At 39.3% G+C, this 288358-nt stretch overlaps 1 protein-coding gene and 1 long non-coding RNA gene across 6 annotated transcripts; one reads left to right on the top strand and one right to left on the bottom strand.

The window, feature by feature from the left end:
• Window positions 1-18313: 18313 nt before the first annotated feature.
• Window positions 18314-21325, bottom strand: LOC122984510. Its single transcript, XR_006403910.1, has 2 exons — window positions 21204-21325; window positions 18314-20165 (listed from the first exon to the last, which is right to left on the bottom strand). It is a non-coding gene; the product is annotated as an uncharacterized LOC122984510 (long non-coding RNA).
• A 73893-nt stretch (window positions 21326-95218) lies between these two features.
• On the top strand, window positions 95219-269759 carry kirrel3b (kirre like nephrin family adhesion molecule 3b). 5 transcript variants are annotated; one of them, XM_044355332.1, is made up of 17 exons: window positions 95219-95483; window positions 95615-95682; window positions 201866-202015; window positions 207237-207386; window positions 218689-218846; window positions 226022-226172; window positions 236034-236139; window positions 243998-244146; window positions 244317-244444; window positions 244973-245099; window positions 254046-254146; window positions 257430-257628; window positions 259147-259254; window positions 259782-259865; window positions 260158-260273; window positions 261009-261095; window positions 264767-269759. In XM_044355332.1, the coding sequence occupies exons 2-17, from the start codon at window positions 95640-95642 to the stop codon at window positions 265226-265228; spliced, it is 2319 nt and encodes a 772-aa protein (XP_044211267.1). In that variant the 5' UTR covers window positions 95219-95483; window positions 95615-95639; the 3' UTR covers window positions 265229-269759. The 5 variants fall into 5 exon arrangements, with proteins under 5 accessions (XP_044211267.1, XP_044211266.1, XP_044211265.1 ...); XM_044355331.1 differs by having other exon boundaries at window positions 95219-95682; window positions 260158-260267; XM_044355330.1 differs by having other exon boundaries at window positions 95219-95682.
• The last annotated feature ends 18599 nt before the right edge of the window (window positions 269760-288358 follow it).

Raw genomic sequence — 288358 nt, 5'->3', positions numbered from 1 at the left:
TAGTAATAATTTACAAATGGCCACAGCCCCAGAGTGACAGTATCAATCTGAATTCAATTCTAGCATTGAGAGATCATAAAATTCCTTCATTCCATCCGAGGCTCCTTTTATCCATAGCTTTTTTTTATAAAGCTGCAAGTGTTTACTCTTTAAACCCTCAAGTGTGTAACTGCATTGCCACATAATCCTCCACTAACAATGAGCAAAACACATATTCACACTAACTAGCTCATTAAACAAGAAATATGTTTGGCGGACAAAAAACGCCCATTGATATTCACACAGTGTTATTTTTACATTAAAATGTGCAGAGTTGCCTTTTTATAAATCCCACAATAAGAGAGGCAGCTCTGGTCTCCACAATCCCTGGATAGAGAATACAGCTTTCCTCTGATATCTATAGATTTCTTTATTCCACATCAAAGCAGCCGTTAGCCTTGGGTTATGCTTGTAAATCACCCAAATGACACTTGTGCAGGGATGTCTGACACTCATCAGAGGTTCGGGCTCTGCAAAGTCTATTTTCTTTTGTCAAGGAGTTCATTCTCTGTGTTTTGAAGCTGTCTCAAAAGGGTTGAAGTGCTTCTGCAACACAGCCACAGGATGTGTTGACAAATCACACAAAGAGCATACCTGTATGCGGGAGATTAGACTCCTCAAACCAGAGCAAACACTAGAAGGGTGACAGTAAGCAAACAAGAGGTAAAACCATTATTCTAATAGCTACATAACGATAACACTGGAAAGTTTCCATGCATATACAGGGACATGCCCTGCAATAAATCAATCTAAAATGCCATGATGCCATTTATCACATTTCATTTATCATTTGCAGGTAGTGAAAGGTACAAAGGACAATGCAGCTGCCATCAGCAATGGATTTTCGTGATAACTGCCATTTCTGGTACTTTGACTAATGCATAATTGGAAGCTGGCTCCTCACAGTAGAAAATAATACTTCAAAAGCTAAGCCAAACTGTGGTGCAGCAGCTAATGCCCTATACAATCAGACATTAGTCATACTTTGTAAAAGTTGTGATGGATGCGTGTTTGCTAAATGCTACCACTGTACCAATATTAATCCATCAGTTTCCCTGAAGCCTTGCCTAAATAGAAATTCTAGTCAGGATATAGTGTGTTATGCAGTGCAAAGCTTTGAGGGCCCTCAGAGGAATCACAACAGGCAAGCTGCGGGTTCTACACAGAATTAATCAGCTGGTACAATCTGTGAATGAACAGTCATTTTGGTTAAGAGGGGCCCCAAGCACAAAAAGCCCATTAAGAAACATTACATTTCTTTTTTGTCACTACATTTTAATGCCTTGGCTATATCTCAACAAAACATATCCTCCAAAAACCCTCCATAGAACAGTTTCCCAAAGAGATCAAACTCTGCCTGTATGAGTGATATTTACCAGTCACCCAATTATTTTTAGCATGCTGTCAATGTGCGCTACACACACCCACGTACAGGGAGACAGGGTTGTGGAGGGTGTTTGATTGCGGCCTTTATACAGGAACCTTTGCATCAGATGCAACAGCTGTCAAAGGAGCAGCTCCCTTCATTAGCAGTCCTACCAGAGTGTTCCAGCAGCTCTGCGCCAAAAGCCAAGAGTTGTGCTGGAAAATGCTCTAATCTTACAGCAAGGAATGATGGGGAGGGAGAAAGAAATAGAAGATTTGGAAAGGATTTAGGCAGGGAAAAGATTAGAAACCCATATCGGCCTTATCGTGCAGCCTCCACACTGGGGAATTGAATGAAGCAGCTGTCAAATTTGAAACATACAAAAGCAGTAATCCTACAGTAAACAGAATGCTGGGTTTTGAATACAGCAAAATCCAGGGAGAGAGAGCAAGGCAGGGAGCGGGAGAGAGAGAGAGCAAAGAATCTATCAGCGTCTTAACAGCCTGCCTACAGAGAGAGCACTCTATGAGGGTCTTTCAGTGCATGGGCCTGACTGTTAGCGCTGGCAGAGGAGCGCCGGCCACATGGGGAGTGGGTGACAGTGGGAGCGTGTGAAGATGCTGACAAAGTCTCCCACAGAACAGGGCATTTGGAGAGTATTGGTGTGTCATCTTGAAAGGCAGAAGGGTCTATGGTTAAGTGAAGGAGAGAGTTTTACATGATTTGACAATGGAGATTAGGACTGCACTCACCTCCTGCTGTGACCTCAGTAGTGCCTGTATCTTTCTTTTTCTCCTAAAACCAACCAAAATAGGTATTATCTGTGTGACAACAGGGAGTGTGGAACAGGGGCTTAGACTGAGCTAGCTGTCAGGCAAGATGTTGTGTTGTCCCTCCAGGACTGCTGTTTGAAGTGGCCATCGACAGCTGCCAATGAAGATGTGTGTGTATCTGTTTGTGCCTAAAAAAACAGAAACATAGTGGACTTTTTTTCATCACAGACATATCAATTATCAACACCTAGAATGAGACTGCCCTGTATGCCCTTGGCAGGAGACAGTGACTAAGAAAAGTGTGTTAAGTTGGCTTAATGGATATTTTCATACCTGCTATAATGTTTCACTCTATATGAGTCATCACCCACAGATAAAATCATTGATGATTTTTAGGCACAGATATTAAAAGCATGGATATGAAAAGAAGCACAACTATTCACCATGTCCTGCAATTATTTTTAACTAGTTTTCACAAGTCTTTGGCCTTGAGCGCCTTTGTATCTTTTATTTAATATAAGTAGTACCTGGAGGGCTCTTATCTGAAGATGTCAGCAGAAGAGATATTGAGTTGATGGTGAAACCCCACAGTTGCAAAAAAAAATTAATGATGGAAAAAAATGAAAGATTACAATGTTAACAGGAAAAAGCAAGGGGCTTTTAAACTTAATTTTCCACGTTTTATATATGTATTACTTATGCCAAGATCTGCTCAATCACCATCCAGAAGGCTATGTAATGCTCTCTGGTCCAGAAAGAAGGCTTTTGTTTGTTTTTTTCCCCCATACATATACAATTACAAAAGAAACAGGTGTGATGTAAAACTACAAAGAAAATGTGTGTAAAAAAATGTACTTTCAAATATCACAGTTTGAACACAGATTTTGGTGTGTGTGTGTCATTGATGTGTGCAGGCAGTTGGCCAAGTGGAGAAAGACTCTTAATTCATCTGTTGTGTGGGCCAAGCATGCAGGAGCCTGAAAAATGTAATGGCAGCTTTCATTGACATCCCACAATCCCCATAATGCACTTACATCATAGCATTGTTGCATTAATTATGCAACACAGAGAAACAAATACAGTTTTGGGTGCAAGCATCTATTGTAACATACTTGTATATACAGTATGCATATACAGTATACCATGATGCAATATACTCTGAAGAAATCTGTTTTCGTTATGCATAGTTGAAAAAGGACAACACAATTATCATAGAGAAACACATTTTTTACATTCTCACTGCCTGGCCAAACACCAGACAAACTATCAAACCTAGTATGCTACATGCTATAGGCACCATTGCTGAACTATAGCACAGGCAGAATATTAAGTTATAATCAGAGTTGGTGACCCTTTGAAGAAACAAACTTGCCTATGCGGGAATTAAAGCCTTTTGCTCATGGAACACAATCTGAGTTTACTCTGCATGTATACAGAAATGCCTCCAAACCACTGATTTGAAAGACATATTTGTGGGACTAATGGGGCTGTAGCCCAGCTGTGTCAAAACAGCCCCCAGAAAAGCTGCTGTGTGGTTGTTCATGATTACTGAACAGGTCATTTATATATGCATATTCAGCAGCGCGTTTGATACCCCTCTCGACTTCTTTGGCCGCTTGCTTTTAAAGCAGCCTTACACTGCTTGGTATGCAACCCACACAGGCTCTCCTTCAGGGCATCATCAGTGGAGGCTGAAGTCTGATGAGGAAAAAGAGAGGGTGAGGAGAGAGAGTAATAAAATGAAAGAGAAAATTCTTTACACAGTGTACCAGAAAAGGCACAGCATTTCCAAAAGCTGTCCATGTTTTGACCACAGTGTTTTGATTTGATGAACCATAGCTCAAAGGCTGGAACTCCTTGGTCCCCCATCATACCCAGTCTGCCATCGATTGCGAAGTAACTTCTGCCACCAAACTTTCTAACAACTCTTTGACTGGTAAACATGTTTCTGTGTTTTATAAAACCTTACTTCTGTAAGCTTGCAGACAGCACCTAAAATGAGTACCTTGGTTGCCTTTATCCTTCCTAATTTCTCCCCATAACTCCTTTGGGTAATGAAGCAAGTTGATTTGCCATTCCTGAGCCAGGGCCTTAATTACGTACTAAGTCATGCCTGGCACAGAATTCTCATCTCCTTCTGCTGTATTTGGCTGACACTGTGTGTGCTCTGTGTGTAGATTGAGGATTGGATGCAGTGTGGGTGCAGTTTGGACTTGGCCCTTGATGGTTTGTCTCTCCCATCAGCCCTGATGAGAGAAATCTGAGGTCATTGTGATGCCCGTTTGCAGTCCCTGCACAGCGCATATATCCATATACAGTAGAAAAACACGGCACGGCTTCAAAGCCTATGCATGTATAATGACATACTGAACTAATAAAGGGAGTCAATCTGTTTTGTAAATCCCACTTGTGCTATTCCAGAATTAAAGGAGAATTAGAGTGGAGGAATGAAGGGAGAAAAAAAACAAGAAGGAGAAGAAAGAAATGAGATTGCCTCCCATTGCCGGAAGCTTTCCAAAAATCCTTTCTTTCTCTCTCTTCCCTCTTTCTCTCTCTCTGAGCTTATTGGTATCTTATTAGATATGTCTCTGCCATACAAAGTTATTGTGCTGGGAGTCTTTTCAAGGCCCAAATCCCAGTAAAGCCTGTAATAATCTGTGAGCTGAGGGAGATGCCCCCACAGACAAGGGCCTCCTAATCCACATAGATCAATAGCAGACTGGCTGGCTGGCTCCTCAGCCCCTTGTACCACTGTCCACCCAGTGACAGCCGCTTCCTTTGTAGCTTGTGTCTCCCCTCTGCCACCAATCACTTTCTCAAAGTCCCAGCGGGCCGTCGTGAGGTTAATGAGTGGGATAATGGAGGCATATTAGAGTCAATAGCTGACCTTTGGATATGGGTCAGCAAGAGCAATGGGAGAGGCAGTGCACAACACAGCCAATCAGCATCACTAGAACTAATAGGTCCTTCATGGAATACAGACTTTCCAATTACCCTGCATGCTTCAACACACATCTACATACAACTGACCCTGCTTGTCAAAACACAGAGAATGTTCTACAAGATCCAGCAATTTGAGTTTTAATTTTAATATATGGAGAGAGGCCTTTATCACAGGTCCCATATCTTACCATGGATGAGTCTCTGGACTGACAGATTTGCATCAGAGTGAGCTATAAATGAAGAGGGAGGAAGATTGTCTCTCTGTCTCACCCTCCTCCCTGAAAGTGTAGAGGAATAATACTTCCGCTCTTTCTTTCCTCTGTCTCACCATCCTCTCAAAAACAATATCTCTCTGCCTGCCCTTCTCCCTTCATTCCCTTCAGCTCGAGGGCAGACCAGACAGCGTATGCCATGAGGGATGGATGTAGAGAGGGGTGAATGACGGTGACTTGATTCATTAGATTGGTCGAGATCACTGCTAGATTATAAACTCCGACAACTGGCTGTCATCTCTGAGACAGGGGACCATTGGTATTTTGGTCCCTAATATGGCTATCTCCAGGGATGTCCGAGCCAATCATGACTCTAATGAGGGAGATAGAAGTAGGGAGCAATACAGGATATTGTTCCTTCAGGCTGGTTAGCCTGCTTTATAAATCAGTTCCTTGGTGAGTGACGACACATGTCAAGTGCTCGCCATGCTGTGGTTTAAAAAATGCTTTGTAACACATCTCATATTTTACTCTGTGGAGAGCGATGGCAATACACAGATGAGACTGAGGTTCTAGCCAAGTATAGCACCAGTTACTCTAATATTTGTTGTGTCACTGATTGTCTATTGATAATCATAAGCATTTCTTCAACCTACAAAATTTAACACAACAGAGGACTGTACATTATCAGAGTCATTGCCAAAAATTTTCACCTTTGAGATATTTAAAAAAATAATAATTTGCAGTTATTCCAAGTCCTGCGGATCTGTCAGCTGTTTGACTCAGAAAATCCAATTGATAGATTTTTCCCTTTTTTTCTCCTTTTTGAAAATGTCTACAGTGTAGAATGGTGACATACTGTAGATGCATGCTGTTTACCCATTTTCAAGATGAATGCATTAAAACATAAAAGATAACAAGTACGCTCTATTGCTCAGTCCTCTTGAATACCAACCGTTAGATATCTATAACTGCATTTGGAAGACAAAGAAGAAATCTTTGTATTCTGTACAAGCTTTTTCCTACTTCATACTAATCGCTAAATGTGCCAATGATGTACTTGACAAAAGCATTCCTGTATAACTGTAGGTTTCAGAAGACAGCTTGATTGGGTTTTCAAATGTTACCATCATAACTTAACACCTTTGAGGTGATTTTATAGCTTAATCCTTAAATTTCCTCTAGCTCACTACAGTCAACACACTTTACAGCTGATGTATCTCTAAAGAACAATCAATAATGCTAGTACAGTTAAAGCATAACATCTTGTGTGTAAGGTGCAATATAGAGGTGGTATGAATTTCCTGACTGATGAGAGGCACGGCTACATAATACACAGTGTCTGCACTCTAGGGATGGAGTTAACAATGCAAAATGGGAGTGAAGTGGAACTGCATCTTACCTTAGGTGCATCCACACTGAATCACCCTGCCCTCAGGACACATTCTGTTGTCCTCTTGGCCGCTCAGGGACAAAATGTCTCTTCCTCTGTCAGCGTGTGAACGTATGTTTTGTATGAAGCTGTAACGCAAGGGTTGGCGAATCAATGGATGATTTTAAAACCCACCCTTCAATTACTCCTTTTGGCATGCCCGTGTTTCATTCCTGACTTGGTGTATAGTACATTTGTAAAAATGTTGAGATGTGAATTTTTGATTTGTGGCCTGAGGCAATGGATTTCATATGCAAGCCTTGCTGCTGATTATTTTGGAATAATCACTCCATTACATGAACATGTCTCCAAGGCATAGTATGTGTAATGTGTTTCCTCAAAATAAATATATTTTTCTCAAAGCAATAGTTGTTTCATCTGGGGTAAAGTATGAACTTCCTCTCGGCACAGAAAAAAAGTTACCTAAATGACTTGGCAAAAAGAGGAAATGCCTGCAACGATTTAAAACCCACAATACCATGGGATTTTGCTGTATCACAGCTTGAAGACAGTTTTTCATCATTTGTCAACTTCTGTGAACAATCGATTAATGACTAAACTCAAAATGATTTTACAAGAATTAAACACATTCTACAATAACAATGGCACTCATAATGATAATATTATCATAACTCAAGGGTATGTTGGTCCTTAGCATCTGTGATATTTCAACCTAAATAACATCTATTTACCTATTCACTTTATAGGCCCAGTATGAGCAATGTCCCAGCATATTTTATGATTCCCAGGAGAAATACAGAGAAGAAATATGATTAAATAATATGAATTTCCATGTGCTCAAGAGGGATGCTCTTTGTGTTTTCTACATACAACAAATTTATGTAGAGAAAAAAAAAAAAATCAAACACTGCATGTGCAAGCAGTCATCTTCAAGGAATAGCAACACACACATAACCTTTAACTATCCTACATGTATACTGTGGTAAAAAGACTCATTGCATTTGCTCTGTTTCATCAAGCATTTCAGATTGCATGTCTGTTGCAGAACTCAGAATCTGTTAGAGGTATGATTTAATCTGTTCCATGGTTCCTGCTTTAACAATTTAATCTTTTCTGACACTTTTGAAGAGCCTTGTTTTTTCAGCAATGATTACAGTAATATTAAGCAAGGTACATAATACTATTAATTGCATGATGTCGCTCAAATTTATGTCTAATCCATGAAAAATGATAGACGTTAGCAGAGACATCATTGTGCAGAAGAAGCCTCAAAAACAAACCCAACAAAGAGCACATGATGCTGTGCCTTTAGTTTGTATGTAAAACAGGGTCTTTCTAAAGAAGAGGATGAATGCTTATGTGACACCTACAAATGTATGGACACAATGGTTAGGTTTGGATCACTATTTCATGTATATTTTTCTGTGAAAAAGGCCAATTTTAAATAGGTTTTATTTGGTTTAAACTTTGTTTTGTGAAGTGTGCTTTTCTGTTCTGCCACAAGAGGAAGTAGTCACCAGAGCGAGCGTTAGTTGTACACTGCGTAAGGCTTCCGTTCCTCAAACAGAGAACAGCCTCCTGAACGAACACAACTAACGTCTCCTGTCTCTGCTTCCCTGTATTAAACAGGTTAGTAATGTGTGTAAACCTGTCACAACTTATCCCTAAGGACTTTTTAAGCCTCTCTGATGTAGTTTGGACCAAGTTTAAGATAAAAAATTGTGTGTTAGAAACTGTTTGGAAGTGAAATAGAGTTTCGCTGGCTCCTGTGAGTAAATGGTGACAAAATGGCGGCCTTACTATTGGTGTTTTTATTTATTTGTTTCTTCTGCAGCTCCTGTACATCTCCCTTAAACAGCTGCTTAGCTAAGGGTTTAGTGTAAAATTTAATGAAGTGAATGCTATAGGTTTGCATGCAGTGAGCATCGTGGTTAATGTATAGTTATTTAAATGTTATTGGTTGCTCATTCTGGTCGATACATGCTGTTATTGTTGTAAAATGGTTAAATGATATTATGATATATATGTTAGAATTTTTGAATGACCAAGGTTGTTTATATAGTGTATATATTATTGTTTGTATTATGTAGAAGTGTTCATGTATGCAGTGGAGTGAAGAAGGCTAAACAAAACAAGCTTAAAACAGTGAAGTTAATGCTAAAGTATATGTTATTTATTATTTATTTATTTATACAAGTTTTAGTACACAGCTTTTACAGCAATATTTGGTAACTTAATTATTACTAGTAAATGTAACAACAGGTTGGTGTGTAGAAGTTGACAGTTCATCATTGTTGTGTTGTTAATGGATGAATTGTTAAATTTGTTATGTGAAGATTATTGTGAACCAGAGACTTATGAGTCAAGTCTAAGGGAGAGAAAAAGTGATGAAATTTGTTAAATAAAAACAGAACAGCCTGCTGAACAAACACAACTAACGTCTCCTGTCTCTGCTCTGTCTATTAAACAGGACACGTCATCTGACTACAAGTAACTTATGCCTGAGGCCTGTTACACTTACCCACTCCACTCTATATAAGATTTAGGGCCCTATTTTAACGATCTAAAGTGCATGGTCTGAAGTGCATGGTGCAATTGCATTGAGGGTGTGTACAAATCCACTTTTGCTATTTTAACGGCGGAAAAATGGTCGATGCGCAAGGCGCATGGTTCAAAGGGGTTGTCCATAGTCTCCTAATTAATCATGGGTGTGTTTTCGGCGTAACATGCAATAAACCAATCACAGTGTCATCTCCCATTCCCTTTAAGAGCCAGGTGCACTTGCACCTTGGCGGATTGCTATAATGACGGCGCATTTGCCAAGTAGTAAGAAGGAGCGCTTCTCTGCAGAGGAAACAGATCTGCTTGTGCGCAAAGTGAAAGCGCACGATCCATAACAAGCACACTGCTGCTCCTGGACCCTTCCGTGGTCAGCCCCAGACCACCAGTTTAAGATCCTGTTCATTCATTTGTTGCAAATTTATCTTCATTTGGTTTTTGAAAAGGTTTATTAGTTTTAATTACAGCTTTCGTTTCTTTAAAATCATTTTGTTCAGTCATGGAGTGACAGGTCAAATCAGTGGGGTTTTAATTGCTGAAAGTATGGAAACCTGATCACTGTACTCTCAAAAATGTTAAAGAATATTTTTTTAAATTTTGTTCAAAAATTAAATAATTCATTTTAACCATGTAAAGAATTATCAACACAGTTATCAGGACTTGATCAGCTCTCAAAGGTGCTGATCTTGCTGCTGGCAGCAGCTAGAAGCTGTGCATATTTATTTCCTTTGTTAGTTTAATCATTGTTTTCACCTCATTTATTTCCTCATGTGTTCCTCATGTCATCATGTATTGATGCAGCAGGAAAGTCGATCTGTGTCTGATCTGTTGTTGGCCGCCTGTTACGATTTGGTCAAATAATTAAACAATTTAATCCATCATTACTGCGATTAGTTAATTCTGATGAATATTATGACTAAGCATTAATATACACAATAATAATCTTTCACATTGTAATCCTTTTATTTGTTACCTTTTACATGTTTGTGCACTGCTGTGCGTCCTGTGTGTGTAACAAGCAGAGTGTATGTTGTGCACCCGCCTCTGTAGGCGCATATTATTATAATGATAATGCGCCCTCAAAATAACAGTGAAACATTGCGCCATTGACTTCAGACCAGGTTTTTGTTGGTCAATAGCGCAATCGCTCTCTGCTGCCTCAAAATAGCAATGCGCCAACAATGCGCCTGACCACACCTTACTTTTAGACCAACACGCCCATGGGCGCAAGTGCCATTCCTATTTCAACAATGTGGGCGCTGGGCGGGAAAATGACAACTGCATCAGTCTTAAAATAGCAAAGAGACTTGCGCTGCGCTTAGCGCCGCTCTGCGCCGGGCGTAAGATAGGTCATGCACTATAGTTGCTGCAAATAGAAAATGACTCAGTTCAAATTGAGTGCTGCTGTCAATCCCTGTGGGGGCAAACACAAACAAAACATTTCTCTATTCATGAATTAAAACTTATTTCTCACCCATTCTCTCCCCCTACGTCGAAGGCTAGATGATGAATTGGCCAAGTGTGAGTTGCGACGGGAACAGCATTGTTCATGGACGATCAACCCTCGCAGAAAAGTCTGGGGCAATGATGTGTTAGCACATCCTCCTGAGATGAGTCACCCTGATGCCTTCTGACAGGCCTCATTCCACTAGTGAGAGAGGCTAACCAGGAGTGCAGGTTCGCCCCAAACACATGCTTCAGGGCAGACTCCATCTGGCCCAAATGAGACCAAGGGAAGGGAGGTTAAAAATAACCAACAGGGAAGGTATGGCAGAAAGACAAGGCAGGGATGAGATGAAAGCGTGCAAGCAGTTGGCTGCCATTGAGGCAGAACTGTACAACCTCGGATGGGCAAACAAGCTTTATTGATTTGTTTTCTTTTTTCTGACAGAATAAGGTCCAAATAAAAACATAATCCTGACAGTTAAGTCTATTAGTAAAATATAGAAGAAATGTGTAGCAAATGTTAATCCACTTGTTAATCCATTGAACTAATAGTGCTATATATTTGACTGTTTTACAGCTCATTTTTCTTATTTTCAGTCAGCTCAGACAATATCATCATGTTGGATGGACATATGAATGACATTTTCATAAAGCAACCAGGATTAATATCTAATCTGTCATTTGAGAGGGATCAAAGACAGTCTCGTTATTATGGATGTCTTTGTTGGTGGTTAAAATATTGCCTTCCAGAGCATTTAGTCAATTTTGGTGTCAGCTGAAATTGTTGCAGAAATAAAATACTGAATTCTTATTTGGAAAGGATGAAAAAAAAAAGAAGTAAATAACTGGTATCAGATGTTACTGAGAAACCCCATATATGTGTTGTGATTCATGACAGGAAAGTAGATGAAAAGAGATGTTTGTTGTTGAGATCAGTTGAGACATTGACAGAATCTGATAAAGTGGAAAATTCTCTAAATCATAAAATAGATTATGTGTTTTGAAAGATGCTTTTTTTCCCTACTTTCTGTTACACCTACCTTTAAATGTGTTAATCCTGATTGCAGTCATGGTTTCATGTCAAAGTTGCCTTTTTGGAGAACCCAAACACTGCTCCGCCCTTGCCTTTTCTCTCTCCCATGAGTTCTTATCATCTGACCAGACTGTAGGCAGAAAACGAACATCAGACAGAATACTCGTTTGAAGACCTGCTCTGTGCCGTCATGGTTCATTGTGGAAAGATATCTGTCCATTTCCTGTTAAAAAAAAAGGTTCACGGTTCAGTTAGGATGCGTGGCCTGGTGCCTCAAGCTTGGCATTAGCCCCACACGGCTCTCTCTTTCAGCCTCCTGCCTTTCTTTCACATTCTGGTATCTTCGTGGATGGTTAGCAGGACTTGTGTGTGGGGGGGTGGGGGTGGGTTGGCTGAGGATGAACTGACAGGTTATTACTGGCTTTGTGGGGGATTAGTCCATAAAAGCCCCCTCAGCCCCATGGCCAGCACGGCCAGAACCCCAGCAAATAAGATAAAATAATCTCTGTAAACGACAGACAGAGAGAGACAGACAGAGAGAGAGAGAGAGATAGAGAGAGAGAGAGAGAGATACCCAAATACCCTGGTGCTCGTGAACGAGAAAAAAATCTTTCTCAATCTGTCCTAATTTTTTTGTTTCCGATTTTTTTCTTTCTTTCTTTATTTTCTTTTTCTTTTTTTTTTCTCAAAAAAACGTGCCTGGGGATATGTCAGTTGGAATGAGATTAAACTCCCACAGTATAGAGATGGGAAACCAGAGTGGAACACATCTAAAATGCTTAGAGCTCCTGTTTAGAAAAGCAGTGTTCTCTCCTCTGGTTCAATAGATGAGCATCTGACTCATGTGGGCTGTTGCATAAGCAGGTACAATCATTATCAAGGACCTAGTTTGGTTGGAGAACTCTGCTCTCCCAATGCTGAATTCAAAATCAGTTTCTCTAAGACATAATCATGTGCTCTCTTTACCTGATAGAAGGTTGGTGCTGGTTTCGTAGGTTCTTGGAAGTATTCATCAGATTATCAAAAGTGAAACATGGAAATGTGATTATTAAATCTGGTGTAGCCCTGCGTAAGACATTATTTCCAGAGGCTATCCCCCTCTGGTTGACTGATGGATGTTTTTTATTCCCACTGAACAGGAAGTCATATTTAGTTTTGATCAAACCTGCAGGTGATAAGACATACAGTATATACAGAGAATGGATAAAAACAGGAACACCTTTAAGTAAAACACAATACAACACAAATCTATGAACCATTGTCTTAAAAAGTAATATTGAATTGACACCTCACACTACAGAAATACTACATTATAAGTTTCACAAACATAATTTTTTTCCATTGCGTTATGTTGTAAAGTGCGCTCCAACAATTTAGTATTACACTTCCATAAAGTTAAAGGATGCATAAGAGACAGATTGAAACAGATGGTCAAAATTGAAGCAGCAAAGGCCAATATATCCTGATTTTTTTTTTCAGAAAACAGTGCAGCATACATTTCCCAAAATGCAACTTGACATCATTTTTACTGGACTATTACTGCTTCTTAAAAGTCTCTAGCACAAGCCATAATAACCCTGATGACATCATTAGGGTTATTTTATTAAACTTTGGAAAGTTCCATTCAGAGCCACAGTAGACATTATACAACAGTTTTTTGTACCTTTAATACTCATCTTATACACTGTCACTGAACAATGAAAGCACAAAAGCCATTTCTAATGGACAATTAGAGGTCAGGATGGTCCAGTGTATGGCCTAAAACTCTTGCATCAAATATATATCATGCATGCATTTAGAAATCTAAACAAAAAAGAAATGGCAGTGGGGAGAGATTTATTTTAAAGACGTTTATAAACAGTATGGAAGCAGTGCCTGCTGTAAAGCACAACAGATTTTCACAGGCTATTCCAAACTGTTTTAAAAGACTCCCTCCTGACTCAGTCATCCTACTAAACTAATTACTTTGGAATGGATCCAAATTCATTTCCAGACAATACAAAACAGTCAGTGCTGAGTATTATAAGTAGCTTGAAGAGGTTAATTTGTGCACATTTGTTTTGTAAAATGCCTTACTCTCTTTGAAAATAGTTGTTACCACCAATCATCTAGCAGGTTGCTTGAACCACTTCTACAGTATATCTGCTGAACAGTTATGTTGCTGGAAAGTCGTGCACTAACTGTGTATCAGCATGCAACACACTTTTACTATTAAGTGGAAATATTGTTTTTTTGACCCTTTACCTAATCATTGCTTGTTATGAATAGTGTTCAATTATCTATCTTGAGTCAGCAGATTTTTCAGAATATATTTTTCACTGTCAAAGTTTTTTTTTTTTTTTTTTAACCAACTGTGCCAACAGCAATAGAGTAATCCCCAAACTTCACTCCGTGCTGATGGATAGAAATGATGGCTAAGCACATTTGCTTCACTACCACTTTTACAGTAAACAGTGGAAAACTGTTTTTATCAAGTATAAAGCTTCTCACTAATTTGACAATGTATGGAGAATGGAAATCTGAAACTAATTGGGCAGAAAATACATGTATACAATACAAACAAAAAGGCATCCAATGTGTGAGCTGTACAATTTGAATTAAGTAAAGGTTTTTCAAAGTGTGAGTGATGAGTTTGGGACATAATATGCTACAGAATGCTTTGTTTACTCTTTGTAAAGTTTACTAACAATATTTCCCCAAAGTAAAATGAAAAAAAATTATATTGAATACATCACCATCGTCCACTTTTACCCTAAATTTTGTTCATCAAAATTGTAAATGAGTCATCTAACTCCAACATAACATCAGTAAATTTCCAAAGACTAAAACCAACCAGGCTCTCTCATATTGTACAGATCTCTCTTACTCACTTGTGTGCCAGGTGAAAAATAAACTGATGAATGTGGGTAAACCGGCCTCTCTTTAACATTTCACACAAGCTCATCTCCATTGGTACAACTGCTACAAGATCTGAGATCCATTGGTGCACATTTATGTAAAACATGTAGGTATTATGATCAGCCAGTTATCTTTGAATGCCACTTCCCATATCCATTATTGATGTTGCAATTAGCACCCTCATCATCAGTTAATTCCTGCTACCTATGGTAAACAAAAGAGGATGATGATGATGATGATGAGCATTTCTTAATTCCAAATGAAAATGAGCAGCAATTCTTTTATCTGTTCTTTGCTACGCCTTACAACCATTCAATTTACAGGTTTTTCCAACCCTGCTGTAGAAATACAGCTACACTTTTTTTCTGTTTAACAAATTAACAATCACTGACACCCTCTTAGTGTTAAAAGCAACCTGTGCAGTGAAGTAATCTGATGATGAATGCCTATGCCTTTCTTATACCTTGCTGTAGCACACATTTCAGTTTCATTGTAATTAGACTGACAGTTAGTCTGCATGTAGCCACATATATTGCATCACTGGAAATCATACTGCTGCCTGTTAATTATCTTTCTGTTGTGCTCTACTGATGTTATGTTATGGCACAGCATTAAGGGGAAGTTCCAACACTTTATTTTACTTTAAAAGAGTCAAATATGTATTTCTATTAAATTTGGGGAAGTGATTTATGATAAGGAGTAAGGACATAATGATATTTCAGTCCAATATTGCATTCATTCAGCACAATACACAATGGCCTATAAATTAAATGGGTGATGATTTTGTCTGATATAAAACCCTTATCATTTAGTAAGTAATTTAATTAGAGATTAATGCAAATCACATTAATATTTACTGCTGGCATACCGTTATTAGCTTATATGATTCCTTTTATAAGACACATGATGTATTTTATGTGGAACAATCCCTGACAATCCGCACCCCAATTATGAACCTCGCCCGAGAACAGAGAAGGATGAAGCATGATTAAATATCCTTGAGGTAAATGTCATTTTACAGGTATGCATCATTATTACAACTCATTAATCTTGATCTGCAAGCTTGCGATAAGACTGTTCATTAATGAGTGCAAAATTCATTCTAGTGGCTAATTTCAGAGAGAGTGACCATCAGGGTCCTTAGATCACCAGCACAAAGGCTTACATCATAATTTGGCTTTTAAAATGGCGTCATTCTCTATAAACGTGGAAAAGGTTGGCAGATGAAAGCTTCCACAGCTTACAACAACCTCTCAGCCTCTGTAAACTTTCATATTTTATTCGATTTTTTTTCTTTTCAAATCAGTAAAATGACATGCTGTATAACAAAGCAGGCTGAGAGCTTGAAATGAAAGTCTTAACTCATGAAGTTTCACAATAACAGTGGCACAGAAGACTCAAAGTGGAATCTCACACATGTATAATTAGGATGAAAACCATCTATCATCGAGGTTAGAATTTTCTCCATTTGGCTGTAGAACTGAAATTCAAAAGTAGTGTACGTCACTGGCAGGGTAATAATCAGTTCATAAATCATTCTTCAGGTTTCAGTGTATCAAAAAGACCAGCATAAACAGCAGCAGAACATTGTTATTAAATCACAAAAAGATAAACACATAAAATGGTATATTTTTTCCAGTTAATGGGTCCACATGTGAAATTGAATGTCTTTATCAGCCTTTTACAGAGCAATGCAGTACTTAATGTTTCTCTCCTGAAATACTATCTGACATGTGTGCTCTCAAAAATATGATGTAGGCAAAAACACAACCACTTAAAATCTCTCCCACTAAGGTCTTGAAAAGGAAATAGTTTGGGTCATTTGTATATTATATCAGATTTTTATAATGGTAGATGGTATTACAAGACCCTGTGTTATGCTATATTATGTTACATTGCATTACTTTATATAATCATGTGTGACATGTATTACAAATTGATTGATAAAATCATGATGTCTTTTAAGGTAAGGCATGCCTGCGTTCTGCTAGTACAATGATTATAATCTGCAGCATTTCCTTTTTACAAACCAATATGATATTTTGACCGACCCTTCCATTTGACCTGAAGGGGAAAAGCATGTGGAAAATCACCTCACCTTGTGCTGGCTGAATGACTGACAGAGTTATCAACGAAACAGCAAAGAGAAAAACAGCTGCCTGGAGAAACAGTGTGATCGCTTATTGAAAGGCTGCTGGAGGTGAGGCCTGATGTCTTGTGACATACCTGAAATAGCATATGGCCGTTTTTAAACTTTTCTGTCCGAGACATAGTGCCACGGAATAGGTGACATTTCCAAGCAATTTCCTGTTGGCAAAGTTCATGCAACACAATACAAATCTGAGTGCGAGGCAGCCTTAGGCTAATGGTCACCTCTCTTGGTCATCATCAAAATGAAGTCAACCACAATTCAAGACTGGCGTGTGTCAGCTGCTGAAAAAAAGTGGATGAAGGAGGCGATAGAAACCCCTTTCTCTTCTTTTGCAGGCAGCCTGTTCATCCTGCATAGTTCATTGAATCGTATTGATTCAAATATGTGGGAGGCAGGTGGCTGTGTCACTTAATTCACCGTTTAGAGAACAAAGTCAGCACAAACTTCTTTACATCAGACTAACAGTTATTATAGAAAAGGGGTTGCTGTACGACCTTTGGTACACATCTTTATTATCTTACAGTTAGAGCACATATCAATCAAATTTACATCAATCAAACAGAAAACAAAAAAAGTTCATGTGTTTGTCCTTGATATGAAGCCCCAGTGTTCATCAGAGCAGGTTCTTCTTTTTTTTTTTTAGCACATTAATGGACAGCAAGCAGAGAATGAACCAAAGGCAGCCCTGTCAGTGTCTCCATCTGCATCAGAGTAGTTATCTTGTGATTAAGGTGTGCACATGAACTCCATTGGCATCTGTGAATGCTGACCATTATCTTTTAATTAGACCAGCGAATTAGAACTGTCCCTTGATGGTTGCCTAGGATTGGGATGATCCAGTGATGGATGTGAGACAGAAATTGCCACACAAACTACAGATGCCTAATTGACTTGACAATGAATAGGTGGAAATGTTATGGCTGCACATTGAATCATGTCTTATTAGCTTTCAATTTAATCTTGTTCAGCCCTGCTGCAATTCAGGGAAAATATTACAAATATGCACTGATCCATTACATTACATGCTTGTAAATGTAAGGGCAAAGTGTATTGGGATTCATCTGTGAAAATAAGTCTAAAAACTAAAACTTTTTTTTATTTTTTCATCCTGATTTTTTTTTTTTTTTTTTTTTTTGCCTGAAGAACTTCTATTATTTTTCTTTTCAGTGCTCTGAAAGTGCAGCAGTAAGAGAGTCTTGTAGTGGATGACACTTTAGTTGAATGGTGGGCTTTTTTGAGTAATTGCTTTGATTTTACTGTAGTGTGCTCTCTAAGAAATTGCTCCAGCCGACAGTACTGTGCGATTACAAGGGGATTGGGTTGACTGGCTTTGGCACGCACAGACCAGGGCCAGATCCATGGAGACACAGGACCCACTGGGGCACCTATTGATCATCCATACCCCAAACACCAAAGAAGAGAATACAAAGAAACAATGAGGAAAACTTTTTTGAATAGCAAATCACAACTGGTATTTGTAAGAAAACAAAACACCTTTATGTCATGCCACATATCCAGCAGTTTAATGATGATATATAATAGATGAAATTACATATCTCAAACAAAGTCCAGGGGAATTTGGTCATTCCACTATTTGTTTATTGACACTTCACTTCATTATGCAGTGAATAAGGAGAGAGGGGACAATGGCCATGACTCCATTGATGATGATGTTACTGTCAACAGCAAAATGCAGCTGTTTTTCTATCGTCGTCATCGACACTTTGCCATTAAGCATTGTAATCATAAAGTTTACTTCTCAATGTATCATCTTTTGTCTTTCTGGGCAGTTACCTGTATGCAGATGGATGGCAGTCATATTTTTAAGGACGGTAAACAGGAAAAACAAAGGTAGTAAGCGGGCACAATGAAAATGGCAGAGAATGCACATTGCACACCTTGTATTCTTTGTACAAGAGACAAGGTGTATAAGCAGTATGATATGTGATGATCTGAGCGCTTGTGTTGCTACATCTACTAGATTCTGTTCTAGCAATGTCCCCAGATTGCAGCAATTAAGCTGGTGAGTAAAATGCTGAAGCAAACTGGTTGAAAATCAATGCCCTGGAGAAAAGATAAGATACCTTTCAGCACAATCTTTGATTTGGAGTCCAGGAGCACTCAGGGACTAGACAGTATTCTGATAGGGCTACTCTCTGCTCCCGGTCCTCAAGTTCCAGTTATCCTCAAAACATAAAGCACCCTGATTGCTTATCTGACTTTCCACACCTTCCGAATTCTCCCCCTCAAAAAGCAGGAGGACATTTGTTACGCTATCTCTAAAATTTTGTAACTGTCTGCTGCAGAATGGCTCTATAATGGTATTCTTATATTATCTCTCAGTTAACATGGAAACACATTGAACCAGTGATTTTGTTTTAGAGTGACAACTTATAAATATAGTACTTTGGACTTTTGAGTGGCCTGCTGAGTTCAAAGGTCAAAATGAATAAAAACTATGCCTGGGTTACACAACTCTCAGTTCATTGTCTCTCAATCTCTCTATGGCAGGTGTCCTGTGGCACATGTGATTGTGGGTGACAGCGCCTGCTCTGTGTTGGATACAACAGTTGGCAGTTTGGGAGCCCGATTTGCTCTAAGCTCCTGGGGTACAAGTATGCTTTGTGAAGTGTATCTGTACTGAGGGCAATATGAGAGTAACTCATGCTTTACAAAAGGAAGCTGACCAAGACAAGTAAGACAAAAACATAAAGATTAGTTAAATGGGCTTATGACCAGAACTAGAACATTGCTAATTGGAATCCCCAAAAGAAACAGGAAACTCTTGGCAGTGAAATGAATCAGCATTCTGTGGTGCGGCTAAGTAAAGCACTTAACTCTCAGCTGTTGAAGTGGAGTCGCTCAGCAGTCAACACTAGAAGACTGTGGATGCACTGAACAGTAGCAGGTTTCACAACAGTGCAAATGTGGAGCAGAGCATTACTGTATGCTTATGCACGCTCAGTAAACCTTCCTGAATTAATATAGGTTCTATTTCACACAGGCTTCGCCCCCAAACAGAGCTTTATAGGCTTGACCACACGTCTTTATAAATCCACAAACTGTAAATTTGCTTACTCTATCTAACCCAATGGGCACTATCACTATAAAAAGGGCAGCGTTCAATCCATTTCTCAACCATGACAGCAAATGGCAAGTTAGCTAATGATGGCTTTATCATGAGACCACAAATCTATATCTCCTTTGCCCAGATTAGTTGCCCTTATCGAGTGCACTGCTTTACATTCCTTGTACTGATCATGCCGCTTTCAGAGCCCAGGACAAGTCACAGTGTACTTGCTCGAAGTGGCCAGCCTTCTTTCAAAAGATCTCTTCAAATTTAGCTTCTTTCTAGGGATAGTAAGGGAGAGAGAGAAATGGGGGCCTTGGATTAAAATTCTCTCTCACAAAACAACTTCTTATGCTCTCCCCTTGCATGTAGTAGACAGAGTTGAAAGACTGCCTGACCAGTGTATTTACAGTAGCTTTTTTTGAATTCCATCCTAGTGACAGGAGAGGACCAGGGTTTCCGCCAGTGTATTGAAAGCCCGGCGGGCTGCCGGGCTTAAGTTGACCCACAGCCAGGCCTAAGCATTGGGAAAATTTTTTAAGATGTTTTTTAAACATCTATCAGTATGGGGTGGCTTGGATGGAAAACATAATGATTGGAAAACTACTTAATGTAGCTTGCAAGTTAAAGTTAAAGTTCTGTTAGCTGTTGTGTTGAAGAGCAGTCTTGACAATTTGAGGATCTGCTCGTGTTTCAGCTGCAGTGTGCAGGCTAATGGCTAACGGTAAACTAGTGGAGTGAATGAGTGGGGGAGCAAGAGTGAGGGAGAGATGGTGTGGCTGCTATCATCAGAGATGGGTGAGCAGTATAATATGTGAATGTAGGTGCATGTTTATCATGTGTAGATATATACATGCTGATTGTAGTGACGTGAATGAGCTGCAAATTATTCCATGGAGCAGTAAAGGTGTCTCAGAGCTTTTCAACCAGCTATGGTATAAACTTATTTTAATTTAAAATAAAAATAAATTAATTTAACTAATTTATTTTGTTGTTATTGAAATGTGCCCAGCATTCCAAGGCTGTAAGAATCAGTAGCCAATCAGGACTTTTTTTTTGTAGAGTGCAAAAATATTAATTTAATTTAATTTAATTTAATTTAATTTAATTTAATTTAATTTAATTTAATTTAATTTAATTTAATTTAATTTTTTGTTGTTGAAAACACAGCATTCCAAGACTGTATATTGTTAGATTCTTTGTAAGACTCTGACATAGTTGATTTTTTTTAAATGCCATTTGAATAAATGACTTATGACTTATTACACATTACATGGTAATATTTTCAAATCTCCATCACAGAAACTATAGAGCCCTACCTCAATGCTACCATCAGTCTGTTGCTGGCCCATGCCAGGCCTCGTCAAAAAAAAACACTTGGTCGTTGGCCCACACCAGGCCCCCGTCAAAAGATATTTGCCACCAGGCGTCTTTTCTGGGGAAAACCCTGAGGACACAAGACAAAGTTGTGGTATGATGTCAGTATGATCAGGAACAGTTTGCAGTCTAGTGGACTATTAGCTTGGAGACAAGTAATGCCTGTATTCCAAATGGTGTCCATTGCTTAGTCTAGGGACAGGTATTGTAGGAATGTGCTGGGAGGCTATACCACCTCTCTTCTTCCATAATGTGGAGTAAAAACAGCCCTGTTGTACTTAACTTTCTCTCATAGCCATCAATCTTGCTATTTAGTAATGTGCAGATGTACAAGAAGACAGAGTGGACGTACAGTAGGGCCAATGCATACCTAGCTGGCATTAGGTTACTAATGGGACATTTATGTTTTTAGCCAACACTGATCCACAGCTTCCCAGGTATCTGTTTGTTAAATCCCTGCACCTGAAGAAAGATTATTAGAAGAAGAGGAAGGAATGGCAGTGTGAGAGGAAATGGAAAAAAAAATACAAGCCCAACTTATTTTTACCCTTCACCTTCACCTCACAAACTTACATAAGAAAGAATTAGTCAAATTTTTTTCTACATACGTTCACATTCGAAATATATCCTTCCAAGCTTCTGAGAGATCTGATGTCAGACTGCAAATTACTTGTCATTAATTTCAGTCATCAGTCAGCAATTTGACTGACCTTGAGCTGCAAACTTGCAAGCGTAGCTCGCTCAATTCATCTTATAGATTTTCCACATATGCTGACTAAAAATGTGCCATTTTTAATGTAACATTAAGGTTAGAAATTGGGGAAATCCTGACAGCATCTGAATAAAAAATGAGTGTTGTGCATTGATAAGATATTTCCTGTTGAATGAGAATAAATCATGCCTGAATCAAATGGTTAATTTAGACTGATCTGTGAATTCTGACGGCATGGATTAGATGCATGAAAAGCTAAGATGAAGAAGAAGGAAAGCCTGGCCAAGCATGTGTGCATCATTGTTAATCCGTTATTCCTGCTTTTAGGGGTTCTAATTAATTAAAGGATGTATGGCAGAAACTGAGCGCTAATCTCCAAAGCTGTGCCTTTTAATTCCAACTTCATGTTTTATGACCAGTGCCTAAATGACTGGTAATTCTGTCTTGGCCAGCACCTATCTCCCCCTTCTCTTCTTCCTAAATATTTTCATCCTCCTCCTTTACACACAGAAATACACACAATTTCCCCTAATTTCCCCTGTCTCACCTCCCTGTCACAGTCACTCCGATCTCCCTTGCTCAACGTCACTCTTACTCCCACTCCTACATATTGGCAGCCTAGCCTTCTTTCTAGCCACCTCTTTAAGGTGTGATTTATTTCTATTGATGATAGTTTAATGAGCATTTTTCTATTTCACTTGAGTCGTATCATGTCATTAGAAAAGAAAAAAGAAAAAACAACAGATGAACAATAGATCTGATGGTGACACATCTCTGGAAACATCTCTTATAAGGCTGCTGGTGAGGCAGGCAAGAGGGAAGAGACAAGGTGCATTTGTTTAACAGGACACTATTTCCAACTAATTACTGACTCAGATGATCTTGAATCAGTCTGAAGGACAGCTGACAGATATGAAGTAGAGGGAGTGAAGCAGACTTGTACAGGACTCACAACTGCACCTCAACTGTTGTATTTTTCTTTCCTCAGTGCTAAAGGGGTCCTCTTTTAGAGCTGTGTGATGTCACTTCACACCCCAGCAGGGCTTGTGAGTGGGCTAAAGTGAGCGCAAGCCCCCTATTGGTTCTGTGTAGCTCCCGAGGCTAGCACGCCCTGCCAGTTTCTCTCCATACACAGCACTCTCAGCTCTGTCAGCTTAATTGGCTCGCCTCCCATCAGCAAGATACCCCTACCCCCTCGTAATTGGCTCCCTTTTAGCCACCCAGCCAATGCTATTGTTCAGGTACACACTGTGTCGCTATGGATGCGGTGATCACTCACACATGAATTCTGGGACAGAAGGCCCATGGGCTGTCTCTCAACCAGTTTCCTGAACCTCAGCTATATTTCTGCCAACAACAACCACAATGCACTTAAAAAAAGAAGTCTCTTCCCTCCAAGCCAATACCCTGGTGCCTTCTTTGGTAAAAGGTAATTTATTCACACTCTGCAGTTCCTCCACATGATGTAGGACCCCATGCCAGCAGCTGTGCCAGCACTGCCTCATGTGTTTAAGTTCATCCTGTGTGATGTTTACATAGGAAGATCATAGTGCTCCACTGAATGCCAGTCAACCCACAGAGACAGGGTGAGGAATAATGATTGAGCAAAAGAATGGGAGAGCGACAGTGTGTGAGTGAGAGAGAGAGAAAGATGAGACTTCCCACAGACTGTATGGACTGAAGCCAAGTCTGGTTCTGTCTGAGTAAAGGTAGTCAATGTTACCCTGATGAGTGCCACTTTGGCCCCGGCTGGGTCAGTTTCCTGCCACTGTGTAATGAGCCCCAATGAGGGTGAACTCCCTGTTCCCCTGTGCCCCGGCCTGTCTCCGCTAATGAGCTCCTGAATAAATCAGTGTTGGTGCCCCCCCTACCTTCTGGTCCATATTCTATCCCCTCTCAGTTGACTTATCCCCCCTTGCCTCTCTCAACTGGTACCTGTCACCTGGCCTTGTCACCCTACCCCCTAATGAGCTCTCAAGAACACCTTACATCCCCTTCAACATTGTCTATCTTCTAAATGTGAGTATTTGTTTGTGGGACAGTCTGCCTCCCCATGTTTGAAGACTGTGGTATACAGATCTCTTCATATGTGATTATCACTGCTACTGCTGCCGGGAGCTGAGATTGAGTCTCTATGATTGGAAACTGATTCATATTACCATCTCTCACCATGTCTCTGCAGCTTCTTTCTTTCTCATCATTGCTACTAGTTTTAAGGTGATAAATACAGAAATAAAAGTACCTCTTGCTCCTGCATGCCCCATTAGTCTGGTCCTAATTTGGTTCCTCTTGAAGCATGGGGGAGTGTATGTCTGCATTTGGCATCTGATAGACAGACATAGGCTGCTTTATAAATGGTGATGATGAATATTGCTAGGGATGGATTATTGGACCACAAACCTGCCCACTCTGTCCCATAAATAGTCTCAAACAGTTGGACTCTGACTGGTCAGGCCTGTGTGCGAAACAACCAGGGGATATTTCACATGTAGAGCCAGATAGAGTAGGCCACAGCTTCTAGTTGTGATGATGAAGTTATATGTGGCAGGCTGACTCACAGAAAACATTGGGAATTCAAATTAGAATATGGAAATAATAGCAAGTGGAGATCCTGTAAAAGCATTTGTTTTGAGACATCTTGAGACTGGGGAATCTAATACATTTCTTGTTTGGGAAATTAAACAAGTAATAAATTGCCAGTAAAAATCAGGCTCCATGCCATGATGGTGATATTCCAAAGAAGGCATTACACAAGCAAACAAAGAGAACTATTTGGGATCCCCTATAGGAAAAAAGTAAACCCAGAGGTAAGAGCAGTTACTTTACAGTATAGTCAGCACTGTTGTTGCCTACAGATTGCCTTTCCAAGGTGACTGACCCCTGAGCAAATGTTACTAGTCAAAGTATTGGCTGCCATGCATCAGGTTCAAACACTGTTTTTCTTTCACCTCAACTGATTCTTTCTTCACAGATTGCCTACCCCAGAAAACTTATCAGTTGGTCTGGGGGAATCAATCATGGGTGTGACACTATTCCAGACCAGAGTGTTGTTTGCGAATCTGTTGTCTGTGATGCCTGCAAAATCCCAGGCTGTGATTGCCAAGCCTCCCGATGTGTTGGATTTGGAGTTATTTTTCATTGTTGGCCTTTTTTTCTGTCTCCTTGGCTTTGATTCTCTCTCTCCTTCAGTGCTTTTCTTTCTTTCTCTCTCTTTTCACTTTTACGTTTATGTCTCTCAATATGAACCTTGGAGAGTATTGATGTAAGAAGTGCCAGTGCTGTTTTTGGAGATGCTAAAAAATAAGCTTGCCCCACAAAGGTGACTGCCAAGCAGGGATTAATGTAAAACAGAAAATATTAGCACTCAGAGCCAGATCTAGGCAGAGAAACAGTGCCTAGTCAAATAGTCCCCCCCCCACCCCCCCACCTCCCCACCCCCCAAGTGATTAATCTTCTCTATTCCCTTCCTATAGAGTTCCTTCTCTGCAGTTGGCAGGATTATTCAACCCATTCATGTCACATCGTGTACCTTCTTTGGATACATATGGGACATACATTATTACTGTATTACTTGAGCACAAACAACTGATAAATATATATAAGATTCATTGCTGGGCTTTGGGTACAGGTGTACCTGAGAAAATTGGCGACTTGGTGTACTGTTTTAGGTTTTCATAAAGGCCAAACAAAGAAATTCTCAAAGCAAAAATACCAAAACAAGAACTTGTGGAGCAGTAGGAAGTTAACACAGGTGGGGCAGGACTTCAGCTCTTTTTTTTGCCATTCCTTTAATACCCTGTCTGTTTTTTGAAGCATCTCTCATCCCAATATGCAGACTATACATGTCTGTGCGCCGTGAACTGTCAATGTCTTGTATTACTGCTCTTTAATAATGCCGTGTAAACTGCAGACTGTAAAAACAAATTTCCTCTTGGAAGACAATAAAGGATTTATCTTATCTATCTTAACTTTTTGAAAGACTGTGTTGAAGCCAAACAATAACAATCTAATCCATCATGGACTAGACAAGGGAAGTAGTGATCCAGGAATAGTTTAAGACAAAATATCAGCCTTCATGATGTACATGAATTAAGAGCAAAAGAGGATGCTTGTTTTTTAGTTTTTTTTTAATTTATTTTCAAGCCTTAGTTGGTACATCATCAGCCTGCTGACAGCAATATCAGACAAGGAACAATGACTGTTTTGGTCAGACATGACTGGGATTAGGGTCTTTCCAACTAAGTGCTTTGTGTCTGTGTCATAAGGGTGGATATGACTAGAATCAGCAACTTTGCATCATTCCATCTTCAGGATATGATAGACTGTTAAACAATTGTAAACTATTGAGTCATAAACTGTTTCCATATTACATTGCTCTTGTTAATTAATGAGAATGAGACCAGTTCCAGTTATCCTCATTGAATTACACCACAGGTAAATTAATTAACTGAAGTTAGAGATAGCTCTGCGTAATTGGTTAATAAATGCCTTTTTATTCAATTAATTTCCTTTTAATCACTATAACAGATGTTGTTTATGTAAAGACAACAGAAGTGTGTGGGTGAGTTGTTGATGATACTTGTATTTATCCAGATTGACATAATGGAAAAATAACTTCCAGATTATCCACTGTGTACACTTTGGTCCAACTCTCAGATGTAGAAAATCACAAAATTATTGTCTCCATACCCTCTAGCTCTTTATTAGTATGCCCACACCAGACACACAGATATGGTTTTGGTTCAGTAGCTCCATACCAGTATTTCCATACATTAATATTCGTATGCATAGTAAGCTGTTCCACCAGAAAGACCTGGGACTGCAGCGGTTTGCATGCACTGAGGATGTGTGTGTGGGCTGTCACAAACCAAGTTTCACTCCAGTGACTTGGCCTCAGGCTACATATGTAGTGTATCTAGACATGAAATGGTATATATATTTGGGTATGTTTTGAGTCGACCACACTTTAACCTAGTCAGCAAGATAAGAAAAAAGATTTTCTCTCAATTATGTTGAATGTTTGATTTAAAAAATCAAAACAAAAACAAGTTTAGCCTTCAGCAATTATTATCAGTTTGCTTAGAATTAAGCAAAACCTGTACACAATAGTGATTACATTCAGTTGAAATGTTAAGTGTCAATGCAGGAATTAGTGTTGTTCATATAATGCAGCAAAAGGTAAAGCTATAAGCTATACCTTAAGGACAGTATACATTGTTTGTCATCGCCAAAAACGATCCACATGAGCATTTTCTTTTGTGGCACCCCTGTCTTTTGTCAATGACCTACATGACATCTCTAAACTGCAACCTCAGTGGTTTTGCTTTGGTTTAAGCTTTGGTGACTAAATAACTAAATAGGCTTGTGGTCACAGTTAAAAGAAAATCATGCAGACTGTTGGTAGGAGAAAGGATGCAAACAACAATCTCCCATGTCAAATTTAGACACAGTGTATGTACATGTGCATGTAAATGTTTACCATGGTGTCCTCAGCTCTTGCCCTGTAACATGCAAGTGGTCAGCAAGGAAAATTTTATCATTTAACTATGACCATGATATTTCCCAAATCTTAACCAAGTAGTTTTAATTGCATAAACTTACTTTAGTTGCCACACATGCAGATATATCGAATTAAAAACAGTCACCATTTTGCATCAGCATTACAATATTTTCCCCAAAACATCAAGTAACCGGTTATCCAGAATATAGTATATGAATGTAATTCATAGAATACACATTAGAAGCATTTGACTAATCACCATATTCAAAAAAAGATAAAATTAGAGGACATAAATTCTCCTAAAGTAAAGTCCTGAATAAAAATGCAGTGAAATTAATAATGTTTAATATTTTGTTTCAGTTTTACCTTACCTTTAACTAGATTTATTGATGATTCAGATTCTATATACTGATATATTGCATCAGTATACTCTCAATATACTGTATTTTGTGCTGTTACATATGCATGGTGTAGTAAATAGAAACATAGCGATGTACAACATGATCTCTCTTAACTGTGTTGATGCAACCATTGTAGATTGTACTGAACCAATACACTAGCTATTTATATCATAGTGTAAAATTTAAAATTGGTTATACACACAGTATGTACCACAGCAAGAGAGGAACGCGCTCCTCTCATGCACCTTCTCATTACAACATCCAGCTAGAGAACAAATATGACATCCTGGACCTTCATGACTTCCTTCCTTTGGCTGCACAGTCCCGGCCTCCGCCTCCTCCATCTCCTCTGCCATCTCGTGGGTCCCACAGCTCTCTGTTGCCTCTGATCCCTCCACCTGGACACTCCTCTCGCACTGGGGCTCATCGCTCCATACTGCTCTTTACACCAGCGCTGCAGTGAGCTCCTGTCCTCCACCCTGTTCAGCCTTCTCTACCAACTTCGTCACCACAGGTACAACTTTCTCCAGTGGTCTGATGGATTTGATTAGGAGGATGAAGGTATCTTCCAGCCCTTTGGATGTGAAACCTCCTTCTCTATTTTTAAAAGTTTTGCCAATAATCAGTCCCACTGTATCAGCTATTGTTAACTCTTCCTTGTCTTCAGGATGTGTCCCTTCCTATTTTAAGCATGCTACTATCCAGCCCATGTTAAAGAGAACTAACTTAGATCCTGCTTTGCCCAAGAACTATAGGCTTATATCTAATCTCCCATTTTTGTCGAAATTTTTAGAGAAGGTTGTGGCCAATCAACTCACTGCTGCATTGGAGAGGCACAATACGATAATAACGATATTTTAATGTCCTCTGTTGTGGGTGATTGTCCTGTGCTGGTACTATTTGACCTCAGTTCTGCATGAGACAATGGTGTCCTGATTAAGAGGTTATGTGATTGGGTGGGCATATCAGGCATAGCATTAGACTGATTTACATCTTATCTCACTGACAGAAGTTTCACCATCTCTATTGGTGACTTTGTGTCTGATCCCTCTCTGCTGTCTTGTGGTGTCCTGCAGGGCTTGGTTCTGGGGCCCCTCTTATTCTCTTTATATTCGCTGTCCTTTGGACAGTTTATAAACAGATTTAACATTGCTTATCATTTATTTGTGGATGATATCCAACTCCACTTGTCATTTAAACCTAGTGCAGCTTTTAGGTTATCTAGGCTCCTCGACTATCTTAACACTAATAGGGACTGGATGGCAGAAATTTTTTTGCAGCTCAGTGCTGATGAGACAGAGGTTCTGGTTGTTGCTCAAGAAAAGGTTGCCCCTATAATTATGCAAAGGATTGGGCCTCTTTCCTCTGCTGCCCACTCTAACCTTTGCAATTTAGGGGTAATATCTGATCAATCCTTGTTGTTACAAACCTATGTTAAGCAGCTGACCAGATCTTGGTTTTTCCACTTAAGAAATATTAGTAAACTCAGATCTGTAGTTTCAACTGCTGAACTAGAGATGCTTATACATGCCTTTATCTCATCTCACATTGACTACTGTAACGCACTATTTTCCTCACTTAGTATGTCTGCTATGTCAGACTCCTGCATATGTGACTGATCTACTACACCCTTACTCATCAGCTCGCTCTCTTAGGTCAAATATGCTAAATTTGCTGTCTGTCCCACACACCCGCCTTAAGACCCGTGGTGATCGAGCTTTTGAGGTCATGAAACCTCAAGTATGGAATGCTCTGCCAGCACCGTTACAGTCTGCTGATTCTGTGGATTCTTTCAAAAAGTAGCTAAAGACATACCTATTTAGACAGGCATTTGGGTAACCAGTAGACACCGGGTCAGCATTTTATGTTTTTTATTGTGTATTATTATTGTGTATTGTGTTTTTTCATTGTGCATTGTGTGTTTTAGTTTTGCACTTTTTAATCATGTGTCTTGGGTGGTCACTTCATCCACTATGGTTTCTTTCTTTTATGGATGTTGTTTTATGCCTTGTAAAGCACTTTGTGACAAATGTCTAGGATAAGCACTATACAAATAACATTTACTTACTTACTATCTGTCAAAATATTAGAGCAGTATTAATACTGCAGGTTGTTTCATACATGCTAGTATCAGTGTGTTTCTAAATGTATTTCTTCAATGCTTTTAATTTCCTTCACTTCACTTGTGTCTTTATATTAAGCAACATAATTTGATGCTTGTCAAATTAGTTACTACACTTACAGTAACTACAGCATGGGCTGTGGTTCCTCTGTGTCAAAAGAATGGTTCAGAGATGCCATGAAATTAATGATCCCAGATGTGACAGCACCAGATCAAATGATTTTGTTGCTATGTTTTTTTGGTCCAAGTTAACCTTTTCCCCAGGAAAAGTGGGGGATCTCAGCAGCTCTGTGGGATATATTAGTGCCTTCAGCAAGTTCTATCCAAGGCTCTCCTCCAGCTTCCTGCCCAGTGTACCTCCAAAGGGACGCACACATGGAGTTCATGGCGTAGGTTCTGGCAGGAAAATTTACTCACCCATACTGCTCCTGCTGCTAAACACTATTGTCACTAACTGCTGGTGCTATTCACTGGCCAGGAGTGGTGGGAGAAATATTCTGATCATTTAGAAGGGATTTTGAAAATATAAAATTGGTATAGATTTATTTATTAATTAATTAATTTTATTTTTTTATTTTCTTATTTTTTTGTGGGGTGATTTGAACCACTGAACATGTCAAACACTCCAAAGGCACTATTCTTATAATCCATGTCAATGACAAAACCCCAACAACATTTACAGTCCTCAGCATTTCATAACTAATATGGACTTTGCCGCAGCAGTTTTATATTATTTTGCCACTTAAATTACATTATATTTATATAATAAATTACATTTTTCCTGTCTGTGTAAGATGAAAGATATAGAAGAAGAGGCCCAGAGATTTCTTATGACTAAATTTGTTTTCTGATTCTGATTGGTGCAAAAGAAGGGTCGAGATGTAGAGTAAGATGGACTGACATTCTGCTTCTCCTCTTAAATGCTGTCAAGGTAACGAATGGTGTGGTCTTGGCAGAGGGGAACCCTCTGAGCTTTCAAGGTATTCAGTGAAGGCCTGAGAAAAAAATATTGAAATTTTTGTACTCCTAATATTTTTTTAGTATCATTTTTATTCACTGAAATAATAGTAATAAGTTCCAGATCATTGTTATAAAGTTGGACTAATACGTCTTGGCAAATGTCAACAATAAAACGTCTATTGTGCCCAACAGACCACAGAGGTGAGTACAATAATACAAAACTTTATTACAAGTGATAGGAAAAAAAAAGACAATAAAATACTCCAGGCTCACAAACAATTAAATCACTCTAAGGGAAGGTGATTATCATCTAACAGGGCTCCCCAACTAGTAAAAGGTGGGGGTGGAGATATAGAATAAATAATTACCATAGATAGACCACTACCAGGAGCATAGTATATGACTGCAACCAGTGGCGGCTGGTGACTCAAAGAATTGGGGAGGACAGGAGGAAAACCAACATGGAATCTTACAACAAACTGCATCATATTATATCATTGCCCCCCACCTGATGAAATCAGAGGGGTGGGGGGCAAAAGGCTGCTTCTTTATTGAGTATGTACATATCGTTTCTAAACAAAGAAGAGCTCATTTTAGCTATGCAGTGGTTCAGAATGTGTCATTTTACCATCAAAGTAAAATTCAAATTTATTGTATTGTTCTATTGTGACAACAGATTTATTTTCTCATCAAAAACAGACAAGATATCAAGATACTGAGATTTACACATAAACAAGAGATTTACACATATCTCCTATGTATTTTCTTAGTATACAGAAATATATAAAGTACCACAAAGCTTATAATGTGATGCAGGTACAGATCAGTGCTGAATACTACAAAGACTGAACACTAAAAACATTCACAGGTCTAAAAAAGTATTAGTGCATGTATCAAATACATGACTTACACACTCTTACCTATATAAAAAAATATAGTCTTCAAAGCTGACATGTTAAAACTTGTTATTCTTGTTATTTTAAGGTTATTACTCAATACACAGCTCAGCTTAAAAACGAACTGAAGAAATTGTCTCAACAACCAGCCAGACCTCCTGCACATTCATTCGCTGATCACACAACATCAACAGGTGACTGAACAACCACTCAGTTAAAAACTGGATCAATGTCAAATGAATGAGTGAGTCCAGACAGCTCACTGTAACTTCAACAAGCAAACTACCTACAGCACATTATATGATCTCTGCTACATTTTTGTTAAGGAGATAAATTCACACAACAGCCACAGAGACATTTAACCATCAGAGATGAAATTAGCGACCAAAGAGAGAGAGAGAGAGAGAGAGAGAGAAGCTGTGTCTGACTCACATTATCTGACATCTTCTTCTTTCTTTCATGGAGATGAAGTATTCATGTCATAACGTCTCACTGCATTTGTGGCTGTTGGTCATCTTGTTTGTTAGTTAGCAGAACTTTGTGGCTGCTGGTTAATCAGTCTGATATCATTAGCAACAATTACAAACAAGCTAACTCTCCTGGTTGTTTCTCTGGTTGCTTCTCTCCCCAGTCTCCCCGGTGGCGTCCTGCTGCTGCTGTGCCGCACAGTCCAGATCTATTCTCCGGTTAGCTTAACAACAGTCCTCAGTCCTTCCATGGATGCATAAAGAGTCCTTCAGGGCTGCTACAAGAAGCTAACTGTTTGTGAGTGGCTGTCACAGCTAGTAAAGCAAGTAAAATGGCATTTAAATAACCAAAACAAGAAAGAAGATAAGAACAATCGTCTCACTACAGTCTTTGTACGTCGCGCTCAATGCCTGTCTGAGCGCCAGCGTCCGATGCCTGCATAGAGCAAGGCAAAGCGTGGTACTTAGGCCCAATCTTTTAAATAATTGTGGTTCTAATATACTGTTTACATTGTATAAATATTGACTGCATTGTTTTTTATGACCGTGGGATATTTGATTTGTGCGTACGCAACAAATTCAGATAAGAACATATTGATGAATCCCGGATTTGTGCTTAAAACGTTCGTACACATAGTGTAAGCACAGATTTGTGCGTATACACTGTTTGTGAATTAGGCCTATTGTGAGCACTGTCAATCTAAGAGTATTTGTATATTCAACACTGTAACTCTGATCTTAGGTTGACTTTTGTTCAATTTTGTGTCTTAATTTTTGCTATGTTTGAATTTAAGTTGGGTATGCAGTATCCAGGCACATGAGTCAGTATGAAATGGATAAATCTGTCATTGATTTTCCTATAACTAGCCTGCAGTCAAGACACATTTCAGTGATAAATAAACAAATTTGTTTTATCATTTTTATCATTTGATAACCACAGTTTTCTATGCAAATTGTAAGAAATATACGGTAAACATACAATTTGAATCCCTAGTTTTATGGCCATGGACATAAAATGGCAATAAATGGCTTAATTAAGGCCAGTGAAAAAATGGTTGAGTATAGCTTAGAAAGAGCTTGTGCCTTTTCCCATTTCACCACAGGAGGTGTTGGCTGGTCAGCATGACACATCTGATATCTACATTTAACTTGTTTGTATGGCATTGCTGCCTTTACTTTTGGCTCAGAGATATTAAATCTATATTGAAATTCAAGTATGTCTAAACTCAAACAAACAAAAACATTGGATTAGCATTGGATCTATTTTAGTTCCTGAACAGTAGCTAATGATTATTGATTGCATGATTATTCTTTTTTTTAAGAATAATCATGCAATCATTCAGGCACAATCACAGTGAAATGCGATCTCGTCAGTTCCTTCAAATTGTGCAATAAAAATAGATTAAATAAGTAATGATTAATAATAATTTAAAAAATAGTAATAATATATATGTGTGTGATTGGGGGGAAGCAGTCTTAGACAATGACCTTATTAAGGATCCTAGTGGCCTGAGGATAGAAACTCATTCTGCACCTCTCAGTGCTGCCCTGGTATCTTCTTCCCAACTACAGTAGGGAGAAAAGGCCATTATCTAGGTGGTTGGGATTTTTAAAGGTGACCTATTATGCTTTACCTTATTTTCAGTCATATATATACATACATACATACATACATCCATAATGTTACAGTGTTGGATGTTCATATTAAACATGGCCAAAGTGTCAAATAATGAGGTAAATGTATGTAGAAGTTATCCCTGTATCTAAAAAACAGCAGCTTCAGATTGCTCTGAATGCTCGGTTTCCAACATTTTTCCTACTTTGAGTCCGAGCTGATGTCAGTTCGTGGCGGATTTCTTTATGTGGTCATCTGCTCCACGCACAGCATGCAAGTTCACTGCTCTGTGCCACTAACATTTTGGCATTTTGGGGTAGTTATGCCGAGCGATGACTAAAGTCAAGCTAGCATGCTGTGAGTGTTTTTCCATTACACAGCAGTGCAAAGTAAAATAAGTTGTTTACCTGGTGGAGGTATGCTGGCCGTCTGTAGCTCTTCATCATCACTGTGGCTGTTTCTGCTTGTACTATTCCTCCTTGCGTTATTCCTTACTGATCCGCTGAACAAAGATCTCCAAATATATCCATATATTGCTGTGTTGACTGGTTTTAGCACCGCTAACGAAGCTCTGCTAATTCGGTGAGGAACACGTTTCATTTCCTGTAAATTCGTCACAATAAAAGTTTCCCATTATTTAGCAGTTCAAAAACTTTTATTATGAAGCAGTAAAGCAGGAAATGTTGGGTTTTCTTTGGCAGTAACTTAACATGACTCTAATACAGCTGCCCCTCAGTAGTCTTCCGGAAAGCTGACCAATCAGAACAGAGTGGGCTCATCGAGATGAGGGCCTTAAAGAGACAGGAGCTAAGACTGCCTGTTCAGACTGAACTGAGGGGCTGTATCAAGGGCCAGTATAAGACAAATAAAGAGAACAGTGAATCATGCAAAGCTACTCTTAAAATATAGAGCTGGAAATGAGCATTATAGGTCCCCTTTAATGATTCTCCTAGCCTTATTCTTGCAGCACCTGGTGTAAATATCCTTTAGGCAGGGTAAAGCACCACCTATTATATGTTCAACTGAATAAACCACTCTTTGCAGGGTCTTGCAGTCCTTTTCGGGGCTGTTTCTGTACCAGGCAGTGACGTTCCCTGTCAGGATGCTCTCGAAGGTGAAGGAGTAGAAATTCCTCAGTATTTGAGAGGATACCTGGAATTTCCTCAAGCGTCTGAGGTGAAATAGTCTCTGCCATGACTTTCTCACAACTGAGACAGTATGCAGCTGCCAGGTCAGGCCCTCGGTGATGTGGACACCAAGGTACTTGAAGCTGTCTACCCTCTCCACCGAGGACCCGTTGATATTAAGCAGGGTGTAGTTTCTCCCTTTAAATAAATGAATGATTGAGCGCCTCCTTGTGGACAAATAAAATAGCCTGTTTCAGTAGGTGCTTTTCTGCACCACCGTGTAATGTTAAGTACCAATTAAAGCCTTAGCCAATCAGGGAAGGACACCAATACTGGCTGTATCCAAAATCCAGCTCTGTGCGCTGTAGCAGTCATTGTGTGATAGTTCACCACATCACAGTGAGTTGCCTCATTCGTAGGATTTATCTGCTTTTCAATAATTCCATCCTGGATTCATTTTGTTTGGAGACTTTTGTGAAATGAGAGCTCCTGTGTGTCTATGAGACTGTAAGTCTTCACAAATAATTCTGTGGAGAGGTTTAAGGATATCTTCGTTGTTGTTACTTTCTGCCTGTTAAAATCCATGACTTTGGTAAGTTAATGCATTCTGTGTATAATTCTCATTTAATTTAATGTATGTGTGGATCAATTCAGCTACAGCTAAAAGACCTTAGTGCAGTAACTTTGCTTTCATAACTGAGTAAGCTCTCTGTTCGCTTAATATGTTACGGCTGCCGATTCATCAGTTGAATTTATATTTTCTGTTCAGTGTACTTATATAGTAATTTCATGTAGGTGGAATAGTGGTAAATTGCATAGTGAGTATGATAATGAATGCATGCTATTCCTACTTTATTATGTTGCAGAGACCATGTCAGTTCACAGTCTTATACAGAGTGGTTTGCATTATATGTGTGTAGTAATTAATAAAACACGCGTTGAGGATATCTTCCTCTTCTCCAGTTCTTATCGGACTATCTGTGGTGATTGTAAATTCATTTAAACAACTACACTTAGGTATTCTTATAAACAAAAAGGTCTTAAGCTTGGGCTCACATAAACAACACCATTTTTGTCACACAGGGGGTACAGCAGGGGGCTCAAAATGCAGCCCTGGGGTGCTCTAGTGTTAAGGATGAGAGTAGAGGAGGTGTGTCTGCCTAACCTCACCACCTGGGGACTGCCTGTCAGGAAGTCAAGGTTCCACATGCACAGTGAGGTGTTTAATCCCAGATCCTTGAGCTTTATGACGAGCCTGGAGGGAACTATGGTGTTGAACACTGAACTGTACTCAATGAACAGCAATCTCAAATAGGTCACTCTAGGGGCATAACAGTACATGTATTCATCCCAAACTGTCATGGTACGGACATTACGGTTCAGTGCATGCAGTTGTACAAAGAATACGCTCCATGACCCAAACAAGTAGTGTCAAAATAGTTTAATAATCCACTTACTCTGACGTACGGAACAATAATTCTAGAGTGCAAGTTCCACCCGGAATGTTTTGGCAGCGCATCACTTAGCTGTAGCATGATCATGGGTGTATGCTAGCCGGCTTAACCAAGCTACCCTTGTTACTCATGTTCATATAGCATGGCTGCCGTTAGCAACACTACAAAAATAGTGACTGACTCCTTGCAAGAAACAGAAAAGTTGTTTTTGCATCATGTAGTGCAGACTGTAGAGCGGCCTCTGATTGGCCTGACCATTTCCTGAGCTCTAGCTTCACTGGGTCTTTTGTGAATGAGAAGTAACCCACAACTGTGTAGGTGGCAACCACAGTGACTTAAGTGCTTTCTGAGCTACTGTAACCTCTAGTTCAGTTCAGATCTTTATTGCCCCACAAGGGGAAATTCTGTTTGCAGCAGGGTAGAATAAAAACACAAAACACAATGAAATCACTTTAAGACAATAGAAGACATTAAATTTGCCAGTGCTGTACATGCAATTCAGACAATTAGGAGGTATGTTAAAAGCAAGGTAAACTAACAAGAAAAATAAAGATAAGAAAATAAATAAATAAAGTGCTAAGCTGTGTGAGGAAGTTTATAATATATTAGACGTAAGAGCACTTATTGCACATGGGATACATAAAAACTTGAACCTGTTGCACCTGAGTTTTTGGCAACCTGTATTTCTGAGCAGAGGATGTCAGGATGTCAAATTCCTTAAAGAGAGAGATGGTCTGGATTTGATAGGATGGATTTAGCTTTCTGTGTGATTTGTCTGCTATAAATGTCTAAAAGAGAAGGCTGCTTTTCGCCAATGATTTTACTCGTAAGCTTGACAATGTTTTGTAATTGATTCCTTCTTCGCACACTTTATAAATCGCTCAGTAAGAAAGTAAGGACTGATTCTATGACGGATCTGTAAAATAACACCAACGTGTGTGTCGACATAAAAACATTTAACCTCCACAGTAAATACAGCAATGTTGTTCCCTCTTACATATTGCCTCAGTGTTCACATCAAAGCTCAGTTTTTTATGAATGTACTGTAAGTGCCAAGGTACCTGTAGCTCTCTTCAATTTATATCTTAGAAAGGAATGAGTTGTTTCCATACTGGGGTTGTTTGTTCCATCTTACTGTGTATATTTGAGTCAAATTCTCTTAGCATGACAGCTGATGTTTTTGTTTGTTGTTTTTTTTGTTTTGTTTTGTTTTGTTTGTTTTCTAATAGGTCTTTCTATGCCCTAATGAAATTTGCCAGTACAAGTCACAAAAAAGTGGTTCACAACTGATTTACTTATTTTTGATTATTCATTATTTTTGTTTACTTTGCAGGTAGCAGTATTACCACATTTTTTCACTGAACAATTGTGAACTTGTGGCTACAACACTCTGCACAAAAATTCCCATTCAGTCTATTGTCTTCTGAGTAAATGCAGCCATGGCCGTAGACAGGGCAAATTTTTAACCAAGGTCCACAGGAGGCTGCAGGGGAAATGATTCCAATTTCCTGCAATCCAGGAGATTCCATCTATTCCTTAATGCACATTTAGTCAGTCTGATTATTTGCTCTTTATGTCATCATCTCCTGTCCATGCACCTACCCTCTCTTCTCTCTGTCCAAGCTGACTCTGTGACACTAAAGGGCTTTGGACAGGGGGGATCATACTGGGATGTCATCACTGTGATGCTTGAGACTTCAGATCAGATTCTTGTTGTTTTATTATTATTTGAACAACTAACAAGCAACTAACTGCCATATGCTACAATCATAGGAGTTTGATCGTTGGAAAATAGACTAAAACGGTATCATTAACAGACAGCTCAGTTTGAAGACTCTGGCATGCTGGTTGCTATGGAGGTTTTGACTCATTAACTAAATGAAAAGTTTTCAGATCAGCTCTAAGAACTGTGAATGCTGTTTTTATTTGTGAAATAATATCAAGTAACACTATAAACGGCAGCAGGTGCAAGTCAGATTTGTTCCCACACACATTTCTGTAAATTGATACACTTCATTGCAGCTGGTCACAGTTACTGCTAACATCATTACAAACCAAAATGCTGTTATCTTACGTATTTATGTACTCATCCAGGCCAACACTGGCAGCGTATTTCACGTTTATGAAATGACATTAATGCCTTATGTTACTCACTCTTATTGATGATACCTCTTCTGACCTTCCATTGACAGTATCACAGAGAGTTGTGCATCTTTACAAGTAGATGCAGATAGATTTTGACATGGTAGTGTGTGATTTACTTTTATTGGCCCCCTTTACACAGCTGTCCCATAACTTTATATGCACAGGGAAATTAAACTAATATCAAAGAGGTAAAATTGCTTTCATTCACAAAAGTAACCCCAACAGAAAGAGTACCAAAGTCCAGACCTTGGGGGCCTCAATGGTAACTATGGCAGAGAATGTAGCCCCAATTCAACCAACATGACACTGAGGGCATTTTGACACCTATACTTTGTTCATTGGTCAGATGTGTCTTAGGTGGGAGCAAGAATGTAAACACAGGTAGAAGGTCCTTAAGGAGGTCCACTGGCCAAATACAATGTACTACATTGCACTAGTCCAGGTCCAACCTTGATTCATTCTCTGGCTAGTTGTTAGCGACTGTTAAATTTGCTCATCTGAATTCCACTATGCAAAGCTTACCTGGCTACGGGAACTATTTCACTCAAACTTGTGGAGTACTCCTAGTAGTTGGGTTGGACTGAGGTTGGATCATGTTCCCACCACAAACGAACCGCTCCAGAGTTTGTTTGGGACCGGACCGAGACCACCTCCTCTAAAGGGACTTGGTGCAGTTGTTTTGGTCCACACCCAAGTGCAATTACTGTGTTCACACGTGCCCAAACGAATCAAACCAAGGGGGAAAATGAATCAGAGTTGAAAACACCCTGAGAAAGCAGCTTCACACCTTAGGATCAGTTGCATGAATACTTGAAGCCTATTTTGTCTAACATAGAAAAAGAAGGGCACTATTCTAGTGACACAAGGTTTTCTGTCTCAGCAGGGTCACACAGACCATTACAGTGTAAGCATCCCTTACATACTGTATATTCCCTATTATCTTTCTTTGAGATTAATAGAAATGTTTGCTGAACTGCACAGCGCATGATAGCATGGATATTTACACCAGGACAAGATGAAATGTAATGGGCTGCAACTCAGCTGACTGACCAGATGGAGAGCCCTTGCTGAGGGTGACTCACTCCTCCTCTGCCATACTCCTACTGCCACTGCTTGCGTCTCTCGTTCTTTCCTTTCCTCTCCACTCCACCCACCCTAACTGCTGCTGCTACCACTACTGCTGCTTCCACCTTACGGATTGCTATATTTGTGACTGTGCCCATTGATGCGGAAAAAGCCATCATCTGGGCCAGTAGATCTGGAAATAGAGTACTCATCGAGGTCGGCCAGAGACAAGCCTTGTTCCATGAGAGCTCACCCAGCCAAGGGTGTAGGGGGCAATGAGTTCCAGCTTGGGAGAGTCGGAGGTCTCTGCTGGCTATTTTCTCGACATTCACTCTGGGGCCTGTAGTGTTTTGAAGCTAAGACAACACTTCCCACTGACGGAAGGCTGTTCAGGCCTTTGGGTCCCTGTATCACCACAGTGCTTTGAGACATGCTCAGCAATACGGCATGTTACTATAGAAGTTGCCTTCTGCCTGAAAATTTGAATTTCTAAATGATTAGGTGCAGTAGAAGCTGGAGGCATGAATCAATAAAGCTGGCTAGATCCAGGGCAGCCCAGCCAATTAGGCGAACTGGGGGCTTTTGACAAATAACATGAAGGCTTAAAAGGAAACTGAATGAAAAAGGTAGGAGTGGTAGCGTGGTTTATTGGTTACTGTGCTGCATTTAATGGCATCTAATGAAAAATTCTATCACACACTATTATTAAAGCTCTTATACCTTCTCTACATTCCTTGTATTAATAATAGTGAGTTCATGTCCTTGATATACACTGAATGCATATCAAACAATAGTACTAAACAACAATCAAGTACCAATTTGAAAAGCTGCAGATGTGGTGAAAACTTGCTTTGCCTTAGATCAAATGAATAGCGAAATGAGTGATATCAATACATTTCCCTAAAAAAGTCTAAAAACAGATGAAACAAAAACAAAATATATTGTTTCTGCCATATATGATATAATATATATTTTATTGCAAAAACATCTCCTTTTTTCCCATTCTCATAATTACAGGTATGTTTTAACCCAAGAGATTCATGGGATCACAGCACTTAGCTCATCAGGGAGTGAGCTAACCTCTCTGCTTCATCCCATTCTAAAATGGCCCTTAGGCCTATACTGTGGCATAGTTAATGGAGTGTGCCTACATAAATTATTAACAGTGCTTACATTCCCTTTATACTTGCCATCCTATCGATATTCAACCCTTTGCATACCCATGGGTATGTGGGCGAATTTTTACACATCAGGATGAATTGCCCTTTTCACATATATGCAAGACCCTCTCAGATAAATATCTCTTATAATGTGGCATGAGCAGACAATATTGAATAAAATGTAACTTGCTGAAAATAAAATAAAATAAAATAGTGAGAATATATCTTTCCAACAGTTGCAGTCAACAGATCTGACTTTAAGTGTCGGTGACAACAGTGCATTGTGACAATGTACTGCTCTCAGTCCTCTAGTTCTTTGGGTTTACACTGCAGGGACACCTTGAGGTGTACATTATTAAAGCATACTTGGATTTATAACATCATCTTCCATGGGGAGTAATCCAAGAGGTGAAATCAATGTCCAAAAAAATAAATAAATAAAATAAAGTGCATCCACAAACTATAAAACGGCTCCTCTCTTGCAAAGTGCTTGTAAACCTTTTTGGGCTATCATTGCTGGACTCGACAGGGTAGCTCTGTGGAGATTCACATTAAGCTAAGAAAAAGAAGGAAAAACAACCTCCTTGGATTCTTACAAGGGGCATGAGGGAGTCATAGGGGAGCTACTGTATGTCATTGACTTTCTCTTCTGGTATGGTGGGACCTATGACTAGATTGTTCCAAGTGCAATATAATTCACTGGGGTCTAAAACCAAATTCTATGTGCATCCTCCCAAGGGTTAATCAACATGGTAGCTCTGCTATTGATTATATGAGAGTGTGTGTGTGTGTGTGTGTGTGTGTGTGTGTGTGTGTGTGTGTTTGTATGGTGCTGTTTGTGTGTTTGAAAGATATAGAAGGAGAAAGGGACTCCAAAGCAGATGGCAACTCATTTACTACAGGCAAACGAGAGAGAAAGCCTTTAAGCCATTTCATGTAAACAGCCAGCCTGTAAACAGGCATGAATTAAGACATTTCTAGAGGTGCCAAAGACACCACAGCATTGATTATGTAACTGGTGGAAGAGCAGTGTAGGGGTTTTGTCATGTCCAGTCAAAAATGTGATTTCACCAGTTTTGCAGCGACAATACTTTGACAGAAACAGGATGTAGGATAAAAAAACATTGCCAAATAAAACAGAATCTCTACAAAGCTAAGAAAATGTATTCACTGCAAACTTCAAGGAACCAAGAATTAAATGAGCACAAATGTATTTCCATATGTGAAAATTTGGTGATGATTGCAAGCAGATATTTCACTCATGTAACATTGTGATTCTGGTTGATTGTGTATTGGGTAGATAGCAAAGTTATATGCTAACTATCCTGGCTTTAAAAGCATGCAGCTCTGAAATGATGAATGTATGAAAATGTATGGTATTAAAATTAGTTAAAGCAATTTTTCCTTCTCCTGCAGCTCTCTCGTTCTATACTTTTTCATTTTTCCCCTCTGTTTTGTTTGATTTATCTCTGCATTTCTCCCTTTCCTCCACCCCGCTCCTTCCAAACAGCCTCCTCTTTGTACTGCCAGCCAATGTTTCCTCTCTTTCTGACTCAGTCAGCTCATCTCCCCCCGAGGGCTCTGGGCATGCAGGTCCTCTGCCTCCTTAGCCTCCATGGCTCCCCGTCTGACTGTATGAAAATGAATTTCTACGGGTTGTTAATCGACTGCCTACTCCTATACATCCCATCACTCTCTGCCATCATGAGTTTGATTGCCCACAGTGAAAGCATAGGTCTTTGCAGTAACCCCTTTGGCGAGAGATCCCCTTCTTTGCCTCATCAATTTTAACACCCCTGAATAAAGGCACAAGGGTTATTGGGAAGCCTATTGTTTCTCCAGGCACTCCTATAAACATTCATTAATGATGTGTAGGATTCCATCTACAGTTTGGATTACAAGATTACAGATAAAAGGATTTACACTTCTAGGAAACTATTTATAAGATGCATTATTGTACATAAAGTTTGCTATTAGTTGCTCCCTCAATTAAAGTCAAATGGTACAGTTTTCAGTATTTAAGAAAACAACTGTGTTTATGCACCAGTATAACATAGTAGCTCTTGTACTGTATAATATGTATTGTAATAAAGCATGCATTCATTGGATATTTGACCTCTAGTGTGTTTGGAGGACAGTGTTAATAACCTGATTATGGGTTGGGAGACTCTGGACATATGGCACTCAGTGCTTAATCACAGTGATCCTACATTACATCCTCAGGGTTTTCTTTTTGCACTGCACACTTCATGGGGCCCTCTTTAATTACAGTCTCATACACAAAACTAACTTGCATAGAAGACTTCTGTAGTCTTTTACCATTTAAATAACTGGACCAAATGCTAATGAGATGCATGGTAAAAAAAAAAAAAAAAAAAAAAAGTGGTGCTATGCCCTGCTATCAACATGCCTCTTCTTGATGAGCCATTAGAATATAAAATTCTATTTTGGTAGCTGGGGAGTGGAGGAGGGGGCAGTTTGAACTCTAAAATGTATTGTAGCATTGCAATTATTTTCTTTTTCATTAGAAGGAAATGTGTGGCTTTTTCCCTCTCTCAAGAGTAGAGAGTGAGTTTTGGGCCCAAACTATTCTTAACTCTGCACACAGCAGGGCACATTTGAGCTATTTTTGTTCTCATGCTAATTTGCCAGTAATTGTTGAAGCCACACACTGACATAGTAATTCAAGTGTCCATATCAATGTGCCCTTACAGTAACAATTTCTATTTCCAGAGTGTCAGCACCTCTTGGCAGAGATGATATCTTTAAAAAGACCCTCGCACACTCATTACAGCACACAGCAACACTGAAATAGAGCAATATCTTTTTGTACAGCCAAAAACGATGGGCATACTGACAAAGTTATTTTACTATGATGACATATTGACACTTAGTTGTAGAAAACTGTACTGCATTGTAAACCACTTTTGTCCCATATAACACTGACTGAATCTTGACATTCAGCAGATTTTAATTTGAGATTACATAGGCTGAATTATTACAAAAGAATTCATTATGGATTTTTAAACTCCGACTTGTAAATTCAAGGTGAACGAAAACATAGTTTGCTTATTGTAAAAAAAAAACTTGATGACATTAGAAATATCTTATGTTCCATAGTGGTGCAGTACTATGAGCTGTAAAAAAAATGAGCCCTTCATGAACTTTGGCACAAGCACACACTCAAGAGTGTAGGCACTAATGAAGAAAAACATTATCCTTTAAAGTAACTACTGTAGTAACATTATTTCCTCTTATATCCTCTCTCTTTTAAAGCCCACATTAAACTCTAGCAAGGTGACTTAAATGTCTAACCATGACTGTCCTGAGGCATGGTAGTCAGTCAGCAGCTGATGCCTTAGATAGGCTCTCAACAGCCATGTCCATGTGGTCATTTTCAAAGTGATAGCATACACTCAAAATGATGTATGAGTCATTACTTGGGTGAATGATGGGGGCAAGTCTGGCCCCCTTAGAGGAATCATAATACAAGCACTGGTACACTCAGAAATTGTACTGTATATCAAATCTAAGAGTGGTCCGCACTTGCGCTGGCTTGATATTTTCAAAGTCTTAAGTATTTGGAGTTAGTTAGTCCTCTAGGAACTCTCTACAAGATCACTATGATATACAATATACTCCTGATAGGGTGTATATGAACAAACCACACCAGTCTCTATTTACATTTACATTTTATGAATCCTGAATGACGTACAGTACCTACAGTACTCAAGTGATAGTTGTGATTGAGTCTTTTTTTTTGTTGATGTTTGTTTGTTTTTTAGGGTTCTTTTCAGGGTTACCTTTTGGTTTTTTTCACTGTTATTTTAAAATGTTACATGACTGTAAAGCAAGGCATGAAAAATAATTGAAAAGGAGTAATACACACAAAAGACATCAAAGGAGGCTTCAAACTACATACCTTGACAGGTGTGCTTCAAAATCTGTTTGATTTTAGATCCTGTCTTGAGAATCAGCAAAGCACAGGCATTCTGATTCCACAGTGACTGCTATTGGTTTTGGAGGACAAGTGCAGTAACAGGTAATGAAAGTAAAATATATTCTAGTTTGAATTATTTTTACTTGATATAATTATCAGTCATCTGCTTGAGTACTCCTCAGAGACTACAAAGTGATAATGAAAATATAGAAGCTGTAACATGTTGGAGAAAGTAGGGGAGAGCAGGTATGAAAGTGACACTTTTCAGATAAACGTCATTTTAAAAGATAATGTTAGAGACAGAAACTAATTTCTGTTGTTATCGCGACTCACATGTGTGGTCTGTCAGTATCAGGTGCTATTTTGTACAAATGTGGAACGACTTCTGTATAATTTGATTTTAAATGGAGGTTGCACATTGTTACTTTTGACCCCATCATTTGTTTATATTATTCTTGTTTTATTGAAAATGTCTGACAATGCCCTTGTAATTACAAACATATTATGTCCTTTATCTTTATCAAAAAAAATATTAAATTTCATTTTCAATTTCAATTTTCAGTTTCAAACATTTTACAATGAAGGCATGAACAGTATAACTTTTAAATGTTTTAATTAGCTTGTGCCCAGTATGTGCGTTGGCATGTTATGTTGTGCACTGAACAGCTGTTTGTGTGCTATGGAGAGGGAGTGGCTGGTAAAGCCCTATCCAAGAAGCACCTGGCTAGTTGGCTTTGTGAGTGCATCTCCCAAGCTTACAGGCAGGCAGGTGAGGACCCCCCCACTGTGGTCCGAGTGCATTACACATGTGGTGTAGCAGCGTCTACAGCCTTATTCAGTGGGGTGAATGTTGAGGATATATGCACGGCGGCGTCCTGGTCTATGCCTTCTCTGTTCATAAGGTTCTATCTCTTTGACATGACGGGCTCCTTTTCAGGGTCCGTGCTCGCAGGTGCGACTCAAGACTTGTGAAAAGGGTTATGTGAATATCAGCTGTGGTACGTATGACCCCCTTGGACATTTATACGCCTGCATTCTCCTGTGATCCAAGATGACTCAGGGATTGGGGTGTGCAGGGTGTCTGCTGTATGACCTGTGACCCCTGCAAGGTTAGGCCATGGTTTCACCCAGTTTATGTCCATGTTGACTGGTCTGGGTTGGGCCCCCTACTGCTCTGCTAAGTGGCTGGGATTATAAAGTAGTAGGAGGGCTGTGGCGACTAATGTATAGCCAGCCAGGCTCATTGAGGCAGTCTGATGACATGTCGCGGCAGGACAAACATTCATCATGTCATGGTTCTGTCATTGACTCTAGAGACTCTTGTGAATCTGTCTTTGAATTCCTTGGTTGCCAATGTCCACCGGATGCCTTCAGACTTTTTCTTTTTTGTGAGGATTGGACTATGTGGGATAGAGCTTGTTTTGAGTTGGACCTTTTGAAGGACTTACGGGCATGGTGTTATTTGGGTTGCCTTTATTGGTTGGGCTGTGCTCATTGTGTTTCTGTGTTTTTGATTTTCTGGGTTTTTTCCTCCTGTGTTCATGTACTCCTCCTCACACCTGCCCTGCATTCATCCTCGTTAGCCCTGCCCTTGTCTCAGTGTTCTTCCCCAGTCTGCTTTCCCTTCACACCTGCCCTGCATTATCCTCATTAGCCCTGCCTTGCTCCCAATAGTCTTTCCCAGCCAATCACTCCCAGCCTGCCCTTATGTCTAGTCACCTGTTTCCCATTCCCTTATTAGTTCAGTTAGTATTTAAGTCTTGGTTTGGGAGTCAGTCTTTGTTGGATCCTTTTTTTTTTTTTTTCTTCTTCCCCCCCCTGTTTCATTCTGTCTGCTCAGTTGTCTCTTCAGTTAAGTTCTGTTTTGCCAGCTATATTGTCTGGAATAAAGAGTATTCTCGAGTACCTGCTGCCTCCAGTGTTCTGTGTTTGGTTTCACCTCCTGCTACTTTCATGACACATCGGGCTCCATCTACTGTACCCATAGAGTCTAGTAGAGGGCAGAGCCTGTGTGAAATAGAACGAAGGTTACAATATTGTAACCCTAGGTCTATAAGCACAGGTGGATCCCTCTACCTAAGGACCCTGCTGCTCCCATGACATCCACTGAAGTGGTTTCGGGATAAGAAGTGCAACAAGGTGACACACAAAATCAGTAGACGCGTCCTGATTGGCCGGCTATGTACATGCAAATTTCAGTGGGCAGTTGCATGTGTGTGATTGGAGGAGAGTATTACCCATAGAGTGCAGTGGAACGCTCTGCCTGTGTTCATAGGAATAGGGTTACAATATTGTGACCTTCGATTTTTGACTTTGTTGGCTTCGTGGATGTAATACTTGTTACAGTATTTCAAAGAGCATTTGCAGGCCACAGTAAGATAAAGCACAGTAGGATATTCATCTCTATCATTTGTGCTGATTGAGGAGGCCCTGTTCTCCAGGGACGGTCACCATATGTGATGCTTTTATCCTTCTCACACTGTTCCTGAACATGTCCCTCTAAGCCCTCTATGTTTCAAATTAAAATATCCTATATTAGAGGGGTTTAAACCCAAAGAAGCCTTCTCTTATAGGTAATTTCAGACTCCATTTTTTTTTTTTTTTTAATTTTAAAATTTGTATTTCCTTATCAGAAATGTAAGATGTCAATGAGTATGCAGTGTGTGTGTGTGTGTGTGTGAAGATATTGCAGACTGTAAAGGACACTTGATTTTGCTACTAATTACATAGAATGGTCTGTTTTGTGGTGGGAGAATCAGGGGAGGAATCATTGCCAAGAGTTCTGTTTTACAGCAAGAAACATGTTGGAGGCCTGTTTTAACAAGCTACATCTTCGCACACAGCACACCAAAGGTCTCCCACATCCCACATTTATTACATTTTGTAAAAGAAAAAAGAATTAGGAAACAAGCTCATTCCTCAGTTTTCTAGACTCAAGTATTAAATAGCAGAAATGCAAAGTGTAATGAAACAGGTACATCAAGGTAAGCTGGTCACCACAGAAACCCCACAATGAGGTAGAGGGCACACATTTGGCTACACTGATTCTCTAAACATTTTCCAAACATTTACAGCTTTAATAAACAAGATATGATGTGTTAATTAGTGAGCTTTAGGGCTGTTGGTGGGTGGATTTTGTTACCTTTGGACAGAGTGAGGCTAGCTGTTCCCCCCTTTTACGAGTCCTTGGACAAAGCTAAGCTATCTGGCTGCTGGTGATAACTTAACATTTACTGTGCAAACATACGAGTGATGTCAATCTTCTCATCTAACTCTCAGCAAGAAAGAAAATAAGAAAATTTCCCAAACTGCGTAAGTATTCTTTTAATTATTTGTATCCAAATGATAGAAATTAGTTTATACAGTATGTAGCTATTTCAGCCATTCAGTAGCTTAAATTCTTACTTTCACATTTATTTGTGACAATGCAGTAATTCTTGTACAACTGGGGATCATTATGATTTCTAGGTGAAACTGCACTGAACTGATGAAAGTGAAGTAGCTAGTCTAGTCTGACATGCAATTTAGAAATGATTAAATGTTCTGAACAAATGCAAGCATACAGTTAATAATATAGAACAAAACCCTGGGTTTTACGTTACTAGGTACAGTAGTTAATTTCTCATTGTGCGTTGATGTCGCAAATTTGGCTGTTTTTTCAGTCACTGTAACTATATATCTTTTTTTTTTTTCCTTGCACCAGTAAAGGAAGAGGAGATGTGTCTTCTGCTCACTGCTGACCACTGTAAGCTCTTGAAAACAGATAAAGACAGATAATGACATGGGTGCCAGGATTAAAAAAACCTATGTAGCATAGATATTGCTGTTCAGACTGGTTAGCTTACTTTCTGAGGTGATCAGTGTTAGCAATGCCCCTTCAGAAACTATCTTGATCTGAATCACCAAATTACAATAATAATTCATAAAGAATACACTCATAAAAATAAATGAGTTATTAATCAGTATCCCCCCACTGGACTAGTACCTGCAGAAATTTTATTAACTTTATTTTGAGCACATTAGTCTCCTATCACCTCTTTGGAGTACACTATATTCAGAGGTGCAGCTTAATTGCCTCCATATTTCTAGTTTGCCACTGAAAGACATTGATGAGGGGGTTTAGTGTGTCTCTTAATAGAACTTTCCTCTGTGCACTGTCATTTTCAGAGATTAACAGATGTGTTTGATACATTCATTACCTTACTGGCTCAGGGAAACTCTGTGCTTGGTGGTGTTTTGCACGACAACCACACCAGACAAGTCTTTGGATACCGCTGAAAACATTTAACCGGGGGAAATTGATGCTGTAAGCAGAGCCACTGCTGCCAGATGGCAATAGGGGAATGAAAGCAGGTAGTAAATGCCGCAGGTCATGATTAAGCGGACTGCTGGATAAAGCACACTGCTGCAAATGCATGTTGCATAGTGATCAACAAATTCCGGGCAGCACAGGAAGCATCCGTTCCTTTCGAACAGCTTTCAGGATAGTGCGGATAAATACTGAGGATTTGTAAGACTGAATAGATGTGTATTTGATGACTGCTATAACCTAACAGAAAACAGACTTTAAAGACATCCTGGTAAATTCTGTAAGTAAACATGCCAGTAATCTTTACCTTTGACCAATGTGTTGGTAGCTGGTAGACGCGCTGGAGCTTTATCTCGCTCGGTAAAACAACACAAACAGTGCTTGGCCTAGAGCAAACTAGAGTCATCCACTGTGAAGACACAGTTCTATCATCTTCTGAAATGGAAATCCTATTTCAGGCAGATGAATGACTGAGCACGAATGAAAGGAGACAGATTTCGAAACTAAGGCTGAGTTTTTTTTCTGCAAATTTATCATACAGGTCAGCATGACTCCAACTCATATTCCAATTGTTGCCAAGGAGAAGAAGAATGAGAAAAGAAAGAGGTATTCTAACGCTACCGGCAACACTGCTCCTAGGGTTGTGGTGAGGTATGTTAATTAATACATAAATCGCAAATTATCGCTATTCCATAGACTGGAGAACAAGAGCTTCAGACTGTGTGTGTATGTGTGTGTGTGTGTGTGTGTACCAATATGTGTGTGTGTGCATGTGTGTGATTTTTGGATGACTCTGACTTTGGAATTGAAGGAGGGGGAAAAAAAAAAAAAACAACCTGCTGGTCTCCTCCCGTTCCTTGCCCTCCCTGCCCACACCAGCCCCCCGAGGAGGTGATCGGACGCGTCTGTTTCCCGGAGATAAAGGGCTGCTCACCACATCCCCAGAGCTGGGAGAAGTTGGCACTGAGCACGCTGGCAGTCTGCTCATGTAACAGACCCTGTCACTGACACTGAGAGAGACAGAGAGAGAGTGAGGGTGAGACAGAGGGGTGGGTGAAAGGGGGTGAATTAGAGTGGAAAGGGTAGGTGAGATGTTAAAAGGGCGCAGCCTGGCGCTGCACCAAAAAAATTAATTCATGAGTGTTAAACAAAACAGAATCCTCACACTGGTATTCCATTGGAAAGTAAAATGTTTTTATTTTATTTCCAAAAACATTGTTTCATATCACAGACATACTGTATATGCAAGCTCTGTCATAGATACATACACACAGGCTGTTTATGTGGACCATAGCCTGCTGGTACAAAATCAATGTGCCTTCAGGGATAAAGTGTTTCCACTGGAGAAGGTTGAAGTTGTTCTCCTGAATCGATTGCAACTTTTTTTTTTTTTTTTACAATGTCCATTACATGTAATTTTGGATAATTCACTAAATTTGACAACACAGGGCAGTTCAATAGCCTGACAAGCCCACAACCCAAACAACAAAATATGTGTCAGTGTCTTTCAAAACAATCCATATGCCCATTTCAAGAATGACTCAGCTTTTTCTGAACTACCAGTTTTATGATCAAGTCATGGTTAAAGGAATTGTTCAACATTTTTGAAAATGCACTTTTGTTTACATGAGTAAGATGAGAAGATTGACGGTTTCAATCTTCTCATCTAACTCTGAAGATGCACGAAAGTGAATAATCATACTTCCCAAAATGTTTAAATATTCCTTTAAGCAAAGCAACTAGTCTAAATCTATGGGGTTAAGGTTAAGGATCGGGGTCTTCCTCATGGCTAGAAAATCATCATTAACTGCTTGTATTGAGACAACACGCTAACTATGGTGTTTAAAGCATTTGAACAAACAACGGAAACTTTTTTTTCTAGTGAGGGAAGTCTCGGATAGCCATATGCAAAACAGAAGGAAACAAGACTAGGTCAAAACCTAGTATATGGCTGGACCATGTATGAAACACTAGAGGGCTTTTAATTTGAAACAAATATATATATATATATATATATATATATATATATATATATATATATATATATATATATATATATATATATATATATATATACAGAAAGTGGCGAAACATGGCAACCAAGCCCCCAAGAAGTGCGCCGGGCTTTGACTGAAGTCAATTTGACAGGGCCTTTCTCAATACCAAGTACACCAACTTCAGACACACGTTCTGGCTAGATCGGGCATGGCATGTTCAGCTCTGGAGTACAAACTTCTGAGGACAGGGGGACACAGTACGATCATTCTGCAATTTGAACAGCAGCATACTTGCTGACAGCAGCAGCTCAGCTTCAGCACAACTACCTGACTGTACTGTGACAAAATAATCTCAACTCAAAGCTCCACTAACACTCTTTTTCTCACAAAACCTCATTGACAGATGCAGTAAATTATATTATAGAGTCTGTAATGTAGCTATAATAAAAATCCAAACTGTTATGTAGATTAATAAAATTAAATTTAATATAGACTGATCTGTTCATTTTAATATATTTATATTTATTTAAATGTGATATCTGTACATATAGAGCCCCAGAGGCTGCGTTGTTCTGTTCAGTAAAAACATGAAGCTTCACTTTACATTCAGACACACTAATGTGGCAGCTACAATTGTTAGATTTCATCTGAGACCAACATTTATCCTCCAAAAGGAATTATATCATATATCAAAATGCTACAGAGTAATTAGAGCCAGTGGTAAATTACGATTAAGAGCAGTTCATCAGATCATTTTCTCCCTGGGATGGCAACGGATGTTGACCGGCCAATCATCTCAGGAGTCAAGCTGCTGGCAGCTGAGATGACCGGCTGCTCTCACCCAGCCAGCAGCTACTTACAGCTCTGAAAACGTTGGAGCAAATTTACAAATAGGTGTTATTTGAATAAACTGACCATATACTGGGAATCTAAATGGCTTTCTCACCTGAAAAAATTAAAACTTAGTGACATTAACAGTCCTACAGCAAAAATTATAACAGCTTAATCTCCACCATTGTGCTGGTTGGTGCAAAATGCATTCTGGGACACTTAGATTGGGGTAACTTCATCACTCACTCACTAACTCACTCATTCACTCACTCACTTGGGGACAGACATTCACATTAATAGGGCTGGTACTGCTGTTTTGGTCCAACCTAAAAAAAATCTATGATGATTACTAAAATAAAGTGTAAGTAGCATACAGTGCAGATTTTTTAGCTCAAATTCAAGACATTAAAGTGTAATGGTATTACCATTTTTCTTTTCTTTGTAAAGGTTTCTAAAAACACATTTTTTCAAAAACATTTTTGCATCTATCCTTAATATCTGCTCTCTAATTAATTTGTTAGGGGAGTTTTAGTCCATTTCTTCACACATGAATGAATGATGGAGGCACATGAATCAAAATACAGATGTACACAGACATGCCCTTGTGGTTCTTCACACACACACACACACACACACACACACACACACACACACACACACACACACATACACAAACCCACTGAGACCAGGCTCAATATCAGGCTGTGTACAATGCTTATGCTTTCCACTACAGCCTCTCTACTTTCATTTTCCCAAATGTAGACTGTCCTATATGCTCCACCACAGGGAATATCAATAGACCAACTATAGTATTCAAAGAGATCAATAATGAAGAATATTGTTTCTCTCATTCTCTCTCTCTATCTCTCTCTCTCTTTCTCCTTAGATCATTGGAGCCTTTTTATATAGAGTCACTGTGACACAAATCCTCCATGCTGCTATTCCTCAAAACACTAAATTAGAAGTTTGGTGAGCAATGGCCTGTGTGACCCAAATAAGAAAGATGCCCTTGTGTTTGGGTTGATGTGATTGGAGCTTTCATATGTATGAAAATTGAATCCTCCTCATAGTCGTATACTAAATGTTGATGACTTTCAACCCTTAATAATAAACGGTTTGACTGCATTCTTAACTTTTGTTTTTATGTGTGTGTGTGTGTGTGTGTGTGTGTGTGATTCTCAGGAATTGGCTCCGTTAATGAGCTCTTGAGAAAACAGTGGAAAGAGGCACAGCTACATGCTAATCAAGGCTAAAAACAGTAGAATTTTCAATTTGGTGAATAAACTATTCATTACATTAGTTTTCAGATACATCAAAGATGCATTACCAGTTGCACATACATATATGTTTAGAGTATATGTGAGGAGGAGTGGATGTATTTAAAAATGTAACATTGTGTATATTGTGTGTAGAACTATTGTGAGGTCAGGCAGATCAACACAAAAATACATGCAAATATAATGCAAGGAAAACCAACATGCAAAGCAAATCAAACGATAACCAGGCAAAAGAGGTAGCTCAAAATGCATGCAAATAATGCAAATTGCCAAAATCAAGTTAATGTCTGCCGTGTGACATGTACCTACAAAAATATGTAAAGATGGTTGACTTAAATACACGATATTGTAATACAAACTAAATAACAGAACAGTTTCCATTTTGTGGAATGAGGTCTTTAACAGAGAGAGTTCATTGGGAGTCAAATTTACTGTAGTTCTGCCACTATGTGACCATATGATGCTAAAAATGAGTAAATATAACTTACAGTGCATTACCTATCACTTGCTGAATATACAATGCTAAATGGTCACTGTCACTTTTCAGATATAATCTAGGTTCTGTTCCGTTGCATTTTCTTGGGTTTTGGAGTGTTTTGCTCAGGTGCTACAAGCTGGTGTAACGATAAGGGTATCTGACAAGAATTTTTTAAACTAAGTTTTAGTAATGTTGATTTTTTTCTAATCCTCACCTAATAATTTCATGTGACAAACAAATGTTATGTGTAATGTATTGTAAACATATAATCTAATTATCACATAATCCAGTTTTTGTTCCAGTTCATTAATTCACATATTTTGTGTCCACTATATGCAATTTTCATTTCAAACCATGTGTATGTTTTATGAAATTTTGTGAGATTTTGTTAATGAAGGAACAAATCCCCAGTTCACGGTTCATTAGGTTAGGAATCATTACATGAGATGCCACTAAGCATGTTCAGTCCACATGGCAATATCACTAACATGCTGGACATACAAAGTTATTATCGTTAATGGAAACTGATACAATAAACAAATAATATATAAAATCAGATTTGTAAATTAAAACAAAAATTAAGCTGAAAGCTTTGTCATTTCCATAATGTAACAAATTCCATGTAAATTGATTGTCTCTAGTGTTCTATATCCATTTGACTCTGTATCAATTTGACTGTTATCTATGTGCAATTAATTTTGAGCATAATCATTCAATACACAGCAGATCAAAGGATCTCCGTGGAGCCACTGATACAAGGGATACCAGCTAATTATTGATTGGTTACAACACACTGTAAGTGGGTGTTGTTTGAGCAGAACAGCGATTATGGCCAAGGAATTGTTATCACTATGTAGACATTCTCAGTGAGTATTTAATGACTTTGTTATGATAATTTATCAGTTTGTTTCTCTGTTGTTGTGTCTCTTGTTAAAATGTTCTGTCTAATGATTTAGATAGTGCACCAATTGGCATTTCATAATTTAACTTTCTGCTTTGGTTTGAATCAATACCCCATTATTTGAAGTTCATTAGGAACCTATTATAGTTTGACAGTAGACTCATTAAAATGGTGACTGGGTTGGATAATTGATTTGCATAGGTCTTACAGGAGATGTATAGAATTGTAATTGTATTTATTTATTCAGTTGTTCATGGTGTTGTTCTGTAGCTGTGCATAATACATATTATATATATTATAATTATAAATTTAAACTTCAGAAATTAAATTGCAGTTACTAATCATTATTGACATTTTGGGAAACTGGTTGTTCACTGTTTTAATAGGAGTTTGATGGCAGGTTGATTTTAAGGTGGTCTCTCTGTGTCAGTGGATAGACTGGTCTGGGATGTGTTAGCTTGCCACAGGGGCTATAAGTGTATGGAGGTGGTTAGTTATGAACCTGGTTTTGCTTAGAGTTAAAGGGCAGGTATTGTGGAAAACAAAGGTTACAATATTGTAACCCTAGTTCTAAAAGCACAGGCGGAGCCCTCTACTGGACTCTATGGGTAATATTCTCCTCCAATCACACACGCAATCATCCACTGAAATTTGCATGTACATAGCCAGCCAATCATAACATGCCTACCAATTATGTGTCTCACACAGTACATAAGGCAGTGTCTCCCTGCTTTTCACATCCGGAAACCACTTCAGTGGAAGGCGTAGGCAGGATCCACAGGTAGAGGGCTCCTCATGTGCTTATAGAACTAAGGTGACAATATCATAACCTTCATTCTATCTCACATATACTGCACCCTCTACTGGACACTATGGGTAATACTCTCCTCCAATCACACGCATGCAATCGCCCACTGAAATTTGCATGTACATAGCCAGTCAATCAAAACGTGCCTACCAATTATGTGTGTCTCACACAGTACATGAGGCAGCATCTCCAGAAACCACTTCAGCGGACGGTGTGGAAGTGGCAGGGTCCATAGAAAGAGGGCTCCACATGTGCTTATAGAACTAGAGTTACAATATTGTAACCTTCATTCTATCTCACTCAGGCTCCATGTCATCAGACTGCCTCACTGAGACTGACTGGCTATAGTTTAGTCGCCGGGCCAGGGCCCTCCAACTAGTTTATAAATCAAACCGCTTCAGCGGAGCAGTAGGGGGCCCAATCCAGACCAGTAAACATGGACATGAACTGAGTGAAACCATGACCTACCTTGCAGGGGTCACAGGTCATACAACAGACACCCTGCACACCCCAATCCCTAAGTCATCTTGGATCACGGGAGAATGCAGGTGTATAATTTGCCGGGGGGGTCAAGTGTACCACAGCTGACATTCACACCACCCTTTTCACAAGTCCTGAGTCGCACCTGCGAGTACGGACCTTGAAAAGGAGCCCATCATGTCCAAGAGATAGAACCTTATGAATAGACAAGGCATAGACCAAGACGCTGCTGTGCATATGTCCTCATATGACACTGAACAAGGCTGTTGACACTGCTACACCACATGTGGAATGTGCTCGGACCATGGTGAGGGGGTCTTTACCTGCCTGCCTGAAGGCTTGGGAGATGCACTCACAAAGCCACCTAACAACGTGCTTTTTGAATAAGGCTTTACCGGCCACTCCCTCTTCATAGCACACCAACAGTTGTTCAGTGCGTGGCCGTGTATTCAACATAACGTGCCAATGCACATACTGGGCACAATAGATGTAGTTTTGCCTCCCTAACGTGCCCATGAGATGGAGGACAAAATGCCTCTAGCTGAACAGCTCTCGACCTAAATGAACTCCTTATGATCTTGGGATAGGCAGGGGCAGTGAGAGCCCAGCCAATCAGGGTAGGTCGTCATTAATAATATAGATTTTATGTAAATTGCTTCCGAACAGCCTGCCGGGAGACAGAGGGGAATCTGGGATGTAAGGAAGGACGGATTTAGAGAAATCAGCTTTTGCTGAATAAAATGTCACAGATATGTTTAAAATACACCTTGTATTAATAAAAAGAAATGTCAAAAAAGGCCATAATACCAGATCTTTAAAGGGTGTGATCCCTGTACTATTGCAGTGAAGACAGGACTTCTGTAGTGCTGTGTGGGGTCACCACGGCTAACGTTAAGTTATCTGTTGATAAAGACCTCCAAAATATAGGGGGCTGCTTTTTAAATATGTTACATGTAGGTATGGAAGATTTGCAAAAATAATGTAATAAGTCATGAAACTAACTACTTTTGCTGTTGAGTAATTAGTTATGTACTTTTTCTACAACAATATGTAATGAGTAATTGATTACATTTTTCAAATAACTTGTTTGACACTGATCATTTACTCAATTAAATGCTTTTGAATCTTTCATAATAACTTATAATAATAATAATGTAATTTCTGTTTTAAACACATCTTTACATTACAAGAAGAAGAAGAAGAAATATGGCAAGTTACATACAATGGACTAGCTTTTTAATTACGTCTGAGAGTGCTTTGTAGCTTTCATGCCAGGTGGCTATATATTGCTTGTTTCACTCTGCCTCTTCGGTCCTTGTCTAACACAGACACTGAGCCTGTGATGCTCTGTGCTTTAGTAAAGTGTGACAGTATTGTAAGAGATATTTGTCTCGTTCCTCTTTTTCAGAGTGGAATTGCAAAATTGCCACGACAAACAGTTCCTTACCTTTGAATCTTCACCAATTGAATCTACAATCTTTTTCAGACAGACAGTATCAAAATCTCAGGTCAGGGTCAGAATTAGGATGAACTTTACTTTGACTCAGTTTTGGTCCACTGTCTAATTGTGTGTAATAACATAATTGAAAATGAGCTACTCTTTCATGCATCTGTACCCACACCTACACTTTGATTAGGATTAAATTAAATCTGATTTCTGTGCAAAAAAAAGAAAAGGATTGTATATCGTTATTATCCTAAGAAAGTGTAACCTGGAACACTTGGAACTGACATCCAATGTTTACAACAATTAAGTTTGCAGTTTTATTTCTATTTTGATATGTGATATTGCACTTACAGAATGACTTAAGAGTTTAAAGAGAATCTCCAAACTTAAATAATAGCTGCATAGCCGGCATGTTGTTAGCTAGCTGGCCATTGTTGTTCCCAGTCTAGCTATCTAAAGGGCAACACACACAGGCAACATTAGACCTGCTTATTTGTTTTCTATGTGAGGCCACACTCTGGTGGCATCAAGATATGCAGTTTTCAACGGCATTTTTAACAATGTTTTGGCACATCCAGGCTGTTTCTTGCCACTCAGGACTTGCTGCCGGAGATGTTGAGGAATACAAGGCTACATCCTACATCTCAGACATGCAGTCAAAGATGCTCTATCCTAATTATTATTATTGTTGTACATAAACCTTTTTTCACATCCTCTAGAGTTTGCCTGCATTTCCCTGCAGAAATTAGAGATATCTGGGTATGTGACAAATAAATTGAACCTTGAAATCTTCAATCTTGCTATTGGCATCAAATAACTGATTCATCAGATGTGTGATGGATTACTTCATTTTTTCAGATCGAACGCACAAGAGCAAACAGTTTGAACGAGATAGTGTGCAGAAGGAAGAGCAGCAAAGCAGCTAACTAGGATGCTAATGACTACAGCATAACATAAATAATGAATATATATATATATTTTTTTTAATATAGTTTCCCCCGTCTGATATTTTCTGCCATGCTTGATACTTTTTACTCTCAGTAGGATCATAGAGTACAGTTAAATACAGATACAAAATTAACTTCCCCACCATTCTTCTCTGCAGTGAAATCTAGCCACCATATACTCCACCTCCATCAATGCCAGAAATTTAACTGACAGTGTAAATGTCCTCCGTACATGTTTGTGAGTAGTGGAACATAGATTGACAACCAGCCAAACTCCTTCAAGAACAACATGTGAGTCAGGAAGTTAGCTTAGTCTTAGCTCTTGAGTTTTATGATGTTCATGTTGCTATCACATTCTTTGATTCATTTTTCATTCATTGAAAAAGAGTGAAACTGTAAAGAATTACTGACTTTTACAGAACCACCATGGACAGAGCTAACCTACTAGCCTTACAACAGGTGCTATAAACAAATGTAGATAGAAATAAACAAATTTGATAAAGTAAAACATATAGGGCAAAATATACAAACAATACACTTGGACCCAGCTAGTGCTACTGCAAATCCAATTCACTATATGCTATCTCTTCTGCAACACAACTACATGCTGGCAAACTGAACATTCACAATAACCACAGTGTCAAACGTCACCCACCATAAAAACTCTTCAATATAGATTTCTATGAATAATACAGCCATTGCTTTCTCAAGCATAACAAGCCAGAGGGGTATTCCAACAACGCAGCTAAAGAAAGCTGCGCTTACTCGAAAAAGCCTGGCTAGAATAAACATCAACTTTCACTTGAGGCTCAAGCTGTTCCACAAACACAGCTTAGACATGTCTAACTCTAGCCAGGCTTGAATTAGCTTGTAGTGTGTACATGCACGGAGTACATGCACGGAGTACATAAGCAGCCCAGTAGATTGTCGAAAATAAGATACTATGTCACAAAAAGAAGGGAAAATCAGAGCGGTGTTCTTCTCAGCAGTGGAACAAACCCGTGGATATAGCTTTGACAGGCATATCTTGGAGCAAGAACAAGCTGAAAGACCTGGGCCACATACCTCAGTATAATAGGAAGTGATGGTGGCTGGAAGCTTGAGATTTTCTTTTTCCTGTGCTGTAGGATCTGGCTCTTGGGTGGGAGGCTTGGAGGTCCAGGGGGCAGGGCCTGAATGCATTGCTGTGCTGTGGTAGTCACTTTTGCAATTCTCTGCATTTGAGAACTTTTTACAGTCTTTGGCGAAGTGGGATGATGAGGCACAACACCTAAAGCGTATGCTGTTCTCCTTAAAGTGGGTTTTACGCTCCTCTATGGGCTTGGCTCTAAAACCTCTTCTTTTGGCAAGGGAATGAGGTTTTCTGTGTATGGGGCAATTCTTCATCAGATCATTCCTGTATGTTGCTTTGTACTGGTATCAGCTATTGTAGTGAGGTTGGTCTTGTGCACGTATATGGGAATTCTTGAATTACTCCATCTGTGTGAAGGCTTCTCAAACTTGGCAAGACTACTGACACTGAAAAGGCAAAACTTGGGTCATTTCTAGTTATTGCCTCGCTACAGATGAACCGTGTGCAGAAGGAGAATGGTGGGAAGCATGCTCCATGTTCCTATTTGAATTTTGAACTCAACAAAATCCATTTTTCCTGGAGGCCATGGGGGAGTTTCTCCACAATTGTGTTGATGTCGAGCCATGACAAGGTAAGCTAAACCAGGAAAGTATCCATCTTCTTTAGTAGACTGCAACTTAATGTGCAAATCTCTGACTTTTCTAAGTTTGGTGTGATCCTTACTGGTTATGCGGAGGAAACTATCAAACATTCTGAATAGAGCGCTCTCTGTTACCTCTGGAGCAGTGTAACATTCTAGGAGCCTGTCCCATACCAGGTCAGTGACATGCACAAAACAAATTCTTCTGACATGCTCTGACAATTCTTTGCCTAACCACTTTACTAAGAGATCTAGCTCTTCACTAGTGGTGAGATCTAAGCCATGGATGGCATTAGTAAAAGATGATTGCCATGCTCTGAAGCTCTCAGGTCTATCATCAAACTTAGTGAGTCCAGTGGTCACAAGTTCTCTTCATGCTAAGTACATGGCAAAGTCAATCATACTGGTAGCTTTCATCTTAGGCTCATAGTGTTGGTTACAATTGGAAGGGTGTTCATCATATGTCCTATGACTTAATAAAGGTTTCTCTTCAGCAAGAGAGGTTTTGTGAGAAGGGCTTTGCTCAGGCTGGTATGTATGAGACGGGGAAGCATGATGCCTTGACGCTTTAGTAGTTTCAACTCTGTAAACCTGCCTACCTGTTTTACTGGTGATGGTAATTGGCTAATTTTTGGCAAACTGATAATTTGGCTTGCTGGTAACAATACTTGCTCTGATAGGCTGTACTGTTTCTCCAACAAGGGAAATAGTGATTCACAAAAGCACAACCAGGCATATTTTGAAACACATGACCAGTTTTGAGATGTGGTGTGGTGGAGATTCGGATAAACAGTGGCTTGTCTCACACTGAAAAGAAAGAAACATGACAGATGCTGTACATGGAAAAATGTCTGTTTAATTCAGCTGGGTAAATATGTGTGCTGCACCTCTTATTGTACACACAAAGTACTTTTGAAGCCAACTGATGCTTCCTCAGAAATCTTCGTAGAACTAATCAGTTCAAATCACAGTGATTGCTCTCAGCAGAAAATTAATCTAATTTTCTGTCAAAGTGGCTGCCAGTTACTTAAGATCTGATCTCTTTCATTCTTTCACTCTCATTCCTCCCCTCCCTCACTTTGCCATCACTCTCTCTTTAGGCCTTGGATAATTAAAATGGAAGGGAAAGGATTTGAAGTTAGTAATTCAGGACAACTTATAGTGGAAGTTAATTATAGAGCCCAATGAATCATATAAAGAACATTTTCAACTAGTGGTGATTTTTTTTTTCTTTTTCAAAAAACAACCTGTTAGACAGCCACTAGACAGCTGTTCAAACAACACTAATAGCAGATGCCGAAAGTGCAAATATGTCAACATATTTCCACTGAACTGACCCGTTGCTCTTACAGACCAAATGTCATCAGATCAGCTGTCTGTAGATCATATAGAGAATGTTGACGCTAAAAGACTTCTTCAAACATTTATCCACAGATAGAGAGTTGGATACAAATAGAAGCTGAGATTCAGACCTTCTTGCATTTGGGTTGTTACTTTCCTTGCCCCTCTTTCACAACTGTGTGTTCTCGCTGCCACTTTAACCCCCTAAACACACCTACACAGTCACTCACACACACACACCACTACTACATTCAGCAGCAATATTGTCTTTTAGGAGGTAGATACAGTATTTGATTATTTCAATCAATGGAAAAAATAAAGCATTAACAATCAATATAAATTCCTGTTCAATAGTTTAGAAATAGATTATAATGAAATCAAGGTCGATATTATTAGAAATGTCACAGTGAGAAATGTTCTATTTAATCAAGCCTTATGTGGGGTTTTCTTAGTAATTTTACTTCTGTAGCCATCATCACTACACTATATACTAAGGCATTGTTTTCATCTATGACTTTTATGTTTTGTCTTGTGTTCTGTATGTCATCTTTGAAAATGTGTCTGTGCATATTTATTTTTAAATGTATAAAGGATTTTGTTTAATGCCAAAGATAGCAATGAAAATATGTTTTGTGGTTATTATGTATTTGCGACAATAATGTCCATGGGACTATCAAACTGACATTTAAAAGGAAGAATAAAATGCAGGTAAAACACACATTTACATTTTTCAAGGGAACAGTAGTCAATTCCAATTTAAATCAACATTTTAGACTATTTGGATTTGCATTTTACAGTGTAGAAGCGATTTGCTGTTTTAATAGTGAACAAGATAAAAACAAAAAGAATGATAACCAAACAATAATGGAAAAATAATAAAGCAAATGTAATAGACACTGATGTAAATGTGCTCAATAGTACGTCATTTCTCTATGGAATTATCAGAGAAAATAGAGGCATAGAGTCATAGAGCATAAAGTTAATTTATAGCCACCTACCATGATCAACAATTTTGCTTACCTGAACTTATGTGCTTGAGATATTTCTATGCAGTACCTTGATTTTAGATCATCCAGTTCAGTTGCTGACACCAGAGCATGTTAGAAAGAAATTCCATGGTTCATAACTTGGTATACATTTTGAAAATGTAGAGAGCAACTTTTCAGGTATTACACTCTGGGAGAGGGCTATCAAAGATTTACTGAACTGTTAGAAGACCACACAAAGACAGATGGATCTGTCATATGGAAGTGGCCAAACAAATACAAAATTGCAAAGCTCTTCATCTGACCAAAGTCAGCTTTGTCAGAAACCAAGATCCAGTTCACTCAGAGTTTCTTGAGATGTTCAAGTAAATAAATATTTACAATAGGTAAATATTGACTTTTGCAAACCAGAACTCTTGTCATAATGCCCAGTGCCCTATCTGGAATCACTCACCTTAAGTGGTGTCTGGCTCTGGGGAGAGTCAGAAGCAGAAAATGGGACAATAATAATCATAGTCGCCGTAGTGAATGGAGCCAAATTCAGGTAAATTTGTGACAATGAGGTAATGAGTGTCCCCTCGCATAGTATAGGAAGGTATCTGTATTAGTTATGATTCCCACTCATTCATTCAAGTTTTTCCCTTATTTAATTCTTTACAGTATCTGCATCACTCAGTTTGATGGAGTGTCTATGAAATTTTTAGGGAGTGATGAGACAACAATATCGGTTTAGTTAGTTTTTGTTGTTGCTGTTGTTGTTTTCAGACCCCAACTTTCCACAACAAGGAACGGTCTTTCATGTGTCTTCCATTTTTTTCCCACTTTTGTTTTTTCTTCTAAAACTATTCATTCCACCATTTTTATTTAAGTGATTCATTTTTATGTAAAGTCAGACAGATGGAATGTGGAGACAGATGGTTATCATGCCTTGCAATGGACATTAACTATTGTTAGTATATCTCTGAAAATATATGAAAATATATACATGCCTCTCTTAGTAGACGTAGCCCTTAATCCCATTGTTCGCAGCACAAAATCCAATTTGCACCAATTTCATACATGCTGCACTGAATTTACACCAATTTACAGTATCTACTTTCAGCATTTGAATCAATTCTGCACTGTAGGTCCTAGACCTTAGATGAAGTACCGCTGGCAGCTATATATATTTTTTTCTTCCTCTTTCCTTTCGGACTGCACATACAATCATCACTGTTATCACACTTGTATTTCTGATTACAGAAGTATGAACCAAACCTGATACTGAGTGTTAATATTCCATTTGTCAACTCAGCATCCACATAATTTGGTCGCCTCACCAAACTGTCATAAAACGACATTGCATTGCTTTTTCCAATTATCAGAACAACATAAGAAATTTAGATTGAATGTGAGAGCATAGAAAGAGAGAAGGAAAATATTAACACAGAAATATAATTAAATGCCAGTCACACAGATGGAAAAAAAAATATTACAACATAATTGTTAGTGCAGAGAATACAGTGGAAGAGTTGGTTTCAAATAGATTTATAGGGCACTAGCAGTGACAAAAGATGTGTATCATCCAAGCCATTCAAAGAGGCCTAATGAGTTTCCTTATTATTGCAGCATGCCACTGTTTCATCTTCTGTGCACTTACATTATTGATGTTGCTGAAGTTATTCAGAAGATCATGTCTATGTGACATTTCATTATTTGATAAGCATTTGAATATTCATTCAGATAATCATTCAGATAATCAGTGCAACCAACAAGCTTTATTGCCTCCTCTATGCACTGCTGATACTAACCACAAATAGCTGCAATGTGGAAGTCAAGCATTAAAGAAAAGCAGATGTGTGCTTTTCAAATAGGCGGGAATGTAAAAACATGTTTAACATTCATTCAGTCATTTATGCAAGGGAAATCAGTGCATGTTTCAATGTGATGACGCACTCTTCCAGCTTTCATTGATTCATTGAAGAAACTGCTTGTGGATGCAGTTGGGGTCCATTAACTGCAGTACTTTTCCAGGATGCTCATTGTGTGGACCATTATTATACTCCAGTTAACAGCTGTAGAAGGCCATATTAACCTAACAGAGAATTTTTTGTTCATGACACACCCCCATATCCCAACGCAGCAAGAGCACTAAGAGAATTTCTGCTATTGTCAGACATCTGCTTTCAAACATTGACAATGCTTCAAAGCCTATAATGGAGTCCTCAGGGTAAATATGTCCATTTCTGAGAAGTGTAACATGCTAACTTCTCTACATTTTATTCTTTCTTTATTTTATTTCTTTTTAGATCATTTTAATACTTTGATTTTTGATATGTGCATGGTGGTGAGGCATTCTTATAAACATGTCAGAAAAATCCATACATCAAGTAAGCATGTACTTATTGGCTATGAGTAGCACTCTCACTTCTAAGCTTCCAAATGAGGACACACGCAATAATGAGGATGAAATACTGATGGCAAAATGCTCATTATCTATCCAGCGTATGTTACATTGTAATTCTTACCCAAACTGTGAAGTGACAAGTTTCTCTTGAATGTGATTTTTGTTCTCTTTTGTCAGATGCTTCTTTTCAGCAATCAGCCAATATGTGCAATCACCTATATATCCACCAGTCCTGCCAGCACAAAGACAAAGGAAGCGAAAAATCAATATTATCATGGCAGTACTGTGTTACATGAGCGCATGTACGTATTCACTCTCCACCATATGTCTCCCTTTATTGCAGGACCAGCACATGCTGAATCTCCTTGCAGTAACTAATATGGGATTTTTCTCATTACAGGCTTTGTGATCACAAGACTGAAGCAGGAGCTATAAGTAGGAAAAGGAAGAGAAGCAGGTGCAACACTGAGAGCCAGATGAGTTGGCCTTGATCAATATGTTCAAATTCTAATAAGATTGACCCCCTTGGCAAATTATATTGATCTAAGGAAGAAGATGCAAGAAATACATCAATGGACACTAGATTATGGTTACCCTTTACATTAATGTCCCTCTCTTAGTGAGAGTCAGCAATCACTTTGTGTTGCCATACAGTCAGACTGTTTTTACTATACAAGTTTCCTCCTGTGCATGTAGTACTTAGTGTGTGGCAGTACCATAGCAGTGTTTCATGAGGTCTGACATGGAACTGTAATATGGGGAGTGTAATGTGCATAATGCAATGTTTCCATTGTTTTATAATGTGTTTTTTTTCTCTACAGCACTTCTGAAAAACCATAATGAGTCATTTAATACATAACATTAAATAATGTGCAGCAGTCACCGACTCTTTACCGAATCAAATTCTACATGCTACACATAATTCAACCCTGATTCATATTTCCCCAACACATTTATAGGCATGAGTGTAAATGTAGCATATGTGCAGTCATAGTTTTGCACTAGAGCAAGGTTTTATGACATCTTAAAGTTTTTTTTTTTTTTTTTTTTCAATACAACAGGAAAAACTGCAAGCACTTTCTAGATTAGGGAATTCTACATCAATCAAATTTGGTGGATACGTTTTGAGACTAACCTTTAAAGTCACCCTGTTCTGCGCAGTTAATTACAGAGCTGGCAAACTCCAGTAGGGCCAATAATTATCAAGGTCAGGCCACAGGTCATTGGCTTCAAATAGTTGAGTCAGTATACTTGTTCATCACTTTATGGCTGGTCTCTTCCGCTATAGATGAATATGTTACTTGGATGAGACAATGTAAAGGCATGGCAGGAAACTGAAGACAGTTTCTCAATAATCACATGAGCATAAACACTCACAGTCTTTGAATGCCTATATTGTACAGATCCCGTTTACTTATATATACAGATTGTTAGATGAAATGCCAGACCTATTCGTTAACCAAGGAAAGACATGAGACAGTCCAATTTGGTACTTTCAATTCAGTTCTGGCCATCATTTATACATTTTATTCCTTACTGAGTGTTGAAAGTCATTTCGTGCAGCACAATGAACTGTGCAGTATGACATATTGACAAATTAAAGTCAAAGAGTCAGAGTGAAAATGAGTTTCAAACCAACTCTTTATTCTTTTGCCAATGTTACATATAAGCCTGCAGTGTATTGTAATGCCCTTATTTAAAACAGCAATGTTTTTCTTTATAACATCTGCTTTATGCCTTTATTTTTTTTCAATATTAATGTATCAGTGTGTTATTTTAGCATATCCCTATATTTTGATTGTATGCAGTAATCTTTTCTAAATAGTTCTACTAAAACATAAGTATTCAAGCATGTAAAGTCCCCCAGTCCTTGACAAGACAAGATACAACATTTAGACAACACATAAAACTCTATGGAACACTTGCTCACTTTATAGTCTTCTCCTGAAAGCACCTTTGAGTGCAGTGGTGCCATAAACAATGACCATTATTTGAGCGATAAGAAAGGATGGCATGGAAAAAGCAATGTCTCTCAGTGGCTGTGCGCACTTGGCTCATTTATTAATTTATTTCAGTATAGAAGAAAGCCCCAGGGAGCAGAATGTTTTAAAAATCCATGATTAATGAAACATTAATCATGAATTTTGTAGAGGAACAGGAAGAGTTGTCACTCTCTATTTGGGCCCATTAGGAGTTGGATGGAAGGAGGAGACAGGCAAAGGGAATAAGGCTGGCAGATTGTGTGGTGGAAGAAGATGATTTGGGGGTGGATGTCAAGGAAGGAGAGGAGGGAGGGGGGACAGCAAATGAAAATGATGAGGGAAAGCTCTTTGGAATTCATAAGAAGTTGACATAGCAAGAATCCTTTGATGACGCTAGGCCTTTATTTTAAGCCCCCATATAATCAGCTGTAACACTGTGTGGGCAGTGCTATTAAAGGTGCAGCATGTAGAATTTAGTTGCATCTAGCAGAATGGACTCACCAAAAATGGAATGTAATATTCATAAGTCTGTTTTATTTGTTTTATAATCACCTGAAAATAAGAACTGTTGTTTTTTATTACCTTAGAATGAGCCCTTTACATCTACATAGGGAGCGAGTCCTCTTCCATGGAGCCCGCCATGTTGCACCACCATGTTTCTACAGTAGCCCAGAATGGACAAACCAAACAGTGGCTCTAGAGAGGGCCTTTCACGTTTTTTGCGAGTTTCGTGGCCACTGTAGTTTGTCCTACATGCTTGGAAGGGGAGGGTGAGGGGGGTGGGGGGTATCATATCATAAATCACTTTTGTAATCTAACAATTATTGTCTGTGGGAAAAAAAAGGGCTGATAATGTCACAATAGTTACCATATAGCTTTGAAAATAATAGTACAAGGATACAGCATATGTGGTAAAATCAACTTGCCTTTAACCTATTGGAAATGTGCATGAAAAAAACAACAACAAACACTTGTGTCACTCTGTCCCTGAAATGAATTCATTTTGGCGTCCTTGCCTTTGTGTTCTGTCTGTAATATATCCTCTTGTGTATTCAAATCATGGCTTATAGAACTACAATAGCACTTGTCAATATTTGTGCCAGGTACAACAATTCCCTCTTGCCTAACCTTCTACTGAATGCTAAGTGCCCAAATCGAAGTGAGAGACAGCAGAAACAGGAGACTTTTCAACAGTGATGCCTTTGAGGCAAACATTTCTGTATAGAATAGATGGGTAGGGATGGGTGGAGTGAAGGGATACAATGAAATAAACATGGCAGCTGCTTCTGTTATGAACTTCCAGTGATTTCACAGCTCTTGGAATTTGAGAGTTGTGGCACCATTGAGTGACTGCTGATAACAGCGGTGGGGGCTTTGAGTGAACAACAAAACTCAGCTGTGTTAACCCTGCATATTAATTCAGCCTGCAGACAGTCTGTAGATCCTTCTTACTGAGGGCTGGATGTAGATGATTCACCGTTCAATACACCATTAGACTGAACTACAGTACACTCACAAAGATAAGCTAATTACATAGAGGGAGGTAGACAAAGTAATTTAAACACCATATAGAAAATACTTTACTCTACAGTGGGTTATACTAGATTTCACCACGATTGAAGCACTTTGGTGAGTTTCAAAAGCAGTGCAAGACGACTAACAGAAATGAGGAACAGCAGTTGCAAGTTGAAACTAACCAGGGATAATATATACATACCAAATCTAGCTCTCAGAAATTATATTTATAGACTACCAATTAGTTATATCAAATATGTTTTGAGAAAAACATAATGTATCCAATATTATTTTTTGTTGTTTTGTTTTGTATTTTTTTCATTAGGAAACATACAGTATTTGTAAAGGAACAGGATACAGAGCGAATCTGCAAAACCTGCACTGACAACGTATTTGATTTGTTTTCCTCAGTATATCTGTTCATGCAATGGATTATCTGCTTGTAGAAACATGATTCAGGTTTTTATGGTTATTCAGGCACTCAAAGCACTGCAGTTTATGGAAAGTATAATATGGTTAAACACTGAAAAGAGAAAAGTGACCTGAAGCCCAAGACAGGATTTTAACAAAACTCAGATCCTTCCCTAACCTTCTCATTTTTAAAGATCTTTGTTGAATTTTAATACAAATTCAGTGTATCAAGCAATAAAGTGCAACAAAGTGCATAGAATTCAGGGATCTTGTACAGTGCTGTAAGTTCACTATGTCCTAGGGAAGGCGTTGAGATTTGTCCAGATTTCTCTCTCAAGTACCTGTTTGGTTACGATGTCGCTGTTGATTACAGTCTTTTGTATGACCATAGCACATCTTGTTTTCCACTATTTAAACATACATAAATACATACATTTGTAATTTACGTAATTTACATAATATGTTTAGATGACAGTTTATCTTCCATAATGTAATGCATGACAGATTTATAACATAAATCAAAATGTGCACCAAGTGCTTTCAGTTTATTCAAGACTTCCTGAGCTCTGTAACAGTCCATCAGAAGATGCTGCTGTGTCTCATCACCATTGCAGTAAATCATTGGACAATCTTTTGTTGTTACATAACAACTCAAAGACACAACAGCTCTAAGGAAGGAAGGAAGGAAGGAAGGAAGTCTTCCCACAGATATTAGCCGCTGAACATCCCTAATGCTTTCTGACAGATTCTTATTTTTTAAAATTTTTATCACCTCTGTGACTTCATTATAAGTTAAGATTTTATAATTAATTAATTAATCCCCCATATTCAAAATCATTTATTTTATTATAAATCATGCATCATCTATTTGCAAATGTTGGTGTTGTGTAATAAAATCTACATATAACAATTTATGATGAGGGCCATGTCTTGTTTTGCCTCTCCTTTTTTTTCCACTTTGAAAGATCTCTGACCCAGAGAGCATTTCTGGTGATGGCAGCAGATATGTTTTTTTTTTTTTTTTTTTTTTTTGTTTTTTACAAAAATAATTTTTAATCTGTCACCAAGCTCTATGTCACCCAAACCACCATAGTCTTTGCTTTTGTACATTAATTCTTTTTTGGTGACTTGCCTGGTTGTTCCCCAGATAAAGTTGACACACTGTTGAGTTGGATTATTAGTTTATTGAGTGGAGAAAAACATATTTGCTATAAAAAGGAGCTTGGATAAGGCTTTGACAATATTTACTCTTGTTTTGTAATTAGTTTGTCTGTGTTCCTATTTCTGCACTTCTTTAATTTGACACATCTTTCCCAGTTTCTTTCATTCACTGTTACAAATGTTCAAACTGAGTATTTTAATTTCTTGTTTGACTTCATAATATATATTAAAATATTAATGTCTGTCACTTTACGCTCACATCCAAACTCCTTCTGTTTTATTTTGATTCAGTTTTGCTCCAGATGTATTTTCATATAAAATTAAATGATTAGTTAAAACATCCATCTCTGCCTGTTTTTTTTTATAATGACGGTCATGTCATCAGCGTAAGCGATAACAGTGACTTTGTGCGTATGGCCGACACATGTTCCAGCAATACAACTGTCATTGTTTAAATGTTTGATTAGAGAGCTGATGGCTAAAATAAGAGCTGTGCTAAATGGAAGGCCCTGCTTCACACCTCTCTCCAGTTAAAAACCCATTGACATTTACACAGACACATGATTTAAAGTACAAACATCTAACCATGTGAATCAAGCCATCAGGAAAGCTGTATGCTTTCATCACATCCCAGCGGTAATCTCTGCAAATGTAAGCAAATGTTTTGTTTTGTTTTGTTTTGTTTTGTTTTTTGGATTAAGACCAATAATGTAATAACCTTATGATTCATCAGGTTTATGTAATATTTCGCTTAAAATGCTAAGGATGTCCCACATTATCTGTCCTTAAATTGCACATTTGTTCTTTATCTATAATGTCCTCTAATATATCATTAAATCTATTCATAATTGTCTTAGGAAATGTTTCATAGCCAGTATTCATAATGATAAGATGTATATAATTATCTATATTAGATTCATCACCTTTTATATACAATAAGCAAAGAACACTATCATAAAAGGAGTCCCTCATGCAGCCACTGTGCAGACCCTCATTATACATGGAAATGAGCAGGTTTGACTTCATCAATATCTAACTGATAAAACTCAGTTGGCAGGCCGTCTGGACCAGGGCTTTTCCAAACATTTAACTGTTTGATGCCCTGTACTACTTCTTCTTTTCTTATCTCACCAATAAGTGAAGTAAAAGTTGATGGGCTGTATGAAGGGATAGTCCCCCAAAAAGTGTTCACAGTTGTGGTGTCAGTTTCTATTTTCTCATATGCAGTTGGACATAAATCTCTTTTCATATTTTCACAGAAAACAGCCTCACCATTTTGTTTTTTGCATGAATTTAACAAACTTGCTTTTAAGTTTTGTTTTTTTTGTCCAAATTTAATAGCATGAACAAGGTTTCCTCTTTTATCTATTTCTGATTGTTTATATAATAATCAAATAATAATAATAATAATAATAATAATAATAATAATAACAATGATCCATAACCTACCCTTAACCAAAGTGCTTTTGTTGCCTTAAACACGATCCTAACATATTATGTAAAACAAACTAGTAGTATGGTATGTGAATGTGATTAATATGAGACAAATATATATGACAAATAATACTAAATTGACATGTAACTTAGTATGACACTTTCCTAGCAGTGTTTGGCAATTCAGTGTTGATTTAGTTACTTCAAAATTATAAGTTATTATATGAAAGTTATTTTATGAATGCATATGTGATTCTGTGCACCACACACAGAGTACACCCATACTATGGCTATCTAGCACAATGCAAGGATCAGCAGGAATAGAAAATAGTTGGATGGACAGATGGATGCTATATTCCATACTATTACAAAAAATGTGATGTATTGTATTTTCAACAAATATATCATCAACAAATGTAATGTGATGTAGCCATGTTGTTTCAAATTCAAATTATAATCTGAAAATAAGATGTAACTGTAAACTTTCACACCTGCATGTGAATAAACATACACACACATGCAAATGCTCCAAATTGTGAATATATGCACAATATCACCCCAGAAATGGGTTGTTTAAGACTTCCACCTCATATCTGGTGTGAAATTCAAATCAGTAAAAGTAGTCTTGATCTTGCAAATGAAAACGGAATAAGGTCTTGATTCATTACTTTCCTCTGGCCAAGCACAGCAGTGGTTTTGGGTGAAGGAGAGGACATGCCGGGCAACAGCACGGATGGAACTAAAGATGATCTAATGGTCTAGGGTAGCAATCAAGAGGTGCAGAGAGCCTTATGTTGGAATGGATGCAGGGGGGTTGGTGGCATGTACTAGAGTAGAGTTTTCCTTTCTGTATTCCTGCCATCACTTGCCCTAGGGGCCAGGCTACAAAGACATACTGGGGCCAGGAGAGTCAAGTCATTTCCTCCCTCTGCACCAATCCAGCCCTATGGCATAGCTTGCATCTGACACTGATCCCACCTGCCTGGCTTTTGATAGCAAACCTCTCGCACTCTTTGGCCTTCTCTTGACTGGAGCTCTGGCCATCCTGATGGGCCATGTATAGCTGAGCAACATCAAAGACATGACCTGACTGGTCTCCTCCATTAACCCATATAATTATTCCATTTGTAATTAGCCACATCATGAGCTGGCCTGATCGTGAATATGTTCTGTAAATACTTTAGCAATTATGTGGTTCTGGAGTTAATGTATCAGAAATGAATAATCATACATTTCTGGACAGGGAAATGGAGCAGTGCTTGATCCTTGATGTATAGGAACTGAGGTGTTGGGTTGGTGTATCAAAGGCCTTCCTCATGTTTTATTAGAGGTGTTCACAGTCAGATGTATGCCCCCTGCTCCCACTTGCAGCCCCCCTCCATCATGTTGCTCCATTTATCAAAAGCCGAAATAATGTGGCAAGGATTTATTATCTTATTCGGGAGCCAGGCTTCATTTGCACAACAGAGGCCACAATCCTCAATCTGGCATTGATTTCTTTTGATTTATGTGGAACGAGCAGTGTTAGGAGTGCATGTTCATTGAGCCTGGTGCCCCTCCAGTCTCCTTTGTTTACAGTGACAGTGATATGGACTATGATGAAACATGGTAGCAAATCAACATAGCTAGCTTTGCTGCGGATAAGCATTTAGGAATTCTGTGGCTCAATATTAATTTCGAAAATAAACTAAACTTGTCAGCTTTGCATATTGTTAGCTCTACGTAGTACACTACTTAATATTTATTGTTTACATGCGTGTGTATCTTCACAACCCACTCTCACATCAAAATGTGTAATAGCTACATCCACAGCACAAAATGTATTAGTTTCAAAATAATGGCTCTAAAATTGTCTACCTACATTTTTTTTTTGGCCTCTTCTTTTCTATTGGCCTTCATCCACATCACATGACTGTCAAGTTTCTGTCAATATGCATTTTGCATTTTGATAACATTTCTAGTGAGAAATGTGAATTTATTTCATAATATTCATTCAGTGGATACATATGTTTAGTTGATTCGTTATTATGAAAATTCTTGCAGGCTTTCTATCATTGCTATGGTGGTTGCTATGGACGCTGCCAAATCATTGTTTTTGCATGTGTAGTTATTTGAGCTGTTATGTCGTTTGTGTTATTTTTTGTAACTGCCTGATGATGTTTTTTCAATTTAAAAAAATATAGATCCCAGAGCACGCAATGGATGAATTGAGTTTGAAATCCAGAATTTGGAGCTTTGTGATTGGCTGACCGGATGACCTGCCAACTGGAAGTATTTTCCTCACTTTCACCATGTTAAGGTTTTCTTCAAATGATTTCTTTAACATTTCTCAACACAAAAACACAAAAGTGTTCTTGATAACTGAATACTATGATAGGTTAATGTTATGGCCAGAAATAGTGCTGTTCCTAGCACTAAATAAGTTTCCCCCATGGTTAACATAGACTTTTCAAAATATTTTGCCATAGAATCCACTCAGAGATCAGTTCTACTTGATGGACAAAGAAATTAAGTGAAACATTGGGGTGCTTTATTAGATGACGTGGCTCAATATTAAGGAAGGAGGAGGAAGTCTCTATATTTTAAGAAAGATGATTTCAAGTTTCAAACCACACATCAAAAAAGTTGTCCAGTCCTGCTTTCTGCAAATAAGAACCATCTCCAGAAGCCAATGCTCTCCTTCTCTGACCTGGAAAAAATCATTCATGCTCTCATTTTCTCCAGACTAGACTAGTGTAACTCCCTCTTTTTCGGCTCTCTCTCGCCTCCAGCTAGTTCAGAACACAGCAGCTAGGCTTCTTACTGGTTTTAACAGGCAACATCACATCACCCCAATCCTGGCTTCTCTCTGTTGGCTTCCTGTTTGTTTTAGAATTGATTTTAAGATTTTACTGATCACTTTTAAAGTACATCTGGGTCTGGCTCCAAGCTACATAACAGCAATGTCGATCCCGTACGAGCCAGCCCACAGCCTTAGACCCTCAGGTGGGTTGAGGCTTAAATCTAAAGGTGCTTTTGGCATCATGGCCTCTCGGCTTTGGAACGACCTGCCTGAGGAGATAAGAATCAGTAACTTCTTTTAAATCACTTCTTAAAACTAATTTCTACAGACTTGCTTTCATTTGATGTCATCTTTTTTTTTTATCATCTTTAATCTTTTTATCATCTCTTTATTGTCTTCTACTGTCGGCGACTTAATGTCAGCCTTGTTATTGCTTTCTGTCATGTGCCTTTGCTTTTGTATTATACTGCCTTTTGCTTTGTCTGTCAAAGTACTTTGACAATCACAGGCTTTAAAACACCTTTTCTTATTAGAGATAGTGGCAACTGGTTTTGGGTTGTGGTGGACCGACGATGATTTCAAATAGAAAGAAGGCCACCGACAGCATACAACCAAAAACAATAGTCAACCGGACCCCAAGTCCACCCACAAGACAGTGCTCTTCTGTAGCCTTCCGCTATCAAAAACTGACAAAAAAACTTCTTCTCAGAATCATTGGAGAAATAACTAAAACTGATGGCCTTAACATTAACCTATCATATTGTTGAGTTATCAAGGACGCTTTCGTGCTTTTGTGTTGAGAAGTGTTGAAGATATCATTAAATGAAAACTTTAACACGGTGACAGTGAGGAAAATACTTCAGGGTGGGTCCTCCAGTCAGCCCATCATAAAGCTTCAAGTTCTAGATTTCAAATTCAATTCATCCCTGGGGCGTTCTAAAGTTTACATTTTTTACTGAAATATCATCAAACAGTTACATAAAATAACACAAATAACATAACAGCTCAGATAACTACACAATGCGAAGACAATGATTCAAAGAACATGCAACTACGTGGTTCCAGCGATAGCAGCAACCATAGCAGAGATAGAAAGCCTGCAAGAATCTTTATAATGACTGAAAAACTAAACATGATATACATTCACTGAACAAAGATTATGAAAATAAAATGCACCTTTCTCAATAGAAATGTTATCAAAATACATTTTAATGCCAAAACTGGCAGAGTAAAACATTGCATTGTCCGCTAAGAATAAAAGGTATTTCTTCTTTTTGTTTGAGCAGACAGAAACTTGACAGTCACGTGATAAGGACACAGGCTAATAGAAAATAATAGGCCAAAAAAACATAGGCATCTCACAATTTTAGAGCCAATATTGTGAAACTAATATGTTTTTGCATTAACAAGGATAGGCATGGATGTGTAGCATTTGAAAGTCAATTTCAAGTATCATATGCAAACTACAAACACTAACACACATTATCAATAATAACTTTTGTCTTAAGTTAAAGCTTAATAATAATAATCAGCTATTTGATGGTAGAGAAGAACCACATGCAGACAGCAAGCAGGCAAAAGCTGATATATTGTGGTAAACTCAAAAGTATGTAAGAAATAGAAGCAGCTGATAGGGAGTGCAGAAAATGCCTACAAAAAGTTGCATCCTAAGTGACAGAATATTCCAGACAAGAGTCCTGTGCCTAGCAGCTCTAAATAAGCTCTTTTGCTAGTTGTAATGTTTTTCGGGGGGTACATTATCAAGTCTGAATGCCTGGTCCCCTCTCAGGCTGCTGGCTGCTAACAGCACTAGCAGGAGTGAGCAGCACTGGAAGAGGTCATAGGTGGTCTCCACCGGCTGTTGTAACTCTCTCACTCTCTCTCTCTGCCTCTACTTTGTCATTTTAACTAGTTTCTGGTTCCTCTGATGAGGTTGTTCTATGGTGAAAGAATGCATGCAAACAGTTTTATGTTATGTCTGTGAAGTTCAGCGTCACTTTACAAAATACATCTTATGTGACGGAGTAATGTGAACTCAAGCAGGTAATTCCAGTGCAGAGGAGGTCACTATGGTAAGTGGGGCTGCTGTTGGACCAGATCACCCAGAGAAAATGAGAAGCAGCAGCTGATTAAAGTAAATCAGACGGGAGTTTATATGTCATCTGGAAATTTCTACAGTGGGACTATTGTTATTCTCAGTGGTTATATAGTCCCACCACCCTATGCTCAGAAATCATTGAGGACTGACATTATGTGAAGTATGCTGTAAATTAGAATTTAAGAGAAAGCACTCCAGAAGCTATGCGGTTTAAAGTTTCAGTTGGTTCACAGACATAAAGAAGAAAAAGATGTAGCTACATTCAGGTAAAGTGTTTAAATGAAGAGGTGAGGGAGCTTTTTGTTGTTTTGCCAAAACTCAAACTTCCAATATTTAATGAAGATGAGTGAGGCCTTTTCAAGGGAACAACATTGTCTTTATACTTTCTTTTCATCACAAACAAACATCTGCATCACATCCTGAGCAGCACCACAAAGTTGCACCACTGGACTATGTGAAACACCTCACTTCAGAAGAGGCAATTCTGCCACCTTTCAGCTTTAATTTGAGGGTGTTTACATCCACATGCAATGAACTGTGGAGAAACTGCTGCCCTTTATATAAATACACTCCCCAAGGGTAAAAAGGGCTGCAACTCCAGTACACTGTACACCCAGCGTGGATGTGAACACCATGTGCAGAAATTCAGTAATTTAACCTCATAGTTGTTTAATTAAAAGTCAAGTGTGGTGGAAGACTGAAATAAGACTCAAAATAATGAAAATCATATTACTGTTCTAAAATGTACAAACTGCCAGTAAACTCCTGAAACCCTGCAATTTCTACTGTTATATGGGATTCACAATGTTCAGTAAAACCTACATATATGCAATTTAAAACATATTATCTATGATATAAATCATTTGTCACACATGATTTTTCTTGCCCAGTGTAATACTGTATCCGTGAAAAATACAGCTTAGCCCCTCTTGTGTGTGTGTAGCCAATTTCCGTCTTTTTTTGTGAAAGCAGTGTATGCCTAATAAAGCTTAGGAAGTCAGAGGTTAGAATAATGAGAGAATATTCTATAACTTGAACAATAGCTTCCTCTTGTTGAAGTCTGTTTCTATTCGGATCTGGTAATCCTCTTGGTGCATGAGTGGGCGACGTGAAGTTGTTACACCTCGTGTGATATGATGGGTAATCAAAGTTTGGACCTACTCGCTTTTCTCCCGGCAGGTCAAGAAGGTTCCTCTTATCCTATTGTCGTCCTCCTACTCTCTTCTGCAGCAACAGCTGTGTCTATACTTGGGAGATCACACCTAACTTTAACAGGCAAATATAGACTGAATCACTGCTTGTGCTTAACACGACTTGTCAGTGTGTTGTCGTGCTTTGATTATACAGATTTAGTGGCTATAATGCAGAGTTTGAATACAAAATTCATTCATTATACTGCAAGATAGTTAATGGTACACCGTCAGAGGGAACGTTGGAATCAACATTGCACGGATCTTGAATCAAGGCTATTGAACTTTGTATTGATTTCAGCTGATGCCGTTAGAGGCAAGATGTTGGGACCCATGCTTTTAAATGCTGTGTGGTTTTTGCCCCTAATTGAATTGCTAATATATGTGGGTGGTGTTACTGTATATTAGTATGTTGTAGGTTTTTGAGGTCACACACACACACACACACACACACACACACACACACACACACACACACACACACACAAAAACTTCATCTCTTGTAAAGTTTGACTGTTTGCCATATCATAGATTGTCAATCTAAAATGGATTGAAGACCACATTTCCATTGTTCAATGCATATAATGCAACAACTGTTCACCGCAATTTCAAAATATGTTGTAGCAAATGTTGTAATTCTGTATACTCAGAGAGAGATTAAATAAAACATAAATAATACAACATATATAAAGTATATTCTTGGTTAATTAATTTGTCAAGTCTTTGGGTAAAGCTGGTTCATTTCTTATTTAAAAGCGGCAGATTGTAATGTCTCCTGAAAAGTTAATGTTATTCCCTCATAGAAGATAATAGAAATTGTTTTATTAATTAAGACTATAACATTGTTTAGTGTGTCCCTGCCTATGTACCAGGTCCATGGATGTGGTAGAAACATTCATTCAATTTCTGTCATGTTATTTTAAACATTTTTATATCAAACAAGAAAATTCACAGTTACTTTCACAGCAAGTACATGACAGGGTCATGAGGGGTCACCAGAATATAAAGATAATTTCCATCCAACCATCTATCCATCCATGCATTTTCTACACCCACTTTTCGTGTTCATGTTTGCTGGTGGGACTGGAACCTATCCAAGCATGCTTATAGTAAGAGACAGGGACAAACTCAGCATAGCAAATTTCATGTTTACAGACTGCATCTGGTCATATTTTTTTTAAATATATCCACAACACTGTAATCTCATAGCCTGTATTTAACACTGTATCTAAACTATCATTGCATTTTTGTCACTTCTAGTTTGAAAGCAAGCCTGTGCGACTTTTGCTGAATAGCAGCCACTGTGGCCACATGTGGTGATTACATGATGATACTGTTACACATTTAGTTTTCCTACATTTCCCAAGATTCCCTTGAGTTAGTTGCTGAAATGACATCATCAATGAAGTCAATCTATCTATCTATCAATCTATATATCTAGGCAACAGGACCAAAAGCAGAACACAAGGTGTGTTTAGTTCTACTGTTACTCTAAAACCTTTGAAATGTTTACCTGTGATACACTATATTACATTACAAAAATCCCATCCTTAAAATAAATTAATTTTATATTACTTCCCTTTTTATATTATGTTGTTGGCAATATAAAGATACATTAATCAATTAGCAAGAGTCAGGATCGCTTATATGTGTTTATCAATCCATACTGACACTAGAAGATGCATCTCCTGCAGAAAATGTGTGTGAATGCTGACAGCTGAAATAAATCGCAAAGCATTGCTGCAAATGCTACAGACTTGTTCAGCATCCACATCTGTCCCACTCTGCATAATTTGGTCTCCATTTTTCTCATGGAGAACTTCTGTACAAAGTTTCCTTTCATTAAAGACAGCAGAATTGCAGAAATATCATGTTATAATGTTACTTTAACGTACTCTGTGGGTAGAATTGTATGAAATGTTACATACTTGTGCATTGTGACTGCATGCACAACATTTCCAAATTTGGGTGCAATCCAATTTAGTATTGCAGGGTTATAGCCCATTAAGTGCATGAGACCACGCCTTCAAAAGTTTGGTGACCAGTTACAGACAAACAGTAAGTGATACCCAAAAAGGAACTCATAAGTTTTGTTTGGGGTCATCTAAATATGGTATGTACTAAGTTTGGTGAAGATTAGATGAAATATGTGCCAATAGAAGCAAAAAATGTCCTTACCAAAAAATCTAAAATGGTGGAAATTTTTTCCAGGCACAAAAGGCCTTATGAGTTAAGTTCATGAGTTATTAGCCAAAACGTAAAACACATAATAATTGACCACATGGTGGTGCTTTTAGTGCCATGTTTTAATATGTTAAGCATTTCCACATGGGACACCTGTCCATGAAGTATCAATACTTTTGCACTTTTAGTTTTTGAGATATCAACTTTCAAACATTCCTCCCATAGATGTTCCATTATAAACATTATAAACAACAACATATTACAAACAATAAATATATATATATATATATATATATATATATATATATATATATATATATCATGCTTGAAAGAAGAAAAGTAACTACATAAATGTCCTTAAAGAGCTGAACATTTTGATATTTGAATGGTTTCTGTTGCTGAAAGTATGGAGAGGTAGAAAGCAAAAAACATACAGAAGAAGAATAAAGATCTGAAGAACAAAAGTGTGAATGCTTTCAGCATTCACTCTAATAACATTGCTCCAGAATTAGCACCCACACCCATCCACTTGGAATTAAATCACCCAGGTACCTAAAGACACCACAGTGAATACTACTTGAGTATAAAGACTTGACATTTGCAACTCCTCCCTCTCAGTGCTGCACACACAACAGATAAAAGAGGGTATTAAATTCACTGTGTCTTGCGATGTGCGGGCGAAACTAAAAGAGATTGTGTGAACTCCCTGCCACACCTCCCAATTCTATTCCTCCTCCTCCACTATCTTCAAAGAGGGAAGCAAACTACCAAGAACAGGGTTTAGGTCCCAGGAGACACTCAGAGAATGGGATCTTCTGACTACTGCATGTAATATTTCACAATTTAACCTCCTTGGATGATAGTTGAAGGTGGATTAGAGAACATCATTATTAGAAAGATAGTGATTTTCGATTTAAATGTAAATCAGTCTCTTTTTTCAATTATTATTATGCTGCATAAGTTAAAGTGTGAGAGCAAGAATTGATAGGTCTCAAACTTAAAGGGGACCCCTGAAAAAATTAGGACAAGTCTGTAAAGAACCATGTTGGGGATTCACTGACAACTTGTACTGATTAATGAATCAGGATATATTGTCCTGGAATCCTTATCCGACATGTAGACACATGGGAAAGATGCCTCAAAGAAACTGCCTCATATTGGTATTTTTTACAACAAGTTTCGATTCAGCAAAGAGCATTTATAAAATCAGAAGGCTGCACTTATTCATTGCTAATAATTGCTTTCAGAACACAAGATTTCACCAAGACCTTTGTAGAGCAAAATAAGGCTCAACATACAGGATTAAATCTTCTGACAAGTTTCAGAAGTCACAGTGTTTTCTTGGCAAACTTTTATCAATCAGCCCTGTTATCACAAAGCTGATTTTACTGAAGAACTTCTATTGTTGTGCCCATCCAGCAAGCCCCTACTATTTTGATGAACAATTCTGACAGGAGATGTTATCGTCGAATTGCCCACAGCAAGGCAGAGCCTGCTTAATGTGTGGTGACTGTTATATGAGTTTTCAGTGATGGAAGACATCCAAAAATACTTTAGATGCATTTTTTGATTGCACAAATGACAACAGCACTGTCTCAGGAATCACTTGTGAATGCAATTGGACTCAAACACTGAGAACCACATTTTTGACTTCGCTGTGAGTGGATGAAACATCTGCCCCAGTTTACAGACTCCCTACTGCTCCCTGATGGTCCAGTCTTATCACAAATTAAGTTTGATGGTTGGGTTAATTGCACACACACACACACACACACACACACACACACACAAATTACCCTATACACACATCACCCATCCAGACAGCATCCAGTGAGTCCTCAGCTAACACCTTGCACAACAGTAATATAACCTAGATACACAAAACAGATTTTCTCAGGGATGATTTAAACATGACCTCTATTAGTGCGATCACATCTGACTAAAGGTCCATATAGAGCTTATATAATATTTACATTTTGTGTGTATGACCAGTTACCAGAAAACAAACAAACAAACCAATATAAGCACCATATAGCCTATTCAGGCCATTATCTGTCAGATTTGACAGGTTTTGCCTGCTGTCTGTAAAATACATTTTTGTTTGGGAATATATTAGTGGCTACACAATGGCAATAGCAACATAGCCTGTTCTTGTGGGTGGATATCAAGCAGCAACTACCACAGCGAGATGACTGAAGCCAATGTACCATAAGATGTAATACCATTGATAGCCACTATTTCGAAAACATCAATTTCTAAATACAAAGTCTTTTTTTTCCCCCAACCACTAAATTTAGGTCCTGTAGTATGCTGATGATCATTCTGGTAGTTATAGCTCAGTTAATAAGATTTTAAGGTGTACATAAGGCTTTGATGTCTGCCTTGTGGGCGTTGATTGACAGGTTTGATTGGCAGTTCGCTAGCTTGATGCTCTCCCTGGCTTCTAGAGCCACTCTGAGTCAGACTTTTCTGAGCTTCTGTTTATTTTTGTCCAGCCAGATGGTTCTACTGTGGTTGTGGTTATGGAGTTACACTAACAAGACCCTCAAAGGATGCTGTCACACAATATTTTGGTAAATTTGATGTTACTTGATTACAATAACGGTCCTGTCAGCACTATCTAGCTAACGTTAGTCTGTATGTAGCGTGTGCAGCCGTGTCTGAGTGATACTATAAGGTGTATCTAATGATTTGGATCAACACCACTCTACAACCTTTGAGACTGTGTCAAAGTCATAGTATTGATACAAATTGAAAAACAGTAACTAATATTACATTTTCCATGCTGACATTACTGAAAACATATCAGCTATGCACCTCAAGAGAAACTGCTGGTTGTAAAATTGGCTAGTTTTTCTGTGGATGCAACAGTGTTTCAGTGATGTGTACTGAGGATAATGAAATTGACAAAGTAAAACCTGATGACATTATTTACACACTATTAGTCACATCATATTCAGATTGCAGTAATTAGGAGCTCGTAGGAGCTACACATCTGCTGAACATGTTGATAAAGATGACATAAAAAAATACATATATCTAATCCATATTCTATTTTCAACTGCTTTTTCTTATTAGGCTATACCAAGGATAGAAATTCCTCTAAAACTAGGCCTATCAATGTAGCACTGAAACTGACACCATGTCCTGATTGTTTGCTAACTGAAAGCAACATAGAATTAGACACCATAAACTTAAGTATTTCAGAAAAATACTGGCAGTTAATAGAATATTATGATATACAGGAGTATAGTGTGTCTTTCAACAGACAATTAGCATTAGCATGTTGGCTAAAAGTCAATAGTTGACGCAAAGGTTGTGTCACATGTTACTAGTACAAGAGTTTATGTTTATTCATGACCTGTACTTGAAGTAGCTCTAGTTAGGTATCTAGCAGGTAGGCTGTTGACCAGTGTTTTCGGTAAGTCAGCGTTTGGTCAAAGGTGGGGCTGCAATGCAAACCAATGGGTCACATCACATCTTGCTACTTCCGTCTTTACATCTACAGTACATATAATATATGGTGTATATGCAGACAGTGGTTGGCGGTGTTGAAGAAATTACTTTTATGCTGGTTAAATGAAGCTAAACTGACTGGTCGGTCTGCTTTTTGTCTGTTCACACCAGTCAACAGGACAAAAACAGGCGTCACAAATGAAGATGAGGGATCACACACAACCCAATTCTGTCACTCAAAATTATTCTCCCATTGTTACAGAATAGCTCACTGTTCATACTGTTAAATGGTGCTTCATTGCACAGAACATTTACACTACCCTACAGAAATATTTTTGACATTAATAGGATAACTTTCACTGTGGGCATATTGTTGAAGGTGTATTGACTGTTGCCATTGTTACTCATTTTCAGCCGAGGACTGCTTCAAACTACAGGACTTGGCTCGACAAGATCAAACCAACTTCATACTACAATATATAGTTTACTACTCTTGAAGGTTAACTGACTGTAAATGGTATTCTGGCTGACATTGGGGTAAATATAATTTTTATCTTGAATTAGTTGTTCATTTTATTCAAAGTATGTAAGACTGTTAAATACAATGCAACAAAGTCTGCTTTTAAAGCATTACTGCAGCACATAGAGCACAAGCTAATCATGAGTTTTTCTTTTCCGGTGTCGACATCAATTGTTTGATAATTTCAACAAATCTCTGGTTATCATAACGCTGTGCCTACGTAATTTGGTTATCTGGGTCCGCAGCGTCATCACACTGAAGAGCACTGAATGGAATAGATGAGGGCCCCTGCGAGGGGCCTGGCAATTGAAGAAGAGCTGAACGAAATTAGAGGGCACATAAAGTGTTCCCGACACTGGTGAATCAGTTTTCCTCAGCAATTACAGCAAGATAGGTTTTATTTCATTTGGGGAGGGCAAGGGGGGGATGTAGCACTAGGGCTGTCAGCAAATACAAGCAAAATCCACTGCCTACAGTAAATCTTGTGGATTTTTGAGGATATTTTAATGACCTGCCTTGTCCTTTACACGGTTCACAATCTGATTATTAGTGGTTGAGGACAAGAGGCTAATTGAAATGTCACTCAGCGCTAAAGTGTCTTTCTTTTTCCCTTTTTGTGCTGAGAGAGGAGAATCATCTATTTAAATAAGTTATCAGCACTTGAAATATAGAGATGGGCACTGATTATTTCCTTAAGTATAGACTCTTAAAAAAAAACATATTCTGTAAAGCAGAGCAGACAAATCAGATATTGTGTATAATAAGTGAAAAGGCATAATGCAGGATAAAATCCATATTTATTATATATGTATTTTTCTTACACTTGCTTCAGCTCATGATGCAGTTAGAAACTCTTGCATACTTCTTTCCTCTTTTATTCTTTCTCTTGTGCTTGCAGAGAGAGATCTTTAAGGTGTCATTTATATTAACATTTGTTTTTCTGTCTTTTTTTGTGAGGGGATGGATGTCACAGAAGAGAAAAAACACTGGATTGTGCAGTTTGTTTCTGTCTGTGACAGCAATGAACACCCTCCATCTCAGGTCAGTGTGACACTCTCTGGCCCATTAATCAAGACTGCAGCAGAACAGCAGTGTTCAGAGGTTGTCAAAGGAAAACACAGTCTGACCTACATAAAGACATAAAGCTCTCATTCAACGAAAATAGCCCCATTAACACCCATAGGATTTGCATGAAGAAAAGGTAGTTGAGAAAAAACGTATTGCTACAACTATTAATATAGATGATAATCTAAGGTATAAATCCTAATGGTAATTTTGTGTTTACATTACATTTATATGTGTTGCATTAGGGACAATGGCTTTTGATTTTAGTTTATAATTTATTTTACAATACTTAAACATATTAACTGCAAAAATACTGATGTAATTATGTATTTTTTTACCTCAATACCTAATTATTCTATCTATTTGTTTTGTTAATTGTTTAAAAGTTAATTTGAGTGTTATTTTTTCTTTCCTTATGACTATTGGACATATATTTTGGACCAATATGCAAACAACTAAGAAACCAATTAAATTTTCACAAATGCACGAGCAGAAATGAATATACTACTTATAATTTAGGGCATCACCTCCCTCTCCTCTGTGTTAATTCCCTCCCCTCAGCGCTGCTAAGTACTTGGCTAAAGACCAGCAATTTCAGCCTTACCTTTTTCTTAACTCTTACATAATTTATGACAACGTTCAAGCATCATATTAGTGTTGTTTTAGCATGCTTTATTGCAACTGGTTGAAAAAAGACAGCTGCAGGCTTCTCTCTGTAGTTGTGCTTTTATGCACTGATGTACTGTGCTGTATTCTATTCTGTTCTATAAGTAATTTTACTGCATACCGCTAACATACTGTCTGAATACTGTTTGCTTCTGCAATGGACAATTTTCTTGTGAGAGTAGAGTTTTACTTCTAAAGAATATTCACTATATGTTTACTTGCATACCATTGGAAGATAAATGTGTGCAAGGAAACAAGGGAAATTAATATACACAGCAATATGGCCATGTATTGAACAGAAGTGTTGTGTGTTTCATTTCTTGAAACCAAATAAAATGTGCATGCATTCAAAGATAGCACCAGAGTGCCCTCTCCTCATGCCCATACTATATATTTAAATCTCCTTGGCAGAAAGGTTTCAGTTTGGGAAGCTGTACAAACAAAAGATAGATTTACTGGAAAAAGAGGTTAAGGTGTAACACAAACACCATCTCTAACAGGATTGTCCACACCTGCCAAAGGAACCTTTGGCATCCTTCAAACTGGAGAGTGCCTCTGCTTTGAAAATATGATTAACACAGTCACAGCATCAACAAAGACTTAATCCAAACAATAAGAACAGTTAAGTTTAAAGGCAAATATACTAGGTTGTACATTGAATGTACTGACTGCTACTGCTAGCATAGACAAATATGAAAAATGACAATGTCACACAAACTGACATGTTTTAAGAAAACAGTCGACTACCATATTTGGTTTGCCAGTGTCAAATATAATAAGTATCTGAACATGTGTGCCTAGTATTAAATTACTGCATGTGCTGTATGTGTGAAAACATTGCCAGTACCATGATGCTCTGGATTTTCAGCCTTTATCTCTGGTACTCACTGGATTTAGTAAAATTCATACCTCTCCTATTTAAAAGTTTATTTTACACACTTTAATAGTTTAGCTTTAACCAGTGGTTTAAGATGGGATTTAGTGTTACAGAATTATTTGTACATGTACTGAACAACTCTTCAACTTCAGCTTAAAGACTAGAAGCATGGGGGAACAGCTAGCCTCGCTCCATCAAAGCAGACTTTCAGCACTTCCAGATTGCCTTATTTACACATTGCATCTTGTTTAGTTGACTGTATTTCCCGACCAGCAACAGCAGGGCTTTGTGACTGCTGTTTTGTCTGAGTGTCAGAGGTCCTTACCTCTCAATGAGGCTGCCACTCTTGGACTCTTGGATGTATTGGTAGCTTATCCAGGTTTTATAATCATTGTCTGCCATGGGCGCAGGTACATCCTCAACGTCATTTAAAACAAACAAACAAACAGACAAAAAACTATGATACTGTAGAAGTGATACATAGACGTGAAGTCTGACAGTAAGCTAACAGTAAGGTTCCCACTAGTGATAGTATTAATGCCAATCTGGCAAGTGATGAATCACAGACAGCTGAGAACTAACTACTGTGGTCTATAGTATCTAAATGTAAGAATATATATGGTCTCATTTGGAGAGAGTCCTGTCTCTAGTTGCTCACTGGTTAGTGTTAGCCTTCAATTATTGTTTTGAATGCCAGTGCAGTGGTTTTAAATGAGCATGCACATACTTTGTGTAAATTATCTCCAGTTGAAACTGACTAAGACAAGTGACAAGATGTGTTTTTATCCATATGGTTGTGGGTTTTCATACTGTATTGCTTTACCTGTATACCTGAGTAATTATTGTGTGAATCTGGTGTTGGATCAGATGGTCTCTTCTGAGATGTAAACACATAATTGGATTGTGTGAATTGTGTTAATTGGCCACAGCAAGAGCTGTTGACACTCCCACCAACAACTGTTGAGCACAGAAACCACTGTGAAAGCAAGCTGGATTGCAGTTCAAAAATTGTAGTCCTTGCTATTTGTTTGTATTGAATTGATTTTGTACATATATATAGCCATGGAAACTAGTACACTTGCTTAACACATTGCAGCTTAAAATGCTGTGGATAGTTTCCATATAGTGTAACGTGCAGTGGATAAATAAACTCAATTTAATAACATCTGTCTACGTCTATAAAGAAGAGAATAATTAATATGGACTTATATTTTATTGAAATTTATTGAGGATTTTCTGGTACAGGATACAAATCCTCCACACCAGACTCTACAAAAAAACCAACAAACAAATAATAATAATAATAATAATAATAATAATAATAATAATAATAATAATAATAATAATAATAATAATAATAAAGAACAATAATTCCACAAATAATCACAAATCAACTGTATAATTTTATAAAATGTCCTTTTTTTGGCCAGCATGTATACTTTCTAGTCTAGTTTTATAATATGATCAGAACCATACTGACCACAATGACTTAATTCCAATCAACCTCCTTGTCTTTTTTCATGTGAAGCACTTGCTGCACAAACTGTCAGATGACTTGTTAAATACAGCAAAATAAAATAATTGAATAGAAACAAGACACTTCAAATGTTATTGTGTTATAATAGAGTCTCTTAGTCAGTCCATAACTTGACACACAGGGTTGTTTACCTCACGAGAATCGTACTTTCTCAAACACATCTAAAAAGCTGCCAGTGCTGTACTGCACTGAAATAAATTCAAATTTGAAGCAACATCCCTTGCATATGATTTTCTTGTGGGCTTCGCATTTTCTCAACAGTAATTTGTGTATGATGCGAAAGGCTTGGCTTTGGGCATCTTGGATGCTCAGACTTAGCAGCTCGTTCTGCATTTCCAATTAAGACCACTGGCAAAAGACTTACAGTAGGGTTAACTGAATATTATCAGTGCAGACTAGTAATGGGCTGAATCAGTATATTTTGTTATGTTTTTTTTTTTCTGTACATCAGCATTTTTCCCCCTTTTTTTTTTTTTTTTTTTTAAGAAATGCTCCATGTTTATGCAATCCCAATGCAGTGCAACATATCCTCCACTGGAATGCTTCCCTTGGAGATGTACCCAGAAGCACTTTAAATGTCTGCCTGCAATTAGAAAGGGAAAATCACTAATTTCTCAAGCTTGTGTGTTAGAAAACAAACATTCCCATATTTTACTATGAAGTCAAAAAAAAACCAAGTTTTAAAATAAATTTAGATGTTTTTAAGGAACAATTTAAATTGAAAAGTAAAGACTTAATGTTATTATTACTGATTTCTTTTTCTTTAATTTGAATTCATTTCTCTTGATTCAGATGAATTTCCCTAAGACATTTGTTTTGCTAGAATTGACCTTTAGTCCCTGGGTTTGGGCCTGAAGGCATTATAGTATCAATTCAGACACCTCTGCTAAGGCTGCCAAAGACCTCATAAATGTTCATAAAGACAGACTTTTTTACCGAAACTGGTTGGAATAACATACTTCCTTTGGCTGATATTTTCCTCTTTGCTGATGTATTCACTTCTCTTCCACTGACATACAGCGAGTCCTCTTCAAGCCTCAGGGCAAATCCATAGTTCAACATACTGCTTTTATTTACGACACATTGTGTCAGGGAAGAGAAGCAGCTGGGGTAATGCATGCAATGAAGATGTCGATGGTCAGTCTGTCAGATGAAAAACAACATGTACCCATTTCCCACTCACGAAAGAAGGGAATGCAGCTTGACTTATGCAAAGCCCTGTGATCCCTGACAAGCTTTCTTGAGATGCATACTGCTGACCATTGCTCCCTACCTATCTTCAGATGAGACAGCAAACAAATCTATACCACTATTTTGCATACCACGTTAAAAGAAAAAAAAACAAAAACAACCTGAATTCCACGGTGCAATGAAGATGAAATTCAAATCAGGAGAGTCAAATGACCTGTCCACCCTGTAGCAGTGGGAACTTGACTGAGTCAGAGAAATGCTTCAGGCGTAAGCAGGCTGTGTATTTGCTTTGGAAATCAAATTTGTTCAGTTTACATGACCAAAGGGACATGTTTGGATAGAAATGCTGCATTGACTTTGATGTGAATGGGCCCGCCAACTGTGACATAGTAGGATCCTTAGCATACTAGCTCCCAGTTTGTGATCAAAATGTAGTCAACATGTTGTCTAAAATATCACAGTTTTGGTTGTTTCTTTTTGGATTACATCTACAGTTAATTATTTTGAGGTTATTTGAAGTTTGAAGGATAGGTTGTCATTTTTAAGAACTATCTTAAATCAATACTTACATGCTCATATGTATATTGAAGGAAGATGCGGTTGCTGTAATTGTTTCTCCATGAAGAGATCCCTTCCTAACACAATTTCAATGTAATTGATAGGGGACAAAATCTGCAGTCTCCGTTCTGTGCAAAAATGCATTCTAAACTGAGGCTTCAACAGTCTTGAGCTATGTCAAATCAATCTTCCAAAGTTACAATGTTTTTGGTTCCAAATTCCTTCTGTGTTTGTGGTTCCTTGTTGAGCGGTGGTGGAAGGACAGTAAAAGACTTTGGAAGATACCCACTTGATTTGGCTAACTTAGACTGCTGAAGCCTCATATCAGCTTTGGCTGAACTTCAGAATATATTTTTACACCAAACAAGGACTGTGGATTTTGTTCCAGATCACTTACATTGGAATCACATTAAGAAAGGATCTCCTCACGGCCAATGTGGACAGGAGGAATGATTACATTTTTTTTTCAATGTACATTTGAACATGTAAGTATTGTTTTAAGACAGCCTCTCAAAATGTGAACACATCCTTTAACTATGGCCAGATTGGAGTTGCAAGCAACAATAAGAAAACAATACAACAAGCAGAATAGAATAGAAAGGAATAGGACTGTATTGCCAGACAAATCCCTCATCTGTTGATATTATAGAGAAAAAAAAAACATACAAAGAAAAACAGATGATGACAGTTTTATACACAATTACTTTATTCAGCAACCATGTTAGTCCAGCACGTAGTCAGCAGACTGACATCCCAAGCAGAGCAAGTAATCTTGCCAGTGAGACATCATTAGAGCCAAAGCATTCAGATAAAGAAGCACAGTGCAGCATAAGTTTATGGTCTTGACTTTGCAAGGTGTGCATTCATGTATCCATTATTATTTATTATTTGCTGTCAATGCCTGCATTAGCAACAGTAATTACTAAGCAATAAGTCAGGGTTAGTTCTAAACAATGAGTGAAGAAAATGAAGAAAAATGTCATTTAAAATATAAATGTATATCTATACTATACAATAATAACGGCAGATATTATATATTCATGTTTTTTTTCAATTTGGTGCTGAATGAGGAGTACATTAATAGTATGCCACCATGTGTCCCTTTTCTCCCCACCAGTGTCCTTGTCTTACAAAAAGTGCTCTGGATGAAAATAAGATGTCGTCGCTCTTCCAGTTTCCCTCCAACACCTTGCCATACTGTTTAATTCCTTTCATTTAGATCCTCTGCTCTGCCACTTTGCAGACTTGATTAGAATGAGAATCTGAGGCATCAGGGCCAGAGATGTAGCATCTCTAGGGAATCATCTGACTGACAAAGATTGAGTGGATGTCCTTCCTTGAAAGACAACTGGCTGATTTGCTAATTTCAAAACACAAATTGATGGTAACACACGTTTAACATACACATATACAGCGGAACACACACACGTCCACAGACAGCAGCGTTTCAGACCTTTCGGTGTCTCAAGAACGGATATGCAGGCCCAAGAGAAATAAACAGATATGTCACTTTCTATTTAACTCAAAACACAGAGGGCCTGTCCATCATCTTAATGTGTCACTTTTTTGAGTATGGGAATGAGACTTTGCATTTCATCTAGCATAGGAAGGTGGAGGAGGCAAAAGATTTTATGCGTGGAATGAAACAAAAAAAGCAAGCAATACAGCTTTGATACTTAAAAAACAAAAACATTTTTCCATCTCTGCCATACTCTTACAATTAATTAATTTTTATTATTTTTGTAAATCTGTTATTTAATTGCTATTCATTTTTCTAGTATTATATTTTCATAAACAATTTAACATTCACTGCCATGAAGCATTAATCATGTCCTCTAAATTGCACTTTTTCTCTGCTCTTAGTTTTGGATTGATTCTCAATCTGTTCCTGGTAATTTTTAAGCTTTCAAGTTTCAAAGGTCACTTTGTAACCCAACCTAATTAATTGAATTAGTTAGGAGCTGCTGTTCTGCTGTGCCGTGCAAGATGTGCTCCTTGAGCTTTGACATGCAGGCTTGAGAAAGTACTGGATAAATAAGATTTATTGCCATTTCTCACTTTAAAAGAAACTGCTGGCTGCCCTGAATAATCATGTGTCTTGAAACTCAGATGAACATGAAAATCATTCCCTTATCCCCGTGTTACAATATGGCATAAATATTAGTATTTTAAAAGACATGTAGTTTGTTGCACATTGTTTCTCACTTGTTCCTTTGAGTCTAAGTTGTAAATTTACAGGGCATAATTGTGTGATGAAAGTGTTCATGAAAATGGACAATGTTACAGCGGCTTTACTGTCATTTTGTACACATGTGTAGATACATTTGTAGATAGTTGGAATGAAGCAGTTTGGCAGTAAATGTTTGCCATTTCTCCCTATGATAAACTGTATTGGAAGGTATTTCTTAAGTAGTATTTCCCATCAAAATATTTTGGATTGGAATCGGATTCAACATTGATGATCATACCCCAGCACACCAAATTTGATGGCATTAGTTTTTAAACACACGTGGTGATTAAATTGCAGTTGATGGGAGCCACAAGATGAGCAATACTTAATACTAAAATACTGAAATTTCTTATAATGACACATTACCATTATGAGGTGAGAGCATCTTTGCAAAAGCATCTTTTCTCATGTATACTTATTAAGCATATATAAACTGTTAAATCACATGTCAGTTCAGGACAGAGTGACCTTTAATTGACTTTTATAACGCATCATTTTGAGATGACCTGTAGTTAAGAGTATGGATGTTTTACAGGTGGCACTGACCAATTAATGTTATATGTTCATTGTTTTACTCGCTTTCACTTTCTTTTGAGCATGTCCTTTTGACTGTAGATTATGGTCATAGCTGGTATGAAGAGACTCTTAAACTCTGAGAGGAAGAGTTGTCCTGAGTCATTTAAGATTATGCCCCCTGTGGGTGCCCTCTAGGTTTAATAGTGTATGAGCCCTTTACTAGACTTCACATCTCCTAATGTTTCCCCTCTGCCCGTGGAAGGACATTATAATACAAAAAAAGAAAAAAAAAAAAGTTTTGATGTTTTTTTTGTTTTTTTTTTCTTTTTTGTGTGTTTGGTTTCTTAGATGGCTGAGGACATATATCCTCATCCTCAACATATATTGTTAAGTTGTATCACATTTAACCTCTTCATTGCAGGGTTTTAAATATTTTTTTAATTGATAATGACAAACAAGATGACTTGAGTTTAGCTCATCATCCTCAAATGTATCCAAATATTTCAAATATTTAAAAATAAAGTATAATCCATACTAAAGGTTTATTATACGAAATGGAGGATTGTGGGTATTGGACATACAAATGTGTCTGCCTGTTTACCTTGTTTACCCTCATTGCTCGACCTTCAAGCACATAAGCTCCATTGTTATTCTTTGCCTCTACTCATCATGTTCTTAGGCAGAATGCAAACGTGTTATCCTCTGGTCTGGCTGCATGGGGGTTGTTTTTGTGTGTAGCTGTTAGTTGCACTGATGAAAAGACCACCTGTCATTCTCCGGCCCTTTGATTAGATAAGGAGGTCAAATGGGTGGATTCAATTGATATGAAGAACAGTGTAGGCCCCCATGCAGTGCTTACTGTGTCATTATCAGAGCTCTGATTGAGTGGTATTACTGTACATCTTATATTAATAGAGGGTCTGTCCCCCTAGTCGCTCATTATTTATAAAAAGGAAAGAATATTTTTTTCTATATTCTAGGTATGTTAATAAAGTCATCCAGGTCCTTGGATTTCTAGAAGGAGTCAAATGGGAACTGGAGGCAGTTTGATCCAGAAGATAAATCATGAGTCATCTATAGGCTTTATTGGTTCTAAATAATACAGAAAAAAGAAAAAGAGAAAATCAGGTTTGACCAATGATTTATCAAACATGTTTTAAGAGAAAAAAATGAAAACCATCCAAAAATTAAACAGTGATTATAATAATAAACAATCAGGATTTTACAGGCAGGCTAGAGGCTCTGTTAGACACAGCAGTCCTTTTAACAAAATGCTATCATCAGCATGCTAACATACTCACAATGGCAGTGATAACATGCTGATGTTGAGGAAGTAATGCTTACTATTGTCAACATCTTAGTTAATTTATTTTGTCAATAAGCACTAATCTAAAAGTATACTTGTGCCAAATTTCATGGCAATCGATCCAACAACTGTCAAGACATTTCACTCAAAATCACAAACTTATGGTGGCACTAGAGGGGTCACCAAAGTCATTAGGATGCACTGACTGGAAACCATGAATGTATATAGAAAGTTTTGTGACAGTCCATCTAATAGATGTGAAATTTATTAATTCCTTTGTTTTAATTGATACGTTTGTCAATTGATTAATTTAAAAACACACACATATACAGACGGGTAACAAATTAAAGAAAAAGCCAACATAAAGTGTCCTAATAAGGTGTTGGGCCACCAGAACAGCTTCAATGTGTGTTTGCATTGATTCTACAAGTCTCTGGAACTCTTCTGGAGGGATGAACATCATTCTTCCAAAAGATATTCCCTCGTGGTGTTTTGATGATGGTGGTAGAGAGCACTGTCAAAAATCTCCCATAGATTCAGATATTCAATTGGGTTGAGATCTGGTGACTGTGAAGGTCATAGCATATGATTCACATCATTTTCATACTCATCAAACCATTCAGGGACTCTTATGCCCTATGGATGGAGGCATTGTCATCCTGGAAGAGACTCCCATCAGGATAGAAATGTTTCATCATAGGATAAAGGTGATCACTCGTTTTGACCAAGCACTGCACTAGTGCCTACAATAAGGTAACAACACAAGTGGTAAGGTAGGACCACAGTGGCCACAACAACATGAGAAACTGCTACAAAACTTAACACTCTTAATATGAGAAAATGAATTAAGCAAAATAATTTGAGGAAATATATTTATTCATAATTATTTGAGGGAGTGCTTTCACTGACTTAAGGGTATAATTTCAAATCAAGGTACAAATTACTAATTTGTAAGCATTAATTACTATTTCAAAAAAATAAATTACCACTCTGTACACAAATTATCAGAGTCTTTACCTGTGACACTTGCCAGGCTCTGTAATGTCCCTGATATGCAGTAAAGTGTTGTTGTTGTTGTTATTGTTATGTGTTTACAGTACATAAGATGTAGGACTCTCTATTATACTTATATTACATATATACTTATATTATACATATATTATACTTGCTTTTTTCCTTTTTTAAATATTTAACAGGCATAACCAGGAAAACTTGTTGGTAAGCATGCAGTGCATTTGGCCATTTTATGACGTCTTGCATCACGGCACCTTGAGTGAGAGACTATGAATCTAATTCACCCCAGATAAAAATCGGATACTAATGAATACTACAGATTTGGTCTTGAATGCTAATGTGATCTTTATCCATTCTCAAGAAAGGCGGCTCATGGATTCCAAAACTAAGAGCCGTCCATAGAATCCAAAATAGGCAGGAGTTTAACTTGGAGGAGGGGTGAGCCTGCACTTTTTGTTTTGTGGATGTCTATGTTATTTGTGGCTATAGAGGCCAAGTCGCTCCTATTCTCATTCTAATCCAAATGCACCCTCTCTGTTTCTCCCATGGCAGCTCTCGTTCCCAGAGTGAGGACCCGAGCCTCCCAGCCTCACACTCAGCCACAGCCACCCAGACAGCCAAGCTGAGAGGCAGAGAGACAGAGAGAGAGAAAGAGAGAGAGAGAGAGGGATGGAGGGAGGGAGGAGTCTAGTTGCGAAGCTTTATCCCCTGACTGTGTCTGCTACGTGAGTGGTGGAGCAAAAGAGAGAGAGAAAGAGAGAGAGCATGAGAGAGAGGGGAAGAGGAGGAGGGGGGCAAGTCAAGTGAGGGCTGAAGAGACTGAGAATGGATGGGCAAAGAGAAACCGTGCGAGCGAGAGAGAAAGAGTGAGCGTGTGTGTACGCTCAGAGTCAGCAGCAAAGACACTGAAAGTCTACAAGCTCACATCAACAAGAGAGAGCGTGTGAGGCTGAGCTGACCCACGGCAACTCTGTAGAGTGACACCGAGAGGAAAAAGACACAGAAGAAGGAGAAGAATCAGCAGAAGAAGAGAAGGACCGAAGACAGACTACCAGCTTTCCTCTGGTAAAAAGGAGACATCACTGAGGGACTGTAGCATCCGTCCCTCCCAGCAGCACAGAGGAGCACTGTCTCATCTCGTGCATGTGTTTGTTCCTGCCAACTTCAATTTCACACTCGCCTACTGTTTTTCGTAGGTTTTGCCCTCTCCACTCCCCAGTCATGATCCCTTGGGTTCTTCTGTTCCTGTGGATCTCCGGACACGGTAAGTTTTCCAGATTAAGTTGTTTATTCATCACATCCCGCGTGCTTGTGATTGCTATGTGACTTGCTGGCTGGGAACTGTGTCTCTGAATCCATCTCTCGCTGTGATGTCTGAGCTTGTGCTATCATCTGTGTTTTTAACTGCTTATAATATAGCACTCCCATGTGCACTGTTACGCCTGATGCAAAATTGAAAGGAGGAAAAGTATGTGCGGCAGTTTTTTTTTTATTTTCTTTTTTGGTTACGAGGCTGCAAATAGTTGAAGCCTGCACATTTCGCCGTCAGTTTGTCATTGCTTCCAACCCAGACAAGTTAAATACTTCCTATGTGGGCTTGATATTCCTGTCACACACTGAGACACACAAACAAAAGCCCCCTAACCCCAGTCCGGTCCAGTCAAGCATTCACTCCTGAGTCACATTGTTTGGAACTGACAGCCCTTCCCCATTGAGTCCAACAACGGGGGGTCTGGTGAAAAGAAAAGAGAGAAAAAGTTGAAAACAGTGAAGCGCTTTACAAGGCAGACTCCTGAGTATAGCTCGGCACCTCCAGCCCTTTGGACAGTATCTGCTGTTGTTATTTTTATTCCTAGACTCTCTGTTTGTGGACAGAATGAGGATGGATTAGTTGTTTCCCCAGCTTGCCACCAGGTGGTTGTCTTTGGAAAACAATAGAAGTGAGTAAAGTACAGCAGAACTCTACCTCTGTGGTGTCCTAGTGATATATGGATGCACACAGGGCTGAATCAGACAGTGGGTGTTTGTCAGCTCCCAGCGTTGTGCCCGACCCACAACGAGCACCCTTGTTTACGCTCCGCAGGGTCAGGGTCAACGACACTGCCGCCACCTCTTTTCAAAGTTTGACCCCGTCACGCTGGACCACATTCTAAGGAGGGCGCTGACTGAATGAATGCACGTCTATGTGTTTGTGTGTGTGTAGTTGTGTCCCAGAGGGAGTTGTAACCTTTTGTTGAAAAACAGCACGGAGTAGGCAAAATGCAGTCTTCTTCAATCCGCGATCTCAGTTTTTTGACATGTCGGTTTGAAAATTGACAGCTCGAAGTCGGTGACACAACCACAACTAATGAAACTTGGTAAACAAAATCGTTTTCTACGGCACAGGATTCAGCTCTTCCACATGTTGATTTATAGCTTGTAACACACAGAACCCCCTCACAAAAAAAACTAATCAAATACATCAGTTTGCTCTGATTATACTTTTCTGCTGACACCTTTTTCATATACAAACAGAGAAAATGATGATATCAGGAGAGACTGATTTGAAAACTGACTGTGGTGATGAAGCTTCTAATTCCCTCTCAGCATCGCCGTGCTTTAGCGGGTGTAGTCAGCTTTACTGTCTGTTTTTCTTTATGACTGTGTACGACCCGAGATGGTGACACAAGCTTTGCAATTCAATCCAGAGAGTGGACGGAGTCAAGGCAGTGGAAGCTTTCACCTTAGGTCATGGTTTTCGTTAGTGGTCTGTTGTAGTATACATCAGACGTGGTGGATGCTGTAACTGTTCCTGATGTTGCTGCTTTGCTGTGTTCTGTTCCTCCTATTTCATCGACAAGACTGTCAGTACCATCTGTGCTCACTGTGATGCAGAAATACATGATCTGTCATTAGTCTCCCTAGCTCTGCTCAGCATCTGCTTAAACTTGTATCCACAATCTACTGTATAGCTGTATCCCACTGTAATTCCATTTCCTGTGTAGAGCTTGAATAATGTCCTAGACATTAAAACTGCAGAGGGGGTTTGATTTATTGCCATGCAGCACACTTTGTTTTGGACTTTATAATGTATAACCATCACATTTTCATTCACATACAATCACAGGATTAGCTTCAGTTCTCGGAACAACTAACACCATATCTCAGATAGTACCGGCTGGAATGAGGAAGATTGCTAGAACTGGAATGAGATGGGATTGCCGTGCATTTCAGCACTGTTGGTTATTACCATAATATAAAATACTGCTTTCCCTGCCAGGTAAACCAGGGATAACAACCTACCTTCTCTATGCATGCCTCTGGGGAGAAAAAAGTGCTTCCCTGTAGCTTACTGTTGTTGTTGTACAAATTACGGCTCTGTTTATGTGGCGAGCCAGTGTCAGCAGAAAGCTGCAGAAAACAATCTTGTTTTTATGAACACGGAGACAGAGGGGAGTTGTGGCCATAGGAGTCATATACTTAGACGCAGCTATCCTGCGAGAGAGTCGGAAAGAAAGAGAGCGTGAAAATGAGAGAATGAGCAAAAGAGAGGCAGAGAGAAGAGTCTGTCTATATGCAGAGGCACTGAGCAGTTTTTTTTTTTTTTCTCTCAACTTTGTGAAATAAATGGTCCAGAGCGAGTGAGACAGAGAGGGAGAATAAGGAGAGGGAAAACTGTTTCAAGACGCTCTCCATCCTGACTGTGCTGTTACTGCATCTAGGGCACCTTTTCTTTCGCTGTCACCTCTCCTGCCAGTGACAGATGACACAGCACCAGTCAGGAGGATCTGGGAGACAGTCTCCAGGAACACACTTACCTCAGGCCAAACTTGCCCAGGACCTCGTCCATCTCCTCGTACCACCTTTTTTCCCATCCCTCCTCCCATCCAATCTATACAGTGTCCAACATCTTTGACATTCTCTACTTGGCTCTTGATTTCACTTCAGTAGCACATTTCTCCCTCCCTCTCCGACTAGCCATCCTTTTCTTTCTCTCTGTCCGTCTCTCCTTCTGTTTTTTTTTTTTTTTTTTTTTGCTGTGAAATGCAATGTGATTGAGAACCCTAGCCTCTGCCAGGGAAAGGGTGAAATATGTGAGAGCATGATGTCCCGGTGGAGGAGGGGCAGTTTAAGAATAGTCTTGTACTGGATGTGCCAGACTCAGAAGCAAATGTGCTATGTTAAGTGTTAAGTGTGTGGGCTCAATCCCTTTTTCTCTGCCTCTTTTCCTCTGTCTCTCTCAGTGTCTTTTTTTCTCTGTTCTTCTTTCTCTGAATGACACCTCGTGAAATTAATGTGCACTGTATGGGATACTGGATTTTTGGTCCGCTTTCTGAGGGAAATGATATCTTCCTGTTGAGCTATACTTGACTTAATGTTGCCCACTAGGGGCAGTGCTGCTGCACAGGAATGCACTTCCAATCTTTTTAAAAAATCTCCTGCCCCCCACCCCCTGCTGGCCTTCATTATCTCCCACCCCCTCATATATCTCACATCAGAACTCCTGATTTCACCACCGAGCCAGACTAAGCTGTTTCTTAGTCCTGGAAAGCATGTCTTAGTACCCCCAGCAGCCCCTATTTCATTTACTGCTGTCTATTAACTGCTGTCTGACGACTCTAAATCCGCTTTTCATGGGCGGCAGGCTTTGATACATATTTCTCAACCAAAGTATAATTAAATGTCTTTCCAATGTCATGTTTGGATGTGTGGATTTTTTATAGACGGAGAAATCATTCCCGCTTCTCTAAAAGGAAAAAAAAAAAGACAGACAGAAATACAGTCCATTACATTGCACAACACTACTCAAACAGAAATACCAATTTTCAGCCTCATTATTATGAATAGTTATTTGTAAGCAAGACACACTGATGTCTAATGCACAGATTATGACCATAATAATTCAGAGGTAATTAATTGCTTTATCCCTATTCTTTCTGAATGCTAAAACCAATATACATTTTTCTTGCATGTTGCCATAAGCTTCCTCTCTCCAGCAGTCGTATTTTCTAGTATCATGACTAGCAAGAGGGGAATTTGTTGTGAGCTGTGTTTATATTCTGAAATGTGAGGCTGGAACAGGACAATTAACATGCCTGGTAAGAAACATAAAAGTGTCCTTGTGCTGCTTATATGACTTACCCACTCACCATATGTGACAGCTGGCTTGAGTAATGCTAACCCCCTGTCTGGATCATGCCATGCAAAAGCAGTGAGTGACAGATGATGTCATCAGTTCATGATGGGGCCTAGTGGCATGCAGTTTATTTTCTTGTTTGTGCTGCATGTCCCATCAAGGCTAGCCAGCTTAAGTCACCTCAGCCGCTGTGACCCCTGCTCATTTCTGTGCCACGATAGATTAAGCCCACTGTAATCTCTCTGAGCCGAGTGCCCTGTTGGATATTTATGGTAATAAGTAAACATATGAATAAATAATCTAAGAGGCTGCCTCTGGACAGCTGGAACTTGTAAGTCCCAATGTTTGGCAGTGCTTGTGGCATTAAAGAGAGATGTTATTTCCAAGAAAAATCAGTTTTGGCTAAGACTTGTATTTGGATGATGCCATATGGAGAAAAAATAGTTTGGATGATGACTAGATAGATAAATATATAGAGAGATATAATATTAAAGCGATAGGGATATGTTCATGTTTTCAAATGTTTCAGTTGTAGATATTAGCAAAATAAAAATGCAGAACGTAAGTAAGTAACGTATATCCAGTGCAGTCAGATGAAAGCCTCATTTTGAGTCTGTCAGGATTCAGGTCAACCAGGGAAGGGAATATGATTAGTTTGGAGTCTTCTTGGAAAACCAGGCAATGATCTGCTTCTTCCCATGCAGTCAGTCAGCCAGTCAACAAAATCAAGCTGTTTACTCTGGGGTTCATTATCCATCTAGAAGACCCTCTCCCCAGCCCCAACAGTTTTCTTTCAGTACCAACCAATCAACCCGGAGCCCCTCATCTCCTCTCTCCCTGAGACTTTGCTGCTGGATCTCATTCCTCGGGGATGAATTTATCCAGATTGGAGCACTCAGCAAAAGGGCATTATCCCGGATTACATGTCTGTTGGGTGGTAGTGTTAAGTAATTCAACCAGATGCTGTTGTGATCACTGGGTCACCTGTGAAGGGAGGGTAAGCAGCTGCACCTCTTCATTCCGCTCTTTATTGTCACATCGCCCATCCATCTGAGACTTTATCCTTGGAAGACAGAAAGAGACAGTTTGAGTCGGTCCATTTTTGAAAAGAGCTGCATGTAGGGATACTGTTAAATGTAGGGAAGGGTGCGGAAGCCTTATATAACCCCAGTCAGGATTTTATTTGGTTACGGATTATGGGATGGATTAATGGCTTCTAAATTGCAGTTTAATGCACAGGAAACAACAGGCTATGTTTTTCCAGCTAAAGCAACCAAAGGCGGCTCCACAGGGCTGTGTGTGTTCACTTGTGGGGGTGCTGTAAGTAGAGTAGTGTCTGATTATACTGTGTTTTTTTTCCTTGGAGAGGACAAAGCATCGGCACAGCTGGGCTGACAGAAAAAAATGTTGGTGTTTTTAGCTCGACTGCGTCTTTTCTTTTGCTAATCTCTACCTAGCCGAGGTTTTGATACAGTAGATAGAAATGTTTAACTCACTACTGGGATCTGTGATTGCTTGTAGAACACACAGGTGCTCTGTGGAGTGGATTCAAACAATGTAACATTACAAAGTTCCTTTCTTGTCAAAATCCTGCTTTACAAATCTGAGGCATTAATAAGCCTTTGTTCAAGACATTCATTCTTTTTTCTTTTTTTTTTTTTTTTTTTTTTTTTTTTACTGAGTGAACATTCTTACCGCAGAGATGAGTGAATTCTATAATTTCTTTTTTTTTTTTTATCAAATACAGTTTTGCCTGTTTCAGGTGTTATATTGTACAGAAATACAGAGTTTCCAGCTGAGAAAAAGCAATCACACCTCATATTAAATGCATAAAAAGGATTCATAAATACAGAGTATATTTTCATGCTTTGTTCCACAGTTGTTATATATATCATTTTAAGAATAAAGTGCACCTTGTTTACAATGCACAAGTAGCACCATTGAGCTTGACTCAACAACTCTCAAAGAAACAGGAGGAAAACAAAGTTATGCAGGTGAAAATGTAAAAAATATGATGAAAGAATGGTGAAGAAAATAGTTATCCTTGTTGCCTTAATTTATTCTTTAGTTTCTGCTAATTTATTTCAAAAGTATATTCATGCTGTACAGTCAGTGGGGTAAACTTAGGCTAAAATCTAAAACGAAGTGATATTTCCACTGCATACTGTAGCAACCACAAAGAGGTGAAAAGACTTCACAAATATGTCATGACATATTTTGTCATCTCTGCTGTAATTTGTATGTGCAGAAATTACCAGATTGCCATTTTAATATGAACATCAAGTTGAAGAAAGATAAGGTTTCAATAGGAATACAATATGTTTTAATTATTTAGGGGCAAATTCACAAAAGAACTGCGTGGTTTTTGCAGCTGCTAAAACTGCACAAATGAGACAAAAAGAAATCATGTGATTCACAAAGCACCCGCAAATGATGAAATACATCCCCACTGTGCTGCCAAGAAAATAGAATCTTGGTGCTCCTTTGCTATTTTCACGTATGTAAATGATATGATATACATACATTTGGTGCAAAATTTGCCCCTTTCTATTGCAAAAACAGTCCAAATCACAAAGACCAGCACTAAAATCAAATCAAATCAAATCTTCAAGCTTGTGAGGCATTGAATGATATTGAATTGATATTGAATGATGTCAAGGGCAAAATATTCAGTCAGACATTGGGGGGATCAAGTGAGTATGGGGCGGTAAACTTATCTCAGACTTTCGGCTACTTAAAAATAAAATGTCCTAACAGCTCTGATGGAGCTCATGATTCATCCATAAGAGCCGCTTTATTACAAACAATTCCACCATATAAACTTGAATTCTGAGTAGAACACAGAACATTGATTATCGTCAGATCCTGACCAATCTAGTGTTAATGAAGTTACCACTGCTGTGCTACTTGCATAAATGCGCACAGCCTCTTTTTCAGTTTTCTCATACACACTTATTGTTTCAGCTGCTGTGTGATGTGGAAGCCAGCTGTGGGCCCTAACAGAACATCAGTACTGATGTTTCTGCGAAATCCAGGTTGCATTCATTGACACATGAACAACATTAGTGTAAGATTCAGACATTAATCTAACACATTTTAGACCTACCTGAGTCACATTAATAGCTGTAATTTGACATTTCAGTAGATTATGTTATAGATGCAAAATACTAGAAAAGTGAAGACACACAATTTGAGGCTTTTGTGCTCTTTGCAGTTTTCATTATGGACCAATCTGTGTTAAAATGTGGAGAAAAGCCTGAAACACTGGAAACCGCTAAGCTCACTCAATCAGACGCAGAACAAGTTTATGGGCGTGTTTGTGCTGTAATATCATTAGATCATCAATATCTTTTGTGAATCAGACCTCGAGACGGGGCAGACAGTGGTTGCAAATGAAACACAATTCATGGTGCTATCAGCAGCCGAAATCCATTCTTTGTGAATTTGCCTCTTGTGTTAATCACAGAAAAATGATCGAATAAGCTTCGTACTTAAAGTAAAGATTAAATGTATGATGTGTGCATGATCAGTGTTGTTGCTTTAGCTGGGTAGCTGAGAAGTATTATAATACATGTTGAAAAATGGACACTTACATCTTTACATCTTGCAAAAGGCTGATGCATGTTCAATAATGTACATGTAACCTATGCAGAGAGCTTCTGTGACCTACAGAAACGTGTGTGCAATGTCAGGTGGACTCATTTATATAAATTGAGCATCCTGGCCTGAAACTTTCCATCTCATTTTTCTTGGGGATGGTGCTATCTGTCCATATCTGCAGCTACACACTTGAGTAAATCACATGTAAACCTTGCTGCAGCACAGTACTGCAACCTGTGTCATGTTATGTGTCCCACTATTGCTTGGAACATTTGTGAGTAAACCAGCCAGGCAATGCCTCGACATGATTGTAAAGGTTGTGTTAGGAAAGAGCCTTGAAGATGCATGTGGTGCTTCAGCACAGGAGGCACTTGAGGAATTGGGTTGCTGATCTGATAACGACTTCCCAGTGTTTGGAGGGAAGTTTCTGGGACAGCTCAATATTACACCTGGATGAAGTCAACCCACTCTCCTCTCCCCTGTTTTCTCCTCATCTCTCTTACTCTGCTTCTCCCTCTCCTGACATTCTCATGCCAAAGATTCATGACAATGGATTCATGGAAAAAGGGTTTCACACTGCACAGTTCACATGCATTATGTATGTGTGAAGTATGTGTGATATCTGTGCATTTACTATTGTGCCATGACAATTACACCTGCAAGCCTTGAATGGCAATATAAATGCAAATCAGCCTTTTAACTTGTACAAGCAGAATCTGGGGAGGGAGAAGCTTCTCACCTGTGGATGAATGTGGATGTGTCTCTGCCTGCCATTACAACTGCCATGCATGTTTTGGAAACGACAATAGTAATAGATAGCATGTACAGTACTTTGATTTTTAAGTGAACCTTGAGGCTGTTATATGTGTCTGGACTCCAGTATAATAAAGTCCACTCTTGGGAACAGTTGTAAAACACCACGGTGTCACACATAGCAATGTGCCTCTTACCTCCCTACTCGTGTACTTCCACTTTAGTAGATACATCTAAATTGTGCTCAGCAGTGCTAAATTGAAAAGGCTCAATAGTTTCATTTAATAAACGGATACGAAAACAGTTCTCTCCATGGTACCAGAAACCAATGGTGAGTGGGCATGGCTTTTTGAAAGGCTATTTGATCTGGCTCTGATACCAAGAGATGTTTTATTCAGCAAAGCACATCAGACACAATAGCTGCACAAAGTTTCTCTTGATCCTAGCCAAAACTTTTGAAATCTGCCAAGGGGGATGTGCAGCTTTGAGAATGAAAAATGTCTAATGCCGCCACCCTCCCCCAACACTCCCATACCCTGTGTTGATGTGCATGTTTTGTTTTTTTTTTCACCAGATGCCAAGTGAGGCTTTGAGCCACCTGCTTGTCCCACTAAGACAATTAAGCAATTGGAAAGAAAGGGCCATTCACTAGTGGGGATCACAATGTTAGCATAGGAGCCAGAAACTGCCCCGCATACCACCCCTCCCCCACAAAAACTCTTTCAGCACCACTCATGTTGGCACTGTGCCAACTTTTTTCATCCCCATTTGTGTATTTGTTGAGGGGAATACAAAATCATTTGACACCAGTCGTAGGCTGTGACACGGGTTGCTTGGTTTGCAGGTTGATAGAAAACTCTCTATTGGTCTCCAGTCAAATTCAGTGTGAAGCCCATGGCTCTGTGTCATTATAGTTGTTTACAAGGCAAAGCTTAATCTGGCACAACCGTCATACAGAAAGATGTGTACTGAAAGACACACACACACACACACACGCATACACACACATGCATTCCATATCCTCACTTGCATTACCAAAGAGCAATCTGCCAATACAGTACAATAATAGATATGAAACCCTGGTGTATGTGAGCACTGAGGGCTAAGCAGCAGTACTGGTAGGTTCTGTAACATGCTATAAAGAAAGGTTTGTATTGATCTTCAAACATTAATATAATATAAGAATATAATATATAATATAAGAAAATGGCTGTATTGATTGTAAGCCAGTGCCTCTGATGCTTCTTTAATATGGTACTGCTGGGATTCACTCTACCCACTTTAATACGTGGCCTATTTTTATACGCAATAATAATGTGGTGTCACAAGCAGGATCAGCTAAAGGCAATCCCTAGATATATTTCACTACTCTGGGTCTCTGCCACACCGTACCTTTCAGTGCCTTAGCGCCTCCTCTATCTTAAGTCCTTTCTTTGTCTGTAGGGCTCCTCAAGTGGATGTCAGAAACCAGGTAGACTAAACAAAGTGAATTAAAGTATAATTAATTTTTAGTCGCCACTCCAATATTCACATTGCGGATTTGGAGGTTGAAGAGCTCTTGTCGTGCTCTCTGATTTTTATTTTATTTTATCAAGTGCAATTTAATATTATGGAGGCTGGCCCAGGCACTGAAAAAATGCTAAAGCACATTGGGGAGTTTAAATGATTTGCTATCCTTTCAAATCTGTTGGCAGGGGTTTCAATCTGGCTGGCGTCCTGAGGGAATTCACAGTGGTCATTGCTCAATCCCTGGGGGACATTAGTGCAAATCACAAAGGAGCACAGAAGTCATTTCAGTTTTCCACTTTCCTTTGGCCACTGCCCAATGCTAAATGGCAGAGGACTAGCTCACAATACTGGGAAAGGCAACCCCCATGCCTCCCTCCATCTCTAACCTTTTAAACCTGATTTAATCAAATCAAAATACCACAGTGCAGACCCATTTGAGACAACCTGAAGACAAACAGTTGAAGAGCAACCAGAAGGCCTTGGGGTGAACCAAGGGGAAGGCCATCCATTACTTCCTGTGCAACGAAGAGCACAGGGACACGGAAAATGCCTATGGTGCACGATGATGAACAGACTCCACATCTGAGATTGGATTAGAGTGGCAAGAGAGAGAGCCCTAAAAGCCATGCACAGTTTATTGAAGCCTTATCTAAAGCGATAATGTTACTAGAGAAAGGCCCATGTAATGATGGATGAGTGGACAGTGCCCTGTACAGAACTAACATCAGGCGAGATGGGTTTGGTCCACCCTGGTCAACTCATCTTCTTTTAAGAGCAGGAAGTAGACGCAGGGATAGTTATTATAAAATGGACCGTCAATTGCTGGCACCCTGGTTACCCTGCAGTGTCATCATCACAGGTGTATCTAGTTTAGAGAGGCTCAGTGCTCAGGTTCAATGCAATTTAGGTCCCATTTTATCACTGATACCCATCACGCATTTTGGAAAAAATGGTAGCTGTGTTATTGCTGAGATTTGTAGTCGCACTGAAAGCACTGAGCTCTGTGGTTGAATTTAATGATAGATGAAATCCATGTTTGACCATGCTTTGTCTTTATATGTAAAATTATTTTTCGAAGGGGGTGGTGGAATATGTTGGTCAATACTTATGCACACAGAAAACAGAGAAAGAAGTAAGATGAGAAAATAAAGTACATCTGAAGGATTTTATGTTGTCATTGGAGGAAAGCAAAGAATCATTTAGGTAAAAGTCCTCTTCTCATTTTTCACGATGACTAGAGGATTTTCTCCAAGCTGAAAGGCAATGTTATCTAATAGGAGACGAATGATGGTAATGACAACACAATGCCTTCCAAGGTAAACAAAGATATATAGTGCTCGGGGACAAAAAGTGAGAGGAGAAAAAAGGACAACAAAGAAGGAAAAAGGGGAAAAAAAGGAAATCTCAAAAGGAAGAGCATTCTTATCACAAATTAAAACATATCTGCGTCTTGCAGCCCTAATCCGTAATGCCAGTGTATTTGTTGCCTGAGTAGAGTATTTGTGCATATGTGCAAACAAGCACAAATATGATTATTCCTCGCTTTTGTTGTATGCTAATTTTATTACTTCACATTGTTTGCCTATCTTACTCTAAACAGCTTTGGTTCAAAACATTTCTCAATGGTTTTTCAAAGGACTCTGTACAGTTTGTTTTCAGCAAGGTTGTAGAATAACATAGGAGATTCATACTATTATTTTTAAAAATACCCTTGTTTGACTTTTAGCTTATGTTTCACTGTGATCTGGTTGGGAAAAAGTCAATGCCCCTGTCCCAATACTGTGTGACACCGGCACAGTGGGTTATTAAAAATGCAGAAGGGCATCTAAAGATGATCGTGGTAGCACACAGTGGGATGTTCAGAGGTGTCACCAATCACCTCGTCACCTCCAGTGCATGGCCCCTAAACTTTCCCCAGGTTATGTGTGAATTATTAACAAGGTTTTCATTAAAAATTGCAATTTTCTCAGACCCAGCAGTACAAACTCCAGCACAGCCTCATTTGAAACATGGAAAAACCATCCCATGAATTTATGTTGAGTCTCCTGCAGCCTAAAGAGTCTCCTCCAAATTGCTGCGCTCCACACTGAGTGGAGAGTTAATGGCTTGGAGTCTACTGTCAGTCCTCATCTGCAATATCTCTGTAATTGCTTAGTAATTGCTCACCTCTATTTTTTCTTAGAGTTGTGTTGAATCAGTACAATTGATTATTTAAATATATGATACATAGAAACGACCTGTCCACAGACATTTCTAATACAGCAAAAATGCTACAAGTAATATGGGTTAAAAACATTGAGATTGATCAATATCTAAAGCATTCTGAAAATACAAAGAGAGCAATATATATTCTCTCTGGCATTAGCTGAAGGACAGTATATAAAAAGGGAGCCTTGTGTGGGTCTGTGGATTGCTATTGTTGTTGTTTGTTCCAAAGCAGACATCTTTTAGCTTCTCCCTCGGCTCTGATCCTTTTGATCATCACCTCCGTATTGGATATAAAATGGAGAACGAACAGCTCTGCAATACAAGTGACTTTCAGAGTTCTGTGATTCTTTGAAGGCTGCCAAACAAGTGTCTTTCATCTCAAAAACCAGCAGCTCCACTGTACAAAAGGAGAACAGGACAAAATGAGAGAGAAAGGCAGTTTCCAGGGCTTGGAAATGAACAAGTGAAGATTGTGGGGTCTCTTTGTGATCACATTTCCTCTAAGGTCTCCTGTGAGGGAAATTACATGTGCTTCATACAGCGTTGATAGCTGGGCATCTGTCAAACATCCAGAGCCTGAAGAAGAGTGAGAGGAAAAGAAATGCCCAGCTTCTTTTAGCAGGCCAAGCAGATGGACTATTTAGTGAAAAGTCATGTGAATTCATTCCACCCTTAATGAGGTAACAGACCAAAAATGTATTGATGTATGAATGGGCCTCAACAGGTAATGCGGAATGACTCTCCCAGACTTTCTGGTGATATTGAAATATGTCTCTAATTTGAATCATCTCCTTTTTTTGCACCCAGAGATTTATTCTGTGCCAATATACAAGTGGTTATCACGCTCTGAAGATTCTGGTATTGTTGGGTTGCTAATGCATGAGATGCGTCAGGTTGATTTGAACAACAAAGATCCTGACGTTTGGTATGGAGTGAGCAGAACAGGGAGTGAATAAAAGACAAAGGACATGAACAAATTACAGAATGAGTAAGTTCTCCTGTAGAGTGGGCCACAAAGATCTTAAAAAAAAAGAAAAAAGAAAAGAAGAAGCTCATTCTTCCAGAATCTGTTATCCCTGAATTAATGCTGGAACAGGAGCAGTAGTTTTCCCCCACTGAGGCATGAACCAGATTTCAACCCAGAGTTCCCTGGAGGTGAGGGCCAGCATCTCTTTGACAGGACATCTGGTCCCTGAGCATGGCCACCAGGGGGTCGATGTCGCCACCTTAATTGTAATGTCTCCCTCTTCCTCCCTGTAAAAAACTAGGCCAGCTTTCCATAAAAGGAGAGGAGGAAGGGGGAGCCACTGTTTGCTGGGTCGTGTCGGCATGCCACATCATTTAAACTGACAGCTCTAATAAATTACAGCAACAGATAGCTGTGAACAAACAAAGCTTAATGGAAATAAAGTGAAATTTTTCAACCAAGAAATAAAAGGAAAAAAAAATAATGAAATTAGTGAAAGGAGAGTGGATGTCAGGCCAGCATAACACAGGCATTAAACGGGCAAATTGCCACTTAGGAAATGTTTCGTTCTCATCATTGCCTCTATTGAAATGGAGAACAATGAGAGAATCAGTGGTCAGACCCAACACATGTCCCTTATCTGACTCCTCAAAATCTTTGCCCTCTATTTCTTCTTCTCTTCTTGTTTTGCCTTCCAGAAAAAAAAAAAAAAAATCTGTAGATCAGATTGTTCTGCTCTGTAGGACCTTTGCTCCATCAGTTCAGCCAGGCCAGAGAAAGCCTGGAAGCCCATGTCATTAAAATGCTTAGGCATGTGGAAGACAACAACAAGAGATGGGAGGAGGTGAAATGGAACATTTGTCAGGTGCTATCAGTATGATAGCTGCTCATCTAGAGAGGCAGGTCAGAGATGACCCAAATGGACCTCTCCAACTTTGAGAATTTGTCTTTGGGGAAAGAAAGTCAAATGCAGAAGGAAGTACAACCAGCCAAAAATATTAAATGCTAAAGAGCCCAGAAATATGCAACAGTCTCATCACAACATGAACTGCCAGGTGCACAGTAAGTGTTGTTAAACTTAATTTGATAGAATGAAAGCTCCCAGCTTGGCAAAATGAACACATACTGCCCCTGAGAACAGACATGAATCAGAGTCTGAGTCATGCCTCAGTCATGTCCATTTGATAGAATACAGGTAAAGCTTATTGAAGCAGTCCTGGATGATTTTAATAATTTGGCACCACAGGGAGTAAAGGTCAATCACAGAAATTTTAGTCTATCCTTAGCCACTTTTTTTTTTCCCACCTGCCGCTTATGTGAGTGAAAATCTTCAGGGTTTTTTCTGGGCCTCTCATGCTTTTCCTTTCCATTCACTGATTCTATTTGTTAGATTATCTGCTGTGGCATGAAATACTAGTTTTCTAAACATATAGCCCATCTAGTCTCATTCATTGTATTTAAACAGACATTATTCAAATGTTGAGTGTTAGCCATCCACAGCTCTGTTAGCAATGACATCCAGCTTTTTAGAAAAAGCTTTGGGACCAGTTTAAATCGGGTCCCAATAGATGAAAGACCAAGGTGGGGGCATAGCCATTTGGCTTTTCCAGACAAACGTTTTTTTTTTTTTTTTTTTTTTTTGTCAGTTCTCAGATTAAGTGGAGTGGTTGAAGATGCCACGAGGGTGGCTGTTGTGTTGCTGAATTAAATAGTGAAGCATCTGAGCCCTGCGGGGAGGTCCTTAGCCACAGGCTGAAGTTTTCTCTAGCCCACTTTGTTAGCCAGAATGTATTGGACCTGAGCCAAGGTTAGAAGGCAACACGGACGTAGAATCCCATTGCTTTTATAATGAGCTCTGAAAAAGAACTCGAGAGGTCAGACACCACGAGACTCAGATGAAAACTAATTGAGAATGTCACTCAATAACAATAAACCAATAAGTAGAACTGCTTCCTCTTTATGCATGGGAGCTTGAGTAAGCACTTAAAAGCAGACGAAGAGGGTACCTAGGAGAGAGGGGTGTGAGGCATAATATGTATGCCCTGGGGATACCGTACATCCTGCTTTTTAGCTACATCCTGTGTGTATTTATGTCTTTGCATATTCTGGTGTTTGTGTGTGTTCATAATGTACCTGAGTGCATCTATGCATGCTCTGTGTGTGGCATGTACTCTACAGAGTTTGTGCACTTAGTCTTGGTGTGTACTGTATGCATGTGTGTGTGAGTGTGAAGAGACCAGAGAGGGCCATCCAACAGAGAGCACTGCATTTCGAAAGGTGCCAGAATGAGTTTGTCACAGAGAGCGTAAACTTGAGGAGAAAGGGGACTGTGGAGAGAGAGAGTCTTTCCCCAGGCACCCAGAGTCTGTCAGACTGATTAAGTCACACGGCTGGAGTGAGAGTTCGGAAACTGAACCAAAGCATGCTAGGAAGCATGGTATGACAGGAAAGAAATAAAGAAATAAATAGCAGCATGTAAGTATTAACATGACTGCATGTCACATGTGCATTTACTTATACCTGACCCTAGAGACTCATGCTGGGACACTGCACACCAGCACGCATGCCATCATCCCACCCTTCAGCTTCCTCACCCTCCGGCGACATAAAGCAGGTCAGGGGCATCTTAAAGTTCACGAGATGCAACATGACAGGACAAAGCTAACATATGCCTGTGTGACAGTGAAGCAAATAGATGACTGATGGCAGAGCACTGTGTCTTAAGGGGAAGAGAGAAAACACAGTAGGGAGCACTGACTTCATCTATGTCTCCCCGTACCTTACTTTTGCTTTTAGTTTCTTCTCAGACACACATGCCACAAGAAAAACAGGCCAAAGCTGCAAGTTTTTAACTTGAGTATGTTTAGATATAGCCTTAGAATACATACAAAACACCAGCCCACTCACTGGCCTGGTCTGTCACTGCTGCTTTATGTTGCAGAAATACCAAGGACCTTTGAACAGTCTGGAAAGAATGTCTGACTACCATACCACCTGGCCCTATCATCCACCAGACTAAAAGATGAACTCTCATTCTTTGTTCCTGGGGACCCTGGTTGCTCTGAGATGCTCTACTTGGTCTCTATCTCTCAATATCTGTCTCTCTCTGCCACACTGAGGAGCAGTGCAGACTTAAGAGTATATAGCAGAAGGGCAGTATTATTAACAATACTCAGGGCTACCCACATAGAAACTGTTGGCATAAAGTGCAAATGAGACAACAGATAGAGGATTGCTTCCAGTAATGCCTTCGGTAAAGCCAGGTACATGGTTGAAAGTGCTCACTAGCTGGAAATGTAAAAAAAGCTGCCATCTCAACATTGTCCTCCCACGACTGGCCACCCCCATACTGAAATTAACATCACTCGTCCTCTCCTACAGGCTCTACAGTCCCACTGCTATGCCAAAGCACAATCTATACCACCTCTAGCATTAAATGCTAATTGCTCAGTATTCGAAGAGAGAAAAGGGCTCCCCGCATTAAGAGTCATTTAGCGAGAGACTGAGTTCAGCACAGCACTGTGATGCCTACGAGCTAATTTCTCTGCTATCTGGCATAGAGCTCTAAATGTGTACTAGCGAGTGAAAACGTGCTCTCTCCATGTTATAATGCAAATTCAAACCTGTGCTTAGCTTTGCGAGTAATTACTCTGGCAGAACAAAACAGCACAGTTAATAGATTCAAAGTATTCCATCAAACAAGAAACAAGAAAACTACCTTTGTTAGAAAATATGGCTTTTGTCTGTGTTCATGGCCTAAAATCAATGTGTACTAAACAGCACTTTGGTCTTTGCACAGATTTTTAATTTTTCAGACAAGAACTTGATTCAGCTATGTTTCTTTCAAAGGGAATTGAAACAAATAGATTTCTTGGTGTTGTGGAGGACTGCAGGAAGTATCTCTTCCCTTACACGGGTGCAAACAATGGGGGCAGTGTGTGCCTTTGATCAAGGGCATGTCTATGTTGATGACAATGAGAAATCTGCAGGCTGTCCCAAGAGTGTTGTAACCCTACCTTCAAAGTACACTTGTTTTTCTTTCTCAACATCCCTTTTCTGCAGCTTTCTTTGCTGTGTTGACTGAGGCTTTTATTTGTCGAGATCAGTCAGCATTACCAACAACATCTAACAACAAACTAAACTAGCTGAATATAAATTCTGATGACAGTTTGGTCCGATATATGCAAATAGACAAAGAAACAATTAAATGAATTATGTATTAAATATTCATACATGTCACTGAATCTGCATATTGTCATTTTGAATATTTCAGAGTGAGTGTATGTGTATATGAGGGAGTGTTTTTGCTGGACATGTGATCCATGTGAGAGGCCAGTTCATCTCTCTGGTTTATTCAGTTTTCTTAGGGCCTTCCATTGCCACTTCTTCGTGTATTCTGCCTGAGCTGGATCAGCAAGACAGGCATAAAGAGCAATCCTCTGTGACTGGGACTGACCCCAATGCTGTGGCTGGGTCAAGGTCTGGGCCAGTGGCACCAGCTGGGTCCCACTGCCACTTGCAATACATACTTGAATGGCATCATACAAGTGCAGACAGCGTGTGGGGATCATAGTGACAGTGACACATGAAGACCTAAGAGCTGTCTATCTTTACAACTTTATATTAACAGTTTTTCTCAATTTCTCAAGAACATTCCTGACACATTTTAACACTGTTGCAGTTCTCTCCACGCCATTTCATACTGAGCTGCACAGCACATAGTTTGTCCTGCAAAGTCAGTCATTCGCTCAAAACATTTAAGCCAGGTGTCAAAGGTAACTAATTTCATCAACAAGTTCACCATTTTTACAAAGATAACATATCCCTTTATAATGCAAATAGACAAATGTTTAAGTGGCTGTGTCAGTATGACGGAGGAAAATAAAATAGTGTTTCTTTGTGTCATCTCTCATTTAAACTCACATACAGTAAACTAATGATAAAGTAAAATATCATCTGCAGCCCTCTGAAGACACTATCATAAAAAACAACAGTCTATTCACATGTTTCTCAATGTCACTGTACACATCTGTGATTTTTCAACTATTCACAGTTAGCACATTTCATGTGGCAGTAATGCACTAGAAAATAGAAAATAGAAAAATGAAAGTACAGACAAAGATGTACATCTCAATACAGCTCACAAATGTAAGTAAGGAACTATTAAGAAATGAACAATAACAACAACAACAACAACAAACAAAAAAAAATTGAACATCTCATCTGCCATCCAAACACTGAGAATAATACAGCTCAATAGATAGGCGGTGTAAATCATTTTGATCACTGAGGCTAAAGCAATGCATCACTGGATAATCTGAAGATATTGCTACTTATTTGTTTGACTTCTGTATGAAATCAACAAGAAAACATTAACTTTTGTGTGAAAATGAACTACAGAGTAAATTCAAGATTTTGAGAATTCAACAACTGTGCCAAAGCAACTGAGAAGAATGCAATTGAAATCACCTTAATCTAATTGGCAATAGCTTAGATCACTCTAATTAGTCAGATAATTTGTATCTCTGTTCTTGTCTTACAATTGAGCCTTGTGTTTTTAACATATAGAGGTTTAATTAGGAACCTTTCCAACGTGCCTGCCTTAAATAAGGAATTAATTAAGAGTCCCATTAGGTTCTAGCTTGCAAATTGGTAGGTCCTTAATTACATGGATATACAGTAGGTATTTGGTGGACACGTATGCCTGTAGAGACTAGACAGTGATGGCATCAACTGCACACAAATACACAGCTCCATGTTCCACAAGAGATTGATTAAGATTGGAACTCTTTCCAAACAGAACAATTATGTTACTAGACAATTTTATCTAGCATCCTTAAATATGGGTTTAAAAATCTTTGACAGTCTTTGTGGTGAATATTTACATGTTCAGTCTCACTGTCAGTTGGTCAATAAAACAATAAAACACAACAGTGTAATGAAAAGAATATGCCCACTGAGCCAGACACAGAGCCACGGAGCCAGCTCAGACTCTTTAATCCAGGCACCCCTTTTTCTTTCGCTTCTCCTTGCAGAGTTCTCTGAACCTGCTGCGAAATTGAATTTTCCACCCCTGTGTGTACGTGAACCAGCCAAGCACTGCATTGTCAGAGTACTCAATTAGCTCCCAAGGCGGAAGCCAAAATGTTTTCCAACAGCAAATGTATTCTTCACAGGGCAAGCTCTCATTAGCATAATGCTTCTATTCTTATAGCACAACGTTAGAGTGTCTTCCCAAGGTTGGGAACAAAACCAGCAAAAACAGCCCGAAGCTTTAATATGAGTGTCCCTCCACTGCCATATCATATCATACTTAGGGTTAGTGTGGTTTTGAGTGGAGAGAATTTGTGACCTCTGCTTAAAATGTCTCATTAGCATCAGTAAATACCCATCGTGGTATGTGCAGCACGTAGAGGAGACATTCTATAAGGGCCCGCATTCCATCCTTTTCTTCTCAAGCTCAGATTTCATATAAAACAGAAAGAAGTCCTTGGAGTCTCTTATACTGTAACTCATGAAAACAGATGTTGAAATATTCTTGTCCTATTTTCTCATTGGAAAAGCTGAGCATACAATATGTGGGTCCTGTAATAAATCTGAAGAACAAAAGGGATTCAAGCCTTTAAGACCTTATAATGCTTACTGAAAGTTGTAAGTTTGCAGAAAATGAATCATGTTGTTTACTGAATGTGCTGACATTGAAACAATTGGCTGAAGCATTAGAAATAATCTGCACTGACAAGTAGCTAAACAGTTCTCTGACAAAGTGACATTGAAGTCACACAAACTTTTCTTCTTTTTTCCAGCTGAATGGCTGAAATGAGGCAGTAGAAAAGAAAACATAAAGACAAAAGCAAGTCTCAGCAACTGGCAACACTCAGTAGCAATGGCAACTACTCTTATTTGGAACCCACGCACTCACTTTTGTTCGACTAAAGTGGCATTTTGGCTGTAATACAGTGGATGTAGCACAGACAGACGTGCAGTCAGGGGCTTGTAATCTTGCCTGCCACTGCCCTAACGTACCCGTTCACTCTCATTATTAAGGTGCCACCGACTCCAAATTTAGAGCTCCTGTGTTTGTCACCTGCCCTGGGCCTTGTATATCACCCCCCAAAACACACATACACACACTTACGTGACAGCTCCCATCACACAGACAAGGCATGGGTATGAAATGGAATGTGGATTTTTGTTGTTAATGGTTGTGGTGGTGGGAGTCTCACACCCCATGCTGGTGTAAATTGTGCCGATAGCCTTCCTCACAGAGGATAATGTCACAAAGATTGGGCAGGGATCAATCACATATTTTATTTTACAAACTGTCACTCTGCCAAACCAGCTTCATGTAAGTGGGTCTGCAGGCAAAGCAATGTGACATGGGTATTGGTGTTTCTGTGTGTGATTTATTTTTTCTAATCTCCATTTTTTTAATTGAACCTTATCTTTCACTAACAATTTTCACACAATTATTTATTATTATAATACATTTTAAATTTATTTCAAGGGAATCTAATAATGAACCTGCCAGTGGTAATGCCATTGATAATTGTTTTATTTTTCATGTGCATATGATGGTTGATGAAATTATCTCATGTGGTTACCAATTGAAAAGTGTACAATAGACTGAAAAAATAAACACTGTAAATGTTAAAGTGATTTACTTCATAGTCCTGTAGCAATTAAATTTGAAGTTGAAGTAATTAGAGGGAAGAAAGGGTGAAAATGAATGAAGTTCAAAACGAAAATCTAAGTTGCAAGAAGACAGCATTAAGTTTGACCATAGAGAATGAAATTGGAAAAACATTACACCGGTCTCCATTTGCATCCCCGGTGGCTAAAATGTTGCATTGTATGCACAGGTGTGTGTGTGCTGGTGTGTGTGCAGGCACGTCTTTTCAGAGTGGGCATTTGTGTCTGTTGTAAAGCTTCTGATTTAACCTTCCCGGGGCTTTTAATGGAGCACTCAGATTAGTGCGCCCTCTATAAGGCAAAGACAGCACCAGGATTAACCTTGTTTTAAATGTGCCGTGTGAGAAAGATTGGTTGACCTTAGAGTGACCTAGGCTTTGGACAAACCATCACACTTGATAGAAACTGGCTGTTAATGGACTTCGCAGTGCCAAGAAACACCCTGATGACATATGCTCATGTTTGAGATTAATATTGTTTGCCTTCCAACACTCACTACTTGCGATAGCTTCAAATTAATTTCCCTCTTTGGCAAGTCGTTTGGCCCCTGTCCCTTGGCAGACCTTCTCTGAAGCATTTTTTCATCCCTCGGAATGACTATGATCTAATTTTGTGATTTGCTCTTATCTCACCTGCCTTAGCCAGTAATGGCTGTCAACAGCGTCTGTGACTCGGATCAAGGCTTGTCTGTTCGCACTATTTTGAGAAGTGATGTATAGAAACAGAATCTAATCGAGAGGCTTGTTTCATAATGTTGACTTTTGGACCAAAGATGGTACTCATCGTGTCAGGAGAGGAACAGAGGCACTGCAGAAATGGGGGAAGAGGTATATTTAATCCTCCCCATTAACAGGGTCCATTGCCTGGGATTGGGGCAGTTGGATTTTCTGTCTGAGATGAGCTGCACTTCCTGAGAAAATGAAACAGGATGATGGAGATCAGTGACAATACCGGCTGGATAATCATGCCCAAATCACAGCCATCTGCTCTCAATCTACACCCCGATCTAAACGCACTACCGTCAATCCCTCCCCACCAAATCCCTAAATCCTGACAATCTGTAGCACTCAGCTTAGGACCTCTGTTAATCCACCTAGCACATTACTGGACAGGAAGGTACAAGATCCCCTGGACCCTTCCTCCCTCTAGAAAACAAATTTGGACCTTTGTTATACTCCACATCACTGATCTATTGCTATTTGATGACCTCCTCTAAAATCAAGCAGGTGTAAACTCATATTAACACTGATACTGTAACTGCAGGAAGCTACTTTTTTTTGTCTTTTTCATCTATTTTTTCAACAAATACCAGAATATTAATTTAAATACCAGCAATGCAGATTGGAACTGCAGAATGAGTGGACTTACTGATTACCGGGAGATGCCTTGACAGCAATCCTGATGTGGGTGGAATATGTTAGGTCTATGAAAAGATGTGGTTTTTTTTTGGATGGTGTGATTCAAATATATAATTTCCACTAGAAGGAAGGGAATGCAATATATTACTACAACATAATCTACTTTTCACCAGTAACAGACGAAGTACAACCAGTTATATTACACCGAAGAGTGTACAGTACTGAATGTCATTTGTTTGCACTGTTGGAAACAAAGGGTCCGAGCCTTGTGGCTAAAGGGCAATTTCAGGGTCTTGAAATACCAATTGGCTTACTGTTGAGTTTGATAGGATGAGGAATCTTGATAAATGAAATGTACCTTGACTTTTCCTGATGAATCCACTCAACTGCAAACCTCAACCCCGGTACCTATTATTGCCTGGAATCCTACTGTTTGTGATTGGTGTGACCGCCAGACAGGTCACTAACCAATATTTTTCTCTTGAGCATTGATACAGAGAATGTTCGAGAGCAAACAATGTACTCAGAATCCCTAACAATAATGTAGAAGAATGAAGCGGTTTCTCCTTGACACCCACACTAGTTTCAGCACATATTCTGATTAAGAACAACTTCTGTATGATTATTTTTCCTTTGCAAAGAATCCGTCAGACTAAGAGGTTAGAAAAAAAAACAAACTAAAAAATTGTCTTGTGGTTTCTGACCATTCTGACATGTACAATTTTGATCTCAGCAATATGATACTTGTTTATGCCAACACTTTCTTTATGGTGCTTGTTAATGCTTTAGCTGCTATCTGTTTAAATAGTAAATCTGTGCTCATGAAACAATAGGCTGACTGCAGCATTCTGTAGCTTTATCTTTCCTCCTGGGGCCATGTGAAGGTCTTTCTGGCCATATACATGCCATGGCAAGGAAAGGATTTCCTCCACTACTCTCGATATATCTTCCTTTCAAAAAACATTGAGGAACAAGGCACAATAGCTCTCTCCACATCATGTGCACTGTTATTTTCAGAATAGGAGGACTAATCATTGTTAACCCTGCCATAAACAGACTGGATTTGTTGGGTGTACAGAATCTAGATAATCTCTTTAGCCCTCTCTAATTAAGTGATCATTGTACTTTAGAGGTTTGGACACATGTTTTGAAAAGTGACAAGTTGGTACAGGTAGCCTATTATGAGTTCAATAACCACTTTGGCTCCAAATGAGGATCATTATCTTGCTACAGAGTTTAAAAATTGATCACAGTTGAGTTGAATAGCTTTCTAAACCTCAATGTCAAGTGCCTCTGTTTTTTGTTTCCTTTCAAAAACCCATTATAGATTTAACATTGATACATTATAAATGTTTCGGTTTCATCATAAATTAATGGACATTCATATAATCCATTTTGGTAGACTCTTATTAAAATTTACTCTCAGTTCAAATGTGAAGTTCTGATAAAGTGAGTCTTTGATCAGCATCCACAACTTCTTATCTGTTCCTGGATATCTATTTTTCATTTACACTGATAAAGAGTTTTTTTTTTGTTGTTGTTTGTTTTTTTACCGTTGCATTTGATTTATTGCCTTGTTTATTCAGCTTAACTTCAAATACACACTGCTAAGCTCAAGTGCTGTCTGTAAACCTACAGGAGATAGACAAGTTCTTGTCCTTTCTGAACAAAAGAACTGACCGTCTCATTGAGTCAAGCTTATATTCTTCACATCTTCTTTTGAGACAGTGGAGTCTCAGAGAAACTGGCAAGCATCTCTGATTTCCTTTCCAACAAAAGTACCCCAAGAGCATTGAACTTAAGTAGGATTAGACTTCAAAATACAGTCACATTTGTTTATGTAAGTATTGTCTCTTGCTTCTGAATTGAAGCGTGGTTTCTACAGTAAGAGAGAAGGAATATGCTTCAAGGTCCTTTTTGTTGACTTCATACTGAGGAGATTTATAACTATTTGGCATTCATTTTTACCCATGTAATTGCTCATATATTCAAATTTAACAAATAAACCAATATATATAAATTGTAACAGCATTGAGATATAACAAAATCTTCAGCTAACACTTTGGTTCAATAGATGATAGATTGGAAGTTTGACTAGTCATTATATTTTTAGCATAAGACCATTACAAGATAGTCATACATTTTATTAGAACAGACCCCTTAGATGAACCATCTCGTTTTCAACGGTGTCCTTAACACAAACATACAGAAAACACAGTAAATAAAGCAAAACATCACAAAAAATGCTCACATATACACAGACAAAAGCTTTCACAGGCCTAGCCACTCCCACACCCACTGATTCCCCCTAAATTGCCAAAATACATACAGTAAATGTACACATACCCATACAAAGCTCTATACATACATTTACATGCACCCACACATTTGAGATAAATTATTTCCATATCGCAAATTTAATTAGAAGCAAGAGCAGGTTGTTTGAAGATAGGTAAAAAGAGATGCCTTAAAGAAAGGAGGTAATACAGACTAGTGACAAACTGAAGGAAAAATCGGTACAGGTCTGAATACTTGACCCCTATAGTCAAGGGATCCGGTGACTCTGTTATGCTGTGGGGGGCATTTTGCTGGCATGGTGTGGGTCCACTTTTCCCCTTAGAGGGAAGGGTCCCTGCAAATCAATACAAAGTTGTTCTGAGTGATCACCTTCATCCTATGATGAAACATCCTGATGGGAGTGGTCTCTTCCAGGTTGACAATGTCCCCATCCATAGGGCACAAGGGGTCGCTGAACAGAGTGATGGGTATGAAAATGATGTGAATCATATGTAATGGCCTTCACAGTAACCAAGTACACCTTTTTCCATAATCATAAAATCTGACTGACTGCCCTGATAAGAGACACACTGACATCTGTGGTGAAGGTATAAGTTGAACCAAGTAAAGGATGGTTTGAAAGACCAGTAGCACAAAGTTTGTCAAGGAGGAGTTAGTGATCAACCATGTCAAAAGCCTCAGTAAGATCTATAAATATTGGACCTGTAAGCATGTTGTTGACCAATGAAGAGGATGCATCACTGATGAATTTTAAAAGATGAGTGGTTGTAGAGAAGTTCGGTCTGAAACCAGATTTGTATGGCGATAAGATGTGGAAGTCATTAACATTTTGAGATAGTTGATTAAAAATTAACTTTTCAAATACTTTTGCAATACTGTTAATAATGGAAATAGGTCTATAGTTATTCAGATCGAGAGGATCACGACCTTTATGCAATGGAGTAACTCTGACAGATTTCCAGATTAATAGAATTTCACTCTGTTGCACTTCGCAGACAGTCCCTGCTCACTCGTTTCACAGCTGGCTGTACATAGAGACTTATGTTATTAGTCCAGCTCGGAGGACGGCTCATTTGGGTGAAAATTAGGTTGTAGCTTGTTGTCTACCTTACTATGGTAGGAAAGAGGCATTGTTTGTGTTTTAATAACATTTTGTTTATGAGTTATTGATCTGGGATGTTCAAATCTGTGAATATATTCCCAACTTTACCGAGGTGCTATTTGGTACCCGCTCCACCACTCGGTGACCTACGCAGAGCATGATGCATGTGTACATAAATCAATTGTACTGATCAAGTCAAACACAAAACAGAGAAAATTAAAATAATTGTGAAGGGAGCTGAGAAGATTTTGGGTATAAAAAATGTATCCTGGGAGCATATCAATAAAAGATTTGAAGCAGATGGGAAGCCGGGAGGCCCAGGCGATAAGACAATCTGATTATTCTACAATGGAATGCAAGAAGTTTAATAGCAAATGGCCAAGAGTTTAAATGATTCATTAAAGATCTTAAAAAGAAACCAGAAATCATATGTGTTCAAGAAACCTGTCTTAAGCCAGCATTAGACTTTGTTATTAAAGGCTATGATAGTATCCGCAGAGATAGAGGGGAAGGCAGTGGAGGAGGGTGTATAATATTTTTAAAGCAAGGAATACAATAAAGAGTTTTGGGGAAAGGAACAGAGTTGAAATATTTAATAATTGAAGTTTGGACAAGAGAAGGAAATATCAAAATTGTTAACTTTTACAATCCATGTAATAGGATTTCAACAGAGTTAATGGATGAACTTGCTGTACATTTAGGAACAAAGTGATATGTTGTGGAGATTTTAATACAAATAGCATGTTATGGGGTAATTGTAATGATGACAATAGGATGGTGATCAAAGAGTTATTGGAGATTAAAAATATAGTATGCCTAAATGACGGAAGTGGTACAAGAATTAATTTCACAACAGGCACAGAATCAGCCACAGATCTTACACTAGTGTCAGATTCATTGGCAGGTGTTTGCTCATGGGAAGTAGTCAGAGAAACAACTGTAGGAAGTGACCACTATAGTAACTGACAAAGGCTTGAGTTTAGAAGAATATGATACAGGAGGATAACAGAAATGGTCTTTCAGCAGTGCTGATTGGGAGACATTCAGGTATATTAAAGATCAAGAAATGCAAAACATTGATATTAATGATGATAATTTAAATGTTTCTGTTTGTAAAGCTATTCTAGAGGTCGCAAAGAAGTCTATTCAAAAGAAGGGAGGTAAGCACAAAAAGAAGATTGTACCATGGTAGACAAAGGAATGTGATAAAGCAGTTGAGTCTCGAAATAAGCTTTTAAAATGTTAAAAAGGAATCAGTTTTCAGAATTTTACTGAATATAGAAGGTTGCAAGCAAATCTGAGGACAATCATACAAAATGCAGAGAAGGACTTTTGGAGGGAAAGGAGACAGAAATTGATACAATTTGGAGAATGATAAAAAGAATGAATGGGATAAAAAGATAGTATGGGTATCCAGTCTTAAATGATGGTAAATGGTGGGTTAGATAATATTAATGAAGAGGGGAAAAGAGTAAGGGGAACTACAATAGTGGAGCATGAAGAGCTATTACAGCAGGAGGACGACACCAACAAGTCATGTACAAAGACAGAACTGAACCTCTCTCTCTTAAGAAAACCAAGATGTCAGAAAAAGGCAAGGATCAGATTTGTTATATAATGACAAACCATAACAGTGAATCATCCAAGGATATTTTATTAGAACTATATAATAAAGTTTGAGAAGGTGAGAAATTGCCACAAAGCTGAAAGGAGGCTGTTGTAGTTCCAATACACAAACCAAGAAAAGATTGCATAAACCCAGGGAATTATAGACCAATTGCTTTAGCATCCAACATCTGCAAAATAATGGAGAAAATGATAAATAAAAGATTAACATATTATATAGAAAATAAAGGATATATATCCAAATACCAGAGTGGCTTTGGGAGAGGAAGAAATACTATGGATCCAGTTTTATGTTTAGAACATGAAATTAGAGAAGCACAGACAAACAGAGAAAGCGTAGTGGCTGTCTTTTTCTGATGTAAAGAAGACATACAATATGATGTGGGTAGAAAGATTATTAATCAGACTTGTAAATTAGGTGCCAAAGGTCGAATATATAGATGGATTAAGGACTTTTTACTAGGGAGATTAATACAAGTCAGAATAGGAAATAACTACTCAGGAAAATTAGTTGTTGAAAATGGAACACCTCAAGGAAGCATAGTAAGCCTTTTATTATTCTCCATAATGATAAATGATGCATTTATGGAAATAGAGAATGGGATGGGATTTTTGCATTTTTGCAGATGATGGGGAAATCTGGAAGAGGGGAAGAAATTTAGAATTCATTGTAAAGAAACTGCAGGGGCAATTGCGAAAGCAGAGGAGTGGTCATATAAATGGGGTTTTAAATTTTCAGTTGATAAGACAAACTCAATGTTCTTTACAAGGAAAAGAATTGGTAGTGAGGTGAAACTAAAATTATATAATCAAGAATCGGAGAATGTGAAATACTAAGTTTTTAGGGTTATGATTTGATGAAAGAATTACATGGTCTGTAAATATTCAGAAAGTCATGGACAAATGAAAGAAAGTACTAAATGTAATAAGATGTTTAGTTGAAGTAAATAGTGGGCAGACAGAACTCTTTGAAGGCCATATACAGTGAATATACAAAATATACATATACTGTGATCAATATTAGATTATGGTTGTGTGGTGTATGGATCAGCATCAAGCATGTCTCTCAAAAAGTTAGATAATATTCAGTATCAGGCTTTTGAGATTATGCACAGGTGCATTTAAAACAACCCCAACATCATTATTACAGATGAAAGTGAGAGTAATGTCACTAGAAATGAGAAGGATACAGCTATCACTGAATTACTGGGTTAATTGACAGGACCATAGTCAAGATCACCCAACGCAACGCACTTTAAAACCTTATTGTGAAAAGGAGAGGATGGAAACAAAAAAGCTTTGGATAGACAGTGACACAGAAAGCAACAGAAAAGATGTTATGTCCAGATCTACACAGATGCATCAAAGAGTTCAGTAAATAAAGCTGGAATAGCATTTATTGTTCCAGAGATTCAGCTCAAAGTAGGGAAAAGGATCAGTGAGGAATTATCAGTTTACACAGGAGAAATGTTTGCAATGTAGTTGGCAGTGCAGTGGATAGAGGATACAAGACCATTGAGAGCAATCATTTGTTCAGATTCAAGCTCATCACTTGTCAGTTTACAGTGCAGTAATTCAGACAGCAGACCGGATATTTTAATAGAGGTATAACAAACAAATTCAAATGATGAGTCTTACAGTAATATTTTTATGGGCACCGGCAAATATTGGTATCAAAGAAAATGAAATGGCAGACAAGGTTGCAAAAGAGGCCGCAAAAAATAATCACATTTATTTGGGAGTTAACTTCAGCAAGACAGAAATAAAGAACATTATTAAGCTGAGATTGAAGGAAAGGTAGTAAAAGTAATGGGAGGAGGAGAGGATGATGGTTTTACAAAGTTCAAAGGAAATGAAGTGTGCAGGAAGGGACAGGACAGATGAGACAGTAATATCAAGACTTAGATTTGGACACACTGGACTAAACAGTTCACTATTCAAAATAGGTTAACTTAATACAGGCAGTGTATGTGAATACTGTGGGCAAGATGAAACAGTAGAGCATGTCATGCTACACTGTCAGAAATATGAGGCAGAAAGAAGGCATCTGATTCAAAACCTCAGAAAGATTATAGTACACTATGATTCTACAAAAGAACTCAAGAAATGAGTATTATAGAATCCTATTTCAGTATCTTAGACTAACTCATTTGATTTAGAAGTTATGAGGGTTTTTTTTTTGTTTGTTTTGTTTTTTGTGAATATTGTAAACACTTGACATTCTGATCCACACTCCATTCCAGTTGGTGGCGGTAATGCACCAATTCGCCAATAAATCTCAAAGAAGTAGAACAAAGTGTCATGTCAGAAGTCAGTTAAAAGTCCTAGCAACTCAAAGGCATGCTGTACCATCATAACAAATTAATGATAGAAACAAGAAAAATGGTACTTAGACAGAGAGAAAGAAAGATTTATCACCTGTTGAGTTATGGTGATTTCATGGGGATATCATAAGGAATGCCTCAGCATCATCAGGTCAGTGAAACAATGAGGTTTACCTTCAGTAATAACTCTCAGTGCAACAGGATAGGGTCGAGAGTATTTTATGTCCTGGTCACAGAGTTTTTTTTATGGGATTAAACTGTTGACATTTCTGAAGTAACTCAGCACTGAAATCTGGATAGATGTGGACTTGCACACCTTTGAACATGAGTTCCCTTTTCTCTCAGGCAAGTCAAAGGATCCTCAATTTATCCTGGAAATTAAGGATTAAGGAATTTTACCAGGATTGGCCTTGGACAAGCTCTAGAATCCTGTTGGCATATATTAGGAGAACGATGAGCCCACTCAATGATTAGCGGAGTTAGAAAGTTCTCTTTACCAAGGAGAAGTGGGATCGGCTGTTTCATGAAGCCCAGAATGTCCAGCCCTCAGCTTGTTCAGGGACATATAAGAAACGAAGATTAGAAGACTTTGATTCTCAGGTAAAACCTTTTCCTTCAGGTAGAAGATGACATGATTTTCCAAATCTGATATGTTGTCTTTAGTAGAGCAGACTCTCTGTTCAAGCTCCAAAACTTGCTCTCCAAGTGTGGACAACGATCTGTGTATGGTATTTAAACTCGCTTGAAAATGATCCATTTTTGAGTCAAAATGGGAAAGCATATCAGACTTTAATTGCTGTATGGTGTCCCAGATGGTTTGGTTGGAAACGGACAAGACAGTTTGAAGTCAGGTCAATAATGAACACACAAAGCTACTTTTTGTTGTAGAGGTTAGGTCCATAAACACTGATTTAACAGTATAACAATTGCAGATGACCAAATCAAAAGTTATAAGTCTTAAGGCCAAGCAAAACTCATTTATAATGCAGACTCAGGCTTCAGCAGACACTCATGCCAACACTATTGCAGCCATCTGAGATCAGCCTCTTACTGGTTACTGGAGGTCTGCTCATTAAGTAGGAACTATGCTGTCCTTGCTTAAGAAATTTGTAGCTGACTGAAAGTCAGAAGATTTATTTCTTTAATAGATTTGTTGCTTTATTAGAAATATATGCTTGACATCGTCCCACCACAGTGGAGTCCAATCATGCAGAGAGATTCCTTAGAATCTAAAGCTTATTGACATATAAATCGTACTTCAACATTATCACTTGCTTCAAATATTATTGATACTGATTTACCCTCTAATTGACAGCAGGGGTGAATCAGCAATAAACTAGGCTTAATCCCCCTTCATGTGAGCCTGGCCTAAGACAAGACTTTTTTTTTTTTTTTTTTTTTTTTTCTCAAAACCTTTAAATACTCTCTTTGTCTTGTCAAGTTGTTGTCTGTTACTCAATTGGAAATCTAAAATGCTACCATGTAACATGAGCATCCCCATCATCCTATTAGATTTTCCCAAACTCTCTGCCGCAGATTTCTACACAGCTGTGAGTTCAGCAGCGCTAATCCAAGATGACAGCCCAAGTTACTTGGTATCTTTTGTATCAAGTATATTTTACTTAGTATGTTTGTCCCAGCATATTAGCTCTCCTTTTGATCATTCACTGTACATTTTTCAGTTAAAAGTCTGTCATGAAGTGTACCCAAAAATACCATCTGCAACATCTGCTCCATAAGTAAACAAACAGCAGCTGCCAACAACTGTGGAAGATTAGCCCTTGAAACACCCTAAATGCAACACGACATGTAGTTTATTTTCAAGCTCTGTAACTATTTCAGAAAGTGCAGATATTACCCTTGTTAACTGTATTCTTTATGTCAAAATCCTTAGATTATTTTTGCTTTTCAAAGTATTTACTAATGAAGTTCTAGTTGTCCTAATGTATGTGGGGATTTTATATAGTCATGGAGCTTGGAGGATCATAGTCCTTGTATCTTCATAAAGTACACAACAAAAGCTTGAAGTCTACAGTTAGGAAATATAAGGGTAAATACTTGGTTTTGGTCAGTAAACTGTCATATGCTTGTAGAGATGATATGGAACCAGAAATCCTGGATTTAGGAGTCTTTACTGTGTAGACATGAAATCTTCACTGTGAGTTGGGAGTACTTAGTGTGAGTTGCTATGGCAATAAGCGAAGCAGGCATGTTGTTGGGGGAATTCAATGTGGGGCGCGATATGGATGACTAACATGTGCTGTGCTCAACTAGCTTTGTAGATGCAGAGATCATATCTTTATGCAAGATTGAGCCTCCCTTCATTTAGCACGAGCTGGATTAGATGGGTGCACATACGCAGCCCTCCCCATTTGATGGTACTCAGGGGATGTTGCATGGAACACACTTTAAAAAAGCTGACAGCAGAAATATCTAATTCTGTTGATCCATCAGTGTGGAGGAGTTTTTCCACTAACCAGGGCAAGGACGATGTATTTTAAATAGACAACCTGTACAGGCTGATGCACAAAACATGTGCCTGCACCAAAGTTCAAGTCTTTGTTGTCACGTCATGTCAAAGTGTGATTTCACATGATCACACAGAAGTGATTGTGTTGTCATGTCACAGAACTACATGTGCATTTAATTGCTGTTGTATATAGCTGAGGCTTGTTTTAGGCTTGTTGATGGCATTTTAACTGAAAAATAATGGGATTTCTTTTTTTTTGAAGGAGCACATTAGTTAAGACTAAAGTTTTCTTTAAAAAAGGACAGGTCTAAAAAATGCTTCCTGTAACAGAGGGTGAAGAGAAACATTTTGTGAAAATGCAAATGAGTTTAGTGAGTAAAGTAACTGAGGAAAAAAGAATAAACAAACTGGACTTGTTTTTCACTCATTTTTTATCCAATTTTCCCCCATTATGAATTGATTAGGTAATTTATCTGGAAGCATCAGGAACACAGCAAAGATGAAAAAAACCATTTCCATTGTCCTTCATCAGCAAATCATCAGCAAATCATCATGACTCACATATTTTAATTTTGAAAATAAGCAATTAATTCCCTAATTGAAAAAGATAAAAAAACAAAATAATAAGCCCCATTTATAGTCAGTGGACATACTATTTTAAACCATGCTGCAGCTGAGACAAAAGCTACCGTTTGACCACATTTTCATCTAAATGGACTGCAGAAACATTTCATTTTCTTGTCATGTTCTTCAGGAGACGGGTATTTCTAATCTACACGCAGAGATGCAGAATACCGAAAGCACTTGTTTAATAAATTGACTTTTATATTTACTGTTGTGGGCAGCAAGCATTACAGCATAGTTACAAAGTCAAGGTAAGCATTTGAAGTAGTGGAACACCAACGACTGTTCTTCGGTGAAGATTATCTACAGCCATTCCAAGAGCCATCCATTTAAGTGACTTTATCATTACCAGGCACCGAGTACGGATCCACAGAGCGAAATGGAATAGCTGGGAAACTAATGGCACTTGACAGATACTGGTGTGAGATAGCATGCTTATCTTTGTATTATGTGAAAAGAAGGCATTTTCCCAGATCACAGTGTGTGTGGTGGAATGTGGGGTTGGTGGGTGGTGGTGGGGGTAGTTGTGGTGGGCCGTTTGGTGGGGGTGGTAGGAGGAGGGAGGGTGGTAGAGAGAGGTTTATAATATAACAGAACAGCCCACTTCGTCACTTTCAAACCGGTAATTTGTAATGGCTGGTTAAATGTTAGTTGCTATCTGTACTCAAGCTTTTCTTAGAGTGAAAATGAAATGTACCAAAAATGTGATTGCAATAAATCATCTACATTACATTTCTCTCTTTTACATCTTTTTTTTATCATCTTCTCTGTTTAAAGCAATCAAAGCACCACTATGGTACCCCACAGAGCAAGAGATTTTTCTTTGTAATACATGCCAGACTAGCTTTAAACCTGGGCAAAAAAATTAAGGTAGAGTACCAGTTTAAATGGAATCAGACTATGACTCGCGATCTGTCTTTGTCCCTGACGCAATATGATTCTGGTTTCGTTATTAATTCTGCTATGTGCATAACATATGTTGATTGATTCATTTTCTCTCTGAAGCGGAGCCCCTCGATTGACAAGCAGTAAAAGTGACAGCAAGGTTGTGAGCCTCCTCAATGGTAGATGTAAAGCTCTCTACAAGGTGGGTGGTTCCACTCTCTGATTGCTAATTACAATTAGTTACGATTCAATTACACAAGGTCAGTCACTAAATCAATCTTTGACAGACATGGCTCTGTGTCAGGCTATTGACTGGGGGGTACCCACTCAACATGTACAGACCTGTAATTTTAATATTTCCTCTTCATGTGAATCACCGTATGAAAAAAAACTCACACAAATGTCATAAATAGAAATAGGAAGAAGGCTGTTATATATGGGCTTTCCTCTCAACATCACCTCGTTGGGTAGCCACTTTGTCATGAATGATGGACTGGGGGAGCGGGGGTGTGCCGTTCTCTTTTTTTGCACTGATCTGAGACTTGAGTGAGCAGCACCGGAGATTGCATTACCTCCCCATTGGCTGTTTACAAAGCCTAAGTGATAAGAGAAATGACTTAGATGTCCCTGTAAGCTCTCTTCCTCTGTGTGTGGGTGTGTGTTTATGTGTGTGTGTGCGTGTTTGATACAGTCATCTACTAAACTGCTCTCAATTAACTGGGTGATTGTTTTCACCAGATTGGCCCCAGTGATTAGACTGTGTGTCCTGAGCCTGAGTGTATTTGTGTTTATGTGTGTGTGTGTGTGTCTTTTTTTTAACAGTTTGAAGGTTGCTCTGATCAAGGTCACGGTGGAGGAGAAACTGATTAGACTTGTATAAGACGATATGTAACATATCAGTATCTCTCCCACTGATGTTGTCAGTGCTGGCTACCGAACACTGTCATTAAGGGGAAATCTGCTTGTTTTGATTCAATAAACTGTTTACTGAGGCATACTGATCTGACTTGGATATTGCTGATTATACACTGAAAAAGCTCATAAATCTTACACTGCTCTATGAGATGAGGTCATTTAAATGCATGGTGAGGCATACTGCTAAACATCCCTATAGAAAATGATTTTCAGGCTCTCAATATGTGCAATGCATAATGTAATTTCCACTACTACTGCAACTACGTTATTGGTTCTCTAATTTAAAGCTACAAAGACAAACCATGGGTTTCCAGGGCTAATTTTTTTTATGGTTACCCGACAGAGTGCTTTTACTTCTCTGCAGTAATTGGCATCCAATACTGGTCTCTTTGTTATCATTGCAATTGTTTTCAATATATCTTCTACAGCCATATGGCTGGAGTTTTCAATATTACTGCATCAGATAGAGAAGCTCCACCCATTATTTTCCTGTTCCACCACTTCTGTTTCTTTTGCATTTAACAAGCAGCATGGTAACACAGCCCGAAATCAAAGCTCACCCACTTCTCCTTGTTGCACAGATTAATCTTAGGCACTCAGCATGAAATTAAGAATTGATTATTGTAGGACGATTCTGCTTGGTTAACTCGATTCAGTGGCATTCGCTCATACAGACTGACACGCCATCCTGTCCCCCAGGCCCTGGCATTAATTCTCTTAAATCTGTGCAGGTGACCTCACTGTTTAAAGATTTACACTGGTGAGACTTTGCTCCCAGTGTCCTTGCCAATGAGCGCCTCAGAGCTCACGGGTGACAGCCACAGCTCTTTGTTGCCATAACAGATTAAGAACAGAGGCAGGCTCTCATACGTTTCTACTGCAATTACAGCTGTGCTCCTCGGCAAGAACTCTTTATAGTCCATCACAATTTAGTTAAAGATTTGCTCCAGGCAAGGGTGATATGAGGGAAGACTAAACAACTTGTATGATGTGATGCACTGCATTGTGGTGGCAGGCAGCCAGTCAGTGACAGCAATGTTCTCACAAGTAAAAATTTCAGGACACAGCTATTGTATCTTTGATGAGTTGCAGTTCCTGTTGTGGCTTAAGCTCAGAATTTCTCAATAAAGCAGATACCACGGCTGTGATGAATGATGGCAATCAATGCAACACATTTCTCCCAGAAGTAGAGCCTTGTTAAAGTACATCCAGTGCATGTCAGTGTGTGTCTGCACTGGGACATCACAGCACAAAAATTACTCACAGAAATAAATAGAAAATATCTCTACATGGATAAGCCACCCGGCGATGTTTCTGTGAATGTGTGAGACTGTGTGTTTATGACTGTCGGCCTGCCTGTCTCCTTCACAGATCATCCTCACACCTTGGTCATAATCCTACACAATGTGTGGTCCAGACAGGGGCTAAAATCTTAAGATAAGTCTTTGGGGTTTACGGACACATAGAGAGATCCTTCCAGGGAGTCTGACTGGTATCCCTCTCCTGCCTCTGTCCCCATTTCCTTATCCAGCATAGCCTTTCCTTAAATAACCATCTTTGAACTAATCTGAGAAAAATCTGTCCTGTGGATGATGATAATCAGGTTTCAGTCTTTAATAAGGCAAAGCAGATAAATGCTGTCATGCTGACAACTCTTTAAGAGTCAAGAGGGGAGAGGGTGCACTGAAATAAAGGTAGGCTGACAGATAACTATGTTTATATATATTTTTTAATTGTGCTTTTTTCAGTTGTGGTTAAGAGAATACTTTAATTGACAAAGCTTCACTTTTCCTTGTTTATTCTGTTTTTAATATTCTTATCCGATGCTATGCTAGAAACAAACAATTTCAGTAGAAAAGCATAATTTCTAGTAAAGAATAGAATATCAGTGACAAGGCAATTTTACCTCAAAACACTCAAAATTCACCGCAGGTATACTAACTTTGCACACTTTCCACACCTACATTCTGTCAACCACTACCCAGCAGAAATAAAAGAAATAAGGGTTTTGGCTCTTTGGGCTTTCTTTTCTAACATAAGGCAACGCTTGCAGAGCCTAAGTAGGATTCAACCCACCGTTTTCTTTTGTTCTTTAGTTTTTTAATTCTTTTTTTTAAGCTGAATACAGTGTGAGGGTGAGGGGTGGGGGGTCTCCCAGAGGAGTCACGGATAATCAATAGCAGCTACAAGTGGATAGCTCATTGATGCTTTGTCTGGTCTTTACTCTTTTCTGCACCGCATGATGGAAATCTCTGCTGGTACTTTTTTATGTCTATTCCTTGTCCACCCTCGCTCTGTATCATCTGCCCCCCACCCCTTCTCTCTCCCTGTCTGTCTACTCTCCTCTGGCTCCTCAGTTCAGTGCTCCCCACACTTTGTAAAATAGACTCAGGTGCTGCTTCGCCTGTGGCCAAATGACCACCCGCTCACTATGCTCCCTGATACAATAATTCCATCCCTGTACTGGCCTGATATTTGTCAGTTTAAGGGCTATGAGGGGGCTCTGTCTGTCATTTAGCATGGCAGCAGCGCATACTCATTTGCTGTTCTATTTTGAGGCTTGATTGACGGGCCGACAGCCTTGACATTCTTGCAGGCGTTGCGGAGCCTGTTATTATGCATACATTAACATTCTGATAAACACATGGTCAGCCATTGAGGAAATAATTACATGCCATCACTCTACTGTCTGGAAAGAGTGTGTTTTGTTGTGTGTGTGTGTGTGTGTGTGTGTGTGTGTGTGTGTGTGTGTGTGTGTGTGTGTGTGTGAATGCACGCACACGCATTCATCTGCGTGTTTCATCCCATAAATATGATCTCTGTTCCTTTCGTTCCTCCCTGTCCATTAATGACTTCAACAGCAGCACCTCTCATTTGGAAAGCACTCTGCTGAAGCTCATCGTGTACTGCATCTCTCAGAACCCACGCAAGAAACCTAATAGTTTTTTTTGCATGGTAAATACTCTTCCCAACAAGAGTTTTTCGATTTTTAACTACACAGATTGCTCACTCCCTTATGCCTGATGCCCTTTTGAATAGAGCTGTGGAGAAACAGCATGCAGGCTTGTTTGTGACATTTTACATCTCCAACAGTTTGGTTTAGAAGAAAAATATATGCATTTCAGTTTATTAATAGATTGCTTTTGGAGTAACTGTGCACAATGTGACACAACAGTTTATGAATTCAGTCCTTATGATGATGAGTTAAGCCAATGATGACACTGTGGAAAGTTTTTAGTGCCTGATAACACAATGCCATGATGGCTTCAAGAAATACTCTTCAAAAGAATCCCAATGTAATAATCACAATGATTTTATCATTGCTGCCACCAGTGAAGAATGTGATGGAATATATTATAATGTAATCAAGTAAAATATTTTCTAATCTATAACATACATAATACACTAAGACACCTTTGTCAAGCCATCAGATTTCAGAACTGACATTCATATTAAAGCTGACAATTGACTCGCAATGTTACCTTGCCCCAGCGCAAAGGACCCAGTGGGCTAATTATAGTTTGGCAAGCAACATATTGACTAACTTCCCAGAGGCTCTCACTCACCACCTAAATCGAATTCTGTTCACAGCACAATGACACATAGTATCAATCAAGTAGCCTGTATCTCCCGACACCTCAGATCTGATTGATGGGTCATGGCAGTGAATGATCATCAGAGTGTCAGTGGGTTGTCCTACCTAATCTGCAGAAGTCTGACATTAACTTCTGAATACGAGTATATAAACATCTGATTTCATATAAATAAGGGAAGCCGTGCAGTGTTTTGCAATGCATTAGTCCTAAGACTAATATTATGTGTCGTGGATATTACACTTCCCTGATCTGCAGCCCTGACACTTTGTGAAATATACATGTGTCAGCAAATGCAGTATATGCAGTTCCCGGGGCACTCCTAAAATACCTTTGTAAAACCATGAAGCAAACAATAAAAACGGCTAAGAGTTGCAAGTCTGGCAGAAGGTGTCAGATTATGCTATAGTCAGCCAAGCTAATTTAGCGGTAACTCCTGGATTTTTTTTGTGAATTTTTGTGCACCTGGTTCCATGCATATGTGTATGTGTTTATATTGATACATCCGCACGCATAGTGAGTGTGTTTGAGAGCTTGGGATTTGACTGCAGCTTGAGGTCAGATGACCCTTTGGCCCAGCATTTGTATTCCTGTGAAACCTGCGACACCCATGAATTCTCACTCCATCGTCATGCTGCTTCTGTCTGAGAGAAGAGCCCCCTGGAGACCCAGTAGGGAGGAAAAACCCCTTGGTAAAAGTGCAAATGGCAACATGAAGTATGTCAAGCTGACAAGTAGGACCTGCAGGTCCTAAGGGAGCCTTGTCGGTTAACTGCTGTCTACTAAGCCAGGTATTTGGTGCAGTTTGACTCCCAGGCTCCCCTTATCTTATGGGGCCCCCATCGGTAAATCAAAGACTGCAAACACTATCTCCCCTTTGTACCTTGAATAGAGCTCCAGCACTCATGGGAGAAACAGAGCTTACGTGAAAGAATACCTAATGCCTGTGTGCCAACGGGGGCTGCCCGGCACTAGAGCGGAAACCGACTGGAAAAGTGAAAGCAATGTGATGTGATAGTCAGGCTCTTTTAACACATAGTCCTAGCGAGAGTGGGGCTTTCAATTATTCAACCTCTTTCTTTGCCCTTGAAGTGTACATTAGTCTTGTTTCATTCTCCATGTGTTAACAAGCAATGTCTGTCCTGCTCTGGCAAGGATGTGGCTGTCACCACCATTTCACTTCATTGCTTTTTTTTGGGGAGGGGTGGATAAAAAGGCCAAAGTAGAGTGTTCTACTCAGACATCAGCTAAAAGCAGTTATGGTGACAAATAAATGGAGCCATTTTTTCTTTTTTTTTCATAGCACTGCAAATCACAATAACAGACACCTGAGTATACAGACTTTTGAGGATAGAGGCAATGGCCATGTGTCGTGATAATGGATTTAGCAGGCAGAGTGTGTGTGCACAGATGTAAATCTCTGCTGCTAATGCACACAAATGTGGTTAACTGAGGTTTTATAGACAAGAGTGTTAGATTTCATATGCTGTATTAAAAAAAATGATGCTATTAGTGAAAGAAACATTTACTGCTAGAATATGTTTGTTGTTTTGGCCATATTATATATTGTCAAATTGACTTCTAAAGCTGAGCACAGTCATACTGTCACTTATTATACTTTGTGCATCCAGTCACTGGTTATTATACAGTATGTGAGCCAAGAGGATGACTAGACAGGCGCCATGGAAATGACAAGACTTTGTTGTATTATTGCGCAGAGATACATTTTCTATACTTATCCCACTCTTTGATGTGAATGGAACTTACTCTGTGATCTCACAACAAGGAAAGCAATGACCATCAAAATGAGGAATCCTCAAAGCTAAAGTAATATATAGAATACCACAAGCTAGTAAAACACATTTTAACCTCATCCAATGTTTTTCATTATTGAATTATCTCATATTAATATATTTAAAATTACATGAAACCATTTTGACATGTAATTATTTTCCCCTGGCTATGTAAAAATCTGCACCTGTGCTGTATATTTTAGTATGCGTTTATCAAATGCCTCATGTTAGCTATTTAAAGTGTTAACTACTGTTAGGACCAGCTTATAGTTTACAGCACAGCTATCTGCTCCTGACCTGGATTTCAACATTGTCTCAAGACTGGGTCCTCAACCTGTGCCAGCCAGCACAGCTTGAGTGCTTATATTTAGACAAGACTGCCGTCTGCCCCAAAATTACTCATGCTGTGGCTCCCCTGGGATTCCTGTTAGCTCATCCACTGTTTCTTTTCTTCAAAAAGGCAAAGGGGCTCTGACCTTTCTTTGCTGCCTGTGGTGTTTGTCCTTTGCATGGTGCCATACCTTGGCCTTTTCAATCCTTTTAGATTCTAGCAGGTAATCAATTAGCTGCTACTTAGACTATTACAGCAAAAGGTGAAGGCGGCAGTGGTAAGCATTGAATTAAATACTGTTTTTAATAATTTCTCAGCTTCGTCCCTTGGGTATGACGTGGACTGAGGTATGACGTAACTTTCACTTTGTGTAAGGGGAGTGTTGTGATGAGATTTGTCCTTGAAGACAATAGAAGGACATGGGAAAATGCCTAGGGTGGTTTAGGATTGTTAACACGTAAACTTGGTTCTGTTTGTCTTTGCTAAGGGTTGAGAGAAAGCAGGCAACAACCAAAAAAGGAGGAGGATGTTGGACATTTCTCAGTCTGTGCTACATTAATTAACCAAGTGCACTATCAAAGTCTGATAATTTAGTGAGTCAAGCCTTATCTAATGAGCCTGTTTTTCCACCTTGTGTGGAAAGACTGTAGATTTGGACTTTTTTTAAAAACATTATTGAGTTGTTTTTTTCTTTCTCTGCTTGATATTCTCTCTCTTGCATGTGTGGTGTGTCTCTAAAATGATTTTAGTGCATAGAATCTCAGTTTTTCAGCAGGATTAACACATGCCCTCTGATCGGGAAAGTGGGCCTCCCTTGTGACCACAAAGCCTGTTTGGTGGAGCATTGACCTTCAACCTGTAAAGGAGCCCAGTACTCTGCTGGGACAATGAGGCAGATGCTCATGGCTGCCTCTTCTTGAGTGGGTGGCCGGGTTAAGGATTTGCCAGTGTTTACAGGCGAGTATGAAAGTTATTTGGAGGAAAAGGAAGCTATTGGTGAGTCATAAAGATTCAGGTTTGGCAGGAGGTAAAACAGAAGTGATGCTGGAGTCGATCTGAGATGACAGGTTGGTGGAGACTTCAAGATGAATCCAGCCTGTTGTCTGAAATCATACGGATGAAATGGGGAGACTGTTTAGCTAAAGCCTGTTGAGAGGTGTGACAACAGTGTGATGGGTGATGGATTGGACTATTCAGTCTGGTTTTCCACATGATGACCTCGTGGCCAATGAGAAATGGCATTGCTTTAGACCTTGAAATGTGCAGCTTAAGTAGGCTTGTTGGTTTAAATCTAAATTTGGTCATTTTTATTGATGTCAGTTCATCTGTATTTAGCTACGATAACAGTGTAGCTGTAGAGATAACAATGGTGATTTGTATGGCAGTGTTACAGACTGAAATATCTCTATCAGATGGATTTTCATGGAGTTTTGTACAGACATCCATGGTCCCCAGAGGATAAATCCCAAAGACTTTGGTCTCTTGACGTTTCATCTAGTGCCAACAGCTTGTCAAAGTTTTTTTATTTTTATTTATTTATTTTGTTTATTTTTTACTTTCCTAATTAAATATCCCAGCATCTACAGAAAGTCATGGTTCCCGGACGATGTATCCTAATGACTTTGTTGATCAATCCCCTGACCGTCCCTCTAGCTCCACCATGAGGTCAACATTTTTGGTTTTGAGTGAAATGTCTCAACAACTATTGGATGGATTGCCAGGAAATTTGACACACACAAATTCATGTCCTCTTCAGGATGAATTGTAATAACCTTTGGCTAGTTTTCATTTAGCACCATCATCAGGTCAAAGTTTTAATTTGTCCAGTACTTTGATTTATGACAAAACTGGCATTCCCATTAGCCTTAGCTGTAGTTAGTGCTAATTAGCATATATTAGTATGCTACCATTCTAAACTAAAATGGCAAACATGGGAAACATTATATTCGAAACATCTGTGTGTTAGCATTGTCATTGAGAGCATGATGCCATGCTGACATTAACATCTAGCTAAAAGCAAAGCTGTGAGTTGTATCTTGCATGCTCTAGATTTTTTGCAGAGCCTTTTTAACATAATAACACATGGTCATCACTGATACAATCAGTATTCACACAAGACGCAACAAATGAGTTTACACTTAAGGACCCCCATCAACCACTGGTTCACTGCACACTATTATCGATGGCAAGCTCCCTATAAACACCTATAAAGCTTTGAGTTTCAAGGTTCAACACAAACAAGTTAAAAAAAGAACAAAAACAAAACAAAACACTCCCTCACACGCATGCACACACACACACATGCTTTCACCACCTGCATGGCTTTTGTCAGACAAATTCCTCTTTCCCTCCCGTTTCATTTTTTTCTGTCTGTGCTTCTCTGACTCCTTCTCTCACTCTCCTTTTACACCCAAGGCTTCCTTTGAGGAGTACACACACCACTTTATCACACTGATGAATCTGGTGGGCTTCTCAAGGAGAGGCCGTCTGCCCGTAATGCAAAGACAAATGCCCCCTGTCCCCTGTCAGCCGCTTCTTATGTTTAAGGTGATGCAGAGAGACAGGTTGATTAAAAGAAGGTTAAGAGATGCGCTGGGGCCGTCACTCAGCCATCATGACGGATTGGTGACAAGCGGGTCAAGGGTGTTGCAGCCCAGAGATGGTGGTAGAAGAATAGAAATGGTCCCCCAAGAACCCTCCCGCTCTCAATACGCACACATACACACGAACCTCCTTCCTCTCCTTCTTTCTCCTTGCTTCCACCACAGTTCAACTGGATTTACGGTCATACAGGTGTTCACGGGGAGACGTCTCGGCCATGTTTTAATTAAGCCAGACATTTACTCAGGAACAGTGGCAAAGTCACATAGAGGGGAATGGGACCTGACGGGATAAGGATGTTGACCTTTTCTCAGTTTGTCTTACTGAATGATTCAAATTCACTGCGTTCCATAATTCATGCGAAATTGTGTAGTATTTGGCACAGCCCTTTTCTACAGATCAAGGATCATTGTATGTGTGTAAAAGAAAAACATATTCCAGAACAGATTTTAGCCGAATAAAGACATCATTGTTTTATAAAAGATTGTACATATAATAGGCAGATAAAAGGAACACAGTACTGTATGTAGCAACAGAAGAAGATTCATTAAAACTGGTAAATTGCTTTTTTTCTGAAGATCTTGAACATTACGTATGTGTGAAAAATAGCCCCAGTAAGAGGGAAAGGGAGAGGAAATAATTTCTCCTGCAGCCATTCGACCATACAGTATCTGGACTAGAGATCCATGCTATCACTGCAGAATTACACTGAGAGTCACATACATACACATAAAATTGTATACACACACACACACACACACACATATATATATATATATATATATATATATATATATGTATGTATATGTCTGAATATCACCCACACATTCATACACATCAGCTGCAAAGACAATTAGAAGCAGGAAGACTGTCTGTTGAAGGGCCATATCTCAAAATATGCATATTCTAAAAGCTTGAGGAAATAAATTGGTTTGTGATTATTTTCATGTGATTAAATATCAGGTTCAATTATGTTCAACTTGAGTAAAACCAGACAAAGTAAAGAAACATCTGAAATTAATCTTTTTTTTTCAAACATGATAAAGCCCCTTGAATATTAAACAGCTTAACTTTATTGAACAGCATATGATAACTGTAGCACTGCAAGACATTCTCTGCTATTTGTTAGCAAGAGGTCATTGTGTCATCCTGACATCAATTTATTACGGAACAGTATATGTATAGTATAAGGCTGTGTCACATATATGTGTGACCTGCTGAGTTGCACTAACAAAAAAGGTATTCATGGTTTGAATTCTTGGCGGGTCGTGATTTTAAAATGTAATACTCAAAAAGATCATGTATGCAAAGTTGCACGCTAAACCAAGGCCACTGTGACTGTGTTGCCTTTCTTGCTGAAGCTAATGTTATTATGGTTGCTGATGATCTGCTGCTGCTTCCTTCCTGTTGTCATAATGCATGAGCTAGACTCATGCATTATTGGCCTTGCAACATCAAACACAGCGACTTAAGGGAAGAGGCAGGCAGCACATCCAACTAGTACAATCTCAGTAGCCATCTGTCTGTCACAGGGCCTTGGGAGGGAGGAATCAAACCAGACAAAGATGGATTCTTTCTTTTGCGGATTCCAATTCAGATCTGTGAGAGTTTGCACACTTGTAGCCTTGTTTAGCACCTGAGAATTACACAGCAAAGCCAGTTTGTTGATGGAGGAAAGTTTAATTTTATTTGCTTTGAGTTTTGCTCAGGGATGAAGCCTAAAATCAAATTCAGACGGAGGCTTCTGACGAGGAAAGTTGTGTGTATGTATGTAGGATTAAGGAGGAACTGGTCTCCCTTTCTTCACCCTGTCTCAGACGACCACAACACCATTGTGTTCCATGAGCCTGGCTCTAACACTAGTAACTTGGAGCAGACTATGGATTTCCATGCATTACTCTGGGAGAAGTTCCCTCTTCATTTCATTCTAAAATAGGGAAAGATGAGGAGAAGACTTTCCATTTTTTCCCCCCTCTCCCAGTGGCATCTAAGGTATGCTTATCTGAAGCAGCAGATGCACAGAGCTCATGGGACCTCATCAGAAAGGCTCTGTGAAGGCATACCTGCTGCCGGTGAACCGTTACCTCCATTCCTTCTCCATCCTTTTGAGCCCCCTAACCCCTAGCCTTCTGGGCTGAGGGACAGGCACACCAATTACTTAAACCAGAAACGAAGCTAATGTCATACGTGGTGGAGAGACGACTTGCCTCGAATTGGAAAGGTTGCATCTAGCCTCAATAAGTTTTTCCTCAGGAGCAAGTGCATAGCAAGTGGTGTCTCGAGAGAACAGTGGCAGACTACTGGGAAGAGATGAGCAATGGAGATATTGAATGGGGTTGTGGAGCACAGCTTCAGGAAGTGATTGCATCTTTACCACCCACTTGTACACTACCCAAAGCCACAAATTAGCCTTTTTTGGGGTTCAGATGACTTGGATCAGGGCGTCAGGAGGAGACAACTATGTGTGCACTTTAATCCTGAGCCAACATATTTATTTAACTGTGTGCAATCAAAAAATGTATCTTCATGGAAAATGTAGATTTAGTATTTGTGATGCATTAAGAACCACACTTTTTCATCATATCGCATTAGGCTTAAACTAAACCTCAAAAATGGGTTAAAATGGTCTGGTAGGCATGTCACTGCATGCTGCTGAATTCTGGTGCCAGGAAGGTCATGGCTAAATTAGAGCACCAATCTGCTCAGAAACAGAGCTGTAAAGGCATAATGAGTGATTTTATTTATTTATTTTTCCCCACAACTTTGGAGCATTCAAAGGCCACAAGACATAAAGTAAACATGTCAGGGGCAGACTCCATTACTTGCACATTACCGCATGCCATGCTTATAATAATGTGTACTAGTAAGAAAAATGAATGTGTTAGATGATTATGTGTGTGCATTAATTGTTTATGTTTGAGTACTGCTATAGAGAGAGGAAAGTTCTTGTGTGTAAATTGCATCTTATATATCCACTGACCGTGAAGAGGTCCAGGGGACTCACAAGGTTAATTTTGTCCTACATGGCCACAGTAATCACACATACATCAGCCCTAACTGGATTCTGCAAGTTGCAGCGTGTGACTGTGTCCTCTACCGTGAATGTGTGTACTGTGTGTGTTTGTTTTACTTCCTTAATTACTTTGCATACTTTGCATTTGCATTGAACATGTACAGTACCCTACTGAAATAGCTGAAAAACTCTCCAAAAGCTCTCCCCACATGCATAACCAGATTTCACAAAAAGTTTACCAGTCTCTGCCTTTCAACAGTCCTCAGACCTCTATGGGTTTGCATTTTTAATGATCAATCAAACAGTATCTCCGGATTATAACACCACTCGTATCATCATCGCACCAGGTTCAGTTGTGATAGTGGCTTTTCCTCTTTACTGCTATTATCACTCCGGGAGCCGTTGTGTTCAGCAAATCTCTGAAATCTCTCCTCCCTTTATCAGGAAACTGCAGGTATACAGTTCATAGTGTATGTCAGCACACGCTGGAGAGTCTCTAAATGCTCAGGGGTGAAAACAATGTGTTTGCTCCAATTATCCAGTGTTTCTGCAGGACTCGTCCGCTCTCAGCCCACAGCTCATGTAGGCACAGTGTGATGGCAGTTGTTTAAAGGCAACTAACCTCTCCATTACCATGAACAAAGGTGTGCTATAACAAAATATGCCACATGTGAACAGAGATAATGGATCTGAAACCCAGGCATTAAAGAATAAACTGCAGGAATTCATAATCATGTCACAGCAAATGACTTTTACCATTGTTCTATCACTGGATGTAATAGTTTTCAAACACAAGAGGAAAAATCATCATGTCTTTGGAGGTTTCTTGTTTTCTCTTCTAGAAGAGAGAACCTTTTTTTACCTACTGAGTGAGAATCCACTTTTTAGCAAAACACATTCATAACTGTTAAACTCAATCTGATTTGCCAGGTTTATTGTAGGTCAGTGAGTATCTCTACCAGCGCAATTCAGGCTTAAGTGTCTTGCTCCTGGTTTTCGTTCTGTGTTTCTTAATGTTACTGATACATTTCCACTGCCCAGTTTTCTTTTTCTTCCACCTATAAAATTTGAACCAGTGACCTTTACAATCAAAATCAGCTCTTCTAATGTTTTAGGTTTCCACTGAACCAAAATGAGGGTTCTTGTGCATGTGCATTGTGTGTGTGTATGTGTGTCTGTGCATGTGCATAGTGCAGTAAAAACCTAACAAAGACAAACAACAGTGCAGCGGTGTTATTGGGTTCAGAGGATGAAGTGAAAGCAAGGGAATGCGAAGGCTGATTTCCAACCTTTAGACACTTGATTAGAATTGATTCTAGCGAGGTCCACAGTTGAAACATCCGCACTAGAAATTGTTTCTCTCCTTTGTGTATGTGTCTGTATATGTGTTACTGTTCCCTTAAGAGCCCTCTCCACTTGGTACAAGTGAGTGTCTTAATTGCTGTGAATATTATGCTACACTTTATGTGTGGACATTCTGCTTCTCTGGCAGGTGCTAATTGATCACCCTTTGAAGGATTTTTGACTTAATAAAAAGAAAGAAAAGAAAAGAAACTTTTACTGCTGAAAGCACAAACTTCTTTTAATTAAAATGTAACATTTCTGTAGCTCTGCCTTCATGCTGCAAAATTACAAGTGCTAAATAGTGGCATCCACACATACATTTGTTGAACTGTTGCATACATTTTTCTTCCACTCAGAGACAGGCAATTTGACATACATTGAACCCTGGAAGAGTAAAGTCAAGTGGATGTAGAGGGCTATAGAAATACACAGGCTCACTCCTTAATGTAATTATCACATCAGGGCCATTCTTTGTCAGGTGCTATAAGTTCTCAACCAGAGAAAAAGTAAAAGTGCACTAAATTGATCACCATCCCTGACATTACAGTTAAGTAACATTCATTTGATTGTATGTTGCAAATCCTGTACATATTTTATTCTAAATTGAGTATCAAAACAAAATCTGAAGTACCTACCCAACATCTTCATGATAGATAGAAACTGTCTCATTTCTTTGGTGAAAGGTGATTTGTCCCACTCTACAGGTCACATGATTCAACAATATTTTTGACCCAAACTTGTAACCCTCTGACTGTCACTGTCACCGTCTAATCCAGTATGGAGGACATATTTTCGGAAACAACCAGGGGGAATAACAAATTCTGTGCCCGCAAAGCCCTTGGAAGGTGGGCAGCAGTGGAGCTGGTATCCGCAGAAGGTGAAGCTTAATGGAAGCTGGGGAAGGGGAAGTGGGAAAGCTGTACTTGAGATAGGGCCAAGGAGGAGTTGTCAGCTTTGATTTATTAAGTGCAGCTCCTGCTCTGACTGCTGGTAACTTGTCAGTCCCCACATAATGGATGGGGCTCACAGCTCACTGCTCCGTGATTGGCTTTTTTTTCCCCGAATCCTGTCCGTTGGGCCTCTCATCCATCGCTATCTTGCTCCCATTTCTAATTAATTTGTTATTCACAACCTCCACTACTTTTCCTGTTTGCCCGGGTACAGAGGACCCAGCAGACCGCTCTTTTTTTTCTCACCTTCTCTCTCCCCTCCACATCTCTCATTCAATATTCTCTCTCGTGTCTGACAATACCTCCCTGTGGTGTCAAAGTTGGCAAATGACTACTTCCCTCCCAATCCCATTCTTCTAACATGGTGTCAGTCCACAGCAATACAACTGTGTTCATCACTCACTCACCTGAGATTGTTGGAAGCTTGTGTCTCTATCCTTCACCAGGGAGTTAATGATTTCATAAGCTTAGAGCCACGCAGAGCCCTCTTACCAACCTTATCTGGTGCCCCACCCCCCCCACACCAAAAAAAAAAAAAAAAGTGACAAGCTTCTTTAACTTTAAATGGGCCTAGAGTGAATCAAATCATTGGCCATTACCCCAAGAGGTCTATAATTTTGAACATAGACCTGAGGAATGAAATACGTATTGATGCTGAAGTACAAGAGAAGCATGATGGCGGAATAGGGAGAGGAAAAAGAGATGATTGCACCGAAATAGCTTGGGTCTTTTCCAATTCCACAGTCTTGCAATTGAGACGAGAACAGACTCATTGGAAGCTCAAGTTTAGCCTTCCATACAAAATACAGTGTGCAATGAACTAGACATTGGCATGCACACAAGTCTTGTCAACTCACGCAATGGATGTTCATAAACAAATACAAGTCATATGAAAAGAGGAGACAATGTATCCCACTTTATTCGGAACAACATTAAACTAAAGTGATAGCAGCGACTGTCGAGAATGACTAATGTTGTTTGTCTTATAAACAGTCAGCCACAGAAAATGGGGAAAAGTATCTTTTATGCTCGGCAAAGCAATCGCAGCTAGGGGTGGTTTTAGCTTTTAAGGCAAAGCTTGCAAACACACAGACAACCCTTCCATATACACAGTGAAAAACAAGCCATGCGCAGTTTGAGGTAAGCCTCTGATGTTTGTGCTATGACCCCCACACCGAGCTCATGATCGAAGCCAGACGCACACACATTTACACACATTAACATCACACCCAGCATGAGCCTGGCTGCCCTGCGGTGGACCCATCCACTGCGATCCCTCACATCGCCGTCCTCCACGATTAGCTTTGTCTTGGGCCAGATGCAGTGCAGCGGGCCTGGAGGATCTAACACAGTGTGTGGAGCTATTACTCAAAAACAATCAGTCACAACCCACTCTGATTTCTTGTTTTTGTTTTTTTTTGTTTTTTTTCTATTCTTTGTACTTCAACTGCTTTACAAGATCTGGGCACAGCAGGATGGCACCCTTTGAATGTACAAGTGTTATTATTTTTCCCAGCATAAAGACAAATTTGTTATTCTAAATGTCATGCTCTGGCCCATTTATCAACTCCCCCTGACAGTGTGACACAATTTATTTAAGACAATGAGGCTCTTGCAGTGCTAAGCATCTTGGCCTCTGGTGCATTCAGCCATTTCTTGGGTATTTTACATTGAGATGACCAGATTAACACTGTCATGACCATTCACAAATGACAAATTAAGCTCACAATTCAAGTGTTAAGCCTCAATGTTATGCCTCTCCTGCATTTCTTGTTATCAATTATACCCTGTGCTGCAGTGTAACCTAAGCCTGAATTTTGAAATATATGTAATTCCCTTTGGTCTCACCTCCTCATGTTAATTAGGGCTGACACTAAAAAATATTTTCATGATCTGTCTTTTAGATATTCTTCCTGTGAAATTGTAAAAACTGCTCTTGTTCAACCATTTTTAAAAAAGCTGTCTCTTGATTCTTCTGATCTTAACAATTTAAGGTCCTCTTCTAAGCTACCCATTTTTAGCCAAGGTTTTAGTTTTTTATTCATGTAAATAATGTTTTTGAGAAATTCCAATCTGGTTTTAGAAAAAAAAAAAAACCTTTGTACTGAAACTGCTTTTCTCAAACTTATTAATGATTTATTGCTGTCAGCTGATGCTGGCCATATATCAAGTCTTGTTCTCCTGGACTTAATTGCAGAATTTGATACCACTGACCATGATATCCTTTTGGACCATCTTTAGGACTGGGTTGGTATCAGTGGCACTGTTCAGGTCCTACCTAAAAGACAGACATTTCTGTATTGGTATTGCTGGTTCTAGGTCAGCTACAATGGGTGTTCACTGCAGGGTGCCCCAAGGCTCGGTGCTAGATCCAATCCTCTTTTCCATTTACATGCTCCCTGTAGGTCACCTTATACGCAGACATAAGTTTCCATTTTTATGCAGACGATACTCAGATCTATCTAAACTGTGAGCCTGAAAACAACTTTCAGAACAAAGTCAACCTGCTAAACTGTCTGCATGACATCCACAGTTGGATGTCACAAAATTTCCTCCAGCTATAATCATGAGTCAAGATAGAACAACAGTTTGACTGCTGACTTGCTCCAACACTGTGCTCTTTCAAAACCAAACTAAAGACCTTCCTTTTCCCTTGAGCATTTTCTTAAATCAACACACCATATTTGTACAGTTTGTATGTGTGTATGTATATGTGTCTTTATGTATACATATACATGGATGTTTCTGTTCATGTGCACATTTTTGCTGTTGTAACACACATTTTTGTGTTGTAAGAAATGGTGCTATAAAAATAAATTTGAATTGAACTGAATAGTGCACACAACCAAATTAAAAAGTCTTGGTTCACTATCTCATTCAATAACTCATGTATTTTTTTTTTTTTATCAAAACCTCAGTCTAGATAAACATATTAATTCAATGGTTCAATCCTGCTTTTATCATCTCAGAAACATTTCAAGGATTAGACCATTTCTTTCTGCCAAAAATCTGGAAACTGTCATTCACACTTTCATAACCACTTGATTGGACTACTGTTATTCCCTGCTCTTGCTCATGCCAGCATCAGCAAAAAAATCCCTCTTCCGCCTCCAGCTCATCCAAAACTCTACTGCTAGGATTTTAACTCGGTCCAGGAAGCATGATCACATTTCACCGATCCTGGCTTCCCTTCACTGGCTACCTGTTGCTTTTAGAATTGGTTTTAAGATTTTATTGATTACTTACAAAGCCCAGAGAGGCCTTGCCCCAAGCTATCTATCAGATCTCTTATTGCCCTATGTCCCTTCCTGCTCCCTGAGATTATCGGATGTGTTGTTTCTTGTTGTTCCAAGGTCCAGATTGATACACAAAGGGGATAGAGCCTTTGCAGTGAGGGTTCCTAGACTTTGGAACAATTTGCCTGGGGAGATCAGGGCTGCAAACTCTGTCTCGTCTTTTAAATCACTGTTAAAAACCCATTTGTTTAAAATTGCTTTTTGGTGATTTCATTATATATTTTTTTATGGCTTTTAGATTGTCTTATTCTATTTGCATTTGAAATATTCAGTTTTTATTGTAAAACTGTGTTTTGAAAAACACTATATAAATAAAGTTATTATTATTATTATTATTATTATTATTGTTGTTGTTGTTGTTGTTGTTGTTGTTGTTATTATTATTATTATTATTATTATTATTCATAAATCTGTTAAAATATCAGAAACTGGTGGAAAACACCCACCAGAATTTTACAGAACAATTATGTCTTGAAATTACCTCTTTTGACTGACTGTTCAAAACCCAAAGAAAAGCAATTTTGAAATTGTTGTTGACTTCTGGCCATCAAATAATCAATAAGTTAATTACTCATTTCAGCACTCACGTCAATATTTCTTTGTAAGTACTACATTTCACAAAGATCACAATGACAAAAATTACAACTTTCAAAGACATAACAAACAGCAACATCAAAGAGATTTGGATGGGTCATACACTTGCAGTCACTTACAGCACATAATACACTGTGCAGGCGAGGGTTCATAGTAGATGTATAGGAGTGGGGGTGGGGGTGATTGGTAAACAAATAGAGTTTTCATTATTTGACAGGTCTGGACCTCAAGGGAAGGAGGTGGATTCCTTTTACAAGACAGAGTTATTGATTTGAATAACTCTACCCTGCACCTAATGGGGTGCGTCATTTGGCGCTACCCCTGCGGCATCCACAATCCATCTCTTATCTGTCAAGTGTGGCATAGGTGTGCACACTGTTCTTTGTGTGATTTATGAAGAATTTCATTGAAGGGGCAGTTTGTCATTCACAGGCGTCAAGGATTTGGTACGTCGATAGACCCATGGAAGCCTAAATGGGAGAGGATGGAAGATGAAAGAGAGAATAGGAATGAGGGATGTTTGTAGAGAGAAAGTTCCGGTATACCAACAAGCAAGAGAAAATCTATACTTTTTAATGCTATTTGAGATGAAGGGCAAATTAAAGTATAATGATTTTAAGTTAGTCAGCCAAGTAGTGATCCAATCCACATTACTATTTTATCACTCAAAGCTCCCAGAATTCCGTTTTTCTTCATTTAAATCACAAAAAAACCCACTTTTATTTCCTCCTCTCGCTCTTCGATCAGACTCTGTTTTTGTCCGTATATGTTTAATAGTCAATGACAGCTGCAACCTAAGAAAAATAAACAATAACATGCCATGAATTCTCTCTTGCTCTCACAAACACACACACAGTACAAGTGGAGGAATGTTATTCTCTCTGATGTAGGCCTATTTGACATGTGAAGGTCAACGCATGAATTGCAAATCACACACTGGTTAGCAGCTTTTGAGGGCTGCCAGTAACTTGTTTGTTTGCTTTCTTTTATCCCAGGCAAAAACTTCCTGCGAGTACACAGACACACACATGCAAACACACTCTCCAGCTCAGATGTGGCAAAAAGATTGTCAGTGTGTGTAGGCGTCAAAAGGAAGCTGGTTGAACCAAAATTTCCGTCTTTCCAATGCCATTTATACCATTCACCTTGACTGAATCACAGTCACTGAGGATATGTCTTCTTTTGACACCAATAAACCATACTGGCATATGTTCAATTAGCATGGAATCACCTGTCTTCAAATGTATGAAGGACTTTGTTGACTTTTATATTCCTGCCTCTGGCCTCATTAAATGCACAGCTGAAAAAGATGGTTCATCCCCTTCCAGTGAATTCCACAAGATGAGACACACAGTCAGTTTGTATTTGTCATTTCGCTACAGTCTATTACTAAGCCCTCCTGTGGTGTTGTACATTATGTGTGTTACATGCTTGATACTGATATCATTATACCCCAAACAATTATGCATGTCAATTTGCATTTTATATTACTGTCATTAATAGTTGCAGTACACAGTATATTTATTGACAACCTGTTAGACAGAAAGGCAGCTGCATTTACAGCCCATGTTACATCCAGTATGGTTGTTTATCAAGTGATGAATGGGGAAGGTATCAGCAAAGGTAATCAAAGTGATCAATGTCACATCAATGCTGGATTACTTTCAAGCACTGAGGTTAAAAAAGCGGGAAGAGTGTAGCTATGAGACATGTATGAAGGCAGTATGTCTTTCCAAAAACCTTGAGATTGATCAGTCACTGCTGTGTTTTTTCTTCCAAGGCCAAAACCCCCCCCTCAAATGGCATACATGTGGACTCAAATGTCCCCCTAAGTATACACTTCATGCAGAACAGTTACTTTCAAGACTATGAAATCCCCTGACATACATCACATAAAGACATGATACAGTATACAAAACACACCATATCCAGTCTAGTCTTTAGCCAGATGGGAATATAATATAGCTTCTGTTCATGTCTTCTGCGGTGTGCCCTCATTAGGCTGAGCAGAGTCATAATACAAATCAGAAGTTTTATGTCATGGTTAATTTATCATCTGCTAGATGACCAGGTGAAATTGATGAGCTAAACTTTTGCATTCCATGACTCATTGTAAGTTTCACTGGGACGCTGCCAATGCTACTCAGACAGCATGCTAACTGATGATGCACCGTGCCTTAATGCGTTTTTGAGAGACAGTTCCAAAAACCTAAGTAACGATTTCTTAAAAATTCAGTGCTTGGCTATCTATCTCATTGAGTTATTTTTCAACTGGTGACTACCTTGTGTAAGATTAAGATCTAATATAAAAGTTAAGTACAAGTGCAAGTTTGAGCAAAGTGTGATAATAAATAAATATTAGTATCTGCTGATTTCTGGGAAAAAACATAAAATTTCAGACACATGAGTAATTACTGTGGGTCTTGCATGCACACAAGTACAAAGCATTGCAATGCAACATTATTCCATTTAAATCTAAACAAATGCTTTCTGCCTGGTGCTATTAATTCCTTCTGCCTTTTAATTTGCTCAAGGGTCCTACATTTGATTAACACCTGCCACCCAAATTGCAAATAACTATTCTTTATTGACTGTGAAGCAAGTCATCTAAAGGACCAGTATCCCAGAAAAGCAGGGTTTATTTCCCTGCCTTAAACGAACTGTCTGCTTACCGTCAATGTAAGACAGCTTCATTCAGTGATAGCTGACGTTCAGGTTCTCAGTTCTGTTCAACTCTTTTTTTAAAGCAAAGAAAGACATATATTTCTAAATCAGATAAGATAACTGTAAATGCACAATTCACAGATTTATATTGATAAGGATGGATCCTTTTGTATATTTAAAGAGCTATTATGCTATTACTATCTTGTTGTTATTCCTTTTCTTGGGCTTCAAGATATGCAAGCTACAGTCGATGCAATATCTGCAGCAGAATGAAGGATGAAAAACATTAAACAAGTGCCTTTGATGGCCAGGAGGTTAATCTCTGTGCACTCCAATGGCCCTCTACGGGCCAGATTCCTGCAACCCTGGTGAAACTTCCATTAACATAGAGGTTGCTGATGACACTGTATCCAGTGTACAGTGCAGAGGACCTGGAATTAATCTGAGGGGGATAAAAGATTGTCCAACGTGTTATCGCTTCCTGCTTGTCCTTGACTAGACTTTCTGTTCTCTGTGATTGCCTTGTGTTTTCATCAGGCCCCTTTTTTATCACAGTAATTCGGTCGCATTTTCCCTGTATGGTCAGCAACTATCAGCACCTTAGTGGTGCACAGCAAATTACATCCAAGTCCTCTAGAGCCGCTATGTTTTGCTGTTATCTCCAATATTGTTAACTCTATCTTAGAAATGTAGATGGAAAGGGCATTGAGTTTTGTGCTTTTTAAACAATCTCAAACACTAGTATGTGGAGAAACATAGTTACTTCAGCATTATACTCAAGTGAAAACATCTTTTGAGTAGTTGGGTTTTTCTACAGTCGTTAGGCAAAAGTTGCAAGCTATTGATGGAGAGGTGGAAGTAAATTAAATCCATTTGACCAAAGTCAATACAAAATTGAATGTAGTAAGTGAAATAGTCACCATTTCATATCATATCTTTTTTTGTGTGTGTCATGACCAAGGACACAGCTGTAGGTAACTTTGACAATCACAGATGGGGAAAGATTACCAGCATTCCTGTCCTTTTTTTCCCCTCCACACGCTTCCTCCTTGAACCCCCTTTTCATCTCTCTCCTTCTCTTGCTCACTTATTTGCCAGCCCTCGTTTATCTCGACAATCCAATAATTTATACTTAGAAGCGACTGGGCCAAGGCAAGCAGCGGAGGGTGAGCCAAAAGAGCTAGCGATAGCAGCTAATTAGCTACAGCTGCTGATGGGACTGCTCCTCGCCGGCTGCCAGAGGAGCCTTGACAAAATTGTTATCAAATGCAATCAGAAAAGACAAGCCATTTTTCACCGCATTAAGATCCCGGGCAAATTGGAGATTGTGGGTGGGAGAGGGAGAGGATGACAAAAGGGTGTTCTGTGAGAACAAATCTGTGTATGTGTGATGCTAAAAAAACAGGCTCATGAGTTGCAGCACAGAGAGGGAGGGAGACATACTGGACCTATCTGTGTGCAAGCTTGTTACTATACACAGAACAGGTGAACCATTTCTTACTAAATGAGGCTATGGTTTAAGGCTGCTACAAACACCCAGGGGCATCATGCTCATCACGTCTCATGCATCATATCTCAGCACTAATACAGCAGATGGATCTATCTATGGCATATGTGTGGGCAGAGTGTTGTGCACAGTAGGTCTGTAATTTGTTATTCCTTACTAAATATATATGTCTATCATAATGCAGTTTAGTCATTCACATCATGGCTTTAGAGACAGATTTTCCAGGGCCCAGTAGGTAAGGACACCTGTTGCTCAGCTACAAGTAAAGCCATCACTGTCTCTAGCAATAAAAAATATGTTTATATATATATATATATATATATATATATATATATATACATTATCCATTTTGTCCTAGGAGATGGCTGTAATGAGGCCTTGTTGAAGAAGAGCTCTACTAACCTGTCTACTGCAATGACAGCAAGGCTTCTTCCTCCTCAGACATGGATATAAATAAAGTCTTTGCATACAGAGACACAGACAGTGAGGTGAAACACACAGCGCAGTATCATAGACACTGGCACAAACATGGTGTTACAGGATGTTATGCTCTGAGGTGTAACGAGGTAACTGCATTTGACAAATGTATTGAGTAATTTATGTAACCACAGACAGTAGGTGTCTCACCACACATTTGTGGCCTTTGCGGATTCATTTTATGTTAACTGTGGTCAAATGGATTCTATTCGCTCCCACCTCCGCATCAAACGCCCACATCCTCGATTAGTCTAAAATCAAACTCAGGCTTTTTTGGTACAGCAGAGATCATACGCAAAGGGCAATTTTCAGGAATCCGTGCATGTTTGTTTGTGAGTCTGTGGTGTATATGCGTGAAAGTGTGTGTGGTGTCGTTCCCAGGTGTTTACCCTGGCGTTAGGTCTTGGTCTAGGGAGGCTTGCGGAGGCCAGCATGCTGGCAACAGCTGGAGAGTGTCAGCAGATGTGAATTGTCAAGCGTTCTGTTTGGTTCATTAGCTGCTCTTCCACTTGCACCAAACACAGCTGTTGCCTGGCCCACAGTGCAAAGGGGAGTGTGTGTGTGTGTGTGTGTGTGTGTGCGTACATGCATGAGTGTGAGAAAGCTAAGCAAGTGCTCCATTCATATTCATGTGTGTTGCTGTACATGTACGAACATGTGCATTTCAAGTCTGTCTAACAGCGTAGGTACACAGACGAGCCATTGCAGGGCACTGACTCATGTCGTTTTGTTTTTCTCCTCCCAGTCACCACAGAATGCAATTGGATCTTGTCTTTCCTTCTTTATATTGCTGCTGTATTTCCCTGTCAACTGTTTGTTGGTTCTGTCAGCCAACCAGCCAAAGTATAGATTCTGATTTTGCATCCATCCGTCAACAAAAACTTATGGAACTCTACATAAGTTGTGCTGGCAGTCGATTCCAGCTCACTGTGTGAAGCGCATGGGCAAAGTATATATGACACAGGCAATACTTTATTATGATTTTTTTTCATTATTTATTATTTACAAATAATTATCCACAAAAAATACAATACATATATATATATATATATAGAAGGATGACAAATTAAAGGAAAAGCTGGTATAGGTCTGAATGCTTCACCCATACAGAGGGGATCTGGTAGCTCTGTTATGCTGTGGGGGGCATTTTGCTGGCATGATTTGGGTCCTCTTGTCCTCTTAGAAGGAAGGGTCACTGCAACTCAATACAAAGTTGTTCTGAGTGATAACCTTTATCCTATGATGAAACATTTCTATTTTGATAGAAAGTGGTCTCCTCCAGGATGACAATGCCCCCATCCATAGGGCATGAGGGGTCACTGAATGCTTTGATGAGTATGAAAATGATGTGAATCATATGCTGTGGCCTTCGCAGTCATTAGATATCGACCCAGTTGAACACCTATGGGGGATTGTGGACTGACGTGTTAGACAGCACTCTCCACTACCATCATCAAAACACCAAATGAGGTGTATATATATATATATATATATATATATATATATATATATGTAGGAAACTCATTTACTTTCATTTATTTGAAGCTGCTGTAATATTTCACACAAATCTGCAGTGGATTGAAAATGATCTGACCCTGTCACCCACATAAACTTTCTCAACTATTGTTACTTCTACTGTGCCTGTGCCTGCTAAGTCAAGATAACTGAACCCTCCAACTACATCTCATATAAAAATATTAAATAATAATAAATAAACTTTCACTTCTTTTACAGTCCAAAATCTGTGCATCACACAGCTGCAATATCACATTTTTGCTCCAAAAGGTTCAGCACCATAACACCGTACACCTAGTGTTGGTGCATCCATTTTTAGCATTTGCAGCTTGGTTGATGGTAATAAAAAGCACTTTAAAGCTCTAATCACACATCTCTGTACATACAACTATTATTACTAGTAATTTTTTTTCTGATGTTTACTCACAGCACAGCCGACCATTGTTCTTGCTGGCCAGGGCTTGGTTGTGTACAATATGCATGCAGATTACTGTGCCCTCCGAATAAATATTTATTCAGAGCCAAGGTCTGTTGTAATTAACAGGAAGGCGGCTGGGGAAATTCTATTATCCTTCTCCCTGGAGTCACCAGCAGCTCCGCAAGTCTCAGGTCAGCTGGTCCTGTTATGGAGATGTCTCGTTCACACATGTCTACACAGCGTGTGTGATGTGTGCACGTGATTATGTGCGTATCTGCTTCCTCCTCTGCATGTGTGTGTGTGTGAGTGTGTGGAATGTTGGCAGAAACCAGATACAGAGCAAGTCAGTCAACAAAATGTTATAACTGCATTAAGCTAGTATTTTCTCTGCCAGGAGTCTAATTGGATGGTAAATTGTTGTTGCTTTTAGAAGATAATGCTGGAGATATAAAATGAATTCTATGTAAATGCTAAACTCTGGCAATATTTTTATGTATAATTTAGATGAATACAATGTGCACAGTAAATATGGTAAATCGTTGTAGATGTCAATGTTGAATCTGATATACTTTGCACTAATGAGAGCAAATAACAGTACGTAATTCCCAAATCAGAGCAATGAAGATTGTTTTGAAATATACAACTTTTTAGCACATTGGCCCCAGTGGCCCTATAACCACAAGCAGCTTTTGCAACTTTGAAATATTACAATGCATGCAAGCACATCTCAGAAGTCAGGATGCAACACTGTTAAGTTTGAGAACTGAGAAAAGGAAAGCAGAGAGACAGAGAGCACTGAGGTACTGCTTGGGTGGCGGTATATAGCAGTAGATTCCTCAGCACCACCAGTGCAAGTAGAAACCTTGCCTGTGCTTTAGTGAAATCCCTCCACCCTAATTAGATGAAAAAGCACAAGGTGTTTATGAAGCATTCTGGGCAGCCAATGACAGCCACTAAAGAGCCATCGACTGCAAAAATGGCGACAGGGTGGATCGACGTGCCCACTGAAGAATACGCCATGAGGTTATTTACCCTGAACCTGCAGAGCTTGCACAGATGACATCTTAATAAGCTGAGCACTATGATACATTTTTAACAGAGCCAGTGGGTCTCTCCAGAGGACTGTGCACCAGTGCCCACATTTAATTGGGTTTTCCCTTCCTCCAGCATCATTGTAGCGTTACATTATTGTTGTATAAAGTTATATCCTTATCCTGGACTATTTTACTGAGGATTGTCCAGCCATAACCCCCCCTCCACCCCCCCACCCCCCACCCCCACCCCCCCCGCCTCCTTCTTCATATATTTCTTTTGGTTGACATCATCTAGAGAGAAACCAAAGTCTACAGTAAGACCTTCATATTACTTTCAGTTGCTTACTCAGCACTCTCGGATAAAGTTTTCTTACCTGTCTGCATCATTATGCAGTTTTTATTCCTACAGTAAAGGGATAAGAACTGTAATTTTACTTGTGCACAAAAGTGATATAATTGTTTAAAATGTTAAATCTCAGACAAACGTTATAAGCACCCTTTTGAGTATACCTAAATACACTTACATTTTTTTAAATAAAATTATAAATTATATTTGTGATAATCTTTCTTCATTATCTCCTCTCTATCACAAGAGGAAGTCATGTATGTCTCCAGAGATGACTTTTAAAAACTTTAAAAAATGAATAAAAACTTTTAAAAGATATGTTTGGATAAATAGGATGAATAGTGTTTCTCTAGAGGGTTTTGCTACATTTTTCCAGTGAACAAGTAGTGGTCAAGGGCTGCTATTTGAAAAACCTTGTTCTACACTGAGTAACTAGACTCACTGTTTCTTCACATACCTCTTGCGTAGGAGTCCGTTTGACTTCAATAAAAAAGTGTTAAGAAACAAATGAGGAACTGGTCAGAATGAGAGAGAAAAAATACCAACACGTTCTCATTCCCAACTTGTAACAAAGTCAAAGCTCGGTCAGGACCACGTGGCGTCACTTTTTTAAAGCACTGGGGACCCTTTAGCGTCATTTTTCAATGCACAGTATCACAGCAAGTACTGTTAAAACATAATTATATTTTATGGTGTGACAACAAGGTGGTCAAGGTCTGGTTAGGTTTAGGCACAAAAACCACTTGGTTTGGGTCAGGGAAAGATCATGGTTTGGGTTAAAATAAAAAATAAAATAAAAACGGCGAGGTGGTCTCGAACCGTGCTATCTGCTGATTTCCAACTTTCTGCCAACAAAGTTGCAAGCCATCCAACAACCCCTTCACCACCTAATAAGAAAGTCAGTCAGCTTATATAGACATGTGAAGTACGTCACTTCAGAAATGTTGATATGATACGTATTGTTGAAATGTTAATATGCTACGTATTACAGGTGTTGAAATGTACATATTCAACGCATCTGTGGTTCACAGAAATGTACAATGCAAACGTTTTATTCTGGCGACCAGGCTGAGACTTGTCACCTTATTTAGACGTCATCGGTCTCATGGCGTCTATTTCAGACGTTGTGGGAGCTCAACAGAAGTGTATCGGACTACTCTGCACGTTCAAAAATGATGCTAAAAGGGTACCCAGTGCATTAAAAAGTGACGCCATGGGGTCCTGACCAATCTTCAGTATGTGACGAGTTGGGAGTGAGAACTGGCTGAAAATACACAATGCGAATGTAGATGTTTGAAGGACAGTCCCTTGCAACTGCCCACCGCCCTCACTTCCTTTAAACTGTGAGGTGGATTGAGCTTTTCAGAGAATGGGTCTTTATTGGTACCACTAGGCAGCATTCAAGTGTTTCAGACATGTGCCAGCGCTGGCACTGCTGCCAGTGTCTCTCTCACCCAGTGAGCCACAATGAGGAGGAACACAGCTTTGATGTTTTTATTCACACAGCTTTTGTTTGTTTGTTTGTATGTTTATTGTTTCTGGTGTGCACATCACGTCAAAAGACACTGCTGCGACAGTCTGCATCAAACGCAACCTAGGTCAATGGAACAGACAGCCATGCAGACGGAAAAAAAAAATATATATATATATCAATATATACATATTATCTGCCTCCTATGAGGCTAAGCAGCACAATGGTACTCTCCCAGTGTTCCCACAGATTGCCCACCTTACGAGGCAGTGGTGTGGGAGTTGAATCTCTTGAGGCGTGGTGGTTTAGTCAGAGAGGGGGAACCATGTTCTGCCTGCATGAGCTGCCAGTGAATCTGTTAATTAAGCATGCTAATGGTTGTAATTGTAGCTGGTGGTGAACCCAGCTGCTGAGGTAAATGCTAGGTTTAGCCCACTGGTTGTCAGGGTTCAACTTTATGTGTGTGCACATGTGTGTTAGTGCGTGCACACAGATATATATATATATATTTTTATGCATGAGTAAAGAAAGAGGCAGGCAGGGATAGAGGGAAATACAGTCTGGCCTGGCTGCAGAATGGGTAGGAGGTGAGAGGTGAGCAATAGGCAGGCAGGTAGAAAGCTGAGGGGAGAGAGATGGGTTTTTTAACCTCGAGGCTTTCCTTCTTACTTCCAGCATCAGGCGTAATTCTGCAGCTGCTCCCGGCAAAATATCCAATAGGTGTTTACCCTCTGCCCAGGGATTAGGGTGTGGAGGCTGGGCTAATGTCAGGTTAATGCTGATCTCACCCAAGTTGGAAGCAGGTGCACAGTGAAAGCTTCACAGACAGGTGCAGAGTTAATCTTTGTCCTCGGTCAAACTGTGAAATATTTATTATAATTGTCCAATGTTATTGGTATTTTTATTTTCAGTTTTTTAATCTTATTTCTCCTCACTTGACATGCTCGAGGGCACATACTAGCTGCATTAGCTTAGAACTTAATGAAAGGCACAAAGTAATTCATTCATTTCAAAAAGAGCTTGATTTAAAAGCACCGTTGTGGTTACCATGTGTTCAATATTCTCTTTATTGCTGACATTCGGCAGAATGTCAGGAGACTTTTGGTGTCTGTTGGGGTATATATTCATAAAAAGAGAGATAATAGTATTACCAAGTGCAGACACTTGTCTCTTGACAGAAGAGTTCTCTTTCATAAAATATTCACAAAGGGTACAAAAGGGCTATTTGATGGGGCAGAGAGTGCAATGCTCAAAGTATGTATCAGGCTAGTTGCATTTCATCTGTCTTTCCATGGAATGAATTGGATGAGAACCTGGAAATTCTGCATTGTATTGAGTGTGTCAACAAAAGTAGTTTCCATTCTTTAATTTAAAGCAGGCATCTGTAACTTACTTTACTTTAAAACTGATAAAAAGCCAAACTGTCGTTGACGAGGCATCGCAAACATGACTATTCCTTCTTTACTGTAATCTTTTCAATTACCCCCTATCCACCATAGAGGGCAACAACATATGAACATTTATATATTTGTGCTTTTAAAACCTTTGTAAAATGATTAAAACTTTACTCTTATTTCAACTTGCCCCCGTAGGAATTTTGTTTCTTCTGACTGACTGCAATTAATTCTATCACAAAAGAGTAGACACTTTCTTTTTCTTTTGAACATTGGTCAAAAAGTGATCTTACCCCAGACAGCAGGAAAAAAACAGGCTCTAGTTTACACCCAAAGATGAGAGGGGAAATCAGTGTGAGTCCTGCTGTCTTGTCTTTGCTGTTCACACTTTGATCGATGAGTTAGTAGATGTATGATAATTTACCATGGCTGCATCAAATGCATGCTAAGCAGAGTGGGGGTCATCAGGACATGAGGATATGCAACATTCTGTAAACCTCCTATGATCACTGCAAGGAGCCAAGTCTAATAGTCTCTGTCAGGAACCTTTCTTGTCCTTTTGATGAACTGCAAAACACTGATAAGAGGAAGATTTCTCGCTACCTTTGAGAGTTTCACAAGCAATGTTTAGTGATGATAACAGTTGTCTTTTAACACAACGGTGACTGACATATAGTGCGGTAGCTGTTTTGTTTTCAGAAAACCATGTGACACACACATACATAGCATAACATTTTCCTGGGCTATGTTTACAGTAAGCTTGCACTTTTTGATATTGTGTGATTTTGTATAATTTTGGCATTGTGGGCACTGCATAATCCAGGCTTATTCACATTCTTAGTTGATTGTTGTTGCATTGGATACATGTATCGCCTAAATGCCTAAAATTGAAATGTAAATGCACCCTGGTGCATTCACTGTCATAAAAATGCATGCTCCTATTCTTATTGCTGTGCCATTGTGTGCAGCACACTGTGCATATGCAAATTAAGAAATAATGAAATCATGGGTATAATAAATGCTTTCTTTTGTTGCAAAAACCTGTGCATTGGCTGAAGCATAAACCTGTCACAAAGCTGTTGCATGTGGGGGCCTAAGGGGAATTAGACATTGATGTTATAAATAACGTCTGCTCAAGTCAATAAGCAATTTTACGTTACTCGTCTGTTAATCACAGAGGAGTGATTGAGGCAGAGGAAAGAGGAAAAGGCTGTGTGTTTAGCAGGGAGAGATGGGACTGTGTGTTGTTCGGGTTTGTGTGAGTAAGGTAAGAGAGACAGACATAATCTGGCACACAGATAGAAAGATAGATAGATTGATAGATAGATAGATAGAGAGAGAGAGAAAGAGAGAGAGAGAGAGACAGAGAGAGAGGGAGCAGTACTTCACTACCAGACACACACACACATGCACACACACACACACACACACACAGCATGTCCTTCCTCTGTCCTGTTGTCTGCTGGCCTGTTAGACCCTAATCCTTTTTATCTGTCTGCGCTGTGTTTGTGGGTCTTTGTGTTTACTCGGGCATGCACATGTGTGTCTATGTGTGACTGTACGTGTGTGACTGAGCGGCCATGTGTGTCTGTTTGTGATGAAGATGTCAGAGGGAGCTGATTAGCCGCCTGTTACCTTCTCTCCCAGGAGATGGGGTCTTGCCACGGGCAGAGAGTGACAGATGCGGACCCATATCATTATTGTAGAAAAGAACACTAGCGGGAATTTCTTTTTCCAAAACATTTCTTAGTGAAACTAGTTTAATTTACTGTTTATATGTGTTGTCTTATTCTGTCTGTTTATGTCTGTCTTAGTCATTTATCTATTTGTGTGATGTGCAAATGCATGCAGGGGCTCTTGCATGATGCAGAGATATTTAAGAAAAAACAAGTGTGTAGAACGAGACAGGCAAAATATCCATGTGACCTTATGACCCTGACAGTGCTGTAAACCGAAGGTGGTTTATGCACTAGAGAGTCTCAAAGGTACTTAGACTGCTGCTGCAAAGAGCCAGAGGACACAGCTACAGTATGAGATCAGAATCTGTTTTCTTGGCTTCAGGATGGCTTCTGATATTGAGCTTGGAATTACTTTCATGTAATCCATTCATTCTCATAGCTGATTCCTGGAGGAACCGCACTCTGATGATTACTCTGGTAATCTCTTCCGAAGGCTTGGGTCTACAGATCAGTCAGCAGTGCACGGTCTAGTTTGGACATTTCTCAGTGGTGTCCAAGAAATAGATGATGACAACACCTGTAAAAGGTTAATCCTTATCAAATAATTTAGCGAGCTGTTATTTAATCAGCAGTGAATGTTTTTTTTTTTCAGGCATGAGAACTCTTAATACCTGAAAATGATTTCATGAGTTCATGAGTGACAAAAGTACTGTGGTGAGACAAGAGGACAAGAAAGTCTTCTACTATGACTCTAGTCTGTCAGGAGCAAAGGAGGAAATGGTGTGATGATTTTCAGTCAATGTTTATTTTAACCATGACCACAGACGTTCCCTAACATTAATTCAACTATTTTAACCAAAACCATGATCTTTCGCCAACCTTTACCAAGTGTTTTTTTGTGCTCAAACATAACCTAAACCAACCAGATCACAGAACAGTTTATTTTTGAAAGTTGTAACGGTTTCTGAAGGCACAGACAAACAATTGGATCAGAAATCGCTTAATTCTGCCGTTCTGGAGGGCATGAACAAATATTTTGTTGTTTAATTTGGAGGAATTACTGGAAAAAAGATTTTATTAGGAGATAAAATGCATGTTTTTTTGTTTTGTTTTGGTTTTTTTTGTTTTTTTCCTGTAGAACAGTGCTCTAAATAAAACAGTAGAAATATTATGTGCTTGAAGGAGGCCATAGCTGCAAATTGTCTGAAACCTGGCTGCAGCCAAACCTGTATGCCTATGATGTATGTTCTGCCTGGAGGGGCATGAGAGGGGTTCAGTAAGACAAGAAAAAATGTTTGCATGTCACCCTGCTGACCCCTCACCACACCTCACCACCACCAGCTCGGCAATGCCAACGATTCCCCAGCGGTGTGTTTCAAAACAGTGGGAAAGAGAAGGAGACGAGCTAGCGCATGCTTCGACATCGATCTGTGCTATTACTCCTTTTGACACCTGGTTCCATGTGACTAGATGGCCTACAGGCTGGACAACTAAGACAAGGAACAGGGGCAGCAGATACAAATGACCCCCCTCAGGCCATTCTTTTCATCCTGTAAAAGAGGGGGGGGAAAGGACAGAGAGGGAGAAGACAGAGAGGTTCAACAGGGTTACATTTTTGTCCCTACACACCATGTGGAGACACTCCAGCAGAGGTGGCCACTGAGTCTTGATAAAGGCACTGAGATGAGCTGAGCTCTGCCTGATAATGATGGACCTTGGGTGGAAAGAGAATGGTGGCTAAAGTGCCTACCTACACAGGTATTCAATGATTATAGGGATACATCGAACAGTAGTTTCTTTGTTGGATTTTCTTAGCAGCTTGCTCTCTTGGTCCAGCAGCTCCCTAATATCATTAGCACATAGCCCACTTGCAGCACATTTCCCCTCCGTGTAAAAACATGAAACAGCTGCTCAAAAAGTTGTGCCTTCACCCTTTTGACTCAGGCTATGATGTGGAAGAAAACAGCGAGGCAACAGGTAGTGTGAGGGCCCATTAGTGAGGAAGAAACCTGACCTCGGAGATGGAGGATTTTTTTTTTTCCTTTTTTTTTTCATTTTGTTTTGTCTTTGTTTACAGTGGCATGCTGTAGTGGGTAAGAGGCATTATTGATAAGGTTAAAATTCCAAGGGTATTTCACTGATGGCTGGGTTTGCTCGCTGCAAGCCTAGCAAACGTCATTAGCAAGTTGCAGAGGGAAAGTAACTAGCACTGAAAGCCTGAGTGCAGAGGAACAGATGCAACAAACACAGGTGGTAGCAATAAGAGTAGTGGGCTTTCAAATGCCAGCGATGGCTAGGCTATCATCATGTCACTTCTGTCCCTAAAAAAAGGACTGAATGGCCAATCTGCTTCTTCTCTCTGCCTACGAAAGGTCATTTGCAGAGAGGCAGCGCTCTCAAACAAAATGTGGCATTCTTTTTTTTCTTGTAGCCTCGGTGAAAGCGCAAGGGCTTCTGCATAGGTAAAATGTTTACTCTCTAGCTAGATATTTCTCATTTCTATAAAAAAAAATGCCTTTTTTTTTTTTTTTTTAATAGCATAAATTGGAGCGTGTGTGTATCCCAGGTGTTCTTGTGCTGAAAACACTTCATCTAACTCTACAGTCCAGCGAGGGAGGATGAGGAGACTGTGTGAGTGGGAGTGAGGAGAATTCGTGTTTTGTTTTTTGCAATCATGAATGTGATGATTGGACCAGGGTGCCCTGCAAATGAATAAACAAATATGTTACCCTTATTCTGTGCAACAGGAGCTATTATTTCACCCTGTAAACTTTATATTTCTGGTGTATGAAATAGATTGTGAGACACAGTTGAATCAGAAAAGCATGTTTAAATCACCAACCTCGTCATATCTGACACCCAAATGATGTTGTTAGATAAAAAAAAAAAAAAAAAGAAGGTGTTTTTACCTCAGAGCTTGTTGACGGTGCGTTATTACCAATCAAAGTTGATTATGATGAGACAAAAGCTTTCATGTAGTGAGTTGTTAGCCCACTCAGTAGGGTTTATGATGGCCGTTAGTTGATATGTCAATTAAGCATTCATTAGAGCACTATTAGATCCCTTTTTGAGGCTGCCCTCTATCTATATATATGTGGGAAACCTGATGGTGATTTTCTCTCATTGTTAGCCTATTAGATTAAGTATGTGACAGGTATTCTAATTATGATCACTGTCATGCCATCTATTAGCGAGGCGCAAACAGATACGCTGTGGTGGGATGACTACAATAATCACTTGCCTTTGTGTTGACCTTTATGAGCGACATGCTTTGTGTTATTCTCAGGCACATCTGTTGTTATTCCACTCTGTGGTTGTACAGAATGTCCTTAAAACGCGTCGTTGGTGGTTAACAGCAGTATAGACCGCTTTTCATGGGTGCAAATGTCTTAAAAAATACACCAGGATAAGGAGAGAAGAGGATTTTTGTGGATAGCAAGGATGAGTGATTCAGAGAAAGACGTGGGCGTTTTTAATCCGGTATGTCGCCACTTAAATCCCAGTCACTTAATTTAACCTCCTTTTGTTTAATTAACCTCAGATTTCAGAGTTAATTAGGTTCAGGTATTAAAGACAGATTATTTTTTTCTCACTCTGGCTCCTGGCAGAAGTGTGGATGCGGTCTCGCATTGCGTCAGATGAGATCTGATCTGGTGTAAGATTGAGCCTTCAGGGAAGGTAGAATCCAGTGACGAGGAGTGAGCATGCCCACGTGTGTGTGTGAGGGTGAGGGTGTGAAGGGTTGAAGTGTTTATGACAATTCTATCATGATGAAATGCCATGGTTTTTGTATATAGATTCAGTAACATTTATTATACCTTGAGATCTGCTAAACAATGAACACTATCAACCTGCAGAACAATGGTAATCCAAACAGAACAAAAGCTTATTTTTCATGTGCAGAAAAACTAATTAAGAACATTAAAAAGGATCAAGGCTTTCTATTCTATTTCTCTGCACTTCTTGTCTTTGTGACTTTGTGCCCATAGATGCTTGAAAAGGCAGTTTCCAATTGAGTGTATTTCCTTTTATGTGACCACACACACAGGGACCCACAAATTCATTTCTTCTGTTTTTTCTCCAAATACAAAGTATATGTTTTCAAGGGCCTGATCTCATGATTGATGTCCGCAAACACCATATTCTGCTGTGAAACGAGGACCTCTGTGTTTTTTACTGGAACATTAAACATTGAAATGCAACTGTTGGAAATTCTGAGCCGTGTTTTTAATAAGACCCTATAGAGGAGATCAACAGCACTGTGCTGAGGGGGGGATTGGCACCAGTATGTACCACTCAGTGACAGAACATGCCACAAGCAGCGTCCCCTGTTCACACAATCACCAAAGCTGTCACACCTTGCCTCATTAGCCTGATGGGAGATCCATGGCAAGCGCCCCCCATGCTAACCTCCTGTGGCCCACAAATCAATGTGCTCACAGCAGGGAGTGGGAGAGAGGGGCATCAAGAGCCTCCGTCCTGTTTGCTGCTCCACAATACTTGGGGTTAATTATTAAGGTGGTGATTGCAAATGGCTGAGCCACTTGTGCAAATGGAGCGTAAACAAAAGTAAATTGGAAACAGGTATTACACAGCCTCCATATTAGGCCTCCCGGAGGGCTTCGTCTGATTACAACAATCACCGCATGTGTCTCTGGGCAGGATAAGTGAGGCACATGAAGTGGTTTTAAAGCACAGTCCTGCTCATATATCCCTCCATCCATCTATCCATCCATCACTCCTGCTTGATCCTCCACTGCCACTTATCCATATTTGAAATTACAAAAGCCTCTTGTATGGGTGGCTTATCACCCATGTAATGACAAAGTTCAAATGTGAATCCATCCGCACAGCTCAGAAAGCCATTGAAATCCTCTCTGAAAGGTGCTAGTGGCCACAGCAACTACTGTCAATTTACAAAATGTCTGATGTCTAAAAAACGGATTAAAATTGCTTGGCTGTAGATTGAAAACGAGTTCAACATTCTTGTGAACAAAGGAGCTGAATCCCTTTTATAACATTTTTGAGAGGACAGATTTGATTTTACTTTTGATTGGCAGCACACTGAGTTCCAGCATATTCAGCGAACACAATTCTGTAAAGGTGTCCTTGTTGCGCACCTTTGTCTGTGTCTCCACCATTCATCAAATGTGGATGGTATTGATTTCGGCTTTTGCACACAAAACTAAGAGTTATAGATGGGACCATGAAACAGTATGGCCCAATAACAGAAACTAGTTGCAAAAGAGGTGATTAGGGGGTCAGTGACAAAAATATTTTTGCAACTATTCAGGGACTTTATATGAATGGACTGGAACATGGAGGAATGCAATGTCAGTAGCCCACGTTTAAGTTGCATTAATCTATACACAGATGTTTAAACATTTAAAAGAAACTGAAGGCACTTTCACAGAAAGGCCAAATCTCATTTTATGCTCCTTTGGTTCCTGCTTGAAAAGGGCCAGCATTATATGTTTGCATATATCAATACTCAGAGCTGAGAGAAAATGCCAAAGCCAGTAAATCATTTAGTTCGTAGCTCGGTGCAGGTGACTTTCTCTTGAAAGGGACTCTTTTGATTTCTCTGACTTTGCCTCCTCTCATCACAGCAGTACCTACCGTTTCCAACATGCACATAAGGGCCCCAAAAATTCTCTTAAACACATACAAAGAAAAGAAATCGGTGCATATTTTTGATCGAAGGTGTTTATATTTTCATGTACTTTACTTTCATGCCCCACGCCGCAAAAAAAAAAAAAAAGTGCATCCACACATGCGCATGCACCTCTTCATTTCCCCTGTAGCCTGAACCATTGAATAAATAAATCATTGAAATTGTCAAAGCTTCTTACCAACTGAATAATATTTAGCATTAGGCGATTCCCACTGTAAGATACTGCAGTAGTATTGATGTTTCTTAGCCTGCTTTTCAGAGTCCAAACCACCACAGCACACACGTGTTCACACACACACACACACACACACCTCGCAAACTTAACATAGCACAACAACAACAGAAACACAATGAAGGGCCTCTCATCCAGGGCCTCAGTATAATTAACTGGAGAGGCTGAGTTTAGGGATTACTCCAGGAGGGGCGGCGAATTAAAGCTCGGCTAATGAGTTGAAGTTTCTTAATTTGTTCTCCCCCGTAATTCCAGAATGGATTAGCAGTAGCTTTAGTCGCCTCTTCCCACCGATTAGCATGGCTCGCTCGGTTTAGCATTTAACGGCAGGGAGGAGAGAGGAGAGGGGAGCCGCGGGGATGGTTACACAGCTTACACGTTGGTGAATGCGCAGCAGTGTTTAGCAGATAAAGGCATTCACCTACTCGGGAGTCGCAGACAATGAAATAGGGTCCATTGTTCCAAATAATCAGTGTGATGAGGGGTAGGAGAAAGTTTTAGATATTTAACCTCATTCAGCTAAGTGTTACATTTAGGTATTCGTTCTACTGTGATTTATCTTAGAAATAATTTTAGGATTTGTGCCATTGTTGTGAGAAAATTGCATGGAATTGCACTGAACATCTTAACTATTTCTACTGCGTCTATACAGTATCTCTATTTTTCTCTCCTTCCGTCTCTCCTCTCTCTCTCTCTCTCTCTGTGTCTGTCTCCTCGGCAGCACCGGGATAGTGGACTTAAGACTGTCAATTAGGGTTAAAAGGCTCGGAGGGTGGTGGAGAGCAGCCGAGCATGATGGCTGGACCTGGCACAGCACCTGATGCCTAATAATGAAAATTGACAGGGCTTGTTTTTAATTCTCTTGGTACTCGGGGCCATATTGCTCAGGAGCACAATACAGCCGGAGGGTGGAAAGCCACACCTTCAGGCAGGTTTCTCCATTAGCCCTATGTTCCCTGGCATGCATACTGGAGCGCAGTGTGTCAATAATATACAAACCTTGAGTGCCAGTTGAAGCCAGATATGATGGAAAATACCCAGCACTGTGTTGAATGACAGCAGAATCGGCACTGTGATATGTTATTATTTCTCCTTTCTCACTCAAAAAAAAAAAATGCAACTAGAGAATAGAATTTGATTTGATTGCTTATAAAAGAAATCAATTAAAAAAACCTTGAACTTGAATGTTACCTGCACAGTGAATTTGATGAAAAAAAACAGTGTGAGAAACAAGAGGTGTAGATGGCAGAGTGATAGTCGATGTTTTATTTTTGCAGACCTGCAAGGAGCATATATTCTTCTTTATAGGCATGGTCTCCTGTGACTCATCTACTTAAAAGTGGCTTTTGCCTCCCATAAACTCCACTCACTGCAACAATCAATAAGAGCCCATTTATAATCCTATGCCATTTGAGCTTATAATATATTTTTGCATGGATGGAGATATGCATTTCCTTGCTTTTGAAAGATGCATGTCTCTGATGAATCGTTTGTTTGCAGTGAAGAAAAGAGGTGTGAGACAACACTCCCAAACTAACAGTCATAAAGTTGCTTATGTAGAATAATCCCGGGAGTGCAACATTGAGATTTTGCCAGATTTTTTTTTCTGATTGCATGATTAAATTTCTCAAGTGTTTTGTTCCATCTGAGAATAAAATGAAAAAAAAAAAAAAAAAAAATGCAAGGCTGCTGGCAGTATTTGGGCTCTCACACTGTCAAAACACCCAATAAAGAAGGTGAGAAGGTCCTGTAGCCAATTAGGGAGCAGTAAAAGACTGAGGCTCGAGTGAGGTTTTATTGTGAAACAGCTTCACTGCAACATCCTCCGATTATTTTTAGCCTCTGCCCCAGAGCAGAGGCCTGTGAAAGGTGTGTGAAAATGCCCTTGCCTAGGAAATGTCATACCCGCACCACAACATCAAGTGTTGAATTCAGTCCTAGCTTAAGGTATAAAGTCAAAACCACTCTTAGTCTAGAGCGGAACATGTGCACTCTCATTAGGATCTCTTGTATGTATAGTAGTGGGGGGGGATACACAAATTCTAAAGCCTATGGCTGACAAATTAGTGGTTTGATGCTCCACTGTAGGCATGAGCAGGCTGTCTGACCGATTACAGTGACGTAGGCATCTCATTGGCGGACAGCTCTCATCAGGAAACTCAATTGCCATGGCGACAGCCGCGTGACTCAGAATGGGAGAAGTGGGTGGGCCTGTGACACACTGTGTCATATTTGCAGGCACTTAATATTGCTTATGCAGGCACTTATGCTGATATTGCTATTGTTTGTGATGGCTTGCTGTTGTTTCTTTATGGATGGATACTTTGTCTGATAGGGTGGTAGTGAAGCGGAGAGTGGTCATTCAGTAAAAAACGAGGGGCCTCGGGGTGTCAGTGCTTCACTAATGAGCAGATTGTTAATTTAGGAATTTTATCACATACACGGTACTAGTAGTTTATGAGATTGTTTATGAGAAATTATTGCACCCTAAATTGTGTATGTTGGGAGTTTGCCTATTTATGTATCACAGATATAGAGGGAGTGAGAAACTAGTGTGTGTGTGACGGTTTTCAGTGCAGGGTTTTAGGGAAGTGTGATGGAAATGCACATGTGTGTATGTAAGTGAGAGTGAAACAGAGACCCCTGTTCATGGTATTAAATGAAGGGACCCGTTCTTTAGCCAGAGGGTCCAAGTACTGCTGACCTCTGCTGTGACCACAGTTGTGTTGACAGCAGCTGCACTTCACACATGCTCCCCCAGGCCTGATGTGCCCACTATCCTTCATAGATGAGACCAGACTATAGAAAGACTTATAGAGTCCAGCTTAGGCACTAAGACAACACCACAGAGTGGCATATCACTCACTAACAAAGACCCCAACTGGCAGAATCTGCCTTTCACTGACACTTTTTCATCTCAGCTGGTTAACCTTTGCTGTCGGGGAAGATATGAGACGCGAGCAGAAAAAAGCAGAATATCCGTGTGTAGTGTGTAAAACCATCCATGTCGAAGTTAACTGAGGGGGAATTTGCTCTGCCTTAAGGTTTGTTCTGGATTTGTGTCGGATTTTTGATGGGTAGGGAAACAGCATGTGCTCATTTAAGATGCAGTGCTGATTTATTTATTTATCATTTTCTGCCAAAGTGACATAATTAAATGGCCAATGTGTTGATATAGTACTTTAGGCCTCACTTGTGAAAATGATCTGCATAATAAGCCAGCCAGCATGGCTCAAGCTATTTTTGTATATTTTTTAATTATTATTTTTTAGTGTTATTACAACTGAACACATTAACACTCATTCAAATTTGTTTGGGAATCATTTAGGCTAATTTGTAGAGGAGCCAAATGTGCAAACACATTTTAACAAATACATCTAGAGTGTCATTTTTCTCAAATGTGTGTGTTGGATGGACTTTTAGTATCTGCCCAGGAATACTTCCTATACTGTAATTAAGCCTCGGGTGATCATATTGTATAAGTATTCCTTGTGGCCCAGAGCAAAGGTTTCCCTCTACTCATTTTATGTACATGTGCTTATTATGTAATGAATCTGGCAGTTAATTTTATGGTAATCAAAGGCCCATTTTCCCAAGGTTACACATAAAGTCATGTCTTTGTACTTTTTTCGCTGAGTTGATGTTGCTATCAGAGGTATTCAGGGGTAATTGCCATTGTACAGTACAGTAAAACTTACCACAGGTGAGCCAATAATAGGGACAAAAGGCTATGTTCATTATGTGTCCAAGTCAGTTCTTTTATGGAGTGTGTGGGATATCGGATGACTCATTTGACCATGAGCCTCTATGAGAAGAAAGGTCCTCCACAAATGCCATTATGCCTTTCCATAATTCATCAAACACTGAATTTTTCAAGAGGAATCCGTCATCAGCTTAAAGATTTTTATCGACAATAGGCTGCCTTGTAGTTCACTGATTGGTATCCAGACAGGCTTAGCAGCGGATGAGAAATGAACATGAAAAGCTGCGTTAGGATACCTGTCAAATCTGTCAGTTCCCAAAACCTTGTGTGCATGGCCCTCCTTATGATGAATTAATGATTAATCAGGATTTTTGAAAAAGCCTCAGTGAATGATGGAAGAATAATGAGATTGTCTTTGATCATTTTATGTTAGCTCATGTCAGTAATTTGTGGTAAATCATCTGAATTCAGCTACTGAGATTCATTGTAAGCCGCAAGCCCATCAACCCATAGTATTCCTTGAAATCTTCCACATCAACAAACCCACCAGTGATCCCTGATATCCTGGAAGATTTGAGTTACAGCTCTCCTGCTCTGCAGCAGTCTCTCAGGCCGGCTCAGACATCCGATCCTCACTGTGGACAAACCATTATTATGTCCATGATTGGACTCCCTGTGTGGGAATACCCTGCACTCTCCTCTCTGACTGTGTGAGACTAATGCTGTGTGGCAGGTCCGGCACTCCACTGCCTAAACACATCTGTCATGTTTTGTCATAGTGACACAGCAACCAGCCGTCTCCCACCTCTGTGGCAGGGTATAGTATACCACACTGCAGATACAATTGTACAAAAGAGCGAGATGGAGAAGGGTGGAGTTTTAGTGGTAATGTAATGGATTATTGAGCACAATCAAGGCGATACTTGACAGTGCAGGCAGTACAAGATGCAGAATTGACAAAAAGCAGACTGAGAGACAGTCAGGGAAAGGCAGAAATGATTGAGTATGTATAAAAACTGTAAAGAAAACTACACAAACATATGCAATCAAATAAATAATTTCATAAATACACCCCTGTATTACATCATTTACATTTCAAAAGCTGCACCATGTACCCACAGCCTTAAAAGTTAAATTTGTGATGACCCTCTGGCCCAGTGGTCTGATTCATACCACCTAGCGGCTTCTTCAATGTAAACCTTTTTCTGTCACACTGTACTGCTGTGTCTAATAAAGGCAAGATAAACAAAGATAAGTTCAAATCTAGCTTGCGCCCTATGTCTCATTTCCTTCTATGAGACAACACCACCACAGTAATTCTGCATTTCTGAGAATCTGTTAGATATAATAAAATATTAGAAATAACTTGCAGGTAATTTACAAGCTTTCTTACCCATCTGAAACTCGTGTTCATTAAAGATCCTGTGCAAAAGCATTCTCTTTGATACACTGTTCCCTTAAGCTGCTCAGCCAGTATCAATGTCAACAGGAATTGATTCAATGTAACCTAGAAAAATGAAAAAAAAAAAAATGGTTAGAAGTCTGCTGGCTATAGTACAGCATGGTTTGCTCATCTGGGTCTCTATTTACCCTTTTGCATCCAAAGTGCAGAAATGGCTCCTGGCATTAAACGATAAACAAGTGTTCAAGAAAAAAAGTTTATGGTTATGTTGTTCTTCTCAGATAATACTTCTCTTATGTTAATTACATAAGAATCATATTAGAACAACATCTGTCATAGAAATGCAGAATAAATAACGAATGTAGAGTAATTAATGTAGAAAATAACTCCTTGGCTTTTCTGGCCTTCTGAGTTTGAAATATCAAAACTTGACTCTGTATTTTCTCTCTCTCTCTGTTTCTCTCTTTACCACACGTAAAGACTTAGCATGGTAAAGCTTAAGAGGAACCATCCTGGTATGCTAGACTAGTTCTTTGTGGTCTGGTTTTCCTGCAGGGTGTTCAACTGGATTTTGATGGGCAGTACCCCCGAGGATTATCTCTGCATGGCATACAGTTAGTATTGTATCTCTCTGGAAGCGAAAAAAATGTTATTAGTGGCTCTTGACATGAGCAACACGCAAATTACCACTCGTGCTCTTAGGAATGTGTGCATGTATGTGCGTGCGTGCTCACTGCCTCAGCTATGCTAATTAACCCATCACAATGTGGAGAACAGGAATGTGAAAGAATGAAGATGTCTGAAAGGACAGTATACATGTACAAAGCACAGGGGTCGCACTGGAAATCCGAGTAATGTCTCAAATTAAGATGTTTCTGTGGTACCAGACAGCCTGACATCATGTCCTTTATGGAATATTGCTTTTATCCTTTGTGCAACAACATTTTATTTTCCATTATCTGGGTATGGTTATATTTTTTATCATTTATTAAATGATTTTTCATTTACTATCTGGATTTTGGGTTATTGACCTAGTGATTTCAGTACACATTAATATGTTTTACCGTAGCGCTGTTATATATTACTAGTAAATAAACGTAATGTCTCTATTTTGAAAAGAACAATGAATCAGAAATATGTAGCAAACAAGACTGCAGCACTCTCTTTGCCCCAAGCAAAAAAAATCTGCATTTTGGAAAGACTGAACTATTGTTTGTGGAGTATGCCAGTGGGCAAACACACTGAAGTCCCACAGGTATTGTGGCCCCTGTGTTTTGATAGTAGACTTAAAATAACCCATTTTAGAGAGGAAGAGCAATGATTTCAGTGGCACTATTCAATCCGCAGGAAACAATGTGCCTTGAGGCAAAGCAAACCTGCTGGCAAAGGCTCTTTTGATCATTGCAACATGCACGAGGTCATTTACTTATTGCAGAGGAGCTCGTGGGCTGCCCTTTTTAATGTTAGCTTCAACCACGGGCTTTCTGAGAAATGCACATGGGTAGCCATAATTCTTCACTGTCAATGCTAAGCACTTACAGCACCGAGACAACAAGCTAAGTAGAAACACTTGATCCCAGTGGCCAGGCAGCATGAGATGAAGGAATGAAAGCCACTGTCACTCAAGATTTTCTTGCCTGTCATCAGAAATGTGGTGCCTGTCATCACATCGAGCAGACGACAGGGCACAGGTGGAGCTAAAAGTGGGAACGGCTATGGAGGAAAGTTAACTGTGACTGACAGGAAGAACAGAGCAATTACAGTACCTGCCGAGAGTTTTGAGTTCACTAGAGGTGAGGATAATTGTGGGGGCAATATGTATCTGTCCCTTCAAATCTTTCTTTTTCAGTCTCTGCATGTTTTTTTTGTCAGATATTCACTAGCCACTGATGTTCACCCTGGCTCTACATCTTAAGTAAAAGGGTTCAATTATGCTCGACAATTACAAAACAGTGGCTCTCAGTCTTCGGTTGCTTTTTACTATGAGCATCACCCATCTAAATTGCCCAAAATTGCCTGACTTATCACCAGCCTAAAATCATAGTAATCATAGTTCATTCTCTATAAGCTTTTCCCTACAAAAAATGTAAGTATTTTCACTACTTTCTTTCCAAAGTGTTAAGCATAATGTGGGCTATTTATATACCCTATGTGCTATGCAAAAAACATTGAATGATGACTTTCATGCACTTACCGCTATGCTCTTCGTTAAACTAAAAGAATCAAGGGGTCACGTTCAGAGCACTGGCATCTCCAAGTGTACAGGCTCTCTAAACAGCACGAGACAAACATGGCCCCTCTCCAGGAACACAAGATGGCAGGGGCAGATGGCCAATTACATCCCATAATGCCTAATTGTAAATGATGAGGCAGGTGTCAAATTAGGCCTACCTACAAATGAAGGGGAATTCAGCCCCTGTAATCTGTAGGAAAAACAGATCAGATAGAAAGGATTACTATAAATGTATTCAAGAAAACAACATGTATAGACAGTTTCCTGATATAACATGTCAGTGAGAAAAAAGGTAATATTTCAAATGCCCAGTGAATAGCGTCAACTCCTGGTGAATCCAATTACAGGCTGTGTGAAAGACGACGGGTAGTGCACAAGCATGGGGCTGAGTTCACCGAGGTTCATTTCACTTGGAGAGAAGAGGTTGCAGCTTGGTGGCAGAAGTGTAAATATCGCACCAAGAGTTCTTCAGAGCAATCTTCAAAAAGTATTGACCTCTGTACAGATGCAAAACACAAAATCTTCTCAATGGATGGCGAATTTGCAGAATTTTCCAATAAACCCACTTTCAAAATCGGCAACAAGTGTGTGTCGAAGCTCTGGCTTGTTTGGAAACACGGTACCTCTAAAATGTGTTTATTTGCAGACTTGAACATGTTTTTTGTGTGCGTTTGATGAATTAATTATTAGTTTTGTTCAACTGATGACAGTACACTTGCCATGTGTCAAATGATGATGATTTCTGGTTTGTTTACCTGTCAGTCTGGTTGATAATGGCTGTACATTAGAGACAGACTGCTGCTCAGACAATTTTTTTTGGTCCTTTCCTTTGTATACTTCAAATTACTCACATTTTTTATTTGTTATTGTTTCATTTATTCATTTGAAAGTTCCTTGAATGCTGAAACATTAGAGAGAAGTACAGTGATCTTCCTGTGCCATACACATGAAATGTACAAGTAAACAAAGAGAAGCTGTCCGGGCAACTGATATTGTGCGCACACTGATCTTTTAAAACATAGAGCAATATGGTTTTGCAGTGATGGTATTTGGACATCAATGAGTCACTCAAGGTTGTTGCTACAAGGCCCCTGGAGGGCACTTTGATTGTCTCAGTCAGTTAACCAAGTCTACATTGCTTTCTCCTTGTCTCTCTATTTCCTCATCACTCCACCCCCCCCACAGGTCACTGTGTCCCCATTCTCCTTCCCGTCCTCCCAAACCTGATTATTGCCTCTCCATCCAGACACAGTCACTTCTGTTAATTAGAACAAACCTTTTAGTCATTGAACATACATCTTCTCCTCTTAGACCGGCCAAGACCGGAGCAGACTCGCCACAGACCATCATTAATTTGAATTGTCTACCCTTCCTGTCTTTTTCCCAACCTCTGCCACCTCTCTGTGGTGGCAGCACAGCTCCTGTCCAGAGGAATTGAGCTGCTAAATATCCACGACCAACCGTCCGGAACGACCCAGCAGTAAATATTAAAAATCCATCAGGCAGCAAATCAACAAGCCAGTACATGGCAAACACTATTATTTTCATATGGTGTTACTGTCACCCTTGGCCCCCCATTAACGCTGCGGTGTTATAAAGAAAGTGAATAAGCTCCATTATTGCGTCTGAGAACCAACAACCTATTAGAGACTTTTGACCTGTTGGTTCAACATTCTGTCATGGCCATGTGACGACAGCCATGTTGAAAGAGTGTGTGTGTGTGTGTGTGCCTGTGTGTGTCAGTGTGTGTCAGTGTCAAAATAGACTGCTGGAGACTTTAGAAAGAGACAAGTAGAAGGACAGAGAAAGAATGATAGATCAAGGATATATTTACACACACATTACTATATGCTTCTATTGCAGGGCTCCTCTCTGTGGTAGTATATATGCTCTGCTGACAAAGAGGAAGAGGATGGGGGTGTTATGGTGATGGTGGCGTTAGAATATAAAAGGGGAAATATCACTTCAGTGTCAGGGAGAGGCTGGTTCTGTAGCAGAGTGAAACCTATGATTAACCGAGTCTTTATATAAAACTACTGCCCGTTAATCTGCAAAAAATGTTTCATCATTTACAAAGTAACATATCTTCGAACATATTTTACATGGCAAGGACAACCACTTGAATCATAATGACTGCTTAAAAAAATATTCAAATGAAAATTAAATGAACAAAAATTGAAAGTGAATGAGGTCTTCCTTTTCACCTTCACTGGGAGTGTTCACATAAAGGTCAGGTGACACAACTTTTATCGCTGCTGCTGCCATCTGTGTTCCTCATTAACCTCTAAGTTGGTAATGTTTTGCGCCTCTCCAGTATTTCCCTCCACTGTTTGGTCAATATGGGCTTCAGTAGGTTGCCAGCATCCTCCTAATGCCATGCACAACAATGAAACGGCAAATCCCTAGACAGGTCTGTCCCCATGACCCACTCCACACGGCCAGCTGAGCATCCCACATTGCCTGCCCACTCCACAGCATATGGAAGCAAAGTGCTGCCAACAGTGCAAATGGTGGTTTAGATCCATCTGAGCCCAACTGTCACAGGGTGGCACCTGGGGCATGAGTCTCCTCAAACTAAACTCTGCTACAATCAGGCCACGGGTGCATTGAAGAGAAACTGCTGCAATATAAGCTTTCTCCTCCCTCAAGCCAACTTGATAAGTGCTTCATCTCTCCCAATCTCCAAAGCCATTTGCACACACATCTATAAAAAAGTGAAATGATAACCCTGAATCGGGTGTAAATGCTGGTGTTATTGTTGATATATACTTTCAAGTCTCATAAAGGGACTAAATTGGATTTTGAAATTATTACTGTATATGTTTTTTGATACTGTGTTCTTATTTTTCTTATGTAAATAAATGAACAGCAGCAGCTGTCTCTGATGCTCCTTCTCTCTGTGCCACAGGGCAGACATTAGTGTCACACTCTCTTCAATAGAGGCATGTCATAAAAGACACATCAATAACCAGAGATGCCTCGATGTTCTCCATTATTATTATTCTTTAATGCTGGCAGTGGCGTGATTTAATGCCTTTCACATTTTTCTCCTGCCTGCCGTTGCTTATCGGCAGAGTTTCATTAGCATACAAAGCCCTGTTTTAGTAGTGGGGGGGTTTTGGTAGATAGCAGCCATCCGGTTAGCTCATCTTACTAACCCCCTTTGTGTGCGTTTCTTGCTGCCAGGGCTAAAGATGATGGTTTTGTGGCACGTTTGGGAGGCTCTGTCACATTAATCCTTCCCACACACCGCTGTAAACCCAGCGGCACACAATCCTACTGCAGAGTTTCTCCGATGGCCCCAGATACTATAAGCAAGAGGTTTGAAGACAAACAGCATCTGGCAAGGGAAAAATGAAGTTGGACAAAGGTAAAAAGTCATCCAGGCATCTGTGCTTACTCAGCTGAGTTTGTGTGTATGTGAAAGAGAGAGAGAGAGGGAAAGAGAGATGCAGCAGGAATATAAACTCTGCTTAGATGGGCGGTTTTATTTTTGGGAAATCATTCCACGCCTTTCATAGCAGGACTCATAAGGCATCTCCTCCTATTCCATCTGGGAGATGGTGCTGGCTTTTTTTGTATGCCACGCCTGTCATGCATTTGGGGGCTGCAGTGTAAACTTGCTGCCAGGCTTGGCCTGAAAAACGCATCTCAATGCAGGGAGCTGCTGCCTTCAGCAGCATGGTTGTTGTCTGCCCTCATCTTTCCAAGTATCTCCAGCATCTTCAAGCCCTTCCAGCTTTCTATTACCTAAATAGGCAAACATCTGCAATGTCAGGGGAAGACAGGAGCTGCAGACACCCAGTCAACAAGCTATTCATTTTCCCTCAGCCTTGCCTCCCTAACCATGACAAGTTCTTTCACACTAACAGAAACAAGACAGCACGCACGCATACACACAAAATTGTGAGGGGCCAAAAAAATATGTCAGTGCAATCTCTTGACTTCGGACTGGAGGCCCTCCAAAGTGCAGAGGAAATTTAAATTTATTATGAATAAATCTGACTCAATTTATTTCTCTCACCCCTCCTGTTTACTGGATAAGCCCTTATACCAATTGGTCAACTCAAGCCAATACAGCACCACTCTTTCAATGATACAGTCATGCAGGATTTCAAGTGACTCTCTCCCATGCCAGACAGCTGAACCCACAACCTGCCAACATTATAGGAGCAGACTTAACTTAAAATGTCAGCTTGCACTGTACACGCACTGGTGGAGGAGGTGTGTATGTTATGCGTGTGAAGGTGTGTGTTGGAGGGTACAGTGGGAATAAAAAGGCATTCATTATAATGTGTTAACCAGTTCAGAGGAAGAAGCTATATGAGGTGTATAATGACATTTAGCGCTAGTAGAGAACACTGGGAATACATCTAATTTCCAGGCAAATCATCAAGGAGGCTGAAGGCTGCTTCAAAAAGTGTCCGAAAGACAGAGGTCACAGAAAACCCCAGAATATCCAGTTGCCTGCAGTTTCTGCCTACATCATCACTGAATGTTTATGTCACTGCTGCACATTTCCACACTCTTCACACCCAAACATGTGGAGCGCACACTCGCACAAAAGGCTCCCCGTGGCTAATGCAGCTGTTTGCTTTAATAACTTGCATTAGAGTAAGCATATCCCTGGAGGGTAGTGCTCCAAGATGAAGACTTAAAGCTTCCATCTCCCTAGGTCACAGCACCCTATCCTTCACACTGCCAAACCAACACTTGGACATGGAGTAAATCTAGGGCACGGTGTGCTCATGTTCGATCTTATCATGCTTGTGTAAATTTCCCTCAGCGCTGTAAAGTTATGCCTTGGTTGGCTTATGGCACGAGGTGAGTCTGCAGAAGTAGTTGCTGCATGGAGTGTGTGTATGTTTGTGTGTGTGTGTGTGTGTGTTCTTGATCTTCGCAGAAAATCTGACAGGCCAGTGTGCCTGCGGATTAGAGGGGCCTCTGTTTGGGTGGCTGCATAATTAGGACAACTCTGTTGACAGTGCAGCAAAGTGGCCTGCTTTTTCAACACTGCAATTTTTATCCCTTCTCTGTTCTGTCCCTCCACTCTATAGGTCTCCCAATATTAAACCCAGCCTTGAAACAAAACCAACTTAAATGGACTCAGGGAGGTGATAGTTGCTAGGATGGCAAAGTTCAGAGACGGTTGATTTTCGACCAAATGAACTTAATGAGCCAGAGTGTTATTTTAGGTGTCATAGCGGTTGTGTGGTTAAGGAGTCCTGAGTTCACGGTAAGTCTTGACTTTCTATTTGTGTAGTTTTCCCTCCCACATAAGGTCAGGTCAGATGGAAACTTTAAATTGTCTATTGTGTGTGCATCTCTTTGATTATGTTCTAGCCCTGTGACAGACTGACAATCGCTTTTCTTTGTCTTTCATCCGGTGTATGCTGGGATAGGCCTCAGCTTCCTGTGACCTTCAGTGGAAATAAGCAGGTAGAAAATAGGTGTTTGGATGGATTCACGGACACAAGGTTAAAAGCATTACCTCTGTAGATAGGAGAGAGATTGGGTTGAATGAAGACAGAGGGCTATTTTCCTTTTTTTTTCCTTCTTTTTTTCTCTTTTGATTCTTGTGTATTTATTTTCTTTAAAAATGGCAAAAAAAATACCCCCACCCTTCAGGGAGCCCGACATTTTCATTTCACTATCTGTGTCCAAGTCAGTTCTTTGCTTTCATCGACATAGATAGGGACCTGGGCACAAAGCAAAATTATCTGTCCAATCCTTTTTTGCCTTTTCAATACCCCAGATCCCCTATTTTTCTTGCTTTTTATTTCATCTGTTTGGGCTTTCTGAAGAGAGAAGAGATTGTGGCAGTTCCACAGGGAACAGTTGTCATACTGACTATAAACTACAACAACTTGTCTAATTGAGCTACGGCACTCAGTGCCATCCTCTTGCCAAAACCAGTCAGGAACTGCTCAATTGAACTGTGAGTGGAGACCCATGTGGGTGCGTATGTGCATGTTGAACATGCTGTGAGTGTGTGTATGTGTGTGGGTGGCTGGCTGGCTGACTGTAAGATGAGGGATCCTGGCTGTGCTGGAATGCTCTGTGGTAGGGTCTGTCAGCCTGTTGTGCTCCAGGTAATAGCTGACATTTCTTCATTTGTGCACCTAATTGCTGATTTACACTGCCACTAATGACATGTGAAGTCAGATCCAGACTCTGTAATGGGCAAGGGAATCTAGCCAGAGGTGTCCAAACAGTTCACTCTCCCTCTCTGTCTCTCCTCCCTTCTCTCTCCCGTTCTGTCTCTTCCACTCTTCTGTAGCTGGCTGACATCTTCTCTGCATCCTTTATTTATGCACTCTTTCATCAGTATGGCGTTCTCCTGGCAAAATCCCAAGTCAAATTGTCACTTAAGATCAGAGATGAGTTTATCTTTCTCTCACTCACTTTTCCCCCCCCTTTTTTTTGCTGTCTTCCCATCCTTTCAATCCCTTCATGGGATGACTCGTGCAGTCCCTGTATGCAGAGGCTAACAAACAGTTTGGAGATCAGTTAACTGGAAAGAATGAAAAGCAGGCTGGCGGAAAACGAGTCAATGACGTGGCTTAAACTGACACTAAGCAGAGTCACATTGTACAGCATTTTTCCCTTGCATTTAGTGAAGATTATGAATTTCTGAAATAGGACACAATATGTTTTGTTTATGATTAGGGATACAAATTAATATTTTCTGTATGAAATGCATCCTAATCATTAACATGATAAAGTTACACCACTACCGCCTGCTACCATCTTATTTTATGTGGTTATGAGGTCGAGACAAAGAAATGGAGGGGGCGATCAACCATTTATTACAACATAAGGCCCAAGTCATTTCGTGGAAATGAACACACAATGGCATGTGATATATGGGATCTCCTCTTCCATGTAACAGCAATCTAAGTGTCCTTTATGATTTCATTCAAAACCCCTTGTCCTTGCGTGGTGCAACTAAACACATTATAGCAAAATGACGGATGGCCCCTGTGAGCGTGAGGAAAATGGGTGGAGGGCACAATATTCTCCACCCGCAGGGGTCGGGGGATGGGAGAGTTCTTATTAATTATAGTGAGAGGAATTTGCCCCACTGCATATTGTTCAGGTCCACTGGAGGAGCACCGCCATGGCTGCATGCATGTGTGTGTGTGTGTGTGTGTGATGGCTCAAGTGTCCCACTGTGGTATGCCAGTGTTGCACTAAACGAAGCTGACTTTAATGGCTGTGTTAATGAAATGCCCGGGCCCTAATTAAGCCCTCTCCACATTGGTGGGGACAAGCTAGATTCAGTCTCTCTTGCTCCCTCTCTCTGAGTTCCCTAAAGGCCTATACCATCTCTTCCTCTAGGATGTGTTGCCTTGACATCTAAAAGCTTCCTTCTAATGGCTAAATTGTGACTGGCATGTATGTTTGTCTGTGCAGACATATGCTCGAACAACAGAGCTTTAATAACACAGAATCTACTGTCAGCTTCTTTCTTCTAGCAGTACATTAGTACTGAGCCAGTACATGTTTCAGATTTTTTTTGGCTCATCAGGGACAATGATTGGCTTCATATTATGCGTGTTTCTTTTCTTTTTTTTTATCTTTGTCCTTGCTGGAGATGCTCAGAAATAACTCCTTCATTAAACAGCAGGCTGAGAATCTTGTTTGTGCTGTTATAATTTGCAACGTGTCTGTCTGTGACTCATATGTTCAATCTTTTGAGAAGGAAATGACTTTTTCTAAACGCAACGCCATAGATATGAAAAGCACGTTGAGTGATCTGACCTTCTGAATGTTCTTTAGCAATGTGACACAGTGTGGTGACATCCAGACAAAGTGACTCTTTGAGATATTAAAGGTTTTGGACATGCGCACACCTTGCAGTGATTGATGGTCCCACAGACACGGCTAAGTCACCTCTTCATCTATCTCACATACATACAGGAAAACATTAATTTTCTCTCTTTCACATACACACATTGCACCTACAGTATGATGGCATAATTAATTGCAAGAATACCTCGATGAATGTTCTTGGCAAAACTTCAGTAAATATAAGATAGTGTTATAAACAGCCTCTCTTTGCTTTTTTTTTCTTCCTTTTAATTGGCAGCTGTGACCTTCAGCTGCGTTGAAGTGCAGAGCAAACATTTGATAAAATCGGTACACATATCTCAACGCCACTGTTTCTTCTCTTCTCCCCTCTATTTCGTTTGGCTCGCTTTAATCATGTTTCTCTGCTAGCTGTCACAAGTAAATAATGAGTAGACTCAAGATGTCTTTGATTTGCAAGGCCTGAGTTGGGTCACAGCTCAATTGGCACAGACAAGAAAAAAAAAAATCATTCCGTTTGCTGAGGGCTCATTAGAAGCCTTGCAGCGTAAAGCCAGGGTCACTGGATGATATGGAGTCTTTTTATTGAAAACCCCTTGATCCTGGAGATCACGAAATGCTCCACCATGATGGCAAGAGAGATGGGGAACAATTTCTCCAGATGACAAATTATATACTTTGGGCTTGGAGACAGAGGGTGAACGCAGACAGACAGAGGAGAGAAAGCGGGAGAGGACATAATTACACCTATGTGACTCCAATGGCTGCAGATGAAAAGTTGCATCATGTCAGGCCAAGTTTTGATGCATGCTGCCCACAGATGAGGCAGCTGGCAGATATACTGTGGCTAAGAAGGCTATTCGATCAACATTTCCGCAGGGATATCAACATCAATGTTTGATAGTGTCTCATATAGATGAAAAATGCAAATAAATCATTTCTATCTCTCAGAGCCAACTGTTAGAATTAATACAAGCAGCCATTAGCATAGCAGACATTCAGTATCTGTCCTTGTGCTGGAGAACATTTGTAAAACTCACATCTGCCCTTCCTGTTCATATGCATGCCCTGTGCCCCTTTGTAGATATAATCATAAGTTAACACAGTTACCGTCAAAAACACTTGCTTCAAGTAATAATGTCTGTGCTGTGGTTCTCTGTGTCTGGACTCCCCATACTAATCTGACTCCCATGGGCACTCAGTTTATTTCCACTTCTCACAGTTTGTCTGTCATGGTGCTCAACAAACAACCTCCAATCTGCACACACATAATCATGCATACAGTGTGTGTCTAAGTGTTAGCTTACAGGGTTAATACTCAATAAATACAGTCTACAACAGGCTTCATACTTGAAACATGGTGACATTTGGTAAATCATTAGGCACATCATTCCAACATCTGTAGAAGAAACTATACTGTGGCAGGTTTTCATATACAATAGATTGTTGTCTTCCCTTTTTTCTGCGCTTCTTGTATTATGTTGCCATTGCATGTTTGGGTAATCATAGGGATGGATTTTCATGGGCACAAATGTCTTTTGACTCAGAAATTCTAATAGTTATTTATGGTAAATAAAAGTGGAGGTTAGCTGAGGCTGACTACTACAAATAATGATCTTTTTAAGAACAATACAATGGGAAATGTCTTTTCTCAAGTTATCACCCTCTCCGCAGAGCATTTTTCCAATGGTCTCAACCCCCATTATACTGGCACATCCCATCCTACTCATCTCTCTCCCTGCCCGTTCTCTGCATGACGATTTCATTACCTCGGAGATGCTGGGATACCAGCAATAATTATTCATAAAAATCTGCACCTGCAAATTAATGGAGAGGCATTATGCATACTGCTCCCTGTAATGTATTTGAAGGTATTTTTAACACAGGGTAACACCAGCACACAGGTTAGGACCTGCAACCTATTATTCATATTCAGCACTATTTCAGCCAAGGTTAAATGTGGTAAAAAGAACAAAGTGGCAATAATGGTGTCACGACAAGGAATATGTTAATGCACACAACTCATTTCAGTCAGAATCTCCACTATGTACGGCACTCAAGAATTTTCAGGCAAACACTTAGTCAGCCTTCAGTGTTTTTTTTGCTTAGAGACTTAGGATTGCCATTCATCTTGACACAAAAGGACTTAAAGCGAAGGACACTGTTAAAAACCTTGGTGTATTAATTGACAGCAATCTCAGTTTTTTTAAAAAAATATGTGAAAGCAATGACTAAATCAGCTTTTTGCCATCTCAAAAACATAGCCAAACTTAGAGGCCTTATGTCAACATCTGATTTAGAAAAACTCACTTGTGCTTTTATTTCCAGTAGGGTTAACTACTGCAATGGTCTTTTCACAGGCCTTCCTAAAAAGACCATGAAACAGCTTCAGCTTGTGCAAAATGCAGCTTCTAGAGTTCTTATGAAAACCAAAAGAACCAACCACATTACTCCGATACTTATGTCCTAACATTGGCTTCTGTTTAGTCACAGAATTGACTTTAAAGCACTGTTGCTTGTTTATGAATCACTAAATGGGTCAGGACCAAAATACCTCTCAGATATCTTTCAGCAGTACATACCTGCTACACCTCTCAGATCACTGGAGAGAAATATCTGTTGGTAATACCTACTGTCAGAACTTAACATGGTGAAGCAACTTTTAGCTGCTATGCTGCTCAGCTCTGGAACCAACTTCCTGATGGTATCAATGGTGCTCCAAATGTAGCCAGTTTCAAATCTAGACTTCAAACCCAACTGTGCTCAGACTGTACATGCGATTGTACACGCACTACAGAACTGCCCATAGGGGTGTAATCAGCAGGATAACATCATCTGTCTGTACTTTCCAAAACCATTACAAATCAGTGTAAAACAATTATGTTTTATGGTGTGACAATGCTGTGCTTAAGGTCTGATTAGGTTTAGCAACAAAAACCACTTGGTTAGGGTTAGGGAAAGATCATGGTTTGGGTTAAAATGATCACTTGAAATGTGGTGTAGCTTAAAGTTACTACCTCCTTAAAGTAAGGCAACCTTCATCATCATGGCAGCAATAAATACCATGACAATTGTAGTTATGGTTTTTAAAAAGCTGTCCCGACTCGTGGTTGGAAACATTACACTCACAATTGGAAACAGTGGTCTCCTGCAGCTAAGTCCACTTTTTTGCCATCTATCTATCTAGCCATCCACTCAACCCACTACCTCCGAATATGGAAATTTGTTACCTTATATAGACATCATCTGAACTGCTCCACTTCTAAAGGTCATAATTACTACAGTTACTACAAACATAGGTTGTTTTTGGTGACTGAATTTACAACCTATACTGTTGTTTTTCATGGGAGGACAGGCTGGATTGGATGCACTCTTCCTTTTTAATCTTCTATTTTCATGTGTTCTTTCAACTGTTTTAATGCATTTTACTTTTTTTTTAAATCTCTTATTTTTCTATGTTCTTTTATCTGCTCATTTGTGAAGCACTTGGAATTGCCAATTGTGCTATGTAAATAAACTTTCCTTGCCTTGCCTCTTGTTATTTATGGAGGCTTTGGCGGTAGCAATTTGCAACTCTGTAGTAAATTGTGTTTACAATAAGAAATAAATGGTTTTGGACAACTTTATCACATGCATGTGAACAACCCCTGATCTTTAGCTAGGGATATGTCATTTAATATTCTATACACTACTGAATGTGAGATGTTACACTACATACGTTTAGTTTTACAGTCTGTGGTTGACCACAGGTCTGTTGTTTTAATTGTAGCAGTTATAACACCTGCTGTCATCCTCCACAGAATTAGCTGCAGCTATTCTGTCATCTGTGGGGTGCATATGGCAGGAAGCAGTGGGAAAAAGCTATGAAAAGGTAGGGCTTCAGATAGAGAAACAGAGAGAAAGAAATAGAGACACAGAGTCAGAGGAAGCTCGGGACAGAAGGCTGAGGTTGTGACATGTTAATTGCTCCTCTGCAGTCAGGTGCAGGAGAGAGTTATCATGGTGTAGGGTCTAAAACTGCCTGGAAGTCATAGCTCCACTCTTCTTCATTCACACCTGAAGGGTAGCACTGACACAAACAAACACATGTGTGAGCACTGCCTGCAGTAGCGCAGCAGAACCTGATGTTTATCATCCCAAAGGGCATCACATCACATCTCCAGTCCAACTCACTCTTGTAACAAACCCACTAACTGAGATGTAGTTGCACTTGCAGCCTCACCTTTCCATGCCACTGTCCATTTATAGCCCTTTTTACACAGCAGGTACTTGTGTACTTTTAAAGGTATCTGGTTTAAAGGTAGATTCAGTTATAGTTTTTGCTCTCAAAAAGTCCCTGCTCCCATGGTGATATGTTCTGATCTTCCAAGAAATACCAGTGTGAAGTTTGTAGTAATGAATGTTGCAGAGTGTCTAAAGCCTTGAGACAGCCTTGCACTGTACACAGTGCAAGGCTGTGAAAGTGAAGCATTGGCACAGAGATGCTGCAAGGCAACAGGAGAGGAGTCACACTGTGAGGACTTGCTTAGTAAAGGTCAGACTGTCAGTGCAGGGCAGCCACTCTAATCTCCCCTGACCTGACCTTCAATAGTGCAACATTATCTTTATTAGCATCTACAAAAGCTGCACTCCATTTCTGTATGTGTGGATGTCCATATTTATATGTGTATATGTTTGTGTGTATGCCTGATAGTGTTCATATGCTTGTGTGCGTCAGTCTGTGAGCCTTGCAGAATTTTCCAGCTTGCAACTGGCATCCTGCCCAGCAGTGGGACAAAAGCTCTGACAACCTAGGCAATGGCAGCCAAGGGTAATAGCCAAGGGTAACTTCACGAGTGCAGTTCAGTGACCAGGCAAAAAGCAAGTGTAGGAGAGCCTCTAAGTGCCCAGTGAAAACTGCAGAGGACCATGTCTGCTTCTTGTTGAGAGGGACACTAATTGGTTTAGAACCCATGTCATCACCACTTAGAGTGGTTTAAGACATGCCTCCACAACCCAATATCCACGTACACTAAGTGAAGAGGTGGTGAGGACCTACCCTGGATCGTGAACAGGTTTAAATGGAAGATCGTTTGATATAATGAGCTATCCTCTAGAGAGAACTCTACTGTAGATGGCACAGTCTTTTATGACTGCTTTTCATGCTTGGCATTCTGGCTTTAACGGTCTATATTCCCAATGAGCTCTCATTAAGGCAAAAGATGTTTCCCCACTCTAAAACTCATAGTGGTCATTCAGCCTTCTCTCTCTCTCTCTCTCTCTCTCTCTCTCTCTCTCTCTCTCTCTCTCTCTCTCTCTCTCTCTCTCTCTCTCTCTATTTATATGTATATCTCTCTATTTATAGAGGTATACATATATATATATATATATATATGTGTGTGTGTGTGTGTTATATATATATATATATAACGCTTTTGTTCTTTCCCTTGTAGAGCTAAATTGTGAGTAAGAGGCATTGACAACAACCTGACTTTTTCCTCCAGTGTTAATAAGATACAAAGTGCAAAGGGAACCATTCAGTCACTCACTTCATCATCGCTTGTTGAGCCGGTGGGAGTCAGTTATTGAACTCTACAGGTTTTTTGTTTTTTTTTAAAAAAGTGACCTAAAAATGTCTGACCTCCATCCTGAAACAGCTCAGCTTCCTCTGTAAACACTCCATGGTGGGAGCACCCTGTTGTAAAATCTTGTCAGAGTCATTAGTCAAATCGACACCCAACTGAGTTTAAAGTGTGCAGGCGGAAAAGTTGGGATGAGTAAGGGTATCCTGTTGATTTCATTTCATCTTTAAAAAAAAAAAAAAAAAGAAAAAAAAAAGATTCTTTTGCATATATCAAAGTGTTTTACCTGCACAGAAAATGAACATTGGTAAGAGCAAAGCTAAATAAAATTAGATTAAAATTAGAAAAAAAAATGGGAAAGAGTAAAAAAGTAGAGACAATGTTGCGTGGGGGTTTGGAGGTAGTGATGGGAGGAATGTGGGGGTTCAAAGCTGTTCCACTGTTGGGAGCTGAATTATGGCCCCAGGCAATGCTGTCGGCAAAAGAAAGTTCAAGAGGTGTGGAAAAAAGAGGGGTGGGTGGGTGGGGGTGGGGGGTGTCTTGAAAAAGGCTTTCTTGAGGCTTTACAGTCTAGTAACCAGGATGCTGCGTTGGATGTGGTGAAGTGCCCCAGGGGAGGCCAGGAGCACTGAGAGACAGTAACCTGAGATGAGAGGTACCTGAGCCTCAGTATCAAACCACTCCTGTGATCCACTGAAGGCTTTATCTGTTCACTTACTGGTTCCCCAGCCATGGACAATGGGAGGGATCCTGACAGTCTGGTCAGGCTAGTCTTGCTGGGAATGACCAGTGAAGCAGAGTAAAATTTTTGTTACAAGTAGTGTTTCCCAGTAGAACATCTGTAATATAAGTGTTATTTTTTATGAAAAAGTCTTGGCTGTCTTTAAAAATATATTATTTTTAGGGTTTATGGATTAAAATTATTCTGTTTTCAGTTGCAAAGAGGGAGATTTATAGCATCTGTTGGAATCAGGCCATTTCATAAAAATATGTTTGACTAAGGTGAAAAGCCTTCCACTTGGAAAACTCATGTAACAGTGTTGAGTAAGGTGTATTTATTTCTATTTCCGCAAAGTACTTTGATAAACAGCTCTTTAAATGTACTGATCTGCTTAGAATAGCATGTGTTTCCAAAGAAAACATTCTGGAAGTAAAAAGAGAGCGTTTTCAATTAGTTTTTAGGCTTTTTGCCCACAGAGTTTCTGGCAAACCTTTTTTCTATCATTACCCCCCCATTTATATTACTGCCTTAAGTCCCCTAAATCCTATGACTACTGCATCTCGCACAGCTGTGCACTTTTATGGCATTTGCTAATGTACTGTAAATGACATAAAATATGACAAGCTTAGTTTTCTGCCAGCTCTTGCTTTTATATCATTTTTTACACGATTTTGAATTCCCATTTATTTATTTGAAGGCAGATGTGATTTTATGTCCTCACCATGGCTGTAAAGTGCTACTTTGAAATGCAAATGAAGCTTTGATTGAGAGATTTTCATGAAAAGGGTGTTGTCTGCGAGGTGGCAGCGTGAAAGTAAGTCCAAGGGGACATGTTTTGTGGTCCCATTTGGGGCTTGGTGATGTATTGCTGGAAAACCATAGACTGGTAGAGGACGCTGTAGGACACGCTGTTAAGCTCTTAACTCTAGTACCATCCATGACGTACAGACTTTGCAGATAGTCGTTCCACCTGGTGTTCTCACTGTAAACCTCACCTCTTAAAGGGAAACTTTGCCGATTTCCAACCAGCATTGTATCATTACAATGTGAGTAGTATATGCAAATAAGCAATGGCAACTTCCCTCCATGTTACCTGCACCCAGAGCTCCCCACTCATTGCTAGCAAAAGTCTGCTGGGTTACACAAAACATGTCATCCAGTGCTTTGGTAAACCTCAATTTGTTTTCTGACAGAATATTATATTGGACTTTGCCAACTCTGAATACAGAACGGCACATCAGTGACTGTGTTACCTGTAACTTGCAGCTGCATCGAGTGGCAACATGCAGCACTCGGTAAGTTTGCATCGATCCACATAATGTCATTGAGTCCAGTATGCCCATGATCCTTGTACATCGGTACGATATATCAATACTTGGTGAGGAAAAATGTTTTGTAAATGAAAATACGTCTTAGTAAGGAGATACACACTAACTTTGTCTCTGCTAACTTTGTCTTTGGTGCTCTGCTGGTCGTGAGCACACTGTCAGTAGATTTAGTCAGCCTGATTGGACGAGATGCGCGCAATGCATTCTGGTTTTTGTAGGATTAGAAGAGCGGTATGGGGAAGCCTTTTTCTCAATTTTCTCTAGTCATAGGGCACCAATTTCAAAAATAATTGCACATTTCTACGACCCAGTTTTAAGAAATCATCATATTCACAGTGGTGAATTTTCGCTTTAAAAAAGCTGAATTCCCATTCCAAACACACTATAGCTTTTCACCCCTTTTCACAACTTAAAAGGCGTCGCCTACAGCTTTCTGGGAATAATGTTTTTGTCCATTTAAGGGCAGATTTCAAAGAAAGGCTTTGGAAATCCAAATGAAATTACAGGATAGAGTGTCTGCTTATTGCCTTATATGCACTTAAAGGCAGAGTGTATACTTGAAAGGTAATGGCTTTCAGCAGTCAAGTATTATGGTGGCTCCCACGCTGAAATGGATCTCTTTACTCCTGTCGTGACAGAGTCCTCTTAGTGAAGGTGTGGCATAATGTAGTACAGACTAAGGCCTCTTATCTCGTGTCAGTGGTATCCTGCACACCTTGATAAAGCCTCCTTTCCTCCCTTGTCTTGTAACAACATTCCACTCTGTCTGACAGGTACTGTAGCTAGCAGGAGCCTGCCTCTCATCTACACACACACACGCACACACATACACACACAAGGCTTTCTCCTCTTTTCCAAAAAAGCTTTCACTAATGCAGTAGATAGGGTCTGCAGAAATGGACATGCATTTGGTTAAGACCAAAAAATCAGAAATGTCCAATCATCCTCATCACCTGTGTTTATGTGGAGAGCTACCTTGCAAACTGCTAACCAGAAAGAGGTTAAGTTAAATACTCTCTAATGGTTAATATTAAATCCTTGTTACTGTTAGAATGCCACAATCCATCAGGCGATCCGTCAGAAATTCAAACCTGTGATAGATTAAAGTCTGTAGAACTGTTTTGGAATTTGAACAAGGTGACACATGCTAGAAAAAACATGCATGTTGAGGTCCAACAACTGAACCCTCCCTTTGAAACACCTCCCTTTGAAAATGACACAAAAGATCAGTAGCCCTCTCCTGAGCTGTTATCTCTCAGGAAGCTGTTTCCTTTTTAATGTGGTGGCATTTGTGAGATGTGCAGCCTCTTTTCTTTTTCAATTAGGCAACACGTGACAAACACATGATGGCTTTAAGCTGTGAGATTTGTTAAAAGTCTGAATAAGTGTGGTACCACAGTTAACACCACCTAAAAAAATTATGTTAAGCCATCTCATTTCACCGTCTGCGGTTAAAAACAGGCGTCCTAGGATTCCATTTTAATTCTGCATTTACAAGATAAAATAAGTTAAGAGATCAGATAACCTGAGACTATAAGGGACACTTACATGACACTCACACAAAACACACATAGGAAATTACAGTCAAAAAACAGTATAATTACAATCCCTAATACAGCACAAAATTGTAATTACAGCTGTCTTGATAATAGACAAGAAAGAGATCATCACTGCAACATTTATGAGCATTTATGGTAAAGGCAGAATGCCTGCATTGCCTGTAATGGCCGTGGCTGAGCCACTGACGCTGTGATTTAACCTGGCACTTTGGCAGTGGCGAGCCGCTCCTCCAAATCAAGGCTAAGTGGCGGATTCATCAGTGCCCTGTCGAGATGAAACACTCGCCCGGCGGTGACACGGAGATGAGGCCCTGATTGGGACAAATACGTCTCCCTCTGGTGTCAGCTCTCATTCACCAGTCTGAGCGCAGGCTGAAAGAAAGACAAATGTTTTGATTAGGGGTCTCTTTCAATGTCACAGCAGCCAGCAAAGAAGAATGAGATGAGGCTGTCTCCAAGGGAAGCAAATAGTTGAAGACGATGAGAGGAAAATGGATGTTTCCACTGTCTGGAGGATGTCGAATGGGGATTTTATGAGTCAGAGAAAGCTCAGTGAGAGCATCTCTTGTAATGAGATCACATTCTTTTTCCTGGAAGACCATTTCAATTTCTGCTCGGTGATTGTTAAAATTCAGCATGTAATAAATAAAATTTGTCCTAAAAGTAACATTAACATTAGTTGTGTCATTTTATTGAGTTATTTTAAAAGTGGCAGGAAGTTACAGCGATGTCAACATTGCAGGGTTGGTTTGTTGGTGTTGCTGTTGGTTTGTGCTTTTGTCCGTCACTAACACGTTGCTTACCCACTCACTCTCATAGGATGGTAGTGTTTTTATTATTATTATGGATTTTGATTGTGAGTGAAACCAAGTGAGTCTTTGTTGATGTATTTCATGGCAGATAATTATAAGACCATTAATCACTGGAAGTGCATAATTATATCCCAGCTGAAGAAATGTGAGCATTAATTGCTGTATCCCATGGGAAATGTTAGTCACAGGGCTCTCATCTCTCTTTTTCTATCATTCAGCCATTCTTTTTACTCAAATCCATTGAAGTCAACAGGAAATGGAAATGTGTTGCATTAAGCCATCTCAGAGGGGAATTTGAAGTCTTGGAAAAAGTATTTTCACATTGTCTGTCTGTCTCTCTGTCTGTCTGTATGTACGCTTATGTTGTTAATGTGACAATGCAGACTTTACGTTCTTATGCAGCCAAATACTAAAGAACAAAATGTTGATGCCTCTGTTCCACAGCTTGCTGTAAATAGATTGAGGGCAAATATACAACATACATGTAGCTTTGCAAGAGAAACCTTGAAAGATAGTGCCATCACCGTACTGTACTGTGAGGACGTCGTCTTGTATAAAATATTTTTGAGAGTTTTGATTATTTATGGAACCCCTTTACCCACCAGTTCAGCTTCTCATGTCTTAACTACTGTGATATTTTTGTAAAAATGTGGTCTTAACAAATTGTATGGATACTTCATATTCCTTTATTATAAAGTTGTGGAAATCAGGGCACAGAAAAAAGGGAATGTGCTAATTTATTATGAATAATTTAGAGCCATTCTTGTGAAGTGAAACATGTAGTACTGAAATTGGAGTTTTATCCCAAATGGCAACAAATTTGAACTGAATAAGCACCACTACATGTTTTTTTAAAGCAACTTTGTACGACTATTAAAACCTTCATATGAATTGCACACCTTTTCTAAACCTTCTTGACACACAGATACATGCCTTTTTACCTTATTTTCCAAGGGCTTTGATCTATCTCTTGATTTAATCTCACTAAAATGCTCCAAGTCTTGAAAGTCAAGGTACACTTTTATCTTGTCAGCCCTACAAAATATGAGTTATGGCTGGACAAAAGGCAGCTTAATGTGGCTTTCTGTGCCAGTGACATATCATGTAATAGAAAAATGGGACTCTCCCTCAAAATATATGATATGCCCTATTGGACTTCGGCCCTCTCTGCACCGCATCCATCAAATCAGCCACCTGAGTCTGTATCAAATGCTCATCATTCCTTAATGAACATGATCAATCCCAATGTATGCTCACTTTGAACACCCTTCAAGGTCCCTCCCCTGCACAAACATATTCCCTTTGCAAATCATCAAGTGTCTTGACACTCAGTAAACACTCTAGTGTTTACGTGTCAGCCGAAGAGACAATAGCAAGGCTGGCCTTGAGGTCTGAAAACAAGCATTCAAACAAATACTCCAGTGACAGAGAGCACTAAAGAGGCAGAAGGCGATAAAGTGGTGAAAGTTGACAAAGGGAGGATGTAACGATGGAGTAGGGAAACAGAAGGGACCCTTCCTATTCAATCAGGCCCCATCTGAACTCCCAAACTCCTTCTCTTCTCCATCTCCCTCGCTCATTTGCATCTCTTTTATGTCCCTGCTTCCCATTATGCAAAAGTGTACGCTAAAAAAGTAGTCCGGTTTGCAAAGTGCGTCGCTCCATTTCCTCACACTTTTTTAATCAATACCAGCCAAGGGAGGAGGGTTATGCGGTGTTCAGTCACATTTATGCTCAGTAGAATATTTGAATCGTTCTCTTTGAACTGTAGTTACCTTGGAAACCAGCCCACAGGAGTTTCTGCTTCATAACAGTAATTACAATCAGTGGTCAGACTAGGTCTTGTGTTTACAGAACACAGCTCACATACATCCAGTGAGTAGACTACTTTGTGTGTATTGCTCTATTTCACTCTGCTTGGACCGCTTAGAGGCTGACAACCTTGAAGACCTTTACACTTCATTAAAGCACACTCTCTCTCTCTTTCATCACAGGAGATGCTAAAACAGATTTGTTTGTTTTCGGCTCAGGATTTTCAGAGAGGGTAAGAATTTATTCTATGGCTCATGATGCCTTGATGACCTTTGGACCCAATTGTATGCGAGCTGCCAGAAAAGATGCAGCCTAGAGAGATTAAATAAACCGTTTGTGGCCCCTGATACTCCATTCTCTGATGTCCATGAAATCTCACTTCTTCTGGCCGTGTAGCTGATGATAAAGCAAGTGCCTGCAAGGCCTTCCCGCTGTTGCCATTTGTAATTTTTAGAAGTCATCATCGGAGGCAATTCGTCTTGATTGTGCCTTGGCAACTGTCATGCTCCACTAATGCACAGTGCGAGAGAGGGCATAAATACAATGTCTTCCGGCAGCACTGATGTTTATCTTCCCTGCCTCATGAATTTGCATTCCCACAGACAAATTTTACTCATAATGGCAGGCTTCACAGCATAGATAGGCTTGGCGTATTATCAGTCTACATACAGTGTTTGTTTTACAAGTGGACAGGCAGGAAAAAAGGATTTGAACATTGTGATGAGGAAGATAAATTGATACATGCCTCCTCCAATGGGCTTGATAGAGCTTCATGAAATATTCATTATTGGTAACTATTGTTGTGACTTTGCCAGCTGTATCTGAGGGCTTACATTTTTATATTAATAAAGTAGCCAGCATAACAGAAGCCTAGTTGTACTGAGAAATATGGAATCATTCTATATTACAATTTGTGTTAAAACTTTGGTAAAAGCAGGTTGGGAAATTTTAAATTCCAGCATCTGATGAAAAAAAAGACACACACATTAAATACCATATACCACACACAGCAGACTTACAATGAATACTATAGCAAATATTTGAGGCCTTGACATTCCAGCTGTTCCTTCTCTCTCTGAAGGTAGACATTTGTTCGCAGTCTCTTGTAATAACCACTTTTCAGAACACACTGAAGGCAATTTCTGTTAGAATGACTTGAGTTTATAAAAGTGTGTTGTACTTAAACCATCGTCTGTGCGTCGGCTGTAGGTGTAGACCTTCTTTCTTTGTGACTACATGCTGTATGGTTCATGGAATTTCACAGATTTAATGCAGTGAGGTGAGCTAAGCTATTCATTTACAGTCACTTTCATCTGCAGAGTTAGTGCCTACATGCACTCAGACTTAATGTTCAGATTAGCGTGCTGTGACATAGTCTGTCTAGTTCCGTGTGTATGTGTATGTGTGTGATGCACCAACTCGAGGTGCCTGTTTATGGTGTACATAGACATGCATTACTAGAAATGCCAAATATCAAGAAAATGACCCTCTAATTGCCTTATTAAACTCTTACAAGCACCAAATCAATCACAAATAATCACAATTATTGGGTGACTTATGTGTTGACCCATTACTTCTGAATTTATGTTGTGAATAAATTAGATTATAAAACATAGTTGATCGAAGCGTGACTTTCAGTGGTTATGACTGACACTGGTAATTACTTTGCTGTTTTCCTGCCAAGTTTCTGTCACACATTTGCGTTAATGTTGCTTTAACACCTCTGAAATTGGGCTTGCTTCCTTTTTTCCAGATTTGACATTTCACAGAATGCATTTATCACTAATATGAAACTGACTTTCAGAAACATGGATGGGAGTCATATCACCACGGGCAAGATACTGTAGAATTCATTCTTTTGTGATTTGTATCCTCTAAATGGATTGATGAATCTCACATCAGTACGCTCCACTGACAATGTCAAATTAATGATTATGCTGCAGATAATTAAAGTGCACGAATCATGGCCATTAGACCTACGGTGAGGATGAGAGAAGGCAAACTAGAGTTGTGGGCTCCAGCTAATCAGCGCCTAGCAATGAAGGACAAGAACATGCATCACTGCCTCAGAGGACTAGGAGGTCTGGTGAAGAGATGGGGAGAGTAATAGACAAGTTTCAGTAGGAAGAGAATAGAGATTAGCCCAAATTTCCTCTGGACCGTCTTCAGTTGCTAATCAGACTGTATCCGCTGGTTACACTGGAACCCACAAAATATTGGCCATTGCCCCCAGAGGCTAAATCGTTGTTAGACAGATCGCTGATAGGTTCTGAGATTGTATATAGAGTAATCCAGGTTGCAGGAGATTTCTGTTTATATTTAAGTGCAGGGCTGCATTGTCTGGTCATCATGCTTAGAAATTGTGCTTCTCTTTGTGTTTTAAACAAATGGACTGGTAGGAGCCCCTGCAGTGCAAGTGGATAATATTTTTCATTTGACTGAGGTTGTGGTGGTTATTACAATGGTATCTATAAGAATAACATGAATTATTCTCTAAATTCACACCTGCTAGCACTTGTCACCTATGGCAATACTACCATTAGAAGATAAAAATAAACCTCTCCCCCTCAGCCCCCCCATCCCCCACCTGTTTCTCTCTCCAGTTCGTCCACTTGCTTATACTACCAGCTGAAACTACCAGTAGCAATGTTGTAAAAAAAGAAACCATGGTCATTGGCTCCCAAACTACAACACAACTGACGAACTCACCCGCTCCTTCACACTCTGAAGCCCTCCTGTGCCTCTAAATTGCTGGTATAAAATGTCCAGGCCAGAGGGGTAATAGTTTTTGATAATGACCCAGGGCTAAGCTTTGGTGCCGTGTGGCCACATGCCACACAGGCAGCATGCTGGTTATTTCTCTGAAGTGGGCTGGATGTGTTTCTGTAACGGTAATTTCCAGGCCTGATTGGCAGAGAGCGATGAAATTGGGGGCAGTTAGCACTGAGGGGAAAATAGTACTAGAGTGTGTGGAAATGCAGCAGCCGTCCAATGGTAAACAAATTATCTGAAGTGAAATGACAACATTAGGCGATGCAAAGTGCCAGTCCACATTACAAATATGGTTCTGTGCACTGTCTTTAACTACCTGCTTTTTCCCCAATTTGAAACAACTGGCCAATCCTTATCTCTAGCTTCACCTTACTAAATGCAGGGCATTTAATCAAACCCAGTATGAATTATAGTCTATCACTTGATGTGCACAAACACATCCAGTAAGGGGTAATACACAGACGTTTGCAAGAGGATCCACTACTGCAAATGACTTATCTGAATATAGGTACGATAAAAGATAAATACAGATATGTGGATATGGAAAAAGGATGGATCATTTCTGGGAAGGTTTGAGAAAATATTTATTTTCTCTGTAATAACCTAAGCTTTCATTTTCATTGACATCATGGTATTATTTAGTTCTTGATAGATGTGATACTTGATGAGTACCATCTACAGTATATGCAGCCTGTTAAGGGTGTTCAGTATAACCTTGTGCTGGCAAATGTAGTCCTTGTGATATGTATAAAGAATCTCTTCTACTTCTTTGTGTTAAAACTTTGGTGAAAGCAGGTTGGGGAATTTTAAATTTCAGCATCTGATGAAAAAAATCCCTTTGTTAAATACCATGTACCACACATAGCAGACGTACAATAATTACTACAGCAAATATTTGAGGCCTTGTCATTCCTGCTGTTCCTTCTTTCTCTGAAAGTAGACATTTGTTTGCGGTCACATGTCATTTCCATTTTCAGAACATACTGTAGGCAATTTCTGTCAGAATGACTTGAGTTTCTAAAAGTGTGTTGTACCTAAACCTCCTGTGCATTGACTGTAGGTGTAGACAAAGATGTCTTGACTCACCTTACTAAAAGCAGGGCATTGAATCAAACTGAGCATGAATCATTTTATATAGTTGTTGTTTTTTTATGTGTTTGAATGAAGATAATTTCCGGAAAGGTTTGTGAAAATCCTTTCTTTTCTCTGTAATAACCCAAGCTTTCATTTTTGTTGACACTGTAGTATTATTTACAGTTATTGTTGATGGATTTGATCCATAATGATTGCCATGTAAAGTCTATACAGCCTGTTAAGGGTATGTTCAGTATAACGTTGTGCTAGCCAATGTAGTCACTATGATATGTTTAAAGAATCTCTTATAATCCTTGAAGATGTACTAAGACTATTGTTGAAATGCTGTTGTTCTGCACATATTAGGCTGACATTATGCTAGCATTGAAAAATAATCTGTCCTTTCTTTTTTGCCATCTAACACTCTGACCTTCACTACTTCACAATGTGTGGTGTGTCGTTGCGATTTTGCAGTTCCACTCTGACAAAGAGGAACAAGACACAAATCTCTTACTGTCACACTTTATTAATGCTCAGAGCATGATACACAGCACAAAGTTAGCTTGTAATATACTCACAGAAGAAAAACTGCTCACACCTTTTATACCTTGGAACTCTTCCCTCTTGTCAAAGCTGCTTCTTCCAGTTAACATCTTTATCTGGTTTTGTTCCCATCTAAGATACTGTGGCAGTCGTGCTACCCTCTGACACACCATTTCAGCCTTGGCCTTTCTGAACAGTTATAAGTTAAATTCTCTGCTCACACTCCCAAAGACCAAAATACATATTCCATGAACCCCTCTGTTACATTGATAGTACCTTAGTATAAAGTTCGCACAATTAAAGGTTACATGGTAAGACTTAGAATGATCAAACGTAGTGGAAATGAAACATGATTGCATGTGCAGTAACTGTATTCAAATGAGCAATAAAGATATTCAAACTTAATTATATGTGTAGTATGTGCAGTTTCCCTCACAGGTGGCATTGTCAAAATCTGCAGTGTGTCTTTAAGGAAAGGTGGCTGTTAGATAACTAGTGGATAAGCTCTAACGAAAGATTTGAGCAACAGCACAATGCATGATTTAGCAAATCCAAAGTGCTGAAGTAAAATATATCTCTGTTGCTAATCCTCTCAGACAGTAGATGAAAACAAAGTTCTATTCATAGTTTGGCTGTTGCTGTGAGAGAAAATCCACGGGGCCGTGCGATGTCTCCAGTGACATACAAAAGGTGTCTGTTTCTATGCCCACACATTTACAGAATCTAACCCTCAAAGTCAAGGCCCGTTTGCAAATTGGCATGTCTAGACTGTTTTTTTTTTTTTTCCATTGAATTATTTATTTATTTCTTTAACCAAGCTCTCAAGTAAACCCCATTAGGATGCTTAATAAAGTGTTATTAACTTGGATCTCCAGCTCTGTGGGCACCTGCGCACAATCACCCTCCTCCCCTCCTATTAGTGTCAGTTATAAAGTCTAAAGTGTGATGCTTAATTCTTAATTGGGCATTTTAGTTATGAAAATATTTTTCATAAATAAGTGAAGGGATGGGGAGTTGTCTTCACTCTGTTGCGTGTCATGCCTGGTAGAGAAAAAAGAAGAGGTAGATTAGGGAGGGGCCCATTTTTGCCAACGCTGTGATGCCCAGTGAAGGATAAATCTGGCAGATGTAACAGAGATTTATTCGCTGCAGAAGGGGATGGATGAATGAATGTAACCACCTTGATGTAAGCCCTAGCCTTCTCAAACACATCAACCCGTTCCTCCACTGCTGTGTCCCTATGAAGGCACATTTGTTGCAAGAATCAGCCAGGCTTCAAATTGAATAAAGGGGGTCACTTTTTAACTGCTCAAGTGACAAGTACAAGTTGGTGTCAGTTAAGTCTTTGATTCCCTTTTTCACCGATGTATTTTAATAGCGCTTCTAGGGCATCAATCTAGGAACACTTATTTATTTTACTTTCTTTAAAAAATATGCTTAAATGCTTGCTCAATATAATTAAAAAGTAAGTTTAAAGTCCCAAGTGTCAATTCGAGACACGCAGGTCTGCAGTAATGCTAGTGGTTATTATTGAAGGCTCTGCGTGATCACTGTGTCATGCATGTTCTGCCCCTGTGCTATGTAGAAGTCATGCTACTCGTGGCAGCCGTGATTCTTCCGCTTTAGGCGGTGTTCATATCGAAAAGAGCAAAAGGGGCTGTGCTGGTGGGGGCATGTTGTTAAAGTTCTGGTGAGATAATGAAACACAATCCAGGATGTCCAGTTGAGTAGTACTCCCCATGATAAGTAAACTCATCTTGATGTGTAAAATCGGTGGAGTGCCGCCTTAAGTCAGTGCGGCTCAAGTGCAAGTGAAGCCACAAGTAACGCCTCACGTGTGTATTTGTGTGAGGTGATTCAGTTGAGTACAGTTAATTAATATTCCTGAAGGGGATGTTTGAAAAGTCAAATATCCGTTTACAAACGTTTCAGGGCAACATATTCCTACTGCAAAATTGTCTGCTAAAATGTGTCACTGTGTAGATGCATCATCAAACATATAAAACCGCTAAAAACATTTTTTCACTTAATTGAAGACTGTAATCTAGCTGATACTGCGTCTCTCTGCCTTTTGAGAATGTGCAGCAGCGTGACAGGTAGCCTATCTCTGAAAAAAATAATTTCTAATCTTTTTTTTTTTTGATAACACATGAAGCGTGGAGTCCAGAAAAGGAAGACAGGAGTGAGGATATAGGTGGATTGTAGGAAGTATGCAGACAGATCCCCCCAACACCAAATCAATTACAGCACAGGCTGAACTATTTGATAATATCGGTCATGACTGAGCAGATACAAGTTTCCCTGGCGTTTACAATGTTTTTCCGGAACATGCCAAGAGATCTGTTGAGTAGCTGTCTATATGTTAGCGTGCTGACTGCAGCCGAGCACAGCTGAGATAAGCTCCTCACGTGGGAACACAGTTGGGGCTGAACAAAGCTGTCTAGGTTTGAAGGGCAATACATATGGTGAGATAACATCTCACCTAGCCCACATCACACACAATATACATACACATTTACAAAGGGCCTGGTTAGCCAAGGAGAAGCTGTTGAGTCTTAATATGATGAAAAGCTCATTATATGTTTTGAGGTACCGCACACTATCCTGCCCTTGATTTAGTAATAGATGTATATTAAAGTGTACTGGATTTCTTTTTCTTTTTTTTCACATTAAACTGTATTTATTGAGATTTCACAGCCTACATTCACATCATAAAACTGCAGCAATTCTTTTTTTTTTCAATTTTAATAAGGGAAATTTAAGAAAATGCATACATCAACATATGTACCTAGTTTCACATAGATAAACTTGCATGCGTATATATTTACATACAGTATATACAAGCATACACAGAAAAAAATGTATTTTTCCCCTGATGCTCGCCACCCTCTCCCCACCCCAAATTAGGAAAGAGAAATATCTAACATACACAGTATATACTATACATATAAAATATGTATGGATATATAAATATTAATAAAAAGAGAAAACATAATTATATGAATACATAAATAATTATTATAATAATAATTAATCTACAGAGAACAGTCTTGCACCATACCTATATAACTTTTCCAGGCCCCAGTGGTAACTGTACTAGCCCCTTTTAATTTTGCTGATGAATGTTTCATGTTTAAAATGTCTAATAGACGATAAGCCCATCAATTTATTGATGGAGAATGAGGAGGCTGCCTTTGTAATCCCAGCAATTTCTTTGTATTGTGGATTTCTGCTTACATGTGTGTGCGTGTGTGCGTGTGTGCGTGTGTGCATGGTGCGTGGGCATGTGTGAAACCCAGGGAAAAGAGTGCATGAATCACTATGAAAACTTCTGCTTACATCGTTAACAAGCTTTCCATCACATGGAATTCAGTTCAAGGCTGAGAAATAATGCCATTTTTCCAACTAAATTAAAATCAATTTCTCGTATGACAACAATCTTTCCTTTGATGTGGTTTGAAATCATACAACAAAGCTAATCAATTTCCTTTTCTGCAATAGGGTGAGTAATTTCCTTTGAATGGAAAACTAAGCATACAAAGAGTTACAGTAGCTGACTGCAATGTGAGACAAATATGTTGTAAGATGACACACATTCTGTTCTGTTTTTGCTCTGCTTTTGATTGTAATTCACAACATGTTATTGTTCTTTCTTCTATCAGCTTTTTTTGTTGCATACAATTAAGTTAAATAAGTGTGTGAGCCCGTGTCAGCATAATAGGAGCGCATGCTCCTGTTTGCATGTGTGCCTGTGATTGTGCTACACAAAAGGAAGGAGAAAGATATTTATTTGTTCAAGAAAAAGGCAGACATTATGATTCAAGCAATTGGACTTAGAAGTTTGAAAATAAGAAATAGCTGTGAACAAAAATGTCTCAGTAAAGTGGTGGGACAGGAAGTGACACTTTTAAACCTCTGCTGCTCCCAAATCAGCCTGAGAGTGTCTGTATGAATGCATGTCAGCGTGTGTGTGCGTGTGTGTGTGTGTAGGCTCTAGTTGATAGGCAGCCTGCCAGTGTTTCTAACCACACATCAGTACCACTTTGTACCCTCCACTCTGATCCACAACACAACACAACCCCACCCCCTCCCCCCACCTCCCTACCCCCTTCTGCCACCACTGTACCCCTTCCCATTAACACACCCTCTGCCTCTATGGAGTTCACTGCACACCACTTTCCGCCTGCACACGCGGTAGAGGAGTGCAGCTAATAGCAGTTGCACAGTTGGAATACATGGGTGTGAGCTCGAGTTAATGTATGCCACTAGAGCGGTGTTGGCAGGCAAGATCGTGTTATCTGCTGTGGTGTGTACGGGCCCAGCCCATCTGTATGGTGACATCCTTCATAAATGAACCAAGCTGAGCTGTGACGGCTGTCTCTTAGCCTGTGCTTCAGTCCTGGCACTGCACTGACACCTCTGATCCGTGTACAGTATCTTGTCTTCGTATCTTGAATAGTAGAAGAACATGCCACATTTGTATATCACCCTTAAGAGTTCTTTCAACGTGCGTTTGACAAGAGGTTTGAGTTAAATTGGTGGAAATGGGCATATGGTGCACTTCCCTTCATGTTTCCCTTCATTCAGCACTTGAAACATTGAAAGCAGGTGTTTGTAAAACCTCAGTGATTCCCCTCTTTGATCTTGAATTTTCTCTGTGCCATCTTGTCCTTATTGTATTAAAATAATATAATGGTTTAATGGGTCAGACCTAACTTTTCCCTTCTTCTGTTGTTCTTTAGGGGCCGAGGCCATGTTTTCCCAGCAGCCACAAGACCTGGTGGTGGTGGCAGGCCTGCCTGTGACATTACCATGCACTATCCCTGGTTATCATGGCGTTGTCCTGTGGATCAAAGATGGCCTGGCACTGGGGGTTGGCAGGGACCTCTCAGGTAAAGAACAGCAAATTTTATCCCCTTGAGCGTGTCAGCATTCCTGCATTTATCCATCACATCCATTACCTTCTATTAATTACACCCTCTAATACAGCTATCATATTCAAACGGCTGCCTTTTGTCATCTAAAGCCGCAACGTGTCAACATCTTACCCTCTGCCAAACATATCATTCCACAGACAGATAGAAGAGGTGTGTTACAGAATAAGTGTTACATGGAACCTCAATAATTATATCACTCAACATGACCAAACAGAATCATAAATTCATTTCTCTCTCCGTGTTTGAGGCTAACCTAAATCTCGTATACTTTGTGTTTGGCAGAGAAGCATAAAAATCCCAACTAAATGTGAAATCAATAGTGGCACTGGACTTTCTCTGGTGCTTCAGGCTGCTAAATAGCTTTTTGAAGAGTAGCTGGCATCCTCTAATTACACTGCACCTCATGTGTAATTGCCTTAATTGTTTAATTTAGAATAAAAGCGACTACTGCACTGTCATTTAGTAGCCTGTTGTTCCACCAATCGAGGTTTATGTATATTGATGACCTTAATGAATTTCAAGGAAACACATCACTCCTCTAAAATAAACATTTACAACCTTTAGGAAGCAGTGAGATATTGAATTAGAAAATCCATAAAAGCGTAGTGCACCCGAACTATCTATTGAAATGACCATTAAATTATTCCAAAACAGAGATTTATTTGAATCTCAGCACTCCCTACACAGCAAGATGCATCACGCTATAAGGGGACAGTCTTTATTTTATAGCGCTCTAATTTGCCTCACACACCACCTATGTGCAACCACAGAGAAAACTAGAATAATTGCAATTCCAGGCACAATGATACGACATCCAACTGCAGCTATTTTTAAAACACAAAAGTCTCTATGTATTCCACCAGAGATCAGGGGTCTTCTACCCTCTGACCTTTAGCAAATGCTCTTAGAGGCTTTCCCTGTTGCTGCCGTGGTCTGTAATTAAACCTCAGCGGCTGACAGAGCCCCAGTAAAGCCATCCTATTCTCTCCTCAGGTCCTTATCAGGCCCAGGGGAGGCTGCGAGGTTGCAGTAAACAATGGCCCTGCAGTCTTCGAGTCTCCTTTGGAGGAAGAGGAGGCAGACAGGGAGAGTACTTATGATTGCTGGAGATAGAATGAGTGAGAGAGAGAGAGAGAGAGAGAGAGAGAGAGCAAGCATAATTTTATTTAGGGTCAGTGTGCACCAGAAATGTAGAGTTTGTTTTATCTTCTTCAATGTTTATTGATTTGACAAGACAAGACAATCAAGAGGAAATCTCATTTTAACAATGGCCAAAGTCAGAGGAACGGATAGAAGAGAGGGAACGAAGATGGTTCGGCCACAACACTCTCAACACTACAGTAGAAGAACCTTCAACAACACATCTGTGAACAGTTTAACAGTCGTGGACAGGATGTAGTAATCCTGACCTTGCCCTTCTTCACAACCATTCTCTGAAGAGCTGGAGTGATCTTCTTCTTGTAAACCCTTTAAAAAAAAATGCTCTAGGGAAGCACCCTGCTAGCTGAATGGTTACAGCACATACCACATAACCACAATGTCCCTGGTTTGATTGTAGCTTTAGACTGTCCTTGCATCCTATACCTCTCTCCCCCCCCCTGTTCTGTCTGCTTCACTATAAGCTTTCCATTAAAGGCAAAAAATGCCCAAAAACAAATCTTTAAAAAAAAGAAAAAATGCACAAGGTTTTGTATGAGGAGGAATGTCTGCCTTCCTGGAGAAGATAGGTCGCTAAAATCAACAGTTTAATACGGACAGTGGCTGAGTGCCTTCTATTGAGACGGATGACACTTTTTCAAACTAAAGCGCTCCACAGCTGTCCTTTTTATCACTCCTGCCTACATAAACAAGCAATGCATGCGGCAGTAAAAGAGTGATGGTACATCCACTGCAAGACTTACACATTGAAAGGAAAGTGGCAGCTGTATACATAAAAAGTGCGCCGAATCAAATGTTGTATGGAGCATTTCAATAATATAGGTCTGCTCGGCTATTCATAGAAAGGAGCTGCGTCGGCAACGGCGTGCTCCGCCTGGGACATGTTTCCATTCACAGGAGCAGTGATTAAACTGAAAGAACTCTCACCATTCAGCAAAAGAAATCACAGCACAAAAGCCAATGATTCCTATCTGTCCCTGAATTTCCTATTCATTCCCTTTTGTGTCACGCTTTTCCACTCTAATTAAAGAAAAGTAAAGTAGCCCCACAGCAGCTCAGAACATACCAATCAATGCCATGAATATGCATGATGGAGAATGTATCTGCTACGCATGATGATGGTGACAGCCGACAAAGCAACTTTAAGTGAATTCTCCTGGTGCTTACAGAGTACGAGACGGAGAAGGAGGTGTTTGTATACATCATGCCATGCACAAAAGAGGAGATGTGTAAAATGCGCTCTTGAGAAGAGAAGCAGACCTTCAGCTGCAAGCTTGTGTCACTCTTGCCTCAGAGCATATTGAACACCGGTCACCTGTTCACAGCTGCAGCTAACCTCGTTCTTTCCCCTGGTGGTTACACTGTGTGAAACATGTTCTAGGTGAATGCTATAAATCATTAGGCCACGCCTCAAGTGTCTTTATGCTTGTACATGGGCACACACACACACACACACACACACACACACATGCACATACACAATTGATCCAGTCCCAAGACAAATCCATTCCCCCTTGATGGATTCATTACTCCTTAATGGGCCTATTTTACATTGTTTGCTTTGGGTAACACATTGTGTCTTTGAAATTCGCTGAGATCTAAGATCAATGGGCCTTTAACGGGTACACATCGCATGTACAGAGGTGATCAGTCTTCATGTGTGCCAGTCGAATTTTAGTCATATTGACAAAATGCATGAGCAAGGTGCTTATGAGGTGGCAAAAACATATTAAAGTATGTTTATGTACTTTGAAAATGTGATTATAGAATTCCATCATTTACTATCCACCACAAACACAAATCACTTTTCCTTTTGGATCCAGCTAATGCACAGAGATGAAACTGGAACAGAGCCATATCCTCACACAGCAAAATTATTCTTAGTTTGCCAGAGGCACAGATGAGGTAATTGGCCAGATTGTCTGTTTGTGTAACAGAAATTTACATGGTTTATACCTTGCTATGATTAAGACCAGCAAAACAAAAGTGTATTTGAAGTAGATTCTGTCTCTATGGTAGGTACAGTAAGCACTGTCTAGGTGGACTGGAGTCAACTAAAGGTCACATCATTCAGAATGTGCAATGATCATTACCCTTGTGATCTGCAATGGCATCACAGCTTTGAATCTCATCAATGAACATAAAATTGAAGCAAAATGGTTATCTGGGTGACCTTGTGCACATAATCGTGTGTCCTCTACTTTAGGCATTATTCTGAGCGTGAAAATGCAGAAAGACCCTTTTCAGTCAATGATTATTAATATTATTAATGGAAGCTTTTAGTTGTGATCAGGTCTCTGTTAACCCCTTTACATTTACAACCTGCTTTACTGCAGCACCTGCTTTACGGCCATCATTCAGAACAGGACACATTGTAGTGACAGTGTTAAATTCATAGAATTTTTTTTTAGTTTTCCTGGAAAACATCCACTGGTGAAGCTTATTTGCGATTTTTTTTTATTTTATTTTATTTTTTTAGCTTGCAAGTTATTTAGCTTCCCTCTGTTTATATTTTCCCCAGCTTTAATGTTGATGTTTAGGTGTTCTTTTGTCCTCCGTACTCCCACTGTATAGACCCCTAAGATTAAAGGCTACACGTAGGAGGATGAAATGCAGAGAGTCGCTTAATCGGCTATAACTCACATCACTTGCATAAAATGAGGCCCACTTGATGGTCTATTAAAGGCAACTGGATTCAATGAAGCAACAGTCAGTAATTGGACTTTGACCATACGATGGGTTTTGCAGTAGACACATTCAAGGACTTAAAAGCTGTTACAAGGCTGCCCAGTCTGTTATGTTCCTTTCGGTGCTAAAACATATGACCAGCTTGTAAAACCTTTACAGTGAAAGTCTGAAGTGTTTGGGGATCTCTCAAGTGAACATGAGTCATCGGCTAGCTGTTACTGAGAAATCAATATTTTACTCCCCAACATTCGCTGGCAAACACCCAACAGTTGGATGGATACTGATAGACTTTTTGGAAAGAAAGTGACAAGTGTGGGAGTTTAAAGTGTGAAGTTTCCTTTAACAAGCACAAAGTTGGAAAGAGGCTTTGTTGAAAATCTGGCCTTGTGCTGCTGTAAAATACTCTAATCCTATCCACTAGTTTCATCACTGATCAATTACTTAAGGACCAATGCAGGAAAAAGCAATTCTTAACTGTAAATTTTCAACATGTTTTGGAATGCAATTTTTATGAACAGACATTCTTATTTCATTCCACATACTGTATCCCCAATAATTAGAAAGATTGACTAAGAGAAAGAGAAATGGGATCTTCTGAGACGAGCAATTCCAAAAGGATGAGAAATACCCCATAAAGCTTCCCAGTCAAACACATTTGTCTTTCTGCTTATTTGCCCCTGTGGAGGGATGCACTCCACAACACACTCTCAATGCATATTTCGATAATAGTTAAGGGGATATCTTTAAAACCATTTCACTTGACTTGTGTGAAATTCCCAGGTCTCTTGGATATTGCTATGCTTTCTTTTATTATTAAACTATAAATCATTTCACAGAGCAATGTGCAAACAACTCAAACTCTAGCTGTTCCTGTTTACGGTTGCAGTAAAACATCTTTCTCCAGGATGCAGCAACTTCCACAACAACTCATTAACATCACCAGGAGTGCTATAAAAACATGTATGAAAATGCATTGTGAGTAAATTAACAAATGAGCAGTCAAAATCGATTTTCACTTATATAGTAATCTATTACTCACCTGCCTGCTATCTTATTATGCAGAGCAATTAAAGTTAACATGCTTAAGACAATATCGTACATCTTAACATGGGCACATTTGTTTGCTAATTAAAATGTCTTGATAATAAACTGTATTGCTTAAGAAGGCACATGTTATCATGTAGCGTCTGCACATTCTTTTTGTTGGGTTTGGTTGTTGCTATGTGTATGCAAAGCTTGGAAATGACAAATGTACCCTCTTGCATTTGGCAAATGAGCAGTATTTTGATTTTGAAGGTGATTAAAATGAACAAATGTGTTTGCGCTGCAGGCTATCCTCGTTACACAGTGATTGGCGACCACGGTTCAGGAGAGCATCATTTGCGAATCCAGCGTGTCGAGCTGATGGATGATGCCGTGTTTGAGTGCCAGGCCGTCCAGGCTGCCATGAGGTCCCGTCCTGCCCGTCTCACTGTGCTGGGTGAGTCTGAATTAAACACACACAGTCTCTAAACAATACCACTGCACTAGTGCCAACCACTTCCAATCACTGGGGTGCAAAGCAAATCATGGAAATGGCTTAACTGATGTTTCTGGCTTCATGCTCTCTTATTGCATGTTGTTTTTCTGATGTGTGTGCTGAGCAACTTTTAGCTCAGATGAAGGCTGCAAACACATTTAACAAACGTTCAGTATGTTAATGTAATAGAACAAATGTATGAACATTATTTTACTTTTATGTTATACAACATTCAGATTAACATCTACATTAGCTGATAAGCATCATCCCAAATATACATACGTCTGCTCTTGAGCCTTAACACTGGATATAAACACTACTAGAACACATAGGGCCCAAGCAAGAGAGGCTCTTCATATCAATAGTAGTATACCATATAATACCATATAATGTCTTTGTTCATTTTCTAATTACACAGCAAATATAAATAAAGGTGCACACACATGAAATCCAATTTTCACTCGCAGTCTTGCCCAGAATATACAAAATTCAAATATAGACAGTGAAATCTTGAGAACAGAGGATATATTTTGCATGAAAACCATGAGAAAGGAATTAATTCAATGCCAACACTTCCCATTTGGCAGACAGTGTCAATATGACTAAACTTTTACAAACCTCCGCTTTAATTTCCTTCCTCAGCATACAGCTTCCATTTTCATTATTACTGTTACCTTGAGAGAGGTTACCGGTTCTCAATTAATCTTTATTGGGTTATTATTCAGTGTTGCCATTTCTGCCTTATTGCGTAGTGCCAGTACAATCACTGGCTCACGTCTCTTTCTTAGGCCCTTCAAGCTCCCTGCTGCCACTCACAAGCTCCCACACCGGAGAAAGGGCAGTCACTGAAAAGATAGCTGGAGTCAATGACAGAGCCAAAGAGAACAAGAGAGAAAGGATGAGAAGAAAAAAGAGTCGAGAGAGGGGTGTCTGCCACGCAGTATCCTCGCCACGAGCGACTGATCCGCCTTATTGATCCAGCCTAATGAAAAGTGAAACTAACGATTTGTAGGGGAGAAGGCAGCAGGAGAAAAAGAGAGAGGGGAAGACAAATTGCGGCATAACGTTTCTCTGGCTGCCAAGCCCCCTGCAAATGGATATGAGTGAATAATTATGGATACTTCTACAGAGAGCTAAAAATGTCTGTTGCGACTGCACTTCCCTACCTTTTACTACTGCCCTTTTGTCTCTAGTTGTTCAACTCTTTAAAGTTTAGCTGCTCTGAAATAGTGCTTTACACAGAAACTTTGTCATTTGATCACAACATCAAGGACAGTGTTGTGGTAATTTTGCAATTCCACTCTGACAAGGAGGGACGGGACAAAAATCTCTTACAGTATTGTCAAACTTTATTATTGCTCAGTGCATGGTACACAGTACAAAGTTAGTTTGTGGCATGCAAACAGATGAAAAATTGTTCACACCTTTTATACTTTGGAATTCTTCCCTCTCGTCAAGGCTGTTTCTTCCAAACATCCATACCTGGTTTTGTTCCCATCTATGTTACTGTGGTAATCTTGCTACCCTCTGACATACCATTTTAGCCTTGCCCTTTCTGAATAGTTAACAGTTAGCAAATTCTCTGCTTACACTCCCCAAAACCAAAATACACATTCAATTAACCTTTCTGTTACATTGATAGTACCTTAGTGTGTGCTCAGGTTTTTTTTGCTCAAAGTTTTTTCAGTTAAAGGTTACATGAAAAGATTCAGAATGATCAAACATAGTGGAAATGAAAGATAATTACATGTGCAGTTACTGTATTTAGACATGAAATAAAGATATTCAAACTTCATTATATGTTTATGTAATTTCCCTCACAATAGGATGGAAAGAAGAGTCACTGACAGTTCAACCAATATTCTTACACTGTAGAGAGGTCATGGATTTGATCAATTCAACCGTTAAAGTACTTTTACTTTAGGGTATTTAATGTATCAATGCTATTATCACTAAAGTAATGTTTAATGCCAATTTTTTTCTTTGTATCCTTGGGAGTTTTCAGATGTCTGAAAACTGCCATTTCATTTGACAATGTTTCCATGTAGGAGTGCCATACACAATGGAGGCAAATAATTCTTGTTTTTTTTTTTTTGTTTTAATCCCCTTGACACCATGCTTTCCTGATTTGGCAAACCCTACACCGACTACTCAAAGTAATTAAAACAAAGAAACAAATTATTTGCAAATGCTAGACTTTGGACTGTAAGCGACATACAGCAGCAGGAAGTGCAGTAGCTGGCCCTACTGTATTTAATTAACTAATCAGGAATGAAAAAGAGGACGCCTTTATTACCTATTTGGCTGATTGAGGGTGAGAGAGTTTATCATTCTTTCCCATAAGCCCAAATAGAAGGTGTTTGTTTAATCCCCTGCCGAGCTAGCTGACTTCTGAATGCACTGCCAGGGAGAACTCTAGGCTGACATACACACAAGGTAATGGAGGAAATATATGCAAGGCCTGTGTCACAGCAAACTCCAAGCTGTCAATTACTTGCCAGTGGTGACAGAGTGTGTCTATCGACTTGGAAGACAGCTATAGCCCCACACACCTATGCACACACACACACAAACACATAGGCACATACATTATATTCTTTTGCACACACAGACACCCACAACCACCAGTGCAGGCACACACGCAGCCTCCCTTCCCCAAGCTGACAACAGAATAAATCTAAAACTCTCTCCTCCATCTTTCATAACTCAATATCAGCCCAAACTCCTCCATGCGCCATATCAGGGGAACTTCTCTCCTCTTGACTTTGATAAGCTCGGAAGTAACACAACACAAATATTTACTAACACATAGAGAAAGACTTTTATCACTGCCAAAGAATAGATACCATACGTTTTCCATTTTTTCCCCACTTTTTCCTAATAATATGCTGAGTTTGTCCTTGAAAGGCATACACTTCTCTTGACCTGCCCATTTAAAAGAAAATGTTTAATAAGTAGCAAAAGCCTTTGTTCCACTTTACTGATGATTATAAAGTCAGTTCAGCCAACACATCAAGTGTAAGAATGAAGGAATTAAAGAGGAAAACAATGAACATATCAACAATAATCACATTTCTTCATCAAAAAAGCTCTGAGAATAAATGGGTGGCGAACTTAACCCACAGGAGTGTTTGCATGGCTTGCAGACTTACCCCCAGATGCCAAAGGAGAATCAAGGTCTTGTGAATTAGTCATGAAGGGAAGAGAATGGAGGGTTTCAGCTCCAAAAAAGACCCCTGAGGCTAATTATATCCCTTGCAGCAAGTTGGCACAGTCTTTCTACCTTAGGTCGGGGACCACTAGAACAAAAGAAAGGGAGATCTCCATTGTTTGATAAAAGATGTCAGCAGAAAAACTGTTTTTTTTTTTTTTGTAAACTAGAGCATGTTAATCTTTTCCACAGAGGAAAAATGTGTCATCATGTCATAATAAAATTTGGTGCCATTTATTGACTCATAGCTGACATTTAAACAGATGAGTCTCTTCTCTGTCCCTATCTTCCTTTCTCTAACTTTTTTCCTTGTTTTCTCTCTACGACGTTCTTAATCATTCCTGGTTAATGCTGAGCCACAGATTTCTCTGATTACTGAATTCCTCTCATTTAAAATACGGTGCTGAAGGGATATACAATTCATTTGCAAAGAGCAGAGAGGCTTTGGACAGCTATGTAATCTAACTGTTTTAAAATTGCCTTCATATTTACTTTACCAAAGATACAATTCAATGATAACAAAGAAGAGTCCTCTCTACAGTCATTCTCTAGTCATTAATCAGAGTCCAACTGCTGTCGGTGTGGTTTTTATAACCTTTGTCACTTGTAATTACAAAATAAAGAATGTGACAAAGTGTTGCCTTTCAGAGTGTACTAAGACCAACAAAAGTTGAACAGCTTGGTTTAACCTCACTTGAAGCAAATGAAGAGAGTTTACAAAGCTTGACTCTTCATTAGGGGAAAACATTTCACCTTATTGAAAACACAGAAAAATACGTAACAGGCGATACATTATGCAATACATATTATAAAAGCCATCACATAATATAAACAATGTTATGAGTAAAATACTTGACTTACTATAAGTGTTTTTAGATGTCAGATATGGTGATGTTTAATTACACTATGCTAAGAGTTAATTATTACAATGCTTCAATGCAGAAAGTGTTCCATAATTTAATATTTATTCAAACAAATACTGAGAATAGTTAGTTATAGTTATTAATGAATGTAGTGATGTGTGCCTGTGTAATCATAGATTCTCTTTTTTTCCCCTTTGATATGCTGGTATGTTACTACTGCTGTGAGATGATGGTCTTTCCAGCATGATATTTCAATAGCTTTACAAGTGGACGCGAATCTCGTTGGTTCCCTCATTAAACAGATATGTACGTACAGTTGTTGCAGGGGGTGAAACTTCAAAGACCTTCCACAAGATTCTGATTGATAGCATGCGATTTGAATGAGCCATTGTGTGCGAGATATTTGTTTTCCTTTTTCTGCATTGCTAATGGTTTGGACCTGCGTTCCAGCAACAGTACTTGTGTACACAAAATCCCAAGGGTATCTTTTGTTATTGTTGTCTCCAATTGCCAAAGCTGATTCAGCCATTTCTATGGATAAGTCTGAATTCATTATTTCTCAAGGATCACACTACCATCCTTGTAGTAATGGAGGTGAACAGTGAGGGCAGGATTTAAAAAAAAAAAAGCTACCAAGGAATTTGAAGTTTTCATGCTGAAAACAAGAAATGTAAACTGTTCCACACACTCCTTGAATGTGTGTTTGTGTCAAAACTGCTGTCCATGGTGCTAGAGATGTTCTCCACTGAGAGTGTGGGAGCTGTCTCAGGGATTTGCCCCCTGATTCGCTAATTCAGCTGGTGATACTTATCTTACAGAACATGAGGACTGATGACCAGTGATGGGTCTGTAATAATCCCAGAGACTTTGTTTCCAACTGTTGTTGGCAACTATGAGTCCTATCTGGCTGTTGTTACTGAAAAAAAGCTTATGCAAAGAAGTCACTTTCCTCAGTTCTCTATTTGTCTGTTCACCTGTGCTATTATTATTGGGGCATGCAGTATTTTGTGTATGTAAAGTCTTGGGGTAGCCTCTGTACTGTTGTTCAGCAAGAACTGAGGTTAGTTGGTCTGTTAATGAGTTGTTTTAGTTGCCTCTGTGCCCAAGTCTCTAAAAACAGCACCGAAAAAAGTGTTTGTGGATGCACATGTGTGTTTGTTTTCTTTATTTTGTCATTGGAAGTAGTAGAAATCAATCATATCCATGGGCATCTCTCCCTTTTGTCGGAATGATACTGTTGAAATTGTTTGTGTGTGTGTGTGTGTGTGTGTGTGTGAGCAAAACCATTTACTAGTTCACAAAGATTTTTCTTTAAGAAATGGCTTTTGTGCCTCCTGTGTAAGTAACCAATTTGTCTCTTACAAAGTTAATTTAGGTCTAGTCAAGCATCTCAGTCGAAGTAAGGAGAGATAAGATGTCCTAAACGTCAGTCATTCTAGGAGGAAATACGCCTGTAATGTTTATATTACACTGCCTTTTCTGCCATTTTGTCTGAAACACGAGATGGAATGATAACTCTATGATATCAGAGAAGCTGTGAACAGGTGTGTGATTATGGTAGACAGACTGTATGTAGGTTTTTTTTTTTTTTTTTTTTCTCTCAGCATTTCAACAGAAGGAGGAGAAATGACATGAGTACATCTGTGCTCTGCAAAACAACAGTACCAACTGTGTGCAGGTGCTGAGCTGATTTGAATTCACGCTACATACTAAATAGGTTTGCTTCTGTTAACTGCAGTTGTTGTTAGCAAACTAACGACTGGCGTTGAGAAAAATCTGAAACCACGGGGCCTAATAAATGGCAGAATTTTCTAATGAAAGCTTTTTTTATTTTTAACTCTGCGTATGGAATCTGAATCCTCTGAGCCTCCCACCCTCTAACTAACACACACACGTACACATAGTTATATAGCACAATGCAGCCGGGTGGTGAGCAGCAATGTCAGCACCCTCCCAATCTGTGGGGAGCAGCTTCTAGGGCTACACATGGCTACACTGTGATGAAGCAGACTCTTCACGCCTGTGACAGCTCTGGCATCGCCTCGCTCCTCATCTCATCTTCATCCTGCCTTCCTACCATTTTATTTGGCTCTGTTCAATTGGTAGATCATGACACTAACACTAACAAAAGTGTTTCCTGCCTGTGCTTATAAAAATGTTACCAAAAACTTGTTGTCTGTGTATAGCCTAGCCTTTGAATCTTAACTTCTTTGTCCCCTATTTCATTTATTTCCATAAGCTTTCTTCCTCCACCTGCCTCCTCATACTTCCTTTTTATATCCTTTATTTGCCCTCCTGGTTTATTCCATGTTTAACCATGTGGTAGTCACACTTTCCTGTAAATCAGTCCTCTGCTGCATTTTTATTTTGTGTAGGCAATTTGTACACTCCATGCCATCTGCCATACTGTTTGCTAGAGAGTGGAATGATTTTGTGTATTTTTCTCACTTTCTTTTCATTCATTCACTCGGTGTTGTTTCTCTCGTTGTGTGTGTGTGTGTGTATGTGTGTTTGAATGTGCATGTGCACACACATGGCTAGAGATCCTCTGGCTTTCAAACAGATGTACAATGACAGCACTTGAAGAGGGCCGGTGATTTGGGCCAGTGAGCCACGCATGTCTCTTGTATCCACCTGCACTGGGTATTCCTCTCCTCTCCTTTTTGTCTTCTTTTTTTTCTGATCTATCTATCACAAACTCTGCAAGCTGTCGCAGTGGGGTGACAGGCGGCCCGTGCAAGCATTCTCCTGAAAAAGATAGGCAAGTCAGGAAGCTCATTGTCGTTCAGGACACGTCTGCCGAAGCACAGCACTACAGCAGCTACACATTGCCTGCCTCCCCTCCCCTACACCATCCAGCCTCCTTGTGAGGAGCTCTCTCTCTCATTCATTCCCCTCCAAATTGCTTTTTTCTCCCTTGCTCATGCTCCTGGAAAGCCAGGGTGCTCGCAGGATTTCATTGGCTGCTTTGGAGAAGTTCCCCCAATATTGGTTTGGCCTGGAAAACCCAGCAGGTTCACCGTCAGCAACACCAGTTGTTACCAGACTGAAGAGGACTTCTCAGGCAACTCTAGTACATGTCAGCTTCTCCTCACATGAATTCAGATTTTATGTTTTGTGCTTGGAGAATTTTATGTTAGGTGTTTGGGGAATTCATTGGTATCATGGGACAAAAGGCAGCTTTATGACCCCCAGGGTTTATTCAGGCTCCTCTTTGGGACTGGACTTACTGCCTTGTACTGTTGATTTAATTATACATCAATATGTCTTGGTTTCATTTACGAATATCTTTGATTATGCAGTAAAAGTAAATGATGTTACTGAAGTCCAGACTTTCTGACATCACTGTCTTTTTTTGATTAAGGTGTCCAAGGTGGAGTTTATAATCATATATATAGTTTTCAATTGGTAGATTTGGAGAAACAAAAAATGAAGAAGGCTGCTTGGAGCTTATAACCATGACATCAATGATCTAACGAAGCTTTGGTCAAAAGAAATTCCAGCACACTCTTTCAAATGATGAAAGTTGAAACCACAAATCTTACATCTTTGATTAATACAGACATGCAAAGAAACACAAACTCCTTCGTGACTGATCTGCTAACAGTCATCTTTGACTTTGTTGTATAACAACTGCAGTCATTGAAATAGGTGTTAGTGCCGGTGTCTTTGTGTATGCATGCAGGCAGTGCCCATGTCGATGCATGCACAGGAGAATGCAAATTTGTGAAAGTGTTGAAAGGGACTACATTATTATCCCCAAGAAAAAAAAGTAGTGAGTCTAGCAGGGTTTGCAGTGAGTCAGCCCTGTAATTAAAGAGGAGCGATCAATCTGTACCACTGACCACACTACTTATGCCAAGTCCATCGAATGGCTGCAGTAAAGAGCTAATTTAGAACCATTAGGGACTGCCGAGTTTGCAAACAGCCCAGTAATGATGATGGCTGATTCAAGTTCAAGGCTTGGCCTCTGTATAACTGTCAGACCTGGCAGTCATAAGGCAGCATCAGTGGAAGATCTCAGATAAAGAGAAAGAGCTAAATATCTATTTAAATTAGTTTTTCCTAGTCATTCATTTATATTCAATGGATGTTGGGTTATTGGTCAAATCTTCCTGTTTCCTCAGCAGACAAAAAAGCTTTCACCTGCAAGGAAAAGAGCACAAAGGTTTCCTTTTTACCAGACTACCATATTATCATGTCTAACTGCCTTTTTTTTGCCTTGATGAGAGGCTTTTTTCATATTCTTTCAGTGACCGTCATCTCAAATAGATCCCATAGGAGCACAGGTGGAGAGCCTTGCACATCCACCAGTTACATAGAAAACAATTTTCAGCCCAGACTGTCACAAACTGTCTCTACATCCGCACTCTCAACATAAGACCTCAAACACAATAGAGGACAGAAAGATAACAAGGTATGCATGCAGGATGGAAGCAGCCAGGCATGTTCTTCTTCTTGTCTGTTCACCATTCACCCTCGGTGCCTTGCTGGCAGGCAGCCCTCCAGGGGGACACGACCTGAAAGTGTAGCAGTGCCCTGTTTGGTCTGCCCGTGACCTCATCTCCCATGTAGCTCCACTATACACAAAATCATAACCTCCTCCGACATCCCTCAATGGAAAACATAAGGCTGAATAAAAGTAGACAACTGAGACTATTAAAAGTCAGAGGGAGACTATTAAAGGTCAGAGGGAAGGCTTACTGAAACTGCCAGCAAGGGTATAGCCTCATTAGTTGTGTCAACTTCTGACCCTGTCGCACCTATTTATAGACACTGATATGTGTTAATATATGTGTATAGGAGGAATATGTCCTTTGAGAGAGAGAGCAAAAAGCATCAGATCTCTTTTTCTCTGAGAGTTTTTGAGCTCTTGAGCACTTGGATATGTGATGAGTATTCAGACCTGAGTCCTCTCAGTCACATACTGTCAGACGTTCCTTTATAATCTCCCTCTCTCCATAAAAATACTTTTATGGCTGCCTTCTATGCCTGACATTTAATTAATGTTTCAGTCATGTGTGCAGGAGAGCCATGACAGCCAGCCAATAACACTGGATCTTTACAATCAACTGTCACAGTGCTATCACTGTGCCTCACATTTTGTTCATTTTCTTTAATGACAAATGGGAGAGCTGTCTCAAGGTTCCCAGCTCATAATGCTTTTCACATGCTCCCTGTCTCATTTGCATACCATGCAGTAGTGCTATTCTTAGCAGAAGAATAAACTAATGTGATCGTCTTGACCTTGTTTCCAATTGCTGATAAAGGAGCAGAAGGTGACCACATTCTCACAAAGATTCTTTCTTACTTGCCTAGATCAGCAAACTCTGTTGTTTGATCTGCTAGTGCTGACCTGAGTTTCCTCTACCTCTATCCCAACCCTCCACATATTAATGAGGATCAGATGAAAGGGAGCCAACCAGAATTAACACTGCATTTCAAACACACAATAAGAAGCGGGGAATTGTCTTTGAAAAAGCAGTTACTGGTCCAGTTGGTCAGAGTTATTAGTCTGGTCTAGTCAGAGCCCAGACTTGCTCTGATTCATACTGTACTTATTCATTGTTAATATGTGGTAGTGGTGGGTATGTCTCTGATCATTTTGACAACTAAACAAAATTTCACGTAATGTTAAGGCATTAGTCATAAGAGCAAATGACCAAAATGCCACTTCATGCACTAATCAACCACAGCACTTAAAAACTATCAATGAGCCTGTCTGTGACCAGGAGTGTGATGTTACTGTATGTCAATATACTGCTCTTCTCTACACATGATACGTGACCATTTGTGCAATAGACAATATTGATAAGTAGTGCAGTCATCTACGTCTGAAATAAAACTAGAAGTTTTTGTGAAAAGAGATGTTTAAAAGAGATATTTCAGTCTTGACAAAGGTGGTGGACCAACCAACAGACAGACTAAAAATCTATACTGTCATCCCCAGAGCCATGCCACTGCTGGCTAAAAACACATTCATATTATCTTAATGCTATTACTGAATTAAGTAATATGATAACAAAATTTTCTGTCAGTAATTTCACTGAATAGTGAGCAACATAGAATATTATATGCACACCTTTCAAACACCACACTCTCATTTATGTCTGCCATAAAAGAGTCCTTTTATGCTTATTAAAATGTACGAACAGTACCCCAAATTACATTTTCCTTATTTTCATTCATCTCAGTGATGTTTGACAGCATAAATCTAACCCATAACAACCTTCCTTCCAATCATGATGCTTTTGCAGGGGAATATGGCAGCTGCCTGCAGCCTTTGATTTCATCTTGCCCCAGATCTGCATTGTAATGAGCACTCAGGTCAATCAATAATTCACTGCAGTTTCAGTTATTAAAACAAAAAAACAGCACATGGGTAAAACAGGAACAGGACTTTGATCAGTGGCATTTAGAGGCACATACAGCAATGTTGTGATGCTCTACTCTCTTTGTTGTATCTGTCAAAGCTGGGGGAGAAATGGTGGGAACCAATGTACATCTGCGTGTCTGAGGGGGGTTATACATAGACAGAACTACAGTTAATGTTGACATTTATGCATCTACTGTATGTATATTGCTGGATTTACATCTGCTTTGAGTGATGACAAAGTTGATTGTTATTTAGAGAATCATGCTGTGATTTTTGCAAAGCTTTTTGTGCCTCAAACTGTACTGATAGATTTCCATTAAGTACAGGGTAAATCTATTTCACACTGTGAAGTCATTTCCCTCCCTGAATGAATAAGCATAGATGTGGTTTTTGTTTTCTAAAGAAACATTATTTGTATACACCAAACTGTAGTTCCATCTCTTGTTGGCATATTAAGCACTCTCATTATATGGGAATTAACTGTGATGATATTAGGTTTCATGCAGTTAAATCCTTGCAGGTGCCATTTATAGTTTGTTTTGACATTAATTATAGATTATCTGTATCACAGTGTTGTAGAAACCTAATACATCAGACTGACTAATGCATGTAAAAACATTTGCATTCAACAAAAACAACACATATTACATATTGACTGATAACTCAATGATATGTCTACAGATTTTAATAATAATACAGATTTACAGGTAATTACAAAATCCATATTGATTTCCTAATAATATGCAACCCATTCATTATCATATGATTGTCATGTGACTAATGCCCCCTCTGTCTTTGTGTTTGTATCAACAGTTCCCCCTGAGGACCCAGTCATCAGTGGAGGACCGGTGGTGAGCCTAAGGGCCGGTGACCCACTCAATCTGACCTGCCATGCTGACAACGCCAAGCCGGCAGCCTCAATCATCTGGGTCCGCAATGGAGAGATCATTAATGGGGCCATGTACTCCAAGGTAAGCATTGAGGTGTGTGTCATACCAGGTTTATATATTATATATCATATTTATTTATTGGGACCATGTACAGTGTTAAACATAAAAGTTACCATTTGATGTACTGTACCAGAGTTAGCATATAGCTAATTTTCACCTGCAGTCCCTTTGGCAGGTCACAATCTAAACATATAACAGCACAATAACAAACAGTACAAAGCAAAAAACACACAGGACACATAACACAAAATACAAAGCTACACACAATAGCACATCACATACACCCACAATGTCAACTAGAAATGACTAATGTATGCTTTTCAAATTAAAAGCAAGATTATTTGTGTTCATGGGAAGGAGAAGACCATAAGATAAAATATAGAGTTAGTGGTGACAGAGCTGAGTAGCTTTTAGCAGACTTCTTAATTTGGTTTTAAATGTACTGATGGAACTGCAGCTCTTCATATCATCAGGTAGGGCATTCCACTGAGTTATAGCTTTCACAGAGAAAGCTGACTGCCCAAATGCAGTGCGAAATGGTACAATCTTGTATAGAGGATATTCTGGAGGATCTAATAGAACTTACTGAGTGAGTATACACAAAGTCACATAGTGGAGGAAACCATTTAAAATTTTATAAACCAGGCACAAATTTGAAAACAATCTAAAATGATCAAATTATCAGTAAATTCTATTTCTCCAGTACCCTACAGTGATGGAAATGTATTGGCTTTTTGTCCAGAGTTTTTAGAATTAAGGACTCAAGAGGTATTATGGCTGTTTCTCTTGCGTGCTCCCAACACGTGATGCAATAATACATATGGGAAAGAATCATAGCATGCATTAACAGCATCCAAAGACAAACAGTTTCTAATATGTCTAAAATTTGCTAAGTTGTACTTAATGGTTTTAACCATTTTTTAAAAATATTTTTTAACATGTTTCTCAAAGTTTTTGTAGATGGGCTGGGGACAGGGTGAGTGTGGCATGATGGGCGAGAGTTGCATAGTGACTGTGAATTCATTCTCTTGACTAGTTTTTATGTTGGAAATGAAATGAAATGAACAGGAATGAAAACACCTGTTACTTTACATTTTCCATGTCTTTTTTCTGTAAATAACTACTCCAAAAGAGCTAAACATCCATGAGATGTTTCAGAGTGACTGCCTTACTCATTGGTGGGCGTTTGCCTCAGCATCCAGACTACTTTTTGAAATTAAATCTCTTGAAAATCCAGGTTGTGTTTTGATTACAAAAAGATGGCTGGCCTTTTTTCCCAGTATACAAATCAACTCAGACAAGCAGATGGTGAGATCATGGAACTATCAGTGACTTTGCATTTCTCTCTGGTTTTTTGATCACCTCCTTCAGTGGCATCTGTCTTTCTTCATCTTCCCAACCTGTTATAAAATCTACTGTCATTTTCTGTGTCTGAACCTTTTCTTGGCGAAATTGAAATTTGATTCCCAATGACAGATCATGTTCCCACTTTTGATACCATAACACACGATAGCTGCTGTTCACACCAGCCTGGTGTTACGATCACCTGACCCCACAGATTCTTGACTGACATTATCCCTCAAGGCTAATCATGCAATCAACACTGTCATGTTCTATTTCCATTTAAACAAAGGACATAAAGAGACTAGGCACTTTAGAGCACTAACACCTCCCCCGCCTTCCCTCACTCCCTGCGCTGCCTCATCCCATTATTGGCTTTTTTTCAAAGAGCAGATAAATGCCATTGATTGGACTTGGGTATGGCACCAGGCCGATTTGAATAAAGTGATTGCTGGAGGTGCAGCTTGCTAATGGTGGGTGGAGAGTGCGTTTCCTGCCTTCACTTCCTGTGAAAGGGAAGGAAGATATGACAACATTCTGTGCTGGTGGCTGATGGATGCTCACATGCCTGCACTGAGCCCAAGTATGTCCCTCTCCCCTCTTATCTCTATTGCCTACCATTAAAAAGCAATGGGTTCGATTAAAAGAAGATGGCACTTTTTGGGGTCCGAAGAGCAGTAGGGGGACATTTTGTAAGTATAATCATCTGCTCTGATGGTCTTCTCATATCCCGCAGATGAAGAGGACTAATGTGAGCAGATGTGGTGGAGGATTCACAGAAATGGGTTTCCTGATGGTGTCATATCTAATGATAGTTCTGACCCACAGATAATTTCCCACTAAGGCCTCCAAAACCTCATCTATATGACCTCTTAGAAAACTATTTACTGGCCCAGTGGTTAAAGAAAAAGTGTACAGTACAGTTAAAGCTATCACTTAGCATGTGTGTTGGTTTTACCAAATAAGAGAATCACTGAATTGATGCAGTGCTTATCATTAGTGAGGGTAGCTTTCAAAAGAACATAACAAAGTATATTATGGAAGGGGCATCCCAAATAATTAAGAGGCAGAAACTCGCCAGACTAAGGTGAATGGTTCAAATATCAAGACAAGCTGTGAAAATGTGGGCAGGGGAAATTAATAAATAATGTCCTCTCTTCCTTCAAACACTGCCATCTGCTCCAGTGGAGCTGCTCAGTAGCAAACAGTAAAGGACTGTTTGTTATATGCTGCCTCCAGGTCTGAGCTGTGGTTTGGGGGTGTGCACACTTTCTCTATGATACTTTTGCACTGGAATGGTACAACAAATCATTTGAAAAACATGATGCATTCCCCTCCTAGAAAGTCATTCTCCCCAATGTGCTACATATTTTTTTTCTGAATGCTCTGGTGCCAAGCTGAGAGGTGAGCAGGGGACTGGGGAGTTATCTAAGTGTAAGGTGGTTTAAAAAAAATAGAAAGTAATAATGACATTTTTTGAGCTGTTCTTGCTGGCAAGATAGTACTTTTTTATTGTATACCCTTTCAGCTTTGCAGTAAAATCATGTCACTTTTTAATGCCAGTTAAAATTGCTAAAGTTTACATGAAGCTGTGATCCATTTTGTTGATAGTTATCATTTTCAGCAGAGAAATAACTATCATCTTTCCAGTCCTATTTTTGTCTATATTTTCCCTACCTTTCCAGCAAGTGTTAAAACTGATGCTTTTTATGCCTCTTAGTGTCAATATTTTTTTCCCAATATTCATGTTAGTTTTCTGTGTAATTAGAGTGCTTTATTGCATTTTAATCGTCACACTAACTGAGTAATGGGGTGGGGTAATACTTACAATTAAAGTAACTAATTAAAAAATGAGTGGGCATTAAATATGTCAACTTTTTTTGTTGAGAGACAAGTGTAGTGTTCCCCAACAGTTGAGGAGGATATTAAGTCAAAGGGCTCTTTACTTTCAACACTAGTATACAGTAATTTACTGCGCCAGTTTTTAAAGACCTCAAAAGGTTCTGGCAAGTTAATTAACCTCGTTTATTCAGCATTTAATTTAAAACTGTGATCTGAAACACAGATCAATTTTTTAATTGCTTTAATTGCTTTCAACAACTTTCTAAATGATCTTTTTGAGGTGAGTATTGAGTTAAGTTAAACAAAAGAAACTTATTTAACCTCAGTGACCGTGGTAAAAAAAAAAAGATATCTTTTAACTTCTGCATAAATATATTGTACAATGTTAAAGCAATTAACAGTTTTAGTAAAAGAGCTCTTGTGTGGTCCAGAATTATAAATGGCTGATTTAATATAACCCAAAGATTCATTTGATATCTGGGCAAATCAAAGGCGTGTTGGATGGGTTAGTAGAATATTAATGTTGCATATATCATTAGCTTTTGCTTATTTGGTAAATTCAATATCATCCCTGTGAGGCTTATTTCCTCTACATTCCCTATCACTGACCCAATCAAGGCTTTCCCTGCATGCCTGCCAGGTCTCAGTGGGTCATTTTCAATTCTGAGTTAATGTTTTAGGTTTATGAGACAATATGGCTTCAAAATTAAGTCAGTCCTAAATCATAATTCATGTTCATGTTCATTTAAAGTTCAGCCCTATCGTGTTCAAATATTGTCTCAAACAGTCTTCAAGACATCCACTTGATTTGATTCATTGTGATTCATTGGACTGAGCACATTTTTATTAGTTATAAATAAAAGAATAAATATAAAAGAAGCAAACATGCATCTCAATGTTGATTTTTTTCTGTGGTTTGATTTTTTTGTTGCAAAAAATTTAAAAACATTCATTGTGGTGATTGTATACCACAGCTGAAATGCAACATTTGTGTATTTGTAATACATGCATAAGACCTCACAGGAAATGGTGCATGAACATTTAACACTACATATTGAGAAAAGGCAGTTCCTAGCTAGCCTGCTAGCGCATAGATTATCTCTCCTTATTATTTAATTTATTATACATCAGCGGTGGAGTATCTCGTATGATAATTAATATATATTAATTTTTTTGCTTGCTACTTGCATGCTTTAAACGACGCTCATTACTCAAGATCCAAACCTTTTTTTGTTTGGTTTCCAAACAGTGGGATGTTTTAGTGAATTTGGCAGGTATATACTCTCTGAAACACTTTGTTGTAGTAAAAGTATACTGTAATAAGAAAAGAGGAGTTTATAGTAAGCACAATTGTTTTTCTGATCACATAATATCCTCAAAAATCTTGCAAAAAGTCTTCCTTGTCTCATTGCAAATTAGAGGACTTTGAAATTAAACCGTTCAGTGTTTTGATGAATTTGACAGTATAATGTGGGCCACTTACAATTTAAACTTTCATATATGGAACAGCAGCACCATTAACATTCTGATAAATATGAGTAGAGTAGAGGTTCAAAGTAAATACAGTACTGGTTTAGGGTTAACAATGAATTAGCTTGGCTGGCAGCACATCAAGTTTTATTGAGCAGATAATCCTTTTGGTGTAGCTGTTTTTTTAATCAGTAGGTAATCCTGTTGTAAAGGTTTTTTCAAGCTACCGGCTGGTCTTTTACTGACAGGTCACCTTCTTGGCAAGTGAAAGCTTGGCATGGAAGTTGAAGCTTTAAGTCAAGCTAAGTTAGCTATTGTTATGTTAGCTGGCTATGGGCTGCTGCAGCACTCACACACATTAGAATATATATATATACATATATATATAGATATAGATAGATAGATAGATAGATAGATAGATAGATAGATAGATAGATAGATAGATAGATAGATAGATAATAAAAATTGTAGTTGGAAGAGAGATGATGTGAACAAGCTCAGGACTAAAATGCCAGTATTAAACCTGAATTCAACAGGTTCCAAAAAAGAGAGCTCCAACAGGATGTCCATGTTGTGAAGTTTCTGCTATTTGTGATTCTTTGTCTCCTCAAGTTGTCAGAAATCACCTAATGCAGCTTTAAAATATACTAGAAAGAAAGCAACCCTTTTCATCTCAATCTTGTTGCCTCAGTCATTCCTCTCCTAGCATGGTTAAAAAGATTCTTCTCATAGGCTCTAGGCAGTGATATGAAAATTTATCAGTTTGTAATGTGGCATGGTGTTGAATTCAATGCAGCAGCCAGCTAACCCCCTTTCTAAGATTAATGACTTCAGACAGGTCCAGAGCGACGAGGGAAACAATCCTGATTGTGTCAGAAAGGATATTACATTGACATATCCCAGGTCTGACAGCTAATGTGTTCTGCTTTAGAAGTGACTCACGCACAACTATGAATTTCATCACATGGTTCCTCACATACAAATGGACTTCACAGGCACATGGATGGCATCTATAATATCGCTATACTGTAAAATGCTCATTAATACACAGAAAAAAACATGTTTATCTTAAATCCAATTTTACAGATGTTCTCATGTGAGATACCTTGAGGTACTTGAACTATAAAGTGCTCAGATAAAAATATCTCTTTTTCAAAGTCTTGCAGTCTGGTTTTACAAGTTCAATGACATTTTAATTATATTATTGAGAATATGGTATGCTTAAGTGAGAAGGAAGGCACACAGATTACAGTTTTATTAAAAATAAAACCCTTGCATTAAAGTAGGGAAATGGAGGAGATAATTACTACTGGTTTGTACATTAACAATGAGCCACTGACTCAGCTAATGATTAATGGGTAGTGATTACGGTGGTTGAAATGTAAATGCTCCTTAGCTTTCTTGAACTTTAATACAATGTACCTGGCTAAGTTTCAGTCATGACATCTCAATTTACCCTCTGTGTCTGTCTAGAGCTTGAACCCATTGTACTATAAGTGCCATAACATTTGGAGAAAGAAAGAAGTGCATACTCAAATGCTGTGTAGACTTTGAGATGCAACATGGATATTTTTCTTGTGTGGTGTGCTATAGGAGTCTAAGTAAATGAGATATCCATGGAGCAATCTATACATTTGTGAGGCTAATCCAAAGGTAGCAGTGCAGTAAAGCAAGTCCACTGTGAGCTCCTTCTGGTCAGCATACTGCAGTAGATCCTTACAGTTCTGTTCCTATATTAGGAAAGTGTTCCATGTACTATACTATTGCAGGGTTTTCTTTTCTTCAAAAACACAGGGCAACCGCAAGTCTCCTTTAAAGAGATGGCAGGGAAATGCATCTTGGCTTTGTGGTTGACCACACTGTGCCCCGTTGCCCACGCAATTTGTTCTAGTCAGTGACTTTGTTCTGTCCCGCACTGGTTAACATAGACTCCCAGAGCCCTCCCCTGAGCGTTTCAGGGAGAGTGAGAGCTACTGAGCTCTACCAACCGATTCCAGATGGCTTCCACAATGGAGGGCTCAGAGGATGAGTGCTGAAAAGAAGATTGATTTTCTTTGTGGAGTATGACAAGCCATGCACTAGAGCGCAGCTCTCCAGACACACAAAAGAGGCTCAAAAAACATATTTCTACTTTTTTTTCATATCAATCAGCCTTGGAGTAAAACTATAGGGTAGAGTGTTCTGAAGGTTTGGCTTGGGTTCTCCAAGAGACAAGATGTGTGTATTCATGAATTTACTGCTGTTTTTTGACACCTTATCCATCACAGCTTATCTGGTGAACTGTTAAGTTCAACCTCTCCTTGTTTGTACATAATTTAAACAGTTTTGAATCCTAACTTGAATTTGAACTTTTGAAGTTGCAATCCAATATGTGTTTGGCTCTAAGTTTTGGGTGTACAGTATTTGGAGTATATTGATTATGCAGAGGCAAGGTTTCAGCATGGCAATCCATCTGACCAACCGACCATGCTTGGTATAGATGTAGAGACTTCAAACATTTATCCTACTTTCAACTTTATTCTGTCATTCTTCACTCTTTGCAGACCTTGCTCCGAGATGGCAGGAGAGAAAGCACCGTGAGCACACTCTACCTATCGCCTTCCAACATCGAGACAGGTCAGAAGATCATCTGTAAGGCATCAAACAAGGCAGACCCCAATGGCAAGGAGACCAGTGTCACAATTGACATCCAGCGTAAGCATACCACATCTTCCTCTCTGCCTCTCTCTCTCTCTTTACTTCTATGTCTTGCAGTGTTTCTCCCTCTCCCTCTTACTCTTTAGTTTTATCTTATTGTTTCATGAAGTTCCTTGGTCAGTGATCAGTACAGATGGTATAACGTGCATCACTCAATATTTGAGGTATATTTTACATGTAAAAGGCATGAAACTGTCAGACAAGCATACATGACTAATTCTCTGTAAACATCTAGAATTCATTTTAAGCTCTGATGGATATTTATAATTGGTTTCCATTTTGCTTTCATACACCATGTAGGTGGGTGGATGGATTGGATTGGTGATGCGTCACTTTTTTTGTTCGCCATGATGAAATATCAAGGGAACTGTCCATCTAAAATGTATAGGATTGTCTTTTTGGTCCAACTACCTGTCTGCTGTAGCAGTATGCACACTGTCTCCACCTCTTTTATTTCCTTGCTCACGCCATCAATCTTTTTGATGAGAGCATGCACAATACCCCTCTAAAATAGGCAAAGTAAGCCCAGCGTGTAAAACACATTCAGCCTCAATTGTCAGGGAATCTTTTTTCGATCAAGAACCGTTCACAGTAAGAGAAGGGCTTTGAACAAAGGGATTTTGCATCACTCACAGCCCCTTCAACACCATTAAGTATGACTAATAAAGCAGAAAATGCTATTTAGAGAGCCATTATGACTGACGGCCCCATTCTTTTCATTATGTACACCACAAGAGGCAAGCATGGCAAGAGCGGGCACGGCACGATCAGGCCAACTCAGGCGCGGGAATAAAAATGATTAACCGTTGTTAGTGTTTGCAACCCTTGCAGTTTGTCCTCATCATTTTTTTGTCATGCAGTCAGAGAGGGAAGTCTGCCCACATGTAAACTGATTTGTCACCATGTATAATGATGTGTCTGTTATAAATGCTTGCCATCATAGCATCATCCTTTCTTCTGAATGTATGATTTAACCCTGAAAAATGAGTGCAGCAGATTTGCAATTAGCATTCCAAAATGTGCTCTTTACACAATTAAAGCTCCTGAAAACATTTTTCACAGTGTGAGATCAAACTGAGCGACAGCACAGACTAATTGTCGAGATTCAAATTGTCTCCCACAAGGCTTAGCCTCTCGTCCTCACCCCCCACTCCCCTCCTCTGACTTGACAGGTAAAGTGTTCAGCACAGTTCAGCAGAGCCTCCAGAGTTTTTGCTAAGATCCACTTCCAAATTAAGCTGCTCCTGAAATGAAACATGCTGTAATTGAACTTTGATTCATTCGTGTTGGGTATCAATTTGCTTAATTTCAATGCTGCCAAATTTGATTACAAGGTTCTTGGCTCAACAACAGCATCTGAAACACTGTGTGTTTTTTTAAACAAAAAATACAAAAAATATATTCTGTGGTGCAGATATACACCACATCTAGCTTTGAGCAAAACACTTAATTGTAGACTGTTCCGCAGACACATAAGGGCAACCCTAAATACCTGCCTAGTGTAGGGATGTGTGTTTATATATGTGATTGTGAAGGTGTATCTAAATTTCAGTTACTTTTTACAAAGCTGTGAATACCTGAGTTTTCTTTAATTATGTATAAGCATCTTTTGAAAAAATGCTAAAATTCCTATACACTCCGATAATGTTGCTGGAGGCTGGAAATCTGTACAACACTTAAATGTGAATGCACTGTGCATTGCAAAAAAAGTGACTAGAGTGTGGCACCCAGTCTTTCTGTTGCAGTAAAATCAGGTGGTGGACAAATGAGTAACGGAAAATGGCAAAGAGGATGGAAGCAGATAAAACTTTACCTCCATCTCTTGAAGGACCAGACACCACATCAGTCTGGATAGGTCTGGCCTCTGCGATTGCTCTTCCACAGAGGGCAGTGTGGTGGGACAACTCAGTGGATTTTGATGGGAAGTGTCTGTTGTCATTCAGAGGATGCAGCACACAAACGCTGTATCCCATCTTCAAAGGATGCAGCCAGCAAAAGTGGGTTTTTTAGAGGATGCCATGCAATTCAAAAAATGCCATTTTATCACCAGGAAATTGGCCTCAACTGGCCAACAAAGTATAAATAACTGTGGTAAACTGAGAAAGTTACTTGACACATAGCACACTGCTAGCATCCATCTATCCATTTTCTTTACCGTTTATCTTCTAGAGGGTCGCAAGGGAGCTGGAGCCAATCTCAGCTGACATTGGGCGAGAGGCGGGGTACACCCTGGACAGGTCGCCAGTCAATCACCCGGTTGATATATAGTGTAGAGACAGACAACTATTCACACTCACATTCATACATATGGGCAATTTAGAGTCACCAATTAACCTAACCTGCATGTTTTTGGTCTGTGGGAGGAAGCTGGAGTACCTGGAGAGAACCCAAGCAGGAACAGGGAGAACTATATAGCAAACTATACAGAAGAGCCCCAGCCGGTTATGTATTTAGCAGGAACATGTAAGCAGCTGAACCAGAGATCTACCATGCCACGTGACAATGACTGCTTGTGTGCTTTATAAAACAAAAACCAAAAAAACTGACACACACAAAAAAAACTGAGCTTTCAACTCCTTAGAAGGTCTTTTAGTACAACCAACTGCTGAACAAGACTTTTTTAGGCAACTAAATGTTACAATTAACTTTCATGAACTGAAAACACATAACCATGGCTACGCCTACTCTGTGATTCATGGTTATGTTACCTAACCAACATTGTCGCTGCGGTAGCAACTTGTCAGTCACAACGTAGCCACGCCCTAAATCATACCCTGCTTGATTGTTTACTTTACTCTACATGGGACAATCATTTACAAAATGAACACCATGATGTATTGCAGAAGACTTAAAACTAGTGATTGAGACCATAAACTCATTAGGAACCTGTTTACGGTAATAAATCAAGAGAAAAGTTGGGTCATTTTCTCATAGACTTCCATAAAGTCAGACTTCTTCTTGGAGCCAGTGGAGTCGCCCCCTGCTGGCCATTAGAAAGAATGCAGGTTTAAGTCACTTCCGCATTGGCTACACTTTTCAGACCCAGCGCTACCCACTTGCTCCATATAAGACTTACTGTTTTCAGACTCATGATTTTCATATTTCCATTCTCCCAGGTTTTAATCAAATATGTCAGATATCAAAAAGACATTCCCCAAAAACTGATTGAAAAATTCTCTGTTGATTATTAATGCTCACTTCTCAAAAAGGGCTGTTTTGCTTGTAAGTGAATTAATAATAATAATAACAATAATAACAATAATAATAATAATAATAATAATAATAATAATAATAATAATAATAATAATAATAATAATAATAATAATAATAATAATAATAACACAATAATTATCAAAGGTGATTCTTAACATTTTTATTTAGAGACCACGGTCAGGAAATAGAAAAATGCAAGACAGAGGAGAATGTATTGCCCCTTTGTTACACAAGAAACAGAAACTGAACCTCTCTTTCTTCTGCTGATGCACTCTCTTAGTGAACCTTTCTCAAAGAAGGTGAAAGCTATCACCCTACACCTATTAAAGCAACATTTCCTTCATGCACTTCTTGTCAGCCTGTGAAATAAATGTAACACTTGACCATCTCTTCTTTACAAGTGCTTGAGAGTTATCTCTATTCTACAGCAAGAACTAGCTACTCTTCAGGATCTAACATCACTGATACATAATTGTCGGCAGTGTTATATGCTTCTATAAAAATATACACAGTCAGTAGCCAGTAGTGCTATAAAATATGCTCACCATACACTGGAAAGTTGAATATCAAAATGTTCTTGTTTCTTCTATCACACTGCATGCTACTTCCTGTTAAACTTGGGCTTCATGCCATTTATATTCACGTATTCATCATTCAAAATGTTAATGTTCCCATATACTGTAATAGGTCACTTTTCAAGCTTTCAGCTATGAATGATACTATAGTTTGGTCATCGTTCATGCCAGAAAGAAAAGCCCTTTTGTTAAAGCAACTGGAATGATCCAGTGTTGCATATTAATGACATGATGAGAAATGGTTTGTTGCTGTGCACATAAGAACTACTGTATCACTGCCCAAGGCCATGCACAACAAAATCCTGTCAAGTCCTGTATATGACATACATTCCTTACTCATGATAAGCACTCCATAGTCATGTGAATTCATCACTGGTGCTACAATGAAGTCATTAGAAATCATAAAACTGAAAAATTCCAAACTTTGTCTTATTTCTGAAGTTTCAGTCAGTGTTTTTCAATTCATAATCTCAAAAAAATGTATTATTCTATAAATGGATTGTTGCCAGCCATGGATAAGGTCCCACATCCCACATTCAACGCAAAAAATTCAAATTGAATTTCATGTTCCTTTGCATGTTGTGTTCTCATGTGTTTTAGAAGTGGTGCTGTAATGTGTCTCAGCCCTGTAACAAAGATGGTCTCTGATGAATGGTTGCTATTAGTCTAAGTGGGACCCTGGTGAGGGCTGGATAAAGTAAGTGATAGAAGCTACTGCATTCTACAGCCACTTCTGTCCTTCTGGGACCTGATTGAGTTGCATTATAATTTGCCAGCCTGAAAGTCCCTTTGATCTCTGCGTAAAACTTTTATCCCCATTTTTGGTCAAAGGTATGACCTCAAAAGTGGAAAGTGCATCACCTAAGTTATTTGAGTTATGAAGGGGTGAAAAAACACGATTGCCTGTTATAAGGCATTTATAATGCATTACGCAACAAACTGTACTTATTGGTATACTGATTGATATTGAAAAATTCTCCATGCTGAAATTTAAACTGTAAGCCTACAGTCTTGTGAAAGTAACATTTGCTGTGTGGACAGTTTTGAGAGTTCTTAATTCAAGTGCCATTTTATTTTCCTTTCCAAATCAGAAGTAGGAAATTCTTAGTTGAAAGCTATTGGTCTCTGACACTCTGTGTGCTAGCTCTGTATCGAAGGCACAGAGATGAAATTGATATAGATGGTCTCACCTAACTTTCAGTGAGACAGCAAATAAGCAAATTTCCTGAAATGTATGTGTATTCCCTGAAGATGTGGAATAACGTCCACAAGACATCTGCATAAATGCCTTTTTTCATGTTGCTTTGTGTGGATGTCCTAGTATTATTTTCCTACCCAGAGTTACCTAGTTGACCATATTAGTAAGATAATTTTAATGGCAACAAGTGATTAAAATCTTCTCAGTCTGTTCGTCCTTCTCAACATTTCACATTCCATTTACCTACACGCTTAGGTGCTCTTTTTCTCTCAACGTCATCCTTATAGCAATCCAAATGAGAGTAATCTAAACACAACCTGGCACGTTGCCCACAGCTTAAACCAGCCCAAAATCCAATGAATTTCACAACAGTATTTTATTTTATCATCACTTTAATGCTCATGATTTACATCACCTCAGCATTTTTATTCCCGCGGAAGTTCATACAGAGTTACCTGACCTAAGGTTAGACAAATTAGCATCTAAATACAGTATGTACTGGTGATGTTGTCAAAATGAGAGGGATTTAAAGCCAACAGAGGTGATTCAGAGCCCCGGTTAGACTGCTGACTTCAGTTGTCCATACCAGTCCATTAGCTGACTGTAATTATTTGATAGCAGAGGGGTGTCTACCCCCTGATGCTGTTTTCTCCAGCTGCATGACTTTACTTGCATTACGCCCTTTGGGTTTTTAATCAGTGTAAACTCTCCTACCCCGCGGCATAAAACTGCAGTGAAATATGATTCTGATGCTACAATCTCATGTCCCACTAAATCCCACTCATCACATAACTTAAAATATCTCTCAAATATTTTCTAGTCCAGCTGCATATCTGCAGAGTGTTGCCCCACATAGAAACATGCTTTCAAACACATAGTGGGAAATGAATGCACTAGGGACGAGCAAAGCCAAGGTTCTCTGTGTGTTTGCATTGCAAACAAGCTGAGCCATGTGGGGGGAAAATGAATGCCATTTGTTGAGACTAATTAATAAAGAACATGCAGATGTGCAATTGGGGAGGATTTGTTTTGGTAGCTGGCTCAGCTACATGCTCTCCCTGCTTAATCAAGCAGATAATGGCAAATTCATCTGAGAGGGAATTTGAAAGTGAGAGCGAAAGAGTATAAAGGATAAGAATTTTTTGTACATTAGATTAAGGTCTAATGATGCTGTAATACAGAATTATCTTATGTCAATTTGTATGTTAGGCTATGTAAAGACATGACTTCTAAATATGACACTTCCAGTGCCCTGAATCTCTATCAGATGTGTTAAACTAAGCTTTGACTACTATCCTCCGGTTGCATCATTAACAAAACTTTGAAGCTCATGAACACATACTGTACAGACTCTAACAGATGTGTTACAAGGAATACAGCGCTCCTTATTCAGTCTGCTGTATGCATAGTAAAACATCTGCCTTCATTTAAGTGAGTAAATTCTTTGCTGTTCCACAGTTGAATATCTCATGATCAATATGTTGGACCTCAGGTTGTCAGTTAGTCTGTTCTTCCATGAAGTAATCCACTCAGCCAGCCATATGACAGCATGCCCATATTGCTAAGGCTATAAGCCACAAGCTGATGCCACATAAGCAGCTCCCCCATCCTTCAGAGGCAGCCGCCACTCCTGGAGTTTGAGGCTGGTCCTACTGGAGAACAGCTGTCTACAGTGACCTGGGGAGATTGGAAATTGAGCTTTAAGAAAGGGAAAAAACAATTTATGTTGGCACTATCTCCAGGAAACAGAGTGAAGTTGGAAGATTGTTCCAAAAACACCATCTGGTTTCCACTTTGAACTAACCGATCAAAAGCTGTCGGCCAACTACAACACTACCCCCCTATTCATCCTGTTGTTTTCACTGGAGCTCTGAAGAGTCCTACTATCCCCCTTTCCCTCTATCCACCAATCCATCCCTCCCTCCCACTCTCTCCCCCTTGCTACTACTCTCTTGATGAATCTGAGGAATTAACAGTCTTGCATATTGATGAGCCATCACATGATGCCTCTAGTGCACTCACTCTGCAACTCATGCATTTATACATTAAAGTGACAAATTGACTTCTTTATTAAGTAGATGTCTGTCATATCTGAGGGGTCAAAGGTTAGAGTGCCTGATTCACACCCAGGGCTCTTGCTGGCATACTTTTGACAGCTGTTGCTCCCATAGCTGTCTCTGCTTTTGGATCATCAGGGAGTTGGAACTATCTTACAAATTGCTCTCCTGACTTAGAAATAAATGTAAAGTCATCATGACACTACCTCTTGCTGAGAGGGACTGAGGTCTTTTTGTGAGAGGGTCTGTTAGTATGCCTCAATCATTTAAAAAGAAGATTAATTAGTAGCCAGACTGACAGCAATGAGCATTTGTGTCCTTAGAAGTCTCTTGGCAACAAGACCAGAGGAAAAGGTTGGCATGATAGAAAAGTACAGTATAGGAACACTTTTTAGTCAAGAAGACATGTGAATTAGCTTCTACGTTACAGTATCTATTAGCACAGACAACACCTCCAGATCTCCCTCGCTCTCTTTTTATGTCTGCCTCTCTCTTTCCTCTCCAGCGTCTTGCTGGATTTTATTACCACCTCCACCACTGCCACATCTGTCATTTTGCCCCTGAGGTTCCCTCTGCCCACATTTTTGTCCACGCAATTAACCGCTTGCAATGCTAAAAACACCTACTGGGAAGTTAACACTGCAGCTCAAGGCATGGATAGCTTTCCTGCTTTATTACGACACACACCCACTTGCCCTTTCATATACACATATACTCCTACACATGCCAACACACACACACACACACACACACACACACACACACACATGCACACAGTTGACTGCTCACTACCTGGAGAGACTTGCTGGTTCATTGTGGCCTTCAGTCTTCCAGGATTCACAATGTTGTTATTTTCTTTACTGGCCTGGGAGAACTGGCACAGGTGGGGCTGCTGATGGGGAATATGGTGTGTGTGCGAGTAGGGAGGAATATGGCACCTGGACCACCCCCATCTCTGGGGCTTTGTGGCAGCTGAGCCAACCTAAAGCATCTGCACAGCCACAGGGTAAAAAACAGTTTTCCTACACTTCATTTCCACACGCACACACACACACAGAATCAGAGAATCACACTCCATAACTATACAGTGTTTGGCTGCATAACCACAGTGTTTGTGTGCTTCTTTAATTCTTTGTGGATCCACCACTGCTCTTCCTGCTACTCATCCGCATCCAAATACAGTCCCTGGTTATTACATTAGTATTAATTAACACAGAGAGGATAGACATAGTACACCTTTGAAGCAGATGGCTGCACCAGCATCAAATCCAGAACTAGCTTTTCCCCCCAAATGACTAATCTACTCTATTTGGTGCTTTACCAGGATGCCAATGGTGCCACCAATGGCAAATGGTAATGACGTTGTGGAAGTTGAGGCTTGAGGACAAGTGAAATATTAAGATTTTAAAACATTTATGTATGATTTAAATGTTGTTTTTTAGTATTATTTCATACCATTTCTGTAGGCAGCAGTATTGAATGCAAATATCCTGTTCATATGCCTTACAGATGAGTACAAACAGTTTCCCCATGCTGCGTTGAATAGGGCAATACCAACTCATACATGTCAAATTGCATGCAACAATGTATAAAGTAAAGATGTGCTCCCAAGAAGCACAATGTTTCCCCAAATGTTCAGCCAGTATTTGGTTTTTTTGACACCAAATCATTGTATGTTGTCCAGATCAGAAAAAACTCCATTTGATGCTCCTTAAACATTAGAAATACACTTAATCAACAACTTCTGGTCAGCTATAGGTGATTTTTTGTTTTTCCTTACTGCATCAAAGCCCTCGACAAAATATATCCCGCGTCTACTCAGAAACCCTGACAAATAGCTTCACCTACTTGAAATTCATTCTCTGAGTCTGCAGGGTAAAGAGCTGTTTGTTTCACACGGGACAGGATTGATATGGAAATGAACACGTATCTTCAAAAAGAACCCCACCTTTGTCAATTAGGATAAATTAAGTTGTTTATTGAATTAGCATAGTCTGAATGCTTGTTATTCTAAGAACTGTTTTAATTGCACTGTATCACTGAGGTTGTTCATTGTTTTAATTGCAGTGGGTTGCACTATGGATTATTCACTGTTTGCAAATTGCCCTTTACTGAAACTCATTATTAAGTCAAGTTTTCCTTTGATTTGCTCCTTATAATGTTGCTGATGAATATATGAGGATAAAAATAACATGTTCTCTCCCACACCTGTGAAATACACTACAGTGTTATTCAACAACTGGGTCCAGACCCCTAAGTGGGTAGTGAGAACATTAAAAGAGGGCCTCAAATTATTCAGGAGTAATTGCCTATTATTTGGGAGAAAAAGCTGCCACAAACTGTGATAAGTTGTCACAATTGCTCCAAGTGCTGCCACAGTGTATTTGTAAGATAATCCGAATCAAAAGATTTTCACCCACTGGTTTTAAGTGGAGCTATTTACCTACAGTACAGTATGTGTGGTACAGTACAGCTACATAAAAGGCTGCCAAACTAGTTTTAGGTCACAAGAAAAGACATTTGGCAAATGTGCATCGGTCACCTGGATAAAACAGAGAATTTATTTTGGTTGTCAATGTGTTTGGCTGTTTTCTCTTGAGGTTGCATGTTTTTTAAGCTATTTATGAGGTGTCTATTTAGTCTCTGCAAAATTTGTAACATGTTTTCTCTCTTGCTTTCTCCTCTTTCTCATGAGTTGTGTTCAGCCAAAGAAAAAGTCATAGTGTTTGTCTCAGGTTTACAGTTAACTACAGAACATTTTCAGGAGGTTGCCCAAAATGTAATTGGTTGTCTTTTTGTCTGTTTTTTTCTTTAGATCTCCCACTTGTCAATCTCTCAGTGGAGCCTCAGCCTGTTCTGGAGGGCAACCTTGTGAAATTCCACTGCTCTGCAAAGGCCAACCCTCCTGTCACACTGTACAGGTGAGACCATGAACAGAACTGGACCTGTTTCCAGAGCACATGCACAAGCAATCAATGAATAATTCATAAACAACCCGTAATATTAAAGAGAAAGAAAAAGCGGTACAGTTAACCTTAAATGGGATATTGTCTGATCGATGTTACTGGCGGTGGTAATGCATTTTCACATGAAATTTAAATGTAGAGTCAGTAGCTCTGGAGAAAGATTATTAATATTTGAACTAAACACGCAAACAAATACACCCCTCCCTTCGTGCTCCTTCAAACGCTCCAACCCCAAATTCATGGATGAGCATTGCCAAGGCAACCACCAAAAGAGAAATATGGCAGAATCTAGAGCGATGTGTCAGCTGTAGAATCACTTCTGTTCCTCTCACACTTTATCACAAGCGGGGAAAAAAAAATTAGTCTCATGTGAGCACAACAGTCCATCCACACTCTCCGCCTTTCTGTGGCCTCTCCACTTCTCACTCGACCTGTGTTCAGCATCTCTGTCCACAGAAGCAGACGTCTGTCAGCTGCAGCTCCTGGGGAGCTGAGAGGACAGCAGCCAGCCAAACTGCCTTCACCAGGCTGACTGACAGCAGAAATTTACTGAACCAAAATAGTTTGCATGTCGGCTCAACAGGAAGAAATCGATAATGTTTGTATTTAATAATTCATTGATGTGGTAAATAAGTTGAAAACACATATACAGTGGGATATTTGTGTGATTTACAAAACTGCCTGCTCAGATTACCCTTCACTTAACGCAAAAAAACAGACTCAGAGACTGTCTCAGATTCAGTGTGGATTGATACATTCAATAAAATAGAAGCACATCTGTTCAACGAAAAAACACTTTCTATGTGAATTGGCCATGACCTCTCTCTCTCCAGTTCGCCAGCCCTCTACCAACATTAAACAGGTGCTGGAGATGAGAGACGCCCCTTGTTGCTGATTGGCCACAGTAGTGGTGTGTGGTTCGCTCCAATTGTATTGGATTAGAATCGCTGACTCTACCATCAACACTTCATCGTTGATTGTGTTAATTATCGTCAGACGCCTTCTTATGCTGCCATGACATCATTATATCCGCTCACACTTCGCAAAAAATGAAACAAAGAAATTTAATGAAAATACATCTCACAAAAATCATTTGGGAAACCTTGTCATGTTTCACTGGGTTGCACCAAAGCAATAGAGTGATTTGTTGCATAGCTGTTTTTCTTTGTGGTCACATTATCTCCCTTGAACATTAAATGCCCATCAGTGTGTTGGAGGAAAGCTAGAAATATAGTGTTCATGTCATCTGATGAAGCTGTCAAGATTTTTTTTCTTTTTTAGATTGGGTTGTGTTCCAGAGTTTACTGTTTGAAGGCTGGTTTATCCCTGAGGATATGCTAGAGTTTTTACGTGTGTGTTGTACATTAGTGGTTGAATGAGGATTCTGCTAATGTTATGTCTGCTCTGTACATCTACATGAATATGATTGGACATTACTAGCTAACAGCTGAAATCAGCCAATATAAGCAACTTCAGTGCTCTGCTTGCATCATATGAAGGAAGTCACAGACACATTAGTTTTAGAATGAGAAAATATTTTTCAGTGGCCCAAATACAGCAAGAGCAGAGATTTGATTGCTACTGCAATTCAGCGAAATGACTTAATGATAACTCTTCACAACATAGGTGATGCCCAGCCAGTCTTTATTTAGTGTGCTAAAAGTTTTGAGAACATGCTTTCACTTTGGCAGTTATGTGAAGATTATTGACAAAAAAAGTAAATCTATTTCATTTTCAAAGTCCAAATTGCATATGCATAAAGAAAAAAAACAAACAAACAAAAAAAAAACAGAAAATGTGGAGGGATTTCAATGCTTTCTGAAACCATTGTACAAACAGAACACCTTTGCACCTTTTACAGCAGTGCATTTTTCTGTTGTTGTTGTTTTGTATAGGTATGTATGTAAAGGTATTCAACAACTCTATATTGTCAGACAGAATGTTGATATTGGACAAATCTGCAAAGCCCTGGATTAGGTTCTTTCTTGGTATGTAAAATTAATATAATAAATGTTTTATATTGTTTAGGTAAAATACACAAAATAATCCTTTTTCCTGTTTCAATTATAACCCAAACCATACAGTATGTTGGTAGCCATCTTTGACAGACACATCACAACACTGCTGAAAATACAGTTGTTGATGAAATGTAGTCTGGCATGTTATATAAAAAAATAGTAGTACAACAAGTAACAAAAAAAACAACTGTTTACTAAAATGCTTTCTAACAGCTCATTGTGCAGCAGTTTTGCTTAGCAGTCAATTTCTTCTGTTTTTTCAAACCTTATTGAGAGGTCCATTTTCACTTGTGCTTGTTAGAATCTATTTTGTATTTTTTTTTCTTACTACATCTGTAGTTGTGATGAAACAACAAAATGACATTAATTATTCTCATAAATTCTTATATGGCCCTCTGGAAGTGTAATACTGAAGTGATTTGTCAAGAGATGGTTTTCTGTGTGGGAGGTTTTAAAAACACAGCGAAAAATAAATGGAATGAAATCGATAGCAAAGGGAATTGGCCGCCTCTGAATCTTGTAATGGTACTGGGAAATGAAATGGATGTACAACACACTCACAGGTGGCAAAACAGAGATGTTGCCTTTTTGATGGATTCTGCCCTTTTGAAAAAAAAGAAGGAGAAGGAAGAAAGAAGGAGGAGGGAGGGGAGTGATATTGTGGAAAACAAGGTTTGTATTTGATTGTGTAGGTGCACAGCAGAGACAGGATGTCTATTGCACCTGCAAAGGGATGTATTGTTATGAGACTGGATCAATGCTAGATTCAGACTTCTCCCCAGGGTATCAAGAGCTAAGATGCAGTGGCAGTTGAGATGACTTTTTCTTTTAGTTTGACAAACTACAGAATGAAAAAAGGTTGGAGGTTGAAGCTAAAAGAGGCTAAAACTGCTGCTTTCCCACTCTCTGAGTTATTTCTTCCTTCTCTCTCTTTTCTCTTGCTGTCGCTTTACTGTCTGGCTTTTTGTCACTGATACAATCCACTGTAGGATTAAATAGTATCCAGACAGACTAATAACTTTTGATACTTCAAGTTTATACTCTCCACCGGTTCTCCAGTTTCATAATCTCCCATTTAGATTTATCTGCAATTTATACAAGTGCTTCAGGACTCCCATGCACCGTTGGAGTTCAATGCATGGCAGACATGGGATTTTTGGACCCATTATGCCTTGCCTGAGAGGCTTCGACTAGTGAGAGCCCCCCACAAATTCCCCCTCTAGGGAGCAATATCACAGAGGAGGGCAGGAAGCTGGTCAAGCAGTGTGGGGCCATTATTCAGTACTAATATACTCTGTCTACCCCAGATCAGATACAGCACAAGGACAGAGTAGTTCTGAGATGAATAGCCTCTTTTCCATCCCCGGGAGAGCCATTCATTCCCAATGTGCACTGCACCGCTTTGCCATCCCCAATTCAATGGACACATGAGACACAGACCCAAGATAGTGGGGGCACTAGTCAAAAGTATGGCGCTGTCTGCTGCCTACAACCCCATGGGATTGCCACATCGGTTCAATAAATCTAACTTTTAACGTAAAAATTGAAATAAGATATATTTCTACATATACCTGAACCTTTGCCAGATCACAGCTCAAGGGGAGAGTAAAGAGGGAGGAAGTCAAGGGATCTGAGAGGACTTGGTATGGAGGCAGGAGTTGGAAGAGAAGATGAAAGTGGTGCTGAATGTGTGAATGAAGTAAGAGTAATGGGCATGTGTTTCAGTCAGCACTCAGGGAATCAACTTAGAGGGAAAGACGAGTGGGTCGGAACATCTTCATTACTGTTTATAATGGTAGGAGGGCTAACCAGAATGCATCACAATCACTCAACCACCCTCTGATGAAGACACAGAGGGTTTTCTCAGATCCAAACAACAATCCACCAGAGAGAAGAGAAAGAATAACAAACAAAGCAAATCAGGTCCCTTGTCTGCATGTACAACTATGCACCAAGTGACAACAAAACCCCCTCCTTTGCATGGCACTGCAGCAAATAACATCCCAATCCTCCCCGCACTTATGTATATTTTCAGTGATGTTGTTGTTGGTACTGCTGGATTGTTTGTTTGCGTTAGACTGACACTTCAGTGGCCATAAACTTGGAGGTAGCCAATTGATATATTTCACCCTATGCCACTGTCTGTTTTTTGACTTGACTCCAGTTCCCTAGCCACCTTTTTTATGCCTACATTAGCTGCAGCCATTGGTGCTTAAAATTTGTTAGAGAAAGTGGTGTTACATTATATTAAAAAAAAAAAAAAAAAAGTAAAGCCAAGGTGCAACACCTGAAATGTAACTGGTTCAGTAATTCACAGCATAATTGCAAGAATATAGGTTAATGTGCACTGTTCCTGCACACATACAAATCAATGCAACCCTGACAGGTTGGAAATTATCTTGAGAAGTTGGGCCTAATCAAGAGTCTGCAGTGACCCACAAAAGTTTGCCATAACCCTGAAAAGTTAAGTAAAACAAAGCCAGGGATATCTAAGGAGTTAGAAAAAAAAAGTCCCCTGAATACCCGCAGAAAGTTGCTTATTTCTGAGCTTTCAAGGTTATCCCTAACTTTTCAGAGTTAATAGCATACTCCATGACACTTCTTTGTTTTCAAATAGATAGTGTATACTGTAGATAAAAGTATATATTTGTAGAACCTCAATTCCTCAGCAGATCATAGAATAGCTGTGTAATTTATCTCCATGTCAAAATGACTGCATGCTACTAAACTATATTTATTTTATATTGCACCAATAATTCAATATTCATCACGTTCAGTGTGCAGAGAGAATGAAACTGCATTGTGCTGTGCTTAATCATGCTGATAATAACTGTGGGGCCTGATTTACTGTGGATCCTGATGCTGATGGCACAGATACCTGCCTAATTTAATTGTTACTGTTTTATTGGATTAAAATCACATTCAGCACATACAAAACTCTCCCCCTCTTCCATGTCTCCTTCATCCTCTGCTTCCGTTAATGGCAGACCTGTATATCTGTATAACACTGTTAGCTTACACACCCCCGGACACGCAAAAAAAAAAAAAAACACACACCTTGTACACACATGAGCTTGCACACAGACACATGCATACTCACACACAGACACTAGAGCGTACAGGATTCACACCCTTTGTCTGAATCAAATCCCTGAATACGATACAGCAGTGTAAAGTGAGTCAACTATTGAGTAAGCATGCATTGGCCCCTCTAACCTCCCAAAGGGAATGCAGGTGTTTGTGTTACCCTGGGCCAGCTATGTTTAGACATAAGTCTTGGACAGCGGCCAGCACACCAACAGAGCTCCCATGCTCCCTGTGGATGACGGCATTCTGTCTCTGCTCCCACTAATACTGTCAAGGGCTCCCAAACCTGGCAGCCTCAACCTCCTCTCGGGAGCAGCTGGCTACCCGAACATCTGTGCTTACCCCGTTGCACTCTTACAGTATGAGCTAGAAAAATGTAGGTGGAAACACTAACATACTGATATATACTGTAAGCAGTTGCTATAATCTATTTTACTGTAATTGTTGTCATCGTTATAATGGTCTTGATTATCACCATCACCACTGTGCCCATTCGTCATGAAAATGGAAAATTTCAGTTACTTCATGTGATATGATTGAAAGCTCCTGAACAAATACTAAATGGACCTTGAGGAGAGATTGTTTTGTCAATTTTGGTTTCCAATAGAAAGAATGAACTTTGAAACGGTACACCAGTGTAATTCATGATCATCTTCATCATCATCATCATCTTCACTGTCGTCATCAACGTCATCATCCTCATCGTTATTATCATTGTTGTCATCGCCCTAATCATCATCATTATTGTCTGCATCATGATTACCGCAACCGTCTCCAGTGTAATTAATATCATCGTCATCATCTTTATCACCATCGTCATATAAACATCAGCGGAAACATTCTTGATGATACTCATATTCAGAGTTACACTGCTATGAACATCAACACTAGTCATCATCATCATTAACAAAATGGTTCTCACATTCTGTTAATCTTTCAATTTATAACATAAAAAATGATAATATTTGGGGAATATTCTGCTACTCAAAGACTTTGTAGATATAAAGTGAGTTTATTCTGTTCTGTCCCAAGGCTTTCTCAAGTACTATCTGTTTAGACTAGCTGACAGACGAAGACACAAAAAAGTACTACTACTACTGGATCAGTTATGTAAAAGGCCAGACAGGGCAAAAACACCCATCTGCCCTAGTTTATCCTTGTATACTTGTCACACAAGAACACAACTCTGAAAAGAATCTGCTGTCTTTAAAAAAAGAAAAAAAAAATCCCATGAAGCGCAATTAGAATTCTGCTTCACTTCACTTACTGATTGAATGAGGTAATCTGTTCTCATTTAAATGATAGCATTTCAGTCAAGCATGGGGCCAGCTTAGTCATGGAAAACAAATGAGTTCCCTATCCCGTGAAAACTGCTCTCAGTACTGGCAGGAATATAAAATGGAGACAGGCACCGGTTCCATTGTCATTGTTTTCATTTGCCACATCAGCATGCAGCCACATCTCTATTGTAGAGGATGGCAGCGTTTAGATGCATGATGCATTGTATGTCCCGCTGCACCGTCTAAATTTTCCAAAGAGACCCGAGACATCCGCAGATGCCTTTGCTTCACTGTTATAAATGGGCCTTGTCTGTTGCAGCCATCCGCACTATGCAGAGCAAGCCGCTGCCCGTGACATCATAAAAGTCTCACCTAAACACGTGGGGAGTGTCTGTATCCCCTTCACAGAAGCTATCACTCACAAACACAAACAGATGTTCTTTATGTGATCCCGTGTCAATTTATTAACGTCAGCTGTTGTGTGTAATACAGTACGTGTCAACCAACATCTTCAAAGGTGGGGGAGCTATACCCATTTGTCATTCTGTGATTTGTTTTTCTTAGCTGGCACTCTGTGCTGCACTCTCTGCCTGCCGTAATGAGGAACGTGCTGTCTGCTCCATGTCGCCAGGGAGCTTGTCACAGCATGGAGGGCTGCCACAAAAATATGCTGAAGCCAGCACAGAAAACCTGTCCCAGAATAATGATTTATTCAAACAAAAGAAAGCTATTAATAATAATAATAATGATGATAATAATAATAATGATAAACTTTATTTATATCACACTTTTCAAAAACAAGTTTACAAAGTGCCTCACAGACATAAAAACAGAAAATATACAGTGCAATAACAAATTAGAATAATTTCAATGCAATCAAGAAATAGAAGATAAAGATAAAAGACAATGGATGAAATTCTTAAGAATAAATTAATAAATAAAAGCATAAAACAAAGAGAAAAACTCTATAATTAAAAGCCATTTTATAAAAATGAATTTTTAAACACTGAGGTAGCCTATTTGATTCTCAATGGAAGGTTATTCCACAGTTGTGGAGCCCTTACGGCAAATGTTCTACCACCCTCTGTCTCAAGACTTGCCTTGGGGGTGGAGAGCAACAGCTGGTCTGCAGATCTGAGAGTACAAGCAGGGGTGTAAGGGGTGAGAAGGTCGATAATGTAAGATGGGGCAAGGCCGCTCAGTGATTTAAAAACAAGCAATAAATTTAAAAGTCAATTCTGAACACCACGGGTAACCAGTGCAATGAGGCGAGAACAGGGGAAATGTGCTCATATTTTTGAGTTCTTGTAAGAGTATTTTGTACAACAATTGACATAAGGAGGTGTGAAAAACTGTCTTAATGCCTTTTCCCCATTTTTTCCATTTTTTCCCATCTCTCCTTTCTCTACCTGCTAATCCTCTAACCAGGTGGGCCAAAGGAGGAAGTATAATCAAGGAGGTCTCTGGAGACACGTATGAGGTTATTGTGGACCACTCCTTCTTTACAGAGCCTGTCTCCTGTGAGGTCACCAACCCTCTTGGCAGCACCAACATAAGCCGCAACGTTGATGTCTACTGTGAGTGGCTCCTTAAGAAATACTGCATGCCTTTCAATAATGCCAGCAACATGATAATGTGTGGTTATGGATTTTTGCTGTCATTGAGCTCCAAGTGCTGCTGCCACCACAGCTGATGCTTAATTATGGATGGATGTACCATGGACAATTAATGATGCTTATTTCAACAGTTGGTCCTCGCATGGCTGCGGAGCCTCAGTCCTTACAGGTGGACCTTGGATCTGACGCTGTGTTCAACTGTGCCTGGACAGGAAATCCCTCTCTTACCATAGTGTGGATGAAGAGGGGCTCTGGAGTGGTGAGTATACCAATTTGCACTGCCACCAACCTATGTATATGTAGCATAGGTATACCTATCTATAGTACAGTAGTCACATACTGTAATGTACAGTAGATTCAAAGCATCTTTTCTCTCATAAAGCTTGTATTTGAGACTTTGATTCCAGCATCTCTTTGGCTTAAATCAAGTGCTTCATGTAGTTATTTTATGTCATAGAATGTGTTTTGAAATGTCTATTAAACCTAAGGTTTCAGGGCCATTACAGTCCTTGCCTCTTGGTGACCTGCTCTCACGTGGGATCTGTTGATTTGATCCACAAATTCAGATTCATTCCACCTTTCCTTTTGTCAACATCAAAGGCCAAAGCCAACTCCTTTACTTCACTGAGCTCAGTCCTTAAATTGGATTTTAATAATTGAGGAGAGGTGCCCTTTAAAGTATTAAATGGACCATGTGCTGCCTTGCTTTTTTTCCGCTTGTTGCTATCTCAAATGCGAAGGTGCCATTGCTGTCACTGAATTTGATGATCTTTGACTTTTGCCACAGGTTCTTAGCAATGAGAACCTCCTGACACTGAAATCCGTGAGACAGGAGGACGCCGGGAAATACGTTTGCCGTGCTGTGGTCCCACGAGTAGGAGCAGGGGAGAAGGAAGTTTCACTCACTGTCAATGGTAAGCTGTATTATTGATATGTCTTTTACACAAAAAGGGCCCAGATGCGCTCCCTCGAAGCTGTCAATGCATGCGAATACAAGCGTGAACCTTGTGGTCTGGGGTCATCTGTAGCATGAAGAAAGCAATTTGTCACAGGAGTCAGTATTCTGCTTCCTCTGTTGTTTACAAAAGCCTTCCATCTATAAAAATCCAACAAAATATGCCTCTTTATTTTTCTCCTCAAGTCTTTCTTTTTAATATACCAGTTTCTTGGAGACATGGTTTATTTTACCTAGCAGCTATAAGAAAAAAACACAAGCCATGACACATACACAGTACAAGAAGGTGACATATAGCAAGCCCATGCAAATTAATTTTCCAGACAAAGCTAATATGATTAAAACAGAGCTGTTTCATCATCTGTCATCATTGTGAAGCCCTTATAAAAAGCAATACATATAGACTTACTCTTTTCAAGATATGGTCTTACATTTCATAAACAGGTGAAATGTACTTAAATGCTAATTATATTCTGCATGAGTCACAGGGAAGCTGCGTTTTCTGAGGCACTGACTGACTAATGAATACCAGCCTTGGTGGGAGACCTGGCAACTCTCAAACAAATGACTTCATTATCAGTGCTTGATATTCAGGGAGCATGCTTCAGTGTGGCAGAGGTTCTTAGTTGTGGGATTTACATGTCTCTTATTTTCCCCGTGTCCATCTAGAGCAACCTGAGCTGAAAAAAGCAAAACAAAAACAAAAAAAAAAAAGAAAAAAGAAAAAAAGGAGAGGGTTTTTAAGATGCTGGCAAGATGATGTTGACTTACTGCTGACAGTGTATCGTTGTACATTTTGAAAGCTAACAAAAGAGTTTGCCTGTAAGCAACTCTGTGCTGATTTGGGGATGAAGATACATCAAGTAGAAAACAGTATGTGTAAAGATTTTCTTTTTCAAAACCCAGACGTTAGCTTTGCATATCAGAGAGAATGGGATACCAGAATTCCCTCCAGCACAAGATCAAAACCATGACTTTCTATGAACTGCAATGAGCCCCCTCCTTCTCAACCAGGAATTCAGCTGGAATCAAGGCAGAGGAGGCGTAAGGCAAAATCATGACTAATTCTATTGTCTCCCATTCTGTTGATAGCAACCTATGCTGGCATCCTTAATATGTAAACAGAATACATAATATCCAATGTACCAGTTTCTTTTGATGAATCTCATGTAGCTAAGGAGATTGTGTTGCTTTTGAACATGATGCCATGAGAGAAAGAAGATGGATTGTTTTAATAAAGATTATAACACAACACAACTCCAAGCACACTGGGACACATACAACAAAGCTGAAATGGCATGTTTATGTAGTCTCTGCAGACTTCACTCAAGAAAGTTCTGCGTGTCTTCTAGTCTTTTTATTTGTCTATGTTCGTCTCTTCTTTTGCATCTTGCACGTCATTGCCTGAATTGGTATTTGACATTCAAAGGCCTCCTTCCTTTTTACCCTTCTGAATAATTGAAATTCATCTCTATTTTCCAAACCACATGAGGAATCCTGAGTCATTTCTTACCTAGTCCTTGAAGCGAATCAGATTGTCAAACTTTTGAAAGTGCAAACACTGCAGTTGAAATAGTGGCATGTAGGGGGCTCTCTCCTGAGGTTCATTGACTGTGCTATGCCACTGTCTCAACTGCAGATGAATGTAAGCACTCCTTGTGCCTCTCATCAGCCTGAAAATTCAGACAATGAATAACTAATATTCAGTTTGAATAACTAAGATCCAATTCAATTCAATTCAATTTGTTTGTCATAACAGAATGTGTAGGCACATATGCAACAAAAGGAGCGCTGCGGCTTCACCAAAAATGGGGAGGGGGTGACATAGGGACATCCATGGCATAAAATAAACAGTATATACACATTGTAAGACACAATATAGTAAATTTATGGTAATATAATATTGTAAAAGAATACTAAAAACACTAAAAAATAAATGCATTATGTATGAGGGTGAAGTATATGTGGTAGAGCTGAACAAATGGCATTGTAAACATATGGCAGTAGTGAAAAAGAAAATCATTAAAGTGCAGAAACATGGGGAGGAGGGGGCAGAGGGGAGAGATCAGGGTGTGAATGTTGGAAGGTGAAAGAACATGGAGGGGAGTGTGTATGTGTGTGCGTATGTGTTTGTGTGTGTGTACGGTACAGGGGTGCTCAGCTCGGGGGGGGGATGTGAGTGAGTGAACAGAGTTCAGCGGGTGGCCAGGTTCAGTTGGGTAACAGCCTGGGGGAAGAAGCTGTTTCTGAGTCTGGTAGTACGGGCTCGGAGCTTCTGTAGCTCCTCCCAGAGGACAGGGGAGAGAATAGGCAGTGGTTGGGCTTTGCTGATGCTGAGACTTATGCGCAGACAGTGTTTATGATAAATGTCCTTTATGGCTGGGAGCTGAGTACCAGCGGTATGCCGGGCTGCCCTGACAACCTGCTGAAGGGCTTTCTGGTCTATGTGCTGTTACCATAACACATTGAGATGCTGTTGGTCAGGATGCTCTCAATGGCGCAGCGGTAGAAGTTGGAAAGTATTTTGGGTGATAGGTGGGCAGCCCCCTCAGGAACTGAGATTGAGGACGAGATTGTTGGAGGCGCACCATAATGCGAGGTGCATGATCTTGTCTCTGTAGGCTGTCTGTTCAACTGTGGTGTTCTGCGTGAACTTTTTTATCGAGTTTGAGTTGTGAATTGGCAGTCAGTTTGGGAGGGAGGGAATAAAGGAGGGGACTGAGAACATACCCTTGAGGGGCTCCTGTGCTGAGGGTCAGAGTGAAGGAGGTATGGTTACCTAACCAGGAAGTCCAGGGTCCAGTCACAGAGAGAAGAGTTAAGGCCAAGGAAGAGGAGTTTGGTGGTTAGCTTGGAGGGGACGATGGAGTTGAAAGCAGAGCTGTAATCTATGAACAGCATCTGGATGTATGTGTTTTTATGTTCCAGATGGATCAGGGCAAAGTGTGGAGCAGTGGCAATGGCGTCGTCCATAGACCTTTTGGGATGGTAGGCAAACTGATGTGGGTTGAGTGTGGGGTAAGGAGGGGGTATCTTTGATGTGGGCTAGGACCAGTCTCTCAGAGCAGGCGATAAGGGGTGAGTGCTATGGGTCGGCAGTCATTCAGACATATGGTTGATGATTTCTTGGGGACTGGTATGATGGAGGTGGTCTTGAATCAAATAGGGACCATGGGCTGGGACACTGAGAGGTTAAATATTTTAGTGAAGACCTCAGTCAGCTGGCCGGAGTATTTCCAGAGGACCAAGTATGCCGTCTGGGCCAGCAGCCTTCTGTGTGCTCACTCTGTGTAGTGATCCTCTGACCTGGTCAGAGTGAGCACCTGGTCTCCTGAAGGGGTGGGGATTTGGTGGCTGGGTTAGTATCGTCTTTGTTGAAGCGGGTGTAGGAAAGATTTAGCTCGGGAGGCATTGTGACAGCTGAACAGGTGTTGGAGCTTTTGTAATCCATGATAGACTGAATGTCGTCAGATGCTGTTGTGGAAGTGGTCCTCTCTTCATAGGGTGTAATTTTGTTTGGCCGATCTGATGCCCTTTTTGAGGTTAGTTCTGGCTATGCTGTAGGCCTCACAGTTTCCAGACTTGAACACTGCGTCATGGGCTTTCAGCAGCTGCCAGACCTCATAACGGATGACCGAGCTTTTCTGGAGGACAAACCATGATACACTAACATCCCAAGCAATGCTGTGCATATTTAGAGCATTCATGATGTGACGGTGTCTGCTGCACATTAGAATGTTTCTTTTCTGTTTGTTTTCCCTGCAGTTATCCCCCCGATTCCTTAATGCCATCATTTAAATTACATGTGTTTATAATTTGTCATTCCTTCTGTCTCTCTCTTCTCTACCGTTGTGTGTCACCGGCTCCCACTGTGGCACACCACATAGACATGAGAATTCCTGCTTTCCCTGGGGAAGAATGTAATTTAATTATAATCAAACAGCTAGCAGGGGAGGCAGTTTGTGTTTAAGTCACTAATGGATACATATTGTTTACTCTAGTCGTACATTTTCAGAATGGAAAGCTCCTCAGCATTTTGTATGAGTTCTTCAAGTAGCAACATGTATGAAAGAGGGTTGTGCACGTCCATGCGTGTGATTATTTATATAGCATACAATATATATGCATGGCTTTTTTCACCATCCTGCCAAAGTTGGAATTGAGAGAAGTTATCTGACATGCTTGAAAGGATTTAGCTTGTGTATACTTAAGGAGCATATTTCGTGCAATACATATTAATGAATATAGATCTGTGCAGACATTTGTGTTTGTGAGTACGTGTGTGTCTTTGGGTAAAGCAGTACATATAATGACACACATACTGTACAGTACTTGGGCAGCCTAGGGAGAGGAAGCCCATTACCACAGTAAGGGAGAGGGAGGGCCTGAGAATCACCCAATATCCCACAGAGACCTGAGTTGTTATAGATCTTTTTTTTTCTGCCATTTCTCTTTCTAGACAGCCTTTATGTGCCTAGTTAATTAGCATCCCAGCCTTCTTTAAACTGGCAATGACACCATATAAGAGAAAAAAGAGCAAATTAATGAAGGAGAAAACTGCATTTAAGATGCGACACATTTTATCTGACCAGCTGAATTTAAGAATAGCAAGATATGATATGCAAGACTTTCTGGAAGAGCTTACTTTGAGCTTACTTTTTCCCATTGTATGTACTTGTTACATGTACTGTGTGTACTCAGCTCAGACACCTTTTTTTATGTGTGAAAAATATCTGGAACTTATTCACTCACCATGTTTAAAAAGCTAAATGTGGGGTTACGTTTTCTACCAGGGTGGTTGATACAAAACTTCAGGCTTGTTGATACAGGCTTGTATGGTTGTTGGAGCACAATTGCTCTGAAGTCAATAGTTGTAAAGTGTTTATTGTTGTTTAAGGTTCAGTAGTGTGAACCTTAAAACTACATAAAACTAGAACAAATTAATATTAAAAGCAGTGGTGTTTGTCTTTTCAACCTATTAACATGACCAGGGAATTTTTCTGAATATATTTTCTTCCGTGCTCTTGTGTCTTTTATGACATTGGCGTGTCTATGCATGTTCTTGTGATTTGCATCATGAATTGGCCATTGAGAACACATACTAAGACACTGTAGCTCATAATGTATTGTTAGGCAATCTCATCTTTATTCCTGACATCTTTTTCCTCCTCTAAGACTCGCTGGGAAGCATGTTCTCCACAAGAACAGAAGTGTTGATGTTGGCATTGGCTAATCACTTCAAGACTATCGTTTCTGTTTAAAATGGATAGTTGTATGCATAATGCAAACAAGAGGCTCTTCAGTGTTGAGTCATGATTGTACATTGATTTTGAGGCAGATCCAGATCTTTCTTATGTTGATGTTTTTTGTTAATGTGTACATAGTGCACATTTCTATCTATAAATACTGATTGAACTGCATAAATACATGTTTTCAGCTCCCTTCAAAAGTTGCAAATTTGAATTATGCATTTATTGAGGCAAGAAAAAAAAAAGATTAGTGTTTCTGGACTGTGCCATCTGTACAGAGTTATTACTGTAAATGTATTTCACAGTGTGAAGCCAAGGCAGTATGGATCACGCTGCATGCAGGAAAAGAGAAGGGTAGAAATTACAGTCTGGTCCCTGTTGTAAAAATGTATTGAGCCAAAGCAGACAAACACGGTGAAGCTGTCAGAGCATTCAGGGTAGTAAAGTGTATTTCTACCGAAGTTGAACATGATGTCTACCTCAGCTGGCCAATTAGAGACGAAGATGAAACTGTTTGTGATTGTGGCTGCATTCGCACTGACTTGCTACTGTGAATCTACAGTATATCTGAAACAATAATATAAGCAATGATGAATCTCTCCCAGTCTCCTAGTCACATACAGTGGGCTACTATTGCAATGTAAAAAACAAGAAACGGTTAGAAAACTGCTTTGTCTAACCCAATACTGTAGTATTCAATTACTGTTTTCTCCTATTGTGAGGACTAAAAGTGAATGATTTAATATTAAGATGTAAAAAATATCATTTAAATGTACATCAAATACTGAAATTCAATAAGACCGTAAATATATTTTTAATAGCAACAGACCCTGCTTGTCAGGTTCAACATATACAGGGTGTATACAGTGTGTTGACAAGATCTTCTTATAGAGGATTTCTCCCTTAGGAGAATATGGCCACCGGTGACCATACCTGACATTTTTCTTCTGTTTCAGTTGCCCTGTAGCAGTTTTGTGCTCTCTTTTATCACAAATCAAAAAGAGCTGTGTCGAGGTACTGAGTGAATGTCAAGATTTTGTTCAAAGCGGATGCCTCAGTTTAGGCAGGAAATATAAGCTCTGGCCTTTTGACACACGCCGATATTGTGTAATCAGATTGCAATGTCCACTCCATAGTTAAACACCTCCTCAAATGAATGAACAAAACATTGTACCCAACATTTTGATTACCTCCCTCGCTGCTAACATTGATGTTGAAGTGCCACCCACCAGCCCTCTACCAACGTGTTTGTGCTCTGATAGTGCGAGTAGCAAGCATGTACTCACACACATGGGCACACACACGCACACATACTTTCAAAACCAGGCTGAGCCAGTGAGATAAAGCTATCTAATTATATTCCTCATTTGCAGCTCTGATCCATAGAATAGATCCTCCCCAGCCACTACCACCGGCCTTTTGCAGCCTGCAAGCAATTGATCTTGCTGTGTGTTTACAGTCAAAGCTCATCCAAACCACATACATGTGTTTTATCTCTTAATCTCAAGTTAGTACATGCACATCACACACACAGATATCCTTATATAGCACATATATGCTGCACTAATACTGTTACTTTATGTTGGCAAACTAGTGAAATAAGGAGAGCAGCTTTCAATACATTTTTTTTTAAATTGTTTGCAACATTCATTCTGCAGCAGTAGCAGCCTTCCAGCATCCTCCAGTAGCATACCAAGACGCCATCTGGCAAAGTCTCATTAAAATGCTAATTCATTTTAATAAGAGACAGGTAATAAACTGCAATTATGTATCGCCAGAGAGATGGCAGAGAGCGGGAGTTTGAGGGAAGTTGGCGGGGATGCGAGTTGTCTCACTAATCAAGAAGCTGCCTTCCTTGCCACCCCCTCCAACCCACATTCTTAACCTTAACCAGCACAAGAAATGTTTGATTTTAACAGCTTTTTAAAGGCCTATTCACCATGCTAAAAAAAGATAAGCATGTGCTTGTGTGTTTTTTGTTTGTTTGTTTGGTTTTTTTTGGGAGAATGTTTGTAGAAGCCCCACTTTTCAGTATAAAGAAACTGTATATATCACTTAAGTGTGTATGAATTGTGTTAGGTCCACAACACTTCTATGAGGCTCACTAAGGAAATTCACCAAAAGAACAGTTGAATCAATCTTCTGTCATGTGAAGAGGTCAAATTTTAAATTTTTCTCATTGTTTCACAGTGGTTACGTTCTAAAGCACAAATAAACACATCTCCGCACAATTCTGCGGGAAGGTGCTGCATTGCCGGATTTGGTGTGAATGCAGTCGAAACTGCTCATGTTCATCCAGCTCTGCGTGTGTGTGTGTAGCTCAGTCGCGCCCTCGGTCAAACAGACATAGACAGAGAGCAGATGAGAAAAACAGAGAAGCAAACATTTGATGTAACCTCGTTGCTACGTTTTTATAGAGTCCCAACTTCACTTGCGCTGCACACCTACTACACAATGGTTGACGCCTAGAAACATCCCGAACACAGAAAAAAGCAGGTAGGGTCTCTGTAGATACATACACCACCACACACTTCTAGTGAGTCATGAGTGATGATTGAGAGATTATTTTGTATGAGTCTATACAGTTTTCTTTTTTTAAGGAAAATTCTACATAGTATGAGTTTAATGTAAACCATAGCCTTGTGGTTTGTTTTTCTGTCATTTTATTTACAGTGAACTCTTCAGGACCAAAGGGAAAATACACTTGAAAGACAAAATTGGGTCATGTGTGACATCTTGTCCTCATATTAGTGCTGTCACCTGGTGTGAACAGCCTCCAGACCAGATGGCAAGCAGACCAGTCGTTTAGGCTGAGCTGCCCTTGTCAGGCAAGATCTTGTAGCCTGATCAAGGTTTAACACATGTTGGCTTGAAGTCCATACCTGAAGCTCCTGTTGATTGAACTAATACTCTTTTCAATTCTGTTTTTAATTTCAATAAAGACCCTGATTTAAATAAACTTATTTTGACCTTTACATTACGCCTTTTAAAGGTTATAAAACACTGACACTGAATGAGACAAAATTGCATGGAAATACAATATGCCATACAACATCTTTCTAATTGTTCTACTTTGTGAATTTGTGCGAGTTATTTTGGGGTTGTTTGCATACTGAGTGCTGGAAAATAATGTTTAGTTATTTGCGGACCTATTGGCTCAGGGGTCAAATCTGCTGCAAACAAACTGATTGAGGTGAAACACTGCGACAAGTGTGTTATTGCCCCACAATGGCATTTTTCTCTTTCCATCTGCGTAGTTCTGATTACGCTCTAAAGAACTGCCGTAGCACTCTCCACCAACGTTTATCTCAGTGGGAGTAATCAAGCCAGCAATAAATCAACAATTTCTTGATCCAGAATGAGGTCTGGGCCCCCACTTATGCCCTTCATTCAGTCCTGGTGTGTCCTTGGATAGATTGTACCGAGGGATGAGGCATGTTCATATCGCACTGCAATATAATCTTCCCCAGGAGTCACAGATTACTGAACACTTCAGGTGTTACTACTTGGAACAGGAGAGCGATAAAATATAATGTACCTAAAGAACGCGATTGAGCGGAATTGTCATATGACCTCAAACTGAAAATGAATTTAATTATTCATGTTTCAATTTCTGCGACTCATCTTCAAACTTTTTTATGATTGTTCTTTTTCAGGGCCACCCACCATCTCCAGCACACAAACTCAGCAAGCTTTACATGGAGAAAAAGGACAAATCAAATGTTTTATTCGAAGTACACCTCCTCCAGACCGCATTGTAAGTACATCTGCAATATCTATTCTCTTACTGTTTTTTGTTTGATTGTTTGTTTCTAGGCTTTTATGGATCTATGGCATCTGAATTATGAAAATTGGATAGTATAATGACCATTCTTCATATCTGTGTATGAAGTATAATGCCTACCTAAACATGGGCAGCACACACTAGTATTTTACAGATATAGTTTGATCATTCTTTACATATGAAAACTTAGGCTTGAAACTACAGTTAGAAGCCACAGTTTCTCATTTAATGCTCACTTATGCTTTGTTAGCACTGATCCCATTAAGATTTATGGACCTTATATAAACAGCCTACTCTCTGAGCTCACATTGCGCTTATTATTAATTTGAGTGTGTGTGTGTGTGTGTGTGTGTGTGTGTGTGTGTGTGTGTGTGTGTGTGTATGTGTGTGTGTGTGTGCGTGTGTGTGTGTGTGTGTGTGTGTGTGTGTTTGCATATGCCCGTGGTTAATTGGCATACTTTGTCATCTAATGTGTGTTTTTATTATATTGATGTCCAGCATTAACTAGCAACATAATTAATATCAGGTTTATTTGAGGGGTGTGCTTGTGGAGGCAGGGCTGCTGGGTCCTAAATGTTCATCCTGGTTTCTATTATTAACTATTTATTTGTGTCCTACCAAAAGTCTAGCTTGCCTTTCTTTCACCTTTTATCTACAGAAATGCATACATCACATAAGATGCAGTTATGTCAAGTCAAGTCAATTTCATGTATATAGCCCAGAGTCACAAGTGGCTGTATAACAGTCTCTATTTTTAGACCTCTGGTAAGGAAAAACTCCACAAAATATTGTAAGAGTAAAGACAAAGAAAGCTCTTCACTTTAGTCATTTTAGAACCTAGATGTTAACAAAAATGGGATTATTTCATTAAATAATTACGTAAAAACACTTGAACCAAGATGAAACGTGTAACACTGTGACACTGCATTTTTACAACTCTGTTTAGCCACCTGGTCATTATTGGTTGAAGTTAAATGTGTCGTTTAGCTTCTGAGTACCAATTTGTCTTTCATGTTCTTTATCCACTGAAATGAACTTCCCCATTTGTCAGATGAAAATCTTTAATACTGCAAAAATTAATTATGTAATGCTCACCCAAATGGTCACCCAAAACAAATGCATTCTGTGCTTTAGGATGCCTTGAACAAAAGGAGCCACTAAATTATCATAGCATTGCATGAATAAATCCAGATTTTGCAAATATTAATTCTTTCAGTACATTTCTCTTGTCAATGCAATTCCGCATCAGTCCATCACATGTCAGAAATCCCTTCTCCATACCGTCTGTGCCTCGCAATATTTTCAAGCCCCTTCAGTTTTTGGACATTTTGTTTTGCTATTATTTCAGAGTACATTCATTCTATATATTTTGTTTGATTCCCTGTCAATCAACATGACACCAAATCTTAATTATTTCAAAATAAATCTGAATGTGTGCATTAGATAACAGATGGACTTTTCACAAGGAGTTACCAGTTATCACAGAAAATTATCAACATGACATCATCAGACAAACCATAAAAGACAAACTGCACATTATTTAATACATACAAAATGTGCAAAAGGTTAAGGGGTTTTAATATTTTTGTAATGCATGTGTTACTGTCATCACAATGTGTCAATCAGTTTGAGAAAACGTTTTCTTCAAATAATTCAGCTTCTTAAGAAATACTGAATTGAGTAAGTACATTTAAAAAATTATTGCTATAAAGGTGGAATTTTTTTTTTAATTTAAGGACATTTTAATCTTGTTCTTTTTGCCATCTTAATTATTTACAGTATTCAAAATAATGCACAGTATCTTGTGCCTTAAATCTTTATATTATTCTAGTTCACAGGAAACATTACTCTACAAACAGTAGCATGTACTTATGACCCTATTTTGAGCCTGCAGCCTCCCAACAGCCAAATCCAAAAAACACAGTAATTCAAACACTGCAGTGAGATGAGATCTGCCTAGAGTACATGCAATTTGCAATTACCCATTAGACATTGGCTCAGTAGTGGGGATATCTCGGTGAGCTGGCAGCTTGTCAAACAGAGATAAACAGCAGTAAATGGTGGGGCCAGTTAACCACAACATTTTAAAATATAACACAGCGTTCAAAAGTGTTTTAACCATCCACAACAGAATACAGTATCTTAAGTGTATTCTCACTGATTCATTTCCCTCTGAATCATGGAGCTGTTCACCAAACAAAATGAACGAATGTCTGTGCAATGATATCACTACCAGTAACTCATACCACCTTATAAAAGGAATAAATATAACTACCCTTTTATTACTGCAGGGCACTAGGGTCATCTGTTCATGGCCATCATGTATCTCCATGGATATGTACTTTGAGGAACATAAAGCTGCCTGTCATAGTGCAAGAATCATCCAAGAGCATTCGTGTGAAATGGCGTTAATGACCAGGCCATCGCCTTGCCATTACACACTTTCCAATGAACGCAAGCATCTAATGAAAGGAGCATTCACTGATCAAAGTTGGGTAGTCGCATGAAGCACAAATGTGTGGTGGCTTCGTCAGCTGCATTTGAGTGCCACAGTGCCTTGTTCAGTCACTGACATAACATGGCAGCTGCTAACAGGGCCAAAGCTGGCTCAGTGTAGTTGTGAACAGGTTTCTATTATTTTGGTCACTGAGTATATTTAGATAGCTTGCTAGCATTTGAGATATGAGCCAGCTTGCTGGCTGTAGCTTTTCAAAACCACATAAGAACTGTGCAGAAGGATGCTTCATTGTAAACATGCAAAGTGTATTTAATATTCAGGACTGCTCACCAAAACTCATTTTGTTTCTCCTTAATGTCCATACACATTAAATGTATCTCTTACCTCATAACAAGACTAAGAATCTACACTTACAATTTAGCATGTTAACATGTTGGTGACACTAAATGAAAAGTTAAGGGATTACCAAAAGTATTATAATTCATCTGGAGGGGGACATGATCGCCTGCAAATTTCATGGCAATGTATTCAATAGTTGATGAGACTCTCAAAAACAGAAATGTCAACCTCTTAGTAAGAAAAGAGGAAAGGTCATAGGATCATAAACTGTTTTCTCCGGGGACTAAGAATGTTTTTACAAAATTTCCTTAAAATCCATCCTAGAGTTCTTGAGATATTTCAGTCTAGACCAAAGTGATGGACCTACTGACAGACAGACATGTGTCCTTGTGTGTCCTTACTGGTAGAACATGAGATAATAATGACAATACAGAGACCCACTCCCTTGTGTCTTCTCAGGCCTGGTCATGGAAAGAAACTGTGTTGGAGTCTGGAACATCTGGCCGCTACACTGTGGAGACCGTCACCACAGAAGAAGGAGTGATCTCCACACTGACCATGAGTAACATTGTCCCAGCTGACTTCCAGACCATTTACAACTGCACTGCGTGGAACAGCTTTGGCTCTGACACTGAGATCATACGCCTTAAGGAACAAGGTGGGAGCCAAGGTTCGACAGGTTCCACCTTCCTCTTCTTCAAATCACGTGGCTGTGGTTTTCAGCTAGTAGATAGTGACAGAGCTGTGGTGCTTTTTGTGCATCAGTCTGTTTGTGCCAGTCCGTCTGTGAGCAAGTGACTGTGCCTTTGTGTCTGTATATACTTTAAGTATGCATGAGATGAGATTTGATAGCAAATTGGTCATCAAACACAATGACAAGTTAAAACATCAAATCTTTCATATATGGTAACCCTGGATGTGTGCAACCGATGGGCACATAGATTTTAGTATAAAATACAATAAATTTTTACTATGATACAGCTGTTATGTGCACATAAACACCATTTGGGTTTTTTTTTTTTCAATTTCTATTTGAAATAAGTTGTTGAAAAATGACCTTTCAACAATTTGGAACTGCAAGATGGCAATACAAAGTTACACTGCATGGCCTTAATCCTGAAATGTTTGATGTACAGTAAATGTGATGATGACACCGATAAATCCCTTACAAATTAGTTTCCTGGATTAACATAAAGTGCAACTCCCTGGTTATTTAAACTGGTGACCCTTAACGTGCACTGCATTCCTCAACATAAAATACACTTTGCCTCCCCCTTTCTCCTTGTAAAAGAGAAATTTAAAACATTCTCTTCAGTTTGCATCACTTCAAAAATGAATACTTTTTATCTGTTGACCCTTTCCCCTCTACTATTGGGGAAGCTGTGTTTTCTATCCACTTATCGCAAATGATAAATTATAAGCTGCTTATGTGAAAGTGACATTGATCAATGAAGACATTAAATAGGCTTTAATGGTGTAGGAAGAGCACTTGGTTGTTTTGCATTAGTTTAAAATGCGAGAAGGTCACAAATGTGGGCAACTCAGGTCCTCATTAAAGCAGGCTTTAATGAGGACCTTTAATGTTGGAGCAGCATATATATGTATGCCTGCAGGTTTAGTCTCTTCCAAGTCGCACGTGCACTGTAACATCTGAGCAGAAACACAAACGTGATTATGCTTTAACTAATGCACACACTCTTACACCCTCAGTGAAATGCTTCTATCAGTCTAAATTAGTGTAAATTAAAAGTTATAAGACAACAATATTAGACAGTAGGAAAATGTTTGCCTGCGCTGATAAAAGGTTCGGTGATTAGTTTCGTTTGAATTTGCTGTGATTTGGATATACTTGGTGTATTTTTCAATTCCATCGTGCCCTCTATATTTTTATTTCATGGCCTTTTGCCTGAGGGACAATGTCAAAGTCATTTAGAGGGATAAAATATAGCATATTTTCCCTTAGTTCCTGTTTGTTGCAGAGGCAGAAAAGAGGGAGACATGAGGAGAGTTGGTGCATTTGTGTGTGCATGCCTGAAAGAGAAAGGTGGTCTCTACATTATGACAATGTGCTGTTGTGTACTCTTCTGTTATGTACCCTATATTGACTTTAATGTATATTTGAGATGTTTGTGGTATGTTATTTTAGAAGGATATGTCTCTTTGTTGCTCTCTGCAGAATCTCTCCCAGTTGCGGTGATCATCGGCATTGCTGTGGGAGCTTTTGTGGCTCTCATCGTCCTCATGGGCACCATTGGAGCATTCTGTTGCACCCGCTCTCAGAGAAGTATGTCTCCTCTTCCCTGTTACATCCACTGAAGCATGCATGCCAATGTACTGTATGGTCCCCAGTCACGCAAAAGAATGTCTATCTCTTCAAATGTGGATCTTATTTTCATTCAAACAAATGAAAAAAAAAAAGAAAATCTCCCTGTATGGTGGGATACTTTTGCTCATCTGCAAAATTTTACTTAAATATGAGACAAAAGATGGAGCTATTTTAAGACATTGCCAGCTGCTGCAAAGATATCTGATAAATCGCTGGAACATGGTGTCACACTTAAGATGAGATCACGTGTTAAGATGGACATCTTTTTGTGGTGCAGTGATAGCCAGATTGTGATAAGGACTCATTTCATGCAATGTCAGTCTGGCTGCATTCACTTTTGAGGCTATTTACATCATGCGCTATATTCACTGCCTCCCACCCATGTACCAAGTGACTCAAGTAAGAGACAGTCAGCAACTGTCTCTTTCCAAGAAACAAACTGTACTACTGGTCCCTTCAGCATGTCTATTGTCTGTATACTACAGAGGAAGCGCACCTGGTTATGCCCTCACTGCCCGTCTCCATCTGTGCTCACCAGAGAGAACTTGCAAGCAAAATTAAAACAGAAAGTAAGACTTTGTTATATGACAGTATCATCAGCATTCTCCCAAACAGAATGAGCCACCGTGGAAGGCTGTGTGAGATTGCATATGTGTGCAGAAAAAGATAATCTTGTGTTGGCAGGGAACAAATGATTATTAATGCTTTGTATTGTTTTCGGGAAATAGGGGAGTTCTCACAAACCAAAATCTGTAAATTCTGTAATACCGCAAACTGCACTGGGGGAAATTATAATGTCAACAAATACAAAACGGTGTTTATCCAGCTTATTGAGATATACGTGTCATCTGTTTTTGCCAGATCTAAAAGGAGTCGTGTCGGCGAAAAATGACATCCGTGTGGAGATTGTACACAAAGACCATAACGCAGCACGGGAAAACGAAGAGCACACCTCCATGAAACAACTGATGGTGAGTGTGAGTGTCGCACCATACTACTTTCCACTTCTTGTTCCTGTTTTCAGAAAAAAATAGGTTTTATATTTTTGCATGTCCTTCTTAACGTGACAGTAACGTAATGAATGCATATTATTATTGGCATAGCTATTTCATGTGGTATTAATTATTTTGTTAGTAATGGTAGTAAAGAAATGTAGATTGTATATGGGCTGTAGTCGAGGCATAGGGGCTATATTTATCAATATGATACCACCATTCCTATGAGCAGAACAGACCCCAATACAGTGTAACTATGGAGATGCTGATGCATACTGGTTAATCCTACAGTGGGTGTACTTCTCTATCTACATGCCTTCAAGACACACAAAGAACAGTTTCCTTTTTGGAGCTGTACCAGTGTTTTGGTTTCATGCAGTTCGCTCCAGGGCTGGGTTATTTGCAGTAAAAGGTTTTGGATTACAGTTTCTTTCAAAATACTTAATACAGTGGGTACATGATGTTAGTGCAAGGAAATAAGCGTAGCTACCTTACGAATCTGCATTTTGTCAAGATAAATAAAAGATATTCATGGATGCATTATTAATGCTCCCTGCCAGCACTGAGTGAAGGTGAAACATGTCTGACTGATATTAAAAAAAAAGAACAAGCAATAAAAATGAAATGCTTCCATCTAAAATGTTCTCTTTTACTATGAAGGGAAGAGTTTCAGAAACTACACAGACTCTTGATATACTTTGCTTGATTTCTATGCAGGTTGAACGAGGAGAGTTCCAGCAGGAATCTGTTCTGAAGCAGCTGGAGGTTTTACAAGAGGAGGAGAAGGAGTATCAGCACATTAAGGTACGACTCATGAACGATGACAGCATGAAGGCGTGAAATCAGGAGAGAAAGACTAAAATTGTGGAGAGAGAAATGCCTTTGGGGCAGAGGGTGGTCTTCATCTTGGGAACCAAAATAGCTGAAAAACATTAATCCCTCTCCTGCTATACACATGATTTTCCAAGAGGTCCAGAGGCAGAATGACTCCTACAGGTCTGATTTCATTAATTAGTCTCTCATCGAAGGTGGTTCAAGAAATCAGAGGCTTTTTGGCCCTTAAGCTGAATTACTTAAACTGTTATTTATACGATATAGATGGGATTGGACTATTTTACAGAGCATATACTGTACAACTGGGAGAAGTGATGGATATTTATTAACCTGATTTTACTCTCTAAGCAGCATTTCTAACATCTTTAAATGATATAGTTTCTTTAAAGGAATATTCTGTTACTATTAATGTGTTATCTGACATATCAAAACCACTGGGACCTGCGGATAAACCAACAACATCTGTTATCCAGTCTATTTAGCTCAGTCCTTGTTCAGGAAATTCTGCAATTTGTTTCAACTTTCAGAAGAATGCATGTGACTCGTATTAGTCCTCATGTTGTAATTTCACTACAGGATTGCTATATTTGAAGCTGTGTTTTCAGCCTTTGTGTAATCACTTCAATATTCCAAATCTTTAAACTCATTTCTCAGCTCCTTGTTCACGTCCTTTACCATTATACACTCATTAAAAATTAAATTAAACATTCATTCAAAAATAATAAACACTTTTCACAAAACAAATCATACAAAACACTGGGATATTATCACAGTTGTAGTTACTTTCTGATTGGCAACATACCATTTACTATCCAGACACCCATGGTATTATTTGAACAATGTATCAACATTAAACCTTGGGGTAATGGTGTTAACGTTAATAAAGTAATCTTTACAACCATCTTAAGTGTGCAGCTAAAATACTCCCACTTAATCAAATCACTGCTAAACAGGCAATGTCACCATCAGCGTGTGAGAGAGAATGAGTAAACAAAGCATAAGTCACAGCTTAGTTTTGACCCTCCTGGTGGCAGGTAACAAGGGACAATAATGTTATATATACTGTAGAAACTTTATTTATGAGTCCGACCCCATGATCTCCATCCACTGTTTGATCAATGACATCCACTCTATATTATCTGAGTACATCCTTTGATATCAATAGTGCTGCTCTCTAATCCTCTTGGAGCATATATGTCCAGGCTGGTTCTTTACATTTCAAAAAAGGCTAAAATGTCAGTGTGGTCCAACCAAATGTGTCTTATTCAGTGTAGCCAAGATTTAATGAATGCAATAATAACTGACTTGAGTGCTATTTATAGCTGTTCACCCATTTACATGCCATTGAGCAGGCATGAATGGATCAGTCTGTACAGACTTTGCTTTCAGTTCTCTCATCACACATGAAAGTACTTTACTGCACCACTTGTAACTCTTGCAATAAATGATCCACATGCGATTTGGCAGACTGTGCAGATTTTTGTATCGAGCCTCTTTTCACTCCCTGGCAAACCTCTAGAAAAGGATGGCTATCTTCTCTTTCATCTGTGAATTAATCTACTGTAGTCAGTCCAGCAAAGCTACCTTTAAAATTACAGTTTTACAAGTTCAAATGAATCAACTATCCATTGTTTTTAGTTGTGTTAACATTGCTGAATTTCATCTTTCAGAATATTTTGTTCTCTTGTCAGCTGTTCTACTCTCTATTTTGTGTATTTTCTCATAAAGGGTATAGATTATGTATAAAAGATTGCTGTTTCATCACTTATATTCTAAACCTTTAAGGCACCTGCCCACTGATATCAAACGTAGAAACCCGTTTAAATTCAAATCACTGTAGCAAAATCATAATATCTTTTAATTCACCTCAATAGTTAAAGGTGCCTTATGGAGTTTTCTTTTAAACATAGTTTCTGTTTACATTCAGTGTTCACCAAAACACATTATGTGTATCGTTGAGCTCATAACAAGCATGTTGAATGTATTTCCTGCCTTATAAAACAATATATATACTGTATTTTTCTGTAAACTTTAAAACCAGCATTGTTTACATCTATATTTACTAGCTAGCAGTCTTCTTCTTTCCTGCCTTTGCTGGCATATTGCTGCGTTTTTTGGTGCTTTATTCCCACCTGTAGATTAGTATAATAGTGTGAAGCGATTGGCAGGAATATGTGTTGTATCTCCTACATGCCCATGCATGTATCTGCAGCCTTATGCGCCTGCACAAGAAGAAATAAAATTAACTCATACACTGAAGCAAGGGTCACATAGATAAAAAAAAAAAAAAAATATTATGCTGTGCATTAACCAAAAGTTTAATGTATTCAAATAGAATAGACTGTGCTTTGTCAATTGTGTAAAAGAAAACCCACTTGCAATATATTTTTTTTTATATCCTCTTCCCATGGAACAGAAATTCACAAAATGAACAAATAAGTTGTTGTTCAAGTTGGATGAAAGTTCTTACTATTCTTTAAAAAGAATCCCCTTGGTGCTTTTCATATAAATGTATCAGTAAATCAAGCAAAGCGGTTTATCTCACAAGGTGTTTATTCCACCTCCGACCTGCTTTCTTGTTGGCAAGACTGAAGATGAATTGTCACACTGCAATTTACATTATCCAGAGATTATATCACCCTTCTGACCCTGTATGAGCAAGGTGACATACGTAGGTGGTGCCCGTTTACACTCTGCAGCATGCCAGAGCTTATCAGTGCCACAGAAACAAATTCTGTGCTGATCATTTGTCCTCTTGTCCAAACAAATGTTGGTGTTGGCTCCCTGGAGTGTGCTTCTGTTGTGTTTGCCTGCTTACCTGCTTCCTCTGGGGCCAGAGTTTTTTTTATTTTTATTTTTTTATCCTAGTTAATGACAGCATGCATGAGGCGAGAGCAGAGGGGGACTGAACAAGAGATAAAGGCCAGACACAAACAATCTCCCTGTCTACTGTCTGATAATGACAAGCATAACAAGGATCCTCTCAGGTTGTCGCTCTCATTTCCCCATTATGAGCATTCTTCTTTGGATTTGCCACTATGCTCACTATGCTTGACATTCACACTCATTCACATGAGAACCACAAAACACACACACACACACACACACACATGCCCTAACTGGACCCTTAGCAACAGCACGGTGCCTGCAGACTAGCAGACAAACAAGTGGCACAGCTGTAGCTTCAGAAACCATTTCAGTGAATACATGAAATTACAGACACTACAGTCTGTTTAGGTCCAATTAAAGCTGGTTTGTGAGGGAACTTTGCAGTGACACATTGGATGCCAAACTATGAATCATCAAGGCCCGCTTAATTAGCGTGAAACATGATTTTAAGGTTAGTGTGGGGGTTGACTAAATCCTAGCACTAAGCTTTGCCAATGTTTTTTGTTTTTCCGTGATGTACACAGCATCCTCTTCCCTTATTTATTCACCAATTTGAATGGTAATTACTGCCAGTTTGACCTTGGCTCCTGTTGAGCTTTGAGAAGAATGCATGTAAATGTATAAAGTATAAACAAGGGGGTGGTTTTCTTTTCCTTTTGCCCTGTGTTTCCTCATTCCCCCTTTTAATGTGCTATTAAAGATACCCCAGAGAAAATAAATAATAGTATTTCCATTTCCTGTGTTTTCAATAGGACCCCACAAATGGCTACTACAGTGTCAATACCTTCAAGGAGCACCAAACACCTACCATGGCAGGGAATCAGTCCACTGAAGTAAGGAACCCCACCAACACAGGCACCCTGGGCAAGCAGCGGGTACCGACGGGCATGTCCTTCACCAACATCTACTCCACTCTGGGAGCAGGTCCCAACCGTCTGTATGACTATAGCCAACGCTTTGTGCTGGGCATGGGCAGCAGCTCCATCGAGCTGTGTGAGCGGGAGTTCCAGCGTGGCTCGCTAAGCGACTCCAGCTCTTTTATCGACACGCAGTGTGACAGCAGCGTCAGCAGCTACAGTAAGCCAGAAGGCTATGTGCAGTTCGACAAAGACAGCAAGGCATCAGCCTCCTCTTCCTCCCACTATTCCCAGTCCTCCTCGCAGAACTCAGACCTCACCCGGCCCCTCCAGAAGCGCATGCAGACCCACGTCTGACCACCAGGGAAGGAGGCTGTGTGAACAGGGTGTAAAAACCGGCCAGGATTGTTAAACTGTGAAAGAATCAGCTCCCAGGAGCCCCTAAAGTAACAATGTTACTGTATGTGTCCTCTGGACACCTGGAGATGCAAGAGCTGGTAGGCTTTAATACACCATGTGACTTCTTCAGACTTCTCAATGTCCCAAAAAGTGGATCAAGAAGCCTTATATTTCCCTCATGCTTAACTCATCACCTCCTTTTTTAACCCATAATCAGAACTGTGCCACAGAGAGGTTATTTGCCAACACAGAGACAACCCAAGTTTGGAATATGAACGTTCAATTCTTGGTTGCTGCAGTGGAATTGTTCACGGATTAGAGCGCAGGAATACCTCAAGGCTTTGTATGACAATCAGCTCCCCTGGCAAAGACCATTTTTGCCTTTGTCATTCAGAAAAAGTGAGATTGTTGTTATGAGTGTTGAAGGACTCAGCACGAACAGCACGATAATGAGTGTGAGCCAATGTCCTGCTGCTCTCTTGTAATTCGAAGCACAAAAATTGAATGTGCACATGGTTTTAGTTCTTAAAGTGATAACTCTTCCCTAACCCCACCTCCCTCTGCACTCTGTATGTTAAGCTTGGCTTGTTGAAACTCGTCTCATGTGTAGGTGGAATAAAACTTTCTCCATGTGCCCACAGACGTCTCGAGCGTTACAAAGAACAGCTGTTTTGTTTTTTTTTTTGTTTTTTTTTTCTCCACAGCGATATCTGGGCCACAGAAAAGAGCAGATAAAGAGGGGCTGAGATCTCATTTTAAATCCCTGAGTCATTATTTTTCTTTGACACTGCGATAAAAGAATATCAGTGTACATATGTGACTGTAATTTCTTTTCTAGCATCTAATTTCTGACTCTGATTTCACTCATGGAGGACTCTTAATGAGACATGAGCGCCTCTTCTTGTCCTGCAAACCCTATCTACTTCACCTTCAGTGTCTGTTTGAACTGTGTCAATACAAACTTAGACAAAGCGAGATAGACGTACACTATCAGCTCTTTTGTTGATGGGGAGCTGCATCCTCCGTGGTATAACTGCAACAAATCCAGCTCCAAGCAATGCAGCAGTAAAGCCCACAAACTGCAAACTGTGCTGCACTTGTGAGTTTCTCCTGCTAATGCCACAGATCATCAGCCATATACTTGAGGGTACCTGTTGAATGAAATGTAAACATTATACTTCAGCGGAGCTTCTTGTGTGGTTATCCCATTGCTTTTGTCAATATCACTGTTGACACTGGAGCTCAGTGAAACCTGACTGTATACCTTCCTGTAATCGTGCTGATCATCAAGGGACATGAGAAGCAAATTTAGGAAATGTGTTTTATTTTGCTGTCTGCTCTTCATTTTTTTGGCTACTGTGGAGCTAATGGTGGCACGCTGACTCTTTACAAGTGCATCTTTTTTTTTATTTTGTTCCGTTTTGCACTGTATGTGACATTTGAAATGGGGTTTATTATTTATCCACTGACACTGTATTTGTTTTAGTTGAGAGTAGAGACAGAGAGTAGTGATTTAACTCGCACTTACACCATTTTTCTAAAAGTTTCAAAGTGAGCCTGTTGTCAAGAGTGTTGTAGTCATGCACTGTGCATGTTTTGTGGCAGAACACAAAGTAATGACTGGGGAGTTTTGCTTTTTTTGAAGCACAGAACACTGAGAGTCCTTTTGCAGATTAGTGAAGATACTGTAGTAAGTGGGGAAAAACATCATATTTCAGCCTGGATGATACCACCCACCACACTAAATAAGCCGTTAACCGTACGAAGTTTGTGATCAGCGCTCATCATTATTTCCTGAAACTGTGTTAGAGCAGGCTTTGATTGATAAGAGAATCCCTTTTAACATTCTGTAACGGCTGCAATCCAGCCTGCAGTTGCATCATACGTTTCATCACATTTGATTTTAGCCATTAAAAGCTTCATATGTCTGTGGGCAGTCAAGGTCTGCACCAGCCATACTTTATAAAATCAGCTTGTTTGTTATTTGATCAGTTATCTGAAGGGTAAAGGGTGGTTCCTGGAACTTAACAGCAAATTGCTGTAAAACAATACTGGAAATGATGGCTAACAACATTAATGTCACTTCTGTATTGTCAAATCAAGCAAAAAAACATAACATAAAGTATAAAAGAATATGATATATCTTATCTAATTACGTAGTTTCTCAGTATCTTCCGTAGTGCAGCAGTCAGTTGGGATGAAGTGAGCCTGAAACTGAAATCTGCCTGCTACCCCATGAAAAACCAAGCACGGCATTTCCAACAAAAGCAAGTTGTTGTTGTAAGCACTTTACATATGATTATATTCAAGGCATTTGAATGGGGTTTTCCACTTGAGTGCCAGTGGTTTGGACTCTAATTTTACAAATGGATTGGCGCCCATTGTACAGCTTAAGACAAAAAGCTCTGTTTCAACGCTGATAATCCAGCTTGGCACTTAGCAGACTGTATATAAATCTCTAATGCTGTCTTTCTCTGTATATAATTTTTTCCTGGCTTTTCTTTCTCTCTCAGTCAGATTTCACTATATTAGAGCTCAACAAATCCATGTGGCATCAAAACTGTACAGACAGACAATCATTTTCTCTTTGTTTCCCTTCCAAAAATTTCATCAACCTTGCTTGTTTCTCACAAATTACATGAAAGGCTTATGCAAGCACTTTCCCTTCCCCACAGAACTCACAGGGAAAACTCACACTCTGTACACCAAGCACACAGGAGGCTATAGGATGAGAAGTTGAGCTTAGCTGGGACAGCTTTGAAGTGAGATGCAGTAAGAGGTTATTATATCTTCAGCCCTTCTGAGAGATGCCAACATGTGCAGCAATATATAACATCTGGCACCATGATGACTGTCAAATATGTCTGTGCCATTTTTTATTTATTTTTCCTAGCATTTATAAGTGCAGTATAAAATAAATGTCTTGCCTAGATAACGGTAGTAGTCAGAATGATTTTATTTTTATGAGACAAGACAGTTTTCATTTTTAGAATTATTTGCTTACATTATGCCTCCTTTTACTTCAGCGGCATCATAATTCAAATAGTTTCACCTTTCAAAACGTATCATAATGCAGACATTCAGCATGTCTCTCCCTAAAAACAAAAATAATTTGGTTTTCCCGTCAAAAGGGTCCAGTTTTCCTTATCTGATGCAGCTCCCACACTGATCCAAACATAATGCATTTTCCCAGTCCAGAGAATCTGCTCACTGCACAGCAAACAGATAAATATTTGATAGGCCAGCCTTCTGTCCCATCCCCCATGGCAGCAGCTACAGTGGGCATGAGTGTACCACAGGATGCGAGTGCCATGTCAGTCTCTGGGAATCAAAGCCCATGAGGGGTCCAGAGTCTGCCCTGTTCACCTGTGGACGCCTCTCCGGCTGGTGCTGGTGGCGCCTGTTTGCCTGGCTACAGGCACTGCACAGATGCCAGGGCATAACAGATGAATAAACACAAAGACCCGGAACAATTACAAGGGGTTGCTGCCCTTTGCTGATACAACAGAGCAAGCCTTTCAGAGCTGAGGATGCAGGGTAGTCTATTATTCAGAGATGCTAGAGACTAGCCTGTAGTACACAGGATAAGGGCATTTCTAGTGAGAGGCAACAAGGTTATAAGCAGTGTGAAGAGAAGACTGGTTGGTAGGTGATTGTAATGGCTTCTCTGCCCACTGGCTATATTATATTTGTTTACTGCACTGCACAAAACTTACTGCTTAGTCTGAATAAACTGGGAAAAAACTGATAAAGAAATGCCAAACATTAGCACTGACAATAACTCGCCTACGCCTGCAAAAGGTGGTTTACATGAGGCTATTTGAAGTCTCCCTCATTGTATGATAGGTGTTACTATCCATAATGGAACACATTAGAGAAGGTGCCATTCAAAACAACCCTTTCTTTACTGTGTAAATGCTTTCTATCACTCAGTTTCTCTGTTTCTCTCTCACTCTCTTTTCTTTTCTACCAATGCATACCTTGATAGTACTTTAATAACATACAACTGTAAGGTAAAGGGCCTGGACTAAATAGTACAGTATTTGCAAATAATGCTCAGAAGTTGCTTCAGCCTACTGGACTCACCAGGAATCAGTGCGGTTTGGTTTGCAGCATACGATGTGAGATAAGTCACAGAAAATTGAAAGAATCACAGAAAAACATTTGAAAGTCAAATGAGTACACTTGTCTGTGATTGGTTGAATTACTCTGTACTCCGAATAACGCAAATACATTTGCAAATACTACATGACCCAGGTCTGAAAAAGTACTTAACTTAGATGGTCATTTCAAGAGTTTGTATAAATAGTAAACCATAAGCATAATGAAAAGACAACATGTAAATTCTTCTGGGTAAACCACTATTTTCATGCAGTGGCCCTCTGTATCTAAGAAAAAAAAAAGAAAAAAGGTTGTATTTTAACTGTACTGGTCTGTGAATCTATGATGCTTTTGCTCTGTATATTTGGAGAATAAAAATACTGTTTGAGTTTGTGTTTATCTTGCACTACTGTCTGTCAGTGAGGATGAATGAGATTTGAGGGTGAGATTCACATGGGATGCTTTTACTACTGCATGAACATATCATTTGCTCAGTTGGATGCTTTTTTTGCGGAGGATTAAAGACAACATTAAAAAACTATAAGCCTTCACAATCAGTTCTGAATAGGGGTCTTGCGGAGACACTATATAGTTTTGTATACTGGAAATTTTGTGTTGGTTATGCAAATAGCTCTCCTCTTTAACAACAGCCCTGTTTTTATACACTCTATGTAAAGATGGCTGTGCACACTGCTAAACAATTAAAACTTAAAAGGAAATTCTCATTAATATTACAACAAAATATACAATGTTCAGGGAAAAAAAATATAAATCATTAATAGCCCAAGTGAAACATTCTACAACCCCTCAAGGGGTGGAAATGAGGGCAGAAAATAAGTGATTTCAAACAGTGCATTCATCATATCTATAAACATGACAATCGCAGCAAGCCAAAAACTAATAGACCTAAAACCAGATAACAATAATGAACCTGCTATGGTCTGTTTTCTGAATTCAGTACTTGCTGTATCCGTACGTTTCCTATATATCTCTCTGATTTTTTTGTTTCCTTTGCTTTTACCTTTCTGATGCTGTTTGCTTTTGTTGTGTCTCCTCAAAGTAAGTATTGGCCATTAAAATAACAACAACTGTCTCTTTTGGCTGACAACACCGGACAATTTAAATTGAGGGAAAATTCTTGCGTTGACGTTATGTTGGTGGCATGTGGATACGGTCTAGATTTGAGTTGAAACTAAATGAATTTCCATATAGTGTTTTGTGATTTGGGCTGATTATAACACATGAGAGAGAATGAGGAAGAGGGATGCTAAATAAGGGGATGTAGAATCGATGTCACAATCCTATTTACAACAACAACCCCCAGATGCATTTCCACAGAAATAGTGACAATCACACAGTCACATGCCTGATTCACCCAACACTACCTCAGTCTTGTACAGTCGGCCACTGATCAGCTACTCTGAGCAGTTGAAGAGCAGTCCGCGCCTGGCTCAAGTGTACTTTAACAGTATTTGTTAAGAGTGGGCAGACTGCTGTTTATTCACTACCCCCTCTGATATTTTCCTAGGCAGTCAGCAGATTCACACCATTACATTTACATGCAGCCCTTTAATCTATTAATAGGACCATTGCAGTCTTACTCCAAATGAAATGAACTCACATAAACACCTTAGGTTGTCTCAAGCACTGGCTCCGATCTTAAAGAACCAAAATTTAAAAGTGATTTGAATTCCCTCATGCATAGAGTCAATACAATGCAGGGGCAATTACTCTTTAGCTGGATTAGTCCTGCAGCCTGCATGGAAACGTACTATTCTTGAAGTCGCGCATCAGAAACAATTCCTTGATTTGTGAACGCTGTGTGGCTTAAAGGAGAAAAAGTAAGTCTTTCACTGCTGCACATCAAACAAGTACCCAGACAGACAAAGGACTCAGTGTGCCTACATAAGGTTACCTCAAAGCATAATCAGTCTGGTCTTGATACTGAGAATCCATCTGCCAACAACATGTTTTCCCTGGAAAGGCTTTCCTTGCTGAATAAAAAATGCTTGTGTTTTGCAAACATTATACAAATAGCGCCATTTGTGACGGATTTGACTAATCGCGGAGATCCAACTCATTACTAAACAGATCTAGGCCAGACATTTGCTTACAGTATTGCTTTAAACGCTCTCCTTGGAACCTCTTATTGGAAGGCACTAATCATTCACTCCTTCCCCTCTTGACAAAGTAGAAAGCTTGCCGAGTCCCTCATGGGCCTCACCTCTTCCAAGAGATACAGTATTGTTCTAAAATGACTCATAAATGACTCTGCATCCTTTCAAATGAGCAGTTATGGCAGGCTACTCTGTCATGAATTACCTTGGCAGATAATTTGCGTTTGGAATCCAATTTAACAAAGGCACAAATTTAGAGCGAATGGCAGGCTAAGCGTTTGGAGCGCCGACGCACTCCATTACTAAATGATCTACAGGCAGGTATTTACATGGTATGAGAGGAAAAAATGAACAGGATGAACAACACGTGTGTGAGAGTCTAAAATCCTCAAATGTTTGATGCCTTTATACTGTAAGTAGTCATGTTGTGTGATAGCCAATTTTTACATTCAGACTAAAATGGTCCTGTTCTTTCTCTACTTTGACAATCTGATTGGATTGTCAGTTAAATTTGTCTATAGTCTCCAAACCGTAAACCATATGGTCTAATAGCAAGCTGAAAAGTGTTGAATGACATGTTGAAGCAAAACTCTACACTGCTGCTTTATTGATGCAATTGCCTATGAAATGCCTCCTTTATAGCCATTTGTTTATTAAGGACAGCTGTTGCAGCGGAAAACTCACTCAAGCAGTATCTGTCTCTTAAAACATGGAATCGTGATCCCTAAAGAAGAAGTATAAAATCATATCTGTTAACTGCACATTACTGTAAGTTGAGGTGAAAGTGTATAATGAAAGCACTCAGAATTTGGTGTGAGCATTTTTATTTCAAGGTATTGCATTTTGAATAATCTAGTAACAGCATCACACCTGGACACGGCTTTGATTGGTGAATTGTTAAATCTTTCAGACCAGGAAGGTTTGTTGCGTTTGAGCTGACATAGCCTCTGGATGCCTCCACTCGGCAGGGCTGCATTATTTAAATCAGATGAGATGGTTCTGACTGTGAATCAGACCCCCAGTCCTGTGAGTGCTGAACGCGTTGTAATGCCCTGCTAACTAAATGATAGATATTTGAAAACATTGCAAAGGATGTTCTTTTCCGGAGACATTTAATTATAATAAGTACATAAATCATGACAAGAGTGGAAAAAAAAAATATTCAGTGTTATTTAATAAATCAGCTCCTTTAACCAAGTCTGCACAGAAATATCTTATCATATGCAGCTCAGAAAAATCCAACGATGAAGCAACCTTTTTTTTTATATATATATATAGATCTTGCTGTGTATGTTTCACACAACAAAATATATCAGGGTAAAATCCTTTAACATGTTTTCACAAGCAAGTGTACACTGCAAACATTCACTGTAGTGATTCCCCACCGTCAATACGCTTCTATCCTTGGATTCGTCCTTATCCTTGCATTTTCTTTTCTTTCTTTTTACCTCTACACAGTTTCCTTAATAGATGCTTAGTCCACAGTTGAAGCACCATTAAAATGCTGCTCCTTACCAGCTCCTGGGGGGTAAATAAAACAGAAAATCTTGTGGCCTTGCGAGGGCACTGAAAATCGACTGAGGTGGCGCAATGTTTTTTTTTTCTACCGTAGGAATGTGGATTTAAAGTTGGTTAAGATAAATAAATCTCCCCTCCCGATTACAAAGCGACTGCAGAGTCAATCCCAGGGAGCATCTTAAATGAATTATTGATCCCATGACCTTTCCTTGTGTTAAGGTTTGCTCTTGTTTGTTTCAGCTCTGTTGACTGGACTCACACTATGAGCAATTTGGATTGATCAAACATTAGCTTTCCATATTAGACTGTTAATTATTCTGGCTGTATTTGCAGAGTATTATCACAGGTGAAGCATGGGACTGAGGGCATGTACTATTAAACATGCCTCAGCACGTACGAACATATGTGTGTGTGTGTGTGTGTGTGTGTGTGTGAGGGAGTTCTTACTTTTTGATTTATGGTCAAATTGATTGAAAGGACATTTTCTGCAACATAATTGCACAGTGTCCTTGACATTTGAGCACAAACAAAAGTCAAACAAAGTCAACATACAATGTTTTAGAGCTCTTTCGGGGAAAAAAAAATAAGATGCATGACAGATAGTGGACTTAATTATATTCTCCATCATGTACTGTGTGTTTGACAGGGCTTGTTGACAGAGAACCGTCTGGGTCGGGTCCTATTGTGCCAGTTTAGTGGGAAGAAATGTCAACCAGTTAATCTTCTGCCAGTAATGATGTGATAGATGTGTCTTCTTTACAGAGGCCTGCTTTAATTTAATCCCTGGCATGTTGACATTTTGTAAATGTAGACAGGCTGAAGTATATAAATTGTCGGAGGGTAGAATAAGAAACAAGACTTGGCCAATTGTAAAGCAGAATGACAGCATGCACATAGCAATCATCATTTTCCTAGTTAAGGTTTGGTTTGCACTTCAGTGGTGAGGGCTATTTTTAATGGTTGAAGCTCTTAAATTGCTTTTCATTTGCAGTGCATTCAAAACAAATGGAACGGCCCGCAGACGTGACATTTGGAGTGCAAGCCTCTCTTCTATTGCAAATCCATTTGTTAGACTCGTCTCTTTGAGTTGGAAGCATTCAGGAAAATGTTAGCGCGTACGGACATGGACAGTGGACACAGAGAGAGTTTGTGAGAGAATAACATGAGCAGTTGTTCTGGCAGCTTGAGACTTGGGTGTTTGAAATCCAAGCTTATCTAGTTAATTCCTGTAAATCATGATGAAACATTGTTTATTGCAGGTTGATAAAAGACAGTGATGACCTTTATTTCAGTTAATCCACTGAAATAAAAGATCTTTCTTTCCCAAAGCTGGAATAGAGAAAAAAACAAGACCTTGGTCTCTGATGTTATCAAGAGAAAAGGGCTGGAGTTGCTTCAATGATAAAGAATAAAGGGATGAATTTTTGTCCACCCGTTGATCAGCTTGTGAGAGAACTGTTTGCGCAAATATTGACTCTACTCTCATGGTTTATTACATAGATAAACCATTTTGGAGTTTTTTGAGCTAACAAATTGATAAACACTTCATAATGAACACAACACATTCAAGATGCCCTGGAAGATGAAGTCCAATGAAGAGAATAAGGAAAGTAATTGCAAAACTATATAACAATGCAGAAAATTGTAACTTGACAATGACGGAAAAGAGAAAAAGTCAAAGACGGACCGCCGCAGAGCTCAGCATGGTTTTATTCTGTGTATAGGGAAAGAGGTGGGTGGGTGACAGACAAGCTCAAAGTGCAAAGTGTCACAGACTCTCTCGTAGCCTGAGATGACTGGCAGTAGGCAGATGGCTTCCTTCATGCAAAGCCACAAGAGGAGAAGGGTAAAAGAAAGAGACAGAGGAGAGGTGCCCACACATCACCCTTCAACTCCTAACGATGCTCACCCCGCCCCCACCCACTGCTTGGCCAAATGAGTGCCCCACATAGCGCCCGTTGCACAGCTGCTGGCACCGACGTGACTCACGATGCCATGTTTCTGCCTGCTGGATGGAGACGACGGAGGGGGCGTTAGTGTGTGTGTGTGTGCATGCTGTAAGAGTGTCAGAGAGACCGTTTTTTGTGTGTGTGTGTGTGTGTTTATGTAGAAGCGGCGCACAGGGGGAGTGTAAAATGGGTCAGGGATAAGAGTAGCCAAGGCTTCACAGTGGGTCGGCATGGAAATCGGGGTCGTGCCAGGCCCCTTCTGCCCCCACAATTCACCCCGGAGCGCAAGGTCCAGCGGAGGGTGTAATAATGCCTTAATTGAGCCATGGATGGGAGTTATTGAGTTATTCACACAAGCGTGGAAGGAGGGGGTTAGGCCCAGGGGTTGTGACCAAGCCTGTAGTCAAGGAAGGAATGGAGAAAGGACAAAAAACAATGAGTCATTTCTCTAATGAGCTAAACATTCCCTCTAAGTGTCTCTTGGTCGGTGAGATGTAAACCATTCACATTACAAAACAAGCTCTTTGACAACATTATGTGAGCAGAAAGTTACTAATTAGGCACACAAAAGCAAAAGCCAATCCTATGAGGATTTGTAATGAAAGATACTGATGAGTATTAATACAGAGTTTTTCATTTAATTATTATTTTTTTTCTTTCTTGCTGGTCTGTCTTCCCATCTGTCTGCCTTTCTTTGGAGATGACCTTAATGCTTGTAGCAAAATGCAGACTGTTCAAACAGCTCAAAAAGACATCAGGTATCAAGTGAAAATGGCAGACTAGAAACTATTGCAATAAAGATAAAACGTTTAAGATCAGATATCAAACATACAGCACTTGCAGATATTCTGTTTTAGAAGCCCAAACTCTGCTCATTTATGTGTGGTTGTCACTCAGGGATTATGATTCCATACTGCCCCCCTGTGTTCACAAGATATGACAACATTTTTTTTTCTGTCAACAGTCAGGTTTATTTTCTTGACAGTGGTTTGAGCAGCATGTAACTGTAGCTCTATAGAGCTCACTTATAATGTACATAAATGTTATTTGTCACATACACAATACATGTTTCTACACAAAACTGTCCTGTTATAACACTCCTTTTTAATCGGAAATGATTATAAATGTGCCGTTGCAAAGAATGAGTCATAGGCTGCAAATGTTTGTCCTAGAGGCTCTGAAACATTAGCAACCTTATTTGCATAATGAGGAAATTTGGAACTGATTTACACATATGGAGAAAAATTTTGACACTCAGGATTAAAATGTCAAGCGTAATCAGGGCGCAGAATTAGATGATTGAAGAACACCTCCATCTGTGATAATAATTAGAAGTCTACGGATTGGAAGAAAACTGATGTGGAAGTCAATCAAATACCTTTCAGGTGCCTTAAACTACTTAATCCACAAGGAGTAATTTTCACCGGAGCAACCACTTGTTTAATTATCTCTCATTTAATTAACCTTTGATGCTGTAAGTGTATCATTTATCCAACACATCAATCCAATTCATCCAGTCAAAGAAATGTCTGTGCCAGGATGGTGTGTCATTGTGCCCCAAAAGTTTCTTATTTGTGTGATGCTTCATAAAGGGCTTTCTAAGATTAATATTGATTTACCCTAAATGTTAAAAATCCTAATTATCTCAATATCCCACGAGGAGAACAGTTGGGGTGCAATGAAGTGATAAACTCTTTTGATAGTGAGGTGGAAGAGGGCAAAAGGAGGCGGGAGAGAGAAATCTGGACTGAAAAGAGATGGGAAATGTGCATATTCAAATGAGAATTAATTTAAATGTCATCGATGGATGATAAGGATATCTGAGGTAAACAACACAGAGCAGGGGTTTAGCTATTTAAATTTGGTTTTAAATCTTCTGTGTTCAGTAAAAGGAAAGACAAATGTCAGGCTTCAAACTGAAACATATTGCTACACAAATGACAAACTGTACTAATGATTAAAGTCAAGCTGAAATTAAAATTCATTTTTGCGGAGAGATCAGTATATATATATTTCCTGTTTGTTTTAGCTTTTGCACTTATTTCGTCAAGAAAAAAAGAAGCAATGTGTGTTATGTTTATTTTTCTGCCATGATAGCGCCCCCTACATTAGTGATTCACAGGAAGTATACATTTTTGGATCTGACTGACACCTTCGGTAATGGTAATTTGATTGGTGCAATATATGTGTGTGTGGGCACTAAAATAGTTTGTGATATTACACAGAATTTCAACAGCCTCACAAGCAGTTACCAAGTTGAAGGACTGGCATTGTTAGCCGTTGGTAGCTAACATTAGTAGTTAACTAACATCTATGATTTGAGTGTTCTATACATTATTACCACAATGGATGTTGAATATTATAATAATGGACAGTGGTCTTAAAAATACTATCTAAGCTTGCTGAAAAAGGGGGAAAATATGTCTTGCATCAATGCTTGTAGGCTATACAGGGCTACAACATGCTCCGGTGAGTAGCACAACACAAATGTTGACAGAGCAACACTAGCTCTCAAACATCAGTCAACAGCGGCCATTGGAAAAGCCCACCCAGCAATTTTAAGCTTTGACACTGTTTCCACTAGTAAGTACAAAAATGGTTTTATCCCTTTTTGAATAATGGAAAATGCACTCAATAGTTGCAGTATGTTTTTTTTTTCCTTACACAAAATAAAAAAATTCAGTTCAACATTAAAGTTACTACGTGTAGACTTAACAGATATATAATTTATCAGAGTTGCTCTGCTCTAGTCTGCAGCTGCTGGCTCAGTAAGGCTGGAGAGAGTATTCACAGATATACTGGCAGACAGTGAAAAACATACTGTACGGTGATCTTTTTTTTTTTTTTTTTTTTACTCTTTTAAGAACTTTAAATGATCAGATCCCAATAAAGTTTACAGTACATAGCGAAGAGCTGCACAAACTCACTGTGTGGCTTGCAGATGTGTTGTACATTGTTGCATCAGTACGAACAGATGGAATGAAGTAGATGACAAAGGTCAGGTGAACCGTCCAGATACAGCAGATCTGGATGGCAAAAGAAAGATCTGCGTTATGAAAACACACAACATCAATACCAGAACTAGCAAGTAGAAATAAAAAGTGTGAGACAGCAGGCTGTGGATGACAGCATTAAGACACTGTGTGGGAACACAACAGGTCAAAATATCCTGCCATATGCAATATGTGAAGAAAAAGAAAAATATGAAGAAAAACAATTGCAGTTTGCAAACATCCATTAAGAAGAGAAAAACCTCCACAATACCAAATATATGATGCCACATAGATGTTTATTTTTCCTCATTCAGCTCATACAGGTCAGTAAGAAAATATGAACACTTTTTTTCATAAAACTTTGAAGTAAGTAAAGTTTTCTGAGGTGCTTTGATGGAGTATTAAGTCATGGATGCCTTTGCCTTGCAACCTTTCTGAACATTTCTTACCTTTCTGACCTTTCAGAGATTAGTTTGTTTTGTAGCCATGCTGACAAACAGCTCTATAGGCCTGCGAGGAGAATGGAGTTATGTCACAAGAATCAAGGACTGCATTCCTTATTTAACCCACACAAAAAAAAAACAACAAAAAGTGAAGCAAGAGCCAGTAAACTCAAAAGCTGTTGTATTGTACTGTTCGGTACAGTAACTGCAGCAGGCAAATTGGATCATGATAAAATACAGTATTATTGATTGGATTTCTGTGTGGGCCAAGATCCTGACTTTATTTGCACATTGACATGGTGAACAATATCATGGCGAGCATTCCATTACGCAAACAAACACGCGTACACACCAATGCTGCCCCAAGGCAATTCACTGTTATATTTCAGATGAACGATGTGGAATACGAGGGAGGGAATCATATATCTATGGTAAGAGGGGTACAGTGTCAGACCTGAAGAGCATCGACTAATTCAAACCAGAGAGCAGTGGGTGCACAAGTCAAAGCCAAGCCGTCTGAGAGTGATACCTGTCAAGCCCGAGGCCTGAAACTCAATACTGCCAAAGGAGTCCTCACGAGCCTATAAAATAAGAATTAAGATAGAAAAGAAGGGAAAAAATGGAACCTGGCTGTATCTGACCAAAAAGTCTGCTGTACAGTACTTCAGTGTAAATAGAATTTCACTGAAGTAAGAACTCAGTGGAGACAAAGAGGGACTAAGAGGGATTAAATAAATATGTTTCTCAATCTGACAACCTCTCTGATTAAAATATCCCCAAGTATGTGAAAAGTAAATATTCTCACAGAGAAAGAGGGATGCAACATACTGGACAAATAATATAACCTTGGCATTTAGGTGTGTGTATATTTGAAGCTTATGACAAACTGCCAAAAGCAAGGTGCAGCAGCGAAACAAGTGTTTGAAACAGCTGTAGGCTACTGTGTTTTGAAACAGTCAATAAAATTACTTTATATTAAGGTAATAAATATACACATGTCAATTAGATGGTAATCTGCATGAGAAAGAAAGAAAAAGAAGGGGAAAATTCAGTTATAATAAAAAAGCTTATAATGATCAATTGGACCCGGTCAGACATGATCACTATAAGCAGTTTCCACAGTAATTAATTACATTTTTTTAGGGAATTTGTAACATTCTCATGAAATGAAAGCCCATGGGAATAGGAGTTAGAGCCTGCAGGTCGATGATGGAAGCTTATCAGATGAGTCTCCTGGGAAGCTCGTGGAGGAGATGTGGGAGGTGGTCTGTTATACAATACTTGGTTTTTAGGACAAAAGGCTTTACAAACGCACAATATGTGATTAAGACTTAACAAAATGGTAGATTGTAAACTTATCGATCTTGTTCATATTGTTGTTTGATTTTTAATGCACTTTTACGGATATTATGTTGCCATTCTCTTCGGTACAGCTGTTACATATATGATACAATAAAAATGTTGAACTTGTACCTTTGAGCCTCTCTTTTCTGATATTGTAAAATAAGAAATAAACTATGTATTTAAAGCAGTAAAACAGGGCTATAGTTACCTATTTTCTATATGTAAGACCCTTCAATGTGTGTATTCTTGTAATTTAAATGGCCACAACTTACAAATCAAATGAGAAATTATATGGTTATTAAGCACTGAATGGTTACAAATAGTAGCATATGACATTTGTGCAAGAAAGTACAGTGTGGGAAAAAGCAGAAGTGACACTGCACATTTCGAGTGAAGACTGACTGAATTTGATTAAAACATATCCTCCATTATAAACCAAAAAACATTCAATGAGAAGTAAATCTGTGATTAACAATCAGATTAATCAATCATTTAAAGTTCCAGTTCAAAAGACGTCCTTATAACTGACCAGTGTACTCACCATCACAATTCATGAGATTTGAGATTTGATCTCAGCTCACAATTAAGCTGAGAAAAACTGTGGAAGTTGCTCTACTGCAACTCTCTTGGATTGTTAGTATAATTCATTATGTCTTGGAAAAAATAAAATCCCTTTGACATCGCTGGCAGTGGTATTGTTCGTGTATGAGGCTATATTGGTCATAAGACTGTTTGCAGTGTGCAAGCTTGTTCAATTAGCTAGCTGCTGTCACTGATGAAAAGCTATCTTGTCTGTCTAGACAGCCAGAAATAGAGCGAGAAAAAAGCTGTAAATACAACTCAAAACTACAGTCTATGCTAAAAACTCATTAAACTCAAACTTTAGTCACTCAAAACACAGAACTGGACCATTTAGATTTTGAATTGAATTCGTCTTCAGGGGTGAACCAAATATTTCTATGGAGTGTTTGTATTGTGATTTCAAGGGTAAAGATGAACAAAGGAAATTCTTCTCTTTAGCTGAACATTTCAATGACATTTAAAGCTACATTTGCACTCCCAAAAGGTAAGTAACACAAAACCTGCAGATGAGATTGAAAATCTTGTGTTTAGTAACTGTCATAGTGCTCTGATCTTGTGCTTGTGTAGCTTTTGCTTACATGTAAGTATTTATGCAACACAAACGTTAGTTAAATCAGGTTAAAACTGAATGAAAAAATCTGAGTAATTGTAAGAATAGAAGAACCTACGATATGAAGATCCCATATAATTCCTTACTTACTTACTTACTTATTATTAAAAAGGCTTTTTTGTGCATGGTGTGTTGTCATCTGAAACAATTCACAGGATAACTAATAAAGTATGAGAGGTTTGCTTCAGTATATCTAAATAACAGCATCACATCAGTGTGGAAATGACATGAAATTAGGTTAGATCACAGACTGGTGTAAGCTTTGATTTCCGCAGTCTTTTCTATCTGGTCAAAAGAAGCCGCAAGCATGTGAGATGCAGCATCTGTAGTTTCAGAGATAATTATTAGTATAATTGGATAAAAAATGTCAATCAAATCTGTAGTGTGAAAAGTCGACCATGCTGTACAAAACTCAAAGTGAGGAAAAGATCTAAAACATTATTCATATATTCCCAATGAACATACTGAAATACAGTACCAGTCAAAAGTTTGGACACACTATCTCATCCCAGTGAAAGGGAAGGTGTGTCCAAACTTTTGACTGGTACTGTATGCGTTACTGCTTTGGTCTTGGCATCATTCCAGTATGGAGCAAACTGATCTATTTGCCTCCTTCTCTGAACCAGAAGAGGGCTGCTGAAATTGAAAGCTCATTCTAGGCTGTCAGACATCTATGTAAAGATAACAGAAAATACTTTCTGAGGGTGAACTGACCTCATTTCAAGTAAAAATGACATAAGAGGAGCAATCTGCCACTCTGAGTCGTGGCCTGATGGTGGTGTTAGCCGAGTGGACTGAAACATGTGAAACCGATGTAATCACAAGCAGACAGACTTAGAGGGGAGGAAAATAAAACGTATGTGAGCGTGAAGAGAGGCGACCACACTCCCTTGACGCTTGTAATTAAAATCCAGGGAGTCATGTAGACTGGCAGGTATTGTCCACCTATATTCGCAGGTGCCCAGCGTGACACTGTCACTGTGTTTCAACAGCAGAGCTCCAAGGTTAATTAAAAGAGTCACTGTCTCCAAGCCAGGCTCCAATGACAAGGCACATAATTAAAGTGACACCTGTTCATTCCCGTTTGCTGGCCCTTCACAGTGTGTGGACCACAGTACAGAGGTTCGGCAGTGCCAGAGAACATACAGCTGTGGAGTATGAGTGGGATCGTTTTTAATGTTCAGTGGCATCTTCAGGATTCAGCCATGTGAAATGATGGCAGAGGTGCTGCAGGCAGTCGAATGTACATTTGCTGGTTGGACCGCATGACTCACCTGTGCTCACAAAGACACAGTTTGAATTCCTTCTCTGTGAATTATGGGGACCAGAAAATTGTCACATGAACTTGACTTTATCACGAACATACAATTTCACAAATTAATTTTATGTAAACTCAAATATTGTCAACAAGGATGTTCATTTTCTATTGTCTTAAGAGCATCAGGATATTGTGAGTGCAGTCTCTCATGTTAATATTATGAATCAAGCTTCCGTTGCTTTGTGATTCTCTTCCATTCTTTCTCCTCTTGCTTTTGATGATCATACTGACACCTGACATCAGAAACTGTCGTGCTGCTATAATCCCCACGGTGTCGTCTAACAGCCCTCATTCAGTGTGTTTTGTCAAATATAAACAGCGCACTTACACAACCTTTAAAAGCTGTCTTTTGGTGACACTATTTGGTGACCTTTTCTGCAATCCTTTAACCTGTCTCAACACAACAGATTGAGCTGTGGAAGACAACTGCACACAAATTGTCAGTTTGCTTCAGAAAATATCCCAGATGTTAAGACACATTTTCCTTATGTCATTGCCCATATGATGGCCCTCACAAAGGCGGATACCAGGGATTGTCTGGTGCCAGTAAAGGAAAGCTGGTATTCGTGCTGTGCTGTCATGTCTCACCAGTCCCCAGTGTGCATCTCCACTGTACTGTGTACAGGTTCAGTGACCCAGGCTGACAAAGAGAGGCCCAGTGGGAGCCCGTGCCCTACTCACTGCACAACAGGTAATTATCACCACCATCACCCAATAAGTGGTGTATTCAAATGAGGAAAATTGATATGTAGATTAGGTGTTGTGCATGTCAAACTGCTCTATGCATGCACACATTTGCCACATGCATAAACAGGAATGGCATGCATGTACACACACACACACACTACTAAGCACTGATACACTTGTCAAGGAACATGCTGCAGCACAGAGATGTGGAATATCAGATACACACACACATACACACACACAACATTCATTTTGACACCAGCACATTAGGCTGCTGAGGACGTCCTGCAGTGCTTTTTATTAACATATGCCATCACATCAGGGGGTCAACGTTGCTCAGTAGATCATCACAAGCACTGCAAAAATTATTTATTAAGTCAACACTGCCTTTTTCAGCTCCCATTACCTCCTGCTCTACTATTCTGCCAGTTCCCACTCAGCAAAACATGGATACCAATTTAGCTGGGGATGTCTTACTCAGAGTTGTATCTAACTATTCTCAGACCATAACCATGGGTATCTTTCTGTAGCTTTCACAGGTTCGGTTGTGTGAATGTAAACATATCTTGACCACAAGGTGACAGATCTTGAGGCACTCATATAAGTTGTTTCTTTGAATAGTTATGTGGGTTATTTTGGAAGGCACTGATGAAAAGTCTTTTTTTGTCATTTGGTGTGAGGATGTGTTGTATAAAGCACAGTAATATAGACACATTGTACAGATTCTTGGTAATTCTGTGACCAAAGGCAAACAGTGCTACTACGACAACGTTCCAAAGAGAAATGTAGACAATGCAGACAGTGCAGCTACACTTCTGAGAAGGCCTGTGTTTCCATTGCTTAGACTGTGCAGTGCACTTCTGTACAGTTTGAGATCACTTGCATTTCATTTTGAAACAACTTTAGGAGTTTCACATTGGCTTTATTACCTTAGTTTTGGATTGAATCCTATTTCTGGATTAGTGTATCTCAGATTTCTACCAAATGATACACATATTTTTGTTTTGTTTCCTACACATAACTTCTATTGCAAACCTGGCTGAAAAATATCCGTTTCTGAATTCCCTCTCCCGAAGGTTCCTACTTTTTTTTCTCTATACAATAAGAGAAAACTTTTTTTGTCTTGTAAAGACCTTGAGTTGGGTAAAAAACTGTTGCTGTTGCCTTTAATACCCTTTGAGACTATTATTTGGGAAACTATTGACTAGTGCTGTACTTATACATAGAATTGTATTTGCGCACACACACACACACACACACATATAAATATATGTATATATATATATATATATATATATATATATATATATATATATATATGTACAGTACCAGTCAAAAGTTTGGACAAGGTGTGTCCAAACTTTTGACTGATACTGTATATGAATCAACCTCCCTCACTCCACAGCTCTCATTTCTCATCCATGACAACTCACCTCCCTTTGACCGCCTCCCATTTTAAGTCCCGGACCACTTTGCTTTAGAAAGACATTTTTTGTCATCTAACCATTTACTCTTTATTTCTGTCACAGTAGAGCATTCACTGATGATACATCAGCTGTATTCATATTTTCTATTTGTTTTGATTCCCTAATACAACTAATAATACTACACACATTGCTAAATATTTTATGTTTTTGTCTGCTGATTTCTGACTTGAAGCTCCTTGGAGTGAAGCACTTCTTTTTACTCTTTGGTATTTTCTATGAATGACACTTGCCCACAAACGACGCAGAACAGGTAGCCTTATATAGAAATGCAGGGTAATTATTTATGCTGATGATAAACTCTCACTAACACACACATGAACAGGTGGCATTCATCAGGCTGAAACAAGTGATTTACAACATGTTTATGCAGCTAAGAGAATTTGGTGAATCTGAAAGAGTTCATTGTTTACTCTGTTGTTTGCAGGGACATAGAACATAGATTTTTGTAAAAAAAAATCAAGGTGATAAAGATGCAAATGCTTCACAAGAGTAAAATTCCAGTCTTGGGTGATATTGCCAATTTATTTGAGTAGGTAAAGTTCACACAATTTAAGTGTCATATTATGACTTTTGTACTTTAGAGTAAAGCAATAGTATGTGTAATTAAGAAATAATTTTAGTTCCAAACTATTAAATTATCACAGCCCTGAACAAATGCATTATTGAGGATTTTGCACAACTCAAGGCTCATCAGATGTAATGTAAACACAATAGCTTTTCAAGGAGATTTGGGGTTTCTGTTCAGGTGCTGCCATTCCTACCTGTGAGTTGTGTCACTGCCAAACATGATTTTGATAAGATGTGGGTACAGCAGCTGCATCAACTGGTAGTGCTAGTCTAAGCCTACACAGTACTGTTTTCAAACCATGCATCATTCGTGCAGCAGCTTTTTGTCTGATGCGTTATTGTGGTGTTCCACTGATGCATCAGTAACATGTAGGCCTTGAATTATGTAAACATGCTGCTGTAACTATACTTACATGATTTGTCACTTTAATTTTCTGACTGTGACTGTGTTGATCTGAGGCTGGCTTGTAAAACCAAAGACATTGTCTGTAATAGTCTACTTTGTGTGTGTGTGTGTGCGTGTGCGTGTGTGTGTGTGTGTATGCATTCTTGTGTACGTGCATCCCAGGTTCACAAAGGGTCAGAAGCCCGGCCAGAAATCCTGGGCCTTCTGACAGCATCTCACTCAGGACCACAGTAGCAGTAAATATCGATAACCTTTGCATATCCCAGGGCCCTGAATTATTCAGTTTTCTCTCCTGGTCGACTCCCCGTGGGGAGAGTCCATAAAAAATGTTGCGCAGGTCCCAGCCATAACTTTCTGCCACTGGAGGTTGGATTAGTATGAAAACATTATCAGTATATATGGGAGGGGCTGACATCAGTCATGACCAATAAAATGTTTCCATCCCTTAAAAGTGGTTCACTTTGTTCCTTGACATTCTGACAAGTTTGTGATGGAGCGATTAATCCAGAATAAATTGAATCAATGGCCCCTTGAACTAAACCTTACTGAGAGGAGAAATTATTTTAAGTCATTGCACATATCTAAGCAGAACTAATGGCAGGACAGTTTGGCTTTGGGGTGGGGATGTAGCTGCATGCAATCCCCACTTTTTACAGTATGGCACATTAATAAAACACAGACACATACATGTATAACAGTGTATGCAGTTAAGATTAAAAATATTAGATCTTTTTAATATTTTCCCCCAATTTATGATCCATAATGTATTGCCTTGGGCAGATTATATGTGTGCCAAAATAATATCGCCTGACAGGAAAAGATCTAAAGTTTATATTGAACTTACACTTTTACACAATATTCCATAAAATTTGGTTGTCATTGATAAGTTTACGTCTCATTACAGATTTCAAGCCTAATTTGTCTTGCCTTGCTCCTTTACACTGACCTCAAGTTTACTTCCAAGGATGTATTGACTTTGATTAATGAGCCAGACTATTTATTGCTGCCTTGAGGATATACAGTATAATGAACTGACGATGAATAAGCCTGTTCTGTCTTTGCAGACTTTATTAGAATACATTTTGAAGTTCTACCTGTAAACTTATTTTCATTCTTGGACTCAAAAATGATTTATATCCTGCCAGATTTATTTCTAACTTGATATGTTTTCATGTAGATTTCATCATATAAAGTATTTAACCTCCCCCAACTCTTCACGAATATGCACCTTTGCTGCAGTTTATATTCTACTTAACCCTGCTGGTCTTTTTCCCACCTGGTTGTTACATAGTGCATGTTTGTGGCAACTCACACAAAGCCTCGGACACTGGGCAGTCCACAATACATTGAGGAACTATACAAAAAAGTGTCTTTGGTCATCCGTCTCATCTCCCATATTTACTCCCACTCCACAGACAGTAAACATCCATCTGTTTAGAGAAGCATAAGGAATGCTTGGGGAACGGTCAGTGTGTGTTTGTGCATCATGCTACTAGTGTCTTGTTATCATACACAACAGACACTGAGGACAGTGGACAGACAGAGGGCAGCGGGTAGGACAATGTGTCCAGCTAATACAAGCCTAATAAGGGCTACAGAGACTTGTTAGTCAGACATGAGGCCCTAGTGATGGTTCAGTTGAGGGTCTAATGTTCACAGTGCATGCCAAAGCTTCCCAGTTAGAGGTACAGTACAGTATAATCTGACTCATGTTTCCAGAATGAATTCATTGTCAGAGTTAATGTCATACTGGGATTCCTGAAATTGTAGCATTATTACTGTATCATTTGGCTGTAAGCATTCAACAAATAGTACTCACTGATTTTTTTTTTCTGTTTTTTTTTTTTATTTCTCACGCTTAAAATCATTAAAAAATACACTGGTTTTACAGAAGTAAACTCAGGATGACCACCTACAACTGGATTGAAGACGTCTCCATGGAGACCAATTTGACCATCTTCCCTCTCTTCTTCTTGTCACTGGCAGGCACAAAATTAATTAAAGCAGAGCCTCTCTTTGGAGCATATTCTCTAATAAGTAGCTCATTGCCCCTCTGACATTTGAGCATGTGTGTGTGTGTGTGTGTGTTAGTGTGTGTGTGTGTGTGTCCTTGTTTGTGTGGGAGTATGTCATGCATCTTTTCATAAATAGCCACAGAGCGGGTTTTCATTTTCCACAGTTGCAAAGATCAAAGGAGCAGAAACAAGGTTCATTACAAACTGCAAGGGTAATAGAGTCAAGTTGACACCCATTCATCATTACAGTGCAAATAGACCACACCAGAACACAATAAGCAGTTTCCTCGAATGTTCGGAGTTACAAAATGAATAGCAATATTAATTTCAGGATTTAGAATGGATATGCTAAGAGAAATACATGCACATCTAAAGATAACAGCATTACAGTAATGAAATGAAATCCATGTATTTTCACATTTATATACATTAAATGTGTTGAAATACTTGATTTTAATGACTGCCGCCTATTTTAAGCATCGGGCAGCTCTTGCTCCATCTATTAAAATGTGAGCATTGTACACCCTGGAAGAAAATACACATTTTCAGACACTTAACATGATTAAGCCTAATGTAAAGCACCACATACTGATTCCCATCCCTACCTCTCACCTACACAATAAAGCATAGACACACATGAATGACTGTAGCAAGGCCATGGTTCCTATACAGTAGTCACACACATGCATCATTAGCACCAAGCCAGATACTGGTGGGTGGTAGCTGACAGGGGAGTGTAGCTTGTTGTCTTCACTTAGCTCTATCAGCAGAAAGCGAGGAAAACATCCAGACACTGTCTGCAGGGTCCAGTTCTCAGATCACTAAGATACCTCCCCTTGAGAAAAAGACAGCTGGTGTCAAACAGGACTAAATTGTTTTTGCCTTGACGAGAACTCAGGGTTTTTACCTTTCTCTTTCACAAACAACAGCTGCAGGAGAAAAAAAATGTGT

This window comes from Thunnus albacares, chromosome 6, assembly GCF_914725855.1.
Source record: "Thunnus albacares chromosome 6, fThuAlb1.1, whole genome shotgun sequence".
In the NCBI taxonomy this organism is placed as follows: domain Eukaryota; kingdom Metazoa; phylum Chordata; class Actinopteri; order Scombriformes; family Scombridae; genus Thunnus; species Thunnus albacares.
This window is presented reverse-complemented; position numbering and strand designations above follow the sequence as displayed.

What these genes read in the sequence shown, in the direction of transcription:
- kirrel3b (XM_044355330.1), top strand. Translation starts at nt 95,562, where the DNA reads ATGTGTTTGTTCCTGCCAACTTCAATTTCACACTCGCCTACTGTTTTT. An exon ending in TGCCCGTCTCACTGTGCTGG is followed by an intron (nt 207,387 to 218,688) that starts GTGAGTCTGAAT and finishes TTGTATCAACAG; the next exon opens with TTCCCCCTGAGGACCCAGTC. An exon ending in AGGAGTATCAGCACATTAAG is followed by an intron (nt 261,096 to 264,766) that starts GTACGACTCATG and finishes TGTTTTCAATAG; the next exon opens with GACCCCACAAATGGCTACTA.